Here is a 259,982-nt window from a genome sequence, read left to right on the forward strand (position 1 = left end):
CAAGTTCTTTTCTTCAGTATTCACTAGGGAGAAGGATATTGAATTGTGCAGAATAAGGGAAGCAAAAGTAGTAATTATGGAAAATGTGGGGATCAGGAATGAGGGGATTTGGAGCTTTTAAAGCATATAAAGGTGGACAAGTCTCCAGGTCCCAATGGTATATTCCCCAGACCTTAAGGGAAGTTGGGGAAGAAATAGAGGCTCAGATAGTGATTTTTCAAAAGTCTTTAGAGAGGAGCATAGTTCTGGAGGATTAGCGTATTGCACTTGTGGTTCCTTTATTTGAAAAGGGTTCAAGGAGTGAGTCTAGCAATTATAGGCCTGCAAGTTTAACATTGGTGGTCAGTAATCTAATGGAAGGTATTCTTAGAGATTATAGATACACAAGTATCTAGAGAGACAGGGTCTGTTCAGGAATACTCAACATGCTTTATGTATGAAAGGTCATGTTTGACAAATCTTGAATTTTTTTTGAGGAGGTGACTTGGAAGGTTGATGAGGCTAGAGCAGATGTTGTCTATATGGATTTCAGTAAGACCTTCAATAAGGTTCTGCACGCCACCTGAGAGATGCCCGACAGCAGGGCTCTCAGCTGGAAGAAGAGGAAAGCAACAGGAAAGGGAGTGATAAAGAAAAACAGCAACAGGAAGCCCAACAGATAACTAGCCCAGAAGAAGAGGATCAACAACAAGAAGCTATGCAAAAAAAACACCCAACAAACTGAGGCAAGCAGCTCAACAAGTCAGAAGAGACATATACAAGGAAGAGAAGTAGAAGATACAAACAGTTGCAGACACAGAAGAAGAAGATCAAGCACTGCAGAGGAATAGAAGGTAAAATAGATGGACAGTATATAGATTTTAAAAAATTAAGAACATTAAATTAAAAAAAGAAAACATTAAAAGAATGGTTGACATTAGAATTTAGTGAAATTAAAAGTACAGAAGAAAGTGAGTAGAATAGAGCTGGTCATGACAAATAGGGAAAATATTAGAAAAGGTGGAAGAATGTGAAATGGCTGTAAAAATAGAAGTGAATAACTGAAGAAAATTGGAAGATAGTGACAAAAAAAAGTTAGAGTCACACGAGTTGTTCGCTCAGAAAATTGATATAATGGAAAACTATAGTAGGCGAAACAACAAAGATAATGGGCCTAAAGGAAGATGAAGAAGGCATAAATATGAAAGAATTTATAAAAGAATGGATCCCAAAAGTCCTGGGAATGCCAGAAATGCAGGAAGGAATGGAAATAGAAAGGGCACACAGAACAGTAGCCCCAAAACCACAGTCACAACAAAAACCAAGATCCATTTTAGTAGAATTTATGAGATACACGACATGAAAAAATATATTGGAGAGGGCAAGAAATAAAATTAGAGAAGACAAAAAAAAACCATTGGAATACAAGGTCAAAATTTTTTTACCCAGACACAAGTTTTGAACTCCTAAAGAAGAGGAAGGAGTTTAACACAGCAAAATCGATCCTATGGAAAAAAAGCTATAAATTTATGTTAAGATATCCAACTGTGCTTAAAATAGTTATCCCGGGGGAGCAAAACAGACTGTTCTCGGATCTGGAGAAAGCACGAGAATTTGCAAAATTCCTGCAGGACAGAAGGAGAGATGAAGAGATGTAACAAGAATGAAGAACAACAACAAACTACATATAAAGATGTAAAAATAATGTACAAGTAAGAATGAAAGAAGGGAAAGAAAAGGGAAGTAAGGGAGAGGGAAAAAAGGGGGAAAAGAAGAGGGTGACCTTTGTTAAATGTGAAGGTAAAGTCTTTTCTGAAGGAGGTTGGGTGGAAGAGAGTAACAGTCACTGCGAAATCAATTGATGCTTGCAATTCGCAATCCAAATGGAGAGAGGAGTTGTAGTTGCCCGGCAAGGGATAAGGGGCAACTCAGAGGGGGGGGGGGAGAACACTTGGGATTAAGGGAATTTTAGATGTGGGAGTTGAAGTATTTTATGTTTTAGAAGTGTTGTCATACATTGAGTTCAAAAAGAGAAAACTGAGAGATGAAAATGGGGTAAAGGGAAAATGTGGTGGTGAGGAAGTTGAAATGAGGTATAAACAGAGAATGAGATGGCCATGTTGAACTATATGACTATAAATATTAATGGAATACACAACCAAATTAAATGAAAGTGGCTATTAAATTTCCTGAAAAAAGAAAAAATAGATATAGCATTTGTGCAGGAAATGCATCTAACTGGAGTGAAACATAATAAATTAAGGAGAGACTGGGTAGGGCATGTAATGGCAGCATCATATTGTTCAAAAGCCAGAGGTGTAGCTATATTAATCAATAAAAATGTACCAATCAAAATAGAGGAGGAAATAATAGGTCCAGCAGGGAGGTATGCAATGATAAGGTGTCAGATATATTCAAAATTCTGGAATTTGATCAATATGTATGCACCTAATGAAGAGGATCAAAAGTTTATGCAAGGTTTTTTTTGAAGATTGTAGATACGCAATGGGGAATATATTGATAGGAGGTGATTTTAACTTTAATTTGGACCCAAAGTTGGATAAAACTGGACAAAGTCTAGCAAAAAGAATAGTGCCCAAATTTATGGTTAAATCAATGCAGGAAATGAAACTTTTGGATATATGGAGGAGGCAGCACCCAAGGGAGAAGGAATACTCATATTATTTAAGTAGACATAACACATACTCAAGGATCGACATGTTCCTGTTGTCAGCCCATATCCAAGGGAGAGTTAGGAAAATGGAATATAAATCTAGATTGCTACCTGATCATTCACCCCTGTTATTAGCAATAGAACTGGAGGACAACCCACCAAATACATATAAATGGAGATTAAACTGCATGCTACTTAAAAGACAGCAATTTAGAGAATTTATTGAATGCCAAATTAAAATGTACTTTGAAATAAATACGGAATTAGTGAACGACAAATTGATATTATGGGATGCAATGAAAGCCTTCATTAGAGGGCAGATAACAAGTTATGTAACTAAGATGAAAAAGGACTACAATCGGGAAATAGAACAGTTGGAAAGGGAAATAGTAAGTACAGAAAGAGAACTAGCAACAAGGGAAGATACAACAAAAAGAGAATTGGTGGACAAAAAATAAAATATGAAACATTACAAATGTAGAGAAGAACATAAATGAAAATAAAGCAGAAGTATTACGAACTGGGAGAGAAAAAAAACGCACAAAATACTAGCCTGGCAACTTAAAACAGAACAAGCTAAAAGAATTGTATTGGCATCAAGGAAAAAGGACAAACAAATTACATATAACCTAACAGAGATCAATGAAAACTTTAAGGAATTCTATGAACAATTATACTGAACTGAGAATGAAGGGAAAAAAGACAAAATAGATGAGTTTTTAGTTAAAATTGAACTACTGAAATTGCAAGAAGAAGAGCAAAACAAATTAATAAAACCATCTGAAATAGAGGAAATACAGGATATATTAAAAAAGTTTCCGAACAATAAAACGCCTGGAGAAGATGGACTCCCAATAGAATTCTATAAAACATTTAAACAGTTATTAATTCCTCCTCTCCTGGAAGTAATGAACTAGATAGAAGAAACACAAAACTTGCCAGGTTCAGGTAAAACAGCAATAATTACAGTAATACCAAACACAGGGAAGGATCCACTAACACCAGCATAATATTGACCAGTATCTCTACTTAATTCAGATGATAAGATAATAGCAAAACTATTAGCAAACAGATTGGCTGACTGTGTACCAAAAATAGTAAAACTAGATCAAACTGGATTTATTAAGAAAAGAGGAACAACGCACAATGTTTGTAAGTTCATTAATTAAATCCATGCAGTACAAGGAAATAAGACCAATTGGTTATCTAGACCAATATGTTGAGGAACCAACTCGGGAGCAGGCCATTTTAGACTGGGTATTATGCAATGAAAAGGGGCTAATCAGCAATTTTGTTGTACGAGGCCCTTTGGGTAGCAGCGATCACAATATGATCGAATTCTCACTCGACATGGAGAGTGAAGAAATTAAAACCGAGACTAAGGTCCTGAATTTAAATAAAGGGAATTATGATGGCATGAGACAGGAGTTGAGTAAGATTGATTGAGTGGTGTTTATGGGGGGGTTGACGGTGGATAGACAATGGAAAGCATTCACAGATCTAATGGAGAAATTGCAAAAATCGTTTATACCGGTTTGGCATAAAAATAAACCAAAAAAGGTGACTCAACCGTGGATAACAAGGGAAATTAGAGACAGCATTAGGTCCAAAGAGAGAGCATATCAATTGCCCAAAAATGTACCAAATCTGAAGATTGGGAACAGTTCAAGATGCAATAAAGGAAGACAAAGGGATTAATTAAGAGGGCAAAAATAAATTACTAAAGTAAGCTTGCGGCAAACATAAAAACCAACTGCGAAAGCTTTTCTAGATATGTCAAGAACAAAAGATTGGTGAAATTCAGAGTAGGTCCCTTGCAGTCAGAATCAGGGGAATATATAATGGGGAATAAGGAAATGGCAGACCAATTAAATTCTTACTTTAGTTCTGTTTTCACAAGAGAGGATACAAATAACCTCCCAAGGATGTTGGGAAACAGAGACTAATGCAAAGGAGGAGCTGAAAGAAATCAGTATCTCCAAGGACAAGGTCTTGGGGAAATTGAAAGGATTGAAGGCCGATAAATCCCAAGGGCCTGATAATCTACATCCTAGGGTACTTAGAGAAGTGGACATTCAGATAACAGATGCTCTAAGAATTATTTTCCAGAACTCGAAAGACTCAGGATCAATACCCATGGATTGGAGGGTAGCTAATGTTACCCCACTATTTAAAAAGGGGGGTAGAGAAAAAGTGGGGAATTATAGGCCGGTGAGCCTTACATCAGTAGTGGGCTAAATGATGGAATCCATTATTAGGGATGTAATAGCAGAGCATACGACTAGCAGAGAAGGGATCGGACAGAATCAACATGGATTTACAAAAGGTAAATCGTGCTTGACAAATTTATTGGAATTCTTTGAGATGGTGACAGGTAAAATAGATGGGGGAGAGCCAGTAGATGTGGTGTTCCTGGATTTCCAAAAGGCCTTTGATAAGGTCCCACATAAATGACTGGCATGCAAAATCAAGGCTCATGGGATTGGGGGCAAGGTATTGATGTGGATTGAGAACTGGCTGGCAGATAGAAGACAGAGAGTTGGGATAAACGGCTCATTTTCTGAGTGACAGGCGGTGACCAGTGGGGTTCCACAGGGATCTGTACTGGGACCCCAGCTGTTCACAATTTACATTAATGATCTAGATGAGGGGATTGGATGTAATATCTCTAAATTTGCAGACGACACTAAGCTAGGAGGGGTTGTGCACACTGAAGAGGGGGTCAGGAAGCTCCAGTGTGATTTGGATAAATTGGGGGACTGGACAGATACATGGCAAATGCACTACAATGTGGATAAATGTGAGGTTATCCACTTTGGTAATACAAACCGGAGGGCAGATTACTATTTGAATGGCAATAGATTGGGAGATGAAGAAGAGCAGAGAGACCTAGGGGTTCTTGTGCACCAGTCACTGAAGGTGAGCATGCAGGTACAGCAGGTGATTAAAAAGGCAAATGGTATGTTGGCCTTCATATCAAGAGGGTTTGAGTATAGGAATAAGGATACCTCACTGCAGCTGTACAGAGCCTTGGTGAGACCACACCTGGAGAATTGTGTGCAGTTTTGGTCGCCTTATCTAAGGAAGGATGTTCTTGCAATGGAGGGAGTGCAAAGACGATTCACCAGGCTGATACCTGGAATGGCAGGAATAACTTATGAGGAAAGATTGCGCAATTTGGGATTGTACTCGCTGGAGTTTAGAAGATTGAGAGGGGATCTCATAGAGACAAAATTCTGGCAGGACCGGACGGAATGGATGCAGAAGAGATGTTTCCAATGGTGGGGGAGTCCAGAACCCAGGACCATGGTTCGAGGATAATAGGCAAACCATTTAGGACCGAGATGAGGAGGAATTTTTTACCCAGAGGGTGGTGAATCTGTGGAATTCATTGCCACTGAGAGCAGTAGAGGTAGGTTTATTGAATATATTTAAGAGGGAATTAGATATATTTCTTCAGTATAAGGCAATTAGGGGTTATGGAGAGAATGCGGGGACAGAGTACTGAACTATAAGATCAGCCATGATCTCATTGGATGGCAGAGCAGGCTCGAAGGTCCGAATGACCTACTCCTGCTCCTGTCTTCTATGTTTCTAAGATACCAACACTGGCTGTTGCCTTAGACAGAGAAAAAGCCTTTGATAGGGTAGAATGGAATTATTTATTCAAAGTATTACAGAGATTCAACCTACCATAAAAATATATTCATTGGATTAATGCATTATATAAGGGACCATTGGCAATTAAGTCACAGTTAAAATATCACAACTAATTCTGTTCACCACACCTCAGGAAAGATGTGAAGATCCTTGAAGGTGCATCAGAGATTTGAAATCTGCAGATGGTGGGAATCTGAAATAGAAAAAATCATGGATATACACAAAAGTTGCCTTAGACAGAGAAAAAGCCTTTGATAGGGTAGAATGGAATTATTTATTCAAAGTATTACAGAGGTTCAACCTACCAGAAAAATATATTCATTGGATTATGCATTATATAAGGGACCATTGGCAAAGGTGATAGTAAATGGATATGTATCGAACCTATTTAAATTAAGTAGATCAACTAGGCAGGGATATCCACTATCTCCCTCATTGTTCGCTTTAGCAATAGAACCATTGGCTGAACAGATAAGAACAGAAAATAAAATAAAATGGATAAAAATAAAGGAGGAGTATAACATCAGTTTATTTGCAGATGACATCATAGTATACTTAACAGAACCAGAAATATCAATAAAAGAACTACACAAGAAATTGAAGGAATATGGAGAAATATCGGGGTACAAGATCAACGCAAATAAAAGTGAAGCAATGCCAATGAATAATGCGGATTACTCAAAGTTTTAAAAAAATCACCATTTAAATGACAAACACAAGCAATCCGATACCTAGGTATTAGATTAGATAATAATTTAGGTCACCTATACAAATTAAATTATCAGCCATTAATGAAGAAATTACAGGATGACTTAGAACATTGGAAAGAATTGCCACTAACATTGATAGAGAGGGTAAATTGCATTAAAATGAACGTCTTCCCATGGATCCAATACCCATTTCAATCATTAACAATTCCCTTAACAGAGAAATTTTTCAATGAACTAAAGGGAATAATAAGGAAATTCTTATAGAAAGGGGGGAAACCGAGAATAGCGCTAGATAAATTAACAGAGTGGTACAAACAAGGGGGTTTACAGTTACCAAACTTTAAAAATTATTATAGAGCAGCACAATTAAGTTATCTATCAGATTTTTATCAAACAAGGGAAAAACCAGATTGGAGCAAGATAGAGCTAGATAAAATAGGGGAGAAGGTACCAGAACATGTACTTTATAAGTGGGATGAAACTGGTGCAATATAAAAGTTCACCAGTACTGCACCATTTACTCAATATATGGAAGATTTATGTAGAAAGGAAAAAACAAATTACCAACTACCAAAATTATTATTGATGCAAAATCAACTAATCCCTGTTACAATAGATCACCTTTCCTTTAGAGAATGGGAGAGAAAAGGAATTAAAAGAATAGAAAATTGTTTTTTGGGAAATAATTTATTAACATTTGAAGAAATGAAGTTCAAATATGGAATAACTCAATGTTTGCATACCACCAACTGAAAACCTACTACTTAAAGGATAAATTGAGATTACCAGAAGGAAGCAGCTTTGAATATGTGATTAAAGAAACAATGATAATAAAAAGATTTATAACAAAACATGTACATCAAGCTGCAAGAGAATGAAAATGATGAAATAAGCTCCAAACCCAAACAAATGTGGAAAAAAGATTTAACATAAATATAAAAAATGAAATATGGGAAAAGTTATGCTCTGGATCTACAAAAAATATAATAAACACGAGGTTACACATGATACAATATAATTGGTTACACAGGCTATATATCACGCCCCAAAAGTTAAATAAATGGGATCCAACATTATCAGATAGATGTTTTCGCTGCAAGAAGGAAATTGGAATAACAGTACATGCAATTTGGGCATGTGAGAAAGTGAAAAAGTTTTGGGAAGATTATATCAGGTATTAAATAAAATCACAAAAAACATACCAAAAAATCCAGAAATCTTTCTTCTAAGTAATAAGTAGTAAAGAATTAGGTCTCAAACTGGATGAAGCGCAAAAACGATTTATTATGATCGCCTTAGATGTAGCAAAAAAAATGTACACTGTCAACTTGGAAATCAGAGGAGAGCCTGAGAATACAGCAATGGTACATAGAAATGAATAAATGTATTCCATTGGAAAAAAATAACAATTTAAAAAATAAAGTCACATTATTTGAGCAAATTTGGGAGCCGTACATGGAACATAACAGAGAGGGCTTGCTTCGGACCTCCACCCCTAAAATGATAAGACAAAATTACTTGATCCAGTATGTAAAAGTAGATGACACATTTTTCTTGTTTATTTTCATTGTGTGATGACATTGTTTAAGGGTTTTATTGTATATGTTGAACGTTTAATGGGTTTGGGGTTGGTGGGAAGGAGGGAGGGAAGGTAGGGGGAAAAAAGGGGAGAAAATAACACTGTATATTTAAGAGGGAAATGTTTGTATGTATTTTGATTGATATGGTTCATAGTGTGAAAAATAAAAAAATAAATAAAGGTTCCGCATGGAAGGTTGGTAAAGAAGTTTCAAGCACTAGGTGTTAATTTTAAGATAGTCAAATGGGTTCAACAGTGGCTAGAAGGTAAATGCCAGAGAGTCATGGTGGATACCTGTTTGTCAGGATGGAGGCCAGTAACAAGTGGTGTGCCTCAGGAATAGGTATTGGGTCCCTTGTTATTTGTATTTACATTAATGATTTGGATGACAGTGGTAAACTGGATTATTAAATATGTGAATGATACAAAGATAGGTGGAGTAGTGAATAGTGAAGAAGGTTTTCAGAAATTCCAGAAGGATTTGGACTGCCTAGAAGAGTGGGCCGAAAGATGGCAGATGGAGTTTAATACTGAAAAGTTTGAAACGCTTCATTTAAAAAAAAAATCAAAACAGGACATGTGCAGTAAATGGGAGGATCTAGGAAGAACTGTTTATTGTTCTTTAAAGGTGGAATCTCATATAGATAGAGTGGTGAAGAAAGCTTTTGGTATGTTGGCCTTTATAAATCAAAACATAGAATATAGGAGCTAGGAAGTGATGTTGAGACTATTCAAGGCATTGGTGAGAACAAATTTAGAATAATGTGCACAGTTCTGGTCACCAAATTATAGGGATGATATCAATAAGGTAGAGAGGGTGCAGAGAAGATTTATTAAAATGTTGTCTGGATTTCAAAATCTACATTACAAAGAAAGATTTAGTAGATTGGGTCTTTATTCATTGGAGTGTAGAAGGTTGAGGGGAATTTGATAGAGGTAATTAAAATGAGAGGGATAGATAGAGTAGATGGAAATAGACTCTTCCCTTTGAGGGTTGGTGAGATTCAAACAAGAGGTCGCAAGTTAAGAGTTAGGGGGCAAAAATTTAGAAGTAACAAGGGGAATTTTTTCCACTCAGAGTGGTGGCTGAGTAGAATGACATTTCAGAAGAAATGGTTGCAGAAAAGACCATTGTCATTTAAGGAAAAGTTAGATAGGTATATGGACAAGAGGGGATTAGAGGGTCATGGGCAAAATGCAAGGAGGTGGGACTAGAGAAGATCGCTTAGATCAGTGCAGACTAGAGGGGCTGAGATGGCCTGTTTCTGTACAGTAATTTTTATATGGTTACATGCTCATGAGCTTAGCCTTGTTTGTGACTTGAGGTCTGTTCTCCAATGGAGTGTCTCTGTTGATCCTTTTGGATATCTTCACCTGGATCTCATTTGACAGATCAATTGCAACTCCCAGCAGATATCCAGGCCTCGAATTGCTGGACCATCTGTGTCTACCATTTAGAATGTGCAGAGGATGTTCTTTCTTTATAGTAGCCATTGATCTTAGCTCTCCCTAGTTGCTTGATCATGGCTCCACCATAGCCCATTAATATGACATTTGCTGTTTTAATTGCACTGTCTTTTGGATTCCCTTTTATTATGTTCCCTGGGAACATCTGGTGGCAGAGTCTGAGTGGAAGGCCGTTGCTTTGTGATCCAGTATCCAGCTTCACCTTTAGGTTAAATATCATTAGGCTTGTTCTGGATTGTCCTCTGTATTTGCATCCTTGTGTGCAACTCACTTCCTTCTTGCATCTCATCCAACATCTTGTGAACATGCATGGATTCTCGGTCCAGTATCTGGGTGTCAGAGTCCTCATTGTTGTTTCGTTTTGTGGTGGATCTTCTCATCTTTCTTCTTTACTAGTATTACTGTTTTCTTCATACCAGACTTGCACATCTTCGCCCATTGGTTTGTTTTACCACAGGCTGTACATTCAGAACTATATGCGGGCATTTGTTTCGGTCATTGAAGGTGTGTTGTCTGTCGCACTTCCAGGATGTCTTGGGGGTTTGCACTTTTCTGATTGTGTTCTTTATAGCATCAAACCTTCCTTCTCTTTGCTGTGGGTGGATCTACATAGATAGGGATTTCATTTGCAACCTCATGGCTTTGAAGGTTCTGGCTGTTTCTATAGCATCGGCCATCTTCAAGCTGTCCTTCCCTATAAGAGACTTCTGCACTTTGGGATAGGCACAACTCCATATTAGTTGATCAACTAATCTTTCCTCTATATCCTTAAATCTGCATTTTGCAGCAACAATTTTTAGTCAAATGAGGAAGTTATCAAAAGTTTCATCAGTCTCTTGTATCAAGCCTTGAATTTCATAGCATTTAATTCTATGATTAGACCTGGATTCAAGGTGAGAAGCAAACTTCACAAGTATCATTTTTCTCCACCTCTGTAAGTTCCTGGCAATTAAACAAGTCAAGGCCTCACTCCCCTGTCCAGAAAAGTATATAACTGACCTCCTCTGCTGCTGCATTTTTAAAACAGAGTTTAAATGCTAAAATTCCACTTCTGCTGAAATCTCTTAATGTCTTCAGCCTTCTAGTCCATCACTGGGTGAACTGCTGTGGCTCCAGCTTTTTTTTTTCCATTTTAGTGACTGTAATGGAGGATTTAAACCATGTTTTTTTTTTAAACTTTTGCAGCCTTTTGCAAGGCCGAGAACCTGCTTTTTTTTTTAAAAAGAATCAGCAAACACAAGCTAAATTCCACCGAGGGGCCAGAGATGCAGTTATCTGACAAAAGGACATCTGTGTACCAAGAACATTTAATCTTCCTGCTTGTTTTGGTCACAGACTGCCAGAGGCCTAGCCTTGATGCAAAATAAACCATTGTATTCAAAGTGATAAGCTGAAAATTACATTATTTGATAGAAGCCTAGGCATGCTAGCTTGCTCGCTTATCTTTCTTACTGTGCTGGGAATAGGTGCTTGGGTAAGCAGTTTTTGGGTTATATAAGCCATGGTCCTGCTGCTGAAGTTTGAGACTCTCTGAGAGGAGGCAACATCTCTCAGCAAGAAGAAGAACTTCTAGAGTCCAGCCAACGTCCAGGTCGGGGGAGGTGGAGAAGCTCCTACCGGCGCCCTGACAACCTACTACAAGTGTGAAGTCGTTGCCTCGCTTCGGCAGTTGGGACCAGTCTAGGCGTTGATAAGTATAGTTGGGAAGGGCTAGCATATTGTAGTTTGAAATCAGCTTTTGAATTTGCAATAAACATTTGTATAAACTGAACTGCTCTCAGTGTGTGTCTGTTTTCTTTCAGTAGCTCAAACTTTGACCAATCTAAAATGAACAAAGTGAGAGGTACAAGTTTACCCAGGACAGTGACTTAATCAATTGTATGGCTTTATTCTTGTTCTCTTATACTGCTGCCATCATGATGTGCCTGTGTTACTTGGGAGGTTTCTTAAATAACTTAGAGATGAAAGATTCAAATAACTAAAGAGACTTTACTTACTGATGCCTTCCACCATCTCAGAAAACTGTTCACACACTCACATGTACATATGCCCTATAGTGGTGCACTACAGTTACTATAGTGAGAAGGGTGTATTCTTACGTAGTCACAAAATAGTTTACATTATTCTGATTATAATAACAATGACCAGATGACATGCCTGGTATTGAGTGGTCTTCCTACCAGCACAATTGCCTGTTGGTCAGATGGAGGACAATTTCCAGAGATAGGTATGTGGCTAAATCCTACATTCTAACTCATGATGTGTTTCAGATAATCGCTCAGAACTATCATAATCATTGTATATTGCAGGATGAACAATTTGATATGCCCAATATATATTCAAATGTTCAATGCCAATTGAAAAAGACCCACACAGCTGGATTATTGCATTCAAGAAACAATTAACAGAAACAATTATGTATTAGAAAAATAATAATTTTTTAAAAACTTTATTTATTCGTTCAAAAAAACAAATAATATGACACATGCAGCAGTTAAACATAGACATGAACTTTTTTTATACATAGAAAAAAAGAAAAAAACAAAAAGAAAAGACCCCCCCTTCTTCAGCCAACTCTCCTAAGGAGAGCCATAAAAAAGAAAAAATATTGAAAAAAAGTTAAATATACATGTTAAAATCGAATCAATATAAATTGAAATGTAAATATTCTGAGTATAACAGCCACTTATAAATAAAAATTTATCATGCAAAACATACATAATTGTTTCCATTATTAAACAATATTTCATCTCATTATGCCATCTTAATATCAATCATATTTGTATCTTTCCACATACTAGCAATACATTTTTTCACTATGGATAAAGCTAAATATACAAAAGCAAGCTGGAACTTATCTAATCCCAAGCCTTTCAAAGGTTGCAATCTACCCAATAAAAATACTGTTGGATCTAAAACTATTTTAATCTTATACAGGTATTCTAAAAACGATTGAATTTTCTTCCAAAAAGATTGTGTATGTAAACATAACCAAACAGCATGAAAAAAAGATCCAACCGTATCACCACATTGAAAACACAAATCTGATTCATTAAAACCATACTTTTTTAATTTTTAAGGTGTCAAATATAATTGATGTAAAAAATTGTAATTAATCATTACATAACGTGCATTTATCAATCTAATTACACTATTATAACAGATATCTAACCAATCATCTTCAGAAAAAATAAAACCAATATCCACTTCCCATTTAATTTTAGATCTATCCCAACCCTTTTTATCCATACCATCCTGTAATATTTGATACATAGATGAAATATAACCCTTCTCTGGTACCTTCATAAGAGAAGTCTCAAATTTAGTTATTTTAGGTAAAATCATATCTCTATCAAACATGCATTTTACCAAAGATCGAATTTGATAATAAAGAAATAGAGTTCTTATCAATTCCAAAATCTTCCCTCATCTGATTAAAAGATAAAAACTTACCCTCTTTAAAACAATCTCCAATGCAATAAACTTTGATTATGTATTGAAAAAAAAATAAGTTGATTATTATACAATGGAGTCAAAGCCACTAATTTACCCCTAGAACCTATCATTTTATTTTTCTTTATCCATAACTTCATTAAATGTTTTAGTATAGGCACATTATATTGTTGTAACAAATTTATATTCCACCTAAACAAAAATTGATGTATTTCAAATTCAGAAATACTTGCTTTTTTATTTATTTTTAAAATATGGAATGCTTCACGAATTTTACATGTCATCCTTGCGCAGGGGCCATGCTATTCTTCTCTATCGTTCCAATTTTAGTATATGTGCTGCCGAAGCGAGCACAGAAAAACAATAATGATCAAAAAAATCATGGTAACATCAATAATAGTAAACCTATGAAACCTTAATTCTTCCAGTTTCATCTTCTGGTGATGCATTTCAGAATTTAGTTGATAACAAAGTTGAGAGTTACTAATTTTGCATAAATTGTTTAAAAACAAGGGAGGGTCCAACATTTGCTGGAGCTCTCAGCATTGTATAATTGCAAAGGATTGGACAATGTTTACATAAATTTGATTGGTTTTGGCAGCATATTTTAAGTTCCTACTTACCACTACAAATCCCAGGAATTGGATGGATTTTAACCACAGTATTCCAGGGCTTTCATCAGTTTCCATAACAAAAATACAGGCAAAGTGTTACTGAATTTCAGAGCCACATGCTCATCTTTTGCTTCCAAACCCCAGACCGTTTCATGATAATGCCATAGGCATTCTTCCCCAAATTATCTCCTTTCTGAACCAGGTTGAGTGAAATTTCTCATTAAAGTACATCTAGTTTCAACCTCAACTTATTTTAATTCTTATTTGTTTTAATTTAGAAATCCAGCATTACAATAGACTCTTCTGGTCCATGAGCTCGTGCCACCCAAAACCCCTCAATTAAATTACAACTCCAACCTGTGTGTTAATCTTTCCCACCTCTGATAGATTTTGTTTCCAGTTTAATTTTCTAACCTATCTTCCAGGGAGGGGTTTTCAGTTTTTGTCTGGTCTCCATTTGTTAGACAGTGAAAAGGGATGACCACTGGCTGGATGATGCAGGTGGCAGTGTCAGGTATTTTAATATGCATGAATGTGTCCTGCAATCTCCAGAGAATAAGTAGTTGTTCTCAGTCCCTACATTCCTGTCGTGTGAGATGATGAAACATTTGTAGTCAACCTGAAGAACTACATAATTAATGAAGGGCAGATCAGTATCACCAGCATCTCCTTAATGCTGATGGCAAGCTTGCTCTCCAAGCACACTGGCTACAAGTTTCATCATACAAGGAATTTAGTTATTGATGCTTACATAGTTCAGCACAGCAGTAACATGAAGTGTCACTTCAGATATTGATTTGCATGTTATTCAATGTGGAGCTTTGAAGTATATCACATGATTGCTTACTCTACAGCACACATGTCAAACTCTGGCCCGTGGGCCAAATTTGGCCCGCGATATAATTATATTTGGCCCGCAAGATCATATCAAAAATGTATTAGAGATGGCCCGCTGGCCGCCGCGCCAGTTTCGCGCATGCACAGTAACCGTTGTGTCCCAGGTTGAGAGAGAGAGAGAGAAAATTCCTGGTCCTTGAAAAGTAGTGGTGGGTGGTTTTATAAACACGCTGTCGTGTCCCCCCGCCCACCCCCCCACCGCAGCGCGGCCTGGCCGGTGTCAGGGGAAGCCAAGGCCGCTTCCCAGCGCCCGGAACCCCAGTGGCACAGCGTTTCTTGGAGCTGCAGATGGAGTCGGGATGCCGGAGGGAAGATTGGGGCTCCCTGCCAGGCGATGGGGGAGCCGGCTGCCGTGCGCCTTCCCACCGGACCAGCAGCGGGTGCCCGGAGTACACGTGGAGAGCGAGGCTGGTCGGCAGGTAGGGTGGAACCCCCCACCAATCTCAGAGTGGCATGGGCTGGATCTGGATTAGCCGCACTCACCTGCTCCTCCACCGCTGACCGGGATCCCAGCGCGGTCCTGAGCGCGGAGACTGCCCTGGAAAGGTCCTGGGACATCGGCACGGAAAGAAAAGGGGGTCCGGGAGAAACTCAGCAGATCAAGGGAGGTCCGGGAGAAACTCAGCAGGTCAAAGGGGGGTCCGGGAGAAACTCAGCAGGTCAAAGGGGGGTCCGGGAGAAACTCAGCCGGTCAAAGGGGGGTCCGGGAGAAACTCAGCCGGTCAAAGGGGGGTCCGGGAGAAACTCAGCCGGTCAAAGGGGGTCCGGGAGAACTCAGCCGGTCAAAGGGGGGTCCGGCAGAAACTCAGCCGGTCAAAAGGGGGGTCCGGGAGAAACTCAGCCGGTCAAAGGGGGGTCCGGCAGAAACACAGCCGGTCAAAGGGGGGTCCGGCAGAAACACAGCCGGTCAAAGGGGGGTCCGGCAGAAACACAGCCGGTCAAAGGGGGGTCCGGCAGAAACACAGCCGGTCAAAGGGGGGTCCGGCAGAAACACAGCCGGTCAAAGGGGGGTCCGGCAGAAAAACAGCCGGTCAAAGGGGGGTCCGGCAGAAACACAGCCGGTCAAAGGGGGGTCCGGCAGAAACACAGCCGGTCAAAAGGGGGGTCCGGCAGAAACACAGCCGGTCAAAGGGGGGTCCGGCAGAAACACAGCCGGTCAAAGGGGGGTCCGGCAGAAACACAGCCGGTCAAAAGGGGGGTCCGGCAGAAACACAGCCGGTCAAAGGGGGGTCCGGCAGAAACACAGCCGGTCAAAGGGGGGTCCGGCAGAAACACAGCCGGTCAAAGGGGGGTCCGGCAGAAACACAGCCGGTCAAAGGGGGGTCCGGCAGAAACACAGCCGGTCAAAGGGGGGTCCGGCAGAAACACAGCCGGTCAAAGGGGGGTCCGGCAGAAACACAGCCGGTCAAAGGGGGGTCCGGCAGAAACACAGCCGGTCAAAGGGGGGTCCGGCAGAAACACAGCCGGTCAAAGGGGGGTCCGGCAGAAACACAGCCGGTCAAAGGGGGGTCCGGCAGAAACACAGCCGGTCAAAGGGGGGTCCGGCAGAAACACAGCCGGTCAAAGGGGGGTCCGGCAGAAACACAGCCGGTCAAAGGGGGGTCCGGCAGAAACACAGCCGGTCAAAGGGGGGTCCGGCAGAAACACAGCCGGTCAAAGGGGGGTCCGGCAGAAAGCACAGCCGGTCAAAGGGGGGTCCGGCAGAAGCACAGCCGGTCAAAGGGGGGTCCGGCAGAAGCACAGCCGGTCAAAGGGGGGTCCGGCAGAAGCACAGCCGGTCAAAGGGGGGTCCGCAGAAGCACAGCCGGTCAAAGGGGGGTCGGCAGAAGCACAGCCGGTCAAAGGGGGGTCCGGCAGAAGCACAGCCGGTCAAAGGGGGGTCCGGCAGAAGCACAGCCGGTCAAAGGGGGGTCCGGCAGAAGCACAGCAGGTCAAAGGGGGGTCCGGCAGAAGCACAGCAGGTCAAAGGGGGGTCCGGCAGAAGCACAGCAGGTCAAAGGGGGGTCCGGCAGAAGCACAGCAGGTCAAAGGGGGGTCCGGCAGAAGCACAGCAGGTCAAAGGGGGGTCCGGCAGAAGCACAGCAGGTCAAAGGGGGGTCCGGCAGAAGCACAGCAGGTCAAAGGGGGGTCCGGCAGAAGCACAGCAGGTCAAAGGGGGGTCCGGCAGAAGCACAGCAGGTCAAAGGGGGGTCCGGCAGAAGCACAGCAGGTCAAAGGGGGGTCCGGCAGAAGCACAGCAGGTCAAAGGGGGGTCCGGCAGAAGCACAGCAGGTCAAAGGGGGGTCCGGCAGAAGCACAGCAGGTCAAAGGGGGGTCCGGCAGAAGCACAGCAGGTCAAAGGGGGGTCCGGCAGAAGCACAGCAGGTCAAAGGGGGTCCGGCAGAAGCACAGCAGGTCAAAGGGGGGTCCGGCAGAAGCACAGCAGGTCAAAGGGGGGTCCGGCAGAAGCACAGCAGGTCAAAGGGGGGTCCGGCAGAAGCACAGCAGGTCAAAGGGGGGTCCGGCAGAAGCACAGCAGGTCAAAGGGGGGTCCGGCAGAAACACAGCAGGTCAAAGGGGGGTCCGGCAGAAACACAGCAGGTCAAAGGGGGTCCGGCAGAACACAGCAGGTCAAAGGGGGGTCCGGCAGAAACACAGCAGGTCAAAGGGGGGTCCGGCAGAAACACAGCAGGTCAAAGGGGGGTCCGGCAGAAACACAGCAGGTCAAAGGGGGGTCCGGCAGAAACACAGCAGGTCAAAGGGGGGTCCGGCAGAAACACAGCAGGTCAAAGGGGGGTCCGGCAGAAACACAGCAGGTCAAAGGGGGGTCCGGCAGAAACACAGCAGGTCAAAGGGGGGTCCGGCAGAAACACAGCAGGTCAAAGGGGGGTCCGGCAGAAACACAGCAGGTCAAAGGGGGTCCGGCAGAAACACAGCAGGTCAAAGGGGGGTCCGGCAGAAACACAGCAGGTCAAAGGGGGGTCCGGCAGAAACACAGCAGGTCAAAGGGGGGTCCGGCAGAAACTCAGCAGGTCAAGGGGGGTCCGGCAGAAACACAGCAGGTCAAAGGGGGGTCCGGCAGAAACTCAGCAGGTCAAGGGGGGTCCGGCAGAAACACAGCAGGTCAAGGGGGGTCCGGCAGAAACTCAGCAGGTCAAGGGGGGTCCGGCAGAAACTCAGCAGGTCAAGGGGGGTCCGGCAGAAACTCAGCAGGTCAAGGGGGGTCCGGCAGAAACTCAGCCGGTCAAGGGGGGTCCGGCAGAAACTCAGCCGGTCAAGGGGGGTCCGGCAGAAACTCAGCCGGTCAAGGGGGGTCCGGCACAAACTCAGCCGGTCAAGGGGGGTCCGGCACAAACTCAGCCGGTCAAGGGGGGTCCGGCACAAACTCAGCCGGTCAAGGGGGGTCCGGCACAAACTCAGCCGGTCAAGGGGGGTCCGGCACAAACTCAGCCGGTCAAGGGGGGTCCGGCACAAACTCAGCCGGTCAAGGGGGGTCCGGCAGAAACTCAGCCGGTCAAGGGGGGTCCGGCACTCAGCCGGTCAAGGGGGGTCCGGCAGAAACTCAGCCGGTCAAGGGGGGTCCGGCACAAACTCAGCCGGTCAAGGGGGGTCCGGCACAAACTCAGCCGGTCAAGGGGGGTCCGGCAGAAACTCAGCCGGTCAAGGGGGGTCCGGCAGAAACTCAGCCGGTCAAGGGGGGTCCGGCAGAAACTCAGCCGGTCAAGGGGGGTCCGGCAGAAACTCAGCCGGTCAAGGGGGGTCCGGCAGAAACTCAGCCGGTCAAGGGGGGTCCGGCAGAAACTCAGCCGGTCAAGGGGGGTCCGGCAGAAACTCAGCCGGTCAAGGGGGGTCCGGCAGAAACTCAGCCGGTCAAGGGGGGTCCGGCAGAAACTCAGCCGGTCAAGGGGGGTCCGGCAGAAACTCAGCCGGTCAAGGGGGGTCCGGCAGAAACTCAGCCGGTCAAGGGGGGTCCGGCAGAAACTCAGCCGGTCAAGGGGGGTCCGGCAGAAACTCAGCCGGTCAAGGGGGGTCCGGCAGAAACTCAGCCGGTCAAGGGGGGTCCGGCAGAAACTCAGCCGGTCAAGGGGGGTCCGGCAGAAACTCAGCCGGTCAAGGGGGGTCCGGCAGAAACTCAGCCGGTCAAGGGGGGTCCGGCAGAAACTCAGCCGGTCAAGGGGGGTCCGGCAGAAACTCAGCCGGTCAAGGGGGGTCCGGCAGAAACTCAGCCGGTCAAGGGGGGTCCGGCAGAAACTCAGCCGGTCAAGGGGGGTCCGGCAGAAACTCAGCCGGTCAAGGGGGGTCCGGCAGAAACTCAGCCGGTCAAGGGGGGTCCGGCAGAAACTCAGCCGGTCAAGGGGGGTCCGGCAGAAACTCAGCCGGTCAAGGGGGGTCCGGCAGAAACTCAGCCGGTCAAGGGGGGTCCGGCAGAAACTCAGCCGGTCAAGGGGGGTCCGGCAGAAACTCAGCCGGTCAAGGGGGGTCCGGCAGAAACTCAGCCGGTCAAGGGGGGTCCGGCAGAAACTCAGCCGGTCAAGGGGGGTCCGGCAGAAACTCAGCCGGTCAAGGGGGGTCCGGCAGAAACTCAGCCGGTCAAGGGGGGTCCGGCAGAAACTCAGCCGGTCAAGGGGGGTCCGGCAGAAACTCAGCCGGTCAAGGGCCGGCAGAAACTCAGCCGGTCAAGGGGGGTCCGGCAGAAACTCAGCCGGTCAAGGGGGGTCCGGCAGAAACTCAGCCGGTCAAGGGGGGTCCGGCAGAAACTCAGCCGGTCAAGGGGGGTCCGGCAGAAACTCAGCCGGTCAAGGGGGGTCCGGCAGAAACTCAGCCGGTCAAGGGGGGTCCGGCAGAAACTCAGCCGGTCAAGGGGGGTCCGGCAGAAACTCAGCCGGTCAAGGGGGGTCCGGCAGAAACTCAGCCGGTCAAGGGGGGTCCGGCAGAAACTCAGCCGGTCAAGGGGGGTCCGGCAGAAACTCAGCCGGTCAAGGGGGGTCCGGCAGAAACTCAGCCGGTCAAGGGGGGTCCGGCAGAAACTCAGCCGGTCAAGGGGGGTCCGGCAGAAACTCAGCCGGTCAAGGGGGGTCCGGCAGAAACTCAGCCGGTCAAGGGGGGTCCGGCAGAAACTCAGCCGGTCAAGGGGGGTCCGGCAGAAACTCAGCCGGTCAAGGGGGGTCCGGCAGAAACTCAGCCGGTCAAGGGGGGTCCGGCAGAAACTCAGCCGGTCAAGGGGGGTCCGGCAGAAACTCAGCCGGTCAAGGGGGGTCCGGCAGAAACTCAGCCGGTCAAGGGGGGTCCGGCAGAAACTCAGCCGGTCAAGGGGGGTCCGGCAGAAACTCAGCCGGTCAAGGGGGGTCCGGCAGAAACTCAGCCGGTCAAGGGGGGTCCGGCAGAAACTCAGCCGGTCAAGGGGGGTCCGGCAGAAACTCAGCCGGTCAAGGGGGGTCCGGCAGAAACTCAGCCGGTCAAGGGGGGTCCGGCAGAAACTCAGCCGGTCAAGGGGGGTCCGGCAGAAACTCAGCCGGTCAAGGGGGGTCCGGCAGAAACTCAGCCGGTCAAGGGGGGTCCGGCAGAAACTCAGCCGGTCAAGGGGGGTCCGGCAGAAACTCAGCCGGTCAAGGGGGTCCGGCAGAAACTCAGCCGGTCAAGGGGGGTCCGGCAGAAACTCAGCCGGTCAAGGGGGGTCCGGCAGAAACTCAGCCGGTCAAGGGGGGTCCGGCAGAAACTCAGCCGGTCAAGGGGGGTCCGGCAGAAACTCAGCCGGTCAAGGGGGGTCCGGCAGAAACTCAGCCGGTCAAGGGGGGTCCGGCAGAAACTCAGCCGGTCAAGGGGGGTCCGGCAGAAACTCAGCCGGTCAAGGGGGGTCCGGCAGAAACTCAGCCGGTCAAGGGGGGTCCGGCAGAAACTCAGCCGGTCAAGGGGGGTCCGGCAGAAACTCAGCCGGTCAAGGGGGGTCCGGCAGAAACTCAGCCGGTCAAGGGGGGTCCGGCAGAAACTCAGCCGGTCAAGGGGGGTCCGGCAGAAACTCAGCCGGTCAAGGGGGGTCCGGCAGAAACTCAGCCGGTCAAGGGGGGTCCGGCAGAAACTCAGCCGGTCAAGGGGGGTCCGGCAGAAACTCAGCCGGTCAAGGGGGGTCCGGCAGAAACTCAGCCGGTCAAGGGGGGTCCGGCAGAAACTCAGCCGGTCAAGGGGGGTCCGGCAGAAACTCAGCCGGTCAAGGGGGGTCCGGCAGAAACTCAGCCGGTCAAGGGGGGTCCGGCAGAAACTCAGCCGGTCAAGGGGGGTCCGGCAGAAACTCAGCCGGTCAAGGGGGGTCCGGCAGAAACTCAGCCGGTCAAGGGGGGTCCGGCAGAAACTCAGCCGGTCAAGGGGGGTCCGGCAGAAACTCAGCCGGTCAAGGGGGGTCCGGCAGAAACTCAGCCGGTCAAGGGGGGTCCGGCAGAAACTCAGCCGGTCAAGGGGGGTCCGGCAGAAACTCAGCCGGTCAAGGGGGGTCCGGCAGAAACTCAGCCGGTCAAGGGGGGTCCGGCAGAAACTCAGCCGGTCAAGGGGGGTCCGGCAGAAACTCAGCCGGTCAAGGGGGGTCCGGCAGAAACTCAGCCGGTCAAGGGGGGTCCGGCAGAAACTCAGCCGGTCAAGGGGGGTCCGGCAGAAACTCAGCCGGTCAAGGGGGGTCCGGCAGAAACTCAGCCGGTCAAGGGGGGTCCGGCAGAAACTCAGCCGGTCAAGGGGGGTCCGGCAGAAACTCAGCCGGTCAAGGGGGGTCCGGCAGAAACTCAGCCGGTCAAGGGGGGTCCGGCAGAAACTCAGCCGGTCAAGGGGGGTCCGGCAGAAACTCAGCCGGTCAAGGGGGGTCCGGCAGAAACTCAGCCGGTCAAGGGGGGTCCGGCAGAAACTCAGCCGGTCAAGGGGGGTCCGGCAGAAACTCAGCCGGTCAAGGGGGGTCCGGCAGAAACTCAGCCGGTCAAGGGGGGTCCGGCAGAAACTCAGCCGGTCAAGGGGGGTCCGGCAGAAACTCAGCCGGTCAAGGGGGGTCCGGCAGAAACTCAGCCGGTCAAGGGGGGTCCGGCAGAAACTCAGCCGGTCAAGGGGGGTCCGGCAGAAACTCAGCCGGTCAAGGGGGGTCCGGCAGAAACTCAGCCGGTCAAGGGGGGTCCGGCAGAAACTCAGCCGGTCAAGGGGGGTCCGGCAGAAACTCAGCCGGTCAAGGGGGGTCCGGCAGAAACTCAGCCGGTCAAGGGGGGTCCGGCAGAAACTCAGCCGGTCAAGGGGGGTCCGGCAGAAACTCAGCCGGTCAAGGGGGGTCCGGCAGAAACTCAGCCGGTCAAGGGGGGTCCGGCAGAAACTCAGCCGGTCAAGGGGGGTCCGGCAGAAACTCAGCCGGTCAAGGGGGGTCCGGCAGAAACTCAGCCGGTCAAGGGGGGTCCGGCAGAAACTCAGCCGGTCAAGGGGGGTCCGGCAGAAACTCAGCCGGTCAAGGGGGGTCCGGCAGAAACTCAGCCGGTCAAGGGGGGTCCGGCAGAAACTCAGCCGGTCAAGGGGGGTCCGGCAGAAACTCAGCCGGTCAAGGGGGGTCCGGCAGAAACTCAGCCGGTCAAGGGGGGTCCGGCAGAAACTCAGCCGGTCAAGGGGGGTCCGGCAGAAACTCAGCCGGTCAAGGGGGGTCCGGCAGAAACTCAGCCGGTCAAGGGGGGTCCGGCAGAAACTCAGCCCGGTCAAGGGGGGGTCCGGCAGAAACTCAGCCGGTCAAGGGGGGTCCGGCAGAAACTCAGCCGGTCAAGGGGGGTCCGGCAGAAACTCAGCCGGTCAAGGGGGGTCCGGCAGAAACTCAGCCGGTCAAGGGGGGTCCGGCAGAAACTCAGCCGGTCAAGGGGGGTCCGGCAGAAACTCAGCCGGTCAAGGGGGGTCCGGCAGAAACTCAGCCGGTCAAGGGGGGTCCGGCAGAAACTCAGCCGGTCAAGGGGGGTCCGGCAGAAACTCAGCCGGTCAAGGGGGGTCCGGCAGAAACTCAGCCGGTCAAGGGGGGTCCGGCAGAAACTCAGCCGGTCAAGGGGGGTCCGGCAGAAACTCAGCCGGTCAAGGGGGGTCCGGCAGAAACTCAGCCGGTCAAGGGGGGTCCGGCAGAAACTCAGCCGGTCAAGGGGGGTCCGGCAGAAACTCAGCCGGTCAAGGGGGGTCCGGCAGAAACTCAGCCGGTCAAGGGGGGTCCGGCAGAAACTCAGCCGGTCAAGGGGGGTCCGGCAGAAACTCAGCCGGTCAAGGGGGGTCCGGCAGAAACTCAGCAGGTCAAGGGGGGTCCGGCAGAAACTCAGCCGGTCAAGGGGGGTCCGGCAGAAACTCAGCCGGTCAAGGGGGGTCCGGCAGAAACTCAGCCGGTCAAGGGGGGTCCGGCAGAAACTCAGCCGGTCAAGGGGGGTCCGGCAGAAACTCAGCCGGTCAAGGGGGGTCCGGCAGAAACTCAGCCGGTCAAGGGGGGTCCGGCAGAAACTCAGCCGGTCAAGGGGGGTCCGGCAGAAACTCAGCCGGTCAAGGGGGGTCCGGCAGAAACTCAGCCGGTCAAGGGGGGTCCGGCAGAAACTCAGCCGGTCAAGGGGGGTCCGGCAGAAACTCAGCGGTCAAGGGGGGTCCGGCAGAAACTCAGCCGGTCAAGGGGGGTCCGGCAGAAACTCAGCGGTCAAGGGGGGTCCGGCAGAAACTCAGCAGGTCAAGGGGGGTCCGGCAGAAACTCAGCGGTCAAGGGGGGTCCGGCAGAAACTCAGCCGGTCAAGGGGGGTCCGGCAGAAACTCAGCGGTCAAGGGGGGTCCGGCAGAAACTCAGCGGTCAAGGGGGGTCCGGCAGAAACTCAGCAGGTCAAGGGGGGTCCGGACAGAAACTCAGCAGGTCAAGGGGGGTCCGGCAAGAACTCAGCAGGTCAAGGGGGTCCGCAGAAACCTCAGCAGGTCAAGGGGGGTCCGGCAGAAACTCGAGCAAGGGCGTCGAAGGGGTTCGCGAATCCGGAAGGGCTAGGCCCAGAAGCACAGAAGGTCAAAGGGGGGTCCGGCAGAAACACAAGCAGGTCAATAGGGGTCCGGCAGAAAAGGGGGGTCCGGCAGAAACACAGCAGGTCAAAGGGGGGTCCGGCAGAAACACAGCAGGTCAAAGGGGGGTCCGGCAGAAACACAGCAGGTCAAAGGGGGTCCGGCAGAAACACAGCAGGTCAAAGGGGGGTCCGGCAGAAACACAGCAGGTCAAGGGGGGTCCGGCAGAAACACAGCAGGTCAAAGGGGGGTCCGGCAGAAACTCAGCAGGTCAAGGGGGGTCCGGCAGAAGAACTCAGCAGGTCAAAGGGGGGTCCGGCAGAAACTCAGCAGGTCAAGGGGGGTCCGGCAGAAACACAGCAGGTCAAGGGGGGTCCGGCAGAAACACAGCCGGTCAAGGGGGGTCCGGCAGAAACACAGCAGGTCAAAGGGGGGTCCGGCACAAACTCAGCCGGTCAAGGGGGTCCGGCACAAACACAGCAGGTCAAGGGGGGTCCGGCAGCAAACACAGCAGGTCAAGGGGGGTCCGGCAGAAACTCAGCCGGTCAAAGGGGGGTCCGGCACAAACTCAGCAGGTCAAGGGGGTCCGGCACAAACTCAGCAGGTCAAGGGGGGTCCGGCAGCAAACTCAGCAGGTCAAGGGGGGTCCGGCAGAAACTCAGCAGTCAAGGGGGGTCCGGCAGAAACTCAGCCGGTCAAGGGGGGTCCGGCAGAAACTCAGCCGGTCAAGGGGGGTCCGGCAGAAACTCAGCCGGTCAAGGGGGGTCCGCAAACTCAGCCGGTCAAGGGGGGTCCGGCACAAACTCAGCCGGTCAAGGGGGGTCCGGCACAAACTCAGCCGGTCAAGGGGGGTCCGGCACAAACTCAGCCGGTCAAGGGGGGTCCGGCACAAACTCAGCCGGTCAAGGGGGGTCCGGCAGAAACTCAGCCGGTCAAGGGGGGTCCGGCAGAAACTCAGCCGGTCAAGGGGGGTCCGGCAGAAACTCAGCCGGTCAAGGGGGGTCCGCAGAAACTCAGCCGGTCAAGGGGGGTCCGGCAGAAACTCAGCCGGTCAAGGGGGGTCCGGCAGAAACTCAGCCGGTCAAGGGGGGTCCGGCAGAAACTCAGCCGGTCAAGGGGGGGTCCGGCAGAAACTCAGCCGGTCAAGGGGGTCCGGCACAAACTCAGCCGGTCAAGGGGGGTCCGGCACAAACTCAGCCGGTCAAGGGGGTCCGGCAAAACTCAGCCGGTCAAGGGGGGTCCGGCAGAAACTCAGCCGGTCAAGGGGGGTCCGGCAGAAACTCAGCCGGTCAAGGGGGGTCCGGCAGAAACTCAGCCGGTCAAGGGGGGTCCGGCAGAAACTCAGCCGGTCAAGGGGGGTCCGGCAGAAACTCAGCCGGTCAAGGGGGGTCCGGCAGAAACTCAGCCGGTCAAGGGGGGTCCGGCAGAAACTCAGCCGGTCAAGGGGGGGTCCGGCAGAAACTCAGCCGGTCAAGGGGGGTCCGGCAGAAACTCAGCCGGTCAAGGGGGGTCCGGCAGAAACTCAGCCGGTCAAGGGGGGTCCGGCAGAAACTCAGCCGGTCAAGGGGGGTCCGGCAGAAACTCAGCCGGTCAAGGGGGGTCCGGCAGAAACTCAGCCGGTCAAGGGGGGTCGGCAGAAACTCAGCCGGTCAAGGGGGGTCCGGCAGAAACTCAGCCGGTCAAGGGGGGGTCCGGCAGAAACTCAGCCGGTCAAGGGGGGTCCGGCAGAAACTCAGCCGGTCAAGGGGGGTCCGGCAGAAACTCAGCCGGTCAAGGGGGGTCCGGCAGAAACTCAGCCGGTCAGGGGGGTCCGGCAGAAACTCAGCCGGTCAAGGGGGGTCCGGCAGAAACTCAGCCGGTCAAGGGGGGTCCGGCAGAAACTCAGCCGGTCAAGGGGGGTCGGCAGAAACTCAGCCGGTCAAGGGGGGTCCGGCAGAAACTCAGCCGGTCAAGGGGGGTCCGGCAGAAACTCAGCCGTGTCAAGGGGGGTCCGGCAGAAACTCAGCCGGTCAAGGGGGGGTCCGGCAGAAACTCAGCCGGTCAAGGGGGGTCCGGCAGAAACTCAGCCGGTCAAGGGGGGGTCCGGCAGAAACTCAGCCGGTCAAGGGGGGTCCGGCAGAAACTCAGCCGGTCAAGGGGGGGTCCGGCAGAAACTCAGCCGGTCAAGGGGGGTCCGGCAGAAACTCAGCCGGTCAAGGGGGGTCCGGCAGAAACTCAGCCGGTCAAGGGGGGTCGCAGAAACTCAGCCGGTCAAGGGGGGGTCCGGCAGAAACTCAGCGGTCAAAGGGGTCCGGCAGAAACTCAGCCGGTCAAGGGGGGTCCGGCAGAAACTCAGCCGGTCAAGGGGGGTCCGGCAGAAACTCAGCCGGTCAAGGGGGGTCCGGCAGAAACTCAGCCGGTCAAGGGGGGTCCGGCAGAAACTCAGCGGTCAAGGGGGGTCCGGCAGAAACTCAGCCGGTCAAGGGGGGTCCGGCAGAAACTCAGCCGGTCAAGGGGGGTCCGGCAGAAAACTCAGCCGGTCAAGGGGGGGTCCGGCAGAAACTCAGCCGGTCAAGGGGGGTCCGGCAGAAACTCAGCCGGTCAAGGGGGGTCCGGCAGAACTCAGCCGGTCAAGGGGGGTCCGGCAGAAACTCAGCCGGTCAAGGGGGGTCCGGCAGAAACTCAGCCGGTCAAGGGGGGTCCGCAGAAACTCAGCCGGTCAAGGGGGGTCCGGCAGAAACTCAGCCGGTCAAGGGGGGTCCGGCAGAAACTCAGCCGGTCAAGGGGGGTCCGGCAGAAACTCAGCCGGTCAAGGGGGGTCCGGCAGAAACTCAGCCGGTCAAGGGGGGTCCGGCAGAAACTCAGCCGGTCAAGGGGGGTCCGGCAGAAACTCAGCCGGTCAAGGGGGGTCCGGCAGAAACTCAGCCGGTCAAGGGGGGTCCGGCAGAAACTCAGCCGGTCAAGGGGGGTCCGGCAGAAACTCAGCCGGTCAAGGGGGGTCCGGCAGAAACTCAGCCGGTCAAGGGGGGTCCGGCAGAAACTCAGCCGGTCAAGGGGGGTCCGGCAGAAACTCAGCCGGTCAAGGGGGGTCCGGCAGAAACTCAGCCGGTCAAGGGGGGTCCGGCAGAAACTCAGCCGGTCAAGGGGGGTCCGGCAGAAACTCAGCCGGTCAAGGGGGGGTCCGGCAGAAACTCAGCCGGTCAAGGGGGGTCCGGCAGAAACTCAGCCGGTCAAGGGGGGTCCGGCAGAAACTCAGCCGGTCAAGGGGGGTCCGGCAGAAACTCAGCCGGTCAAGGGGGGTCCGGCAGAAACTCAGCCGGTCAAGGGGGTCCGGCAGAACTCAGCCGGTCAAGGGGGGTCCGGCAGAAACTCAGCCGGTCAAGGGGGGTCCGGCAGAAACTCAGCCGGTCAAGGGGGGTCCGGCAGAAACTCAGCCGGTCAAGGGGGGTCGGCAGAAACTCAGCCGGTCAAGGGGGGTCCGGCAGAAACTCAGCCGGTCAGGGGGGTCCGGCAGAAACTCAGCCGGTCAAGGGGGGTCCGGCAGAAACTCAGCCGGTCAAGGGGGGTCCGGCAGAAACTCAGCCGGTCAAGGGGGGTCGGCAGAAACTCAGCCGGTCAAGGGGGGTCCGGCAGAAACTCAGCCGGTCAAGGGGGGTCCGGCAGAAACTCAGCCGGTCAAGGGGGGTCCGGCAGAAACTCAGCCGGTCAAGGGGGGTCCGGCAGAAACTCAGCCGGTCAAGGGGGGTCCGGCAGAAACTCAGCCGGTCAAGGGGGGTCCGGCAGAAACTCAGCCGGTCAAGGGGGGTCCGGCAGAAACTCAGCCGGTCAAGGGGGGTCCGGCAGAAACTCAGCCGGTCAAGGGGGGTCCGGCAGAACTCAGCGGTCAAGGGGGGTCCGCAGAACTCAGCGGTCAAGGGGGGTCCGGCAGAAACTCAGCCGGTCAAGGGGGGTCCGGCAGAAACTCAGCCGGTCAAGGGGGGTCCGGCAGAAACTCAGCCGGTCAAGGGGGGTCCGGCAGAAACTCAGCCGGTCAAGGGGGGTCCGGCAGAAACTCAGCCGGTCAAGGGGGGTCCGGCAGAAACTCAGCCGGTCAAGGGGGGTCCGGCAGAAACTCAGCCGGTCAAGGGGGGTCCGGCAGAAACTCAGCCGGTCAAGGGGGGGTCCGGCAGAAACTCAGCCGGTCAAGGGGGGTCCGGCAGAAACTCAGCCGGTCAAGGGGGTCCGGCAGAAACTCAGCCGGTCAAGGGGGGTCCGGCAGAAACTCAGCCGTCAAGGGGGGTCCGGCAGAAACTCAGCCGGTCAAGGGGGGTCCGGCAGAAACTCAGCCGGTCAAGGGGGGTCCGGCAGAAACTCAGCCGGTCAAGGGGGGTCCGGCAGAAACTCAGCCGGTCAAGGGGGGTCCGGCAGAAACTCAGCCGGTCAAGGGGGGTCCGGCAGAAACTCAGCCGGTCAAGGGGGGTCCGGCAGAAACTCAGCCGGTCAAGGGGGGTCCGGCAGAAACTCAGCCGGTCAAGGGGGGTCCGGCAGAAACTCAGCCGGTCAAGGGGGGTCCGGCAGAAACTCAGCCGGTCAAGGGGGGTCCGGCAGAAACTCAGCCGGTCAAGGGGGGTCCGGCAGAAACTCAGCCGGTCAAGGGGGGTCCGGCAGAAACTCAGCCGGTCAAGGGGGGTCCGGCAGAAACTCAGCCGGTCAAGGGGGGTCCGGCAGAAACTCAGCCGGTCAAGGGGGGGTCCGGCAGAAACTCAGCCGGTCAAGGGGGGTCCGGCAGAAACTCAGCCGGTCAAGGGGGGTCCGGCAGAAACTCAGCCGGTCAAGGGGGGTCCGGCAGAAACTCAGCCGGTCAAGGGGGGTCCGGCAGAAACTCAGCCGGTCAAGGGGGGGTCCGGCAGAAACTCAGCCGGTCAAGGGGGGTCCGGCAGAAACTCAGCCGGTCAAGGGGGGTCCGGCAGAAACTCAGCCGGTCAAGGGGGGTCCGGCAGAAACTCAGCCGGTCAAGGGGGGTCCGGCAGAAACTCAGCCGGTCAAGGGGGGTCCGGCAGAAACTCAGCCGTCAAGGGGGGTCCGGCAGAAACTCAGCCGGTCAAGGGGGGTCCGGCAGAAACTCAGCCGGTCAAGGGGGGTCCGGCAGAAACTCAGCCGGTCAAGGGGGGGTCGGCAGAAACTCAGCCGGTCAAGGGGGGGTCCGGCAGAAACTCAGCCGGTCAAGGGGGGTCCGGCAGAAACTCAGCCGGTCAAGGGGGGTCCGGCAGAAACTCAGCCGGTCAAGGGGGGGTCCGGCAGAAACTCAGCCGGTCAAGGGGGGTCCGGCAGAAACTCAGCCGGTCAAGGGGGGTCCGGCAGAAACTCAGCCGGTCAAGGGGGGTCCGGCAGAAACTCAGCCGGTCAAGGGGGGTCCGGCAGAAACTCAGCCGGTCAAGGGGGGTCCGGCAGAAACTCAGCCGGTCAAGGGGGGGTCCGGCAGAAACTCAGCCGGTCAAGGGGGGTCCGGCAGAAACTCAGCCGGTCAAGGGGGGGTCCGGCAGAAACTCAGCCGGTCAAGGGGGTCCGCAGAAACTCAGCGGTCAAGGGGGGTCCGGCAGAAACTCAGCCGGTCAAGGGGGGTCCGGCAGAAACTCAGCCGGTCAAGGGGGGTCCGCAGAAACTCAGCCGGTCAAGGGGGGTCCGGCAGAAACTCAGCCGGTCAAGGGGGGGGGTCCGGCAGAAACTCAGCCGGTCAAGGGGGGTCCGGCAGAAACTCAGCCGGTCAAGGGGGGTCCGGCAGAAACTCAGCCGGTCAAGGGGGGTCCGGCAGAAACTCAGCCGGTCAAGGGGGTCCGGCAGAAACTCAGCCGGTCAAGGGGGGTCCGGCAGAAACTCAGCCGGTCAAGGGGGGTCCGGCAGAAAACTCAGCCGGTCAAGGGGGGTCCGGCAGAAACTCAGCCGGTCAAGGGGGTCCGGCAGAAACTCAGCCGGTCAAGGGGGGTCCGGCAGAAACTCAGCCGGTCAAGGGGGGTCCGGCAGAAACTCAGCCGGTCAAGGGGGGTCCGGCAGAAACTCAGCCGGTCAAGGGGGGTCCGGCAGAAACTCAGCCGGTCAAGGGGGGTCCGGCAGAAACTCAGCCGGTCAAGGGGGGTCCGGCAGAAACTCAGCCGGTCAAGGGGGGGGTCCGGCAGAAACTCAGCCGGTCAAGGGGGGTCCGGCAGAAACTCAGCCGGTCAAGGGGGGTCCGGCAGAAACTCAGCCGGTCAAGGGGGGTCCGGCAGAAACTCAGCCGGTTCAAGGGGGGTCCGGCAGAAACTCAGCCGGTCAAGGGGGGTCCGGCAGAAACTCAGCCGGTCAAGGGGGGTCCGGCAGAAACTCAGCCGGTCAAGGGGGGTCCGGCAGAAACTCAGCCGGTCAAGGGGGGTCCGGCAGAAACTCAGCCGGTCAAGGGGGGTCCGGCAGAAACTCAGCCGGTCAAGGGGGGTCCGGCAGAAACTCAGCCGGTCAAGGGGGGTCCGGCAGAAACTCAGCCGGTCAAGGGGGGTCCGGCAGAAACTCAGCCGGTCAAGGGGGGGTCCGGCAGAAACTCAGCCGGTCAAGGGGGGGTCCGGCAGAAACTCAGCCGGTCAAGGGGGGTCGGCAGAACTCGGGTCAAGGGGGGTCCGGCAGAAACTCAGCCGGTCAAGGGGGGTCCGGCAGAAACTCAGCCGGTCAAGGGGGGTCCGGCAGAAACTCAGCCGGTCAAGGGGGGTCCGGCAGAAACTCAGCCGGTCAAGGGGGGTCCGGCAGAAACTCAGCCGGTCAAGGGGGGTCCGGCAGAAACTCAGCCGGTCAAGGGGGGTCCGGCAGAAAACTCAGCCGGTCAAGGGGGGTCCGGCAGAAACTCAGCCGGTCAAGGGGGGTCCGGCAGAAACTCAGCCGGTCAAGGGGGGTCCGGCAGAAACTCAGCCGGTCAAGGGGGGTCCGGCAGAAACTCAGCCGGTCAAGGGGGGTCCGGCAGAAACTCAGCCGGTCAAGGGGGGTCCGGCAGAAACTCAGCCGGTCAAGGGGGGTCCGGCAGAAACTCAGCCGGTCAAGGGGGGTCCGGCAGAAACTCAGCCGGTCAAGGGGGGTCCGGCAGAAACTCAGCCGGTCAAGGGGGGTCCGGCAGAAACTCAGCCGGTCAAGGGGGGTCCGGCAGAAACTCAGCCGGTCAAGGGGGGTCCGGCAGAAACTCAGCCGGTCAAGGGGGGTCCGGCAGAAACTCAGCCGGTCAAGGGGGGTCCGGCAGAAACTCAGCCGGTCAAGGGGGGTCCGGCAGAAACTCAGCCGGTCAAGGGGGGTCCGGCAGAAACTCAGCCGGTCAAGGGGGGTCCGGCAGAAACTCAGCCGGTCAAGGGGGGTCCGGCAGAAACTCAGCCGGTCAAGGGGGGTCCGGCAGAAACTCAGCCGGTCAAGGGGGGTCCGGCAGAAACTCAGCCGGTCAAGGGGGGTCCGGCAGAAACTCAGCCGGTCAAGGGGGGTCCGGCAGAAACTCAGCCGGTCAAGGGGGGTCCGGCAGAAACTCAGCCGGTCAAGGGGGGGTCCGGCAGAAACTCAGCGGTCAAGGGGGGTCCGGCAGAAACTCAGCCGGTCAAGGGGGGTCCGGCAGAAACTCAGCGGTCAAGGGGGGTCCGGCAGAAACTCAGCCGGTCAAGGGGGGTCCGGCAGAAACTCAGCCGGTCAAGGGGGGTCCGGCAGAAACAGCCGGTCAAGGGGGGTCCGGCAGAAACTCAGCAGGTCAAGGGGGGTCCGGCAGAAACTCAGCAGGTCAAGGGGGGTCCGGCAGAAACTCAGCAGGTCAAGGGGGGTCCGGCAGAAACTCAGCAGGTCAAGGGGGGTCCGGCAGAAACTCAGCAGGTCAAGGGGGGTCCGGCAGAAACTCAGCAGGTCAAGGGGGGTCCGGCAGAAACTCAGCAGGTCAAGGGGGGTCCGGCAGAAACTCAGCAGGTCAAGGGGGGTCCGGCAGAAACTCAGCAGGTCAAGGGGGGTCCGGCAGAAACTCAGCAGGTCAAGGGGGGTCCGGCAGAAACTCAGCAGGTCAAGGGGGGTCCGGCAGAATCTCAGCAGGTCAAGGGGGGTCCGGCAGAAACTCAGCAGGTCAAGGGGGGTCCGGCAGAAACTCAGCAGGTCAAGGGGGGTCCGGCAGAAACTCAGCAGGTCAAGGGGGGTCCGGCAGAAACTCAGCAGGTCAAGGGGGGTCCGGCAGAAACTCAGCAGGTCAAGGGGGGTCCGGCAGAAACTCAGCAGGTCAAGGGGGGTCCGGCAGAAACTCAGCAGGTCAAGGGGGGTCCGGCAGAAACTCAGCAGGTCAAGGGGGGTCCGGCAGAAACTCAGCAGGTCAAGGGGGGTCCGGCAGAAACTCAGCAGGTCAAGGGGGGTCCGGCAGAAACTCAGCAGGTCAAGGGGGGTCCGGCAGAAACTCAGCAGGTCAAGGGGGGTCCGGCAGAAACTCAGCAGGTCAAGGGGGGTCCGGCAGAAACTCAGCAGGTCAAGGGGGGTCCGGCAGAAACTCAGCAGGTCAAGGGGGGTCCGCAGAATCTTAAGGGGGGCCTGACCTCGCCAGGACCATTGCCCACTCCCCCTCCCTGCCGCAGGCCGACCCGCAACTCACGGTGACGGGGCCGCTGATCTGCCGAGATGCCGCCCTGCACCGAGAGCCGATGCCCCCGCACTGTCGTCCAACCCGATCGACCGCAAACCTCGCCCTCACGCACACAGGCCTGAGTAAGTATTATGAACTTTAATCTCAGGATAAAACGATCTTCCAATCGTTTCATGTCACAGTGATAAATATATTCCTGGTTAAAAATGGTCCTGCACCTGGATTCAAGCTCATTAGGCATAAAACATGAAAAGTGTGTAAATCAAAGGATATCTGTACCAATGGAAAAAGGGCATGGCAAATAACCCTGCTAGAGTTCATGCCCGTTTGATTGTTTCAGGAATCATGTTATTCTCCCACATTCTCAATAGCCCTCAGATTTTACTATTCGACAGCACACTAGCAACATTTGACAAATCCTCTATAGAGAAATATTATTTATTGAATATTTTATTTCTCATTTGTTAATGCTTCTGGAAAGAGTTTATCCAAAACTATTATTAAACATTTATTTTAATAAGAAAAAGTTTAACATTACATATGTTGAGAGAAGAGAAAACATGCAGATGTTGTTGAAAATTTTCAATAAATATTTAGTTCGGCCCTCGACTTAGTCCAAGTTTTTAATTTTGGCCCTCCGTGAATTTGAGTTTGACACCCCTGCTCTACAGTGTAATTGATCAGAACATTAAATGAAGGGATGACGTCATTGGACATTTCAATGAAAGCTACTCAATAACATGCTCTGCAAAAATACAGATACATCAAAACTTATTAGCATGCATTTCAATCGAGAAGTTAGTATCACTTCAGCAATCTCTGGAATTGTATAAAAACACCATATGTTATTTACTGTTGTAAAAATGCATTTAAATATAATTAACATGAAACATTAATAGTATTAATGATTCTTTGATTATAACCATATAACAATTACAGAACAGTTCAGCTCTTCGAGTCCATGCTGAACACTTTGTCCCACCTAGTCCCATTGACACACACTCAGCCCATAACCTTCCCTACCCAATTTTACTTTAAAAATTAAAATTAAACCCACATCTACCATTTTGGCCAGAAGCTCATTCCACACTCCCACCAACCTCAGTGAAGAAATTGTCCCTCATGTTTCCCTTAACTTTTCCCCCTTCAATCTCAATCCATGTCTTCTTGTTTGAATCTCCCCCAGTCTCAATGGAAAAAGCCTATCTACATAGATATTTAAAATTATGAGGGCAACAGATAGTCAATCAAATCACCCCGGCCTGGACACCCCGGCAACATTCTTGTAAATCTCTTCTGCACTCTCTCTATTTTGTTTGTATCCTTTGTATAATTCAGTGATCAAAACTACACAATATTCCAAATTTGGCCTTACCAATCTTTAACACAACATCCCAACACTTGTATTCAATACTCTGATTTATGAAGGCCAACATACCAAAGCTTTCTTCATCACCCTATCTACATGTGGCGCCACTTTCAGGGAATTATGTACCAGAATTCCTAAATCACTTTGTTCTACTGCACTCCTCAATTCTCTACCATTTAACATCTATGACCTCTGCTGATTAGTCCTCCAAAAATGTAGCATCTCACACTTATCAGTATTAAACTCCATCTGCCATCTTTCTGCCCATTCTTCTAATTGGCTCTATCCAACTGTAAGCTTTGAAAACCTTCCTCACTATTCACAACACCTCCAATCTTCATATCATCTGCATACTTACTAATCCAATTTACCACCCTATCATCTAGATCATAAATATATATGTCAAACAACAACAGACCCAGTACCAACTCCTGAGGCTCTCCACTGGTCACCAGCCTCTAACTTGACAAACAATTTTCCACCATCCCTCTGGCATCTCCCATCCAACCATTGATGTATCCATTTCACTAATTCTACATTAATACCTAATGATTGAACCTTCCTAATTAATCTTTTATGCAGAACCTTGTCAAAGACCATATAGACAACACCCACAGCCTTCCCTTTATCAACCTTCTTCATAACTACTTTGAAAAATTCTATAAAATTTGGAAAATACCATCTACCAGGCACAAAACCATGTTGACTACTCTTAATCAGTCCATCTCTATCCAATTACATAATTCCATCTCCAAGAACACCCTCCGTTAATTTACCTACCACTGACATCAGAGTCAAAGGCCTATAATTATCTGGTTTACTTTTAGAGTCTTTTATTAAAAACAGTGAAACAACAAGCTACCTTCCAATCCTCCAGCACCTTCCCCACAGCTAAGACATTTTAAATATTTCTGTCAGAGTTCCCATTATTTCTACACTAACCTCCCTCGGAAGGAGGTTAAGAAGCAGAACCTCCAGGATTGTAATCTCGGGGCTGCTACCTGTGCTGTACATGGGTGGGGGCAAAAATAATAAAATCAGGAGGTTAAATGTGTGGCTGGAGGAATGGTGCAGAGTGCAGGGTTTCAGGTTCATTGATCATTGGGATCTCTTCTGGGGAAGACAAGACCTCTACAGGAGGGATGGTTTACACCTGAATGCAATGGGGGCCAATATACTGGCAGTTAGGTTTAAAAATGCTGTCAGATTTGATTTAAACTAATTTGGCAGGGGGAAGGGAACAGGACTGATAGGGAAGCAGATGGGAGAGTGAATATAGGGGTGGTTCCGTTAGACGGTGAAACAATAAGGAAAAATGGAACTAAAAAGAATAAGAGAGTAGGGGCAAGTGCATCGAGAACAAAGGTGGAGGGAGAAAGGAGATATGGTATCAAGGTATTGTGTATGAATGCATGGAGTGTAAGGAATAAAATGGATGAGCTTGAGGCACAAATGGCAATGGGAGGTTATTATATTGTCGGAGTAATGGAGACATGGCTGCGGGAAGGGCAGGATTGGGAAATAAATGTTCCCGGGTACACGTCCTATAGAAATGACAGAAAGTTAGGAAGAGGAGGTGGGGTAGCTCTGTTGGTAAGAAATGAAATTCAGGCGTTTGAAAGGAAAGACATTGAAACAGGTGGGGTAGAGTCTATTTGGATAGAATTAAGAAATTGTAAAGGCATGAGGACCATAATGGGGGTCATTTACAGGCCTCCGAAAAGTAGCTTAGATATCAGTAGAAGTATAAATCAGGAATTAAGAGTGGCATGTCAAAGTGGTAGCAATACAGTAGTTATGGGTGACTTTAACATGAAGGTGGACTGGGATAATCAGACGGGGGCAGGAGCACAAGAGACTGAGTTTATTGAATGGCTACGAGATACTTCCTTGGAGCAGCTAGTGGAGGAACCTACCAGGGGGAAGTCGATTCTGGACTTGGCATCCCAGGGTGCTTAATGAAGTTGCTATGGAAATTGTGGAAGCACTGGTCAACATTTTCCAAAGTTCCATAGATTCGGGGGAGGTCCCTGAGGATTGGAGAGTGGCTGATGTGGTGCCGATTTTTAAGAAGGGAGGGAGGGAGAAAACGGGAAATTATAGACCGGTCAGCCTGACGTCGGTGGTGGGGAAGATATTGGAGTCTATCATAAAAGGAGTAATAGCAGAACACTTAGGCAGAAATAATAGTATAAGGGCTAGTCAGCATGGATTCCTTAAGGGTAAGTCATGCTTGACTAACCTGGAATTTTTCAAGAATGTGACAAAGAGGGTGGACTTGGGAGACCCAGTGGATGTGGTGTATTTGGACTTCCAGAAGGCCTTTGATAAGGTACCGCACAGGAGACTAGTGGGCAAGATCAGGGAGCATGGTATTGAAAGTAAGGTGCTGACATGGATAGGAAATTGGTTAAGAAATAGGAAACAAAGGGTTGGGGTAAGCAGGTCTTTTTCAGGATGGCAGGATGTGATGAGTGGAGTGCTGCAGGGATCGGTATTGGGTCCTCAGTTGTTTGTAATTTATGTAAATGATTTGGATGAGGGGATTATTAATAACTTAAGCAAATTTGCAGATGACACGAAACTGGGTGGCGGTGTGGGGTGTGAGGAGGATGTCAGGAAAATGCAGAGGGACTTGGACAGGTTGGGGGAGTGGGCTGCTGAATGGAAGATGACGTTCAATGTAAGCAAATGTGAGGTTATCCATTTTGGGGGCAATAATAGGAAAGCTGAGTATTATTTAAATGGAGACAAGCTAGGGAGTGGGGAGGAGCAAATGGATCTGGGAGTACTTGTTCACCAGTCACTGAAGACTAGCCTGCAGGTTCAGAAAGCTGTGAAGAAGGCAAATGGCATGTTGGCTTTCATAAAGAGGGGATTGGAGTATAGGAACAGAGACGCCCTTCTGCAGTTGTACAGGGCCCTGGTGAGACCCCACCTGAAGTATTGTGTCCAGTTCTGGTCTCCAATTTTGAGGAAGGACATACTAGCTATAGAGGGTGTGCAGCGCAGATTTACAAGGTTAGTTCCAGGGATGGCGGGGTTGACATATGCTGAAAGGCTAGAAAAACTGGATGTATCCGATGGAATTTAGAAGGATGAGGGGGGACATGATTGAGGTATACAAAATTATCAGGGGGATAGACAGGGTGAAGTCAGATTACTTGTTCCCAATGATGGGGGAGACGAGGACTAGAGGGCATAGTTTAAGAATACAGGGTAGGCCCTTTACGACGGAGATGAGAAAACATTTTTTTACCCAGAGAAGTGTGAATCTGTGGAATGCTCTGCCACAGAGGGTGGTAGAGGCAGATTCACTGATTATGTTCAAAAGAGAGTTAGATAAGACTCTAGTGGGCAAAGGAGTTAAGGGTTATAGGGATAAGGCTGGAAAGGGGTACTGATGGTAGTGATTAGTCATGATCTGTAAAATGGCGGTGCTGGCCCGACAGGCCGAAGGGCCTACTCCAGCTCCTATTGTCTATTGTCAAGATCCAAGGGAATATCTTGTCAGGTCCCAGAGATTTATCCACCTTTATCTCTTAAAAATAGCCAGTACCACCTCCTCATTAATCTATGTATTTTCCATGACCTCATTACTAGTTTTTCTTTCTTCACCTGACTCAATATTCCTATCCTTAGTGTATAGTGAAGAAAATAATAATAATTTAAAACAGTGGTTCTCAACCTTTTTCTTTCCACTCAACATTCTTGATGTCTCGGTGCTCTGTGATTAGCAATGGATTGTTTAAGGTGTATATATGAGTGGGAAGGGAAGTTGGAGAATCTCTGCTCTAGACCCAATTGTTATTGAAATATTTTGCTTGAGAACAATTGTCATTGGCTTATTTCCTTTGGAGTTAAAACAGTGCACATAATGAGTCAATTAGATACAATTAAAACAGTTTCCAACCTTTTTCTTCCCACACACATAACACCTTAAGTAATCCCTTACTAATCAGAGCTCCTATGATATAGGAATACTTAGTGGTATGAGTGAATACTTAAAGTGGTATGAGTGGAAAGAAAAAGGTTGCGAACCACTGATTAAAAATTTCCCCAATCTCTTCTGACTTCTCACAGACCCTACCCCTTTGATCCTCAAGAGGCTCAATTTTATCCCTCACTAATCATTTACTTTTAATGGACTGTAGAAACCCCTTTGGATTCTTTTTTTAAACCTTTCCTGCCAAACTAGCCTCACATCTCCTTTTAGACTTTAATTTATTAAGGTTTCTTTCCTTCCCCCCCCCCCCACTCTGTATTCCACAAGCACCTCATTTATTCCCTGCTATCTATTGTACACATCCCTCGAGAGAAATTTCCAAAAATCACAAAAAAAAAATACTCCCTATATTTTCTAATCTTTCCTTTAATCTTCACAGGAAGATATCAACTCTGTAGTCTCAGAATATCCTCTTTGAATATCCTCCAATTATCTGTTACATCCTTCCCTGAAAATAAATCATCCCAATCCACACCCTCTGAATCTTTTCGCATCTCCTCGAAATTAGCCTCATTCCAATCAAGAATCTCAACCTTAGGCCCAGCCCTATCCTTCTCTATAATTAACTCAAAACTAATGGCATTATGATCATAGACCCAAAGTATTCTTGAGCACAAACCTGACCTATCTTACTCCCCAATAGGAGATCCAATATTGTCCCCTCTCTAGTTGTTTCTTTTATGTATTGATTTAAAAAACTTTCCTGAATAATTTGACAAACTCCAACCCATCCATCCCTTTTACAGTATAGATGTCCTAGTCATGTGTTGAACGTTAAAAATCTACAATAATCACCACCTTATATTTACTATACATACATGCTATCTCATTACAAATTTGCTCCTCTAATTCCCTCAGCCCATTAGATAGTCTATAATACACCGCAATTAGTGTTTTCACACCTTTCCCATTCCTCATTTCCACCCAAATAGCCTCACAGGTTGAGCCCTCCAATCTATTCTGCCATAACACCACTGTAATGTGATCTCTAACAAGCAAAGCCACTCCATCATCTTTCATCTCCCATTCTATCATGCCTAAAGCAATGGAATCCTGGAATATTTAAATGCAAATCATGCCCATCCTACAACCAGGTTTCACTGATGGCTACAATATCATATTTCCAAGTGTCAATCAATGCTCTAAGTACATCCACCTTTCTTACAATGCTCCTTGCATTTGCATACATTCTCTTGAGAGAATGTCCACCACATTCACTGATTACCATCTAATTTTACTACCCACTCTCCATTAACTTTATCAACCAGATTCCTCTCTCACTTCAAATCTAGTTCTTTACCCTAATCTCCACACTCAATCAGATTTCCACCACCTCCAGCCCATCCTTTCTCTTGTCAGATGGTTTCCCTCCAGCCCATCCTTTCTCTAGAGTCAGATGGTCCCCCTCCAGCCCATCCTTTCTCTAGAGTCAGATGGTCCCCCTCCAGCCCATCCTTTCTCTAGAGTCAGATGGTCCCCCTCCAGCCCATCCTTTCTCTAGAGTCAGATGGTCCCCCTCCAGCCCATCCTTTCTCTAGAGTCAGATGGTCCCCCTCCAGCCCATCCTTTCTCTAGAGTCAGATGGTCCCCCTCCAGCCCATCCTTTCTCTAGAGTCAGATGGTCCCCCTCCAGCCCATCCTTTCTCTAGAGTCAGATGGTCCCCCTCCAGCCCATCCTTTCTCTAGAGTCAGATGGTCCCCCTCCAGCCCATCCTTTCTCTAGAGGCAGATGGTCCCCCTCCAGCCCATCCTTTCTCTAGAGTCAGATGGTCCCCCTCCAGCCCATCCTTTCTCTAGAGTCAGATGGTCCCCCTCCAGCCCATCCTTTCTCTAGAGTCAGATGGTCCCCCTCCAGCCCATCCTTTCTCTAGAGTCAGATGGTCCCCCTCCAGCCCATCCTTTCTCTAGAGTCAGATGGTCCCCCTCCAGCCCATCCTTTCTCTAGAGTCAGATGGTCCCCCTCCAGCCCATCCTTTCTCTAGAGTCAGATGGTCCCCCTCCAGCCCATCCTTTCTCTAGAGTCAGATGGTCCCCCTCCAGCCCATCCTTTCTCTAGAGTCAGATGGTCCCCCTCCAGCCCATCCTTTCTCTAGAGTCAGATGGTCCCCCTCCAGCCCATCCTTTCACTAGAGTCAGATGGTCTCCCTCCAGCCCATCCTTTCTCTAGAGTCAGATGGTCCCCCTCCAGCCCATCCTTTCTCTAGAGTCAGATGGTCCCCCTCCATCCCATCCTTTCTCTAGAGTCAGATGGTCCCCCTCCAGCCCATCCTTTCTCTAGAGTCAGATGGTCCCCCTCCAGCCCATCCTTTCTCTAGAGTCAGATGGTCCCCCTCCAGCCCATCCTTTCTCTAGAGTCAGATGGTCCCCCTCCAGCCCATCCTTTCTCTAGAGTCAGATGGTCCCCCTCCAGCCCATCCTTTCTCTAGAGTCAGATGGTCCCCCTCCAGCCCATCCTTTCACCAGAGTCAGATGGTCTCCCTCCAGCCCATCCTTTCTCTAGAGTCAGATGGTCCCCCTCCAGCCCATCCTTTCTCTAGAGTCAGATGGTCCCCCTCCAGCCCATCCTTTCTCTAGAGTCAGATGGTCCCCCTCCAGCCCATCCTTTCTCTAGAGTCAGATGGTCCCCCTCCAGCCCATCCTTTCTCTAGAGTCAGATGGTCCCCCTCCAGCCCATCCTTTCTCTAGAGTCAGATGGTCCCCCTCCAGCCCATCCTTTCTCTAGAGTCAGATGGTCCCCCTCCAGCCCATCCTTTCTCTAGAGTCAGATGGTCCCCCTCCAGCCCATCCTTTCTCTAGAGTCAGATGGTCCCCCTCCAGCCCATCCTTTCTCTAGAGTCAGATGGTCCCCCTCCAGCCCATCCTTTCTCTAGAGTCAGATGGTCCCCCTCCAGCCCATCCTTTCTCTAGAGTCAGATGGTCCCCCTCCAGCCCATCCTTTCTCTAGAGTCAGATGGTCCCCCTCCAGCCCATCCTTTCTCTAGAGTCAGATGGTCCCCCTCCAGCCCATCCTTTCTCTAGAGTCAGATGGTCCCCCTCCAGCCCATCCTTTCTCTAGAGTCAGATGGTCCCCCTCCAGCCCATCCTTTCTCTAGAGTCAGATGGTCCCCCTCCAGCCCATCCTTTCTCTAGAGTCAGATGGCCCCCCCCTCCAGCCCATCCTTTCTCTAGAGTCAGATGGCCCCCCTCCAGCCCATCCTTTCTCTAGAGTCAGATGGCCCCCCTCCAGCCCATCCTTTCTCTAGAGTCAGATGGCCCCCCTCCAGCCCATCCTTTCTCTAGAGTCAGATGGCCCCCCTCCAGCCCATCCTTTCTGTAGAAAGCTACCCCCAGAAGAGTTCCCAATGATCCACAAATCTGAATCCTTCCCCAACTCTTCAGCCACACATTCAACCATCGCATCTTCCTATTCCTACTCTCTTTAGCACAATACAAAGGCAGCAATCAGGATATTATCACCATGGAGGTCCTACTTTTTAAGTTCTTCCCCAACTCCCTATATTCTTCCTTCAGAAACTCATCCCCACTTCTTTCTAGGTCATTGGTCCCTACATGGACCACAACATCTGGCTGCTCACCCGCCTCCTTCAGAATGCTGTGCACTCAATTGGTGACATCTCTGACCCTGGCACCTGGGAGGCAACATACCATCCAGGAGCCTCAATCTCATCCAGCAAACTCCTATCCTCTCATTTAACCAATAGTTTTCAATCACTATTGCTCCAAGTTGAGCACCAAATTCCTTGGCATGCACCTGGCGGAGAATCTCTCCTGGTCCCCCAACACCAGATCCATTCCCAATAAGGCCAAACAATTCCTTTACTTCCTGTAGAGGAAGAGGACAATCCAGATTCCACCCTCACTACATTCTACAGGGGATGCACTGAAAGCATCCTATGTAACTGCATCACTGCCTAGTTCATGAACTGCACCATCCCAGAATACAAGTCCCAGCAGCAGATAGTAAAGACTGCTGAGGAGATTATTGAGGTCTCTCTACTACTTTGCTTAAGATTTAGAATTGCTGTTGTTTGCAGAAAGCCATAAACGTTGTGAAGGACTCCACACACCCTTTCTACAATCTGTTCTCCCTCCTGCCATCTGAGAAGAGGTACCAAAGTATTCAGACCCTCATAACCAGATTGCAAAACAGTTTTATCTCCAAGTCATGAGGCTTCTGAACTCCAGGTCTAGTATATGTACTATGATACTTACACATAACAAGTTATTTATAAACAAAATTTCTGATGTAATTTAGCAATATAAAATAACCAGCTCCACAGACCAGAGAAACAACATCTTATTTTATCTGTACACTTCAATGGTTATGAAATGAACAACAAATAAACAACTTGATTGCTTCCCCCTTCCCTTCTGAGCCAGGAGGCCAACCTTTGCATTGGAGACATGACAACCTCAACTTGTTACATGTATATCCCCATTCATAGTATCTAAAATAGTATACCTGAGGTTGATGGGAATGACCACAGGGGTACTCTACACTATCTGCATCTTCCCCTCCCACCCATCTACTTGCCTCCTAAATTATAGGAGTTACCTGTTCCCTACAACTCCTGTCTGCCACTGCTTCTGGCTCCCTCAAGATCCACAGTTCATCCAACTCCTGGACACACCTTCTGGAGGTGTAGTCATCAGGGACAAGTACAGTGTCCCAGATTTCCCACAACTGGAGAAACCCATTCCCCTAGCTGATTCCATTATCCAACTTTAATTAAAGGGTTAAACTACCTCACCTGGTCTCATCACACTCATATAACAAGTTAGCTCTTTCTCAGTCTTCACTCACTAAAGCTCCACTCCAACACTGGGCTGCTCCTTTAGCTACCCCTCCTTTTATTGATCCCTGCCAATTATCTCAATTATCCAATTACTCACTCCCAAAAATCAACTCTTAATTGGCTTAACACTTTGCCCATTTTAAACCATCCAAATCATTAGTACTCACCAATCACTTGCCTCTGCCTGTAAATGAAATAGCTATTATAAGGTAACTCTTCTGAACTTAAAAATGAATCATTTCTGCAACAGAGTGAATTTATTTTTCATACTTAAAGATAAGTTTAAAATGTGCTCAACTTCAGAAAAAATGATATTACAGGAATACAAGCTTTCAAGAATTGTTACATTTTGTACTCTGCTCTCCAATTGATACATAGTCTATGCTCATTAAAGTATTAGCAGCTTTCCATGTTCATTTACTAAGTTATGGCTGTGAGAGTACCATTTGGTGGTTGGTGTGGGTGCTACTCCCACCACTTTCCTAGTATATACTATAAATGGAAATCCAGTCCTAAGAATACAGCGTCTAGTATGTAGAGACCATAAATTAACTTGGCATCTATAGAGAACTTTCCATATGCCAAATAGTTGGAGTCACTGTAAATAATTGAATGCTATTCCAAGATTGACAACTGTTTAGACCAATAGCCATTTACTGAAGGGATTGTGGATTAACTCAGCTGACTCCAGAAAATGTGTGTTAAGATCATAATTAACACAAGACCAACATAACATTGTGTTACAAGCCCAAAGGACCCCAAAACCCAGCAGCAATAGATATTCACCAACACAAGTGGTTTTTAAAACAAGTTATTTTAATCAACTTTAAACATGAAAATAGAATCAAACTTTAACTTATCTCTATACTGAACTAACCCAAATTAATCTCCTTCTAAGGGCATGTGTGTGTAAATTTAAGAAAAGTTCTTTAGTTCACAGTTTAACCTCACTTCTCCTTCTTCCAAGTTCTCTGGATGCAGACAATTCTCATGCTGTGCACAGTATTTAACATGTATAAATTTCACCAGGCTTTGGTGCTCAAAAGGTAAATGTTTACTGCTCAGGAAGGTTCTTGTAGGGTTTGCAGAGAGAGATTTGTTGTTCCAGGATTTTCACAACTGAGGTATCACCATTAGTCACCTCAATGTCTCGCTGATAAAATTTTCCCCATCACGATTTTCCAAATGGTAACCTCTTTCTTTCAGGCTATCACAGAGTTCCTTTCTGTTCCCCTTATTCCAAGAGAAACATCAGACAGATAGCACTTCCATCCATCTACTGCTCTGGAACTTTTCATCAGTTTCAACCAGCTTCCTGGCTTGCACTGTTCAGCTGCTTTTCAGTGTCACACACACGAACTGGAAGAGCTCGTTAACTTGTCTCTCTCTCTTGATCTCTCCAACTCCAACTGCCAGAAAGCCCATGTGACTCTCACTTGCAAAACCCCCCACTTCTTCAGCAAGCAACAGGAATTCTTCTCCTTGGTCAAGATGCTGCCTTAGATAAACAAAACCTAGGAGTGACCTTTCTTTGAGCACATTGCAGAAAGATGCTTGTAGCCAGTATGTCTCCTCCAAAACAATGGTCTTTCATTTTATGACATCAGTTCAATTAGCACCTACTTGTGAAATGTGCACCACATTCTCCAGATATCCTGCAATGTTAAGAATTATTTTCCAGAACTCGATAGACTCAGGATCAGTACCCATGGATTGGAGGGTAGCTAATGTTACCCCACTATTTAAAAAGGGGGGTAGAGAAAAAGCGGGGAATTATAGGCCAGTGAGCCTTACATCAGTAGTGGGCAAAATGATGGAATCCATTTTTAAGGATGTAATAGCGGAGCATATGACTAGCAGAGAAGTGATCGGACAGAGTCAACATGGATTTACAAAAGGTAAATCGTACTTGACAAATCTATTGGAATTCTTTGAGATGGTGACAGGTAAAATAGATGGGGGAGAGCCAATGGATGTGGTGTACCTGGACTTCCAAAAGGCCTTTGATAAGGTCCCGCATAAACGACTGGCTTCCAAAATCAAGGCTCATGGGATTGGGGGCAAAGTATTGATGTGGATTGAGAACTGACTGGCAGGTAGAAGACAGAGTTGGGATAAATGGCTCGTTTTCTGAGTGGCAGGCGGTGACCAGTGGGGTGCCACAGGGATCTGTTCTGGGACCCCAGCTGTTCACAATTTACATTAATGATCTGGATGAGGGGATTGGATGTAATATCTCCAAATTTGCAGATGACACTAAGCTAGGAGGGGTTGTGTGCACGGAAGAGGGGGTCAGGAAGCTCCAGTGTGATTTGGATAAATTGAGGGACTGGGCAGATACATGGCAAATGCACTACAATGTGGATAAATGTGAGGTTATCCACTTTGGTAATACAAACTGGAGGGCAGATTACTATTTGAATGGCAATAGATTAAGAGATGGGTAAGTGCAAAGAGACCTAGGGCTACTTGTACATCAGTCTCTGAAGGCGAGCATGCAGGTACAGCAGGCGGTTAAAAAGGCAAATGGTATGTTGGCCTTCATATCAAGTGGGTTTGAGTATAGGAACAAGGATGCCTTACTGCAGCTGTACAAGGCCTTGGTGAGACCACACCTGGGGTATTGTGTGCAGTTTTGGTCACCTTATTTAAGGAAGTATGTTCTTGCAATGGAGGGAGTGCAGAGGCGATTCACCAGGCTGATACCTGGAATGGCAGGAATGACTTATGAGGAAAGATTGCGCAAATTGGGATTGTATTCGCTGGAGTTTAGAAGATTGAGAGGGGATCTCATAGAGACATATAAAATTCTGGCAGGACTGGACAGAATGGATGCAGATGGGATGTTTCCAATGATGGGAAAATCCATAACCCGGGGCCATGGTTTGAGGATAATAGGCAAACCATTTAGGACCGAGATGAGGAGGAATTTCTTTACCCAGAGGGTGGTGAATCTGTGGGATTCATTGCCACAGAGGGCAGTAGAGACAGGTTCATTAAATATATTTAAGAGGGAATTAGATATAGTTCTTCAGTTTCAGGGTATTAAAGGTTACGGAGAGAAGGCAGGGACGGGGTACTGAACTTTAAGATCAGCCATGATATCGTTGAAAGGCGGAGCAGGCTCGAAGGATCGAATGACCTACTCCTGCTCCTATCTTCTATGTTTCTATGTTATTGAATATGAATTCTTCAGTCTTTCAAATAAGATCTGTTTTAAAATGTATGTATGTAACCTTACTCTCAATCTTACCAAATTCCCAAATATGTATCATCCATTAAATTGGAACACATTCAATTCTCACCACCTGCTGTACTGGCACTGCAAATTTAATTATTACCTGTGTGCATTAAAAGGGGGCCTGAAGAACTATTAACCACACTGCAGTACAAGTTGAGCATTTCATCTCTACTTCCTATTCTATACCTTTTGAAAATAAAACAAATGTCTTTTTATTCATTTATTGAATGTGACTATTAATTGCAAATCCAACAGTTGCACCCCAGTGTTGCCCTTGACCCAGGTGGGTTGCTAGGCCATTGCAGAGAAGTGATCAACCCCATGCTTTTGGGTCAAGAATCACATATAGATCACATTAGTTAAGGACAAATTATTTCTGCCACAAATACCATTGGTGAAATAATCTTGTAGTTTCTTGAATTCCATGAAATATGAGTTTATTTAAAAATAATTCTGGATAATATAATTTAGTAAAGATAAATGGACAAATCATATGTTCACATTGTGTCCAGGCAAGGGATGGATCAAATACAAACATTGTGAAAATGAGAGCAGGTGGAAATTTTATTACAGAGGTTAGACTTTCAGGTATGTCCTGCAATAATTATCCCTGTCAGTTCTGCTGGGAGTGGGTGTGGATATGGTCATGAAGAATGTTGAGGAGCAAAGAGGGTAAGGGGTACAGCTGCATAGATCCAAGGAAGTGTCAACTCATAGTTAAAAAAGGTAATTAGCATGCTTGCCTTGATTGGGTGGGGTACTGTGTACAAAGGATGGGATCTCATGATGTAACTGTACAAGGCATTGTGGAGACCTCATTTGGACAATTCTGGTCACCCACCTATAGAAAGAATGTTAATGCTGGAAGGGATTCAAAAATGAATCACCAGGATATTGGAGGGTCTGGGGGGGTTTTGCTTTGGATTGGATTGACTTGTTATTCATTCCCCAAAACACAGAAGGCTGGGGGCTGATCTTGTATAGGTTTGCAAAACCATGAGGACTATGTAAAATTGAATGCCCAGTCTTTTTTTTTCCTATGGTAGAGATTTCTAGAATTATAGGTTTAAGGTGAGTGGGGAGAGATTTGAGAGGGGTCTGAGGCACCAATTTTTCACTCAGTCCATATCTGGATCAAGGAAGTGATCGTAGCAGGTATCATCTTGACATTCAAAGATATTTGGACAGATATGAGTTTAGAAGCAAACTGATTCAAAAGCAGGCAAATGGGATAAGTACAGAATGTCAACTTAGTTGATATGCTGAATGACCCTCTGACAACTACTAAGAAGGAGAAAAGGTGGACAGGTGTTGGAATTGCTGGAGTTTAGAAGAGTAAGAGGTGACTTGACCAAAAGATGCAAGATGCCGATGAGTCTTGACAGAATGGGGACAGCCAGGTGTTTCTACTTCTGGAAAAATCTGGAACTAGGAATCACAATTTAAAAATAAGGGCTCACACTTTTTAGATGAAGTTGGATCTTTGGAGCTCTCCTCATCAAAGGGTGATGGAAGCAGAATATTTGAATGTTTTTAAGGTAAAGATGGATAGATTTTTTAAAGTGAAATGAGATGAAAGTCTGCCATAAATAATTGGAATGCAAAGTTGATACAATCAGGTTAGTCATGCTCTTATTAAATGACAGAACAGGCTTGAGGGATCAGGTGACCCACTTCCATTCATATGTTCCTGTGAATATTCATATGATCCACTCCCCAGGAGAAATGATGTGAGCAGAAGGAAAAGGAATAAGTAAAAAGGAATTTAAAAAACATTTTTTTTTACAGTATATAAATATTTGAAAGCACCAGGACAGACAGGAGAAGTTGAATTGAAGCTCAACCAATAAGTCTGAGAAAAATTATTGCCCTGAAGCCTTCTGTTCAACCCATTGTGATGCATTTTATGGTTCAATGCCATTTTATTTTTAACAAGTACATGACCAGACTTGCTATTGACTCGGATTCTTGAAGGACTGAACAGTCATAAATAGGATGATGCAATATAAACATCTATTCTTTAATTGGCCTAAATTGAAATGTTATTTCAGTAGCTTTTTTTTTACTCCTAGGTAAAAAGAAAGTTGAGCTATTATTATTAGAGGTTAAACAAAGATGTCTGCAGGTGATGTGGCTGAGTAAAACATGCAAGCCTGCTAGAGAAACTCAGCAGATCATGAGCATCCAAAGGAATAAAGAGTAACCAATGTTTCAGTCCTGTGGATTTTTCTGGTACGGGCCCATCATACCTTTTCTATCTGTATCATACTTGGGATAATTTCCACTGAGTGACCAAATTATAAAATTATTCACATTATAACACGATTAATAAATAAACAGAAAGTCTACAATTCAATGTGATTTTTGCATTATTGTAGAAGGCAAGGGATAAAGCAAGAAGAAGGGGTAAATGAACATTCAAATTCCAACCATCATCCCTGAACATTAGAAGAATTTAAAGTTGGATTGTCAGTAAATTTAAAGTAGATACATTTTGAAAGATCTGAGAAATGAATAGTGAAATGGCTGAAAGGTGGAGTTGAGGCCTGGGGTAGAAAAGCCATGATCATTGCAGGGCAGGTTTGAGGATACAGGTATCCATTCATACTCCTATTTCCTTGCTTCTTGTTACATCACTGATGAAACACTATTGACATTAAACTTTAATCCAATTCCTATCTCTACAGATGTTGTTTAACCTAGTTCACCATTCAACATATCATTGGTATTCTACACCCAGTCTCAATTCCTCCTCTCGGCCAGCATCTCATTGCCCTTAATTCCTCAACTTTTCAAAAATAGGTCTCTCTCCATTATAAATACATTTAATATTTTATCCATTATGCAGAGGATAGTGAATGGAATGAGAATTAGTGTTGCATTCTATGCAATATACTAAAGTGCTGGAGAAACTCAGCAGGTCACGCAGCATCAGATGCAAAGTGTAACCAACTTCTCAGGGCTGGACCCTTTATCAGCTGTCGAAGTGTTCTTTCTGCTATAGCTCTTACCTTCTATAGTAAAGCAAAAAATACAAACTACAATAGTAAACCTCCAGCTTATTTATAAAGCATTTCTGGTTTATTTCCATTTTTCAGCATATTTATAGCATTTCGACAGCCATCTCCAGACCATTACGAGGACCATGGCATTTGAGACAACTGGGACTATCGGGAGCCACTTGGAGGTGAGTGCCTTTAAAAAGAAATGGAGTAGGACTTGGGACACAGACATCTCGGGACCGTTACAAGGAGCGTGGGAGTCTAAAGAGCTTGGACTGTTGGGAGCCAGTTTGAGGTGAGTGCCTTTAAAAAGCAAGTTAAGTGTTAAATAGAACAGTGATTGGTTGGAGGTGTAATTAAGATAAGGGGCACTGACAAATAATAAGAGGGGTAGCTCAAGTGGAGTGGGCAGTGGAGAGTGGTCTAGTGTAGGAGTGGGACTTGAGGGCTTTGGCTCAAGATGCTTTGATGCCTGATTCCAACAAAGTAAGATCTTTGAATTTAATTAGGAAAAGTTAATGGAGTCAGCAGCTCGTTGAATGCTCTGTTTGCAGGATGTGGTAAATCTGGGACAGCTCAATTGTCTCTGACTATACATGCAAGTGATCCAACCAGTTGCAGCTCCTGGGAGACTGTGTTTGGAACTGGAGCTGGATGAACTCTGGATCATTCAGGAGGCAGAAGCAGTGATAGAGATGAACTTCTTGGAGACAGTCACCCCTTAAAGTCAGGAGAGAGGTAACTAGATCTCTGTTAGAAGAGGGAAGGGGAAGAGGCAGACAGTACAAGGGACCCCTGTAGCATTCCCTTAAAAACAAGAATACTGTTTGGGGGGAGGGGGGAGGGAGGATTTCAATCATGAATAATTTGTGGTAGTCACATATTTGGCACAGAGACTGGCTCCTCGGCTCAGAAGAGAAGGGGGAGAAGAGGAGAGCTATGGTAATTGGGGACTCATTGATTAGGAGAGTAGGTAGGAGGTTTGGTGAATGAGACTTCATTTGTTATATCTTTGTTGATTCTTGGCCAGTACATCACCTCTCGTGCTCTTTTCTTGCACTTTTAGATTCCGAGATGTACTCCATGGATCATTTTTAGCATCTCTTAGTTCAGATTCTTTGGGATAAGGATTTTACTTTCTTTGTAGATGATGTCTTCAACCTCTGATAGTTCTGCCCTGCAGTTCCAGAACTCTGAAGTGTCTGGTGGACAGTTCAGCTTCATGTTGGGCCATCCATCCAAGATGTTTTTTTTCGCAGTTGTCTCAGTGATTCATCTTTGTTTGTCTCTGACTTTATGAGCTCCATTTCTGCATCTGATATGGGCAGCGCACTTGTGATCATGTCGACGAAGGCATTCATGTCTTCATCCATTTTGGTGTTTGTAGGGTCTCTCATGTCAATAGCTTGAGACAAAGTATCTGCTGTGTACATTAGCTTAACTGGAGTGTACTCTACATTCAGTGCTGCCTAATAATCATTCTTTGTATTCTCAGTGGACATTCATTTAATGGCTTTTGGAACAATGCAATCAAGGGCTTATGGTCAGTGTCTACACTGATTGCTTGTCCTGACGCAAACTAATGAAATCTTTCACAGGCGTATGTGATGCTGAGCAGCTCCTTTTCAATTTGAGTATATCGCATCTCCGCGTCTGTCATTGAGCGTGATGTATATTCAATGCGTTGCCAGTAATTATATTTTTGTAGAAGAACTGCACTGAGGCCACTATAAGATGCATCTGATGATATTTTGATGGGACTTGCTGGGTTGTAAAACCTCAGAACTGCTTCCTCTGTGAGCAGTTTCTTTAGTTCCCTCCATGACTTTTCATGTTCATGATCCCACTCTCATTCAATGTTCTTTTATGTTCATCTTCTCAATAGAGCCATCTTTTCTGAGAGGTTGGATATGAATTTACCCATATAGTTGACCATTCCATTAAACCTCTGTACATCCTTTTTGCATTGTGGCCTTGGCAATTTTCCGATAGTGGACATCTTTCTGGGATCTGGTCTGATACCCTCACTGCCAATAATATCACCCACAAATGTTAGTTCTGTCACCCTGAGCTGGCATTTCTCTTTATTCAGCTTCAGTTTTACTTACCTTGTTGCTTCCAGCACTTTCCTTTGTCTCTCATCATGCTCCATTCTTGTTCTTCCCCATACTATGAAGTCATCCATTGAGGTACCAACTCCATCGAGGTGCTCATAGACCATATGGATAGTTTTGTGATACACTTCAGGGACTGAGGCAATTCCGAATGGTCACCTTAGGAATCTGTATCTGCCAAATGGACTATTGAACGTGCACTGTCTTGAACTTGTTTCCTTCAATTTTAATTGCCAAATCCTGATGATGCATCTAACTTAACATTTGCAAACTTTGACATGATTTTCTTCACACTTCGGAAGCTTAAATTGTTCTCTTTATTGCTCTGTTTTGATCTCTTGGATCCAAGCAAATTCTAGGTTTTCCATTTTTTTTTGTCCACAACGATGAGTGAACTCACCCACTCCGATCGCTCATCTATCTTCTGAATCACCTTCACTTTTGTTCCATAAATCTTTGGTCTGTCTCTGATCTTCTTAAAATCAGTCTCTGATATTACATTAATTTGTGCTCCAGTATCCAATTTAACTGAAATGTATATATCATTCACTTTTAATCTCAACATCTAGTCTCTGCTTTCTTGTTTTCAGTCACAATGTCTACATAGAATTCCTCTATCTCCCTTTCATCTACTGCATGAACGTTGCTTTGTTGCTCTTGGTTCCTACAGAAATGGGCATAATGATTGCTTTTGTGGTTCGTATTGCACGGACACTTTTTTGGTAGGTGTTTTGTACCACATTAATGACATGGCTTTCGATTGTCCTTTTTATAGTTTTTCACTGGCCATGCCTCTCTTTCCACTTTGGCGTGATTTTTGTTAAATGGTTTATGTCTGTCCTTGCTCACTGCATCCATGTTTTGCAGCTAGTTTCACTGAAAAGATCTTTTGGCTGCATTTTTATAGTTTCTGTAGCCCGACAGATTGCTATTGTTTTTTCCAGGTCTACATTTTACTCTCTTAACAGTCTTTCCCTGAGACTATTATCTAGAATACTACACACAAGTCTGTCTTTTATCAGAAAGTCAGTCAGTCCACCAAATTCACAAGTTTTGCTTCTGTTTCTCAATTTAGTCACATACTGATCAATACTTTCTTCCATTTTCTGTATGCATGTGAAAAATCTGTGCCTCTCAAACATCATGTTACATTTAAGTATGCAGTATGCCTCAAACTGTTCCATTTTTTTTCCAGTTTTATTTTGTCTCCTTCAGCAGCAAATGTGAAGTTATTCTACACCTCCAGGGCTTCATCACCTATGACATGTAAAAAAAAAACTAATGCTTTCACTTCATCACTTTTCTTGTCAGCTCAGACTGCCACTAAATACATTCCAAAATGCTGCTTAAATCTGTTCTAATTTTTAGCCTCATACCTGTCAGCTGAAATTTCACTGGTGGATGTAATCTTTCAATTTTTTACTGTATTAGCTTCCCTTTAATGATCTATTCCTGACTTTAGATTTTACCTTTTAAAGTGTTTTTTCCTTTTAATTTCCTTCATCCCACTTCTGAAACCATGTTTCATCTTATGTGTGAGTTCTTAGACAACACATGGGTGAAGGAAAAGGTTCTTTACTTTAAAATTGATGTAAACAGCACCATGAGGCAGGCCATGAGGCTGCAAGTCTCCATTATAGATCTGACATACTGTTTCTTGCTCTGTTTCATCCCCCTGCTGGCAGCCAAGTTTAATCAAACAGGAACTATATTCAAGGCCTTACTAGTGGCCATGCAAACATGATCACTATCATTACACAGATGTTCATGGATGAATGAAAAGAATTAAGGTGGAGGAAATTTAGGGATCATGGGCTGGGTTCAGGTTCAGTTTATCCCTCTGGGAAAAGTAAATGATGGTAGGAATACAGAACTGTGGCTGACAAAACAGGTGAGGGAACTAGTAAAGAGGAAGAAGGAGGCATATGTTAGATATAGGAAGCAGGAAACAGGAAGGGCTCATGAGAAATATTTGGTAACCAGGAAGGACCTTAAGAAGGGATTTATGAGAGTTTGAAGGAGGCAGGAGAAGGCCTTGTCATGTAGGATTAAGAAGAACCCCAGGTCTTCTATGTATTTGTGAAGAATAGAAGGGTAATGAGAATGAAGGTGGGGCTGCTAAAGAATAAATGAGGCAACATGTGCCGGGGGGGGGGGGGGGGGGCTTCCTAAATGAACTCTTTGCTTAAGTCTCAGAAGAGAAAAGGGCCTTGAAATAGAACAGGCCTGTGTGCTGGAAAATGTGGAGAATAATGAACAGGATGTGTTGAATTTTCTTAAAAACATTAATGACAAGTTCCCAGGGCCAGACATGATTTACTCCAGGTTGCTGTAGGAAGTGAGAGAAGAGATATCTTGAATCCTCTTTGGCTGCAGGGGAGGTGCTGGAGGATTGGAGATTCGCAAATGTAGTCCCTTTGTTTAAAAAAAGGTAATGGAGGGAATGACCTGTGAGTCTTATGTCAGTTGTGTGCAAACTATTAGAGAGGATTCTTAAGGATAGGATCTATGAGCATTTGGATAAGCACAGTCTACTCAATAATAGTCAACATGGCTTTGTGAAGGGAAGGTCATGCCTCACAAGCCTAATTGAGTTTTTTGAGGATGTAGTGTACATGGATTTTAGCAAGGCTTTTGTCAAGGACCCCAACGAAGGACTCATTTAGTAAATCATGAGGCACAGGATTAGTGGAACCTTGGCTGTTATGGATAAAAAAATTAGCTTGCAGGATGAAAGCAGAGAGTAGGAGTGGAAGGAAAGGTTTCTTCCTGGAGGTCAGTGACTAGTGGAGTGCCGCAAGGACCTGTTCTAGGACCCCTGCTCTTTGTGATTTTTATCAATGAACTTGATGAAGAGGGAGAAGGATGGGTCAGAAAGTTTGCGGATGACACAAAGATTGGAGGAGCTGTGGAGGACCTTAACCAGAGGACAGCAGCAAGTGCAGTTAGTGAGGTTCAATAAATGTTCTGTCCAGAGCCCATAAAATTAATAAATATGCAAACATAAAATCTATTTCTGCTTGTTCTGTGCAGCCACTTTTCACACTCCAACCATTCTTGAGAATGTAAACAGTTCAATCTAGAAGATGAGAAATTATGGCATTTGTGGTTAAAAATCCTCCACTGGTACAATTTCAGTAACCTTTGACTGTTTATGGAAGGTACATAGTTTGTGTGGAGTGGAGGGGAGCAGACAAACCAGAAATTAAGAGGGGAAAATCAAGTTAACGAAACGTAGTTGGACAAAAAGCTTTACAACCACACAATTCATGCAGAAGAATGGACGGCATAGTTAACATAGCAGTTAGCACAACGTTAATACAGCAGTAGTGATCCAGATTCAAATCTGGTGCTGTCAGTAAGGAGTTTGTATGTTTTCCCTGTGGGTTTCCTCAGTTTCATCCCACCCTTGTGCGTTTGGGTAGAAGAGCCTGTTACCAGGCTTTGTGTCTAAATTTAAATTTAAAAGAACATATATTTTTATGTCATTATTTTTCATCCAGCCATTTTTATGTCATTATTTTTATATCATTATTTTTCATCCAGCCATACCAGCTGACATCTGTGCCAGAAAACTACAGCCACTCTCACTTAAACTCACCCTGAGTCAATCTGCTGAGCATCTAATGAGTGGAATTGAGGTTGAAAAGTATGTACTTTCACTTGTATGAAGATGGGGGTGGGGTAAATGCAGACTCTGGATTTTACACGAATGTTATAAAAAGATTATATGGTTGTTTTGAATTTTACAAATCTATGAACATTAAAATATTAAAAAAGTGAAGCTCATTGAGGTTCTCAGTTCAGCCCTCTTCTACTTTGGTAATGGATGTAAAAGTAACTGCAAAATTGAACTGAGGAATAACTAAGCAATGGAGGAATTTCAAGTTGAGACAAAACCTCATGAATCTTACCAGTAAAATAAGTTGCAGCGCCTACTATTGAAGTCAGGTAGAGGTACCATGATAAAGTGATGACCCGTTACCCATCTGCTGCAAGCATTTCTCAAGATGACAAGATTTAGCAGCCAAGTTAAAAACATTCACTTCTCTATTGTTTTTTTTTCCCCCCTACAGACTTCAGAAGGTTTGCAAAAGGCCTATATTATATCTCTCAGCAATATTCCAGTGGCATTAAATTACAAGATTTATTTCCTCAGTACATTTTCATTCCATTTCAATATTGGTCAAGTTCTTCTAAAGTGAAGTACTGATATTTTTCTCTGGACAAAGGTGCTATTTTGCATTGCATTTTCTTCCTGAAATCAGATATTTTGAATTGGGGAAGATTGTCATTGGGGGAAAAAAAACTAACTTATTTCCAGGTGAAGGTTCATGAAATTACATGGTGTTTTAACCATATAAACCATATAACCACTTACAGCACAGAACAGGCCAGTTCGGCCCTACTAGTCCATGCCGTAGCAAATCCCCACCCTCCTAGTCCCACTGACCAGCACCAGGTCCATACCCTCTAGTCCCCTCCTATCCATGTAACGATCCAGTCTTTCCTTAAATGTAACCAATGATCCCGCCTCGACCACGTCTGCCGGAAGCTCATTCCACATCCCCACCACCCTCTGCGTAAAGAAATTTCCCCTCATGTTCCCCTTATAATTTTCCCTCTTCAATCTTAAACCATGTCCTCTAGTTTGAATCTCTCCCTTTCTTAATTCAAAAAGCCTATCCACATTTACTCTGTCCCTTTTAAAATCTTAAACACCTCTCTCAATCTTCTACGCTCCAGAGAAAAAAGCCCCAGTCTGCACAATCTTTCCCTGTAACTCAGACCCTAAAATCCTGTCAACATTCTCGTGAACCTTCTCTGCACTCTCTCTATTTTGTTTATATCTTTCCTATAATTTGGTGACCAAAACTGTACACAGTACTCCAAATTTGGCCTCACTAATGCCTTGTACAATTTCATCATAACCTCCCTACTCTTGAATTCAATACTCCGATTTATGAAGGCCAACATTCCAAATGCCTTCTTCACCACACCATCTACCTGAGTATCAGCCTTGAGGGTACTATTTACCATAACTCCTAAATCCCTTTGTTGCTCTGCACTCCTCAATTTTCTACCATTCAATGTATATGACCTATTTAAATTTGCCTTTCCAAAATGCAGCACCTCACATTTATCTGTATTAAATTCCATCAGCCATTTCTCAGCCCACACCTCCAGCCTTCCTAAATCACCTTTTAATCTACAGTAATCTACCTCACTGTCCACAACACCACCAATCTTTGTGTCATCCGCAAACTTGCTTATCCAATTTTCTACCCCTACATCCAGATCGTTAATATATATAAGAAATAATAGTGGACCCAGGACCGAACCCTGAGGAACTCCACTAGTCACCGGCCTCCAATTGGACAAACAATTTTCTACCACTACTCTCTGACACCTTCCATCCAACCACTGCTGAATCCATTTCACTACCTCTTTATTTATACCTAATGCCTCCACCTTTTTTCCTAACCTCCTGTGGGGAACTTTGTCAAAAGCTTTACTAAAGTCCAAATAGACAACATTCACAGCTTTCCATTCATCAACATTTTATGTAAGCCCCTCGAAGAACTCAATCAGGTTTGTCAAGCATGCTCTACCCCTGACAAAACCATGCTGATTACTCCCTATCAATCCTTGTACCTCCAAAAATTTGTAAATAGCATCCCTCAGAACACTTTCCATCAACTTGCCCACCACAGACGTCAGACTTACAGGCCTATAATTCCCAGGTTTGCATTTGGACCCTTTCTTAAACAGAGGAACCACATGCGCCACCCTCCAATCCTTTGGTACCACCGCCGTGGCCAGTGACATCCTAAATATCTCTGTTAATGGCCCCACTAACTGTCCACTATCCTCCCTGAGTGTCCTAGGGAATATTTTGTCCGGTCCGGGAGATTTATCCACCTTTATCTTTTTTAACACAGCCATTACACCATCTCCTTGATTATCCTTATATGCTTCATGACCTCCCCACTATTTTTCTTTACTTCAACTGGTTCAACATTTTTTTCCCTAGTGAATACCGAGGCAAAGAAATCATTTAAAATTTCCCCCATTTCCTCAGACTTCTCACTCAGCCTACCCTCGCTATCTACAAGGGGTCCAATTTTATCTCTCACTAATCTTTTACTTTTAATGTACTTATAGAAATCCTTTGGATTTATTTCTACTCTGTCAGCCAAAGCCTCTTCATGCCTTTTTTTGGCTTTTCTAATTTATTTCTTAAGATTCCTTCTACACTCCTTGTAGTCTCCTTCAACTTCTCAGCTCCCTGCTCTTTATACCTCTTGTACACCTCCCTTTTTCTCCTAACCAAATTTCCAATATTCCTCGAAAACCAAGCCTCCCTATGACTTCCAGCCTTTCCTTTGATCCAGACTGGGACATAACTACTCTGTACCCTCAAAATTTCTTTTTTGAATATCCTCCATTTTTCATTAACATCCTTACCTGTAAATATCCTGTCCCACTCAATACTCCCCAAATCCCTTCTTATTCCTACGAAATTTGCTCTTTTCCAATCCAGAACCTCAACTTTAGACCTCTCCTTGCTCTTCCTTAAAACTACCCTAAAACTAACAGAATTATGGTCACTAGACCCAATTGGTTTTCCAACATTAATGTCCGCTACCTGACCTAGCTCGTTCCCTAACAGGAGATCCAGTATTACACCATCCCGAGTCGGTTCTTCTACTAACTGATTTAGAAAACAATCCTGAACACATTTAACAAACTCCAGCCCATCCAGCCCTCTAACCGTATGGGTAACCCAATCAATGTGCGGGAAGTTAAAATCTCCCATGATCACTACCCTATGATTTTCACACATATACGTTATCTCCCTACAAATTTGTTCCTCTAATTCCCTTGGCCCATTTGGTGGTCTGTAATACACCCCTATTAGCACCCTCTTGCCTCCTCCACCCCTCAATTCCACCCAAACAGCCTCACTGGTCGATCCCTCCATACCATCCTGCCACTTCACAGCAGTAATGTCCTCCCTAACAAGCAGAGCAACTCCTCCTCCTTTTTTACCCCCTGATCTATCACATCTAAAACAAATGTATCCCGGAACATTAAGTTGCCAGCCCTGCCCCTCCTGTAGCCAGGTCTCACTAATTGCCACAATATCGTGACCCCAAGTATCTATTCATGCTCTCAGCTCATCTACCTTGTTCACTATGCTTCTTGCATTAAAATATATGCATCTCAGAGAATGACCCTCACATATATTCTCTTTTTTACCTTCTACCCTAATCTCCATCCTACCTTTCTTATCTTTTTTATTCCTAGCTAGGTGGCCAGACTCCCTGGACACTGCTCTCACCCTCTGTTCCCCACCCCCCTGCCAAACTAGTTTTAGGCTTATGTTATCTTGTTATCAGTAATGCTTTGAATCTGTCTTTCAGGGTGTTATTGACGACAACGGTAAACAGGAGTGGAAACACATTGTGTTCACCTGGCTAGATTGTTTGCCATGACATTTCTATTAGGTATATTACTATATATTAATCTGATTTTCCCATAAACCTTCTGATAGAGATAATCCTCAGTGTCTTCCTTAGCTCTGCATTCTGCACATTCTAGAACTAAGGGACCAAATCACATAAAATTCTTCAGCTTCCCACATTTATGCTTTAATAGAGTTAAACATGAAAATCTGCAAACATTGTCATTGTAGTGTGACAGTACAGATTCTATCACCAATGTGTATATGTACAGATTGTAGTGTAGGATGACTGTGATTGGCTGAGAGTGTAGCCACACCTTCTGGCAGGTCTTAAAGGATTGCTCCTAGCCAGACCAGGTCATTCTGGACTGGTCGACCTACATGTGATATGCTCCAGTCTTTTAGTTAATAAAAGCCTTGGTTTGGATCAAGAAGTCTTTGGTTCTTTTGATGCGCACTACATGTAGTTTACACAAAAATGCTGGAGAAACTCAGCAAGTCATGCAGCATTCTTTATGTGGCAAAGATATGGATAAATAACCAACATTTCAGGCCTTAGCCCTTCATCAAGGTAAGAGTTGAAAGCAGGCAGGTGAGTGAATAAAATGATTGGGGGAGGCTACTTAATCCTTTAGAATCATGGTGTTAAGAAGTTTACTGATGTAATTACCCAAAAGCATTCATACTTATATGGAAGATTATGTCCAGAGCAATGTTCGAATCATGGAGACATAAAAGAAAGCAGATTCTGGAATTAAGAGCAAAAAAAAATCTTTTGGAGGGACCCAAGAGAACAAGCAGCACCTGTGGGAGAAAGAGAATGGTCATGTTTCAGGTGAGAACCGTTCATCAAGACCAATGTTTAAATCAATTGAATATTCAGTGCCCATTGAAAGTCTTATTTAAAAAAAATAGAGGATTGGCTGGAGAATTGGTGAAGGACTTGTAAACAGCTGCGAGATCATCTAGCCTCAGGGATTGCATGCAATCCTGTTTATGGTTTCCATCTATATATAAAAAAAAATACACTTATTTAAGTTAGTTTAGGTCATGATGACCAGACTGAATAGGTTTCTGAGATGGAGTGACCAGTCTGTTCAAACATTGAGTTTCAAGTTAACTGTTTGTTTGGTGTACACAGAGTATTGATTTCCTACTGAAATTGGCAGGAAGTATACAGCATTTATTTTTATTGCAATGCGCACATTTCCTGCTTCAAAATATCATACTAGATAGTGAGAAATCTGAAGCAGAACTTGATGCTGAAATTGGATCAGAGTAAATTACTCACCGTCACTGAGATATACCAGAGAGCTGCATCTCCATTATAAGATCTAATTATAAACTAGTTCAAATAAGTGCCACCTGAAAGGAAGTAAACAGTAAATAGAAAATGCAGCGATGGAATATTTTAGCAACATGCCCTTCAACTTTTTTTTGTAGCTCTGGTTAAAACAGAAGCTCCCTCCCTCTCTCTCATGCACACACTCTACAGATGCAGGTGCCCCCACATGCCCATGCATATATGCAGCACCACACCCACACCCATCTTGCACTCTAGCAAAACAAAGGGACTAAATGAAGGAGAAATCAGAACACAAACCAGTCCTCATCACGGGGTTAACAGCAGAAAGGGTAGAGAACTTCAAATTTTTGGGTGTCAATATCTCTGAAGATCTAATCTGGTGTATTTATGTCAATGCAATCATGAAGAAGCTTCACCAGCCACAATACTTAAAATCATCTTTTTCAACCTTCTTTGCAAGATACTGTCTTTAATGGCTGGCATAGATTGGGTATTAAATGTTTTGAAGACCTTTTTATTTTTTAAAACAATTTTGCTTCCTTTGAACAATTGGTGGTAAAATTTAACTTACCAAACATTCATTGTTTTAGATATTTACAGTTTAGACATTTTGTTCAATCTCAGATCCCTGACTTTCCTAGAATCCCCGATGCAAACATCCTTGATACACATTTTTGATTTACAACTTTCTCATAAAGGTTTAATATATCTTATTTATAATAATTTGCTTGATTAAAAGCAAGAACGATTGGGAACAGGATTTGAATCTTTTATTCTCAGATGAGGTGTGGGACTCTAGTTGTAACCTGATTAATAAAACCTCCTTTTGTGTACAACACTGTTGGTTGCAATTTAAAGTGGTCCATAGAGTACATGCATCTAAAGTTAAATTGTCTTATTTTTATTCAGATAAAAATCGTCTATGGGACAACTGTAAAATTGGTAATGCTCCTTTGGTTCACATAGTCTGGATTTGCCCTAGGTTATAAATATTTTGGAATCAGTGATTCTCAAGTTTAAATTAGAACCTTGCCCTTTAATTGGTCTACTTGGTTCAGTTCAAGATGATCATGTTTTACTGACTCCAACTGAAAACCAAATTTTGTCGCTTACTTCCTTGATAGCCAGACGTGCAATTTTGACTAAATGCAAAGATAATACTCCACCTACACATACACACAATGGTTAAATATTATGTCTTGTTTAAGATGAGAAAAAAAATTAGATATGCTATCAAAGATGCAAATATTAACTTCGAAATGACATGGGGCCCATTTAGGGATTATTATCATAATCTTAAGAATTAGGGTTGTTGAGAGACTTTGGTCCTGTTCTGTCCATTTCCAAATAGTTGTCACTTGATTCCTATATGTTAACTTTTAACCTTGCTTAGTGGTAGGGGGTTTTGATTTTTTTTCTTTTGTATTTTTTTTTTGTGGTTCATTCTTTTCTTGTCCAATCAATTTTTGATTGAATTTTTTTTAATCATGAAAAACTTTTTTATAATTTTAAAAATCTTATAGCACAATATATGACTTTAAGTATTTGTAATATATAATATAAACACCAATACAAATATTTTAAAAAGAAAGAAGAATTTGAAGAGATTTGGGATGTCACCAAATGGTCTTGCAAACCTCTACAGGTGTTCTGTGGAGAGCAGCCTGATTGCATCACTGGCTGGTATGAATATATCTATGATGAAAGGAAGAAGCTAGAGTTGTGAATGAAGCCAGTGCCATCATGGACATTAGTCTTCACTCCTTTAAGGACATCTACAAGAGGCGGTGTCTCAAGAAAACAGCCTCCATCCTCAAGGACCCTCACCACTTAGGCCATGTCCTCTTCACACTGCTACCTTTAGGAAGGAGGTACAGGAGCCTGAAGATGAACACCCAACGGTACAAAAAACAGCTTCTTCTCCTCCACCATTAGATTCCTGAATGGACAATGAGCCACAGACACAACCTCACTTGGTCTCTATTTGCATGAATTTATATATTTTAAAAAAATATAATTTATAGTACTTTTGCACCAGGAAAACAATGAATTTTGTTAATAAATTCTGATTGTGATTTTGATTCTGAGCTGCAGGAAAATACTCCCTACAATCAAGATTCTCAAAAATCTTAAGTTTATTTGAGTTTGTAGTGACTCCTGTGGCAGCGCTACGAAATGAAGAGACGGCCACACAATACGAGGGTGAACCAAAAAACTGACTATTATTTGAATTCGCCACGTTGATCTGTAGGAACGCCCACTTCCGGTGATGTATGCACACGGCTTTTGGAAGTGTCATCAGTGCGTCACTGCGTCATACCTCGGCCAGAGGTGCACTGCACAGAAGCGGGGGGTGGGGTCCCTTAGCTCTCATGTGGCGTCAACTGTGGGTGGCTTCTCAGTAGTGAAGGAGGGCCTGCACCATCTTGGGATGGCTGACTTTTGTGGCGATTTGGCCTGTCCACCCACCACACACCACCCCCACCTAGAATCACCACCGCCCCCTGAGTGGTTTAACTTGCAGTCTCTGGGCAGTTGGCCTCTCCATCTGACCTGTGGGTCAGGGGCTGGCAGGTCAGAGTCCAGGTGCGTGGCTTTGAGGCGGTCAACTGTAAATCTGTCCTGTCGGCCGCTAATGTCCAGTGGAGACATGACACCATCTCTCTGTAGTACCTTGAACGGGCCTTCGTACGGGCACTTTAGGGGTGTTCCTTGCTGACCTCTCCTTAGAAAAACATAGTGGGTGGACGGCAGGTTGGTGGGGATGTGGCTGGATAGCGAGCAGTGCCGAGATGGTGCTGAGGGGGCCATTACCCGCTTGCACCCTCAACCTCTGAAGGAGGTCTAAGGTGCTGGGTTGTGAGCCATGGGGTTGAAATGAATGTCCCTGGGAATGGTGAGTGGGAAACTGTATACCATCTCTGTGGACGAGGCTGGCAGGTCCTCCTTTGGTGCCATGCAAATGCCTAGGAGTACCCACAGGAGCTCATCCATCCAGTTTGGGATATACAGCCAGGCTTTCAAGGTGGCCTTCAGGTGACAGTGGAAATACTCAACCAGGCCATTTGCTTGGGGATGGTAGGCCGTGGTGTGGTGTACTTGACTGCTGCAGAATTTAGTCAGGTTGGACCAGAGCGAGGAGGTGAACTGTTCCTCTCGGTTGGAGGTGATGTGGGTCTGGATTCTGAAGTGAGTGACCCAGGTGGCTAGGAAAGCCCTGGCACACGTCTCCATGTCACACGCAGGCATAGGTATTGCCTCTGGCCAGCGGGAAAAATGGTCAATTGTTGTGAACAGGTTCCACATTCCCTGGTTCACAGGAAGAGGGACGACAATGTTTACGTGGACATGCTCGAACTGGTGTTGCGTCGGCTTGAAATTCTGGAGTGGGGCTTTCATGTGCTGGTGTACAATAGTTCACTGGTACTCTGAACAGATTCAGTCCCATAGGGTCACATCTCAGTGTAGGCCATGCCACATGAACTTATTGGACAGCAGGCGGACCGTGGACCTTATGGAGGGGTGGGATAGGCTGTGGATCTGGTCGAAAACATGCCGTGGCCAGGTTGCAGGTAGGATGAGTCTGGGAAAACCTGTGGGGATGTTGCACAGCAGGGACAGGCCTCTTGGTGTAGGGCAGAAATCGCTAATCTTCAGGCTAGTGATGGCCATCCGGTAGGCCTGGATATCTTCGTCCTCCGTCTGGTCCTTGACCTGCTGGGTGATGTCAAGCCCTTCTGAGGTTGCGGCGATCGTGGGTCTGGACAGCGCATCGGCCACCACATTTAACTTGCCTGTGACTTGCGAATGTCTATGGTATACTCTGACATGTAGGAGAGGTGACATGTTGTCTCACCGACCATGGGTTCGAGACCTCGCCGAGTGTGTAACTTAGTGGTTTGTAGTCCATGTAGATGGTGAAAGCCCTTCCCTCTGGCATGTACTGAAAATGCCGTATTGCCAGGTACTGGGCCAACAGTTAGCAGTTGAATGTGCTGTATTTTAGCTCTGGCGTTTGAAGGTGCTTACTGAAGAAAGCAAGTGCTTGTCGACCCATTTCTCCAGCACTGCGCCCACTGCTCTGTCTTACGCATCTGTTTTAAGGGTCAATGGGGAGGTAGAGTCTGGGTGTGCCAGCACCATGGCCCTTGCAGGTATGTTTTTGTGGCATGGAAGGCTTCTGTGGCGTCCGGCAACCACTGGAGTGGCTTGTCACCAAGTTAGACGAGGTTGAACAGGGTGCTGCTCCTGGTAGGAAGCGATATTAGAAGTTAACCATCCCCAGGAACTCCTGTAGTCATTTGGTCGTGCTCGGCTTGGGGAAATTCTGAATGGGTTCTACGTTGTCAGGCAATGGCATGGCTCCCTCTGGTGTGATGTGGTATCCCAAGAAGTCTGTTGTCTCTAAGCTGAACTGGCATTTGGCCGGGTTGACTGTGAGCCCAAACTGCTGCAGTCTGTTGAACAGGAAGGTCAGATGCATGCTGTGAGTGCTGGCATCAGGGCTGGCGATGAGGATGTCGTCTAAGTAGACAAAGATGAAATCGAGGTCCCTGCCGACCACGTCTGGGCCGCATTTTTTAAGTACGTAGGGCATCCGCGTGAACTCGGAGGCTGAAGGGTGTGATGATTGCTGTTTAAGGAATGCCGTTGGGGTGTACTGGGATCTGGTGGTATCATTTGATGAGGTCCACCTTGGAGAAAACTCTGCCTTATGGCAGAGTCCTGGACATGTGGGATGGGTTATTTGTCTGAGAGTGTCGCCTCATTTAGCCATCTGTAGTCACTGCCTGGAAACCAACTGCCAGAACTCTTCTTCAGCATGTGGAGTGGGGAGGCCCACAGACTGTTTGAATGGCAGACAATCCCCAGCTCCTTCATGGTGGCGAATTTGGCCTTGGCTTGTTGGAGCTTGTCATGTGTGACGCACTGGGCCCATGCCTCCATTGGGGGCCAGGAGGACTCTATATGGTCCTCCACTCCATGTGGCGGGTTAGAGTCATGGAACTTTTGGGCCAGTAAAGCTGGGTACCTGGTCAGTAGGCGGGTGTACTCATCTCAGTCCAGGGTGTGGATCCTTAATGGCAGGAAGGAACATTGCCACAGGGTGGTGGAGAAAGACTGGAATGTGGTAGCATTCTGGTTGCAGGGGGAGGCCCTTGGAGTTGTCTCGCCTCAAAATACACTGGTGGAATGAGGCTGATTTCTGTGCCCGTGTCAACTAGGAAGTCCCTTTCATCTGTTTGTCTCTGAGGTAGAATAGGCCTTTCAGAGCGCCAACTGCCAAGAGCACTATTGGCTGCTGGCTTGCCTGTTTCTGGTCACAGTGTTAGGTTTGGCAGTGGGGTATGAGCATGGGGTGGATGGGTACACCACTGGGCATTCGGGCCCCTCACCGATGGTAGAAACTGTATTCACCATGCTTCTCCAGTGTGCCTCATGTTGCTGCTGTGCTGCAGCCATTGTTCAGGAGTCCGGCAGGCTGGTTGTGATGGTGGCACCGACAGCATAGACATGCTGCACATGGAGTGGGCTGTGCTGTGGGGTGCGGAAGAGCCTGTCTGCCTTCTTGGCTATCAGGTATGGGGTGCCGAAATCCATGTCCAAAATCGCCGTGAAAATGTGTATCGGCAGCTTGGAGAGGAATGGGGCCTTGAAGAGGAAACAGTCTGTATGCTCATCTGCTAAGGCCACCATCTTGTGCTTGAGCTCGGAGGGATTCCTGTTGACTAGGCCCTGCATGTTAAAGATCCGAACGGAATGCTCATGCTGGCTGAGTTCTAGGGAGTCAAGGAGGAATTGCTGGAACTGCTTGTACTTGCATTCCATTGGCAGGTTCTCAACGAAGGAGTTTACTTTGACAGTGTCCAGAACACTGACGACGTGCCAGAATTTGGTCTCCTCTGAGACTATTCCCCTGATGTGGAACTGGGACTCAGCCAGTTGTAGCCAGTTTGTCCAGATTGGCCGTAAATGCATGCCCACCGTGACTGTAGTAGTAGTGGATTCTTGCATTTTTATGCGACCGGTGCAGGTTCCAAGATGTTGGAACTGTCGGGGTCACCACTGTAGCGACTGCTGTGGAAGCACTTTAAATGAAGAGACAGCCACACAGAATAAGGGTGAACCAAAAACTGACTTTATTATTTGAATTTGCCACATTGTCTCGTGGGGAGCAACCACTTATGGTGACCTATGGGCCAGCTTCCAGAAGTGACATCAGCTCATTGCTGCTTCCCTCCTTGGCCGGCGGTGTGCCACATGATGGGGGGGTTCCCCTTGGCTCACACATGGTGTCAACCGCATGCTTCTTAGTAGTGAAGGAGGGCCTGCGCCATCTTGGGATGGCCGACTGTTACAGTGATTCAGCCCATCCACCTACGCGGTCGCTCGGCCCACTACAAGTTCAAAGTTGAACTTCAATTGCTTGTAATACATTTCCTAAATATGATGACTCTTTGAACTCTTGATGCCAGTTATCTGAAATAATAAGCTAAGCAAATTATTGTGAGTTTTAATTATTGCGAGACATCAGAAGTTGATGATGCAAACTTTAAATTTATCATTACTGATGTATGATGTACCATATTTATCAAGATGCTCTACGACTATCTTTCATCTGAACTTGGCCAATTCCAGAATTTGCTTCTAACATACAAAGGTCTGTTTGAGAGGAATTTGTCCATGTTGAGTTGAGTGATCATGCAGTACTTGGTGGTGAATGCCCACTATCTTCTCCATTCCAGTTTCAAATGCTAGAGTTGAGTGCTAATCCAATAGAAAATTCTCCTACATTTATTAAAATACCTCTTTGTTAAAATGCAAAATAGTGTACTAGGAAATTGCAGTAGCTGTAGACCTTGACCATCTTTTCTATTTGGATCTTTTCTGGATGCAGATCTGTCAAAGCTGAAGCTAACAAGCTAATAATCATCATTCTTCTCAGTTATGTTCACTGTGATTATTGCTCCCGAGGTTAATAAAACCTGGAACTATCTCCAATATCTTATCAATCCACTCAAAGCCACAAATTATGGGGTGAATGGAAACATTATTGGCTCTTGTTATTTCTCAGAACATCAGTTTTCTTTAAAAAAATGGCATAGAATATTACATCACTCAGATACTCCAATTCTGGTCTGAGGGGGAAGCATCATCCTCTTAGGTCAGTTCTGATGACATTATTGACCACTTCAGACACACAAGGAGCCCACTGAGCAGTAGGTAAATAAGAAATCTGCAAGGCTAGTGCTATACACAACAGTGCTAGAGATATATCGCAGGTCATTCAGCATCCATAGCAAGAAAAAGATAGTTGAAATTTCAGGCCCAGATCCTTTATCATGTGCTGAAGATCAGGCTATGAACCAAATAAGATGATGTGATGTGAGGAGGGGTCAGGGGAAAGGAGAGGAGTGCAGGCTACAAGTGATAGGTGGACAGAGGTGGCAGGAGGAAGAAGGGAATGGAGCTGAGAGGTGATGGAGGAAGGGCAAGAGGGCTGAGGAAGATGAATTCTGATAGAAGGGAAGAAGGAGGTGGAGGAGCTGGAGGAAGGGAATGAGGGATGACATAGAGTGAATGATATGCCTGGTAGTGAGGTCATGTTGTAGCTGGTAGAAATTGCAAGAACGATATGGTGGTCATGAAGGTTAGGAATGCCAGAGGTAAGGATGAGGAGAACACTGTATGGGGTGGGAAGAGGTGTAGACAAGGTAACTGTGGGGGGGGGGGGGGGGTCAGCAGATTTATAGAAGTTGCCTGTAGATGGAGACAGAAAGATTGAAAAAAGAGAGAGTAACTGGAGATCGACCAATTGAATTTGAGGGGAGGGTGGAAATTGGCAGCAAAGGAGGTAAAGTCGATGAGTTTATCATTGGTGTAAGAGGCAGCATGGATGAGGTCATCAATATAATAGAGGAAGAGTTGAGGATTCTATCCTTTGCATTTTGTCCACACTCAAGATCTGATAGAAGATTTTAGAACTGTTGTTGAATAACAGAGTCTTTCAGCTTGGTCTTCTAATAACAGGCAACTTGCAATGATTAGTAGGTTATGAGGATTTTACAATCATCAATATCTTTTAAATATGTTTTGTGTCCTCAGAATGAATGGATATCTTCATCTTCACCTTACAATTGTGTGGAAATATCAAACCAAACAGGTTCTGGCTTTCAGCATTGTATGTGTGGAGGATTATTTGTACTGGTTCCTATTTCTGTCTCATTAGCCAGATTTAGTAAGGGGGCTTTCTGATATTTCTTGTGTTGTTTGCTCTTGGTTAAATGGTATACTGTCTGCAATCAGTGTTAAGATGGTATCATGTGATTTTGAAAATCTTTTAATGGATTTGTTAGTGATCAGCAAATTATAAAAAATACATTACTTGGTCCTATAAAGAAGTCAAATCAGGATCAAATTGATCAGGAAAGCTAGTTCCAAGGGTAGTCATCATGTGTTCAGTTTTGTTTCGCGTGGGGTGGGGTGGACCCCTATCAGCATCATTTCTATCAATTTCACCCCAAATTCTGACTAGAGAATTTTAAAGCTGAATTTTCCCACAGTGCCTTTTTACTGATCTCTATTTACAGGAATTAATCACTTTTAATATTTGACACTGCTATGAAATGTGTATCCCTTTGGTGGCCATTCATCTATGCTTTTTCACTGGCTCTCGAGACACAAATCCAATTCTCATTGATGGTCCACATCTTGGATCCCTCTCTCCATTACTTCCTGAATGACCAGCACACATTGTTCGCCAATTACAAAATTTACTTCAACAACTCACTATGGTCTCTCTTTTAAAGCACCTCCCAAACATGGAGAATAACATTGCAGTTAGTGGTTGAGAATGTCACCTTCTTCCCATTCCTCTCTCTGGCTTACATAAATCCTTGAAGTCAAAATATATAAACAGTCTTTTATCCTAGTTTTCCATATCTGACATTCTGGAAGCACCTTCAGCATACATTCTACAATGTTTAAGAGGCTGCTTCAATACCAATTTCTCAAGTTCATTAAAGGATAGACAATAAATTCTGCCTTGTCATTGGTACCCACATTCTCTGAAAAAATGAAATGGAACAAAGGAAGTGTGGAGACAAAACTAAAAGAGATGGAAGTTCACTCTAATATCATTAGCTTTGGATATGAGAATGAAACATTTTTTACGGTGACATATTATCAACTGTAAAGAAGCAAGAGTAAAGGAATCTACACATCCAAATTCCTATACCTAAATATGGATTTGGTTGCAGGAATGAAGTTGAGCAAATGAAAGGAGTGTTACTGAGTGATAATTTTTCCAGTATTGATCATAATTTGGTTAGATTTAGTGTTGATATAGAAAAGGACAAATATAAATAGGAATAAAAGTTTAAATTGAAGGTAAAGCCACTTTAACCAGGGATATTGTAAAATTGTTCAGGAAATACCATGTTGAAGGCAGTCAGTGCTGGAAAAATAAAAGGCTTTTAAGGAGATTCAAAAGATTTGGGATAAACATGTTCTCACCAATCAAAGGGCCTGGGTTCAAAACATGGAAACTCCTGGAATACAAATTCAGATAGGAGTGGATGAAAGAAAATTAAAGCATAATAGAGAAAAGAATGTGGAAGGTTCTTGAAAATGTGGAGTGAAATTAATGAGGTGAGGAAGGCAAAGAGAAGGTATGAAAAATTGGCTGACAAGAAAAATTTAAGAAGTCCATAAAAGTTTTCTGCATACTGTACATTAAATGCAACAAGATAATTGAAGAAAATGTAGGGCATAATAGGGACTGAAATATTTTTTGACTGTCATCAGAAAGTAAGATAAAGTTGCTGATGCAAATAATGATGAAATGTTGGCTGAGATGAGATTGTGAAAAAGGGAACGTTAAATGGTTTATCACATGGCATTTGACATATATTCAGCGCATCATTGATCCTATGGGTTTGGAAGACTGCTGAAAAGAAATTAAATTCAAGTTCGTTTATCATCTGATTGTATATATACAACCTTATGAAACAACATCTCTCCAGACCATGGTGCATCCACAAAATACACATACATGGAAGCCACATAAATAATCAAATAAATATATATTGTGGCAACTGGCCCACACAACAGGTGAACCATCTTAGAGTTGTAGACAAGTCTACGGCAGCTCTGACTGTAAGAGATCCAGGTGTGGGGCAAGCCACAACTGATGTCATAAAGTTACCAGGAGTTGCAAGCATCATCACATTCTGAGGGATTTAAACACACACGAGAGTTCTATTAAAGTCAGTTGGTTCAACTCACTTTCGACTGTGTGGTTTTTATTCCGCTCCCTGCACATCTAGTGCAACTACAATATAAATATTTGGTGATGTTATGAGCCCAGAGGACCCCAAAACCCAGCAACAATAGAAATTCACCAAGACAAATGGTTACTTAAACATAAGTTGCTTTTAATTATCTTTGAACATGAAAACAGTATCTATCTCTAACTTATTACTATTAACTTAACCCCCTTTTAATTCTAAGCGCATGTGTATGTAATGTATGTGTAAGTTCAGAAAAGTTCTTTAATTCATAGTCCAATCTCACTTCTCACTCCTCCAAATTCACTGGTATCAAGCAGTTTTTATTCTGTGCACAAAATTTAACATTTATGAATTTCACCAGGTTTTGGTGCTTGAAAGGTAAATAGTTACCACTCAGGAAGGTTCTTGTTGGTTTACAGAGAGAGATTTGTTGCTCATTGGACACCCACGACTGATTCCTTCAGATCAGCCTCTTCAGTGTCTTGCCGAAGAAACTTGCCCCATCATGGTTTTCGAGATGATAACCTCTTTTTTTACAGGTCACCACAGAGTTCCTTTTCTGTTTCCCTTATTTCAAGTGAAGTATTATACAGCCAGTCCTCTCCTCTTGTAAAGACCCACAACACCTTTGGACAGGCTGAACTAAGAACTCACAACCCGTCTTCAAAATGGGGTTTTCCACAAGTTTGCCAGCTTGTCCTGTTCCAGTCCCAACTGCTGCTGCTGAACTGTGGAACTGAATTCTCTCTCTCTCTCTCTCTCAGAGAAAACCACATGACCCTCTTAGAACAGCCAACTGCATTCAGTCAGAGTGTGGCTCTGGATCTAATCTTCTTCGTTCATTCATCTGTGGCTTTCCAAAACAATAATCCATTACTACACAGCATGACCAATTAACACCTACTTGTGAAGTCTTTATAGGCATTCTTCAAAGTTTTTGCAAAGGCACTTGGAGCCTGGACTGTCTGGCTTGAGCAGAGCTCTGGCATTTTAAATGAGATCTGTTTTGAAGTGTTTGTATGTGACCCACACTTAAAAAAAAAACCTGCCACAATTTATCTCCTTTAAAACATATCTATATACAATATAAAATATAATCTATCACTGTATGATTGTCAGGGTTTTAGGATACTGTTTATTAGTCTCACAGCCTATGGGAAGAAGCTATTCCCCAGCCTGGGAGTCCTGATTTTAATGCTCCTGTACCTTCTCCTTGATGGTAGTGGGATGAAGATATTGTGTGCTGGATGTAAAGGGTCTTCTATAATTCCTTGAATACTATTTAGACAGCGCTCCCGGTAAATGTGGTCTATTGAGGAAAGGGAAACCCCGGTTATCCTTTTGGATGTTTTAATGATTGTAGCATAGATAGAGCTCACACTTGACTGGAGGGAGTACAAATGCTTTTATTAGCTTATAACATAGGTAGGGTTCATGAACAGGCTTCAGAGGTGTTCTGGGTTTAGGCAGGAAACCAGGGTTATATATGGGCCCCCGGGGGAGGGGCTGGGAAGCAGGTCCAGTCATCAGTACAGGACACTTCTAGTGACTCCCAGTTCATTATATTCACCCCTTCCTTCAGAATTAAGGATTCAGAATTCAGAAGAGAACAAGGATCAGAAGCCAGTAATAGAAACACAAAAGAGAGATATTTACAATACTATTTACAGATTCAGGCAGTCCAGGGGTCTGAAGATCCTGGCGGGGATCTTGGGTTCCTTGAGTCTCCTGGTACACCTGTGATGAAAGGGTAGTGGGATGGGGCTTCAGCTCGACAATAGAGGAGGGTTCACTTTCCTCCTGAACTGGGTCCCCTGAGGACCTGAGCAATGGTGGAGAGAAAAATCTTGGTAGCTCGTGGGCACCTGGGGCAACAGGTTCCAGTGGTTACCAGGTCTCTGCTGGAGACAGTGTTCTTCCTGCCATCTGGGTACTCCATGTAGGTATACATGGGGTTGGCATGGAGAAATTTCATCCTTTCTACCAGGGGGTCAGTCTTGCTTCTCCGCATTTGCTTCTTGAGAATGACTGGACCAGACCAGGACTAGTGAGCCAGGCTGGGACCTGGCATGATCTGATCATTTCCCACGTCTTCCATGGATTAGAACCTTGACAAAATGGGCCATGCGGGTGACCCCTGGATGGTAGAGCTCATTGTGTATGGTCCGCAGTTGTCTGGTGTATGCGGAGGAAGAGCATCCTCTGGACAAGGCATCTGGAGGGTTGTTAAGGGCCCCTGGCTGGTAGGCGGTGTCAAAACTGTAGGTAGAGTTTGATTCTACACATATCAATTTTGTCATTCTTGATTTTGCCCCTCTTGGAATTGCTGAACATGAATGCAACAGAGCGCTGGTCCATGAGAAGCATAAATCTAAATCTTCTACCAGCCAGGTAGGGCCTCCACTGCCTTAAGGCTTCTACGATGGCATGAGCCTCCTTTTCCACAGAGAGGTTCCAGAGCTCGTGGCCTTGAAGCGTCCATGAGAAAAAGGCAACCGGCCTGCCTCCTTGATTGAGAGTAGCAGCCAGGGCTATGTCTGAAGCATCACTTTCCACTTGGAAAGGTACATTTTCATCTACCACATGCATGGCGGCTTTCGCAATATAACTTTGGGGGTAATTAAAAGCTGTCTGGGCTTCGGCTGAAAGGGGGAAAGTGATGGCCTTTAAGAGGGGATGAACCTTGTCGGTGTATTGAGTGACTCACTGGGCGCAATATGAGAAAAAACCCAGGTATCTCCTCAAAGCCTTTGAGGTTCCGGGGAGGGGAAGCTCTAACAGGGGGTGCATCCTATCTGGGGCGGGGCCAATTACCCATTCTCCACCACATAGCCAAGGATAGCCAATCATGTAGTCCTGAATACACATTTGTCAGAATTTCAGATGAGATTTAGGGTTCTCACTGCTTGGAGAAAGCTCTGGAAATTGGCATAATAGTCTTCCACAGTGTGGGTACAGATGGTGACATTGTCGAGGTAAACAAAGGTAGCCTTCAACCTGTACTCATCCACCATCCTGTCCATCTGCCACTGGAAAATAGACACCCTATTGTTAATACCAAAAGGGACCCTCTGGACCTGATAGAGTCGACCGTTAGCCTCAAATGCTGTGTACAGACGGTCCTCAGAATAGATTGGCAGCTGGTCATAGGCAGCTTTCAGGTTGATGGTCGAATAGACCCAACAGTACTGGAGCACACAATTCATCTAAAATGTATATGCAAATTTTACAAAATTCCCCCCCATTAACAATACCATGTTTCTGTACACGTGCCAAATGGGACTGGGAAGCTAGGAAGATTCGGTAATTAGAGAGATATATTTTTAAATTATATTTTTGCACAGTCTGTGAGTCTATGAAACTTTCCATGGAGCCTTTGTCAATCAGGCACTTGGTCGAATGTCCGTTTACCTTCACCATCACCATTGGGTTGCTGAGCTGGTGAGGCCTATTCTGGTCAAGGACCAGTGATGCCAGGTTGCCGGAGACATTGCGTTCTTCCCTCAAGGGGCCCCCTCCATCCTGAGTCGACCTGTGCACGTAAGGTGGTGCTGACCTCGTGATGTGGCAAAATGACCACCCTCCTTCCTCCTCAGACGATGATGATGGCGCTGAATTCAAAATCGGGCTGCTGCAAGATGGCCACCGAGCCTTTTCGTGTCATTTCTGTAGGTGGTGGGTTGTGCAGCAGGTAATCTTGGGCGAGTCCAGTGCAGATGACTTTGGCTGGAATCGAATCCAGAGCGGTACAGGCTGTGGACTTCCCCGGACCTCCATTTGCATGGCAGACACTTACCTAATGTCCCTTCTTTTCACAGCAGGAGCATGCTGAGTCTTTTGCCGGGCAGCGGGCATGGGGGCCGCCAGTCCTTGGAGGTGCTCACTTGATAGTGCGAGCTCGCTGGCCTTGAGGAAGAGGAGGTGGGGTAGCTCTGTTGGTAAGAAATGAAATTCAGGCGTTTGAAAGGAAAGACATTGAAACAGGTGGGGTAGAGTCTGTTTGGATAGAATTAAGAAATTGTAAAGGCATGAGGACCATAATAGGGGTCATTTACAGGCCTCCAAAAAGTAGTTTAGATATCAGTAGAAGTATAAATCAGGAATGTCAAAGTGGTAGCCATACAGTAGTTATGGGGGACTTTAACATGAAGGTGGACTGGGATAATCAGACGGGGGCAGGACCACAAGAGACTGAGTTTATTGAATGTCTACGAGATACTTTCTTGGAGCAGCTAGTGGAGGAACCTACCAGGGGGAAGTCGATTCTGGACTTGGTGCTATGCAGTGACGCAGAGTTAATAAGTGACCTCGATGTAGGGGAGCCATTAGGGAATAGTGACCATGGTATGGTTGCTTTTGAGCTGCAATTAGAAAGGGAAAAAGAAAGGAAGTCGGAAGCATCTGTACTGCAGTTAAATAAAGGGGATTATGCAGCTATGAGGGAGGAGCTAGCCAAAATAAAATGGAAAGATACACTAGCTGGGAGGACAACTGGGGAAAAATGGCAGGTATTTTTGGACATTTTTCACAGGTTTCAGGACAAATTTATTCCAAAGTGGAGGAAAGGCTCTAGGAGATGCAAATGGCAGCCGTGGCTAACTAATGATATCAAGTGTAAAATCAAATCCAAAGGGAGTAAGTATAGGATAGCGAAGCGGAGTGGGAAGTTAGAGGATTGGGAAACCTTCAAAGAGCATCAGAGGGTAACTAAGAAAGTCATAAGAGAGGGGAAAATTAAATACGAGAGGAAATTAGCAAATAATATAATAGAGGATAGCAAAAGCTTTTTTAAATATGTGAAGAGGAAGAAATTGGTTCGGTCCAAAATTGGTCCATTAAGAATGGAAAAGGGTGAAATTATTACCGGAAACAAGGAGATGGCTGAGGAATTTAACAAATACTTTGCAACTGTCTTCACCAAGGAGGATATAGGTTATGGTCAGCCATGATCTATAAAATGGCGGTACTGGCTTGATGGGCTGAAGGGCCTATTCCAGCTCCTATTGTCTATTGTCTATGGTCAGTTAGGGGGTAGTGGTCATGCGGTATCAAGAGACTTGGGGAACTTTCCTGGGGAAGTAGGGGATCTAATGGATATCCGGATCCAGAAACAGGAGGTTGTGAGTAAATTGTTGGGACTGAGGGCTGATAAATCCCCAGGGCCTGATGGGCTGCATTCAAGGGTGCTTAAAGAAGTTGCTATGGAAATTGTGGAAGCACTGGTCGACATTTTCCAAACTTCCATAGATTCGGGGGAGGTCCCTGAGGATTGGAGAGTGGCTGATGTGGTGCCGATTTTTAAGAAGGGAGGGAGGGAGAAAACGGGAAATTATAGACCGGTCAGCCTGACGTCGGTGGTGGGGAAGATATTGGAGTCTATCATAAAAGGAGTAATAGCAGAACACTTAGGCAGAAATAATAGTATAAGGGCTAGTCAGCATGGATTCCTTAAGGGTAAGTCATGCTTGACTAACCTGGAATTTTTCGAGAATGTGACAAAGAGGGTGGACTTGGGAGAGCCTGTGGATGTGGTGTATTTGGACTTCCAGAAGGCCTTTGATAAGGTACCGCACGGGAGACTAGTGGGCAAGATCAGGGAGCATGGTATTGGAGGTAAGGTGCTGACATGGATAGGAAATTGGTTAAGAAATGGGAAACAAAGGGTTGGGGTAAGCGGGTCTTTTTCAGGATGGCAGGATGTGACGAGTGGAGTGCTGCAGGGATCGGTATTGGGTCCTCAGTTGTTTGTAATTTATGTAAATGATTTGGATGAGGGGATTATTAATAATTTGAGCAAATTTGCAGATGACATGAAACTGGGTGGCGGTGTGGGGTGTGAGGAGGATGTCAGGAAAATGCAGAGGGACTTGGACAGGTTGGGGGAGTGGGCTGCTGAATGGAAGATGACGTTCAATGTAAGCAAATGTGAGGTTATCCATTTTGGGGGCAATAATAGGAAAGCTGAGTATTATTTAAATGGAGACAAGCTAGGGAGTGGGGAGGAGCAAATGGATCTGGGAGTACTTGTTCACCAGTCACTGAAGACTAGCATGCAGGTTCAGAAAGCTGTGAAGAAGGCTAATAGCATGTTGGCTTTCATAAAGAGGGGATTGGAGTATAGGAACAGAGACGCCCTTCTGCAGTTGTACAGGGCCCTGGTGAGACCCCACCTGGAGTATTGTGTCCAGTTCTGGTCTCCAATTTTGAGAAAGGACATACTAGCTATTGAGGGTGTGCAGCGCAGATTTACAAGGTTAGTTCCAGGGATGGCGGGGTTGACATATGCTGAAAGGCTAGAAAAACTGGACTTGTATCCGATGGAATTTAGAAGGATGAGGGGGGACATGATTGAGGTATACAAAATTATCAGGGGGATAGACAGGGTGAAGTCGGATTACTTGTTCCAAATGATGGGGGAGACGAGGACTAGAGGGCATAGTTTAAGAATACAGGGTAGGCCCTTTAGGACGGAGATGAGAAAACATTTTTTTACCCAGAGAAGTGTGAATCTGTGGAATGCTCTGCCACAGAGGGTGGTAGAGGCAGATTCGCTGATTATGTTCAAAAGAGAGTTAGATAAGACTCTAGTGGGCAAAGGAGTTGAGGGTTATGGGGATAAGGCTGTAAGGGGTACTGATGGTAGTGATCAGCCATGATCTGTAAAATGGCGGTGCTGGCTCGACGGGCCGAAGGGCCTACTCCAGCTCCTATTGTCTATTGTCTATTCTCAAGACTGGCCTGTTCCAATGATTTGGCCAGCTCAACTTGGCTAGCAAAGTCCTTCCTTCCCGACTCGAGCAGTTGCTGCCTCATATACCTTGAGTGGACCCCTGCGACTAGGGTGTGCTGGATCTCTTCATCTTCCTGGATGCAGCCCGAAGTGGCCTCATACCTGCACTTCTTAGCCAGCATCCACAGATCCAGCAGGTAGTTGTCACTCGACACTCCAGGCTGTTGGCGGCGTAGGACAAGCCGGTGCCTCACTAGGACCTCATTCAGGGCCTTCATGTAGTGGGCCTTCAGCACCTCAACGGCGGCCTCCTACATCAGGCATTCTCTGATGACTGCGTACCTTTTCGTCCCTACCCTTGAGATGAGTGCCAGCCTCCAGAGCTCATTCATATGGAAGATGTCCTGATCGCGTTCAAGTAGGCCTGGAAGCAGTCTAGCCAATATGCAAACTCCTTAGCTGCGTTGGGGAGCTAAAGCTCACACACGACTGGAGGGAGAACAAATGCTTTTAGTAGCTTCCAGGTTCAACCCCTGTGGCACTCCAACCAGAAAACCACCGGATCTGGCTTTGTTTTCTTTCTATGATTATGTATGATAATTGTAAGATGAGATCGGAGTGATCGGCGTGGTTTCGCTATATCTGTAGGTTTTTTTTTAAAGTTTTTTTTAAAAGTTTTTTTTAAATTCAGATTTGTTTTTTCTTCTTTTTTAGGTTTTTTTTCTCTTTTTTCATATATTGTTATTAATTATATCTTTTTTTTTAGAGATAGTTCACACCCTAAACTGATCAAAATTTTTTTTTTATGATATATTTTTATTCTGTAATATTATTGTTTAATATCTTTGTATTAATTCATTATTTACTATGTATTTTTTTATATCTCTTTGAACTGTATGTGTTTATAAATTATAATAATAATAAAAAGATTGAAAAAGAAAGAAAGAAAAAAAAAACACCCCTGCACCCCGCATCTGGAAATCAAAGAACTCCGGTAAATTTGTCAAACAGGAGCTGTCTTCGCTTAATCCATGCTGCATATGAATGATAGATCCATTTCACTCCAGATGCCTTACTATTTCTTCTTTAATGATAGCTTCAAGCTTTTTCCAAACTTCAGATGTTAAACTAACTGGCCTGCAGTTCCTTGCCTTTTGCCTACATCCTTTTTTGAATAGTGGAGTGGCATTCACCATCTTCCAATCCTCCTGGACCCCTCCCACCCCCTCCAGAGTCCAGACAATTTTTGAAAATTATCACCAAAGCCTATAACTTCTGCCATTTCTTTCAGTACCCTGGGATGTATTACATCAGGACCAGGGGATTATCTATCTTTAGACCCTCGTTTTCTGAGTATAACCTATCTAGTGATGCCTATTACATCTTGACATGTTCGACATGTCCACCACTGTGAATATCGACACAAAATAGTCATTCAAAGCCTCAACCATTTCCTCATTACCCAATATAAATTCACCCTTCTCATCTTCCAAAGGCCCAACCTTCACTTTATCAGCCTTTTGCGCTTTATATAATTATAAAAACCTTTACTGTCCATTTTTATATTTGGTGTTAATATTTTCTCATAGTCTATCTTCTCTTTTTCTTTATTACTTGCTACATGGTTCTTTGTTGCTTTTAAAAGGTTTCCAAATCTCCTGATTTCCCACTGCTCTTGGCAACTTTAAATGCACAAGCTTTTAATTTGATTCCTTCCTTGATCTCCATAGTTATCTAAGGCTGGCTTCCCCCACCCTTACTGTCCTTGCTTTTAACTGGAATATACTTTTGTTGGGCATCATGAGAAAATCTATTTGAAAGTTCTCCACTTGTCCTCAACCATCCATGCAGATAGCCTGTGTTCCCTGTCTACCCTGGACAACTCCTCCCTCATCCCCTTGTAATTTCCTTGTTTAGGCATAACACACTCATTTTAGACTGAACTATTGTACCATCCATTTGTATGATAAACTCAGTCATGCTATGATCACTCTTTCCAAGAGGATCCCTAACTATAAGATTGCTAATTTTACCTATTTCAATGCACAGGACAGGACAAGATAGCACATCTCCTTGATGGTTCAGTAACATGCTGTTCAAGAAAACCATCATGTATGCATTCTATGAAGTCCTCCTCAAGGGTGCCTCTACCAAACTGATGCACCCAATCTATATGCATGTTAAAGTCCCCTGCAATAACTGCTGTTCCATCCTTACATGCCTCCGATATTTCTTGGATTGATTGCCTGTCCCACTGTAATATTGTTATTAGGTGGCCTATAGACAACTTCCACTAGTACTTTTTCCCTTTACTAAGAACACTGCCCCACCTCCTGCCTCTCCTTCCTTATTACCTGACATGCTGATATCCTATGAGGTGTTCCATTGAGGAGCTATGTTACTGGATAGATGTGATTACATTGATGATGATGCAGAGATTTTCAAAGAGACGCAAGAAAAAGAGCTGGTGTTGTGACTGATAACCCCCATACTGTGTCATTTGCTTGTGTGTTCCACCTTTACTGAGCCAAAGGATAAATTATTGAGGGTGAGAACAAGGCCCCTACTCTTCTTCTGTTACATTGATGGCTACATTGGTGCTCCTTCATGTATCCATAATGAGCTCGTTGACTTCATCCACTTTGCTGCCAACTTTCACTTGACCTCAAATTCATTTGATCCATCTCTAGCAACACTCTCCCTATTCTTGATCTTCTCTGTCTCTATCTCAGGAGACAAACTTTTGACAGACATCTTCTATAAACCCATCAACTTCAACAGCTACCTCGACTACACCTCTTCCTACCATGTCCTCTGTAAGGATTCCATTGTCCCAATACCTCCATCTCTGTTACATCTGCACCCAGGATGAGCACTTCCATGCCAGATCATCAGAGGTGTCCTCCTTCTTCAAACAACATGGCTTTTCCTCTACTATCAACAACTTGGTGTTAACCTACATCTCCTCCATTACCCGCATATCTGCCCTGGTCCCCTCGTGCAACAAAGACAGGATTCCTCTTGTCCTCAGTTACCACCCCACCAGCCTCCAATGAACACATCCAACATATCCTCCTCCACTATTTCGGCCACCTACTACATGATCCCACCACTTGACACATATTCCCCTCTCCTCCCCTCTTCGCCTTCTGCAGGGACTGTTCCCTTGTCCATTGTTCCCTCCCCACCAAATGCCCCCTTGGGACCTACCCCTGTGACTGCACCCACATCTCCTCTCTCACCACCATTCGGTGCCCCAAACAGTCCTTCCAAGTGAAACAACATTTCACTTGTGAATCTGCAGGGGCATCTACTATATCCAGTCTTCCTGTTGTGTTCTCCTCTGCATTAGAAAAACTGGAAGCAGATTGGGAGATTGTTTTGTTGAGCACCTCAGCTCTATCTGCTGCAATAGTGTGGATCTCCCAGTAGACAACTATTTCAATTCTCCATCCCATTCTGCTGGCGTGTCTGTCCATGGTCTCATGTAATGAGACCACCCATAAATTGGAGGAACAACCCCTCATTTTCCAACTGGGCACCCTTCAACCCTCCGACCTCTAGGTTTCATTAAACCCCCTCCCCCCACTTTTTCTCCTGCAGCCTTTCATTAGGCACTTTCAGGTGGCCAATTGCCCCGCATGTAAAGCCGCATGTTTAGGCAATATGCGGCTGTTTTGAGGCCACCTGAATGTGCAGGAGGTGCTCTTGAGGCGAGCTACGTAACCCTCCTCCGAGAGGGATAATCAGCTCAGCTCAGTGGCTCCCCCAGCCACCTGAATGCAGCTGGCTGAAAGCGGATGTTAAAGGGTCAGGCTGCTGATCACAGCTAACACTGGGCAGGAGCCAGAGTATGCTCCGAGCCGCATCCTGTGCAGCTGTGTCCTTCAGGTGGCCAGCGTTGCACTTTAAACCCTGCCACTTGAAAGGCAATTTAAAGGGCCGCTTCTGCTTCTTCACGTGCATTCTTAGCGCAGAATGCACCTGAAAAAGCCTAATATCTCTGTCTCTCCATTCAGTCTCCTTTCACACAAACATGATAAGTTCATACCTTATCCAATTAACACCTTTTGTTGGCTTGGATTCCTCTCCCATTGTTTGAATTCTGAGACTCTCTGAGATTTCCTGCTTCAGGTTTATTCTGCTTCTTCCTTGAAGAAGGGCTCAGGCCCAAATCATCGGCAATATATCTTTGTCTCTTATAGATGCTGAAAAGACCGGCTGAGTTCCTCCAGCATTTCAGTGCATTTTTCTACCTTGACTGATGCTGCCTAACATGTTAAATACTCTGAGCATTCTCTGGACATTCACACAGTTCTGATACAAAGAATAAATTCCTGTCAACTGAAATAGTCAGAATGAATTTTGAGTCCCGAAGGCTAAAGCATGTTTGGGTAAATGCTGAGTTGTGGCTTCTTCAGCTGAGATAAGGCTTCACTGGAGCAAGGTAAGCAGTCAAACACAAAGAATTCAGAATGGATGTGGGATGGAGAATTAAAGTGAATTATAACTTCAATAGTTAATGTTCCTTTTTCCTTTTCCCGGCTTGAGCTTAATTTCTTTAATGTGGGTGATGTTACTCAGTGGACACCACTAAATTAGCAGAAGTACATGTGAATTGTGAGATAGAGTGTTCAATGGAAGGGAAGAAGAAGAAGAAGAAGAAGAAAAAAAGCAGCAGTTGCCATTCTTGGAGATGCATGGGAAGAGCTAGTGCTTTCTAGGCAACAGTCAAGATAACAAGACTTCAGTGAGGTGAATAAAATTATGGGGGTGGGGGTGGGGGAGGGAGGTAAGAGTGGCCCAAAAGAAAACACGAGACATATTTAAAGGAATCATTGCAAGGATTAGAGAGAATATGAAAAAAAATCTAACTTTTGCATTTCGTTGTCTGGAACACCTTGGGTGGTGGAGGGAGAACCACTGGTGGTGTGACCTGCCTGGAAGGCTCACAACCTTGTGCCGGATAAGGGGATTTTGTTGCGCAGAGCTCTTTCCCAACGCGTGGGGCCAAGTGGGCTAGTTCTGTTCTGAATTTTCTGTGATTGGCACAAGACTGAAATCATTTGCCCAATCAGAATTTTTAAAAAAAGCACTCCCTCTGTATTAGAGTAGCTGCTGGATATTGCAACCACCCAATTCAGTGATTTTAAACTAATTGCAAATATCTAAACTGCTTTGCTGGCACTAGAGCCCAAATTACAAGTAACAATAATTGTGCTAATTAGATCAAAAACGTTTAGACATGGGCGATCGAGCCGCATATTGATTGCTATGTTCAAAGTAGCAATGTTTTTTTGGCCTTGCTCTTTTGCCATTTGACAGTGGGAACGACCCTGTCGCTTTATTTAATGCGGGAGTACAGAAGAAACATTGAAATCAAGTGTTGAGGTTGTTTGGAATTGCTACATTGCCATAGCAGATTTCCCCTACAATTTATATTAAACTTTATATTAAATAGCCTTCATTTGAATGAGCGAGGTTTTAAAAGATAAACAGGTTTTCCCCTTTACATGATCGTTCGGGAAGGGTTAAGCTGCCTTTTTTTTAATTAAAAAAAGCCCATCGTAGCGGGTCTTTTGACAGCAATCGCTGTCCTGTTCGCTGTTGCAGTTTCTCGCTGCTCTGAATTCGCGAGGCCCAGACCTGATCCGGTGTCCAGTTGCATTTGATGAAACCTACCTCTCCACGTTGCATCGGGATCATCTCAAGATCTAAGCGCAATGTATAAGACAGCAACAACACAACGATACATTTCGACAGTAATGAAATTTTTAAAAAAAAGTGTTTTTGTCGGAACATATCAACAACTCGGAAATCGTGAAAAACAGAATTGACAAATAATAAAAAAGATTTGAAACAGCAATTCTATGCCAATAGATGTATGTATCCAGGAAACCCAATGAATTCAATGGGAAGTTGTTGATTTGCCCCAGTCATTGATTCGCCTGGAAATTCATTGCCTTGACCCATCGGTGACCGATGAAAGTCCCGCCTGGAACAAGCCAAGTAGCGTCGCGTCCTCGGAGAGATTGGGGCGGCCGCTCATCCAGCTAGAAAAGGGAAGGTGAGCTTCACGGGAGAAACAAGTTTATTTGAACAGCGGCTCCTTCCTTTACTGTTTTGGCAAATGAACCTCTCTGATATCCGCTCATAAACAATCCGCTTGGATGTTCGAGCACGATCGCGGCTCCTGGTTTGCCGTTTGCTTTCTCCCTTGAGTTAGACTCTGGGCTCACACGTCGAGACCGAAATCAAAATCTACGGGCTGCAAAATATCAACTTCGCCCCCCCCCCCCCACGAATTACTTTCCCCATCTGCATTATCTCTCTAGTAATCCCCCCAACCTTTGTCGAGTTTACGCCATTAAATGGAGCTGTATGGGAAGGTAAGACCTTGTTTGCTTGAACTATACTTACGGGCTTCCTCTTTAAAGGCAATTTCCGTCATGTCAGCAGAGGCCGTGGACTTTCGTATTGGGATTTTTGTGATAAATATTCAGATTCCCCCCCCCCCCCCCCATTTCATTGTGGTTAAATTATTGCACAATTTATTTCCCCAAAGATGTAAACATTTCTTCCAGTAGATTAACAGCAAGTTAATCTATTCACAGCAACACGAGGAAATGTCCAGCAAGTGATGCAACCATTCCTGCTCATCGGTTCCCAATGTCCACGGCTCAACATCGTTCCTTGCCAGCCAGGGTCAAGCCACCGCCGAGTCCTGTCCCTCCGGTCGGGAGGAGAGCCAGGCGTGCTGGGAGTTGGAGTTCCTTGCGCCATTGTCCTCCCGTCCTTGCCAGCGCCGAAACTCCAGCTCCCAGTGGGCGCCGCGGAATCCGCACACGCGCACTTCAGGGGCCGGTGCCCAGACAAAAGTGGGTGACCGCGGGAGGGAAGCGGCTTGTTCCGCTCGGGTTTGCGCACAGGCTCCGGCGGATCGCGAGTCGCTCGGGCAGCATGAGGCACGAAGCCCCGGTGCAGGTCTGTACCATCTTCACCAATGCAGTCGGCGTCCACATTCTCTGCAGATGAAGCGGATCATAAATGGGACGTTTTAAACATGATTCCAATAACTTCCACAATTGCCTTTTATTTTAAACCACCCGGTTGTTGTCAGTCGGAGTCCTTGTGTTGCAAGGATTTCACACACATGAGATGATATTTTGGGGGGAAAATCCGAGATCAATGTGTTCATGGCAGTTTATGCTCCTCGGGTGATGGGTGTTAGCGTTTAAAGGCTATTCATTTTCGAAAGAAAATGATCCGAAGGGGGTTAAGATGAAGATGAAATATGTATTTCTGTCTCAGGATTGTGTTATTTTGTTCAATGTCTCATAATCATATGCATTTTGCTAACAATTAATCGAGACGATACAGTTACTAAACGCCTGGGCTGCAGTGTTAGGGTGCACATCGATTTGCTTTGAATGTACCATCTTCATCTAGGTATTATCTTTCCTGAGAAAGGCATCGATTCCAATGAAAGAATACCCTGAATTTTTTTTCAGTACTTAGAATTTATTCTGGAAATAATAATTTAAATGATATCTAGTATATATTTTGATATTAGCATTATAACATGGAATCATAAATATATATTTTGTCAAATTACTAACAGCCTGACCTGAAATAAAGTTTTGCAAAACTGTAGCATATAATTCTGATATTAGCAAAGTAGGTATTAGATTGGTTGATGATTCGTGATGTTTACTGTCTCATTGATCAAATCATCAAAATGTTGACATATTTGTAACATAATTTGGAATTTTTTGTGTTCTTGACATGGACCACAATAATATTTACTTGTATGCTTGCAGACTTTAAATTATTTGAAGGTTTGTATGTTCTAATTGCCAGGACGAACTGAATTTAAGATATAGAACTCCAGTCTTGCAAGTTGCAGAAAATTTCTAATTATCTTTGATGGTTAAATCATAAATAATTTGACTATTGATAACTACAAGATGAAAGGTGTTTCTGCACAGGAAAGGATTATATCTTCCAACTAATCTCCTGTAGAATGACTGACGAACTGAATTTAAGATATAGAACTCCAGTCTTGCAAGTTGCAGAAAATTTCTAATTATCTTTGATGGTTAAATCATAAATAATTTGACTATTGATAACTACAAGATAAAAGGTGTTTCTGCACAGGAAAGGATTATATCTTCCAACTAATCTCCTGTAGAATGACTGACATAAACCACATTATTTCTCTCGAATAATTTAAATTATTTCACGATATTATTGGATACACCCTTTTAAGGACGTTTTAAAAAAGAACCGGCAGAAAATGACCTGAACTACCAGGATGGCTGAATTGATAAATGAACCATCTGTTACAACATTTGTCATTACATTCCAGATGACGCCACTTTGAATTTGGACCATGCTTAATTAGCTGCTCTTAGCTAGATGAACATTTGGATATTATGATTAGCCTCATTGTAAAGGGGAAATAAGCATAAAAATAAGAGCAGTACTTTCAGCTCCTCACCATTTCCCATTCAGTTAGATTATCAAAATGAACTCCATTTTACCACCTTAGTTCGGTGTCCCTTAATATTTTGAAGGCTCCTTTTTATTGCTTTCCTTAAGAGAAGATGGATGCTATGTATGTCAGGTTAATCCTTTGCTGTAAAGCAATTCTGGGATGATGGGAATAATGAACATTTGGGCAAGGCACTGGAGACATGACCCATGGAATTGTCGACAGAAAAGCTGAGTACCTATTTGAAAGATGGGGAAAACACAGTAATTGCTTCTTCTGCAGAATAAAATGTTAGAGGCTCTGTAATTTACAGTCTTTGTCAACAACTTTCTTTTACTTGATTTGCTGCCTTCCACTGAAATAGTGAAAATCAATGGAAAAATATCCAAATATTATAGGACTGCAGGATTTTTAGATGGAGTTCCATTGCATAGCCTATCTTGTCACCTTCACTTCATGGCTTCACTTTATTAATCTTCTAAGTTTTGCCCTTTCTGTGTATTTCTTACATTATGGTTTAACTTTCATGGGCAGGGAGAGGGGGTGGAAATTGATGGGCTGTATGTTGTTAAAGAACATGTTGTGGAGAACACCATATATAATATACAATAAATTGAAAAATATAATGTGGGGGTGTGGTTAGCATAGCAATTAGTGCATCACTGCTACAGCACCTGTGATCGGGACCGAGGTTCGAATCTGGCGCTTGCTGTAAGGAGTTTGTATGTTCTCCCTATGTCCACAAGGGTTTCCTCTGGGTGCTCTGGTTTCCTCCCCACCCTTCAAAAACATGCTGGGGGATTGAGGGTCAGTTGGGTATAATTGGGTGGCACAGGCTTGTGACCTGAAAGGGCCTGTTACCATGTTGTACATCTCAATTTAAAAAAAAAATTAAAATAAAAAGATAGAAAATAAATATTCACTGTTATCATAGCACAAGAAAAAAATGGCATAAGAATGATGCAGACTGTCCTCTAGTCATGTCGCAGCAGTCCATGATTAGTTTAACATGGGAAGATTCATAAGCCTGATAACCTTTGGAAAGAAATGTTCTTGAATGTAGAGGTGCTGGTACTGTTTACCCAGTTGATTAGGGATTGTGACCAGGGTGATGGGGATCTTTTTATGATATTTGAAATTATTCTCAAGAGTCTATAAACATTAGGACAACTATGTCATCAAGAGCTTGTATCAGGTTGGTGTAAAAAGAAATAGGAAGGGCTGGCAAGTGAAGGGAGTTGAGGAGCACATTAATCACAATCTAAATTCCCATGTGGTATTTCTGCCCAGCCTATTACCTATTACATTCTTTCTTAGCAATCAACTGGGAAACAGTCTGTTTAGTTTCAGAGCGTTCCATTGAATTTGTGACTGTAGTTGACACACAAATAATGAGAAAGGCAATGTGTCAATTTTCAGTTCAGTACTGAGTACATATAGAATCATAGTACACTACAACACAGAAACAGGCCCTTAAGGCCTTCTAGTATGTTCCGAACTATTCTTAAGCCCAGTCCCACTGACCTCCATCCAGTCCATTGCCCTCTGTACCCCTTCTCTCCATGCACCTATCCAAATTTATCTTAAATGCCAAAATTGAGCCCACATATGCCACGTCAGGTGGCAGCTTATTCTACACTCCCACCACTCTTTGTATGAAGAAGTTCTCCCTAATGCTCCCCCTAAGGATAGGGGGTGACCTGATCCGTCTGTGAAGGATGGTGAGAGGCATTGAACGTGTGGATGGCCAGAGGCCTTTACCCCCCCCCCCCCCCCCCCCAGGCCTGAATGGCTAACATGAGGGGGCATAGTTTTAAGGTGCTTGGGAGTAAGTACAGGGGGATGTAGGGGATGGGTTCTTCACCCAGGGAGCGGTGGGTGCATGGAGTGCACTGCTGGCAGTGGTGGTGCAGGTAGGTACAATGGGATCTTTGAAGAGTACATGGGAATGACATGGTTATGGAGGAGGGAACCTCTTGGCAGTTGTTAGAATAGGTAATTAGACCAGCACAACTCTGTGGGCCGAAGGCCCTGTACTGTGCTGAAAACTTCTATGTTCTAAACTTTCCCCTTCAATCCCCAACTCATGTCCTCTTGTTTGTATCTCACCCATCCTCAGTGGAAAAAGCATACCTCCATATATTCTGTCTATCCCCTCATAATTTTAAATACCTCTATCAAATCTCCTCTCATTCTTCCAAACTCCAGGGGAAAAAGTCCTGACCTGTTTAAACCCTTTCCCACAACTCAGCTCCTGAGTCCAGGCAACATCCAAATAAATCTTCTCTGCACTCCCCCAATATGCTCAGCAAGTTCATTTTTCCTCTCCTTTTCTTTAATTTTCCCACTTTAGTTTTTTTGAAAATTTAGACATATAGCAAAGAAATGGCCTTCTGGCCTGCAGGCATATGCTGCCCAAATGCACCCAATTAACTACAACCCTCTGTATGTTTTTGAAGAGTGGGAGGCGACCAGAGTACTCCAAAGAAATCCATACTGACACTGGGAGTCATACAAACCCCTTATAGACAGTGCTGGATTTGAACCCACATAACTGGTGTTGTAATAGCATTGGGCTAACTGCTTTGCTGACCATGCTGCCCTAAGATCCTGCACAGTAGTTGGCTGGAACACACGAGATCCAGGGTGAGCTCGCCAATTGGATACAGCATTGGCTTGGTGGTGGTAGGCAAACTGTGGCAGTGGAGAATTGTTTTACAGATTAAAGACCTGAGACCAGTGGTGTGCCACAGGGATTGATATTGTACAACCCTGCTGTCTAAGGTTGCAAAAGGATATTGATCAATTGGGAAAGTGGGCAAAGAAGCAGTTAGCTTTTAAATGCGACAACTGCAAAATGGTGCATTTTGGGATGTGAAATAAGAGAGGTTGGCAGGGCCTGGGGATATTATTGAACAGGTACGTATAAAACGATTACGTATAAAGTGGCAATACCAGTAGAAAGAGTGGTTAGGAAGGTGCTTGGCATTCTTGCCTTCATCAGCCATGGCACTAAGTAGGGATGTCATGTTAAAGCTGTACTAAATGTTGGTTAAACCACCCTTGAAGATATTGTATACTATTCTGGTTGTAGTACTGATTAAGAGAGAGAGAGGAGAGAGAGGAGAGAGAGGAGAGAGAGGAGAGAGAGGAGAGAGAGGGGAGAGAGGGGAGAGAGGGGAGAGAGGGGAGAGAGGGGAGAGAGGGGAGAGAGGAGAGAGAGGAGAGAGAGGAGAGAGAGGAGAGAGAGGAGAGAGAGGAGAGAGAGGAGAGAGAGGGGAGAGAGGGGAGAGAGGGGAGAGAGGGGAGAGAGGCAAATAGGAGGGCTTGAGTTATCATGCAAAATTGGATAGGCAGAAGAGTGATTTTTGTTGAGGTTTAAAAATATATAAGGAACATGGATATATAAGGAATATGGATAGATAGTCATAGTCTTTCCTTTCCTAGAGTAGGAGAATTTAAAACCAAAAGGCATGTTAAAATGAGAGGGAGAAAATTTAAAAGGGACCTGAGGGGCAAGATTTTCACACAGACTGATGGATATAGGCCAGAAGAGGTGGTATTCGGCAAGAAAAATGGATAGGAAAGGTTTAGAGGGATATTGGCCAAATGATAATATGCCTCATGTTCTTCTTTACTTTTTTTTTGGAATTTCCCCCCCTCCTTAGAAATAGCATAATCCATGTTATTAACTAAAACCAAACAGGGAATAAGGGTCACGTGATAGTATTTTAGCACCAGATTAACATGGTGGACTTCGCAAGTCTAAAGATTTCACCCTGTCTGTTGTAATAAGGTTATGATTTTTTTTTAGTATTACTCATTATCCAGCTGTAAACAAAGTTTATCTTGGTGTGACATGCAGAATATTGGCTCTTTCTAGGTTGGCATTGGCAGGGTGTGCAGTAAAGCCAGCAACTGCCACAACAACATGTGTCTGCACAAAATGATAATGTGAATTATCCTAAATGACAACACGTTATGGAAATTGTTTTTTTTTAAGTGGCAAAATGTATTAAGACACACACATGAGAGACTTTCTTTTTCACAAAACTGCTGGTGAAAGAAACCTTCTCATTGTACCATGTATAATGTGACAAATAGACATAAACATGACACCCAGAGTACCGTGTCATTGGGAGCAGGTTCCAGCTCAGACTTCCAATTTCATAAACAATGAAGATGACTGTGTCTTGTACCCCAGATCTATCAATTGGCTCAGGTTCAGATTTATTGTCGAAGTACATACATGACATCACATAGAACCCTGAGATTCTTTTGTTCCTGCATGTGAGGCAGAATTACTGACTAATGCACACATGTAAACAAAGAACTATAAATAAACTGCAATGCAGAGAGAGAGAAAAATATCAATAATGTGCACAAGTAAGAGACCTTAAACAAGTTCCTGATTGAGTTTATTGCTGAGGAGTCTGATGGTGGAGGGGTAGCAGCTCTTCCTGAACCTGGTGGTGCAAGTCTCTTTCCTGATCGGAGAAGCGAGAACAAGCATGTGCTGGGTGGTGAGGTTCTCCGATGGCAGCATTCCCTGTAGATGTTCTCATGGGGATGGTTTTATGCTCAGGGGCATTGGTGTCCCCATGCTAGACTGTGATGCACCCGGTCAGCACACTTTCCACCTCTCATCTGTAGAAGTTTGCCAGGGTTTCTGATGTCATACCAAATCTCTGCAAATGCCTGAGGAAGTAGAGATGCTGATGTGCTTTCTTTATGATGTCATTTGTGTGTTGGGTTCAGGAGATATTGACTCCCAAGAACTCATGCTTTCAGGTGACACCCAGTCAAAAACTCGGGCTTGGGGATGGGTTTCATGGGGACTGCAGAAATGGAGGAACTGTAGTTGACGAATCATCATCTGACACTGCTGTCCAGGTGTTCCAGGGCAGAGGAGTACAAGGAAGATGGTGACTGCAGTGAACCTGTTTAGATAGAAGACAATTTGAAGTGGGTTAAGGCTGGCTGGGAGGCTGGAGTTGATGAGAGCCAATATCAGCAACTCAAATCAACTCATGATGGTGGATGTCATGATGGTTAGTAGCTAATTAGGCCTGTTACTGTGCTTTTCTTCTGCACTAGTTTGGTGGCTTCTTGAAATATGTGGGAACTATGACCTATTGCAGGGAGAGATTAAAGGATCTCTAAAGTATAGGGTGGGGAAGAAATTGTGCCTCTGCATTCCTGCAGAAGGGAGACTATTTCCCACATGCCTTATCTGTGCTGATTTTGGAAAGGGATCTTTCTCTTCAGGCAGGACCCCAAATTTGATATGCAGTTCCTCTCTGACCCAACTCTTGGAGAACTCTGACTTACTTATGGTATTGCAGCTTCTTCCCTGTCAAATGGAATATTGCACAGTGAAGACTTGTTAGTTACTGTGGATGCAACGCTGCTCACTTGTGACATCCTGCCATTCCTTTAGATCTTCAGGCTGCTGCCCTCTGGGAGAGACCAGACATTCAGCTTTCTCAGGGTCGCAAGCAAAGCACTCAAGACCCTCGCCTTTGACTCTGCAGCAGCTGTCACCTGGACCAACAAATGCTGTATCCTGTCAAAGTAGTGCACTTGGCACCAGGAGTGAAGACTACATCATCTGGATCTGCAAAGGATCCTGCACAAGCATTGGCCATTCCAAAGGAGGACATGGTCATAGGTTACCATATATTTTATCTGTTGGTAAACACATACAATACATACATATTGTGTATGTATATACATACAATGTGTTTACATTTGTTGTTTTTCCTATATTGTTTAAATTGTATTGTAAAAACAACAAATACAGACCGTGCGTGCGTGCGTGCGTGCGTGCGTGCGTGCGTGCGTGCGTGCGTGCGTGCGTGCGTGCGTGCGTGCGTGCGTGCGTGCGTGCGTGCGTGCGTGCGTGCGTGCGTGCGTATTATAACCTATGACAATGTCCTTCTTTAGAATGGCCTCCCTATGATGGAGCAGACTCCTCCAAACCTCTGGTTGTCAACTGCAATCAGCCACATGCACTCAGCAGATCTTTGGGTATTGTCATCAGCCCCATTATTAAAGCATCCCACTCCTGGTCTCATCTGCATATGATTGCATGCACTCCAATTCCAATAAGCCTCACTCTCAGTATCATTTTGATGTTGCAGCAGCACATATTGCAATGAGAGTGAGTGCTGCCGATTAGTCATTGGGAACAAGGTAATTACAATGAACCACTGTCATTTGATTCCTTGCAGTAGCTTGGGTTTCTGAGGTATCTCCATCACTGAGGAATAAGATGGTTTCCTTCACTTTGGTTAGGTACTGAACTTCTGAGCCAACCCACCAATCACCTCCCAACCCTTTTTTTTGTGTGTTTCATTATATTCCTTGCTGTCTTTGTCTAAATAATGTAGGATACCAAGTTACCTTTTCATTTTCCTGCCCTTGGCAATTTGACCACTGTGTGGGTGGGCAAGATGGAGGTGAGGGCTGGGTATGTAGAGGTGAGCATGCAGGAACAGTTTGTGAGATTAGCAGTGATTTCCTGTGAGGTTCTGAGTGTCTGTTTGGATTAGTGTCAATGTAAGAAAGCAGTATTTTTAGTGTTGTGCAGCTTGCCTCAATGTATCATGTAAGACTGTGAATTTTTTTCCATACTGGTTCATGCTGCGGGGCATTGTACTCCTTGAGAAAGCAACTCGAACCATCATCTGCCTCAAGAGGCCTTCCCTGTTCTGCAAGAACCCCACCTTCAACTGAGTCTGCTCCCTTCATGAACTGTGCAGGTCCCACCCTACTATTTATTTATTTTTCTCGGTTTAAGCTGCCCTCATGTCGACACAAATGCTTTCCTTCATCCATCATCCATTTTGCAAGGACACCACAACACATTTCTAGGCAAGAACTTTCAGACTTGGAGACAACAATGCTATCAATTGAGCTGACACCTTGAACACTGTGCTTTATCTCACTTTTTGAAAGGAAAATATTTAAATCATATTGTATCTGTATTGTTATTACTAGTTAATATGTGTTGGGTAGGGAAAGATTGATTTTTAATAGTTAAAGATATTTCATTTTCATGTTGATTAGATTTTGATTTAATATGGGTTCCTAAACATTTTAATTTAAACAGTATGTAATTGATAATGCTAGTGAGATGGTTATTAGTCTCTCTGGAATGACATTTCCAGTTGCTAGCAAATGGTGGACACAGAAGAAGCAGCAATAAATTTTGTTAAATTGCAGATTGTATAACTAAACTTTTAACCGCAGTGTTTTGGTATAAACGATACAATTGCAATCCAGGCTGTTTACAAGTAATTGTGACATAACTTAGCAAAGCATTTGTATCCATTAGAATTTAGTAACATCTTGGTTTTAGTTTAACATAATTTCTGATCAGAAGATTTATTTGATGTGCTTGGTGTGAGGTGAAAGTCTAATTTGAAGGTACTCTGTAATCTCTCTTCCAGATGGCATCTTCTCAGGATTCCAGATATGTTCAGAAAGACACAGTTGACCAGAACTTTGACTACATGTTCAAACTACTGATCATTGGCAATAGCAGTGTTGGGAAAACTTCGTTTCTCTTCCGCTACGCAGATGATTCTTTTACGTCTGCCTTTGTAAGCACCGTAGGAATTGACTTCAAGGTAAAGACGGTCTTCAGGAATGAAAAAAGGATTAAGTTGCAAATTTGGGTAAGTTTATGTGTAGAATTTTTAGACTTCTTCAGTTGTCAAACTATCCTACTGAGTAAGATTGCGATAGTTAAGGACTATTTCATTTTGAAACATTGAATGATTGCTTTAATTTAGTACTTATTAACGTTAGGCCGTTTTTCTCTCATGTACAAATAGATTTGTTAAATTTATGTACTTGCTGAAAAGAGAGGAGTGCAATGTTTTGCCCCTCCCTTCCTTTCTGTGAATTGACCTAAATCATGAAATCTCATAACAATTACAGCACGGAAACAGGTCATTAGTCCCTTCTAGTCCACACCGAACCAAACACCCCTCTCTAGTCCCACCTCCCTGCACAATGCCCATAACCCTCCATCTTCTTCTCATCCATATACCTGACCTTTTCTTAAATAATACAATTGACTCCACCGCCACTATTTCTCCCGGAAGCTCAGTTCGTTCAGCTTCATTGAACAGCTAGGATATGTTTGTAACTCGAGCTCTGAATGATGCAGGATAATAATTGCAAAATAATGATAATTTGCTCAAGAGAATGAACTAAAACCAGTTTGAATAGATTGTGCAGAAAGCTTGACGTCGAATTAGGAATGGAAATCCAAAGGATTTTTTTTTCACAACTGTAATAATGATCAGTTTTGGACAAGGCACCTTTTTATCCCCAAGTATCCAGTGTTCTCAAGGCTGAAAAATACTTTTTTTTTTAAGCAGATGAAGAATTGCTGGAGGAACTCAGCAGGTCAGTTAGCATTCAGACGTAGAAATTGTTAATCATTGTTTCAGATCTGGACCCCCTCCCTTTCACCCAGACCTGAAATATTGATTGACCATTTCTTCCTGTCTGACATGCTGAGTTCCTCCAGAAACTCTTTGCCTGTTCAAGAGGCCACCATCTGCAGCTTTTGTAAAAACTTACCAAAATGCTGGAGGAACTCGATCAGTCTTTCAGCGTCCATAAAAAGACAAAGATATATTTGCTGACATTTCAAGCCTGAGCCCTTCTGCTTATTCTATGAAGAAGGGCTTAGTCCCAAAACATCGGCAATATATCTTTGTCTTTTATGGACGCTGAGAAACCGGATGACTTCCTTCAGGATTTCGGTGTGTTTTTAACTGCGATCACAGCATCTGCAGGGTTTTGTATTTTTCTCTATTTGTATTACAGTATTTTTATTTTAGCCTGAATTTAAATAAACACTATAGGGAATGGTATTCAAATAAAATGATCACAATATGTAGTTTAAAGATTCCAAAAGTTAGGAACATAGGAAGTAGGAACAGGAGTAGGCCAAAAATGGCCCATCGAGCCTGCTCCGCCATTCAATACGATCATGGCTGATCTAATTTATGACCTAACTCCACCTACCTGCCTTCTCCCCATATCCCCTAATTCCTCTATCATGTAAAATGTAAAAGTTCATTTTAGGTCATTTATCTGTTTTGACCATTGCTGACATTGGAAAAGAGACTAAATGGGTCAGAATTGAAATAAATGATGTAACAAAATAAGATGTTAAGGGGTAAATTCTGTCATGAGAAATTGTCTTTAATTTTGAGAGAACTCAATATAAAACAATTATTGAGAATAAAAGAGTGAGACTTTATGACAGAATGGGATGTGGAATATGAAGGAATATGCAATTGCAGCACTTTTCATAAAGCCAAAAAGAAACCCATACAATAATTACAGAAACAGTGATAAAAGTATCAGTTCACATAATCTGTTTCTGCTCAGTATCAATGTTCAGATGATGCCAGTGGATAATTCTATTATAAAAGTGCAAAGACCAATATATAAGATAATTTTCCTTATTAGAACAGTTGTTTCCCTGCAGTTCTGTTTAGAGTTTTGATTACATGCACCATCTGGTTTTGAGAAAAATCAAATTATTTTTGACCTGCTTTGTCATGTCACACTGCTACATTGATAACTGTAATGTCAGTAAGCAACCCAGAATATTTCCTTGATTTTATATCCTCAAATGTAACATTATACTGAAAATGGTTTGGTATTTGAAATAAAATTGAGTAACAGAATCATACATTAAATCAGTTTGATTTAATAGCCAGTTTATTAAGCATTGTATTTAGTCATGTAATAACTGGTTGTCAGAATTCTAAGGCACATATTCCTCTCCCTTTAATTGCATGTTTTATACTGATACACTTTTCACTTTGGTTGCTACAACAGATACCCAGTAACATGCTATGCAGAAGTTGACACTGAATTGTGTTTACATGAGATCCTTCTCATTTGCCTCAGTGTATGCAGAGTAAACAGGTTTCCAAATGCATTAAAACTGCATTTAGAAGAGGTCTATTACGTGTTTGCTAAAAGTATTCCTGAGTCCAATTTAAGCTTGATGTAATTTGTATATGCATCAAATGAAATGAAATGTAAACCCGTTAATGTAACATTTTCTTGCCCAGTAACATTATTGTGCAGTTTGTGGTATGGATATGGAAGGAATCTCGACCTTATTCACTTCAGTTTCTTCTTCCCATTGAATTGATGTTCAACAAAATAAATATGTTTATTATTCAAAATAATTCATAGGAATTTGGAACAGAAAAGACATGTTGAATCTAGAGTATTGTCAGTTCATTTTGTAATTTCATTTATGCAATATTCAAGGAATGAAAATCATAAAATTCACTTTTGGGGATTGGAGTAGGTGCTGTGACATACAAAATTTAAATAAATCTGTAGTTAATTTTTCAATCATTGGAACTATATGCATAATTCATGAAATAAACATTGTTCTTAAGTGTCAATGAAACCATGTCAGAATGCATTTCAAGACACATTCACATCCTGTCACCACCATCGAAGCAAAGCTTTAAAATCGTTATGCATGTACTAGACATGAGTGTAAAGTAGGTGCCAAGGATGAAAATGATTAAAGTGAAATCAACTGGGAGGAACTTATGAATTGGAAACATTCAAACTTGGAACAAGAGTTGTTTACTTGGAGCCTCAAGACTGCTTCCAAGCAGTCTACGTCCAGAGCCAGATTAAGCTCCATTTTGAAATTTATGGTAATATATATTGCAACTGCAATACTGGGGTGAAAGTACTAGATCTCTTTAGACCAATATTATAGTTCAACATGAATAGAAAACATATTGGATAGTGGTATCCATTTATAATTAACGAGCTATAATTCGTATGAGTAAGGCAACACACAAAAGAGGTGGAGAAAGTTGGCGGGTCAGGCAGAATCCAGGGAAAGCAACAGACATTTGAAGTTTCAGGCCAAAATCTCTTCATCAGTAATAGCAAGAATGGGGCAGGTGTCTGAATAAAAAAGGTAGGGTGGGATGGGGAAGGAGCATGGGAATATGTAGGAGCAGGTGAATACATGTGGGAGGGGGAAGAATTAAAAGGAGCAGAGGTGATGAGGAAGGGGTAGTGACTGAGAAAGATGCTCTCTGATTGGAGGATGGAAGGGGTTGGAGAGCTAGAGGAAGGAAGGCGTTGATGACAGGGGAGATAGAGAGGAGCAATGGGCTGCAGAGTGATGAGAGAAAGTCGGGGGAGGGTGAGGGTGAGGAGGGCTTCTGGAAATTGGAGGTGGATATTGATGCTCTCTGGTTTTATTCTGGCATCTGCCCAGTGCTTAATATTCCTGAAGAAGTGTTTGTCCTGAAGCGTTAACTGTTTATTGTTTTCTATGGATGCTGACTTGCCCGTTTGCTTTGTGAATTGCTCCAGTTTTCCAGCATCTCCATCTGCAGACTTCTGTTTACATTTGGATGAGTAATACTAAGTTGAAACATGTTGCAAATGTTTTGATGTAATCAAGTTTCCTGGTCAATGATTTTTCTTTGCATTTGTCAGGTACAATTAATGTCATTATTGTTAAAAGCCAGAGTACTGATTTTTTTTAAAAAGTACTTCAAGCTGTCTCCTGCAATAGGTTAAATTGGATATCATTAAAGTGACAGCTTGACTGCCTAATTTAATGGTGTGGGTTTTCATTGTTTAAGTGCACCCCTTGATACCAAATGAGTAAATTGCTGGGAAAGGGCATTATGTAGAGAGAGATTTTTCACATTGTTACTTCTTGTCTAGATTAGGTTTCAGTTTTTTTTAATAAACATGCAGAAATCCTCAGAAATAGTGGCTTAAATTGTTAACACCCTTAGGTAATGGTGATATAAATTCTTGACTTGATCAGAAAATCTGAATTTCTAGCATTTCCTTCGTAATGTTAAGCATTCATTATTTGTGCCTCTGCATAAACTTTTTTTTTAAAAAAAAGGCAGATATCAGGAAAAAATGAAAATTTTATGAACCTGACATAACATCTGGTCTGTCATGGCATTTGAAAATAGTAATAGGCCTAGCTATTCCGTTTTACAAAACCCTATATGATTGGGCAATGTTTAATTAAGATGGGAGAGCAAATCGCAAATGTTCTATTGTACCTTTGCAGTGAATCCTGCTGAATATGTGATGTACTTTTTTGAGAGAATGCAATCCAAATTTTTTTTTAGGTAATTATTCATTTTCTTTCTGCCAATTAATAAAGCGGTGAAGAAACAGGTTTTGTTCTCCACACAATTAATCCAATGACGGAGGAGAAGGCTATTATATTTTTTCTTTTACATTTGAGATCTATTGCACCTTGAAGCACATACAGTGGAAATTTTGGTTCAAGTGATCTGAGTTGACGTTTTAAGCTCTCCCAGTCTGCGTCTAACATGGCCTATTCATTTTTCTCTCCTATCAAGCCTCACTTTAAAGACATCAGTAATGCCTACTTCACAGCACATCATTCTCATCTTATTCATTATTCAGTTCAATTCTCTAATTGAATTATGAACTTGTTCACAAATGTAAATGACTTCTCTAAAACCAAAAAAAAATATTAAAGACCACCATCAGACACTTCAATCTTTATTTTCCAACCAAACAATTTCCTAGCTTGCTCAATCTTTCCTCAAATGTTGCACTGTCTCCATTCTAGTCGCATGCTTGATATTCCTTTCCATTTTACTTCAGAACAAAGAGGATTTTTGGTTTAATTTGCTAGAGTTTACATTTGTTAGGGAGTTAACATTAGACACCATAACTATCAATGCTATGACAATATTCTGGAGGCAAGGCAATATCAATATTAACTGGCCATGTGGAGTAGATTCCCTGTTTTCCATTGTATTTCAGAATATTGGAACGTGCCAACATTTTTAGTGAGCAGGCTGTAGTCAATAAAATAATGCATGTAGGAGTAGTTGTACCCAATGAATGTTTAGAATGTGGAATTTGCAATTTGGTGGAATAAATGGGATGAGCAACATAAATGGATTAAGCAGGAAGCCAAATAAGAGTACGATGGAAAGAAGTTGATAGTGTAAATCGAGGGAGTTAATGAGTGGCGTGAGCACTGATGCAGATGATGGTGTTCCATTCTGCAACAATAAAGTTGACTTATCTCATCTGCCGGCGTATATGACGATCCGAAACTTTAACATGTCGCCTCAAAATTGGGTCGTCTGTTACGCCAGGTCTAAAATGTGAAGCTTGACAGTGAAGTCTCAACACTGCTGCCATTTTCCCTCTCCTCCTACATATTTCTATCCCCATCCCACTGGCTCCGATTCAAGTGTTGTGGTCAGGCCCTAGGCACACTCTGTCACCTACCTCGTGCTGGCAACCCAACACACCACCATGCAAGTGTCCGGTCAGGCCCTCATTGCATCTTCCTCATGCTGACAACCCAGCTCACCTCCAAGGAAATGGCGACAGCAACAAAAAAAAATGCATACCCATTGAGGGGCATTGCTATGAGTGGGACCAATCTGCGCATATCCAAAAAAGTCTCAGTGCTTCCCTACGGGATCTATCTGCCCAGTCCAATGGCCTGTTACAGGAGGCAACAGTAGTTTATTTTAAAATAGAATAATTTGGTAATAAATATTGTGACAGTGTCGCTTTACTGGTCAGTGGTGAGAGGTAAGTGCTAGACTTGGAGTTGTCCTATACAAAGTGTATAGCTCAAAACCTACATTTTAGGTGGAAAATCTGGGGTTCGTCCTATACTGGCATATATGGTACTTTAGTAATTTTCTTTCTGGGGATTACTTTGGAAGCTTCTTCAATGAGATAAAGTATCCACTCAATATTGCTGTAATTTCAGTTGCTTCTCCTGTGAGTTTATCTAAAATACATCTGCAGAGAAGCTGTGAATAAATTAATGCAGCGTTTTTGTTGCATGACTGATCGCTGGACAGGTTTGACAGGAAATATCAAATATAATGTCAGGCAGAGGAAAAAAACCCTAAAATGTACAATATTGTACATGGCAGATAAAAGGTTTACAAGTTTGACTGAAAAGGACTGCAGTAGAGTAAATTGAAAAATAAATACTGGTTACGTGTTTTCATTGTGATATTCAGCAACAGGTTTGTCCATTAATTGTAACCAACTCACTCCTCCTGCATTGAATTCCCATTAGGATATGGAACAAAATACTTTGAGAACCCTCTGGTATCTTGCCCAAGTGATCCTTCTAATACAAACTCTGATTTGTTTGCCGTTTAACATGTGCATGTATTTGGACATTAGATGAGAATAGCACTTTTCGGTAGGATCACTAGACAGAATCAAAATCTGATTTATGGCATAACATTTGCTAATATAGATTTATGTATTTATGCATTGCAGTTTTCGAACTGTATAGTTCCTACAACTGCACTGACAAAGATCATTTAAACCACCACAGAGGAAGGGCCTGCATCTCAGTAGCTGGAGTCCACTAAATATGATAATATATGTGGAAATATCATTCAATATGGTTGACAAGCAGTTAGCTTTGGTCGATTTATTCATTTCCTTTGGGGTGACTAAATCTTTTCAGAGAGCAATGACACCTTAATCAATCACTCATTTGGAACAAGTAATTAATTATTACTGCATTTGGGGTGGTTAATTTGATGGAATTTTTTGATTATGATTCTAGAACTCCACGGTAATTCTATGTAACCGAATAAGAAGAAGGTCACCCATTTGCTTACACATTAGTTATTAATTTGATGCACCTTCTGTGGGTGATTATGGATATTTAAATCCTCCACCATAATATTCCTGCACTAAGAAACAGAGTGGTGTTGACATGTTTTGTAATCAACCATTTTGCCTTTACCACTAGCCGATTGCAAGTGTATCATTTATGGGCGTTTATAAGTGCAAGACTAATCTATTGAGTTAAACCTTTTACACTTTGCTATCCCTGCCAGTTTAAAAAGTTGGCAGACTGACTAAAACCTGTTCTTATACACTTGCTGTGTAATTACAATATTCATTGAAATGTGATACATTGATAAACTTTTCATTGCAGTGATTTCAACTAATTTAGGGAATTCCATTTGGATTAGGTTTTGATGTATAATATTTTAAAGCAATAAATATTTTTTATTTACCTCACAGGGGACAAGCCATTCAGATTTATGTAGGTCTCTTTGCCATGAATTAATCATAGAATCATCAAATTGTGGCCACAGGAGGCTATTTGGCCCAAAAAGACAATGAAGGATATATTTATGAGCAGTTGAGATGGTCCCTCTGCTTAAAATCATGCAAAGTCCATCTTTCAGGTATTTATGCATCTCCCAATTGAATGCTACAGTCAAATCTGCATAACAATACATTTCATTGTTATTGGGGAAATGAGCAGATACAAGACCTAAAATGAGACTATTGAAATTTGTTAAACTTGCTTTAGTGGTGACCAGGAAATGCATAGCCATTACTTGGAAGTCTGATTCCAAGTCTGACCCGCTGGAAGTCAGAAATACGTAGTTACATTCCCCTGGAGAAGATTTACTTACAACCTCAGAAATAGTTATAAAATGTTTTTAAGAATATGGAACCCGTATTTAAGATATATGGGAGTTCACCTTTGATGATTTCCAACCCCACCCCCCACCCCCCTCCGGTCTCCAATACCACTAGCTCCAGTATCCTTAGTGATGTCTTTGTCAAGACATTTATCTCTTAAGGGAGGAAGTAAGCTCTGGATGAATCACGTAATGTTTCATCTATATGTAATTAATGCTTTTGGAAAATCGATGATTTTGTCACATTATATGGGAGAATTACCCCTTTTTCTTTTTCCCTTTTCCTTTGGGGAGAGGGGTCTTTCTCCTTTTTTTTTCTGTTTCCTACTTTTCTTTTAAGGATCAGCACCGTGTGTAATTTTGTATTTATAAACAATAGTGTAGAATTTGCTCATTGTGATAACGTGTTTGATTCTTCCTTCCATGTATATCAATATTTAGTTCGGTTTTGGTATTTTATATATATGTAATGTTTCTTTGATTTTGTTTTTGTAACTTCATGTTGATTGAAAATTAAATAAAGGAAAAAAAACTATGTATTTCATACCATAACTACTCTGCATTTGTAAAAAAAAAAAATGTTTTCCTTGTATCCTTTTGTTTTATCATTCCCCTGGCCTTGACTCTTCTGTCAAGTGAAACAATTTCTCCCAATCTGCACCTCTTTATCAATGACATCTCCCTTGTTAGGACTCTCGCAGCATCTTCTTCCTTAGTGAAGACTGATTCAAGTACAGGATGTACTTCTCTAATCCGGCACTCTGTGGTCTGGCAACTCCTGCAGCCTGGCACATTTTGAATCTGCCGCTATTAGTTTGTGGATTTGTCACCAGGGCGGTGCTGTTTACACTGCAGCCCAATGCTTTGGTGATACAGTCCTATTAATTTCTTGGATTTAGATGCATTTTAGCCCTTCAAGATGTCATCATGATACACAGGGGGTTCTTAGGGATCCATTTCTGTTTTCCGGCATTTTCTGTGCTCTGGCATTGGCCAGGTCCCAGCGTCAATGGATTAAAGAGGTACAACCTGTACTTGTGTCGTACTGCAGCATGCCCACGAGCCCCATCAGCCTCATCATTTCTACTGCATCTCTACCTATTCATATATCTTCAGGCTTTTTAAAAAATTCCCATTTGTGCTTCTACCAGACATTCATTGTGTTCTTCCCCTGCCTGTGTCATTCCCTTTTTCACTTTATTTCTGAATTTTCTTCAATGATCTCATTCACACTTGCATTAACAACCTGTGATCTAACATTTTTTCCTCTTCTTAACTCTGTCTTATTTCTTTGCGTAGGGAAGTTTGATTTTTGATTTCCTTATCCTTCGCTCTCAAGGGAATGTATTTGGACGGTAGTTGAAATATATTATCTTCATTCCATTACAGTTTTGTCTGTCAAGATTTGATCCAACTGAATAAGTTAAATAAGTCAATCCAGCCAACTGATTGGCCCACAATGAAAGGTTGTTTATTTGCCTTCTCTCTGGGAAAACAATGAACTTTTGAATGAACTGCTGTTACGTGAATAGTTGTAATATTTTCCCCAATAGCTTTTTAATTATTTGCACATTTGATTTAATTTAATAATATTTCTGAAAAAGCTTTTAAGCTTTTAGTTTATACAGACAATGCAATACTCTTTAGGACTAACATTTTGTTTTATGCATTTTTTTTGGAAATCTAGGAATATAGGAATGAGCAGGAAAGCAAAGTTGAGGTAGATGAGTCTGCATACAGGATAAAGATTGAAAACTTGGCTGAATGGTGCACCAACAACAACCTTGCACTTAATGTCACCAAAACTAAGGAGCTGATTGTTGAATTCAGGAAAGGAATGCCAGAGGTATACAATCCAATGATTATTCAGGTAATCAGAGGTGGAGAGTTTGAGCATATTTAAATTCTTGGGAGTCACTATCTTGGAGGATCTTTCCTTGACCCAACACACCAATGACATCGTGAAGAAAGTTGACGGTGCTTCTACTTTCTCAGGAGTTTGCAGAGGTTTGGTATAACATCAGAAACCCTGACAAATTTCTACAGAAGTGTGGTGTAAAGTGTGCTGACAGGATGCATCATGGTCCAGTATGGGAATACCAACACCCCTGAGCATAAAGCCCTCCAAAAGGTAGTGGGCATAACCCAGGTCATTATAGGCAAAACCTTCCAGGGAACATCTACAGGGAACACTGCTGTCGGAGAGCAGCAGTAATCATCAAAGACCCTCACTACCCAACACACATTCTGTTCTCGCTGTTGCCATCATGAAAGAGGAATAGGTGCCAGAAGACTCGCACCACCAGGTTCAGCAACAGCTGCTACCCCTTCACCATCAGACTCCTCAACAACAAACTCAATCGAAACCTCATACAAGGACTCTTTATGCACTTTATTGATTTTTTTCTTTTTGTTCTCTGTGTGGCGCAGTTGGTTTACATTCATTATCCATTTACAGTTCTTTGTTTACATGTTTACACTGTTTACAGTTTTTTTTTGCACTATCAATTAGTGATACTTCTGTCTCGCCCTCAGGAAAAAGGAATCTTAAGGTTATATGTGATGTCATGTATGTACTCTGACAATAAATCTGAAAAAGTTCAGCCATGATCTTGCTGAATGTTTGAGGCCTCATGTAATATTACCCCCCCCCCACAAATATTTCTTGTGAGCTTGTATATCTATTTAATTGATTTATACTAAGTTTAAATAAAAGGCAGTAAATTCAATGCCTAATGTATTTTTTGTTGCTTGAAAGGTTCTTTGATATTTGGAAGTAGAATTTTGAGAGGACATGACAGAAAAATGTATGCAGAACTATTAATGTTAGGGAAAGGGATATCTTCTATAAAGATGTGTGTAAAATAATCCACTGTTTATGCAAATAAGTAGTCGATACTCATAGCTACACTTATCTATGTGGGAGAAAGCGGTCGTTTACAATGCTTTTGCTGCAACATTACTGCCTGTCCCGCATCGGACTTGTCAGCCACAAACGAGCCTGCAGCTGACGTGGACTTTTTACCCCCTCCATAAATCTTCGTCCGCGAAGCCAAGCCAAAGAAAAAGAAGAAAAGAAAGAAGAAGACTTCGTATCATTTAAAGCTTGCTTTCTCCACTTTTGGAAGTTTGTTCCGTCACATGGTTATGCTTCACAAGATGAAACTTCAATTGGACACCAAGGTAAATAGTAATTGAACTAGAATAACAAAATTGCTGTTCCCAGACCTTTGGTGTCTCCCAGATTCTCTGCTATTAAGGAATAATTAATTCAACATTTCTGTTACCCTTGTGTGGTGTAATCCCCATGTCTCCATCAGGGAAAAGGCACAGATCCCTGTTCCTTGACCTTGGAACATACAAGACCATCAAAGATTGCCCCAGCTGCAATTCCAACTGGAGATCAAAGAGTACTCAGTGTTTTCCAGGAAATCAAGCTGGACAGATGATAGAAGTGTTGGTTTGAGTGTCCTTTTGGACAGTGTTGTTAATTTTGTAAACTTCAAGTAAGTTGTGGACAGGGGCCAGATTGATCCTTCAAATTAAGATCCTCAATTGATGATAGTTGGAGGGATGAGGGGGAGGGTTTGATTTCAGTAGTATAGAGAGGTTCTGGTGAAAGTAGATTGGGAGCCTGTGCATGTGGGTAAAATGACAGATAGAAGTCTTTTAAAAGAAGCTACTAAGAATTCAGGGCCAGCATTTTCCAATAAGTGTGAAAGACTGTTGCAGGGGCATTGTGATCATAGCCAGAGACAAATGTAATTACTTTAAAAGATCCAGAATACATTCTCAAAATTAATTGCAGGGACAAAGGGATTGTATCATACTTCATGGTTTTAGAAAAACAAGTAATTATCTTGTTGATGCATCAGAGGCGGTTTGATCAGACAGGACAATGTAGAATGAGGGAGCACAGTCTCCAGATAAGGGCTGACCTTTAAGGAAATTAGAGGAGGAGGATTTCTAGAGGTGGCTTGTAAATCTTTGCAATTCTGTGCTCCCGAGGGCTGTGGCTACTCAGTCAACAAGTACAGTCAAGGCCGAATCAGTAGATTTCTGGGCACAAGGGAAATCAATTAGAATGGGGATCAGATGTTAAATGAACCACGGAACAAGATCAGCCATATTCTTATTGAAGAGTGAAAGAGGCTCAGGAGGGCTTTTCAATTCATTCTCTTTAGAAGAAAATAAATGTTCTATTAGTCTTTCAGCAGCTTTATTTTTCTGCATTGTGACTTGGTGGAAAAAAAATAAGCCACATATTGCTTAAGATTTAAAGTATACAGAGCAGCATGGATCTTGGGGTACATATGAATAAACACTGACACTCACAATGCAGAATAATAAAGCTGTTAAAAGACAAATCAAATTTTTTTTCTAAAGAGAATGAATTGAAAAGCCCTCCTGAGGTACCACTTTACACTTGTCTACACTTATTTCAATTGACTGATTTAACGATACATGACTCGATTTAATTTAAGAACATTTTAAAAGCAACTTTGATCCTTTATGGAAAGTCATCCTTCATATTTCAAGTCAGAATATTATCTGCAATACCAATTGTGTTGTGAAAATTAAAAAAAAACAAAATCTAAAAGTGCTGGAAGTATTCAGCTGGTTTTCCATTTTGGAACTATGGTTAAACATTGTTGCTTGTCGCTGACTCCACATGCTCTGACCCTAGTGATGGATCAACTGAGCCATATTTGGTCAAAGGGCTTTTGAAAATTGGAACATTATTAAGGGTGGCCACATTTTCTGCTCAACTTGCCCTGGCTGCATTGTTTTTGTAATTAGTACCACAGAAACAGGCCCTTCCAGTCTGTGCTGAATTATTAATCTGCCTAGTCCCACTGACCTGCACCTGGAACATATCTCTCCCATCCATGTACCTGTCCAAATTGAGCCCCCATTCATTACTTCAGCAAGCAATTTGTTTTACACTTACCATTTTCTGCATAAATACATTTATTTCCTCCAATGTTCCCTTTAAACTTTTTCCTTTCACCCTTAATCCATGTCATCTGGTTTTTTTTTTAAATCTCCTATACCCATCATAATTATGTACATCAAATTTCCTCTCATTCTTCTGTGCTCCAGGAAATAAATTCCTAACCTGTTTAACTTTTCCCTGTTATCAGTTGTTCAAGTCCTAGCAACATCCTTGTTAATCTCCGCGGTATTCTTTCAATCTTATTGATATCTTTCCTGCAGTAGGAAACCAAAACTGCACAGAATACCCCAAATTTGGCCTCACCAATGCCTTGCAAAGTTTCACTATAACATCCCATCTCCAATACTCAGTACTTTGATTTAGGAAGGCAAATATGCCAAAAGCTCTCTTTATGACGTTATCTACCTGTGAAGCCTCTTTCAAGAATTATGTACAAGGTATCGGTATTCCCAGATCTCAAGATGTATTCGAGTACATACTTGTGTATTATTAATTTTCCTGTCATTAATGTTATGATAATGTGAAAATCTCCCTGAAACTAGTCTTCATTCCTTTTTAAGTTACTGCCATAGCATTGCTTGTTGAGTATCAATCCAAAATGGCCCTCGTGCATGGCATTTTCTTTTTTGTTGAAAGCCTATATGGTATGCAAAATAAAGCTTTTTATTATCTCGGTGCACTGATAATAAACTATTCAATTCTATTCTGTGGCATTATTGAATTTCAATGTACATAGATGAAATGTATCTTTGTGTTCTTTGCAATACGCAAAATGTGTAGGAGAAACTCAGCAGGTCATGCAGCATCCATTGGAAGTAAAGGGTAAACAAAATTTTAAGCCTGAGTCCTGTGGTAGAGGTGTATGTGCTTGGCCGATAAGCCAATGATGTCAAGGTAACCTCAGGATTGTGGTTGAATGTATCTAAGTCAGAATCCAGCCTAAATGTAACAATTTTCCTTATCCATGTCTCCTTTGCCCAATACAGTAAGTGCCTCCTCTCTCTTTCTAACAATAAGGTTCTATTATTATAAGATTTGGCGTCAGATCAGATTTATTGTCAAGAGTACATAAATGACATCACATACAAGCCTGAGATTACTTTTTTCTGTGGGCGCAGCAGAATAACCACTGATTGGTAGTTTTAAAAAAAATAAACTGCTCATGGTGTAAACATGTAAACAAAGAACTGTAAATGGATAATGAATGTAAACCAACAGCGCCACATAGAGAGGACAAAAATAAAATCAATAAAGTGCATAAATAAAAGTCCTTATATGAGTTTCTGATTGAGTTTGTTGAGGAGTCTGATAGTGGAGGGGTATCAACTGTTCCTGAACCTAGTGGTGCGAGTCTTGTGGCACTTATATCTCTTTCCTGATGGGAGCAGTGAGAACAGAGCACATGCTGGGTGGTGTGGGTCTTTGATGATTGCTGTTGCTCTCCAACTGCAGCATTCTCTGTGGATGTACTCAATATTGGGGAATGTTTTGTCTGTGATGTCCTGGACTGTGCATGTTTCCTTCTGGAGGGCTTTATGCTCAGGGGTATTGGTGTTCCCATACCAAACTGTGATGCAGCTGTACAGTTCACTTTCCACCACACATCAGTAGAAATTTGGCAGGATATCTGATGTCTTACCAAACCTCCGCAAACTCTTGAGGAAGTAGAGAGGCTGACGTGGTTTCTTCATGATGCCATTGTTGGGGCTGTGAAATATCCTCTGAGAGAGTGACTCCCAAGAACTTAAATTTGCTCACCCTTTCCACCTCTGATCCCCCAATGATTGCTGGATGGTACACCACTGGCTTTCCTTTCCTGAAGTCAACAATCAGCTCCTTAGTTTTGGTGACATTGAGTGCAAGGTTGTTATTGATGCACCATTCAGCCAAGTTTTCAATCTCTATCCTGTTTGCTGACTTATCTTTTTCCTTTATACAACCCACTACTGTGGTATCGTCACTAATTTGTAGATAGTGTTATTGTTCTATGGTATTGTAGTATCAGCAAAACTTACCAGAATTAAAGGATGGAATGTAATTATAAAATCTATCTAAGCAAGCAAGAATTACAGACATATGTACAATGTACAATGTGCATGACAATAAACTCATTATTATCATCGCTCACAATTTTCATTATTGTTATTCACAAAGACTAATTTTGGACATTTCAAATTGAAAATAATTGAATAATTAATTAAAGAAAGGCAGGAGAGATACATCAGGTAATTACAGCCCAGTGAAGCTAATATCAGTGACATGGAAATTTATGGTTTAAAAAAAAGTGATGGAGTTAGTAAGGAAGAAATTGTCCAAAGATAGGATGGCTTTGTTAGCAAAATTCTGTCTGACCAATTTGATTGAATTTGGGCTGAAACACCTACTCTTCTCAGCCTTGGCTGTTTAACGATGAATTTATGCCTAATTCAAAAAGGCAAAGGGCACTTTGGATGGTATTAAGAATTGAGTCCCTTTGTTGAGAACACACAGAAATCCAGAATAAGCAAGGAAGGAGTTCACCAACTCCAAAAATCCCCAGTCTGTGTGCTAAACCCTGCAGTTCTCACTTTGGGCTTCATTGACCATTGCAAAAGTGACTGTGGTGATATGTAATTACACCACTAGGTGACCTTGTATATAAAGCAGTCCAGAGCTACAGTCTAGCCTTCCAGGTTTGTCTTACAGGGAGACAAGACCTCTTAGTGTACATATTAGTTTATTAAAGCTGTCTTATACTCGGACTGCTGGTGTGGTTTTTGTCAGTACACTGACTGACTGCATAAATGATTTCAAGCTACCATCACTTTTCCAGGAAACCAATCAGCAATTGCTAGTCATCTGTTGGAAGATGTATGAAGTTCATATGGTCTCCCAACCCCCTCCCCCTCCCCACACACACTTTGAGCAATGTATTTTGAACCCAGATGTCAGCAGTCTGAATCTGTAGATCAAAAGTGCAACCTTTGCTGGACACCAGCTGGTCTCATTGGAACTTGGGCCACCACTCTGCTATGTGATTGGCTATTATAATAGAAGTGCTTCCCATTTTGTTATGGAGAAAAATTGGGTTCAGAAGACTGGTTGGTCCTCAAGGTTTTTAAAAAAATGCCCAAGTCATTTTCAACAAAAGTGAGTTGATAGAGAAACTCAGCAGCTGTGGAGGGAAATGAAGAGTGAACTTTCAGGGTGAGACCCTTCATCACCTGAATCATTTTGTGTGGGTGGCCCTGATTTCTCAAGGGTGTCACCTTAAACATGGAGCAGACTTTGAGGGTAATCTTACCCTGGTGAAATGGCAGCTTTTTATCTGTCCTCACAGATGCTGTCCAACCTGCAGAGTCCATCCAACTTTTTCCAAATAGATTTCAATTTCCAATATCTGGAGTTCTTACTTCGTGTGACTTTTTTAAAATGATGTTATCATTGTCCTCTATCACTGAGACTATCTAAAATGATCATTATTTGCAGCAAACACTGTTCCCCGATCAACAGAATTGCTCAACTTTGTGGGATTTTCAAGCTAGAACCAAACATGTGATAAATAACCAATGAATTTGCTACGCCTTGCACTGCTGTGATTATAACATTCTCAAACTGTTTAATTATGAATTCATGTACATTGGTATTGGTGTTCTATGTTGCTTGTGGCAAATACTTGCTATTTTAAATACTTGTAACTGTTTAAACATTTGCTTAATTTTCTATTAATAAACAACTTAGTGAGATATAATTAGAATTTCCTTGATATCCAACAAAATAAGTTGAAGGTGTAAATTAGTTTGGTTTTAAGTTAGCTTGATTCATCAATCAGACAATAGCCTGTAGTTTGAAAAAGTTGAGATGCCTAAGGATGATCACCTTTCAATGGAATATTTTCCTCGTGATAAGTATAAGTTGGTCAGTGTTCACTAAAGTGAAATCCCTGAATGAAATTTTGAATGAATGGATAGAAACGGATGAGAGTATTCTGATTTTAGTTCTGTAATGGTGTTTAGTTTGTTACTAAAACTTCCAAGGGTGTCAATGCAAAAAAAAACAAAAAAAAAATCTGAAGATAATAAGAATAATAAGATGGAAAAACAGTTTTGATGTAACTGGGAATAAGTTGAGATGAATTTGGTTAATATGCTAAATTACAGAATGCTTTTACAATGATTCACATTTTTAGCATTTAGTTTAGAATGGTTTGTGGTTATCCCATGTAATTTTTTACATCATTAGTTATATGGTCAATGGGGATCCATCACAATAATGTAACTGTATTACTGACCAAAGGCAAGAAAACATTGAAAGTTTTGTGATCATGGTATAAACATAATCTTTCATCCTTTGAGTGAAATGATCCTCATTGTAGGATTATTATGTAGATTGAGCCTGATTAGTCCAACATGCCTTTGCCAACACTCTAAAAGATGTATTCCTCTTGCCCACTCTCTACTGTTCCTCCATAACATTGTAAGTGTGGGGAACCAGAGGTTTACTGACATGCAATTAAGTCATTTAGAATTTAATGTTCTGTGCCACAAAGGAACAGTTTCCATATGCTTATCAGTTGAAGGATTTGACAAAGGAGCAAAGGATTAAGTTTAAAAAAATACTGAATGGCAAGTGCAGAGGATTTTTTTTTTAATTTAGAGATATAGCACGGTAACAGATCCTTCCGCCCACAAGCCTGCCGCTGACCAAATATACGTGTCACCAATTAACCTATTAACCCCATACATTTTTGGAATGTGGGAGGAAACTGGATCACTCAGAGGAAACCAATGCGGACACTGGGAGAATGTGCAAACTTTTTGCAGACAAACCAGATTGGAACCCAAGTCAATGGATACTGTAGTAGAGTTACACTAACTGATGCACTAACCACACCAGCTTAAATACAATCTATATACAATAAATAAATACAATTTATTTCATGATTATCAAGGAGGAAAAATAATCTGTTAAAGTCAGCATTTCAGTCATTTTCACCAGGAATATGGAGTGCTCTCAATTGTGTCCAGTTTACTATCATTCTCAGATTGTGCAAAACAATGCACATGTGATTAAATGTCCAAGGAACAATCAGATATTAAGGTATCTCAAGTTTAATTCTTGGTGCCTCATTTTAAGTCCAGACAAATCTTCCCTTGCTTTCTGTTGGTGTGTATGACAGGAAGACATTGGAATTTTTGAAGCTATTGTTTATATTTCTTATAAATGTGCCAATTCCATCTCCAGAGCATCAAACCAAGATTTACCATGTGAGTAGTATTAACATATACCACATGAAGCTTACAGTCAATTCCACGGGCAGAGGGGGTCATTGTCTGCTGTTTGTTTCTGCATTGGCATGAAAAGCCTTATTCAGCTGTTGATGGGATCCTTTTACAAATCTGTAGGATCCTAGCATTGTACCTTACCTTGAAGAGCCCAAGCTTCAGTGATATCCTTGGGTATTTCTTGCCCTGACTATGACCTCTGCCTCCGGATTGGTTGCAGATGGTTTGCATTCACTATCTGGCCCAAATAAACCCTTTTTTCCTGCACTTATGCACATTTACTGTTCTGGAACTTAATAATATCATGAAACCTCCTGATGAATCAAGTATCTGGAGAATTTCCTTGACTTGAGATAAGTATATCATTTCAGTTGTGCAGATCGTGATGGATTTTTTTTTTAACATCTTGTCATGGGTGGCCAAAAATATTTTCGGTGATGACTACACTTTCTCAGGTGATTTGATGTATGAATTAATCTATTCATTGATTCTAATTGTTGATAATGTTGGCGTTTCTTATCCATCTTCAATTGTGTCGGGTCCAACATGAAAAAAGATTTTGGTTCCTGCCACTTCTATGTTGTTTTTGTCTATTATTCACAGTTTATTTGCCCATAAAAACAATCTTGTTTGTTTTGGGCACCATAGCAGTGGATGTTATGCAATCACAATGCAATTTTGACCACTGATCCCTGTCATTGATTTTGTTCAAAACCACTAACTAAGGCTTTTGTGCATATGGCCACAGCCTAGGCTTACAGTAAATTGGCTTGTCATTCAGCTTTTGGTATACCTGAGCTTTGAGTCTCTAAATATTAGGGTACAATCTTCTAACATATCTATGTATTGCTCTAGCAGTTTACCTAGACATTTTCTGAAGTGCTCACACTAAATATAATTATTTAACTCTACTAATTTCTTTATGGAATTGATGAATGTATGCAGCTAATCACCAGTTTTGACTGTCTTGAGAAACTGAATGTCACAATAGGCTAATGTTCTCAGTGTCACATGAGAATATACTTCTCGATTCAGCATGTTTTATTTTTGCTAAATTTTATATTATACAAGTCCCTATCCATGATAAATCAGTCAAATTTTGTATTGATGTTCAATGAGTGTAATTTTGACTTTTTTTTAAATCACTGCATTATCCACTATTGCCACAAGTGTTTAAACCCTTCCTCACTTTTCAGTTCGAATACCATTCAGCCTCTCATTCATGGCTTTTTATTACCATGCTGCCCTAACATGATTTATGCTTTCTATCTTGAAGTGTAACCATGAGTAGTGAGACTTTATGCCCCTTTATTTTGTGATTGAAGGATTTTACTGCCCTGAACTCCAAACTTGTGAGATGTCACCTCCAGTACATCCCACCCATCTAGCCCTAAAGTGCCACACTAGTTTATGTTATTCTGGGTTGGACTTTGATCTCCTGCTTTTGCTGCTATTATTGCCCACATCGGCATCAAGGGTGATATTGTGTATTAATCAAAATTCTTTATTGTTTTTAAGAAGACATCCATCCTTGTTTTCAATATATATCTGTCCAATATGATCTATAGTGAGATAACATGCAGAAGAGCTCTGATAGATTAGTATGATTATTCCAAGTTCATCACAGACTAATGTGTGCACGGTACAAATGAGTGTATATATTATGTAGTGGATCTTAACTTATTTAGTTGTACTGCACCCACCACCTCCTTTAACCCCTTGTGTTGTTTCTAAGTTGTTTAACTGTGTATCCAGCATCTCTGCAGGATGAGTTGAATTTTTCCCTTTCTGAAAGATCTCATATTTTAACTGCTTTATCTCCCTCAAATTTAATTGCTCCTTTATGAAGAAGTGACAAAATGTATGAAGGACAATGCAATCAATCAATAGTTCTCAACATTTGTTGATCTAAAGCCCACCTGGCTTCCAGCTGAACATGCCATGGCCCACTAGCGGCAATGACCTAGCAATACTTTCAATCAGAATCAGGATTCATTGTTAGGAACAAGTCATGAAATTCAGTGTAATGGTGCAAACATACATATTATAACCATCTTATAACCTTATATAAAAAAACATAATAAAATAATAATAATAATAATGTTGCAGGAAAAGTAAGGCCATGTCTGTGGTTCATTGATCATTCAGGAATCTGATGGCAATGGGGAAGAAGCTGTCCTTGTGCCGCTGAATGCTCGTCTTTCAGGACATGTATCTTTTTCCCGATGGTAGCAGAGTGAAGAAGGCATGGTCTGGGTGGTGGGGGTCTTTGAGGATGCTTTTTAAAACACTACTTCATGTAGATGTCCTCGAAGGAATGAGGTCTGGTGCCTGTGATGTTGCAGGCTGAGTTAACAACCCTCTGGAGTTTATTCTTGTTTTGAGAGTTGGTGCCTCCATACTAGGCTGTGATGTAACCAGCCAGAGTGCTCTCCATGGTACACCTGTAGAAGTTTATGAGGGTCTTTGATTACATACTGAATCTCTTCAGACTCCTCCCATAGTCGCTGGCAAGCCAACTTTGTGATTGCATTAATGTGGAGGCTCCAGGACAGATCCTCGGAGATATTTGAAGAATTTGAAGTTTTTGACCCTCTCCACTACTGAGCTCTTAATGAGGACTGGGACATGTTCTCCTGACTTCCTCTTGAAGTCCACAATCATCTGCTTAGATTTGCTGACGTTGAGCGCAAGGTTGTTGTCATTACACCATTCAACGAGCTCATCTATCTCCCTCCTTTTTGTCATTTGTGATTCTGTCGATAACTGTGGCATTCATCAGCACACTTGTAGATGGTATTGGAAATGTGCCTGGCCACACAGTCGTTGGTGTGTAACAAGTAGAGCAATGGGCTAAGCATGCATTCTCAGGGTGCACCTGTGTTGATAATCAGTGAGGAGGAGACATTGTTTCCTATTCATATTGACTCTGGTCTTCTAATGAGAAAGTCAGGGATTCAGTTGCAGATGGGAGTACAGAGGCCTAGAGTTTGTAGCTTCTTCTCCAGCACTGAGGGAATAATGGTATTGAAGGCCGAGCTGTAATCTATTGAAGAGCAGCCATATGTATGAGGCAGCTCTGTAACCAGCACATCTTTACCTAATTTAAAGTATTTCATTGAACATTTTTAATGATCCACATGGAAACACATGGCCTTGGCGCACTGGTTGACACCACTGTGAATTAACCTCAGTAAGGCTTGTGTTATTGTTCTACACAGAAGAGTGGTCCAATAGATTGAAAAGCATGAGATCTAGGGCTAGTTGGATCTAAAATTAGTTGGGTAAGGGATGGTGGTTGAGGATTGTTTTGTGATTGGAAGTCTTTGATCCTTAATGTACCACAAGGTTGCCACACCAGACCACAGGGATTGGTGCTGGAAACCTGAAAATAATAATTTGTTATATACAGTACCAATTTGGATGTGAATATAGGCACTGATTAATAAATTTGTAAATAAATGAAAATCACTGGTGTGGTTGATAGGGAAAAAGATAACAAATAGTCTACAGATAAGATCGATCAGATGGTAAAATGGCAGAACAATGACAAATGGAATTTAGACCTGGTTAAGTATGAGGCTTGATGATCCAAAAGATCTTCCTTCATGCATTATTTCTGATTAAAAGTTATTCTTTTCTGCTATGTTTCAGATTATCCATTAATGATATAACCTGAATTTGCTTCTGCTGTATATGTGGGAAGGCTGAATTTCTGCTGATCTAAAACCCCTTGCCAAACATACTCACCAGGCTGGTAATCAACTCTTTACATTTCAGGTTCACAGGAGCAGTTTTGTACGCACTGGGGAGTCAGCAGTGTGACAAGTTTGGGGCTGGAATTTTATTTTGGCTGTCAGATTGGGGTGTCCAAACCAGATTAAAAATCGCATTGCCACCCAGACAGTTAATGGCTAAATTGGGTGTGAGGAAAGGAGTTCAGTTCATTGGTCACCACCAATTACATTTGTGAGTGAGGGACATTTCAAATTTAAACTCTATCCACTGCTCCGAACAGCAGTGAATTGCAATAAAATGCTGGAATAATTAGTGATGCAAATGAGCCATATGATATCAATCTGTCCTTACTGCTGGAGACTTCACTTACTTATGCGTGGGTGTGGTGCATCTGCTTGTAAGTGAAATTGTATGATTGTCACAGGTATGAGAAATTTAGAGCAACAACACATTGAGAAAGATTCTTAAATAGACAAGCCTTGAGGGATTAGTGCAGATGGACAAAAACATTATGTTGGGTTAAAACCCTGTTTCTGTGTTGTACAAATTAATGACTATGACATTGGCTGCTACCTAAATTTCATTGCTACTTCTTCCCTTCTCACAAAGAAATCAAATAGAAAATGTTGAAATAATTTTTCTTGTGAGGAGTTTGTGATTGTGATGTCTGCTTTCTGCAACAGTCTAGATACTATTTGCGTTGATAATTCTGCCTGTTAATTTTTTTTTGGAATATTTTATTTATGATTTTCCAAACTTAAATGCAAACAATTATTAACATTATCAGTGTCATTGTTAACATTATCAGTGTCATTGTTAACTGTATTAGCATTGACTACAATTATCAATTTTATACTGTTTTCTGTAGAATTCAAGCTCTTTCCATCCCCCCCCCCCCCCACCCTCAGCATTTAAACTTAATTAACTACATTTACACACGACATTGAAGACACTCACAATTAAGGTGTGAAACATATATCAGAGTTTTATGGGTTTGTCATGACACAATGCTCATTTCTCGGGCTGTTTTCTTCTCATGACTTTTCCTGGTTGGGATGGGATGGACCTCCACGCCCCCCACCCCCCTATCGTTTGAGGGATAGATGGGGAAGGTAGGGCAGCAAGGCATGATGACCCACACTATAATTGTGCTCCTATGGAACTTAAGTATGGTTGCCAAACTTTCAAAAAAAGTGTTATACTTTTTTTCTTAAATTGTAAGTAACTTTCTCCAGGGAAACACAGTTTTGCATTTCTGTGTTCCAGCGAGTAATGCTCAGGCAGGAGTCAAATTTCCAGGTAACTGCTGTGCACTTCATGGCCACTGCCAATGTGATCATTATGAATTGGATTTGAAATTTGGACAGGTTCATTGTAAGTCTTATGTCCATTATGTTTCCCAACTGGGACAACTCTGGGTCCTGCGCAAATTCTTTGTCTATAATTTTTTTTCTGGGACTTGACCTAGCTCCACCCAGAAGAGTTTCACCTTGGTGCATGTACAGGTTGTGTGCACAAAGATTCCTGTCTCAATGCTGCATCTGAAGATTTGGTTTGACAATTCTGGTTTGGATCTGTTCAATTTTTGCGGTGTCAGGTATGGCTGGTGTAGAAAGTTATTTTGTACCAGCTTGTTCTGCACATTGATGACTGAAGTCATGCTGGTCTGAAACAGGTCGGACCAGCACCGCTCATCAATCGCTATTTCTAAATCGTACTCCCACCTCTGTATTGATTTGTGAAGACCAGGATTAGGTCCTTCTGCTTGGAGCAGGAGATACATTGCCGAAATTAACTTCCGTCTATTCCCCCTTCGAATCATTGCCTTTATGTCATTGCATTCTGGTAGGTCCGTAGTTGGACCTAATTCGTACTGCAGAAAATATCTGGAGGTACCAGTGGAACATCTTATTTCATAAATCATACTTATGCCTGTGTTGTTCGAATGACATTAGTTGCCTAGTAACAGTCCTCTAAGCACCTGACACCATTATGATGCCAGGTATCCAGGATCTTGTTAACTACCGTCAATGGTATTAATCTATTTGGAGTCAGGTGTGTTTTTGGGGATAGCCTCAATTTGATTCCTAGATATTGGTTAATTTTATTCCAAATGAGGATAATTTGTTTTAGTATAGGACTGCCTATTTTCCCAGATAACAATTTAGCATCCCATTTATAACTAAAGTCCTTTGCTATGTTCTCACCTACCACTTCCAGGTCAACTTGTGCCCAGGATAGTACATCTCCTCCTTCAAAGAGTGAGGTGATATATCTTGACTGGGCTGCCTTAAAGTATTTCTTGAAGTCTGGCATTTGTAATCTGCCCAGACTGTAATCCTATGTTAATTTTTCCCATAGAGACCCTGGCTATCTTCCATTCCATAGAAATGTTCTTACTCTTGAGAGCAAATTTTGGAGGAATCCCTGGGGCAACACTATGGGCAGTGTCTGGAAGAGGTACTGAAGTCTAGGCAACATGTTCATTTTAACACAGTTGACCCTGCCCACTAAGGTTATGGGCAGGGACATCCACCTATTTAAGTCCTCAATTCTCTCAAGCAAGGGGTTATAATTTAGTTTATATAAATTATTCAAATTATTGTCTATTCTGACTCTTAGATATTTGATCCCATTTTGTGGACACTTTAAATAACTGTTTTCTTGACATTGACTGTAATCCCCCTTAGTAAATGTTCTAATTAACCTTGTCGCCATAGATCTCCCCATAATCCTCCAGAGTAGAGCGCAGTTTGTACAAGAAGTTTGCTAGGTCTCTCAGATATATCAGTACATCATCGGCATAGAAATTGATTTTATGTTTTTCCTGGCCTGCTCTAAAACCCTTGATGGCTACATTATACTCAACAGTCTGCCAATGTTATCTGCTGCCTATCTGTTTTGCACAAAGCCAACTTGGTCTTTATTTATTAGTTTCAACAAATATTTCACCCATCTATTTGTCAGGGCTTTGGCAAATATCTTATAATTTGTGTTTAGCAATGAAATGGGTCTATAGGAAGACAGCATTAGCAGAACTTTGTCTTTTTTAAGTATTGCCATAATGATTTCTGTCGAAAAAGATTCCAGAAGGTTATGGGTTTTCATTGCCTGGTCTACCACCTTCACATAGATAGGCATGGCATCAATAAATCCTTAAATTCCATATAAAACTCAAGTGGAAACCCATCCTCCCCTGGAGACTTGTTAGTCTGCAGCATATTCAGTGCTTTCCCTATCTCTTTCTCCATAAAGGGAATATCTAGGCCTTCCTTTTCTTCTGGGTCTAAATTTGATGACTCTAATTTAGACAGGAACCCATTGGCTTTATTGGACCCCGCCCCACCCATTAATTATGATTTATATAAATCCTCATAGAAATCTATATTCTTTTCTTTTCTTTGGCTTGGCTTCGCGGACGAAGATTTATGGAGGGGATAAAAAGTCCACGTCAGCTGCAGGCTCGTTTGTGGCTGACAAGTCCGATGCGGGACAGGCAGACACGATTGCAGCGGTTGCAAGGGAAAATTGGTTGGTTGGGGTTGGGTGTTGGGTTTTTCCTCCTTTGCCTTTTGTCAGTGAGGTGGGCTCTGCGGTCTTCTTCAAAGGAGGTTGCTGCCTGCCAAACTGTGAGGCGCCAAGATGCACGGTTTGAGGCGTTATCAGCCCACTGGCGGTGGTCAATGTGGCAGGCACCAAGAGATTTCTTTAGGCAGTCCTTGTACCTTTTCTTTGGTGCACCTCTGTCACGGTGGTCAGTGGAGAGCTCGCCATATAACAGGATCTTGGGAAGGCGATGGTCCTCCATTCTGGAGACGTGACCCATCCAGCGCAGCTGGATCTTCAGCAGCGTGGACTCGATGCTGTCGACCTCTGCCATCTCGAGTACTTTGACGTTAGGGGTGTAAGCGCTCCAATGGATGTTGAGGATGGAGCGGAGACAACGCTGGTGGAAGCGTTCTAGGAGCCGTAGGTGGTGCCGGTAGAGGACCCATGATTCAGAGCCGAACAGGAGTGTGGGTATGACAACGGCTCTGTATACGCTTATCTTTGTGAGGTTTTTCAGTTGGTTGTTTTTCCAGACTCTTTTGTGTAGTCTTCCAAAGGCGCTATTTGCCTTGGCGAGTCTGTTGTCTATCTCATTGTCGATCCTTGCATCTGATGAAATGGTGCAGCCGAGATAGGTAAACTGGTTGACCGTTTTGAGTTTTGTGTGCCCGATGGAAATGTGGGGGGGCTGGTAGTCATGGTGGGGAGCTGGCTGATGGAGGACCTCAGTTTTCTTCAGGCTGACTTCCAGGCCAAACATTTTGGCAGTTTCCGCAAAGCAGGACGTCAAGCGCTGAAGAGCTGGCTCTGAAATCTATATTAGAGCCCTGTAATTGTCCTCTGAATCAGATTTTTGAAAATCCTTTTCTAGATGGGTAATTTCCTGATCTAATTTGTCCACCTCCTTCATATTTTTTTAACTGTTTTGGTGTATCCAATTATTTGACCTCTCAAATATGCTTTGAGGGTGTCCCATAGTAGGAATTTATTTGGAGTAGAGAGAGGTACAGTTGGCCTCACAGAACATGTCTTTCTGTGCTCTTCTAAAACTACAGAAAAGGCTTCTTTAACAGCATCACATTGAGATACCATCTGTATGCCATATCCTGCTTATCTGCCATTTCTATTATTAATGTCAGGGGTGAATGATCTGAAAGAAGTCTCGCTGTAAACCCAGCCTCCATGATACTATCCTCTACATGCGTTAAAGCCAAGAAAAAGTCTATTCTAGAGTAGGAGAAATAATCACTCTCCCTCGGATGTTTCCGTCTCCACATGTCAATCAAGTTCATCTACTCCATACAGTCAATGGTAGCACTTGGCAGCCTTTGTTTTAATTATTTTCTTTGTTGATTTATCTAAGACTGGATACAGACAAAAATTAAAATCTCCCCAATCAGGTTGTTCTCCTTACCCCCTGTCAATCTTAGGAAATTGGTGTTCCCACTCTATTAAATGCCTTTCCTGGAGAAAGGCTGGATCCGCTCCCATTTTTTTAATGTGTGCCAAGAATTTTCTTCTTCACCATCTCATTGAAGCTGTTAATATTGAACCTAATGTACTTCATACTCTTAGCCATTGCCCAAGAAACTCCCAGACCTGTGTTTTTTCTCCCATACCTCCACTGCCCTGTATCCATCATTTGGCCAACCTATTCCCTTCAGCCGTCCACTTCAGCCCACTGGGCCCAAGACAAACCCTGGAACAATAAAGCAAAAGCAAAGACAATGAACCCTAGAAGGACAAGTAACAAAAAATGAAAGGAAAGCAAACAAAAATAATACAAAGTACTACATCAAACTCAGACCTCTTGCCAACATATATTCCCCATCTATATCACTTTCCCTTTAATCCTCACACCACCCCCCCTCCTCTGGTGACTTCACCCTCTGTGTCATCACCATCCTCCTCCTTACACAGGCTGTGCATTTTGCACCCATCTCTGTACCACATTTCTCTGCCCTCACCCCACAAGCCCCCCCAGTCCATTTCACTTATTACAAATTCTCCCAATAATGTGTTTATACAACAAACAGTTAAGCCCACTATTGCTATTCTCATATATAGCTATTACTTGCAATGTATTCTTACAGATAACAAAACATTGGCATCTAAGGATATTTTCGTATCTGATCTGCTTTGCCATTCTTTTTATTGGCTCTAATTCTTTGTTTTAGGAGGGCCACACTTGTGTCTGGGTAAAATAACCACTTATTCCCCTCCAGCTCCATCTACCCCCTCGCTTTTGCCCCAACAGCCGCTGCACTAAGAATTTTCTCGCGGTCCTGGTGACACGAGCTTCACCAGTACTGAGCACGCTTAATAGGGGTGCACAAAGGGGGACAGATGGGCCCCTCTACTTCCACTAATTCCCCCAGTTTCTCCCTTCCCAAGACCTCTGGCAACCAGCATTAGAAAAATGCTACGGGATCTCTGCCTTCCAGCAACCCCACAATTTTTATGGTATTCTTCCAGCCATGGTTCTCCAAATTGTCAATTCTCTGCCAGAGGTGTCCCTTTCTGCCTCCCAGGCAGTGACCTCCCTCTCCAATTTAGTTATTCTATCCTCATTTTCCCCAGTTCTTTCTTCTACTTCAGACACCCTTCCTGTCAGTCCATTTAGGGTATTTTCCCATCTGTCCATTTTGTGCTACAGTTCCCCTGTTTCCTCCTTTAAGTCTCTGGCCAATCTCTCCTCCATTCCTACCATGGCCTTTAAAATATCTTGTAGTGCGGGTTCCATGCCCCCTCCCCCTCTTGCTGATGCCATCCTTCTTCCTCATGGATCCCGGGTCCTTGATGAAGGACTCAAGTCCGAAACGTTAGTGATGTATCTTCACATTTGCTATATAAAGGCACTGTTTTGTCTGCTGAGTTTCTCCTGCATTTTGTGTATTTTTTCACTTAACCACGGTGTCTACAGTATCCTGTGTTTTACCCCAAAGGGAATCAGTTTGTGTGTGTCCAACGAGCAACAAATTTCTCTTTCTGAAACCAGCAAGAACCTTCCTGAGCAGTAACCAATTACCTTTAAGCACCAGAGCTTGGTGAAAATTCATAAGTGTTAAATTCTGTGCACAGTATAAGAATTTCCTGATACCAGTGAACTTGGAGGAGTGAGAAGTGAGATTGGACAGTGAATCAAAGAACTTTCCTGAACATATACACATTACATACACTTTGAATTAGAAGGGGGTTAAATTAATAGTATTAAGTTAAAGTTTGATCTTGTTTTTATGTTTAAAGAAAATTTAAAAGCAACTTTTGTTTAACCAGTTTCTATTGCTGCTGGGTTTTGGGATCCTCTGTGGTAAATTAGAATTTTGGTGATTCTTTACATTATACTTCTGTATATGATGATAAACTTGCATTAATCATTCATAAATAATAACAGCTTTAACCAATATTGGAGTTCTGTTCTTAAATATTCATTTTAATGAAGTAGTCAGTGATTGTTTGATTTTGTTTGGGCCAACAGTTACATTAGTTCTTACAGTTCAATTATATTTTACTCCCACACAGTGCAGAAGTATTATTTAAGTTAATTAACCAGCAACTCAATAAAATTACTAAGTTTTATGACAGATTCAGACTGTAAAGACTGTGTTAATAGCCATTTTATTGGTCATGATAGCAGACAGGTCTCTATAGTAGATTGGTTATTCAGTGAACTGGTTAAGAAAGCCATTTTAGTCTTCCACACTGGACCACTGTTAACTGGTTCTCTGCAATCTTTCACATTCATCACAAGGCATCCCTGGGGATAGGGGATTCTATCCTCCACCAGTGTTGCATCGAGTGTTGGTGGACCTGCCATAAATCCTGATCAATATATTATGATCTTGCATTTAAACAAAATCAATCATGCCTAATTATAACTTAGTAAGTATTATGTACAGCACAGTATGAACCCTTCAGCCCTGTTGTTGTGCCGACCTACATAAACCTTATAAAAGACCGTGGGAAAGTTGTATAAACACACATAGCCACACAATTCATAAACACCGTGGTAAAGTCCTAGTGGCAATAGCGCACAAATTATAAAGACCGTGGGAAAGAGCGATGGCAGACCTGCCCTTTCCGAATTCTGTGTGGAAGAGAAAGGGCTGTATGCATGGAACACTTATGGAGGGGTTTCTCTGATGCACAGAATTCTGGGATGACAGATCCGCCATCTCTCTCTCCCGCTGTGACTTTTCCCCAGACCTTTAGACATTTATATAGGTTGGAAAAGTTTATACCTTTTTAATCTTTTGTTTCCAACACGTTCCAGCACTTGTGCAAAACATAATCAATGTGTCACTACTTTATCCCATGATATCCTATGTCCCTTTCACGCTGGGCTAATCGGCACGCAGGTGTCATCAAATGCTGGGATAATACTACCTATCGACGTGGTTTGAAGCCTGCGTGCCGATTAAGGAGCTTTCACACTGGACCCTTAACCGGTAGATTCATTGTCAATTACTAGGTCAAGATGCCAGTGTGAAAGAGGCTCATGAAACTTGTACTTCATAGTCATTGTACTTTAGAGCCCTTCACTCTAAAATCTATATAATTGGCTACAAGCCAGTTGGAATGAAATCTAGTTCAGCAAACCATCTTGGGATTCCTTTGTAATTTTAAAAAAAATCCTGCAAGCGCTATTGACTGATGCTATTCAGTTTCAATGGAATACAAGACTTAGAATAGTTGAAGGATAAAATGAAACTCAAAGGCTATTATCTAAAATAACTATTGACTTTCTGCAATGGTAACTTCTTCAGTGGCTCAGAAACTCTTGTATAAAATATACAGTTAAACCCCTGGTATCCAGCACCTTTGGGGATTGGTAGATGCCAGTCAAGTGAATTTTCCAGTTGCTTGAGGCTTACTCTTACAATGCCAAGTAATACACTTGCATTAAAAATAAGCAATTTAAAAGACAAAAGATGGAATTACTGTACTGTACTTAAACTGAACAAACTTCATTTGCATGAATATATAAACCTTAAAGCATACTACTTTAGTTTCAGTCGCATTCTTTGAAAACGTTTAACTGTCACTGCATCTGCAGTTTCCTCCCCCTCCATGGAGCCACCTAAAAATGATAACATTATAGATAATTGACTCAACTCCCTCAAGTTTACAGAGCAAGGTGACTCTTACTAAGCAGGGATAAGGAGACACTTTAAGAGAGTCACCCCAATGGTAAATGGCATCAACCAGCTCTTCATCCTGTGTGATGTCATTTTATTCAAACACAACTTTATCCAAACAGCTGCTATGAGCAAAGCATGACCAAGGCACTCTGCTGGCTGAATATTTGTTTCCATCTTCACCAAAGGTATATGTGCTGGTTCAGAGAACATTTAGTTTTACAATTTAAACTTGCACATTTTTCACTTTTACAGTATTTTATTGTTTTTTGTTAATTTATTTTCCTCAGTTTTTGCTTGAATTCCAGATAGGGTTTTACTATATATCCAATTTGTGTGAAGGAATTAGTTATCGTATTGAACTAATCATGGACACAGCACAGTACATCACAGGCAAAATTCTCCCCACCATCAAGAAAATCTACATGGAATCCTGCCGTTGGAGAGCAGCAGCAATCATTAAGGATGCACACCGCCCAATGTTATGTTTGTTCCTTGAAGAAGAACAACCTTGCATGGTTTTAACGCTAAAACAATTTTATTTTTTGAGCTGTTTCAACCAACAATACACTCAACTTCTGTTGTAGTCTCCATTTTGTTCCCTTGCCAATCATGCCCATTGCCTTCTGGGAAAAGTAATTCTTTATTATATGTGCACATATACCATAACACATCTTTCCCCTTTTTAAAAAAAAACACAAATACTATGTCTATATTACAAGGGTATCTAAATTCCATGGGCAGTCTCTTTCCACTCAGCATCTTTCAATCAGTCCCTGAGGTGGTTTAACAGCCTGCCCCATTTACACTATCCTTACCACCCTCCTGAAGGATATCTTCGAGATTGCAGTCTCCATTATCAACAGCTCCCTAGCCACTGGCTCTGTCCCAACCTGCTTCAAATATGCAGTGATTTAGTCCCTCCTTCAAAATCCTAAACTTCGCCCCACTATCCCCAAAAATTATAGACCTGTTTCAAAACTTCCTTTCCTCTCCAATGTCCTTGAAAAAGTAATACTTAACCAACTATCTCCCTACCTTCTCCAAAATAAAATAACAGAAAAGCTTCAGTCAGGATGGAGTCAGCCTTATTGAGGGTATAATGACCTACTCCTCACCACAGACTTGAGGGTGCCTCTGTTCTAATACACCTAGACCTCAGTGCAGTGTTCAACACCATCGATCACGCTATTCTGATAGACCGTCTCCAGCAGGAGCTCAGCATCAATGGCGTGGCCCTGACCTGGTTCAAATATTACCTCACTGACAGGGCTTTCACGGTCAACACGGGCAGCTACACATCTGCCTCAGCCTCCCTCTCCTGCAGGGTTCTGCAAGGATCCATCCTTGGCTCCATTCTTTTCTGGCTCTACATGCATCTCCTTGGCCATATCACACAGAAACATGGCATCTCCTTCCACTGTTACGTCAACAACACCCAGCTCTACCTCCCCCTAAAACCAGATGACCAGTCAAAAATCACCAACCTCACGAACCGTCTGGAAGTCTTAAACTGCTGCAACTTACTCCAACTTAATGAGGCAAAATCATCCTATTTGCCCCCACTAATTTCACCAAAAAGTTACATGACTCCCTACGTAATCTATCCACTCTTATTAAACCCCACATTAAACCCTTTGGGGTGCTATTCGACCCTGCCTTCAAATTTGACAAACTGCTCAACGCTGGGATGCAAGACCTGCTTACTCCAGTTCTGCACCATTATTAAAATAAAACCCTACCTCTCACTCAAGGACCTCAAAAGGGTTATTCACACCCTTATCTTCTCAAGTATGGACTATGCTAACTCTCCTTTCACTGGGATTAACCAGTCCTCCCCAACCCGCCTCCAATTGGTTCAGAATGCCACAGCTAGGGTCCGAACAAGTGCCAAGAAGAGGGATCATATCACCCAATTCTGGCCTCCCTCCAGTGGCTGCTCAGAATCGACCAAGCTACTGCTATTTTATATATAAGGTCCTCAATGACATTGCTCCCACCCCCCACTATATCTCCGATCTGCTTTTGCCCTACTCCTCTCCCAAGCAGTTCAGGTCACTACAGGATGCCTGGCTGTTTCACGCACTAAGCACACACAAAGGGGACCGGGCCTTTGCGGTGTGTCCCCCCAAACTGTAACTGAAACCCTTTGTATGCTTGTAACCTCCGACAGCCCTGCACTGTTCACAGCGATTGTGGTCTATTTATAACATCTTAATCCGTTGTTCTGTAAATAGGTGTACTACCTCTGATTGATTGCCTTTGTTTGTACAGCACTTTGGTCAATGCAAGTTGGAAAAGAAATGTGCTATATTAATAAAGAACTTGAACTTAGCATGCATTTCCACCAGTGTATTGCATGCATTTCCACCAGTGTATTGCTTGCATTTGCTGTGTTAGTATTTTGTGACTTTCTGTGAACTCTGAACAACATGTTCCTTTTCTACGTGTGTCATCCCCTTTTGTGTATTGACAGGTGATGGGTCACAACCATGGGTTGGGGCTTGTGGTCGTAGATCCACATTGTTCCTTTTCAGAGGTGTCCCTCCCTCTGTCTTGATCTGGTAGGAATGTGGATCTATTTCCTCTTGCACATATCCTGGCATGGACCATGTGCCAGAATTGTGATCTCAGATTTGCACTTGAACTGCAGGCTTCAGCACTGTTTGTCTTTTTGCAATCTTGTCATGATACTGTTTCTGTTTTATTTTCTCTTCTACTTCAGCCTGTTTGACCTTGTGTGCTCCTTTAGCTTTCAACAGATTTGCACGCATTAGAAGTTTGGTCCATGCCCATCAACCCATCAGCATTTGGACAGGAGAAAGGCCATTCTGTAGAGGCACACTTCTGTGAATCATCAAACTTCTGTGGAAATCCTCTCGTCCATCATGCACTTTCTTCATGAGGCTCTTCACCACCTTGACAGAACACTGCTAGGCCATTAGACTTTGGGTGATGTGGGCCTGAAGTTATATGTCAAAACCCCCAAGTATTGGCAAAGGACTCAAATTCACTGCTCAAACATTGTGGACCATTGTCTGATACAACTTCACAAGGAATTCCATGCCTCGCAAACACATTTTTCATGAAAGTGTTAACTGCTTTGCTGGATGTTGACTGCAAATGGGTAATTGGAAAATAGTTTGTTACTACTATATGACTCTTCCCATTACAGTCAAACAAATCTACTCCCACTTTGAAATACAGCCTGTCTGGTAAGGGGAGTTGTGTAAGCAGTTCTGCTTGCTGCTTTGGTTTATAAGTAAGGCATATTTTGCTTATGTCTTGGTTCATTCTTGACCAGTACATCTCCTCACCAAGATGTTCTTTGTATATCTTCTGGTGCATTTCTTTGTGAAGCAGCATTGGAACACAAGGCTGTTCCATTTGAAGACCATATCTTTCACAACAGATAGTCCATCTCTGCATCCCCAATAATCCCAAATACCCACTGGACAGTCATTCTTAACTGCTGACCATCCTTTCTGTATTTTATTTTTGAGATCTTTCATTGTTTCACTTGTCTCTGTTGCTTTCCTGATCTGCTCTGTTCTTTCCTGTGATACTGGAAATAGGTGATAAACATGTCAACATAGGCCTGCATCTCCATAATAACCTCTTGGTTGATCTTTTCTTTCTTGTCAAATGCTCGAGATAGTGCATCAGCTGCACTGTACTTCTGCAGCCTTAACAACATGCCCTGTATTCTCATGGGACAGTCATTCAGTGGTTTATGGTCTGTCTCCACTTCAAGAGCTTGTCCATAAATGTATTGATGGAACCTTTGGCATGCATAAGTGCTGGCAAGAAGCTCTTTCTCTATCTGTGCATAGAATGCTTCTGCACTTGTAGAATCCTCTGAGGCATAGGCCACAGGTTGCCATGTGTCCCCATGCTGCTGCAGTAGTACTGCTCCAAAACCATGTCAGGATGCATCAGCCAAGATCCTGGTGTGCCTATCCGCATCATAAAATTTTATTACAGGCTCTTCTGTTAGGACTTTATCAACTGCCCGGAAGCACTCTTCTTGCTCATGCGACTAGATCCACTCATTTTTCTGCTCAAGGAGTGACCTAAGTGATGCTGACATCGTCAACAGACGAGGGATGAACTTAGTCAGGTAAATCACCATCCCCAAGAAACGTCTCACCTCCTCTTTGAGAATTTTGTGAGGCCCCAAAACCATGGCTGATATCTTTCTTGGATCAAGCTTCACTCCCTGTTCAGATATTACATCTCCTATGAAGGTCAGTGTCTTTACGCCAAACTCACATTTACCTTTATTTAATTTCAGATTGACATTCTGTGTCATGTCAAGCACTTGCCTTAGTCGCATATCATCCTTGGTGGACTCTCATACAATGGTGTCATCCATCCTAGTCTCTACGCCAGGTAAATTTTCAAAGATCATATGGATGGTTTTATGGTAGACTTCTGGTGCATACAAGATCATATATGGTAGCTGAAGAAAACAGTATCTTTCTTGTAGAGTATTGGAAGTGCTTAGTCTCGAACCTACTTCATCTGCCAAAACCCCGATTATGCGTCAAACTTGCTAAACCACTTGGCACCTGCAAACTGGGACGTGATTTCCTTGCATGTCGGGAATTTGTGTTTGAAGATCTCCATTTAGCCCCCCTTTTACTGGAACGTTCTTTCCAGTGTAGCCTGTCATTTTTAATCTCATGATGAGGGTCTGGTATTGTGCATAGATAACACCTGGGGTCTAGTGTCAAGCTTAAATGGAATTACTATCTCATTCACAGTCACCGGAATGATCCATTCTATTTTTACCAGCAGCAGCTGTCAGTAGAGAATCCTTGAAGAATTCATCCATTTCTTCGTCCACTATGTGCACCTTTTACACCATTTTGCAAAATGATTCTTCTTCCATCATTTATTGCAGAACTTTCGGTAGCCAGGAGACATCTTTGGAATATGTCTACCTCTACACCTGATGCATTTTCTGTTTGAACCTACCTCTTTGCTTTGTTGTACTTTTGGGAAACTTCTGGTGCTCTGCTTCTCTGTTTTCACTGCATGCACTGTTTTGTCTATCCTGTGCAGCTCTTTAGCTTGTGCTCGTGTGGTCTCTGCTACCCTACACATATCAAATCGTTTTCATGCAACAGTCTTTCTCTAAGCCCATTATCTGGGATTCTGCAAACTATTCTGACTCTAATGAGTGAGTTTTTTCAAATCTCCAACTTCACAGGACTTATTCAGTGGCTATATATTGGTCAAAGTTCATATCTTGTTTCCGGTCACAGGAAAAATAAAACTTGAATCTCTCAAACATGACATTTTTACTTGGAACAAAATACTCCTCAAATTTTGTCATCAAAGTGTCCAATGTGAAAGCTTTCTAATCAAATTGAAAACTGTTATAGATGTCCAAGGCATCTTTGCCCATCACATGCAGAAATATAGACATTTTCCAATTTTCATTGGTCTCTCCCGCTCCACCAGCCTCTAAATAAATGTTGAAACACTGTTTGAAGTGTTTCCAATTATCATTTAGATTACCGGTAAACTGCATTGGTGTGGGAGGACTTAACAATCCATGATTGCAGCTATTGTCTTTTCTTACTTACACACTTCTGACACATTGTTATGTTTGTTCCTTTAAGTGTGGTTTTTAATGCTTAAACAACTTTATTTTTCGAGCTGCTTGAACCAACAACACACTTGACGTCTGTTATAATCTCCATTTTGTTTCTGCGCCAACTGCACCCATTGCCTACTGGGAAATGTAGTTATTTATTATACATGCATAATAATACATGAGGGATGTGCTTTGTTCTCGCTGCTGGCATAGGTAAAGAGGAATAGATGCAACAACACTCTTACCATCAGATCCAGGAACAGTTGCTACTCCTCCACAGTCAGACATCAAACAACAAACTTATGAAATACCTGTTTTCTATATTGCACAGTCAGTTTGTTTGCACATCTTTCTTTGGGTTGCCATAAGAGAGAATTAAAACACTTAACAGCAAGCGAACTGCTTCTCAAAATGGCAGACATGCTGTGGAAAACGTGGGAAATTGACCTGCTTCCAACACAAGTTTTTCATCTGGGCTGATGATGTCACTGATGATGTCACTTCTGGTCCATGTCTGATCCAAGCAATGATATATATATATAAGCCCAGCATGGAGGTGTCAGTCTTGCACTAGTCTCCACAGCATGTACATCGACTTCCCAATGTATACATCAACTCGACAACGTGTACAGTGATTCCACAACATGTACATCTATGTCTATAGCAGATCAGTATAGTATACTTGCTACACTCTCTTGTATACACATATTTTCTTGAGTACAGATTTTTTACATTCCCATATGTAGAATTACTGCCTGGTCCACAGGAAAAAAATCTAAGTTGTATGTGATGTGATAAATGTTGCCTGACAATAAACCTGAACGCTGAACTTTGAACTTTTAATCCAGAATCGAAGACTAAGGGTCCAGATATCAAGTTGACAGGCCTGAAAAGAAACTGGGAAATTTAAAATCAGTTAACAGAATAAAATTGAAAAAAAAATTAAGCTGGTGACAATGAAACTATAGGATTATCATAAAAGTCCATCCGGTTCATTACTCTTATTTAACAACTGTCTCCTCCATAGAAACATAGAACATTACACCACAGAAATGATAGTGTAGATTACACTGCCTGCTTCTGACTAGACAAAGGCCTGATGATCCTGTCAATACAACTCAAAAATATTTGAGGATATCATCTTACAGTGGGAGAGCTGTCTCCCAGACTAGATGAACAAAAACTGCATAATTGTGCAGCTGAGACATCTTTCAGTTGTGAACCATGAAGAATTGGTTGTCGTATCATACTGGGAGTAAGCAGAAAGAGGACCACAGGTGGTAATCAGGAGGATATTTTATTGTCCACATTTGACCCAACACCAAGAGGATCTGGAATCAAAGTTGAAGAATTTCAAGACTAGTCTTTCCCAACGGTGCTTTTGTTATATAGTTCTAAGGGAGTGGCCCGAGATGTCCTGAACATTGAATCTGTACCATGTGGGATTCATACTGGGGAAACCACTTGTTGTTTCTCTCTAGTTTTATCTCATAAATGAACATAACTTAAAGAAGCATTTGGTCACAAGAACAAAATGTATTCCAATGAAAGATTTCATTTTTCATCATCAAGAGCAGCTTGATAGCACCAACATTGGTAGTCCTGAAGAACAGTTGAATGAGTATAGAAACCGGATGGATCATCTGGCTTTGATGTAGGATCTTTTCCAGAGTGAACCCACACAAAGCAGCAGGACCAGACAACATATCTGGTTGGGTGCTGAAAGATGAGCAGCTCAACTGACAGAGATCTTAACAGACATCTTCAACATCTCTCTGCCCCTGTACGATTCAAAGCAGCCACCATCATCTTGGTGCCCAAGGGCACCGGTAATTGGACTAAATCACTATTGTGCCATGGCACTGACCTCCATGATCATAAATTGCTTTGAGTGACTGGTAATGGAACACATCAAGTTGCACCTTCCAGCAACATTCCAGTTTGCCTCCCATCCAAATTGTCCACAGATGATGCAATAGCTTTGTCCCGCCACTCCATCATGACCCACCTGGAAAACAATGCCTCTTACGCCAGGCTGTTGTTCATGAACTTCAGCTCAGCTTTCAACATGATCATACCTCAGAGGCTGATGGATAAACTGTTCTCGCTGGGACTCAATGCCCATTTTTACATCTGGATTCTAGACTTCTTGATCAAAAGACCATAGTCCGTCCAGGTTGGTAGCAAAACCTCAAGTCCTATCACACTGAACACTAGTGCTCAGCCCACTACTGTTAACACTGCTGACGCACAACTGCACAGCCAGATTCATTTCTAACAGAATTGTCACATTTGTGGATGATATAATAGTAATTGGCCTCATTAACAAGTAATGATGAGTCTGCTTACAGAGAGGAAATTGGAAGGTTTTTAAAATGGTGCTAGGTATTAATTGCTAGCCTTTCAAGCAATTGTTGCATCATGTATATGAAAGGAAATATAAGACATCAAATGACTGTTTAATTGTTTTAATTTCCTGATGTTAATGTGAGGACAACATTTATTTAATTCTCTGCTGATTCCCACCCAGTAGATGGGCTAGTGGGCCTACTTGGGGCACAGTGTTGCTTTTGGCGATCAACTGGTGGGGTAGGAATAGGAGATGGGCTGGTGATTGGGGGAGTTTGAAGCAGAGTTCAGGATGAGGTAGGTGACTGATGGTAACAGCCCAAGCATTGAAGGATCCAAGAAGGAGAGACCAGCAATCTACTTACGCTCTCAAAAATATAAATGTTTTGTTGTTCAAGCTAGCAAACTATTGATATTTGAACAGAAGGTTTGGCAACTGTGGTCAATAGGCTTTCTGCCACCCCACTGTTTCATTGCGAGCAATGAAAAGTTTCCATTGGCATATTGCCTTTATATTAGGCTGGATGCAGATTGTATCTGAATGTGTGTGCACTGTGGTCCAGAGAAATGCTGTTTCATCTGGTTATATATGAACAGCCAAATGATAATAAACTTGAACTTGACCTTAAATTATCATGTATACATTTAACAATTCTCTTAAAAAGTAATCTCTATTACCACTTAAATAATAGAACCAGTTGGAAATTTACAAATAAAATTAATTTATAAGGTCCTTAAATTTCATAGAATTACTCTTTGTTTAAGCTCTGTCACTATCGAATCACTGTCAAAGTCCTATTAAATAAATAAAATGAATAGCACAATGGATGCATTTAAGGGATAATTTGGTAAACACTGAGAAAGAACAAAAATAGTGAAATAAGTCGGGAGGAAAGGGTGTATAGCATGAATAACTATTGGGCCAAATTACATGTTTTTTTTCCCCTGCAAAGTTATCTGCAATTCTTTGCAGAGTTGGCATTATTGTGGACATTAAGTTGATGTGATTTATCCAACTCAGAATCTACCTATGCTGGAGTTATCATTTTAATGATATGATAAACTTGGGTTAACTTTCATATGAAAATGAGGATAGAAATGATCTGCTTCCATAGAACACTATAGCACAGAAATCAGGCCATTTGGCCATTCGAGCCTGTGCCAAAAGTTTCATACCACTAGTCCCACTGACCTGTACCCATTCAATAACCCTCCAGACTTCTCCCATCCATGAATCAATCCAGTTTATTTTTGAAGCCAAAGAGTGAGCCCGCATTTACCATGTCAGATGGCAACCCATTCCACATTCCTACACTCTCTGAGTGAAGAAGTTCCCTAAACCTTTCCCCTTTCACCCTGAAGCCATGTCCTCTCGTATTCATCTCTCCTATTCTCAGTGGAAAGACCCTATTCCCATTTACTCTGTCTATACCTCTCATAATTTTGTAAACCTCTATCCAATCTCCTTTTATTCTTCTTCATTCCAAAGAATAAAGTTCTAACCTGTTTAATCTTTCCCTGTAACTCAACTCCTGAAGACCTGGTAATATCCTAGTAAATTTTCTCAGCACTCTTTCAATTTTATTGATATCCATCCTGTAGTTAGGCGACTAGAACTCCCCACAATGCTCCAAATTTGGCCTCACCAATATCTTATACAACCTCACCATAACATCCCAACTCACCTCTTTAATTTATGAAGGCAAAGATGCCAAAAGCTTTCTTCACAGTCCTCTCTACCTGTGATGCCACTTTCATGAATTGTGTATCTGAATTCCCAGATCCCTTTGTTCCACTGCATTCTTCAGTGCCCTACCATTTACTGTGTATATCCTACTTTGGTTTGTCCTTACAGAATGCAACACCTTACACTTGTCTGCATTAAATTCCATCTGGCATGTTCTGGTTCACTTTTACAGTTGGTCCAGATCCCTCTGCAAGCTTTGAAAGTCTTCCTCGCTGTCTGCAATGCCTCCAATCTTAGTATAATCAGCAAACTTACTGATCCAATTTACTACATTATCAACAAGATCATTGATATAGGCACCATTTTGTAATGAATATATACATTGGGATCATGCAAGATGACAGATTATAAAGTTTGATGTAGTTGTAGGAGATACAAACTAATATCTTAAGGGTGAAATGGGAAAAGTTTAGGGGGAATTTCATAAAGTGGTGGGATTGTGGAACGAGCCGCCAGCTGAAGTAGTGCATACAAGGTTAATTTTAATATTTTTAAAAGTTGCTAGAATTTGGAGCAAAATCAAATTGCCGGAGGAACTGAACAGATCAGGCTGCCTGATCCACTGCGTTCCTCCAGCCATTCATTTTTGAGAAGCTTGCTCCTGCTTTGTGACTTCAGGATTTACTAAGAAGCACTGACTTTGTTTGCGAGCAAATAGATTGCAATGTAAATGTAATGCAAGCAGGAAAAATCAGTGTTCTTACCAATTTGTTCTGATCAATTTGCATGGTGATTGCTAGAGTGAATTAGCAAACACTTAACCTAATTGGACCTTGAACCTGCAGTGAAGTTGCTCAGGAAGATAAATTTTATACCCAAACATTTCATCTCCGAAGACACATATTTTATTTATTGGGGGTCTCTGATAATGAGTTTATTGTGAATGGAAAATTGTAGAACAAAACTCAACAGCATTTACAGGGTGGGGGGAAATTCTCTCCCTTTTAGAGTAGGATATGCTGTTCCTCTCTCCTTTACTCAATCTTTTCTTTTTCCATTCAATCACCTTCTTTGCAACTTAAAAAAATCTTTTCTGAAACTGTTGGTCTTTTTGTCTTAGGAAGGGTAATTGACTGGAAACCCTGATTACTTCTCTCTCTCCACAGATACTGGCTGACCTTCTGAGTGTTAGATTCATGCTCACACAGCATGGAGCAGGTCCACGCCAACCATAACCCTTTCTCTACCAGTCTCTTTGCCTGCATTCAACACATATCCCTCTCAACCAGCCAGTCTCAATTATATTTTGGCTATGCTGCCCCTACTTAGGACTCTGCTCCATTTATGGGCCCCCTTCCCTGTGAAGCATTCAAGTTTAGTTGGTTTCTTTTGTACTTCTCTCTTACTTCTCAGTCCCTGACCATCGTTAAATGTGCTGTGGCTCCAATTGAGAATGGCAGCTCTAAATGGGTTCTCTCTAAACACTGTCCAAACTATTCCCTGCAATAGTGAATGAGGGGAGATTTGATAGAGGTATTTAAAATTATGAGGGGGATAGACAGAGTAAATGTTGATAGGCTTTTTCCATTGTGGGTAGGTGAGATACAAACTAAAGGACATGTGTTAAGGGTGAAATGGGAAATGTTTAGGGGGAACTTCATAAAGTGGTGGGATTGTGGAACGAGCCGCCAGCTGAAGTAGTGCATACAAGGTTAATTTTAATATTTTAAAAAGAATTTGGACAGGTACGTGGGTGGGAGGGATGTGGAGGGCTATTGAGTGGGTGCAGGTCAGTGGGACTAGACAGAAAAATGGTTCAGCACACACTAGAAGGGATAAAGAGGCCTGTTTCTGTGTTGTAATGTTCTATGGTTCTCTATGCACCAAAATTCTTACTTGCTACAGCTGAACAGATATTTCATGAAAAAAATGACATATAGTTTCCATTAAATTAAATTGAATATAATAAATATGAGATAGGTAGATAATAAATAGTCACAGTTTCCATAGTGCAAGAAGAAAAATGTGACATGGCAATGCTGCAATAAAAACTCTCAAGCAGAATATTCCATAAGTAATTACCCTGTGTGTTGAAATATGTGGAGCATGGAGAAAGACATGACCTCCCTGGAATATTGTGGATTGCGCGTGGTCACTTGTCCTCCATGTCTGAAATTTGTTTGGAAGTTACATCACCCGTCAATCAAAGTTGGACTCCAGCCACCCATTAGTGAGCACTTTGCCTTTGGCTCGTTTAAATTATTTAGGGTCATTATTGGCTAGGCACCCAGATCAGAACTGTATATAACATCAATGCATAGCACATTCTTGTTCTCTGCCTTGTGATCTAAGCCCCGGACATCGCTCCATGCCAGGTTGCTACTGTGGACATCACTGGAAGTAACACAGGTAAGTTGTCCACTCCACTTAAGCTGAGCTGTAGTACTGCGATAGATCAGTGTTTCCAGAGAGCTGCACCCCCATTGGATCATGGAACTGGGAGTGTGTATGAAGGTCCCTGTATGTAGTGTGTGTACATGTATGTGAGTGTGTAGAGTATAGGCGGCTATTGGTGTCGGAGACCAACCTGGGTCCAATGTTAATGTCTATATAGTTGTTTAGTAATATAGTAATTGAGTGTCGTTTGATGTTCTCCCCTGTTTGCTTCTGATGTGTTCATTAAAGTTACCTGTGATTGTAACATTTGTGTCCAGACTTATCTCTCTGTAACCCACCGAACTTGATACTCTTCTAAACACAGCAGGTGGTGCTTGAAAAGATCTTCTGGAACCACAGGAAAGCAGGAGGCAGGGGTATATCTAGGGTATGGCAGGCATGGCACATGCCCTGGGTGCCACCCCCCTGGGTTAGCACAACTGCCATCACCACCACCCCAGACTTACAAGGAACACGCACCTGTTTCTTCTATGCTTGGTATCCTCATCCTCCTCCTTCATCCTACCATTTATTCTCAGCCTATACAACACCAAATACAACATGGTGGCCACCAAGGCCAGTTCTCATAAGACCTTGTCGCTGTTTATTTTCACTCATTGGCCACCCCTGCCATAGGTGCTATTTTGCTTAGTTACATCCCTGGCAGGAGGATCTAATTTTGTTGTTCCCTGGGTAACCAAAAAAAAACTATGAAGATTGACTTGAATGGGCAAAAAGTGGATCTTTGCTCAGAGGCAAGATCTCAAAAATAAAAGATATGGTTCTTTGGAAGAAACAGTGCCAATTTCATGGGTATAAAAAAATTTTAAAAATGTAGTTACATTTGAGAAAAAGTACCAAAATCAAAAGTAAAGAAATTTGCTTTTCAAAGAGAATATATAACATACAGATATGTTCCATAAAAATGTAAGAATAAAATGTAATCCTGATTTTAAAAAGGGATATTGATCATTTTTAGGTCAGTTCAATCTGATATTTAACTGTATATTTTTACCTGTGAGTCTGTGATGAGGAGAACAAGTTCAGAGGGTCCAAGAAGTGACCAGTCTGAATGCAGTTTAACCATAAACATGGACCTTTATTTACACACAGGGCAAAATGCAAGAGGGATCAAACTCACCCAGTCAAAGAACAGCACCTAATTAATGTGCATAGGACACAAATGAACAACCGATACTTGCATTTCCCAACAGATTAGTAGTAATTGCGGTTCTCGCAGCAAAATGTGAGGATAAAACAAACAGTACTCCCCATCCCTAGCTCACTAGCAAGCACAGCACCCCAATGAACTACAGAATGTAATTACATTGATAATAACGAGTAAGGGACACAGTCCTTCTCAGGAATGCACCACAATAAACCACCCCCCTCCACCCTGCACTGGCACACACCTTGCAATTGACTCTCCAGCATCAACCACGGCTCACAACCTGGAGTGGAGTTTGTTCCTGTGGGAAAAGAGAGAGAGCAGCTTCATGTGGTGGGCTTTGTATTGCAGCTGGCTGGGGGGTTAGTTCAGGTATGCTAGATGAGGTAAGGTGTTCAAAAGAGCCAGTTGTGAGTTATGTCCTCACCTGTGGGTGGACTTGAACTTAATTGACGTGTGAGGTGATTTCAAATTAGGCTTCTGCCAGAGATCATGTGACCCTCTGCATTAAAAAGACCTCATTCAATTTCAGCACCAGATATGTATCAAATTATGGGAGAATTATACTTGTGTTTTGGAAGTAATTACTACTTCCAGAATAACCATGTACTTACTGTGCACTAAGTTTGATCTATTGAATTATTTGAGGTTAAGGCATTGGGATAATTTTAAATTTAGACATACAGCATGGTAACAGGACATTTGAGCCAATGAGTCCATGCTGCCCAATTTACACCCAATTAGCCTACATCTCCAGTATGTTTTGAATGGTGGGAGGAAACTGGAGCCCATGGTGAAAATCCACTCAGACATGGGAAGAACTTACAAATCCCTTACAGACAGCGTGTGATTCGAACACTGGTCTCTATCACTGGCGCTGTAAAAGTGTTGCGCTAACCGCTACACCAACCATGCCGCCTTTTATATATCAGAACAAACAGAGGATTGGTTAACCCACAGAAAACAGAATTGGGACAAAATTTGAACATTTTGTGACAGTTTCAATGGGTGGTATGGAATGATAGGGAGAGTCCAGACTCTTCCATAGTTGTTAAAGATTACACCGGTAACCATCAAAAGTAAGCAAAAATTTCTCAAAACAGCCAGAATATGGTGAAACTCAAATCAATTATGGATGCTGTAAATTTAAAATAAAAACAAACAAATCATGCGAATACTCAGCAGGTCAGTCATCCTCTGTGGGAAGAAAAGACCAGAAATTGATTTGTCAGATATGCTTAACATTCAAGCGGATGCTTTGTCAATATTGCATGAATTGTCTGATGTTAATGCCGAGTTTTCATTCTGCAATTTGTAAAGATATTTGAAGCGTTCTCTGGAAAAGGGTTGCAAATATACCATTGGTGTCACCAGTGTAAAGTCTGCTTCTGGTTGACAGTTCATTGATGGAACATTAATAAAGAATTGGAGGAACTAGTATCCGCGTGTATAATTTTCATGCAATATGGAGCAATATCAGCTAGAGCGAAATTAAAATGTGGAAATGGCCAATTTGACCTTTTCAATATGTCCTTGCCAGTTTTTGTCAGGCAGGGTAAGAGTCACTTCCTTGTGCACATTGATGTAGAGGCAAGATGTAATCAGACATATACATCATTGCATAACCACACCATGGAAAAATTGTGATAGATCATTGCTTATTAAGATGAAATACTGGCACAATTAGTATATAGCCACAGACTGTAATTCAATTTATGTATATTTCATAAATTTATGCAATGTAATGATTTCAGACATTAATTCCTCTGTATAATCCTGCTTCCAGTGAAACAGCAGAGTCTGTTCGAATGCTTAAAGAAACTGAAGAACCAAATGTACCCAGGTTATTCAAGTTTCATGATGAAAGGTTGACTTCTCTTTTAAAACTATCTAACTCAATGTTTTAATCTGGCAGAGACGTTAATACATTGTTGTCTACATGTGTTCATCCTAACTTAAAGGGAAGAGTAGAGAGGGAGTACACTGAAGTCATGTGTGACGATAAATCCCTTCTTGACATTGATACACTGTTTACCTTTCATGGGATAGTACTAAGTCAAGTCAAGAGGTTGAACGTTGTTCAGTCTTACGAACAGAGACAGGCTCACAACTGTGGAGGTTAAAGTAACTGAGATAGTGGATCCACAGAAGAAATCCACAAAAGCGTTTATAATTCTGAAAAGTGATTGTGAATTTTTTTTCAAAAAAGGAAATCAATGTGATGTATTTGGTTTTATATACCCAAATATTTGTGGTTGATACAAAATGTATTTATATTTTTAACTCACATTCCTTGATGATGATGCCATTTCATGATTTGGAAAATCATAATGCAGACAGTTTTCTCGAAACACAATCCTCCATCACACAAGAGTTGCATGCACATACCTTTCTGGATAAAAAGACCAAAATTGTACATCATACCTCAAATGGAGGGGAACTGGAGGGGAACTAGCATCCTTGCAGGTAGGTTTGCTACTGCTGCTCCAAGGAGGTTTAAATTGGATTTGCAAAGGGAGAGAAACCAGAGTGATAGAGTAGTTAGTGGAGGACAGAAAGGGTCATCCAAGGACTACATGTAAAAACAGAAAGCAGAGTTTTGTACATGATAGAAACAATCTCAGATGCATCTGTTTTAATGCGAGGAGTAATGTCAGTAAGCCAGATGAGATTAGGGTGTAGATTGGCATATGGGATTATGATGTTATTGCTATTAGTGAGACTTGGTTGCGGGAGGGGCAGTACCAGCAGCTCAATGTTCCAGGGTTCTGATGTTTCAGATATGATAGAAGGGGAGGGATGAAAGGGGGAGGAGCATCATTGCTAGTCAGGGAAAATATCATAGCTGTGCTTAGACAGGACAGCACTGTGGATTCGCCTATAGAGGCCATATGGTTGGATCTAGGGAACAGAAAACCACACTAATAGGTTTGTATTATAAACCGCCCAATAGTCTGAGAGAGTTGGAGGTGCAAATCTGTCGGGAAATAGCAGACCACTGTAAGAAACAGAATGTTGTGGTAGTAGGAGACTTTAACTTTCCACATATTGAATGGGATTCCCATACTATAAAAGGACTAGATAGATAGGAGTTTGTCAAATGTGTACAGGAAAGTTTTCTAAATCAATATATAGAGGTACCAACGAGAGAGGATGCAATATGTAATCTATTAGGGAACCAGGCAGTTCAGCAGGCAGAAGTCTGTGTGGGTGAGCATTTTGTGTCCAGTGACCATAATGTAATTAGTTTCAAGTTACTTATGGATAAGTATAAGTCTGGTCTTTGAGCTGAGGTTCCAAACCGGAGAAAGGCCAATTTCGTGGAAATGAGAAAGGATCTTGGAAGAATTGATTGGAATAAGCTGTTTTCTGTCAGGGATGTGTCCGGCAAATGAAAGACATTCAAAGGCGAGATTTTTTAGCATGCAGAGTTTGCATGTTCCTACCAGGATTAAAGGCAAAATTAACAGTCATAGGGAACCTTGATTTGATATGATTAAGAAGAAGAGACGGGTGTATAACGGTATAGGCAACAAGGAGCAAATGAGGTACTTGCAGAGTATAAAAAATGTAAGAATACTAAAGAAGGAAATCAGGAAGGCAAAAAGAAGGCATGAGGGTGTTTTGTAGATAAAGGGTTTCTACAGGTATATTAAGAGTAAGAGGATAACAAGGGCAAGATTAGTCCCCTAGAGGATCAGAGTGGTCAACTATGTGTGGACCCTCATGAATTGGGGGAAACCTTAAACAGTTTTTTTTTTGCATCTGTATTTATTCAGGAAACTGCTATAGTGCCTACAGATGGAATGAAAACAAATAGAAATATATGGAGATAGAAGAGGAAGTGATTGCTGCCTTACAGTGAATAAAGGAGATAAATCCCCTGGGCTGGATATGATATTTCCTTGGACCTTGAGGGAGACAAGTGTTGAAATTGCAGGGGCCTTGACGGATATATTTAATATGTCCTTAGTCATGGGAGAGGTGCTGGAGGATTAGAGATTAGCTCATGTTTTCCCACTGTTTAAGAAAGTCTCCAAAAATAAACGAGGTAACTATAGGCCAGTGAGCCTGATGTCAGTAGTAGGTAAATTAATGGAAGGATTTCTGGGAGATAGGATGTAAGATATTTGGACAGCCATAGGCTGAATAAGAACAGCCAGCATGGCTTTGTGTGTGGTAGCCATGTTTAACAAATCTTGTAGAGTTTTTCGAGGAAGTTACCAAAAAGGTAGATGAAGGAAAGCTGTGGATGTTGTCTACATGGACTTTAGTAAGGCCTTCAAAAAGGTCCCACGTGGGAGGTTAGTTCAGAAGGTTAAGACACTAGGTATACATAAAGGGGTTTAAACTGGATTTGAAATTGGCTATGGGAGAGAAAAGAGAGGGTAGTAGTAGATGGTTGCTTCTCAGATTGGAAGCCTGTGACTAGTGGTGTGCCTCAGGGGACAGTGTTGGGATTGTTACAAGTCCAGAGGACCTCAAAACCCAGCAGCAATAGATATGCACCACGACAAAGGGTTACTTAAACAAATATTGCTTTTAATTAGCTCTGAACATGAAAATAGAATCAAACTTTAACTTATCTCTATTGACTTACTTAACCTACTTAACTCTCTTCTAATTCTAAGTGCATGTGTGTGTAAGTTCAGCAAAGTTCTTTGGTTCACAGTCCAATCTCACTGGTTGCAGGCAATTCTTGTACTGTGCACAGAAGTTAACATTAATAAAGTTCACCAGGCTTTGGTGCTTAACAGGTAAATGGTTACCACTGAGGAGGGTTCTTGTTGGTTTTCAGAGAGAGAGTTTTCTTGTTTCAGGTCACCACAGAGGTCCTTTCTGTTTCTCCTATTCTAAGGGAAACACCAGACAGCCAGTCCTCTCTGACCAGGCCAACTTCCAAAGCCTGCCAGCTTGTCCCTCTGGATCCAATGTCTGTGTCTCTCCTCTCTCTCACTTCCTCCTCTCTGAGAGCAAAGCCTCTTTTTTCTGCTCTCTGCCTGCAAAGATCACATGACCTTCCAGACAGTAAGTACTGTTTTCCAGACAAAGCTGCTACTGCCTGTTGTCACATTTATTGCCTTTTCAAACAGTCCATCATGAGTCTGAGCTCTCTTACAAAAGCTCCTGCAAAACCTCTGTGTTTTAAAGTGTTTGTGTGTGACCTTTCCCAATTTATCTCCTAAACACCTCCATGTACTCTGTTACAGGACCATTGGTGTTTGTTGTCTATATCAATGATCTGGATGATTATGTGGCAAATTGGATCAGCAAATTTCCTGATGACACAAAGATAGGAAGTGAGTGGACAGTGTGGAAGATTTTCAAAGCTTGCAGAGTGATCTGAACCAACTGGGAGAATGGGCCAGTAAATGGATGATGGAGTTTAATGCAGACAAGTGTGAGGTATTGTATTTTAGAAGGACAAACCAAGATATGACATACATAGGAAAGGAGAGGGCACTTAAGAGTGTGGAGGAGCAAAGAGACCTGGGGATACATTGTTCCCTGAAGGTGGCGTCACAGGTGGACAAAATTGTAAAGAAAACTTTCGACATCTTGGCCTTTATAAATTAAAGTATTGAGTATAGGAGTTGGGATGCTATGTTTTTTTTTAAATAATATTTTGATTTTTCACACTGTGAACCATATCAACCAAAATATATACAAACGTTTCTCATTAAATATACACAGTGGCATTTTCTCCCTTTTATTCCCCCTACCCTCCCTCCCCTTCCCACCCCCTCCAAAACCAATAAATATTCAACATATACAATACAATAAAACCATGAAACAATGTCTTCACACAATGAAAAATAAACAAGAAAATGTGTCATCTACTTTTACACACTGAATCAAGTCGTTTTGTCTTCTTATCATTTTAGGGGGTGGAGATCTGAGGCAAGCCCTCTCTATTATGTTCCATGTATGGTTCCTAAATTTGTTCAAATAATGTGACTTTATTTTTTAAATTATATGTTTTTTCCAATGGAATACATTTATTCATTTCCAGGTACCATTGCTGTATTCTCATGCTCTCTTCCATTTTCCAAGTTGACATTATACATTTTTTTTTGATACTGCTAAGGCTATCATAATAAATCTTTTTTGTGCTTTATCCAATTTGAGGCCTAATTCCTTACTTCTTATGTTACTTAGAAGAAAGATCTCTGGATTTTTTGGTATGTTACTTTTTGTGATTTTATTTAATATCTGATTTAGATCTTCCCAAAACATTTTCACTTTTGTGCATGCCCAAATTGCATGTACTGTTATTCCCATTACCTTCTTACAGCGAAAACATCTATCTGATAATGTTGGATCCCATTCTTTTAACTTTTGAGGCATGATATATAACCTGTGTAACCAATTATACTGTATCATGTGTAACCTTGTGTTTATTGTATTCTTCATAGCTCCAGAACATAACTTATCCCATACTTCATTTATTATCTTTATGTTTAAATCATTTTCCCACTTTTGTTTAGGTTTATAGCTCATTTCATTATTTTCCTTATCTTGCAGCTTAATGTACATGTTTGTTATAAATCTGGGATACTATGTTGAAGTTATATAAGACACTGGTGAGGCCAAATTTGGAATACTGTATGCAGTTCTAGTCGCCTAGCTACAGGAAGGATATTAATAAGATTAAAAGAGTGCAAAGAAGATTTACTAAGATATTGCTGGGTCTTCAGGAGTTGAGTTACAGGGAAAGATTAAACAAGTTAGGACTTTATTCCTTGGAACAAAGAATAATAAAGGAAGATTGGATGGAGATTTACAAAATTATGAGGGGTATAGATAGAGTAAATACAAATAGGCTCTTTCCACTGAGATTCAGAGAGATAAATACGAGAGGACATGGGTTTAGGGTGAAGGGGAAAAGTTTAGGGGGATCTTCTTCACTGAGCGAGTGATGGGACTGTGGAATGAGCTGCCATCTGGTGTAGTGGGTGCAGAACTTGAGTTTTAAGAATAGATAGGATAGATACGTGGATGGGAGAGGTCTGGAGGGTTATGAAATGGAAGCAAGTTATTGGGACTATCTTAAATAATGGTTGGCACAGACTAGAAGGGCTGAATGGCCTGTTTTCTGTGCTATAGTTTTCTATGGTTCTATGCACTTTCACCAAGACTATAGATAGATCATTCCTCAACACAGTCATAATCATTTATTTTAAGCCAATGTACCATTTGCCATTATAATCATTTACTGCACCTTTTCCATTGATCAGTGCACAACGATACCAAGATTCCTGTGAAATTTAGCATTTCTCAATCTATCACCATTAAAAAACTTGTATGCTTTATTTTTTGCGCCCCTAAGTAGATTGCCTCATATTTTTTCCATTTTATTGTTGAATCTACCATGTTCTCTCCCACTTTAATTAACTTGTCTACATGGGCCTTGGAACCTCCTGACTCATGGCTTAGTTTAATATCAGCAAACTTGGAATTAAGACATTTGGTTCCATCAGCCAAGTTGTTGATCAATGCTGATGTGGTTTGTGGAGGAGCAGGAGTCTGCCATTCAAGTCTGCTCTGCCATTTCATAGTTGATCTGACTGTAATTTCAACTCGACCATCTACATTTTACTCGCTATCTTATTAAATATCGTTGTGTCTCTGCTTTTAAAAATTCAAAAGCTCAGATCCCATTGTCCTTTAAGGAAGAGGACTTCTTTGAATACAGACTCTATATAAATATAATTATCTCCCCTTGATAGAATATACAAAACAAATGCTTTACAGATGGTTTCCAATGGCACTATCATTAGTTGGTTGTATTAACGCAGTTTTGACAAAGTTTTTATATACTTTTCAAGCAATACCTTCCTTCAACCCTAAAATATTTTTTGACAAGGTAGATTTTAAGATATCATCTTACATTTGGAATAATTAAATTCCTAGATTGAGCAAACCTTTATTGCAGAACCAAAAGAAAGACGGAGGAATGGCTCTCCCTAATTTTAGATTTTACTATTGGGCTAATAATATTGGATATATTAACTTTTTGGATTTATTATTCAGAAGTGCATGAATGTCCTTTATGGGTAGATTTGGAGAGGAATTCAGTTGGGGGGTACCCATTGGTCTCATTGCTGGGAGCTCCTCTACCCTTTGCATTATCCAAAATTAATAGACGAGTGCTTAACCTGGTCCTTAAGCTCACGATGAGAATTTGGTTCCAGTTTCATAAATTTTTTGAGTTTAATAATTTAGTTTTATCTAGTAAAATACATCTAATTTCTTTTTTAAAGCATTGATTGATGAGGCATTTTCAATATGGAAAACTAAAGGAGTAATAGCCTTTTAAGTCCTATTTGCAGCAGACTGCTTAATGTCTTTCAATCAGTTAACAGACAAATACGATTTTTTTAGGCATTTGCAAATTAGGGACTTTCTGTGAACTTAACTTCCAAATTATCCTTCTGCTACCCATCTAATATGATCAACATCCTTTTTCAGGTATGCTCACTTCAAAAAGGGTTAACAGTTACAATATATAATCAGTTACTTAACTTGTGACCAATATCCAATGATAAAATTAAAGGTGCTTGGGAATTGGAATTCCAAGAATTGCTTCTGGACAATCAATGAGATCATATTTTTCGACTAGTAAATACTTCATCAATATGTGCTCATCATTCCTTGATTCAGTTCGAGGTGGTACATCAGGCACATATGTCTAAAGATAAGTTGGCCTATACTTTTCCCAATGTAAACCCTACTTGTGATAGGTGCAAAGTTGAGGTGGCCACCTTGACTCATATGTTCTGGATAATTTCTGGAAAGGTGTCTTTGAAACCCCACAAAAGTTCTAGGATTAGAATTACAACCAAATCTATTAACAGCTATTTTTGGAATCATACCAGCAGAGACTGGGTGCCATGCCTGTCTCCGCACAGAGAATAATTGTCTTTTCAACCTTATCGGGTTGAAAAGCCATATTACTTAAATGGAAGGATCCTAACCCACCCTCTCTACTTCAATCGCTCTCTGCTGTCAGGTCATGTTTAAGTTTGGAGAAAATTAGGAGTCAGACATTTGATACAACTTTTAAATTTGAAGAGGTTTATTCAATATTTCCATATAGTTTAAGAATAATAACTTTATACTGGATTCTCTCCTAGTTCCTTATGGTAAATTTTGTTTTAACCAGGAAACCCTTTGTTTTCCTACTTTACTCTCAGAACGGACGGCCCAGTCCCTCTTTCGCTCTGTTTAAATTAGTTTGAGGGGATTTTGCAATAAGTTTTTTTTTTCCTTTGGTTTTACAAGAGGAGAAGAAATTTGTAGTTAATATTTATTTGTTAAATACTAATATTTTTTTTTTCTTACACACTTGTAAATGCATGTATGTAATGTAACTCTCCTCTCCTCGGTGAACAGATTGGAAAAAGGAGAATGCCAGACTTGTGATCCTCAGATGAAAAAAATTCTGCCCTATCCCTGTCTTAAATCAACATTGAATTAGAGTACTACTTCTAACCTTTTATTTTTTAAGGTATTATTCTCAGTACATTTGTCCTCTTCTCCAATTTCTGTATATCTAGTGTACTTGAGGCATGCATTGCTTTCTCCTGCAGCAATGAATGTGATTAAACCTTTGAGATGGGAATAACAGTCTGCCACAGCTTCAGTTCTGCCTTGGAAGTGTAGTTAGGCTGCAGGTGGGTAAACAATTACAGCTGTATTCTGATTGCCCAGTAGTATTCAACATTGCAGTATTAGCAGGGAAGCTGATATACTGCTATGCTTGACATTAATTGCGTATGTAATGGAAGTTCTATGATTTTAATTGGCAGTGTTCATAGTGGACTCATAAAATTAGTAATTCTGCATCCAACAGTGCCAAATGATGCTAATGCTGTGATCCATGTTGCAAAAATGTTGCTTAAAACTGACTGTCACAGAGGTTTAGCTTTCAGTTTCTCTGTTGGAGATGTCCTTGTCCTTTGATAATAGATGCAGTCCCCAAAATGCAATTTTGAATTGAGCTTTATTTCCCTTTTCATCCCCTATGTAGAATAGGCTAAAGTTGCTGTAGTTATATTTATTTAATGTTCATTCCAGGTGCTGAAAATAATGCATTCTCATTTTATTTACTGTTCCTTTTTTCAGCTTCTGTGTCTTGTGTGTTTTTTTTTTGCATTTCTTCCTTTCTCCTGATTCCAGTACCTTTTTAGCTGGCTTTTCTGGAGCCACTCACGTAAAGCTACCCCAATAGTTAGCTGCTGTCAGTCTCAGTGAACATCATATGTTTAAGAACCAAAATTAACAGACCACAGGGGTTGAAATATTCTGCTTCTTGAACAGAAACCTGGTCAATGCTTCATCAGTGCTTCTCGCTAACTCCATCCTGTTGAAATATTAATTTTATCACAACATTGGATCTCGATCTTTGACTTTGGTCTCATTTGTATCTTCTCCCTGACTTCTGATCAAAAAAAGCAGAACATCACGAGTAACCTTATCACGAGTAATCCAGTATCACGAGTAGCTTCTGTTTCTCCTTACAAGTGCAAGGACACTGGGTAGAATGAATGTTTAGAGTGGTTGATGTAGTGCAATTCATTGGCCTGAATGATGGGGATCATCTTAAGAGTTATTGGAGTTGTATTCATCTAGTCACATGGAGAATATTGTGTCATTCTCCTGATATGTCCACATTCACTGAAGAGGATAACTGAAAATATTTTATAGAAAGTGACCTAGAAGTTAGAATCTACAGTGCCGTTAATAGGACAGAAAATGTCCTTGAGTGGAACGTGACAATGACCACTTCCAACAAGGTTCATATCCCTTTGGAAAACAACTGATCATTTAACAAAATGTGATTTCCCCATCAGATGCCCATCAAATTGTGTCATTTGCTGCTCCTTTTGGAAATCGTAACACATTGAACATAGAGCAACCATCTTTAGCCATTTCCAAGGCAACTAAGTCTTCTTAGCAGAATGCAAGGAGCTGGGAGCTGACCGAGGAGGGTCTCATTCTTACCTTTATCCTTTAGAAGCACCTCCCCAATCATAAAAGTACTTAAATCCTTTTTACTCCAAATCTCAAATCAGCTCATCTGATTTTTATGTTTTATTGTCACATGTATGAAGATATTGTTTAAAAACTTCATTTTATGCTATCCAGCCAGCTTGCAAGAGGTTGCCTCTTTCTGGCACTGTTTTGATTTATTTTTCACCGTCATGAAATAAAACAACGCATTTAGTCTGCCGTAAATCAAAGATTTGCCATCAGCAGAAATTGCCCAGCATCCCTAGAGTCAGAGAAATAGAAACAAAAGAGAGTCTCCTAGAGTCACTGAGTGTCCGTGAATTCTCCTCCAACACTCCCGTAGCCTCTGCAGCCACTCAGACTTCAGTTCAAACTATCGGCCACCCTAATTCAAGATTCAAACTTCCAATGCAGTCAGGAAGCCTACAATGCCCGAGGCCCCTTGAGAGCCCTTCCCACCTTTGACACCCTCTTGCATATGGTTCTGATATCTGGCATCTCTTCAGCCAGCCTCCAACAGTCCTTTGACTACAAGTGGCCAGCATTTCCTCGCCTCGAATCGCCAACAATCTGCCGCTGGTGTATTATTCAGCCACAGAGTCCCTCACTGGTCTCCCACTGTAGATTTAAATATTCACAGAAAACTACATGGTAAACAAAGGAGCAAATTTAATATTGAAGATGGTCAAACTGGGTTTCTAGCAATGAACACATCAAGCAAATCAAATTGATTTAGAACAGGTTTCTGCCATTCCAGGAGCTGCTCAATCATTGGTGGGTGGATGAAAATGTGACATAAACAATCATTCCATGCCATAAATCATAGTCCCACTGAGTCATCTACCTCGTCTCCAATTGAATTGGAGACTACTTGGTTCGGCTGGGAGTCGGAGGAGGAGCTTGGAGAGAGTCGGGCTGTGAATCAGAGGAGGAAGAGCTTGCTGAAAGTGAGGAGAAGGTAAGCAATTAAAGTCGGGGGCTTACCAGGGCTTGGGCCTACTTGGTTCGGCTGGGAGTCAGCGGAGGAGCTTGGAGAGAGTCGGGCTGTGAGTCAGAGGAGGAGGAGCTTGCTGAAAGTGAGGAGAATGTAAGCTATTAAAGTCGGGGGCTTACCGGGGCTTGGGCCTACTTGGTTCGGCTGGGAGTCGGAGGAGGAGTGTGGAGAGAGTTGGGCTGTGAGTCAGAGGAGGAGGAGCTTGCTGAAAGTGACAGGGTTAATTGGTCAAGGGGCCAATAAAAGGAGTGAAAGGGGAGGGATCGGCCAGCGAGGAGTGGCTGAATGAGTGAGACTTCCTGGCTTTGGCTTATCAGGCTTTGCGGAAAGCAGGCAAGGAGAAAAGTTAAGTTGAGTTATTTGCCTTCGTATTCAGAGTCATGCCAATAGAGTTAGTGCTCTGTACTGGGTGTCAGATGTGGGAACAATGGGTGACCTCCACCCTCCCAAATGGCCACATCTGCACACCAGGTTTACCGAGATGCAGTTACTAAGGGAGCAAATTAGGGATATGGAGTTGCAGATTGATGACCTGCGGCTTGTAAGGGAGAGTGAGGAGTTAATTGACTCAACTTTCAGGGCGATAAATACTCTAGAACCCGTGTCAGGTAAGTGGGAAACCGTCAGGGGGGGAAAGAAAAAAGCGAGAAAAACGGAGAGCACACCAGTGACTATCCCACTCAGCAACAGTTATGTTGTGTTGGATTCTGTTGAGGGTGATGACCGGACAGAAGATGGCCACGGGCACCAGGTCGATGGCAATGAGCCTGGCAGAGTGGTGGAAAAGAAAAGGAAAAGGAGAAATGCAGTAGTTATTGGGGACTCCATTGTCAGGGGTACAGACAGGAGGTTCTGTGAGCCAGATAAGTATACCTGCATGGTTTGCTGCCTCCCTGGTGCAAGGGTACGAGATATCACAAATCAGGTCCAAAATATTCTGAGAGGAGAGGGAGAGCAGCCTGATGTCTTGGTACATGTGGGTACAAACAACATTGACAAGAAAAGGGAGGAGCTAATGAAATGGGATTACAGTGAGCTGGGACGAAAGCTGAAAGACAGGAACGCTAGGGTGGTGATCTCAGTATTACTACCTGTTCCAAATGCAAGTGATGAAAAGAATGTAAGGATAAGGAAAATGAACGTGTGGCTGAGGTGCTGGTGTACAAGGTAAGGATTTGGCTTCTTGGATCATTGGGATCTCTTTTGGGAAAGTCATGATCTTTAGAAGAGGGACGGGTTGCACCTAAATCCAAAAGGGGTGTCAACATTTTGGCAAGTATGTTTGGTACAGCAGTGGGGCAAGGTTTAAACTAATTTGGCAGGGGTATGGGAACCAGAGTGATAGGGAAAAGGGTAGGGAAGATAAAGTAATGGCCAGGAAAAGTAAAATAGGAAAAATAATGTTGGGAGGAGAAAGTAAAAAATCAGATGGTGCAGTGAGTTTTCGGGTCAATGATAGTCTTAAGAAAATAACAAAGAAAAATAGTGGGCAGAAAAATCAAAAGAAAAGGTTACAGAAGTTACTAGATATTAAAAGGACAAAGAGCATAAGGGCACTTTATCTGAATGCCCGCAGTATTAGAAATAAGGTTAGTGAACTTGAGGCGCAAATCTGTACCCATGCCTATGATTTGGTAGCCATCACGGAAACATGGCTACAAGGTGACCCTAAATGGGAATTAAACTTTTAAGGGCATCAGGTGGTCCAAAGAGATAGACAGGATGGTAAGGGAGGTGAAGTTGCACTCTTAATCAAAGATGAGCTCCAGGCAGTAGTGCAGAATGATATAAGATCTAAAGAGCATAATGTTGAGTCCATTTGGGAAGAGATAAAGAATAACAAAGGGAAAAAATTATTGGTGGGTGTTATCTATCGCCCACCAAATAACAATAGTTTAGTGGCACAGGAAATAAATAGAGAGATAAGTGAGGCATGTAATAAAAGTCATGGGGGACTTTAACTTCCACATAGATTGGGAAAATCAAGTTGGTCGTGGGAGTCTGGAAGAGGACTTCATAGAATGCATCCGCAATAGCTTTCTTGAGCAGCATGTTAAGGAAGCCACAAGAGAAAATGCTCTCCTGGATCTAGTGTTGTGCAATGAGATAGAGTAAATAATGTAATAGTCAGAGACCATCTGGGAAATAGCGATCATAGTATGATTGAATTTCTCATTCAGATGGAAGGGAAAATAGTTAGATCTAAAACTAATATATTATGCTTAAACAGGGGTGACTACCTTAGGATGAGGGAGGAATTGGGCAGAGTGGACTGGGAGCACAGGCTAATTGATGAAACAGTTGAGGAACAGTGGAAGATTTTCAAAGAAATATTTTGTAATGCTCAACAAAAATATATTCCGGTCAGGAAAAAGGGCAGCAAGAGAGGGAAAAATCAACCATGGTTAACAAAGGAAATAAAGGAGAGTATAAAATTGAAGGCGCGGGTGTATAAAACTGCAAAGAGCAGTGGGAAACTGGAAGATTGGGAAAACTTTAAGAGACAACAAGGGGTTACAAAGCGGGTAATAAGAAATGGGAAAAAGGATTATGAAAGTAAATTGGCACAAAATATAAAAACAGAAAGCAAAAAATTTTATAAATATATAAAATGGAAGAGGTGGTCAGAGTTAACATAGGACCCTTGGAGGAAGAGAAAGGAAAACTGGTAGCAAAAAATGAGGAAATGGCCAAGGCATTAAACAAATATTTTGTGTCAGTCTTCACGGTGGAAGACACGTCCAGCATGCCCAAATGCGGAGTTAAGGATGCGAATGTTGGGGAGGGCCTTGATAAAATAGTTGTTACAAAGGAAGTAGTGATGGAGAAACTAATGGAACTAAAGCCAGACAAATCACCTGGTCCTGATGATATGCATCCAAGGGTTCTGAAGGAAGTTATAGTTGATGCATTGGTGGTCATATACCAAAATTCCTTGGATTCTGGGTAGGTCCTGGCAGACTGGAAGACAGCAAATGTCACGCCACTTTTTAAGAAGGGATGTAGGCAGAAGACTGGAAATTATCGGCCAATTAGCTTGATGTCTGTGGTTGGAAAAATGCTTGAAGCCGTCATTAAAGATGAAATAGTGAAACTTTTGGAATGTAAGGGTTCAATCAGGCAGACGCAGCATGGTTTTAGAAAGGGAAGATCTTGTTTGACAAACTTGTTAGGATTCTTTGAGGATATAATGGGTGCGGTGGATTGAGGGAAACAGGTTGATGTTGTATATTTGGATTTCCAGAAAGCGTTTGATAAGATGCCGCACAAGAGACTTCTCAGTTAGTTACAGGAAAGTGGAGTCCGGGGAAGTATATTGGCCTGAATTAAAAATTGGTTGTCTGACAGGAGGCAGAGAGTCGGGATAAATGGAATTTTTCAGGTTGGCAGAGAGTGGTAAGTGGGGTGCCGCAGGGGTCAGTGTTAGGCCCACAACTGTTCATCATTTACATTGATTTCTTGGAGGAGGGGACAAAATGTGGTGTAGCCAAATTTGCGGATGACACCAAATTGAGTGGAAGAGCAAATTGTAATGAAGATGTGGAGAGTCTGCAGAGGGTTATAGTTAAGCTGGATGAGTGGGCAAAGGTCTGGCAGATGGAGTACAATGTTAGTAAGTGTGAGGTTATCCACTTTGGCAAGAAAAATAAAAGAGCTGAATATTATTTAAAGGGTGAAAAACTACAGCATGCTGTTGTGCAGAGGGACTTGGGAGTGCTTGTGCATGAATCGCAAAAAGTTAGGTTGCAGGTGCAGCAGGTTATTAAGAAGGCAAATGGAATGTTGGCCTTCATCGCTAGAGGAATTGAATTCAGAAGTAGGGAGGTAATCTTGCAACTGTACAAGGTACTGGTGAGACTGCTCCTGGAGTACTGTGTCCAGTTCTGGTCTCCATATTTGAGGAAGGATATACTGGCTTTGCAGACGGTCCAGAGGAGGTTTACTAGGTTGATCCCTGGGATGAAGGGGTTGACTTATGATGAAAGATTAAATCGTCTAGGATTGTATTCGCTCGAGTTCAGAAAAATGAGAGGAGATCTTATAGAAACATATAGAATTATGAAGGGTATGGATAGGATAGATTTAGGAAGGTTTATTGAGCTGGCCGAGGAAACTAAAACGAGAGGACACAGTCACAAGATTCGGGGGAGTAGATTTAGGACAGAGATGAGGAAAAATAGTTTTTCCCAGAGAGTAGTGAATGTTTGGAATTTTCTAACCAGGGAAGTGGTTGATGCTGCCTCATTAAACATATTTAAAATTCAGTTAGATAAATTTTTACATGCTAGAGGAATTAGGGGATATGGGGAGAAGGCAGGTAGGTGGAGTTAGGTCATAAATTAGATCAGCCATGATCGTATTGAATGGCGGAGCAGGCTCGATGGGCCATTTTTGGCCTACTCCTATTCCTACTTCCTATGTTCCTATGAATCAGCAAGTTTTCCCCTGCACCATACATTTACCGATTTCCAATCGCTTAAGACTCCATTGTTGCCCATCGCTTATCTACTTGTCTCATCTCCAGAACTCCCTGCCATTTTCCTGATCAGCAGCTCTATCTCAGGCTTTGATTGGTCCAACAACTTCAGATCCATTGTCCTCCATCAAAACCTGAATGAGACCCATGTTCAGTACGGCACTGTTTCATGCCCAGAAAGGTATGGTCACCATTCACTTGGAGACTTGGTCACCACTGAATGCAGAACCCAAGTTTTAAATGGCACAAGTAACACCCTGAATAAAATGCACTCCAGGTTGGAGTTTGGCCTTTGCTGAGGACTAAGAGGTTCGTGCTAGAATGTTGAATAGTTTTAATCAGCATCTTAGCTGAAATAGCTTGAAGAAGAAAAATGCCATTTCAGAAATGCGTGTAAAAATAAATAGAGCTATTTAAGTTGAGACAAATTGGGAAAGAACATTGGAAACTGGATCACTTTAATGAGAAGGGATTACCAGAAAGGAGTCGAGTTTATTTTCTGTATTAATATGTAAGGAAACTTATTCTGGATCTGTTTCCCAGTAAAGGACAAGTAACCCAGCGCAACAGGTAAATTGCTGAGCAATAATCACAACATGATCTTTCATCACAAAATGTGGGGGAGATAAAGGGAAAATAATGTAAATTGATTGAAACAAGGTGAGAAGAATGAACAATTTGCTTTAGCTGTTGTTTTTTGCGTTGTTATCTTATAATTTGATATTAAAGAGAAAAATGGAACCACATTGGCAATATTTAATTCTAAATTTGTATAGTCTTTTAAATATATATAGAGCTATAATTCTGTAGGTAAATAGTCTAATTTATGGGTGGGGGGGAAATGTGAGTGTGATATGTCCACATTCAGTTGTTGAGTATTAGAATCTGGTTGGAATGAAGGGAGGACAGAGCAGAAGACTGACAGTACCAGTGGTTTTTCTAATCCACCTGTACCTCTTTTGAGGGAGAGAAATAAAAGTAACCTTTCTTCTAGAATTCCATGAATTTCACTGTCCATAAAGACAAAATTAGACAGTTGTGGCATTGAAGATTACATGGGAGCAGATGGGACAGAAACAGGCCATTTATCTCAACCAATCCAAATGCATTTATGCATTTTCTGGCTACCATCTGTTTCATGCCAATCTATTTAGCTCTATTTCCTTCTTCCTCATTTATTTCCCCAGCCTCCTCTTTAATATATTTGCATAAAGTATTTACTTTTACCAGTGCCGCAGGGCCACATTTGCATTACTCTCTGAGTAAAGAAGTTATTACTGAATTTCCCATTGGATTTGCTTGTAACTATTTTACAAATATGGCCTCTCTGCAAGTGGAAACATTTTTTTGGATCCACTATATCAAAAGCTTTCATAATTTCAATGACCTTGGTCTTTCTTTCCCAAGCATCACACAAAGGTTTGTTGTAAGTGCTGGAGGTCAGTTATCTAAACCCCTATAGAAATTCTTTAGGCCAGTGTCCTAGGTACATCCAGCTTCAGCTAGTTCTTCAATAATCTTCCTTCTACCAGCAGGTTAGAAGAGAGACAGTTTTATTTTGATAATTGCACAACATGCAATTCCATTTTCAACTTCTCTTAAAATAAAGCAGTCCATATTTGCATTTGGCAAAGATTCAGGTATGAGCTGAGAAGTAGTAGTTACGATCCTATCTCATGAGTGCCAGCGAATGACTATTTCCAACAAAAGAGAGTCTAACCATTTTCTTTGCAAAGACCCGCTACCCCACTATCAATATCCTGGGAGTCATCACTGACAATAAATTTAACTGGACCAACCACATGTAAACTGTGGCGTTGAAGCTCATTTCAAGGATGTGATGGAATACTTTCCACCTACCAGGATGAGGCACAACTCCAGCAATAATGAAGGAGGTTAACAACCTCCAGGATGCAGCATCCCTCTTGACTGGCATCCCATTCAAGACCCACAATTTTTACATTGTCTACCACTGATACTCCACAGCTGCAATGTGTGCCATCTACCAAATTTCCTGAGGAAAATAAACTGTAAATGCCCAAGAGAAAGGACAAAAGCAGCAAGTGCATGGCATTACATCACCTATAGGTTCTACTTCTAGTTACACTATCCTGACTTGGAAACTTCTCGCCATTTTCTCATTGAGTTAAGACTTATATTCTGGAATTTATTCCCAATGATATTGTGGGGGCACCTTCACCAGATGAACCTCGGCAATTTGAGAACACAGCACCTTGCGTATAAGTGAGAACATAATTTGAAAAAGTGTTTTTCCATGAATTACCTATTTAATGGTCTGCCTTGCCTTAAAAGAAGCAGAGATTGTAATGGAACTGATTTGCCACAGCTTACAAACAATTAATGAATATACTCACCCATTTCTTTCAGCACACCATGAAGTCGACTTTCTTTTTATTATTCTCTAGACACATGACTACATTCTTCAACTCCCCAAACACTACCCAGCTAAACCCCTCTGATCTTTTCATTGGCTCACTGCTACACAGTGTTCCTGACGTTCTCACTCTCCTCCCGACACGTGTGCAATAGCCCGCCTCTCTGCCTCCAAGCCATGCAAGCAGGAGACTGACTGATTGAAACTGTCCCATTACGTAACAGTCCAAAGGGTTGACAGTTCGGCCTGAACTCACACAATAGTTCAAGACAGGCGATGAATGGCCCTCTTGGCAAGAGTGCGACTGGTCCTCTGACTGGCTCTGACGCAGAACTTGGACCATCTATATATGCTGTTGATGGAAACCGTGTCAGCTTTTTCATTCCTGTCGATCACAAAGGTCCGGGTAGTGTTGTAAGTCCTGAAAAGGACTATTGTAAATGGGCCAAAGTGGTTTGTGAACACCATCTTGCCAGAGGAACACATGTGTACAGCACTGTAAATCATTTGGCACATACACTGAAGGTGATGCCTGCCACGTAGGAGTAGGTTGAAGTAACCTCATGTTTTCTCGAAGACGATCAACATAACTAGCCGGATAATAGAGCGTTGTGCTTACACTTGGATTCACAAACTTGCTTGGCAAGGTTAACATAGTGCCATATTCTAGCTCTGCTGCTGAACATCCAAGATTTGCCTGAACAGCAGTTCGCACTCCAAGGAGAACCATGGGCAAGCATTCACTCCATGTAGATGCATCACTATCTGCTTTTAATGCTGCCTTCAATTGTCAATGGAAACACTCAATGAGTTTATTGACCTGTGGATGGTAAGCCATACTGTGAATACAGGTATTGCCCAGAAGATCAGTGAGAGGCCGGAACAAAACCAACTCAAACTGAGACCCTCGATCCGTTGTAATAGTGACAAAAGATGGAGTCTAACAATCCACAAAACCTCTAGCGACTGTCTCTGCAGATGTGTAGGAATGGCCTCCTCCCACCTGGTAGTCCGGTCTTTACATGTGAGCAGTTAAGTATATCCCCCGATATGGCGGATGTGGGTCTAACAAGTCTAGATGCACATGCAGGAAATGTGAATCCAGAACAACAAAATCCCCCAGCTTGGATTTTGTGTGTCTGGGGACTTTAGTGCATTGACATGGGAAGTAGGTCCTTGTCCATAATCCAGCATCCCAGTTAACAAGAGGCCAGGTAAAACATTCCTAACTAGTTTGATTAATGCTCTTTTACCAGGATGTGATAGATTGTGAAGAGATTCAAAAGTCTCCTGCCTCCTAGGCACAAAAGGCCTCGGCCATCCTGTAGAAAAATCGCACACTAACATTTCACCCAATTCATCCAGGGCCACATCTGGAAGATGGAAACCAGAGTTGATCTGGCTATACCGGATGAGAGCATGATCAGTGTGATCATGGCAATAAATCGATGGCAATAATTGTATGCAAGGCATCAATGTCGCGCCTGGACAGAGTGGGGGCCACAGCATTTGCTTTTCCTCAGATGTGCCATATGTCCGATGAAAATTGTAGGATGAAGTGCACATGCAAAATCTCTCTGGGCGAGTAGAGATGTGTGCTTGTATTTGCAGTATGTATAGAGTCTGGTGGTCTGTATAAATGGTGAGAGGATGACCTTCTAATAAAAAGTGGACATATTTCACTGTGAGATAAATGGTCTAGAGTTTTTGACCAAACATACTATACTTTGCCTGAGCCGGTGACAGCTTGGCTGGAAAAAAAACACCAGAGGTTCCAATTGTCCATGGACTGGTTGTTGTAACATCGCTCCCACAGCATTGATAAATGCATCTGTAGTGAGAGAGAGCAAGGCGTTTGACTTATGGCATTTACAAGTGCAGTCTTCACATCGTTAAAAGCATGGACAGCATCATCTCCCAAAGTTAATGGTTATTTGGACACAGACTTATCAGATCCTCTTAATAGTTCAGTAAAGGGTAATAGAAATGCTGCAGCATTCGGCAGGAATCTCCTCTTCATCCACGCTTGAGACCAGAATGTTGTCGATGTAAACAAACACAAAATCGATGCCGGTAAGTACATGGTTCATAAACTGCTGGAATGTCTGAACTGTATTTCGTAGACCGAATGGAATTCACAGAAACACAAACGTGCCGAAAATGGTAATTACTGCCATCTTCGCGACATCAGAAGCCTCAATTGGAATCTGATAGTAAGCACGTACTAGATCTATTTTCACAAATACGCTTCTGAAAAGTCTTGTAAATTGGGGATAAGGCACGGTAGAATTGTTCAGGGCACGATAATTACCAGAAGGCCGCCAATCCCCAGGAGATTATTTTTGGAACCACATGAAATGTTGCAGCCCAGCAGCTGTCAGATCTGTGGACTATACCCAGCTCTTGCATACGGTTGAATTCCGATTTCATAATTTTTAAGATGGTCCAGGGGTAATCTACGAGCCTGCGCTATCACCGAAATAAAGAATACATTCACTGGTTTCTTTCCGTACACAATGAAGTCGACTTTCTTTTTATTATCCTCTAGACACAACATTGCATTCTTCAGCTCCCCAAATGCCACCCAGCTAAACCCCTCTGACCTTCTCATTGGCTCACTACTACACAGGTGATTCTGACACTCTCACTCTCCTTCTGACAAAGGTATGTGACATGACAAGATCATCCTGATACCATTGTTCATATTTAATTAAGCTGAGACAAAACTATTTATGTAAAGCATGAATAAGCTGAATGAAAATATGCTGTCATGGTTGGTAAGTTTGTGAATGATCCTAAAATTGATGGTATAGAGGGGAATGAGGGTTGTCCCAAGATTTGAGTGCGATCTTGATGAACTGATTCAGTGGGATAGGAAATGGGATTTAATTGAAGTAATTGCAAGATATGTTAAACCCAGGCACACTTGCACGTTAAATAGTAGGGCCCTGGGGAGTGTTACATAACGGAGGGACCTCGTGGTACAGATACATATTTCCCTGAAAGTGGTGACACAGGTAGAGAGCATGATTAAAAGTGCATTTGGCACACTTTCCTTCATTGGTCAGGACACTAAGTACAGGAGTTGAAATGTCCTGTTACAGCCCCACAAGACATTGGTATGGCCACATATGAAATTCTGCATCCAGTTCTGGTTGCCTGCTGTATGAACATCATTAAACTGTAAATAGTGTTTAAAACAAAAGATTTATGAAGTATAGGTTTCAGGAGAATCTGGGAAAGATTTCAAAGTGAACTGAGGAGCAACATTTCCTCACAGAAGGTGGTGTGTATATGGAACAGCGTGCCAGAGAAAGTGGAAAAGTTGGGTGCATCAGACATTTAAGATAAGTACTATACATTGATGGGGAAAGGGTCAGAGGGACATGGACAAATGCAGGCAAATCCAACATTCCAAAGGCTTGTTGCAATGCTGTATAGCTCTATGACTCTATGCCAGTTCACTTTTGAATGACTTACTCTGGCATTCTTAGAAGTCAAAGTCAATCTAAATAACCAGCAAACTTAAAGGAACATTCTGCATAGGGGAAATGTCATTTGTATTTCCTTGGAAGAAAATGAAAGGAACAATTAAGGAGACTTTTGGCATCTTTGTTTTGAGAAGTACTTCCTTTCTAAACAAATTGCATTATTTTATTAATTTTATCTACAACCTGCATAGGCGAAGGTCACTCCTATGACCCAAGGACCTCGCTGCCACGTCTCAGCTTGCTTGGCCATGCATACGAACCCTGGGTGTAAAGGGTGGGGCCAGTACTGCGCACACTGCACTCCACCTAAAAGCTCCTTTGCGCAGGCCCGAGGACAGGTCCACATCCTCCCCCTCAAAAGATGCACACAAGCTCAAGCTAGCATGTTGGAACATCAGAACTATGCTAGACAAGGCTGACAGCCACTGACCTGAACGTCAGTCTGCCCTCATTGCACATGAACTCCTCAGACTTGACATCGACATAGCCGCTCTCAGCGAAGTCCGCCTTGCAGATGTAGGCAGCCTCCAAGAACACAGAGCGGGCTACACACTCTACTGGTCTGGCAAGCCTCAGGCTGAACGATGCCTATCTGGTGTTGGAAAGAAATCTCTTGGTGCCTGCCAAGTTGACCACCGCCAGTGGGCTGATATCGCCTCCAACCGTGCATCTTGGCGCCTCACAGTTCGGCGGGCAGCAACCTCCTCTGAAGAAGACCGCAGAGCCCACCTCACTGACAAAAGACAAAGGAGGAAAAACCCAACACCCAACCAACCAATTTTCCCTAGCAACTGCTGCAACCGTGCCTGCCTGTCCCACATCGGACTTGTCAGTCACCAACGAGCCTGCAGCAGACGTGGACATACCTCTCCATAAATCTTCGTCCGCGAAGCCAAGCCAAAGAAAGAATCTAAAACCTAATACTCAAAACACTGATGCATAATTATTTTTGTAAGTAATTTCCTCTTCATTACTTTCCCCTTTCAAATGTTAAAAAATGTTTCCTTTCTCCCAAGCAGTCACCAAAAATATGATTAAAAATAAGCACACATTTGGTTGGGCTACAAAAACAAAAATCAAAAAACATTCAGTTCCTTTTTGGGGAAAAAAATCATGTGGGACTATTGAACAGAAAATATAGAAACTATCAATTTATTTTCTGAATCCTCCATGGAAACAACCTGAAACTTAATTCACTGGAAACTAAAGTGGATGGACATCCTAGTCCATAATGAAAGGAAATCAATATAATTCACTGGCCAATTCCTGTTCAAGTTCGGAGCTGATTTGTCTCTATTCTGAACACAATGAATCAGCAGCTTGTCTTTAATTTAGTTAATTGCAGAAACAAATTCAATCTTAGCAGACAATCAATCAAATAATGGTTTACTTTCTCTATTCAATGTAGCTACAAGCCTTTCAAAACCTATTTTTAAAAAAAACTTCTCCTGCAAACCTAGAAAATAGCTGAGTTGAACTGACTTAGAGAGTCTTATGTTTAATCCACATTACGTTGCTCTCAGCCAAGGAGCCATCGTCATCTTGAGTTAAGGAGGGGAAATAACCAGATGGTACTTGTTTACTGATGATCAGTCAGCCTTAAATGCCAACTCCACAGAAGATGCCCACAGTGTTGCTTATTTCAACATTTTCTGCTTTTGTTTGCCTTCCAGAACTTGCTCCTTATTTCCTTGTGAAGGGATGTAAAACTACAGTGCATTTTGATTTTCCCATCCAATTTTCATTTCTCTTTCTGATCCACCTGCTACCCAGTGGCTTACATTTGGCAACCCCACAATAAACCACCTGCTCTACGAGGATATGATTGCAACTACAGAACTGAGAACACCAGTTGCTTTACCCATAGGTTTTTCCCATTCACTCCACACCTCTCGCCTCCACAATAATGCAATTATTCCCCAAAACGGGTCCACACATCTGCAGACAGCAATGAGCAGGGGTGGTTTACCACGAGCAGCAAGGATAGGCACATTCTGCTTTTGAGCAAGATTTGCATGCGAATTTCCCTTCCTGTTAATTTCATGAATTGTCTGAAGTTTATTGATAACCCTAATGGTGCTCAGGATTGGTTAAGGATGGTTTAGAGTTTTGGGTTCATTCCATGCACTGTGCTTCTGATAAAATATTTGGTCTTAGGGTGAATAGATTTGACACCAGTGAGTTTTCTCACTGTAAATGTGGCAATAAACTTGAATTTAAAAAGGACTAAATTATATGATCGGGTTTGCATTGACTTAATGTTTATTACAGTTTTCAGTATTTGGAGTACTGTAAAGAGAAGAGAATTGTTCCTGCAACTATTCATTTGATAACAACAAAAATCCTATGACAGATGTTACACTATCCAATGCACAAGACACATACTATAGCTTCTGTTTTCCTTTGGCTTTCTGCTCTGGAACTTTTCTTGAAACAGAAAAAAAAATAACTTAAACCAATGAATGTAGCCACTTGGCATGCTTTCGAAGTTCTAGTCTATGGGATTAATATCTATTGGTAGGAGCAATTGTTACAAGATCAAACCAGCAACCACAAAGAAGGAATATCACACAGAGGTAAAGATGAACAATTACTTTATTAACAAAAATTCACCTTCAAACTTTAATTCAACACCCCCCCCACCTTTTATAACAATGCCCACTGATTATTATGCAAATTTCTATAACAGTGTAAAACTAATAAATTCCCCAGCCTAAGTATAATATATGCAATTAAAGTCTAAGTTATATTTCCAACCAGCCCACAGAAAAACTTAGACATGAAACATAGATCTCAACCGAAGTAAAGATCATAAACAAAATTCAGTTTGTTTGTTAAACTGAAGCCAAAAGATCTTTAAGAGAGAGAGAGAGAGCACAAAATTCAAAGTTGTCTTCTTGTGTTGCTTGCAGAGAGAGGAACAATGGCTTGTTCCAGATCCTTCTGGCTGCCTTCGGAATGTTCATCCCTTTTAAAATGCCCAACATTCTAAACTGCCTCCCAGATAATGACTCTGCTGGGGCCTCCTTCCACTTCACAGCCACACCCAGTGGTGGTTTGTCTTCCAAGTCCAGAAATTTGTAGATCATCTTCTGCACATGCCCAGTCCATCTCCCACTCTCTCAGCAGTCCACCTTCACCATGGCTCTCTAAGGCAAACTGTCACTTTCCAACACAACACATAGACCAATACACAACACAGAACTCTGTTACACAATAAATTCATAAACACTTGCCAGGAGCTCTGGTTGAAAGAAGAATTAAAGCAATGCAATGTGACAATATTTAAAATGCAACCATTAATTGCTCATGATTCAGATAAAACCTTGGTCAGCATCTCAGGAAAAAGTTTTAGCTTTTACCACGTTGATAGGCAGACAAGCAATTTTATTGAAATAGAAAGATGATTCATCCCCTACTCATATACAGTGGTTATATGATGTAATATTGTATTTATGTTTAAGGAAAATTAGATATAATATTAAAGTTAGAAGGTCCCAATTTATGAAATTGTGGGGCCCATTCTTAGATTTTTTTTTAATATAGTTGAAAGAATTGCCAGTAACAATTACTATAAGTTCTGGTGATTCATTGCCTATTATCCGGGGGTCATCAGTGGTTCCACATTATTATTTTAAAAAATTTATACAAGGTAACCTTGATCAGAGGGAGGGGGAGAGATTAAATATATTTTTAGTTTTTAAATGTTTTTCTTTTGTTTTTTTACAACTTATTTCAACAAGTAGGTTTAACATGGTCATATGGATCATTTCAATGTAATTGTTTTGATGTATTATAAGCAAGTATTGATCTAGTTTTATCTTTTTTTGTTTTTTTTGTGCATGCTTATTTGTATACAAATGAATTATTATGTAATTGTCCATTCTGGATTTATGCTTGTATGTTAAACGTAATAAAAAGGTTTTAAATAGAAAGAAAGAAAAGGCAAACCTTGAGCATGCCTTTTATTTGAAGACAGTTCCTGGCCTTCTACATAAAAATAAAGATATAGAAGTCTAACAAAAGTTTTTATCAGAAGCTGTTCAGTTTGTTGTGACCCTTTCAGTTGAAAAAAGGTCTATATAGTTCATTTTAATTTTCAGACTTCAGATCTATATTGAATGTTCAGCAAAAGTAGTGCTCACCCATGCACCTGTTTTTAATGTCCTACACTTTACGCATCAACCACCATTTTAGGCTGAGAGCTTCAGACCCCACTTTCCACTGATTGATTGTGTTGTATCCAATCTTTAATCTTTTCACTAGTTCATGAATGTTTTCTCTATTATTGACCTGTCTACAACAGGACATAGAATCTTCTGATCTTGGGTTCTCATAACTTCACAATAATGTAAATGACATCGATAAATTTGCAGCACTAAAAATCAGACTTATTTCTGAAATCCTCAGTGATCCGGAAAAAAAATTTTCAGAGCCAAACAGATGTCACTTCTGCGTCCAAAATAATGTTGGTTAACTGAGGATTTTGGATAATCTGATTTTATATAATCGGAGTTATACTGTATGTGACTTCAAACTCCTTGATAGAGAACCACATCTTTTATTCCTTTCTGCAACTGGACCATGCAAACATTTTTAAAAATATGAATTTCTTCTGGAATTCCATTTTACATAGATTGAAACATTTCAGCTTGGGTGGGGGGGGGGGGGAGGGGAAGGAGAAACAAAGCTATTGGAAATACATTTCCAAGTCAAGAGATGTCCCTCGATTGTCAGAAAATATGTGAGCCATAATTTTCTCGATGAAGGTTCAGCGAGTGCTGCTTTGAACCTTAAGGTATTGGATTGTGAGAACACCCCTAATCTTTTCTTGGCTTTGCCCTGAGCTTCCATCATGGGGCCAACTCTTTTTGATTTCTTGATTCATACTTGTTTAAACTTTTTAATGTAGTTTAAATTGTGAGCTCCCTGGAGGTGCCTCCCCATCCTTAATAGAAAATAACATTGATGAGATGTGTGACACGGTTGGCGTAGTGGTTAGCGTACTGCCTTTACAGCACCAGCAATCAGGACTGGGGTTAGAATACCGTGCCCTAGGTAAGGAGTTGGTATGTTCTCCCCGTGTCTGCGTGGGTTTTCTCTGGGGGCTCCCGTTTCCTTCCACCAGGGCATAGGCTGATTCAGTGTGAATTGGGCGGCATGAACTTGTGGACCAAAATGGCCTGTTACTGTACTGTATGTGTGTATGACTCAGTCCTTCATTTGCATGATTCTAAGTTTTGTTTTTTAACACTGAAACATTTTAGATGGTATTCACTGGGATGGTGTGTGATCAAGAAATTCAACACCCTACATTGATTTTGGAAGCATTAAACTTAAAATGGTTTTGATAATTCTTAGGCAATAGTACATCATGATGTGATTTTCTCTTTATTGTACTAAGGGAGTGTGAGATTTTCTATTTATTTACTAGAAACAGCAAGCCTGCCATATATTGCTCATTTATCACATCAGAAGGGGACACATAGAAGATGGAAGTAGATTTTAAAAACCTGACAATCATTAAATGATGAGTAAATTAAGTTTATTATCATATATACAAGTACAATGTACAAATGCAATGAAAGACTTACTTGCTGCAGCTTCCTGGATACATAAAACACCCATCACATAACATACTATAAAAGTAGAGTAAAAATAAACAAAAGGAGCAAGGGAAATAAAAACAAATATATAATGATAAATATTAATAGTTGGTTAAAGTGCAAAAAATGTGCTGAGTCAATGATGCAGGTATATATTGGGTGGTTTTGAAGTAGTGTTATGGTAAGAGTGGTGGAGGGTGGTTCTAGAAAAAAGTAAAACTTGAACCTCGAGGCACTCGACTTTAGTCTCCAGTACTTTCTGCCTGAGGGTAGCAGTGAGAAGAGAACATGGCCAGGGTGATGGAGGTCACTGAGTCACATAACACTCAACAGGACCTTCACCCCATTTAATCCATGCTGACCAAGTTGGCATTCTGGGGTTGTCCAGTTTGCTTGCATTTGTGGATCTTTTATAATATAAGTAGTCTTTATGAGGCAAAACCTCATGTAAATATCTTCAGTGACTGGGAGGTTGACTTGACTTAAAAAGGAATTCATAGAGACCCAGTCAGTCAACCTATTTAGATTTTTTTTCTCCATTGCAATAAACCTTTATCTTTGTCATATATACAGAGGTCTTTTTTTCTCCCCCTTACAATTCTGGTCACCATACTAAAGGAAAAATCTGGTAGCAAAAGTGAGAGTGCAGACCAGACTCATCAGGATGTTGTGTGGAAAAAAGGATTGCTTTCATAAGGAGAAATTGGATAAGCTTGCTTAATACTTTCTTAATTGTAGGAGGCTGAGCGGTGACTTTGTAGAGCTTTACAAAATTATAAAAGGCTTAGATAGAATCTTTTTCTCAGGGCAAGGGAGTTTAAATCTAGATAGCATTGTTTTAAAGAAGAGGGGAGATATCAAAGGGCACATAGAAAGAATGGTGAATGTTTGGAACAAGGGGGTGGAGACAGATACAATGACTCAAAGGTGTTGGGAAACATCTTGGTAGAAAGGGCAGAGGACTATGTGCCTCATGCAGTCAAATGGGATAGGTAACATAGGTAGGGATGACGTGAAAGGGAAAGGCCTATTTCTGTGCTATGATTTTAGTTATGGTTCAGTCACCAAATTGAATTTTGCTGTATCTTTGTCTTTTGGAGAAAGAAAGGAATTAACAGACTAGTTAGGCATACCAGTTTGGCCAGTCAAATCACTGCAAAATATTCATACTGCCAGCTGCTATAGGAAATGATTTTGGGACTGTGTTTTATAAAGGAAACCTATCAGTGAAGAGCAACTACTAAAACTGACACAAGCCCCCTCTATTAAAGTCAATGTCTATGGAATTAAGAGACAACCAAACTTATTTTTGCTGCATCTTTCTTTGGCTTGGCTTCGCGGACGAAGATTTATGGAGGGGGTAAAAAGTCCACGTCAGCTGCAGACTCGTTTGTGGCTGACAAGTCCGATGCAGGATAAATAGCCCCTTTCACACTTTCATCCCACTAAATTGGCTGTTCAATGTCCTGGAATAGGAGTGGGGGTTTGGCTTTTCACACTTGACCAATCCTAAATGGGACACTGAATGCTTTCACGCTTGCAAGGAGCCATCCCCGGGATTAGGACTGTTCTACCTTCTACTGGTGATGTCATGATGGATCGAATGATGGTGGCCCCACCCTAAATCTTGATCAATGTATTATGATCTGAACAAAATTAATCATGCCTAATTATAACATAATTAAGCTTTATGTACAGCACGGTATGAGACCTTCAGCCCCTTTTGTCATGCCAATCTATATACAACTTTATAAGAGACAGTGGGAAAGTGCAAGCAATAAATAGCAATAGTAGACAATTTTAAACATTGTGGGAAAGTTGGTCACGCTTTAATGCTCAATTTATACAGCATGGGAAAGTTGGTAACGCTATTGCGTACAATTATAAATACCATGGGAAAAAGCGATGGCAGACCTGCCCTCGCAGAATTCCATGTGGCAGAGAAAGGGCTGTATGCCCAGCTGCATACATGGCATTCTGGGAAGTCAGGTCCACCATTGCATTTTTCCCCACAGTCTTTATAAATTGTGCACTATAGCACTACCAATTTCCCACACGGTTTAAAAATTGTCCACTAGTGCTATTTATTTCTGTTTATTGCTATTTATTTCCTTTCTCTCTTGCTCCTACTGTGACTTTCCCCTGGCAAAATTTATACCTTCATTTTAATCTTTTCTTCCTGCACTCACGCAAAAACTTGGGTCATTTCAATCCCACAATGCAATTTCCACTTTCACGCTTGCCTGATTGCAACGCTGGCGTATGCAGGCGCTGGGGATTGTACTAGGGGTTGAGGCTGTCAATCCCCGCCGTGAGATGATGATATCTGACGCCAGCGTTGAGTTGATTTTGCTTTCAACACTAAGCCCTTTAAAGGCCAATGGGTGTTTGATTCCTGGGATTACTTGCAAGTGTGAAAGGGGCTAATGTGTAAAGCATTTATTTGCCACTATGTTAGTTTAGCCGTTATACCTCAGACAAGAAGTGGCTGTAATGTTACAAGGAAACAAAGGATCAATTGGTTTATTTGTACCCATATAACTGACTGTATGTCCCATGATTAATATTGATAAGCAAACAACATTCTAAATAATTGTACAAATTTCAAATAGCAGGGTTACAAAGCAGCCCATAAAGATGTAAAAGGATTGGATTTTAATTGTCTTAAGGAAATGAGGTAGACCTGATATCAAGGGAGTTAGAGTGAGCAAAATTATTGACAAAGGAATCCGTGTGATTGATGCTAACTATAATTTATATTAGTAAATTGCATTTAAAAATTAGAAGTATTTAATCAACGTTATGCAGATCCAAAATTTGAGCAAGTAATTTAATTGAAGAAAACAAAATAAAACTATTTTAAAAGGGTAAAATTTTAAATGATTATAAAACTTGATACAGAAAATAGATTAGCACACCAATTATGAACAGTCGTGAATGTGCAACAACTTACCCTTTGCTTGAAAAAAATTCAGTGAATCAGCATTATTTTTTTTGAGGTTTCATTCCCTCATTATTTCACTCTACATCACCTTTGTTGACCTCACCAAAGCCTTCGACACCGTGAGCAGGAAAGGGCTTTGGCAAATACTAGAGCGCATCGGATGTCCCCCAAAGTTCCTCAACATGATTATCCAACTGCACGAAAACCAACAAGGTCGGGTCAGATACAGCAATGAGCTCTCTGAACCCTTCTCCATTAACAATGGCGTGAAGCAAGGCTGTGTTCTGGCACCAACCCTCTTTTCAATCTTCTTCAGCATGATGCTGAACCAAGCCATGAAAGACCCCAACAATGAAGACGCTGTTTACATCCGGTACCGCACGGATGGCAGTCTCTTCAATCTGAGGCGCCTGCAAGCTCACACCAAGACACAAGAGAAACTTGTCCGTGAACTACTCTTTGCAGACGATGCCGCTTTAGTTGCCCATTCAGAGCCAGCTCTTCAGCGCTTGACGTCCTGCTTTGCGGAAACTGCCAAAATGTTTGGCCTGGAAGTCAGCCTGAAGAAAACTGAGGTCCTCCATCAGCCAGCTCCCCACCATGATTACCAGCCCCCCCACATCTCCATCGGGCACACAAAACTCAAAACGGTCAACCAGTTTACCTATCTCGGCTGCACCATTTCATCAGATGCAAGGATCGACAATGAGATAGACAACAGACTCGCCAAGGCAAATAGCGCCTTTGGAAGGCTACACAAAAGAGTCTGGAAAAACAACCAACTGAAAAACCTCACAAAGATAAGCGTATACAGAGCCGTTGTCATACCCACACTCCTGTTCGGCTCCGAATCATGGGTCCTCTACCGGCACCACCTACGGCTCCTAGAACGCTTCCACCAGCGTTGTCTCCGCTCCATCCTCAACATCCATTGGAGCGCTTACATCCCTAACGTCAAAGTACTCGAGATGGCAGAGGTCGACAGCATCGAGTCCACGCTGCTGAAGATCCAGCTGCGCTGGATGGGTCACGTCTCCAGAATGGAGGACCATCGCCTTCCCAAGATCGTGTTATATGGCGAGCTCTCCACTGGCCACCGTGACAGAGGTGCACCAAAGAAAAGGTACAAGGACTGCCTAAAGAAATCTCTTGGTGCCTGCCACATTGACCACCGCCAGTGGGCTGATATCGCCTCAAACCGTGCATCTTGGCGCCTCACAGTTTGGCGGGCAGCAACCTCCTTTGAAGAAGACCGCAGAGCCTACCTCACTGACAAAAGGCAAAGGAGGAAAAACCCAACACCCATCCCCAACCAACCAATTTTCCCCTGCAACCGCTGCAATCGTGTCTGCCTGTCCCGCATCGGACTTGTCAGCCACAAACGAGTCTGCAGCTGACGTGGACTTTTTACCCCCTCCATAAATCTTCGTCCGCGAAGCCAAGCCAAAGAAAAAAAAAAGAAGATTTCACTTGAAAGGAATGCAGCAGTTTAATATGGTTTGAAGTTTTCTGCTTGGTTGAATATTTTCACCCCCCCAAAATTGTCTGCACAATTTTTCAAAAATGTGACTGTCTGGGGTTGAAAAGAATTACATTGTGCAATAGCAAATTAATACAATTCCATATCTGTTTGTATCAGGAGAAAGGTGATCATGTCCTTTCAACGTGGTACAAGTGAGAGCTATGAGACCGCCTTGTAACATCAGCACTGAGAAGGAACACACTTCAGAATAAAATTATTGAATGGGCTCTTTAAAACACACTAAAGAAAAAACAAAATAGAAGTGAATCTCGTAAAATATATTTGTTAACAGCATTTCTTTTAATATCAAATATTTCATACAAAAAAGGAAGTAATTTATTTGAAATAGACTTTAGATTTACAATAATTTGGATGCTACATTCTGCCTATTCATGGAATTAAAATGGGCTAATTGGTCTTTATTATAATTTAACAAACATGTATAAAATAAAAGAAGACAGATATTATTTCCCTTGTTTTAATGGAGCATAAATTAGTTGTGCTGTCATTTGGCTGATAGTGTCACGCTGAACCCATAAGCTGGGATTTGGCCTCCACTTGGAGATGTACACGTGAAATGTATTTCTTCCTGTTTGAGAAGACATCATTTCTATACTGCTGAGATTTATATTGAAGTGGATTTGACCACCTTACTGCACGCTTATGTAAGCAGAGAAGGTCACATTAATCCGCAGGCTGTAAAAGCCCTTTGTGATATTCTATCTTAAAACTTGCAAGCACATCTGTAGCTTTCTCTTTATGCCTTTGCCAGCTTTGGAGCTTGCCCCAGGTATGTGAAAGTGGCATCCTTCAAAATGCAACACCTCACAGTTGTTCATGTTAAATTCCATCTGCTGTTTATTCCAGCTGGTCCAGATCTCTCTGCAAGCTTTGAAAATCTTCCTTGCTGTCCACAATGCTTCTGATCTGAGTATTGTCTGCAAACTTGCTGATCCAATCACCACATTGTTGTCCAGATTGTGGATCTAGATGACAAGCTACGCTGGTCCCAGCACCGATCCCTGCAGCACACCACTCGTCACAGGCCTCCAGTCTGAGAAGCTATTGTCCACGGCCACTCATTGGCTTCTCCCACACAGCCAATGTTTTTGAATATTTTAATATGAGATTTCACATCCAAAGTACAGAGTACTATGGATCGATGTTAATATTCTCAAAGATACACGCCACTTCAAATCACCAATGCCTGAAGAGGGCGCACAAAATCAGTGAACCGGTGCGGACTTGAAAGGCCAACATGGCCTGTTTCCGCTCCGTAAATGATTATATGGTTATAAGGCTAAACATTTTTTCTTAAAAATGAATCTCTGTTTTAGAATATAATTTTTGTGCAATGTATTCATAAATTACTCTGATTTAAATGCTGTACTGCAGATAAACTGCACAACGAGCACTTCCTTGAAGTTTTTCAGTTCTGCAAGGTACAAATGTGCCATAAAATCGAACATTAAGTAGTATAAACAGAAAGGGGGGATAAAAGAAATTACAGCTCAGACAAATCAGAAGAGAGTGAGAAAGTGGTATTCCTATAAATCAGCAACTTTCCATCCCAAAAAGCAATAAATTAGGGACTTATCATTCAATTAAAGTGTGAATTGTTTACTTCTTGTAATGTGCATGACTTTTCAGTGAACGTTGTTTTGCATACTATCCAGGCACGTCAATCTGTACTTACGTTCAACAGGAAGACACACAGAGAATATTAGGACTCTGAAGAGTATTAGAACTGAGAGACATAAGGGTACAGGTACACAGTTCCATGTAAGTGACTATACAGGGTGGTGAAGAAGGTGTTTGCACCTTGTTTGACACGCTTGCCTTCATTAGAAAAGGCAATGAATATTGGAACAGTAGCAACTGTATGAGACATTGCTGAGACCAGACGAGGGTATCTGATTCAAGTACGAGAGAGCATTGATTTGAGATGAGAGAGAAAATTATTTTAAAACTGACCTAAGGGACATCTTCTTCACACAGATGCGGTGGGATCTATGGAACGAGTTACTAGAGGAAGTGATAGAAGTGGGGACAATTGTAACATATAAAGGATATTAGACAAGTACGTGGAAAGGAAAGGTTTAACAGGATATGGGCTAAATGCAGGTGGATGGGACCTGCCTGGGTAGACAACTCCGTTGACATGGGCAAGTTGGAGCAAAGGGCCTGTTTCTATGCTATAAAACTCTTTGACTCTAGGGTTACAGAGAAAAATTGTGAGATCAAGAGATCATGTTTTACGATTGAGTGGTCTATTCTAGAGTCTTATTATAGTGTGAAGGGAACTATCATTGTTACTGGTGTAACATGTTTTATAACTTGTGTATCTTCTACCTGACAGGAAGGGAAGAAGACAGTGTGACCAAGGTGGATGGGTCCTTTACTATGTCAGTTGCTTTCCCTTTTTTTAAATTTTTTTATTTATTTATTTTTAAAAATAAAAAATTTTAGTCAGAGAATAGTGGATTGAGATGTTTAAAAAAAATTCCAGATTAGTATTTGTTTCTTATTTTAAATACAATTTGCAGTATCATCATCAAGAACGTTTCCTTCACAAACCAGCGGTGGTGCTGTTCTCACAAAATGGTGCACTTTCCATTATTCTACAAGAATTTTGCAATAATTCATTCAAAATGGTCATTGCTGAAGCTAATCAAGTTCTTGTGTGATTCTTCACAGCATCAATAACATTAATACCACAGGTCAGCAGGGCTTTCATGAATTCTGAGTGTGCCCCATTTGAGAGTATCTTGCTAATATTAATCATTTTTAGGAAAGGAAGAACATTGCTTTTTGCAGCATCACAGATGTCAATTTCCCGATAACATCTTCCTTGCACACTGATGAGGATCCTTTGTATTGCATCACATTTATTAGTACTCAGACTAAATCTGGTCTTTATCCCAATAGCACTGCACCTCAGGAAACTTTTGAAAAATCTTTTTCCCTCGACATTGAAGTTTCCTGCATTCCAAAGGAAATGAGTGCACAGGTCATGCAAGTCATCCAATTCACAGGTTGTGTTTTGCAGACAGGCAAAAGTATCACATCCCACATCTGGCACAAAGCCCAGGCAGCTATAGATTGCAACCACATGGTATCTGTTCAACTGTTTCTCCTCGGGAAGCGTGTCGACGTGGAGACTCTCCTCCAGCTGCTTCGTCGGCCGTGCGGTCACGCCGGGGTTGGCTTCACAATCCCCCGTGCCAGTGAGCAGACAGTGGGGTAAGAAAAATAGCAGCAGCAGCAGGAGGCAAGCCTGCATTTCCACCGCGAAGCAAGACCTCACACGCCTTGACATCTCAGCTGCTTGTTCTCCACTTCCACCAAAAAACATCGGTTGCTTTCCCGAGTGTAGAGAGCCATTAGATGCGAGGTTTGGGGTGTGTTTACAACTCTGCAATTTCTTCTGATATTGGGCAGAGGAGTTTCCACATCAAGCTGAGATGAATTTAACTTTTGGGGCGTGGTGTATAGCCTGTGTAACGTGTGTAACCTCGTGTTTATTGTATTTCTCATAGTTCCGGATCATAGCTTTTCCCATGTTTCATTCTTTATTTTTATGTTTAGATCTTTTTCCCATTTTTGTTTGGGTTTACTGCTTGTTTCCTCGTTCTCTTTCTCTTGCAGTTTGATGTACATGTTTGTTATAAATCTTTTAATGATCATTGTGTCTGTAATCACATATTCAAAATTGCTTCCTTCTGGTAACCTCAGCCTGCTTCCCAATTTGTCCTTCAAGTAGGTTTTCAGTTGGTGGTATGCAAAGATTGTACCATAAGTTATACCATATTTGTCCTTAATTTGTTCAAAAGATAATAATTTATTTCCCGAAAAACAATTTTCTATTCTTTTGATCCCTTTTCCCTCCCATTCTCTAAAGGAAAGAGATTAGTTGATTTTGCGTCAATATTAATTTTGGTAGTTGATCATTTGTTTTATTCCTTTCTACGTGAATCTTCTTCCAAATGTGGAGCAGATGGTGCAGTACTGGTGAATTCCTATGTTGCACCAGCTTTTCATCCCACTTATATAGTATATGTTCAGGTACCTTCTCCCCTATTTTATCTAGCTCTAATCTGGTCCAATCTGGTTTTTCCCTTGTTTGATAAAAATCTGATAGGTATCTTAATTGTGCTGCTCTATAATAATTCTTAAACAGTATCAGACAGATGTTTTCGCTGTAGAAGGAAACGGGAACAACAGTACATGCAATTTGGGCATTTGAGAAAGTGGAAAAGTTTTGGGAAGATCTAAACCAGGTATTAAATAAAATCACAAAAAGCAACATACCAAAAAATCCAGAGATCTTTCTTCTAAGTAATATAAGAAGTAAAAAACTTGGACTCGATTTGGATGGAGCACAAAAAAGATTTATTATGATAGCCTTAGCTGTAGCAAAAAAATGTATTATGTCAACCTGGAAATTAGAAGATAGCCTGAGAATACAGCAATGGTATATAGAAAAGAATAAATGTATTCCATTTGAAAAAATAACGTATAATTTAAGAAATAACATCACAGTATTCGAACAAATTTGGGAACTGTACATGGAACACAACAGAGAAGTCCTACCGTGGACCTCCACCACCTAAAATGACAGAAGGAGAAGAAGACAAAATGAACTGACCCAGTATGTAAAAGTAGAAGACACAAATTTCTTGTTTATTTACATTGTGTGATGACATTGTTTAATGGGTTTAATGTATCTTATATGTTGAACGCTGAGTGGGTGGGGAGGGGGGGGTGAAGGAGGGAGGGAAGGGAGGGGGAAAAGGGGAGAAAATGACACTGTGTATATTCAAGAGGGAAATGTTTGTGTGTATTTTGGTCAGTATGGTTCATCGTGTGAAAAATTTAAAAAAAATTTAAAAAGCTGTGATGCATTTAGGCAACAAACTTTTATGGTATCTCTTAAAATTGGTGAGAGACACTGGGGACATGCTGACTTCACTAGTGAGGAAGTAGAGACATTGGTGTTCTTTCCTAGCCATACCAGGACAAATACTTGGTGATAGTTATGCCTGAAAACTTAAAGCTCTCTACTCTCTCCACTGATGCAAGATTGATACAGGCAGGGGTGTGTACTGCACTCCATTTCCTGAAGTCAATTAGCAACTCCTTTGTTTTGCTGACATTGCATGAGATGTTATTGTTCTGTCTCCATGCCACTAGATTCCTTTTGTTTTGGAGGAACTCCAAAAATATTATTTTACATACCTCTGCTTCTATTCTAAAGTTCTACTCCGAATAACTGAGCAGTTAGTATGACTTGAAAATAACAATAATGAAAATAAGCATGGAATGATGTAGATTAAAATTCAAAATTATATGAAAACTGAGGAAGCAATACCTTTTATGCTTGTGGTTTGTTAACAGACATTTGTTTAGCGAAGTTCAACAAGCATATATGAAGATAACTGATGTAAGTTTGACACTTGATTCAGATTTTGACTGACAATACATTTCTAGTTATCCTTGCAATTTATTGGGCTGCGTTACTGCAACATAGCCTGGACCTGTATATACCGATCTGTCCACACCTGCATTCAGCCCAGAGGAGGAAGGCCAGAGGCAATGCCTTTTCATACTTGGAGTCAGCAACAGGATGTGGATAATCATGGAGTTTGGGTGTTGCAGTGTCAAGGTGCTGCCCTGAAGCATCCTCACAATATTTGACTGCCAGCAAATTAAGGGTGGGAATTTGCCAACTATGCATCTGTAGAAACTTTTAAGCAAGATTAAAATTGTGGTAAATGATTTCTAAACATTAAAGAGTCATGAAATAAAAGAATAAGATTTAGAATCCCTTTCTGAGGATCATTGACTAATTTTCTCTCTTCTTATTTTTCCCTTTGTATCAAGCTCTCTTTCTTCCATACTAGCACTTAATATTTGTTTAAACACTGGGACACCTTTTGTTAATTTTCATCCACTGTCTCTTTGATGGCATATAAGACCAGCTTTTTTCCCCAAAAAAGGCTCAAAATATCCCCTGGGTCTTGTACGCGAAGTTAAAATGAGGGTGATAATGGTGAATTATGCCGGCAGTGATCATCATCGCTGCATGGCTCACTAGCATCACCGCCATCTATCACGGAGAAGCAGAATGGTGGGATCAGTGTGGGGGCTGGTGGCGGTCTATTGGAAGACTCCCGGCAGCCTGCTGTTGGCCCCCGCACTGGTCATGTCTCCCCTGCTCTCTCCCGGTGGCTCGCTGATGGTCCCCACACTGATCCCACCATCCTGCTCCCCTCGACAGCCTGCCACCAGTCCCCACAATGATCCCACTATCCTATTTCCTCCGGTAGAGAGCAGGGTAGCAGGACCAATGTGGGGACCAACAGCAGGCCCCCGAGGGAGAGTGGGGCAGTGGGACCAACGCAGGGGCCATCGGTGGGCTGCCGGGAAAAAGCAGGGGCAGCAGGACTAGCGCAGGGACCTACAGTGGCAGTTTGTTTTTATAAAATGCTTTCTGCTGTACCTAAGCTGCTTTTATTTTCTCTTGTAAATTACAGCAGTATTATTACTAAAAAGATATTTCCCATTGTCCTAGTTGCATGTTTTGTCCAAGTTGTTTTTCTGCTATATTCTAGCTACATATTTCAATAGCATTAAATGATTAACCGTAAATACACTAAAGGCACTAATTTTACAATAAAAATAATTCCTTCTTTCCTTCCACCTTCCACCCTGAAAGTCATACCTTATAAAACCTGAACTCAATATCATGTAATTTCCACTTTCCAATTCATCATCTCACTCCTTTCTGCCTGTCATTTGTCCACATTATAATGGTCAATATTTAATGAAACATTTCTTCTTCTTTCATGTAGTGGAATAATCATACTGCAAAAAAAAATCAGATTGTTAATTTTCAGCTGGAATTTTCCTCACAATTAAATGATGAATGAGTAAATTTTACCAGGGCTTTATTAGCATCAAAAGCTGGTTTATTTGGCTTATTTTACTCCCAAGCAAATAAATGCAAAAAATTGCAAATTGAGCAAATTGATTTTATTTCTCTTTTTTTATTTGAACAATTAGTGTTCTATATAGAAACTTGATTTAGCACAATTAAACACAATATTTTAAGCATATGAATTATTTTTGAACAGTTTGTGCTCGTACGCCATCATGTCGAAATAACGAGACCTCACCTGAAGTCGTCAGCCAGCGAAGAGAAGAACGTCTATTAGTGTTATCAGGTTTAATATAGACACACAACATGCGACCTGGGGTCATGAATGACATCTGAAGTGCTAACGACCTCATGACATAGCTATGTTGTGCAGGCCCGGGCTTCTCAGTAGACTACGGGTGCTGCTGAGTCACTATGTCTCGTGGCTGTAGAGCAGGGGTGTCAAACTCAAATTCACGGAGGGCCAAAATTAAAAACTTGGACTAAGTCGAGGGCCAAACTAAATATTTATTGAAAATTTTCAAAAACATCTGCATGTTTTCTCTTCTTTCAACATATGTAATGTTAAACTTTTTCTTATTAAAATAAATGTTTAATAATAGTTTTGGATAAACTCTTTCCAGAAGCATTAACAAATGAGAAATAAAATATTCAATAAATAATATTTCTCTATAGAGGATTTGTCAAATGTTGCTAGTGTGCTGTCGAATAGTAAAATCTGAGGGCTATTGAGAATGTGGGAGAATAACATGATTCCTGAAACAATCAAATGGGTGACTGATTGTGGGCATGAACTCTAGCAGGGTTATTTGCCATGCCCTTTTTCCATTGGTACAGATATCCTTTGATTTACACACTTTTCAAGTTTTATGCCTAATGAGCTTGTATCCAGGTGTAGGACCATTTTTAACCAGGAATATATTTATCACTGTGACATGAAACTATTGGAAGATCGTTTTATCCTGAGATTAAAGTTCATAATACTTACTCAGGCCTGTGTGCGGGAGGGCGGGGTTTGCAGGCGATCGGGTTGGACAACGACAGTGCGGGGGAATCGCCTCTTGCTGCAGTGCGGCATCTCGGCGGATCAGCAGCCCCGTCACCGTGAGTCGCGGGTCGGCCTGCGGCAGGGAGGGGGAGTGGGCAACGGTCCTGGCGAGGTCAGGCCCGAGGCCTCCGGTTCCGGGCGCTGGGAAACGGCCTTGGCTTCCCCTGACACCGGCTAGGCCCCAAAACCAGAGTCCTCGGTGAGACCCTGCAACGTAAACAGAGGAGGTGGGGGCGATTAGCGGGCTGACGCCAATGCATTCTGGGATTTGTAGTATTAGCTTTACATGCGCTATACTGGCGCGGCAGCCAGCGGGCCAGCTCTAATACATTTTTGAAATGATCTTGCGGGCCAAATATAATTATATCGCGGGCCAAATTTGGCCCGCGGGCCAGAGTTTGACATGTGTGCTATAGAGGCTAGTTGCCAGTAGATAGGAGGCGGTTGTGTCTAGCTGTCACAAGAGAGGAGCTGTAGCACTGGCTCTGCTCACTCTCTCCAAATTCACAGTTTGTGCCCAATTGTGCATTTTTACATTATTTTCATGAAATTCTTAGATTTTCTCTCAACTCCTATGAAAGGCAGTAACATACAACATGACCTTTTTCTAAAATTCCCAATGGTTCAGGCAATCTTGTGGGCTCAATATAACTTCAGGATATTTCATTGTTCATTTTCTGTTTCTCAAACAATGAATAAATGGAACTAATTTAAGGCTTGGTTTTAACCAAACAGAATCAGTGAAGTGGAGTATAAATGGAACACCAATTCCTCAAAACTTATCAGTTTAACAACCATTGGCATTTTTCACACCAACAAGTTGCTTGGCTACAGTTATTTCCTTGTATTTATATTAAACTCTTGAAGTGCAGGTTGAAGCCTGATTTAAATTTATTCTGGGACTTGCAAAGCTCAAGAGCCAAATGAAGGCAATAAAAGCTTGATCAAGCAAGTCAATTTCTAATTAACGTAGAATGTAGAACAGTAGAGCACAGGAACAGGCCCTTCAATCCAAGATGTCTGCGTCAAATACGATGCTCAAATTAATCTAAATCTCTGCTGCTTGCATCTGGGCTCAGCAGCAGTGGAATTTAATTCAAGTAATTTTGAATTAATCTGGAATATGTGTCATTTAGATTACATTTGATGTTTCTGAACTCCAGAGAGTGTAAGAACTCTCTCTTACTGAACAACTCATAAAGTAGAATTGTTCTAGTGAGCCTGTGGTGCATTGAGTGCATCTGTGTTTTTCTTTTTTAAGGAATATTATACATGGTTATATCAATGAACTCCATACAGACTCAGAAGTCCTTTTTCCTATTGTACTCCAACCCCACTTACTGGAGGTTATCATACAATTTGTCTTGGTAATTGTCCCTGCACCTACATGCTTATTTTCTGTGACTTAAAAATGTTTGCTGTTTAAAAATAGTATTTGTTTTTTGCTATATTGTGAATAGCCTTACCCATTCATTTCCTCCCTTCATGCTTACTCCCCATTTTGTAGTCTTTTGCAGATTACTTCAGGCAGATCATTAACTTAAATGTCAGTGGATTTGCAGAGAGTCCAAAGAGAGCTCTAGCTAACGGCTGAAATGCAGGCTTCCACTCCTTTAATGTGAAGGCCAAGGGAATATTCCTGTCAGTAGTGGACTAAATACGACCTTTCTGTTTCACTATTGAACTCCCTTTGAAATTAAGGGAAGATGTGTTGAAGAAAGGAAGTTAACCTTTTTATTTGGTTGATTTAAATGTATTTATTTATTTTTATTAGTTTAATACTTTTAACAGTTTTATTTTAATCCTTCGCAAGTACTTTTGAAAGTTTGAAAATGTGAAAGTCAGGTGGTGGTGGAGTCTGGAGGTTAGATCTCATTGGCTGTAAGAGCCTTTCTTTGACTAGTTGGCTACTTGCACTATGAGAGGAAATTTGCACCTGAGTCAATGCTGAGGGAAGGCGCTAGCAAGATCAGGAGGCATGGTGGTTGACCAAAGTTTCAGGCACTTTTGATCTCCTCACGGTCTACTTCCAATTGACTTTTGAGTATGGGAACCTCTGCATTCAATATTTCTTTTCTTCTCTAAGACACAATGATGCTTTTCTGCCTCTTTCCCATAAATATATGATACTTTGCTTGTAACAAACCCAATCTATGTGGAAGAAAACAATCAAGTTTACCTCTACAAAATTTTCTGTATCTGAATTATCTATAATGATGTTTTCTCTTGGCAACTAATGTTTAAGTCTTGAAGTAATATATGTGCTCAAATTCATGTCACCTCTATGAAGAGCCCAAACATAGGATTACCAAAGTCAATAGTTTGGAACATCATTAAGAAGAAAGAGCTCTGTAATCGCAAAGGAACTGGCATTCCAAGGAAGACCTCCACTGCTGATGGCAGAAGAATTCTCATCATAATGAAGAAAAATTCCCAAACGCCTGTCCGACACATGATCAGAAACACTCTTCAAGAGGGAGGTGTGGCTATGTTAATGACCACAGTCCGCAAAAGACTTCATGAAAAGAAATACGGAAGCGACATTGCAAGATGCATACCTCGAGTTAGCTACAGAAAGAGGATAGCCAGATTACAGTTTGCCAAGAAGTATATAAAAGAGCCTCCATAAATCTAGGAAAGGTCTTATGGACAGATGAAACTAAGATTAATCTGCATGAATGTGATGTCAAAAGCAAAGTGTGGAGGTGTAAAGGAACTCACCAAGATGCAAAGTGTACCACCTTTGCCATGGTTTCCATTTATGGTGTAATTCAATCCCTCCAGCAATGAAAGCCAACATTCCATTTGCTTTCTTGATAACCTGCTACCCCTGCAAACTAACCTTTTGTAATTCATGCACAAGCACTCCCAAGTTCTTTTCCATAGCAGCATGCTGCAATCACTTGCCATTTAAATAATAATCTGATCTTCCATTTTTACTTCCAAGAGAATAACATCACATGTACCGACATTGTACTCCACTTGCCAGACCCCGCTTACTCACTTAACCTATCTACTGTATATCTCTCTACAGACTCTCTGTATCCTCTACACAATTTGCTTTTTTCACTCAATAATGTTATCAGATGCTGCATTCTACCCTCTATTCCCTCTTCCAGATCATTAATGTATATTGTGAATCGTTGTGGGCTCAGCACCAACCTCTGTGGCACACCACTCACCACTGATTGCCAACAAGAAAAACCAATCCTCTATCCATGCGAATATATCATTCCCAACTCTGTGCATCCTTATCTTATGGATAAGTCTTGTATGCAGTACCTTATCGAATGCCTTCTGGAGATCTAAGTAAAAAATGACCATCTGTTTCCCTCTATCTATTGCGCTTATTATTATCCTCAAAAAAACTTCAGAAAGTTTGTCAAACAGGACCTGCCATTACTGAATCCATGCTGATCCTGCCTGATGGGTCTATTTTCATCCAAATGCCTCACTATTTCTTCTTTAAGGATAGATTTATGCCCTTTCCCAACGACAGATGTTAAACTAAATTGTCTATAATTCCCTGCCTTTTGCCTATATCCCTTTTTGAATAGTGGCATGATATTTGCCATCTTACAATTTGCTGGGTCCTGCTCAGAGACCAGAGAACTTTGGTAAATTATCACCAAAGCCTCGACTCTAACTTATGCCATTTGTTTCTGTACTCTGGATTGCATTCCACCAGGACTAGGGAACTTTTCCATCTTTAGGCCCACAAGTTTGCTCAGCATTATCTCTTTAGTGATAGCTATTGTATGCAGGTCCTCACCTCCCATCGCATCCCTTACCTCTAGATGTTCCCTCCACAGGGAAGACCGACATAAAAATAGTAATGCAAAGCCTCAGCCATTTCCTCATTATCCAATATCAATTCCCCCTTCTCATCCTCCAAGGGACCTACTTTAGTTGCCTTTTTTCTGTTTTGTATAATAATTTTAAAAAACTTTCACATTTTTATAGTTTATGCAATTTTTTTTATAATCTACCTTCCCTTTCTTTTTTGCTCACTTCATGGTTCTTTGATAAAGTTTTCCCAATCTTCTGGTTTCCCACAGTTTTTGGTGACTTTGTACACACAAGCTTTTAGTTTGATACCTTCCACTATTTCCTTAGTTATCCAAGGCTGGCTGCACTTACTCCTACTGACCTTGCTTTTAACTGGATTATACTTTTGTTGAGCACCGTGAAAAAACTCTGTGCTCTCAGTCTACACTGGCCAACTCCTCCATCATCGCCTTGCAGTTTCCCTTGTTTAGGCATAATACACTTGTTTCAGACCGAACTATTGAACCCTTTTTTGTGTGAGAAAAATCATACTGTGATCACTCTTCCCCAGAGGATCCCTAACAACAAGATCACTAATTTTACCTGTCTTATTGCACAGGACTAGATCCAAGATAGCATATTCTCTTGCCACATGGAATTCAGTAAAGACTGTGAGTCAGTTCAAGAAAGCTCTCATGGAAGCATTCTATGAAGTCCTCTTCAAGGTTGCTTTGACCAATCTGATTCACCCAATCTATGTGCATGTTAGAGTCCTTCACAATATCGCTGTTCCATTCTTAATGTCCTCCTGATCCTTAATATTTTTGATGATGAAACTTCATATGAAGTTCAAGTGAGGAATGTTGAACCATTATGAATTTGTACAGAAAATGTGTTCCTTTTCACATTTTCAGCAGTTGTAATTTTTTTCACATATATATTGATAATCATCTGGTTATAATATTGGTAATTTATCATGTTTATACTTTAATTGGCTTTTCTGAAAATGCAGTGTACAATTAAAAATTCAGAGATTGAAAAGCTAAATAGATCATGTGTAATTGGTTACAAAACATGACCATCATTTTGCAATGATAAGTTATTTATTTATTCCCTTATTAGGCATCAGCTAAAATGTTGCTGGAATTATTGCCTGTATTTTAATTAAATGCTTTTGTTATTTATAGCAATTGTGGTATTTTAAGAAAATCTACTTATTGTAGGACTAAATACTTTGCAAACTGAGTTAATTACTGTCTTCTCTTCTTCTCTTTGGCTTGGCTTCGCGGACGAAGATTTATGGAGGGGGTAAAAAGTCCACGTCAGCTGCAGGCTCGTTTGTGGCTGACCAGTCCGATGCGGGACAGGCAGACACGATTGCAGCGGTTGCAAGGGAAAATTGGTTGGTTGGGGTTGGGTGTTGGGTTTTTCCTCCTTTGCCTTTTGTCAGTGAGGTGGGCTCTGCGGTCTTCTTCAAAGGAGGCTGCTGCCCGCCAAACTGTGAGGCGCCAAGATGCACGGTTTGAGGCGTTATCAGCCCACTGGCGGTGGTCAATGTGGCAGGCACCAAGAGATTTCTTTAGGCAGTCCTTGTACCTTTTCTTTGGTGCACCTCTGTCACGGTGGCCAGTGGAGAGCTCGCCATATAATACGATCTTGGGAAGGCGATGGTCCTCCATTCTGGAGACGTGACCCATCCAGCGCAGCTGGATCTTCAGCAGCGTGGACTCGATGCTGTCGACCTCTGCCATCTCGAGTACCTCGACGTTAGGGGTGTGAGCGCTCCAATGGATGTTGAGGATGGAGCGGAGACAACGCTGGTGGAAGCGTTCTAGGAGCCGTAGGTGGTGCCGGTAGAGGACCCATGATTCGGAGCCCAACAGGAGTGTGGGTATGACAACGGCTCTGTATACGCTTATCTTTGTGAGGTTTTTCAGTTGGTTGTTTTTCCAGACTCTTTTGTGTAGTCTTCCAAAGGCGCTATTTGCCTTGGCGAGTCTGTTGTCTATCTCATTGTCGATCCTTGCATCTGATGAAATGGTGCAGCCGAGATAGGTAAACTGGTTGACCGTTTTGAGTTTTGTGTGCCCGATGGAGATGTGGGGGGGCTGGTAGTCATGGTGGGGAGCTGGCTGATGGAGGACCTCAGTTTTCTTCAGGCTGACTTCCAGGCCAAACATTTTGGCAGTTTCCGCAAAGCAGGACGTCAAGCGCTGAAGAGCTGGCTCTGAATGGGCAACTAAAGCGGCATCATCTGCAAAGAGTAGTTCACGGACAAGTTTCTCTTGTGTCTTGGTGTGAGCTTGCAGGCGCCTCAGATTGAAGAGACTGCCATCCGTGCGGTACCGGATGTAAACAGCGTCTTCATTGTTGGGGTCTTTCATGGCTTGGTTCAGCATCATGCTGAAGAAGATTGAAAAGAGGGTTGGTGCGAGAACACAGCCTTGCTTCACGCCATTGTTAATGGAGAAGGGTTCAGAGAGCTCATTGCTGTATCTGACCCGACCTTGTTGGTTTTCGTGCAGTTGGATAATCATGTTGAGGAACTTTGGGGGACATCCGATGCGCTCTAGTATTTGCCAAAGCCCTTTCCTGCTCACGGTGTCGAAGGCTTTGGTGAGGTCAACAAAGGTGATGTAGAGTCCTTTGTTTTGTTCTCTACACTTTTCTTGGAGCTGTCTGAGGGCAAAGACCATGTCAGTGGTTCCTCTGTTAGCGCGAAAGCCGCACTGTGATTCTGGGAGAATATTCTTGGCGACACTAGGTATTATTCTATTTAGTAGAATCCTAGCGAAGATTTTGCCTGCAATGGAGAGCAACGTGATTCCCCTGTAGTTTGAGCAGTCTGATTTCTCGCCTTTGTTTTTGTACAGGGTGATGATGGTGGCATCACGAAGATCCTGAGGCAGTTTACCTTGGTCCCAACAAAGCTTGAAAAACTCATGCAGTTTGGCATGCAGAGTTTTGCCGCCAGCCTTCCAGACTTCTGGGGGGATTCCATCCATACCTGCTGCTTTGCCACTTTTCAGTTGTTCGATTGCCTTATATGTCTCATCCAGGGTGGGAACCTCATCCAGCTCTAGCCTTAGGGGCTGTTGAGGGAGCTGGAGCAGGGCTACATTACTGTAGCAGTAATGTAACTACACCAAAGGGAATTCTTACTTAATGTATTGTGGACAATTGTGAATCAATGAAATTTGTTAAATGATCCTTGACTAGATGGTGTTTATAGGTGAGGTTACAGATACTTGGTGAGGACAATCCTATTAATGTGTATTTGGATGTTAAAATGTCATTTTATAAAGTTTCATGTAGCCACTTAAGAAAGCAAAATAACAACACACACAGTTGTAGGTAAATTAGAACTCGTTTACTCAAATCACACGTGTATTCTGTTAAAATATTGAATCACGCGAATCACGTGCATGATGTTATGATGTCCTGTGCCGGTTTGCTGGACTTCTGGGAATTGTAGTCTATCTATAGCACCACTACACAGCCCTCCCCCACCACCCCCTCCCCCCCTCCCAGAACAAGCACTATCACCTGGTATGTTGAGAGCATTGGCTTGGGAAGTAGTGTCAACAACAAAGGTGCTGGGTGTGGAGTGACATTATCCAAAGACCTTTTTGTGTGTTTTTTTGCCAGCCACAGGATGTCTGCCTCTGCAGCTACGGCCCTGGGGTCCTCAAAAGAACTCTGCAGTAATAAGAGTCTAATATATTCTGGCATTCTCTCCAGGAAGAGCTGATAGAATAACATATCTGGCTGTTGGCCAGATGCCAGACATAGCATGTTGTCCATTAGTTTGGACGGGGCGTGGTCACCCAACTCCTCCATGTGTAATAGTCTGGTGGACCTCTCTCTGCGGAACATGCCGTAAATTAGCAGAAGGAGCACTTTTAGAGTGTCATATTTGCACTATCCAGGCATTGGTGGATCGCGCAGGATGTCATTGACTCGTTTGGCAGTGGCTTGGTCCAAAGCACTGTCGAGGTGATAATAGCGAGTTGTGTCCAACCCGATCTTCCAGAAGTGAAATTGTCCATCAGCCTGTCGAAACTACAGTTCTGGTTCCATCGTTCAGAAGGGCAGTAACTTAACAGCAACAGCTGAAGTACCCATATAGTCCAAAGCTCGTTTTGGACCCATTGGGGTCACCTCTAAAAATGCAGTGGTGGCTGATAAATGTGAAGTAATGACACACACAGTTGCAGGTAAATCAGAACTCATTTACTCGAGTTGCGTGCATATTGTTTTAAAACACTGAACCACGTGTGCCATGTTATGATGTCCCGTGCCGGTTCACTAGACTTCTGGGAGTTGTAATCTATCTATAGTGCCGCAACAATCACATTACAAGCTTGTGGACATTTGAGCCCATGGTGGCAGTATGGATACAACATGACAAGAATGGAAATTGGGCAGTTCTTTTCAAGTGTTGGATTGCATCCACTGCATTTCTTGCGAAACATGAAAGTCTGCTGATACTGTGATTGTAGTAAAAACGCAGAAATGCTGGAGGAACTCAGCAGGTCTCGCAGCATCCATAGGACTTAAAGATGTATTACCAATGTTTCAGGCCTGTGCCCTTCCATGGCCAGAAATGCTGGTAATACATCTTTACCTTCTATGGATGCTACAAAGCCTGGAGAGTTCCTCCAACATCTCTGTGTTTTTACCACTGTTATAACATTTTAACGTTGAGCTTGATTGTTGAACTGGGTTTCACTGAAAAAACTTTGCAGTCTGGCTCGAGACAGTATGAGGATGGTGATAGACTTCCAGAGAAAGAAACTGGTGAAATGGCAGACAGATGGGCCGATCATATAAAAAACAAGGCAAAATGACACCCTTTGATAGGAAGAAGATGAAAACACAATATATCTTCAGGAATACAATTCTGGCAGGAATTCTTGAACTGTTGGTGTGTATGTGCACAAACCTTAAAGATGAGAATGTGATTTTATAAGCCAGAATCCTGAATTTTAGTAATTGAGCTGGATGATACAAAAGCAGGAGATGACATTGAATATGTATCAGTTGCTGTTTCCAGTGTACATTGATTCAGAGCACTTGGGGAAGAATTCAATGGTCCTTGAGTGGCTGCAGAAAAGACAGTCGGTCCCCAGGAATAAGAAATAAGGAATAAAAATATCGGGGGTGATTTTTCTTAGAACAGGGAAGGTCAAGGCATAATTTGATGGATCAGGTCAGAAACAAAACTGGTCCCATTGGATGAAGAACCATTTATTAGTGGACAAAGATATGAAGCAATTGGCACAAGAATCTGAGGTGACAAAGAAAGCTCTACGTCCAACTATTCATCTTGTCTGGAGCTCATTAACTGAAGTAGCAGTAGAAGCAAGTTCATTGATTCCTGTAATTTCAAAAGTGGATGCAAGAGGCAGAAAAGTAGGATAGATGTGGGAAATGGCGAGGAAACAGGACTGATGGGATGGATCTTGCAAAATTCCAGCTTGGACTAAGAATTAATGCTCAGTCTGTGCTGCACTAATTTGGCATTTCTGTAAATGTTTGGTAAGTGTGTAGATTTATCCATTTTATAACAGTGACAATAGACAGAATCTCTAGAGTAAATAATAAAATATTGATTTGGGCTTTATTTGGTGGAGTAATGTCCTAAGCAGTAATATGGCTACTCTGTTAGTTCCTCAGTGTGCCAAAATTCCAGTTGTTGCATTCCAAAATCCCACAGAGAATTGTCATTCAAATGTGAAATGATGTCATTATTCAGACTCGGGACCCCAATATTACAGTGATATTTTATTGATGATACAGCACTTTGAGTTGGGGCCATAAAAAGATGCTATAGTAGTTCAGGTCTATGATGCTGAGTTCGATCCAACAGCAAGATCTCCTAATGGCCAACCACTTCAATTCCACACCCCAATGCCACATTGACATGTCCCTCCATGGCCTTGTATATGGCCAGGTTTAGGCTGCACATAAATTGGAGGAGCAACATCTTGTATTCCATCTCAGCAGTTTCCAACCAGATGGCATCAATAGCGACTTCTCAAATTTCTGGTAACCCACCTCTCATGCCCAACCCCCCCCCCCAACTGTAACTTCATTTTCCCTCATCACTCCTGCTGGCCCTTCTCTTCCCTTCATTTCTCCTATCAGAAAGCATCATTCTCAGCCCTCTGCCCTCTTCCCCATCAACTCTCAGCTACTTCTCACTCTCACCTGTACTCACATATCACCTGCTAACATATGCATCTTCCCCCTTCCCTGCCACACCTCCTTATTTGGGCACCTATCTGATTTTCAGCATACAGTGCCTGAAGAAGGGTTCAGGCCTGAAATGCCGACTGATTACTGCTGTCCATGCATGCTGTGTCACCTGCTGAGTTTCTCCAGCACTTTTCTGCACTGCACTAAACCCCAGCATCTGCAGATTTCTTGTTTGCGAGTGTAAGTCAATGTTTCTGAGTGTGATTTGAGATTTAGTTCCTTAAAAACCAATAGCACTTTAATCCACCACATTTTAATGCCAATTTTTACTGACTGATTATGTACTTGAGAAATATATAAATCCAGTTTTGCATTCAGCTATGATTCATTATGGAGATCAACACAACTGCTGAAGGCCAGTGGAGTTAAAACAATATGATATTTTACAGTAATTCATCATGTTTTGTCAAAGAATCAAATGTGAAAGACTCTACCATTAGTCTATGGCTTTTCTGCATTTGATTCTTCTGAAACCCATTATGGTTCACAACTATATGGTTGGAACGTAATTGGCTATGAGCGTGCAGATTGATATTACCCTATTTGACGGCATTTAAAAAAAAGGCTCATAAATATCCCCTGGGTCTTATATGTGAGGTTGAAATTAGGGTGATAATGGTGAGTAACACCGACAGAGATCATCGTCGCTGCATGGCTCACTAGCATCACCGCCATCAATTTTTGGGAGCTGTCGATGGGCTGTCGGGGGGAGCGGGCGGTGGGATCCAGTGTGGAAGCTGGAGCCGAGCTGTTGGGTGACTCTCCCGGCAGCCTGCTGTTGGTCCCCTCACTGGTCCTGCTGCTCTGCTCCCCCCCCACGACAGCCCACTACCAGCCTTGTCACCGATCCCACCACCCTGCTTCCCCTGATAGCTCATCACCACCCCTGTCACCGATCCTACTGTCCTGCTCCCTCACGACAGCCCTCCACCAGCCCTGACACCAATCCTTCAGCCCCACTCCCACTGACAGCCTGCCACCAGCCCTGACTCTGATCTATATTTCAATAGCATTAAATACTTACCTGTAAAGATAAATTTCATAATATTCCCCTCTGAAATGGGGTCTTATATGCCTGTGAGTCTTGTATGTTGTCAATATGGTAAATTCTGCATGAAACATGCTGATACATGAATTGACTGAATTTGAAAGTCGATATCTATGTTAAAGATTAATCACATATAATTTTAAATTATTGAGGACTCTTGATGATGAATGCTGAGAAATTATTTAAAATAAGGTACTATAAAATAGTTTTCCTTTATTTTGACATGGAGCCATGGATCTACAATATACAATCATACAGTGTGGAAAAGGGCTTTTTGGCCCGATTTGCCCACACCACCAAAATGTCCCATGTGCCTGTGCTTGGCCCAAATCCCTATAAACCTATCCTATCCTTGTATCTGTCCAATATTTTGTAAATGTTGCAATAGTACCTGCTTCAACTACTTCCTCCAGCAGCTCATTTGTTTTCTTGGCTGGCAACAATTGATGACAAGCCCACAAACAAATCCAATCAATATGTTTGAATGAGACCAACTTAAGATTAAATTTTACAAAACAAAACTCTCAATGATCAAGAAATCCACTGCATGCAGGATTGATTTTTGTTAATTTTCATTGACAGGTACTTCATATTTTTACTGAGACTGTCCCTCTGGTTCCCAAGCTGTCTGCGGTGACATAAGTGCTTCCCACAGTTTGGTACAGAAAATCATAAACCTGGTTAATACCTCAATGAAATCAATTAATAGTTTTGGATAATTATTTAAATTAGATTGCATTACCTATCCAAATTCTGCTAATGCAATTATGGAAAAATATGATTACTGCACAGAAGGATTCCATTCAGCCTATAAAGTGTGTCATTCCTTATAAGTCCTCAAAACCGTTCAAATTACTTCTTCTCAAACTCTATCCCCTTTATCAGTTCTCTTTCCACTATTCATCCAGGCAATAAGTTCCTAATTTAATCAGTCAACACCAGGAAAGTCCTCACATTCCCCCTGTAGCTTTTCCCCTTCGCTTTAAACCTGGTTCTCAAATCATCTGCCAATGGGAACAGCTTCGATTGAAATCTGTAACATGCACCTCTACCCCTGTCTAAGACTTTTGCATGCTTCCTCAAGTACATCAGCACCTCAACTTCCTCAGGAGTTTTCAGAGGTTTGATAGGAAATCAGAAACCTTGGCAAATTTTGACAGAGGTGTGGTGGAAGGCGTGCTGACCGGCTGCAAAATAGTTTGCTATGGGTCACCAATACCCCTGAGTGTAAAGCCCTGCAAAAGGTAGTGGACACATCCCAGGACATCACAGGCAAAGCCCTCCCCACTCTCAAGTACAACTACAGGGAACACTGTCAGTGGAGGGCAGCAGCAATCATCAAGGATCCACACCACCTAACACACTGCTGCCATCAGGAAAAATATATGGGTGCCATATGACTCGCACCACCAGGTTCAGGAACAGCTGCTACCTCTCTACCATCAGATTCCTCAACAGTGAGGCACTTGAGCCCATTTCCATACTCCTGCACCCACTCCACCTCCTTCACCAGCATTTGGGGGCTGAAACAACAGGTCACTTGTGAACCTGCAGGGGTCATTTACTCGATCTAGTGCTCCTCCAGTGCATCGATGAGTGTGGTTGCAGACTGTGAGATCTTACATTTAGCACCTTTGCTCTGTCTGCTGCAATAGCAAGGACATCCCATTAGCCAACCATTTTAATTCCATAACTCATTCCCACATCAACATGTATATCCAAGGTCTCATGCACTGCCAAACTGAAGCTACTCACAAATTGCAGGAACAACATCTAATATTCGAATTGGACACTCTTCAACCAGATGGTATTAATATTCACTTCTTCAATTTTTGTTAACTTTCTCCCTCATCTCTCTTTCCCTATCCCTGTCTCCTTTTTTCCAGCTCTCCAACCCCTTCCCTTCCCTCTCCTATGGGAGTTACCTTCTCCAAATCACTTCTCATTTTTTTCCCTTCCACCCTCTTACCTCCACCTTTGACCTCTAGCCTGTTAAGCTGTGCTCCCCCCTCCCCCGACCCTTTCTCCTTCCTTTCCTCTTCTCCCCTCACCTTTTTATTCAGGCACCTGCCTGCTTTTGCTTTTACCCAACTAAGGGCCCAGGCCTGAAACGTTAGCACCCTTTCCTTTCCTGGATGCTGCGTGATCTGCTGAGTTTCTCCAGCACATTTGTGTATTGTATTTCCTGTTTACAATGCAAATTTGTGTATCACTGACATGTTTTCAGTGTTTTTGGTTCTGTGGGTTAATGTTTGCAGCCTTAAAAAAACAAATCATAGAAATTTATAGGCTGAAGAAGTCACTGTCAACTAGATTTCAGTTTTAAAAATGCACATTTTTACTCTCTCACCTTTTTGTGTACCAAGCTTCGGCATTCAATATTCTCAGGTCAAAATAATTCACTTGCATTTCTCGCATTTGTTCTTCTTGTAATCTCTTTTCAAGACTGTGAAGCTAGAAGCAGCACTTTTCCTTGGCTGACATTCACCATGAACTTGTTCAAAGCTGTCATGTACATTTCCTAGAGGAGTATGGATGATTGATAGTGGCTGCCAATCTGAGCTGGAATCCAGTTCAGGTGAAAAGATATTGCTAATGGCCTATGGCTTTAGGATTCCTATACACAGCAAGGGTTTTCATAATATTTAATTTCAAATACACCAGAGCAACATTTACAAGAACCTTTTATTTGAATTATAGGCTCATTTTGTAAAAATCAACAGCATCCATGTGCAACAAGCCTTGATTTATTTCCAATATCTTTTTACTGAGTTTTAGTCAAAAGAAAATCCAGTTTGCAAGCGAGGCCAATGCAATATAATTCCAAATATGTCTGAAAGAACGTATATATCCCCATGGTTCTACAGCAGTTTTATTTGAATTACAGAAACAAAAAATTTGAGGCTTCATGTTGATTGCGATTTGTTTTTTTTGTAGGACACAGCAGGACAGGAGCGTTACCGGACTATCACCACAGCCTATTATCGTGGAGCTATGGGCTTTATCTTGATGTACGACATCACAAATGAAGAATCTTTCAATGCAGTGCAGGACTGGTGAGTAAGATCTCATAATGCAATATTTTATCAGCAATGGCATTTCATCTTAATCAAACAATTTGTTGATGTCCGTTTCTTTAATAAATAATAGTAAATCTCCATGACATTATACATGCTGCATGTTGTTACGAGCCCAGAGGATATCAAAACCCAACAGCAATAGAAATTCACCAAGACAATGGTTAATTAAACAAAAGTTGCTTTTTCCTTTAAAAATAATAACAGGATCATTCTTAAATTTATTACTATTAACTTAACCCCCTAATTCTAAGTGCACATGTTTGTAATATGTATATGTTCAGGAAAGTTCTCTGTTTCACTGTCCAATCATTCACTTTTCACTTCTCCAAGTTCACTGGTATCAGGCAATTCTTATACTGTGCACAGAATTTAACATTTATAAATCTTCACCAGGCTCTGGAGCTTAAAGCTTATTGCTGAAAAAGGTTCTTGTTGGTTTCAGAGAGAAATTTGTTGCTCATTGGACAAACATAAACTGATTTCCTCCAATCAGTCACTTCAGTGTCTTGTCAAAGAAACTTACCCCATCATGGGTTTTCCAAATGATAACCTCCTCTTCCAGGTCACCACTGAGTTCCTCTTGTTTCCTTTATTTCAGGAGACACACTCTAGCCAGCCATTTCCTTTTGTAAGGACTTCAAGGGTTTTGAACAGGCTGAACTCAGAACTCACAACCCTTCTTCAAAATGGGATTTTCAACAAGTCTGCCACTTTGCCATTTTGCAGCCTCAACTGCAACTGTAGAATGGACTTCTCTCTCTCTCTCTTCTCTTCTCTCTCTCTCTCTCTCTCTCTCTCTCTCTCTCTCTCTCTCTCTCTCTCTCTCTCTCTCTCTCTCTCTCCTTTCACACTTACATCCCACTAATTGGTTGTTCAGTGTCCTGGAATAGGAATGGGGGTTTGGCTTGTCACATTTGACCACTCCTAACTGGGACACTGCATGTTTTCACACTTGCAAGGAGCTATCCCCAGGGTTAGATCTGTTCTACCTTCTACTGGTGACGTCATGTTGCATAAAGTGATGCTGGACCTGCCCTAAGTCCTGATCAATGTATTATGATCTTATATTTGAACAAAATTAATCATGCCTAATTATAACATAATTAGGTACAGCACAGTATGAGCCCTTCAGCTCCTGTTGTTGTTGTTCTGACCTATATAAACCTTTACAAGGGACCATGGGAAAGCAGAAGCAATAACTAGAAATAGCAGACAATATTTAAACAGGGTGAGAAAGTTCGTAGCACTTTAGTGCCCAATTTATATAGCGTGGGAACATTGGTAACCCTACTGTTTCCACGCCGTGAACAGTTATATGGTTATATTGCGTACAATATATAAATACTGTGGGAAAAAATGATGATAGACCTGCAGTCCCAGAATTCCATGAGGTGGAGAAAGGGCTGTAAGCCCGGCTGCATACATGGAGCATTCATACAGGGGCTTCTTTGCCACAAGGCATTCTGGGAAATCAGGTCCACTATAGCTTTTTTCCCATGGTCTTTATAAATTGCGCGCTATAGCGCTACCAATTTTCCCATGCTGTTTAAAAATTGTCTGCTATTGCTATTTATAGCTATTTATTTCCCCTCTCTCTCTCTCTCTCTCTCTCTCTCTCTCTCTCTCTCTCTCTCTCTCTCTCTCCCCCCCCCCATTGTGATTTTCCCATGGCAAAGTTTATACCTTCATTTTAATCTTTTCTTCTTGCACTCACACAAAAACTTGGGTAATTTCAATCCTACAATGCAATTACCCCTTTCACACTTGCCTGATTGCAACGTCGGCAACTGCAGATGCTGGGGATTGGACTAGGGATCAAGGCCATCAGTCCCCAGCATGAGATTATGTAATCTGACACCGGCGTTGAGTTGGTTTTGCTTTCACACTTCCCACTTTAAAGGCTGATTGGTGTTTGATTCCTTGGATCACTTGCAAGTATGAAAGGGGCTTCTGAGAGAAGAATCCTTTTTTGTTTTTTCGTCTGGCTTCTCATAAAAATCAAATGACCTCTCCCAAGGCTCCAAACCCATTCTTGGAAAGAGCTCATCAGTACTTGAGCCTGGACTCTGTTCCAATTTGCACCTCCTTTTGAAGTTCTTTCCAAATCAGTTCCATTGTCCCTGCAAAATCAACCGGAGCCTCAACGTCGAGCTTCAGCAAAATTCTTGCATTTTAAATGAGATGTCTTTTGTGAAGTGACCTACACACTAAACCCCCCACAACCTATCTCTCTTAAAGAGATATTTATCCATATCCATTCTAATATCCCCTGTAACAAGGTGATCTCTCAGTTTCCTTCTCTTATCTCCATTGTTTTTGAAATAGTATTCTGATGTTCTCAGCCTTGCAGGGATTTTTTTTCTTTCTGTTTGCTTCTCTGCCTGTCATCTTTTCCTTCAGATAGGAGAGGACATATTTTGACAAGGAACCACTATGAATTACAAGCTTTTTTTAATGCAATTTGTGGTGAAAGGCCTGAATTGCCCACAGTTTCTGTGCATAATTTAAGTAGCTGCCCTGCTAAATACTTAAGTTTATTTTTCAGTCGTTTCTTTCAGTGCCCTTCAAAATTATTTGAAACTCCATTAGACAAGCATAATTGACCTTGCTGATTACATTCCTATTTCAACTTTCACTGTGAAATTGAAAGGAAAATAGGTGAGAAGTTAAGCATGACTGAAGCCTTGAGTGGCAAACTTCTTATCCCTCCAACCCGCACTTCTACAGCTCTCTTCAGGACCATCTACTCCTTATTCCATCATTTAAACCCATTGCAATCAGTGCACAATACTATGATCTGATCTGCCCAAAAATACGTGCCCTTTCCATCGTCTTCATTCTGCATTTGTTCACCTTAGGCTCCAGTAATGACATGATCAGCAAAGTCAGTCATTATTGACCTTGAAGATGTTTTCAAATAATTTTGAAATGCAGAGGAATAGAACTGCAAGAAAATGATGCTAAGTATTCCGGCAGTGGAGCTGCTTAGACTGTGCTGAAGCACAGGGCAATTCGACCCATAATATGACACAGGCTATCCACTCTTCACCTTTCAAGCCAAACCACTTTTCTGACCATGGGTTTGATAACAAGGAACTATGTTTGTTAGGATCATCTGGAAAATTTCACTGGTTTAAAATTCAAACATGCAAATAAACATCATTAAATGTGGGTGTCAAGCACCAATTTATTGCGGAATCACAGGGAAAGCAATTTTCTTGTTTACGCCTAATGCAAGGCTCAGTCGTCAGTGTGGCGAATCATAAGAACTCCACTCCATTTGAAGCTGTTGTTCTGAAGTGAAATAGCCATACATGGAGTAGTGAATCAGTGGGCTGCAGTAGAACTTTCAGTGTGGATTGCACTTCACAGTTGACTTTCTGCTTGAAGGTGATTTAATAATTTCGACCATAACCCACTGCATGTTCAAACCTAGACTCTATAAAATCCCTGTTCAAAATTAGTAACGTTTTTTTAATGGTCATTTTAATTATGTTTTGTTTTTACACAGCCACTGTGTTCCAGGAAGTTATTGCCATTTTCCTGGAACGCATGCTGTGTAACAAATAAGGTCAGAACGGGAATGAGGGTGTCATTCCCATTCTGATACTTTACTTTCTATACCCCTAGTAAATTTCCCAGAACACCTTCAATCTAAATTTAACTACAGGCATTCCATGAACAACAGGCGAATGAATAGCACATACTGATGACATCCATTGAAAGTTCTGCCTCTTTAAGTACCGCACTTCTGGTATGCTGTCAAAACACACATAAGGAAACAGAGATTTCAAAGTTTGGTCATTCGTATGTGAACGACCAATGCCGAGAACTTCAAATTCTTCAGACTGGTAAAATCATGTAAATTCTATCTAAAAAACATAAATGACAGGTATTTTGTCATCATATTGGAGAATGCCTTGGGGATAGATAGGAAGCAGCGTCAATCGTGTTGACAGATGAAACTTCTCAAATCACTTGTGAAATGACTAGATATTGAAAGCAGTGGTCAAGGATATTTCTGGACTTCAGAATTAAGATGGGCCTGATAATTTTCTAAACAGTCACAATTCCCTCAAGTGCTTGCCCTTCCTTTCTTTCTTGGTTGTATTCATGCCTTTTTACAATTGGTACTTCTCTGACAATTTGGTTCTTTAGAGAGGACAACACTGTATTTAATTTAAAAAGAGAATAAAACTATATCTGCAGGAAAAATAGTTTAAATGACAGCTAGGGTAAAAGCACAGATTTACAAAATGCCAGCACATGGTCATCAGCTATCATTTTGAAAATGAAGTAAATATAAAACATTGCAGTAGAGTACAGGTCCTTCAGCCATCAATGTTGCTCTGATCTATATAAATGTACTCAACTAACTAAAACTTCCCTACCTCACACCCATAGCCCTCTATTTTTCTTGCATCAGTGTGCCTGTCGAAGAGTCTTTTAAATGTCCCAGTTGTACCAGCCTCTGCCACCACACCTGTCAATACATTTCAGGCACCCACTACCTGTGTGTAAAAAAAAAAAACACCTTACCCCTGAGATCTCACCTCAGCTTTCATCCCTTAACCTTGTACAGATGTCCTCTGGTGTTTGCTGTTGTCGCCCTGGGAAAATAATGCTCGCTGTCCACCCTATCTTTACCTCTCATAATCTTGTAGACCTCCCTTAAGTCACCTCTCATCCTTCTGCAAAAAGAGAAAAGCTCTAGCTCTGTCAACCTTGCCTTGTAAGACACGTTCACCAATCCAGATAACATCCTGGTAGATCTCTACTGCACCCTCTCCATAGCTTAAAAATCCTTCCCGTAATGAGGCACCAGAACTGAACACAATATTCTAAGTGTGGTCCAACCAGTATTTAATAGAGCTGCAACATTACCTCACAACTCTTGAACTAAATCCCGTGACTAATGAAGGCTAGCGTACCATAGGCCTTCTTAACTACCCAATAAACCTGCATGAAAACCTTAAAAGATCAATAGATTTGAACACCAAGGTCCCTCTGTTAGGATACAATATGATGCTTTTATTGTCATTTAAGACCAGACTGTAAAACAGTGCACAGTAATAAACAAAATAACATTCCTCCAAACCATAATGCTGCCTACATATCACGAGATTACACAAACGAAGACAACACAAAGCTATGCCCTTCCTACACCAGACAAAACAAAAGATTTAAAAAAACTGTTCTTCCACACTGTTAAGAATCCTGCCATTAATTATGTACTCTTCCTTCAAATTTGACCTTCCAAAATGCACATCACACTCATCAAGATTGAAATCCATCTGCCTTTATTCTGCCCAACTCTGCATCCTGTCTATAACCTGTTGTAACATACAATAAATCCTTCTGTACTACCTACAACTCCTCCAATCTTTATATCATCTGCAAACTTACTGGGCCATCCCTCTGCCTCTTCATCCATGTCATTTATAAAAAGAATAGGGGTCCCAGAATAGATCCTCGTGGAACTCCACTTGTCACAGATCTCCAGGCAGAATATGTTCCTTCTACTACTATCCTCTGCTTTCTGCAGGCAAGCCAATTCTGAATCCACACAGCCAAGGTTCCATGGGTCCTGTGTCTCATGGCATTCTGAATGAGTCTACTATGGGAAACCTTGATAAATATCCATATACACCACATCTGCCACTCTACCTTCATCAATCTATATTTTATTACTTCCTCAAACATATTAATTAGGCTTCTGAGGCATAACCTACCCCTCACAAAGCCATGCTGTTTATCCCTGAGAAGACTATATTTCCCTAAATACTTGTAAATCCTGTCCCTAAGAATCCTTTCCATTCTCATCAATGATGTAAGGATTCACTAGTCCATAAATCCCAGGATTCTTCCTATTACCTTTTTTAAGCAAGGGGACCACATTTCCATTCTCCAATACTCCAGTATCTCCCATGTTTCTAGGGATGACACAAAGATCATTGCTGAAGCCCCAGTAATCTCTTTCCTCACTTTCTTTGGTAACTGGTATCTTGTTCAATTCCAGGGACTTATCAATCCCGATGTTTGTAAGAGATCCAGCACTTCTTTCTTAACCTCAACATGCTCCAGAACATAGGCTTGTTGTATACTAACCTCACATTGGCCAAGATCCCTCTCTGGTGTACTCTGAAACAAAGTATTAATTTAGGACATCCCCAACCTCCTTTGGCTCAAGGCACATGTTGCCACATTTATTGTTAAGCAGCCCTACCTTCACTCTACCCAGTTCGTGCCTAACACCATTGTAATTAGCACTTCCCAATTAAACACTTTACCATTTTGTCTACTCCCATCTTTTCCCATAACTATACTAAAGGTCAGGGAGTTGTGGTCACTTACACCAAAATTCTCCCCCACAAAGAATTCTGTCAACTGACCAGGTTCATTACCCATGACTAGGTCCTGTATGGCCTCTCCTCTAGCCAACTTGTGCAAATACTGTGTCAGGAATTCTTCTTGGACACACATAACAAATTCTAACTAATCTACCCCTCTTGTAGTAAGGAGGTGCCATTCAATATGTCCAACGAAGTCTCAATGCCCTCCCTTCCCCTGCTCTCCGCTGGGTCCATCTGCCCAGTCCGACTTCCATTGGCTCTGTAAAGCCCTTAAATGGCCTGTTACAGGAGCTGATGATGGTTTATTTTAAAATATGCTAATAAAATTTGAACCTTTATAGGGTAATTTGGTATTCAAATAGTTACAGCATCACTCTACTGGTCAATGGAAAATGCCAGACATGGGGGGGGGGGGTCCACCTGATACAAAGGGTATAGCTCAAGTTCTACATTTTAGGTGGGAAATCTGGAACGTCCTATACAGGGTCATCCTTTATGCCAGCATGTACAGTATTTGGGGGCATACACACTACTTTCCATACAATGATCACTCCCTTCCAACCACACTGACTTAGTGCACAATGCTTCTGCAACGCTTTCCTATTCTGCAGCTGAGATATTAATAATCTGACTATCCCCCACTTTTACCTCTATCACTTTTAAAACATTCCTGGTACCTGCATCAGCCAATCCTCTCCTTGCATCAGCCATGTCTCTGGAACAGCCACCATGCAGTGGTGTAGCGGCAGGGGGGGTGGAGGGTGGGGGGTGGGGGGAAGAGGGAAGCAGGGAGCAAATGTTGCCCATGAGCATATTCTTCAGAGGTGGTGCCTTCTCCCCACAAGTCTGACGTCGCTGCCCCCCCCCCCCCCCCACCAACCCAGTTCCCCGCTGTTATGTCTCTGTGTTGGGAGACTTCTTAAATAACTTAAGGATGCAAGATTCAAATAATAGAAGATACTTTACTTACTGATGTCTTTCACCATTTCAAAAAACTGTTCACACACTCACATAGACATACAGCCCACAGTGATGCACTACAGTGAGAAGGATAATACTTCATATTATCCTGACTCTATAACATCCCTCCATCTCAAGATAAAGAAAAATTTAGCGTTCTTTATCACTTTCTTTCCAGTGTAACTTAAGTAACTGAATGTATACACTAGTTTATTTACACAACTATTTTTAAATAGGTCTTATCGATATCGCACTGGCAGCAGTATGTTCCTTCGCCATCTTGTGGATTTGGCTGTGACCGTTGGGCTCTGCGTTGCTGCTGTGTTGATGTTTCGGTATTAGTGGTTGTGGTCTCTTCATTCAGTACCTCACTTGATATTGGAGTTGCAGGCTTTGCTGTTATTAAAGCTTTTTGATTCATCACATCTTAAGTCAGCTCGATGTGAATTCTGTTCCTCCTCAGCTGATTGCCAGAGACTGCTCCACAATGTATGATCTTGGTGTCTCAGCTTCTCTAATGACCTTTGCTGGGGTCCATGTTTTCAACATCGGTGCTTGAATGTGCACTCTGAAGAGTTTTGGCAATGTTTGTTATAATGCTGGTGTCCTTCTTCTTGTGTGTCAGCTAGTCTTCTCTGGTTTCCTCCTGGTCTTCTGGAGGGGGTAGTTTGCTTGGCAGAGTTGTCTTATATCTCCTGCCATTTACAAGTTCTGTCGGGTTCTTCATGTCAGCCCTTAAAGGTGTTGCTTGTAATGATAGAAGAGTTAGGGATGGGTCTTCTTTTGTTTCACGACATTTAACTAGTGAGAATTTCAGTTTCCACTTTTCTCTCAATGAACCCATGGCCTTTGGGGTAGGATGGGGCTGATGTACAGATAACAAACCCATACTCTGCAGCAAGCTTTCTGAATTCTTGTGACGTGAACTATGTGTGTTTTATTGTCATATATTACTTGCTCAGGAATTCCTTGTTCAGCAAGGAGCATTCTCATTTCTGAGGTGATAGTTGACACTCTCAGATCTCTCATCCTTTTGATGAATGGAAACTTAGATCCCAATTCTCAGTGAATAAGTCTGCTCCCACTGTGTGCCATGGCCTGACAGGTACTTCTGCAGAAATCATTTCCACTTTTTGTTATGTGTTTCTGTTGATCCTTTTGGATATCTTCTTTGTCTGGATCTCATAATTGACAGAGATCAACTGCACTCCCGGCAGCTATCCAGACCTAAAATTGCTGGTCTGTCTGCATCTACCACGTAGAATGTACAGAGGATGTTCTTTCTCTTATGGCAGCCATTGATCTTAGCTCTCCCTAGCTGCTTGATCATGGGTCCACCATAGACCGTTAATGTGACATTTGCTGTTTCCAATGCACCGTCTTTTGGATACCCTTTTATTATGTTCTCTGGGAACATCTGGTGGAAGAGTCTGAGTGGATGGACGTTGCTTTGTGATCTAGTATCCAGCTTCAACTTTAGGTTAAATATCGTAGGCATGTTCTGGATTGTCCGCTGTATTTGGATCCTTGTGTGCAACTTACTTCCTTCTTTCATCTCATCCAACATCTCGTGAAGGTATATGGATTCTATGTCCAGTATCTGGGTGTCGGAGACCTCATTGTTTGTCTTTTTTCTTCACTGGTATCATTGTTTTCTTCATATCAGACTTGCACATCTTCGCCCAGTGGTTTGCTTTACCACAGGCTCTATATTCAGAACTGTATGCGGGGCATTTGTTTCAGTCATCGAAGGAGTGTTGTCTGCCACACTTCCTGCAGGACCTGGGGATTTGCACTTTTCTGATTGTGTTCTTTATAGCATCAACCCTTCTTTCTCTTTGCTGTGGGTGAGTCTGCATGGATAGGGATTTCATTTGCATCTTCATGGCTTCAAAGGCTCTGGCTGTGTCTATAGCTTTGACCACCTTCCCTGTTCGAGACTTTTGCACTTCGGGATGGGCACACCCCCAGATCAACTAATCTTTCCTCTATATCCTTAAACCTTCATTTTGCAGCAATAAATTTTAGTCTAGTGAGGAATTTATCAACAGTTTCATCAGTCTCTTGCATTAAGCCTTGAAATTCATAGCATTTAATTCTATAATTAGACCTGGGTTCAAGGTGAGAAACAAACTTTGCAAATATCTGCTCTGGATCAATTTTCTCCACCTCTGTAAGCTCCCAGCTATTAAATAAGTCAATACCTCACTCCCCTGTCCAGAGAAGTGTATAACTGACCTTCTCCTCTGCTGTTGCTTTGAAAATAGCTTTTGAATGATAAATTGCACTTCTGCTTAAACTTTTTAAAGGATTCATCAATGTTTTCAGCCTCCCCGTCCATCACTGGGTGAACTGCAGTTGCTCCATCCATTTTTTTTCAGAAATTGTATTTTCTCTTCTTCTCCTTAATATTTTAGTGACTTGCAATCAATTGCATGGTTTTATTCTTGTTCTCTAAAACTGCTGACTCCATGTTATGTCTCTCTGTTACTTGGGAGACTTCTTAAATAACCTAGAGATGCAAGATTCAAATAACAGAAGAGACTTTACTTACTGATGCTTTCCACCATCTCAGGAAACTGTTCACACACACACACACACACACACACACACACACACACACACACACACACACACACACACACACACACACACACACACACACACACACACATATACACATATATATGCCCCATAGAGGTGCACTACAGTTACTACACTGAGAAGGATGTATTCACAGTTACAAAATAGTTTACATTATCTTGACTATCCCTATCTTTAGAGCCTGGCTATGCCCCTGCTACAAAATCATAATTCTACATACCAATCCATGCTCTAAGTTCATCTCCCTTATTCCTAATACTTACATTGAAATAAACACATTTCAAACCCTCCAATTGACCACATTTATGTTTCCTCCACTGCCTGTCCTTCCTCACAAACTCACTACACATTGCATCCACCATCTGTTCTTTTCTCTGCCCTCTCATTCTGGTTCACGTGCCCCTACAAACCAGTTTAAAACCCCGGGAGTAGAACAAGCAAACCTTCCCTCAAGGATATTAATATCCCTTCAGTTCAGATGCAAACAGTCCCACCAGTACAGGTCACATATTCCCTGGAAGAGAGCCCAATGATCTAGAAACCTAAAGCCCTCAATCCTGCACCATCACTTTAGCCACCTATTATGATCTTCCCATTTCTCACCTTACTAACACGTGGCATGGGCAACAATCCTAAGATCACAAGCCTAGAGGACCTGTCCTTCAAATTCACGCCTGTCCCCCTGAATTCTCTTTGCAGGACTTCATCACAGACCATGATATTTGGCTACTCACCCTCCCTCTTGAAAATGTCATGAACTCTCTCTGAGATATTTTGAACCCTGGTACTTGGGAGGCATCATACTATTCAGGATTCTCGGTTTCTTCCATAGAACCTCTTATCTGTTCCCCCATCACTACAGCTCACCCCCTCTCTTCCCTTCCTATCTTAGCCACAAGGTCAGACTCCATGCCAGAGACCTAACAGCTGTAGCTTGTCTCTGGCAGCTCGTTCCCCCCAACAGTCTCGAAAATGGTAACCAAGTTATTTAGGGTAATGGCCATAGGGGTGTCTTACACTGACTGACTGACTGACTGTTCCTTTTCCCTCTCCTTGTTGTCACCCAGCTCCCTTCCTCCTGCCTCCTTGGTGTGATTGCGGCCCTGTAACTCCTGTCTATCACCTAGTCCAGAGTTCATCCGATTCCAGCTCCAATTAATTTATTAATTTAGACATACATCATGGTAACACGCTCTTTCATCCCATGTGCCCGTGCCACCCAATTACACCCAATTAAGCTACTACCCCAGTATGTTTTGAAGGCTGGGAGGAAACCGGAGCCCCAAGGAAACCCACATGGAGAGAACATACAAGCTCCTTACAGACAGTGTGGAATTGTGCGAACTGCTATGCTAACTGTGCCATCCATTACCTAAGGTGGTTTATAAGGAGCTGCAACTGAATGCACTTCAAGCAGATGAAATCATCAGGGATACTCTTCGTTTCCCTGACTGGCCATATTCTGCAAGAGGAACATGCCCCTGCCCTGGCTGCTATTCCCACTGTGTACAAAATAGAAAGACATGAGAAAAACCTGCCCTTACCTGTTCCTTTGCTGTACCCTTTTTGTTCCTTATCTCAGCTCCTGTACTACCAACTCAGCCTCTTATTGCCAAAGCCTTTTGAGCCAAAACCTCAACTCCCCGCTCTAAATCTGGCCCATTTTCATGATGGCCGCTCCTCTGATAGCCATTCTACTTATACCTATTTAAACAAGCCTGGCCTCGCACTCTCACTCTCCAACTCCCACTTGATGGAAAAGAACTTAACAGGACTTTAATCAACTACTTAAACAGGCCTGCTCTTGCACTCTCTCATTCCAATTCCCATTCACTGAAAAGGCAAATAAATAAAGCACATCATTCATGTACAATATGCCTCTACATAATATCCATAACATTTGATTTGGAGTTGGATAGATCACTTAGCCTCTTAAACGTGCTCCACGATTCCATAAGATCATAGCTAATCTGATTGAAACCTCAGCTCTTCAATCCCATCTACCATAGAACCATAAAACATGACAGAAATTAGGCTCTTCAATCCTTCTAGTCTATGTCAAGTTATTATTCTGTCTAGTTCCACTGTTCTGCATCCAGTCCATTGCCCTCCATACCACTCCCATCCACGTGTCTGCCCAAATGTTTCTGCACTGAGGTCCAGAAAACGCTGTTTTGTGAGGTTGTACTTGTGCAATCAGAGGACAATAAACCTGGTTTGAGTTGACTTGACCACTTCAGGTGGCAGTTCATTCTACACTCTCACTACTTTTAAATTTTGTTTATTTGGTTCCATTCAATATAAAAAAAAAGCTAGCATTTTACGTCAGAACTGAATTGAAATCTAAACTAAATTTTAAATTCCCTTCCACAAGCGTGCTGAGAATTTTTAGCATTCTTCAAAAATCCAGCTTGTTTTCAGTATTTCTGAGGAAATATTGACTAGAACACCAAGATCTTATTGAAGACAGTACCACCCATTCAAAAAAATACACACTGTGCCCCACTGAAATGATCAATTAAAGGTTTATGCTCAAGCCTCAGAGTGGAACTGATAAAAGTACCCAAACAAAATCACGCATAACACCCAAGGTTAATGATACTCTTTTCTGGTCCTTTGGCACTTATTTAATGACTGCGACCATCCATTTCCATAGGATGTTTTAAGGGCACCAATGCTCATGATTTAAATATTGTTCATCTTAAATGATGAAATGGAGTGAGCCACAACTTGAGACAAGTCCATCAAGTAGACCAGCACACATCAAATATCCTTAAAGAGAAGTAAAATGTCATTTTGCAAAGAGTGACCATTTAGTTTCATTTAAGATGAACTAGTTCCATTTCTTTTGTGGTTTTATTTCTTTTTCTCAAAATCCTGCTCTGCTGCCTCCTTGGCTCGCTTGGCACGAATTCCAAACAAACGAGCATTTGCTCGGGCCATACGAAGACTTGCAAAGGCCTTGAAATTCTTTTAATCCTCTGAGATTGCCTGGGCTTTCTCCTTTTTGTACACCTTCTTGATTGGCATGACTGGTCCGGTTAACTGAGTTGCCATCTTAATTTCTTCAGCTGTTGCAGCACCCTTTTTGGGCGCAGAAGTCTTTCTTGGGAAGATGAGCAGCCTAGAGCGATATTCCTTCAGACGTTGGACATTACACTGAATGGATTCAGTTGACTTATTGCGGCGCCTGTAAACAACTGCAGTGCCAATAGTACATGCCACTCTCCTGTTAATATCTGCTGCCTTTAACTCCTCCAAGCTGAAGCCTCATCCAGCATGTACTTTAGTGTGATACCTGATAGTGGGACACCTAACAACTGGGCGGAGGGGACCGGCAAATGGGCGAGGAGCAATGCGTGTTTTTTTGGCTGGTTGATTGAACCAAGTATGGACCATCTTCTGCCAATCCTTGTGGAAGTGAGGATTCAGAATCATTCCATTCTGACTTGGTCACTTATTGAACGGCGAAAGCACCGTCCGTGGGAAGATGGCCACAGGAAAAGCTCACTACTCTCTATGTGAAGAAGTCCCACCCTAATGTTCCCTCTAAACTTTTACCCTTTCACCTTAACCCATGTCCTCTAGTTTATATCTCACCTAAGCTCAGTGGAAAAATCTTAGTTGCATTTGCTCTGTCTAGACTGCTCATATTTTGTATACCTCTATCAAATCTCCACTCATCCTTCTATATTCCAGGGAATAAGGTCCTAACCTTGTTAATCTTTCCATCTTACTCAGATGACTAAGAGACTTCAGATCTTTCACCCTTCCTTCTTCCACTAACTGTATATGCCACTAACAATATCTAGACTTTGCTTCTGATTGCCCTAGGTTGAAGTGAGTTCCAAAGACAAGAGGACCCTCTCCTTGCTGTCTTTCAGCAATGTTATTCCACCCACAACTCTTTTAGATTTCCACTTGAATTATTGGCAAGAGTTTGTTTTAGTGAAGAGGTTTAGATATTTCTCTGCTCCCCTGCCTAAAAGTATTTAATTCCCACTGGGAAATTGCAATAGAATTTATTTTCACCACCCTTGGAAGTGAACATATCTCAGATCTTTGTAATTAACATCCCTTCATCGATTCAGCGAGAAAGATTAGCTTTCAGTTTGGAATTAATTCACTGTTAGCATCTTCATTAACTTCTCTCCAGAACATACTATCTCTACTCACTCATCACTCAGGGTCTGGGAGGCAGGAAAGTTCAAACCCAATCACAGGGTATTCAGCATAAAGCAGGCAAATGTGTTGGAGCATGTTAAGAAAGTCAAAGTGCTGGAGCTTCTTGAAAAACCATTTGGATAGACAAGTCCCCAGGGCCAGACAAGGTACACCCCAAGTATCTTGAGAGCAGGGGAAAAGGTTGCTGAGGTATGGGCAATGATCTTTATGTTCTCCCTTGCCACAGAAGTGGTATCAAAGGACAGGAGAATGGCAAATGTAGTTCCTTTCTTAAAGAAAATCCTGGGATGAGAAGAAGGTGGAGGGTTATGGTCATTGTGCAGGTAGGTGGGACTAGAGAGGAGTGTTTGGTTCGGTGCAGACTAGAAGGGCCTAATGGCCTGTTTCCTTGCTGTAATTGTTATATTATATGTTATGTTAATTATTGATCATTGATCATTCTTCTTTGGCTTGGCTTCGCGGACGAAGATTTATGGAGGGGGTAAAAAGTCCACGTCAGCTGCAGGCTCGTTTGTGGCTGACAAGTCCGATGCGGGACAGGCAGACACGATTGCAGAGGTTGCAAGGGAAAATTGGTTGGTTGGGGTTGGGTGTTGGGTTTTTCCTCCTTTGCCTTTTGTCAGTGAGGTGGGCTCTGCGGTCTTCTTCAAAGGAGGTTGCTGCCCGCCAAACTGTGAGGCGCCAAGATGCACGGTTTGAGGCGTTATCAGCCCACTGGCGGTGGTCAATGTGGCAGGCACCAAGAGATTTCTTTAGGCAGTCCTTGTACCTTTTCTTTGGTGCACCTCTGTCACGGTGGCCAGTGGAGAGCTCGCCATATAACACGATCTTGGGAAGGCGATGGTCCTCCATTCTGGAGACGTGACCCATCCAGCGCAGCTGGATCTTCAGCAGCGTGGACTCGATGCTGTCGACCTCTGCCATCTCGAGTACTTCGACGTTAGGGATGAAAGCGCTCCAATGGATGTTGAGGATGGAGCGGAGACAACGCTGGTGGAAGCGTTCTAGGAGCCGTAGGTGGTGCCGGTAGAGGACCCATGATTCGGAGCCGAACAGGAGTGTGGGTATGACAACGGCTCTGTATATGCTTATCTTTGTGAGGTTTTTCATTTGGTTGTTTTTCCAGACTCTTTTGTGTAGTCTTCCAAAGGCGCTATTTGCCTTGGCGAGTCTGTTGTCTATCTCATTGTCAATCCTTGCATCTGATGAAATGGTGCAGCCTAGATAGGTAAACTGGTTGACCGTTTTGAGTTTTGTGTGCCCGATGAAGATGTGGGGGCGCTGGTAGTCATGGTGGGGAGCTGGCTGATGGAGGACCTCAGTTTTCTTCAGGCTGACTTCCAGGCCAAACATTTTGGCAGTTTCCGCAAAGCAGGACGTCAAGCGCTGAAGAGCTGGCTCTGAATGGGCAACTAAAGCGGCATCATCTGCAAATAATCATTAATTATTAATTATTTACCTAAGTGGTGGGCAAATACTGGAATGGATTCTTAATGATAGGATTTATGAGCATTTGGAGAAGGATAATCTTTTCAGGGACTGATTTTCAGGGAAAGGTTAAACAGGTTCGGACTTTATTCCTTGGAGCATAGATGAATGAGAGGTGATTTGATAGAGGTGTTTAAAATTATGAGGGAGATAGGGAGAGTGAACGTAGATAAGGCTTTTTCCATGGAGCAGGAGTGAGATTCACAAGGACAAAAGTATGTGCAGTCTAGGTAAAGCAAATGCAACTAGGCTTTTTTTTTCCACTGAGGTTAGGTAAGATATAACTAAAGGACTTCGGTTAAAGGTGAAAAGGGAAAAGCTTTGGGGGAACATGAGGGAGAAGTTCTTCACTCAGAGAGTGGTGGGGGTGTGGAATGAGCTTCCAGGTGAGGTGGTGAATGTGGGCTTGATTTTAACATTTAAGGGAAATTTGGACAGGTATATGGATGGGATAGGTGTGGAGGGCTATGGACTTAGTGCAGGTCAGCGGGACTAGGCAAGAAAAAGTGGTTTAGCACAGACTAGAGGGGATGAGGTGGCCTGTTTCTGTGCTGTAATTGTTCTATGACTCTATAGATCACACATGTCAAACTCAGGCCCGCGGGCCAAATTTGGCCCGTGATATAATTATATTTGGCCCGCAAGATCATATCAAATATGTATTAGAGCTGGCCCGCTAGCCACTGCGCCAGTATAGCGCATGCACAGCTAATACTACAAATCCCAGAATGCTTTGCAAATGCATTGGCGCCGGCCCCTCAGCCCACTAATCGCCCCCACCTCCTCTCTTTACTTTCATTAGCATCTGCGACCTGTCACCCAACTCACATGTAATAAATCCCTTACGAAAAATGGCCAAACGAAAGACACAAAACAGGACCTTTCAAGACAGGTGGGAGGCAGACTATATGTTCATCATTATTTGTCATTGAAGCAAGTTGTTATTTTTTTGACTTGTTGGCTTGTGAAAAAAAATACATTTAAAAGGAGCTTAAAGGCTATAGATAAATATTATTTATTGAATATTTTATTTCTCATTTGTTAATGCTTCTTCTGGAAAGAGTTTAACCAAAACTATTATTAAACATTTATTTTAATAAGAAAAAGTTTAACATTACATACGTTGAAAGAAGAGAAAACATGCAGATGTTGTTGAAAATTTTCAATAAATATTTAGTTTGGCCCACGACTTAGTCCAAGTTTTTAATTTTGGCCCTCTGAATTTGAGTTTGACACCCCTGCTATAGATAGTCAACCTGGCTTTGTGAGGGGCAGCTTTTGTCTCACAAGTCTAATCGAGTTTTTCAAGAAGGTGACAAATCATATTGAAGTTAGGGTGATGGATGTGGTGTATATGGATTTTAGTAAGTTATTTGCAAGGTTCACCATGGTAGGATCAATCCATGAGGGTGGACAAGGAAGGATTAAGGTAGTCTTCATCCATCATCGTGCTTCACCCACTGCCAGAAGAGTCAAGATTTTTCAATGATTCGGAATGTCTCCATTTTATTTTGTATAAATAAGTTATATAAAATGGAACAAATGCTGATCCATGAAATATCTCTTCAAAATTCAAGATCGAGATTGTTTGCTCTCTATGAATCACCTCAAAGAATCAAGTGTCCATGAATTCTTCTACCTCCTAATCTCATATTTGATGCTATCTGGTTAAAAATGCTTGTTGAGAATCCAAGCTAAGTTTGTCTGAGACCATGGGGCAGGGGTAATCTTGAGTATATCACTCACAGCCACATATGCATGCAAAAGTTGTCATTCCACATCTTTGGCTTGGCTTCGCGGACAAAGATTTATGGAGCGGTATGTCCACGTCTGCTGCAGGCTCGTTGGTGACTGACAAGTCCAATGCGGGACAGGCAGACACGGTTGCAGCGGTTGCAAGGGAAAATTGGTTGGTTGGGGTTGGGTGTTGGGTTTTTCCTCCTTTGTCTTTTGTCAGTGAGGTGGGCACTGCGGTCTTCTTCAAAGGAGGTGCTGCCCGCCAAACTGTAAGGCGCCAAGATGCACAGTTAGAGGCGATATCAGCCCACTGGTGGTGGTCAATGTGGCAGGCACCAAGAGATTTCTTTAAGCAGTCCTTGTACCTCTTCTTTGGTGCACCTCTGTCTCAGTGGCCAGTGGAGAGTTTGCCATATAACACGATCTTGGGAAGGCGATGGTCCTCCATTCTAGAGACGTGACCCACCCAGCGCAGTTGGGTCTTCAGCAGTGTAGATTTGATGCTTGCGGACTCTGCCAGCTCGAGTACTTCGATGTTGGTGATGAAGTCATTCCAATGAATGTTGAGGATGGAGCGGAGACAGCGCTGATGGAAGCATTCTAGGAGCTGTAGGTGATGCCGGTAGAGGACCTATGATTCGGAGCCGAACAGGAGCGTGGGTATGACAACGGCTCTGTACACGCTGATTTTTGTGTGTTTCTTCAGGTGGTTGTTTTTCCAGACTCTTTTGTGTAGTCTTCCAAAGGCGCTATTTGCCTTGGCGGGTCTGTTGTCTATCTCTTTGTCGATCCTTGCATCAGATGAAATGGTGCAGCCGAGGTGCATTCCACATAATTATTAACGTATTAGCTGAAAGTTGCACAAGTAAACCAAAAAAATTATAGCTCTTAAAGCAGAGCTCCCATTAAAGTAATGGCACTGCCTTGATCAGCTTTATCCTTTGTAATGACTGGGTGGATGATGGGATTAAGCTTCTTGCATTTGATTGCTGATAGGGCAATGTATCATGGGAGATGAGCTAGCTCCTTAGGCAATGATTACACTGGACAACAATTTTTTTCAAAATGTTTGTTTCCTGAAAATAAATTGTGGGTTATGATAGACAACTTCAAGCTGAACACAAAGATAATTTCAGGTTTGGTGTAACATATAGGAAGTTGAGGAAACATTAAACTTACTTTTATTGAATTCAGTGTTGAATCGCATAATGAAGCTGGCACATTGCATTAGTTTAACTGACCTAAAAATGATTTCTTGCTGATTTTTTTTGTACTCAGTCCCTGATGCCTCATGTATCTGTGTCCAACAATAGTCAGCCAGCATTCATGGACTCTAATTGCCCTGATACATAGTCGCAATGTCCTGGTGAAACCTTTCACCGTGTTCATCACTGACGGCACCAAGATCAGCGGGGAATAAGTCCAAGTATGAATGCAGAAAATGAATTTTTAATTATATGCTGCACTTCATGGTTTTGTCTCCTTGAAGCATCATTAAAAATATGACAGGAAACCACAGAAATAGGTTATATCTAAAAAAAAGGGTATGTGATAGGAAAACTTTAAGGTGATTTTCGTGATCAGCAGCCCAAAATCCATAAAATACAACCAAACATGTTCGGGGAGCAAAATCGTCATTGTCCAGTGTTACTGAATCTAGGCTTTCCTCATTATGTCAGACAAAGGATTGGGATGATCTCCAGCGATTCCAGTGATTGGGTTTAAGTGTGTCTGAGCAAAACCTTATGAAGGCCTGCTCTTGTTTTTGAACCCCACCACATTTCATCAAGCAAATACGTTTATGCTGCTATGCTATGACATGATGCACACCAAAGACACCCTTGGGATGACATGTTTTACACCGAGAGGGCCAGCTCACCATCTGTGCACCTGGCCAAAAGCCATTAAATTTATAACTAATCTCAGTGCACTTCCAGCAAACAGTTTTTAAATTTAAATGTTCTGTTAGTTGCTATTGGCTGGGTGCGGGGAAACAATGGGTAATACTAACTGGATACATCTCTTGGATTATGCAGAAGGTTGTGAGCTGGTTCATACTGTCTTCTGGCCATCTACAAAAATTAAACCTATCCTAACCATGCATTCATCCAAATGATTTTAAATATTGCAACCTACTTCAATCGGGGCGGCACGTTTGGCATAGAGGTTAGCGCAATCGGTGCCCAGATTTGAATCCCGCCTGTCTGTAAGGAGTTTGTATGTTCTCCCCACATCTGCATGGGTTTTCCCAGGGTCTCCAGTTTCCTCCCACATTTCGAAATGTACCAGGGGTTCAGGTTAATTGGGGGTAAATTTGATGGCACGGTGGGTCGAAATGGCCTGTGACCGTGCTGTATGTCTAAATTTAAAAATTTAATCACCACCTCTGGCAGCCCATTCCATACATCCAGCACCTTCTGTGTTTTTTTTTTAAAGTGGTACCTCTCAGGTTGCTAAATCCTTCCCCACTCACCTTTAACCTATGTCATTTGGTAACTGATTCCCTTACTCTTGGGAAAAGGCTCCCTGCATTCTTCATGATTTTATATACTATAAGATACACTTTATCCTCCTGTCCTCTAAGGAATAAACCCCTAGCCTGCTCAATCTCTCCATATAGCTCAGCCCCCTTGTAAATTTTCTCATCTTTCCAACAGTACGACGACCAAAACGTGACACAATAGTCCTAATGGGGCCTCACCAACATCAGAGAAAGCTGGTGCTTGATACACTAAGCAGTCCCAGCGGACCAAAGGTCCAGTTCCTGGGCTGTGTGACTCTATGATAGATAATATATGCAAGCCTTCACCTTGATGTACTCTCAATTGTATTTAATGAAAATGAAATAATAGCTCTCATCAAAGGATAAGCTTATTTCACTCAACTATATTTGGGACTACTTTAAAATGGCAGGTTTAAGCTATTTTCCAGCCCAAGGGACTGCCTAAGAAGACAGACTAAGAATGATCACATTGCCAGCCGCTTGAAACTGCAAATAGATATGATAATAGTGTTTTAGAGGCTTATAGATAGACAGAGGGAAATGTGTGCAAGCAGCAACTATTTAGTTTAATTCGGCTTTATGTTCAGTGCAGACATTATGGGCCAGTACTGTTTTACACCTTTATTACAGTCTGGATAGCTCTAAATGCTCAACAAGCTTTTGTGAAAGGCATGTTGGCATGTCTACTGGCATCTCCCAAAAGGAGCTGTACTCCTCAGTAGGGATGGGTGATGTATTTTAGACCAAGAATAAGATTCATATATGTCCTATCACATTTAAATAATTTAAGCAATGATTCTGGTTTACCCAGTATCATTAAGCAGCAAATGCTTATTGCATATACTACACATTTGACATAAGGCTTTGTGTTTATTACTCACACCCATTTGTAAATAAAATCAAGGTACTTCACATAGGGAGTGGTGAATTTTAAGTAATTTTCCTCCAAAGTTTATACATTATTTTCTGTCTTTATTCCCTCATTTATCAATGTAAATGGGTTATATTCAGATGCAAATGATTTTGCCTGTCCTCTCAATGCCAGACTGCACAAATCCTTTATGTAGACGTCTGCCTGTCCCGCATCGGACTTGTCAGCCACAAACGAGCCTGCAGCTGACGTGGACTTTTTACCCCCTCCATAAATCTTCGTCCGCGAAGCCAAGCCAAAGAAGAAAGAAGATAATTTAAACTTTATCTTGGGTTTAAAGTCCTTTGATGACCTTCTACTTGATAGTTTACATTTCCACTGCTCTCAATACTGTTCTGGTTAAATTTTGGTGTGAATTGATACATGTTTGTAAGTTTGAAAACCATTTAAGCGTTTATAATACTTGTAAACAGATGTACTAAATACAGTAAAAGCACTGGTATTCAGCACCTTTGGGGATCGGTAGATGCCAGAAAAGTGAGTTTTAACGGTTGCTTGAGTCTGCCAGTTGCTTTAATTCCAAATAACAAGGGTTCTACTCTATTACTTGGCATCACATTGTCCCCTGCAATTCAAATCTATTATTTTAACTTCATTTTTATTTCATTCTTGCTGGATCTCTACTATGGTTTCCATTCCCATAATCTTATAAATCTAAATAGTGCATCTGTAGCTCAGGAATCCTATGGGCTCCTTCATTTCAAAAATTTGTTCCAATCTTTAATATTCAGATGGAAAGAGGCTGCTGTGGGAAATCGACTGGGAAACCAACTCACTGAATGGGGAGGGATGTTCTTGCTGCTGCAAGAACATTTGAGAGCGGCTAACCTATTATTTTCATTCCTTCAAAAAAATTAATTATGTATTTTTGCAGCCAAAGAGAATTGGGAATGTGATGCTTTCACCAGACTCTCTTCCTCTTATATTCATTGCTTTTATTTTTCTTTTCAGGTGTGTTAATTCTAATTAAATTGTTGTTAGTTTATTTTATGTACTTGGGAAGCTGCACCGAGTAAGATTTTCCTTGTATCTGTACATTATACTTTTGTAGCAAACATTTTGTACATTGCAGTACATCATAAAGGATTCCCATCACCCTGGTCAAAATCTCTTTTCACTAGGACCTTTGGGCAGGCGAGGGTACAGATTCTGAAGACCAGTACCTCAAGGTTTAAGAATAGTTTCTTTCTAACAGCTATCAGGCTCTTCAGTGTCCCCTTGTTAGACTAGGATTGTCTGCACTATTGCAAAGTCACTTTTTTTGTACAAGGATAATTGTGAATATTTACTATCCATCCATATATTTTTATTTATTATTTATTACTTGTTTGCTACTTGATTTTGTAGATTATTTTTGACAGAGTACCTGTTTAACTGCAGCAATTAAGAATTTGCATGTATATACACATTGTAAATGACAATATACATCACATTATCATGTGATGCACCAACAATCACTCAGGAGATTATGGTGGAGAAACCAATAAGATTTAATTCTCTTGAAAACACAGCATATCCCTACTGCTCGATTGTCCTGCACTGAGTTGCAGGGGCTGTGGAACAGTCACCTTTATACAGGAAAGGGAAAGGGCCACAGGTTCAACCGGCCATAGGCATGTTTAACCAGATAAGTGGTTTATCACATTCACCCCCTTGTTTTTAAAAAGTGTCCCGTGGGGTGAAGAGGAACTTACAAAGTTACAAGTTTGCAACCGCCCATCAGGCGGCCTGGTCATTCGTTGGGACAATGGTAGAACTGGTTGCGGCTGCTGTGCAGCAGCACAGTCCTGAATAGTCACGGGCACCTGTTCATATTCATCAGTATTGTGGAGGGGGGCGGAGGCAGGACACCAGAGGTCAGGTGCATGATGTGTGTTCAACGGTGAGGAGGGGACGTGATGGAGTAGTGGCCGGTAGGAGAATACCAGCCCTCTCCAGAAAAGAAGAAATAAAGTGAAGAAAATGCAAAGTTCAGGAAACACAAAACACAACAAATAAAAGATAAATGTGTGGAGAAAAGAAAGAAAATGGCACCCAAGAAGGAAAAAGCAAAAACAACGGGGAAAAAAAGAAGGAAAGACACCGGAAGAGAAAGGAGAAGGCCTTACCTGCATGAAGAGGCAGGGAGCCACCATAGAGAGAGGAGCCCGCTCCCCAAGGTTAGTAGCGACCCCGCAGGGGTCCCGACCACGAGACTTCAAAAATGGCTCTCTGAGCCAAACAGAAGTGCGCATCTGGGTATGCGCATTGCATACACCAAAGAACAGGAAAACACCGACGGGAGGGGGGCCCAGCTGTGGAGTAAACTTACACAGCACAACCAGCTGAGAGATGCCCGACAGCAGGGCTCTCAGCTGGAAGAAGAGGAAAGCAACGGGAAAGGGAGTGATAAGAAAGAAAAACAGCAGCAGGAAGCCCAACAGATAACTAGCCCAGAAAAAGAGGATCAACAACAAGAAGCTATGCAAAAAAACACCCAACAAACTGAGACAAGCAGCTCAACAAGAAAGTCAGAAGAGACACAGATACAAGGAAGAGAAGTAGAAGATACAAACACAGGTGCAGACACAGAAGAAGAGGAAGAAGAAGACCAAGCTCTGCACAGAGGAATAGAAGGTAAAATAGATGGACAGTATATAGATTTTAAAAATTTTCAAGAACAAATGAAAAGATTAAAAGAATAGTTGACATTAGAATTTAGTGAAATGAAAAGAAAAATGAAAAGTACAGAAGAAAAAGTGAGTAGAATAGAGCTGGTCATGACAGAAATAGGGAAAAGATTAGAAAATGTGGAAGAACAAGAAATGGCTGTAGAAATGGAAGTGAATGACTTAAGAAGAAAATTGGAAGACAGTGACAAAGAAGTTAAAGAGTCACAAGAGTTGTTAGCTCAGAAGATGGATATAATGGAAAACTATAGAGGGCGAAACAACATAAAGATAGTGGGCCTAAAGGAAGATGAAGAAGGCAAAGATATGAAAGAATTTATAAAAGAATGGATCCCAAAGGTCCTGGGAATGCCAGAAATACAGGAAGGAATGGAAATAGAAAGGGCACACAAAACACTAGCTCTGAAACCACAGTCACAACAAAAGCCAAGATCCATTTTAGTAGAATTTATGAGATACACGACATGAGAAAATATATTGAAGAGGGCAAGAAATAAAATTAGAGAAGACAAAAAAAAACCATTGGAATACAAGGGTCAAAAAATATTTTTTTACCCAGACATAAGTTTTGAACTCCGAAAGAAGAGGAAGAAGTTTAACACAGCAAAATTGATCCTATGGAAAAAAGGCTATAAATTTATGTTAAGATATCCAGTTGTGTTTAAAATAGTTATCCCGGAGGAGCAAAACAGCCGGTTCTCGGATCTGGAGAAAGCACGAGAATTTGCAAAACTCCTGCAGGACAGAAGGAGAGATGAAGAGATGTAACAAGAACGAAGAACAACAACAAACTGCATATAAAGATGTAAAAATAATGTATAAGTAAGAACTAAAGAAGCGAAAGAAAAGGGAAGTAAGGGAGAGGGAAAAATGGGGAAAAAGAAGAGGGTGAGCTTTGTTAAATGTGAAGGTAAAGTCTTTTCTGGAGGGGGTTAGGTAGGAGAGAGTAACAGTCACTGTGAAATCAATTGATGCTTGCACTTCACAATCCGAATGGAGAGGGGAGTTGTCGTTGCCCGGCAAGGGATAAGGGGCAACTCAGAGAGGGGGGGAGAACACTTGGGGTTAAGGGAATTTTAGATGTGGGAGTTGAAGTATTTTATGTTTTAGAAGTGTTGTGATACATTGAGTTCAAAAAGAGAAAACTGAGAGATGAAAATGGGGTAAAGGGAAAATGTGGTGGTGAGGAAGTTGAAATGAGATGTAAACAGAGTATGAGATGGCCATGTTGAACTATATGACTATAAATATTAATGGAATACATAACCAAATTAAATGAAAGAGGCTATTAAATTTCCTGAAAAAAGAAAAAATAGATATAGCATTCATGCAGGAAATGCATCTAACTGAAATGGAACATAATAAATTAAGGAGAGACTGGGTAGGGCACTTAACAGCAGCATCATATAATTCAAAAGTTAGAGGTGTAGCTATATTAATAAATAAAAATGTACCAATCAAAATAGAGGAGGAAATAATAGACCCAGCAGGGAGGTATGTAATGATAAAGTGTCAGATATATTCAGAATTCTAGAATTTGGTCAATATATATGCACCTAATAAAGAGGATCAAAAGTTTATGCAAGATTTTTTTTGAAGATTGTAGATACGCAGGGGAATATATTGATAGGAGGGGATTTTAACCTTAATATGGACCCAAAGTTGGATAAAACTGGACAAAAGACTAGCAAAAAGAATAAAGTGGCCAAATTTATGGTTAAATCAATGCAGGAAGTGCAACTTTTGGATATATGGAGGAGGCAACACCCAAAGGAGAAGGAATACTTATATTATTTGAGTAGACAAAAAACATACTCAAGGATTGACTTGTTCCTGTTGTCAGCCCATATCCAAGGAAGAGTTAGGAAAATGGAATAGAAAGCTAGATTGCTATCTGACCATTCACCCATGTTATTAGCAATAGAACTGGAGGTCATCCCACCAAGAACATATAGATGGAGATTAAACTCCATGCTACTTAAAAGACAGGAATTCAGAGAATTTATTGAATGCCAAATTAAAATGTACTTTGAAATAAATACGGAATCAATGAATGACACATTTATATTATGGGATGCAATGAAAGCCTTCATTAGAGGGCAGATAACAAGTTATGTGACTAAGATGAAAAAGGACTACAATCGGGAAATAGAACAGTTGGAAAGGTAAATAGTAAGTGCAGAAAAAGAACTAGCAACAAGGGAAGATACAACAAAAAGAAGAGAATTGGCAGACAAAAAAAATAAAATACGAAACATTACAAATGTATAAGGTGGAGAAGAACATAATGAAAATAAAGCAGAAGTATTACGAGCTAGGAGAAAAAAAACACACAAAATATTAACCTGGCAACTTAGAACAAGCTATAAGAACTGTATTGGCCTCAAGGAAAAAGGGCAAACAAATTACATATAACCCAACAGAGATCAATGAAAACTTTAAGGAATTCTATGAACAATTATACCGAACTGAGAACGAAGGGAAAGAAGACAAAATAGATGAGTTTTTAGTTAAAATTGAACTACCGAAATTGCAAGAAGAAGAGCAAAACAAATTGATAAAACCATTTGAAATAGAGGAAATACAGGATATATTAAAAAAGCTGCCGAACAATAAAACACCTGGAGAGGATGGACTCCCAATAGAATTCTATAAAACATTTAAAGAGTTATTAATTCCTCCTCTCCTGGGAGTAATGAACCAGATAGAAGAAACACAAAACTTGCCAGGTTCATGTAAAACAGCAATAATTACAGTAATACCAAAGACGGGGAAAGATCCACTAACACCAGCATCATATAGACCAATATGTCTATTTAATTCAGATTATAAGATAATAGCAAAACTATTAGCAAACAGATTGGCTGACTGTGTACCAAAAATAGTAAAACAAAATCAAACTGGATTTATTAAGAAAAGACGAACAACGCACGATGTTTGTAAGTTCATTAATTTAATCCATGCAGTACAAGGAAATAAGATATATTTTTGCAGGAAATAAGTGGCTGTTGATTTAGACACAGAAAAAGCCTTTGACAGGATAACCATATAACCATATAACCATTTATGGAGCAGAAACAGGCCTAGAATGGAATTATTTATTCAAAGTATTACAAAGGTTCAACCTACCAGAAAAATATATTAATTGGATTAAAGCATTATATAAGGGACCATTGGTGAAGGTGACAGTAAATACATATGTATCAAACCAATTTAAATTAAGTAGGTCAACTAGGCAGGGATGGCCACTATCTCCCTCACTGTTCGCTTTAGCTATAGATCCATTGGCAGAAAATAAAATAAAAGGGATAAAAATAAATGAGAAGGAATATAAAATCAGTTTATTTGCAGATGACATCATAGTATACTTAACAGAACCAGAAATACCAATAAAAGAACTACATAAGAAATTGAAGGAATATGGAGAAATATCGGGGTACAAGATCAACGGAAATAAAAGTGAAGCGATGCCAATGAGTAATGTGGTTTATACAGAATTTAAAAAAGAATCACCATTTAAATGGCAAACACAATTAATCCAATGCCTAGGTATTAGATTAGATAATAATTTAAGCCACCTATACAAATTAAATTATCAGCCATTAATGAAGAAATTACAGGAAGACTTAGAACATTGGAAAGAATTGCCACTAACATTGATAGGGAGGGTAAATTGCATTAAAATGAATGTATTCCTAAGGATACAATACCTATTTCAATCGTTACCAATTCACTTAACAGAGAAATTCTTCAATGAATTAAAGAGAATAATAAGGAAATTCTTATGGAAAGGTGGAGGGGGGGGGGGGGGGGAAATCGAGGATAGTTTTAGATAAATTAACAGAGTGGTACAAACAAGGTGGTTTACAGTTACCAAACTTATAGAGCAGCACAATTAAGGTATTTATCAGATTTTTATCAGACAAGGGAAAAACCAGTTTGGACTAAGATAGAGCTAGATAAAATAGGGGAGAAGGTACCAGAACATATACTTTATAAGTGGGATGAAAAACTGGTGCAGTATAGAAGTTCACCAGTACTGCACCATTTACTCAACATATGGAAGAAGATTCACATAGAAAGGAAAAAAAAACAAATTACCAACTACCAAAATTATTATTGACACAAAATCAACTAATCCCTTTCACAATAGATAATCTTTCCTTTAGAGAATGGAAGAGAAAAGGAATTAAAAGAAAAGAAAATTGTTTTTTGGGAAATAATTTATTAACATTTGAACAAATGAAGTATAAATATGGAATAACTCATGGTATAATGTTTGCATACCACCAACTGAAAACCTACTTAAAGGACAAATTGGGAAACAGACTGAGATTACCAGAAGGAAGCAGCTTTGAATATGTGAATACAGAAGCAATATAATAAAAAGATTTATAACAAACATGTACAGCTATAAACTCAAATAAAAGAGGGAAAAAGATTTAAACATAAAGATAAAAAATGAAATGTGGGAAAAATTATGCTCTGGAACTATGAAAAATATATATACACGAGGTTACACATGATACAATATAATTGGTTACATAGGCTATATATCATGCCCCAAAAGTTAAATAAATGGAATCCAACATTATCAGATGGATGTTTCGCTGTAAGAAGGAAACAGGAACAACAATACATACAATTTGGGCATGTGAGAAAGTGAAAAAGTTTTGGGAAGATCTAAATCAGGTATTAATTAAAATCACAAAAAGCAACATAGCAAAAAATCCAGAGATCTTTCTTCTAAGTAATATAAGAAGCAAAGAATTAGGCCTCAAACTGGATGAAGCGCAAAAAAGATTTATTTTGATAGCCTTAGCTGTAGCAACAAAATCTACAATGTCAACTTGGAAATCAGAAGAGAGCCTGAGAATACAGCAATGGTACATAGAAATGAATAAATGTATTCCATTGGAAAAAATAACATATAATTAAAAAAATAAAGTCACATTATTTGAACAAATTTGGGAACTGTACATGGAACACAACAGAGAGGGCTTACGGTGGAACTCCACCCCCTGAAATGATAAAATGAGAAGAAGACAAAATGACCTGATCCAGTGTGTAAAAGTAGATGACACAATTTTCTTGTTTATTTTCATTGTGTGATGACATTGTTTAATGGGTTTATTGTATTGTATATGTTGAATGTTTAATGGGTTTGGAGGGGGGTGGGAAGGAGGGAGGGAAGGTAGTGGGAAAAAATGGGAGAAAATGCCACTGTGTATATTTAAGAGGGAAATGTTTGTATGTATTTTGATTGATATGGTTCATAGTGTGAAAAATTAAAAAAATTAAAAATTGGTGAGGAGGATGTGGGGTGATTAGCAGCATCTTCAGGGTCCCTGATGGAAAATGTGTCCTCGTGTCCAGATAAGCCACATAGGCATTTTGGGGGTTGGCATGGAGGAAGCGCACCCTTCTGACCAATAGATCAGACTTATGGTTCCGCACATGCCTCCGGAGCAGGACGGACCCAGCGGACATCAGCCATCCCTGTTGCAGATTTCCTAGGGATGGAAAACATACGTTCATGTGGTGTAGTTTTAGTGGCAGTGCACAGCAGGGACCTGGTGGAGCGGAGGGCCTCTGGGAAAACCTCCTGCCAGTGGGAGACTGGGAGGCCTTTGGACCACAAGGCCAGAAGTACTGCCTTCCCGACCATAGCATTCTCCCTCTCCACTTGCTCGTTACCCCAGGGGTTGTAGCTAGTGATCATCTCATGGCGATGCCTCTGGCCAACAGGTAGTGGTGCAGCTTGTCACTCATAAAGTAAGGCCCCAGGTTGCTGTGGATATAACTGGGTAAGTCAAATAGAGTTAAGAGGCTGTGCAGGGCCTTGATGACCGTGGCAGTAGTCATATCCGAGCAGGGGATGGAAAATGGGAGTATCATCAATGATGTTAAGGAAGTATATGTTACAGTTGGTAGAGAGCAGAGGTCCTTTAAAATCGACACTGAATTGCTCAAATGGACCAGCAGTCTGTGGCATTGTGGCAGAGGTAATTCCAGAGGGGGCCGCATGGTTTGCAATCTGGGATGAGGTTTTGGAACAGGGAAGGTAGAGGGACCCAAAGCATGGCCGTTCTGCAGGTTGGGAACCCAGCCTGGCGATCAGGTGAGTGATTGGGCCTCTTCGGGGAAATGGATGGGGCATCCCAGAACTGGTTATTACAAAAGGTGTGGGGGGGAGATGCGGCCCATCAAACTGCATCAGCACACCCTTAAGCTGGCACTGGAAATCCAGCCCCAATATGACAGGTGCGCAGATGTGGGGCATTACCAGCTTGTATTTGGTGCCGCCCCCCTCCATGATAGGGGCATGGTGCATCTCCCGTGCATTTCTGCAGAGAGGGATTTGGAGGCTACTGCTAACTTACACTTGGCTGAAGACAAAGTCAGGGAATAACGTTTGGCCGTGCCCGGGTGTATAAAGATCTTGGTGCTTCCCATGTTAAACAGGCAGCCAGTGGTGTGGCCGTTTACCTCAATGTCCATCATCGATCACCCCAGCTGGTGCGGTCTACTCTGGTGCATCACGATGGTAACCAACGTAAGCTCACTGTCTGAGACACTGCTGCTGTGTCGTTGGGAAGGCTGCCACCAAGATGGCCACCTGGGAGATCGTGAAGATGGATGCCCCCATGTATCACACGCAGTGGAGTCCAAAAGGGCAGCAAGATGTGACATCATTCTGTGTCGATGTGCCCCGGCCCGCAAGTTCGGTTCTTGGTAACATGAAATTATGACAGAAGTGAATCAGCCCAAGATAGCGACACGGGACCCAGTCCACAAACAGCACTATGGGAGTGGGGCTTAGAGTGATATCCCTGGCATAGAGTCCTTTCCTCTGGCAGATTGAGCAGGTCGCGCTATGGGCTGAACAGTACTTTCATGGGTGTTTGCTTTGGCTGCAGTAGTTGCACCTCGTGTGTTTGGGGGTGGCAGCGGCAGTCATGTGTCCCAAGATAGCCTCACCCGTTCTCCCCACCTGGTGGCCCCCGGGCCTGCTGAGTAGGCCTCCGTGTTGTTTTGAGCAGTTTCCCTCACTCGGGCCATCTGCACCACTTCATGTAGACCTTTCTCCAGGAGTCGTCCCCTTAAGTGATGGGAGTGGAAGCCAGTGGCTAGCCATCGTGGATGAGCTCCTCCTGGTAAGCCACCACAGTCACATCCTGGCACCCACAGGCTCACCTCAGCTCCCGCATGGCCATCGACCGACTCACCCGAGCCCTAGTGTCAGGAGCCAAGCTGGAAGTGTGCGTGTAACGCGTTCCTCGAAGCTCTGAATCGCTGTTGAAGTAGGGCCATTGCCTCTTCATATCCAGTATAGACGCAAATTAATTAGTACGCTTGGTGACCCACTGCTGCGAAGAGCAGGTTGTGCCGATCACTATTGGCTGTGATTTTGTGGTGCCTCAGGTAGACCTTCAAACAGTGTAGCCACATATCAAACTTTACTGAGGCCTCTAGTTCCTTTGGATCAATCTCCAGCTTCTCCAGTTGGATCGCCTTGTCCATGGCACTTTAAAATTCTGATCAATGACCACTTGCAGACACTCATGTCCAAGGCAGGTATAAGGGAGGAGACTATGGCTCTCAGCCTTTATTAGGGAATATTATGGGGAGGGGTGTACAGAATGTGGGCCAACATGCCCTGCCCAGCCCAGTGAGCTCATGCCCGGATATGCCTGCAGTACTGTGTTCCACCACAGGGACGAGTAGCTTTAATAAGTTGTGGCCTGTCTGGCCGGTAGAAATGCGGCTTGCACTCAGCATAGACCTGGCGGTTTTTTGTCATGGTCCTAATCTTGTCAATGGAGTACAGAAGGTTGCGTGCTTTAACAAAGTGAAAAAACCTCGTGACTCCGGGGTCACAGAGATCATTAAGGAGGTTTTGCAGTTGGTCACTCTGGGTGTGAGCACAAGTCCCATGGAACAGGGCATCTGGTGGATCTTTAAGTTTCCCCGGCCAGTACAGGATGTCATAGTTATAGGTGGATAATTCTATTCTTCACTGCAGTATTTTATCATTTTTGATTTTACCCTGCTGCTGATTGTTGAACATGAACACGACAGCGCATCGGTCAGTCACCAGGATGAACCCCTTACCAGCCAGGTAATGGCACCAGTGCCACACTGACTCAACAATGGCTTGGGACTCTTTTTCGACTAAGGAGTGTCGAATCTCAGGGCCCTGCAGGGTGTGTGAAAAAAATGCAATAAGTTAAGGGTGGCTACCAGGACGAAGTCTAACGCATCGCTCTCCACCTGAAAAAGGGTGGATTCGTCCACTGCATGCTGGCGATGCTGGACTTGATGCAGTTGAAGGCTGCACAAACCTCCTCCACCAGAGGGAAGGATGTCGATTTGATAAGAGGATAGGCTTTGTCGGCATCATTGGGAACCCTCTGAGCATAATAGGAGAAAAACCTGAGGCACTTCTACAGGGCCTTGGGGCTGTGTAGAAGAGGAAGCTCCAAGAGTGGTCACATATGGTCAGGGTCCAGGCCAATGATATTATTCTCCATGACACAGCCAAAGATGGCCAGGCAAGTTGTGCAGAACACACACTTTGCCTTGATGTACGCCAGATTAAAGAGCTTGGCAGTCTCGAGAAATCTCTGGAGATTGGCATCATGGTCCTGCACGTTATAGCCCTAGATGGTGACGTTATCAAGATATGGGAAAGTGGCCCGCAACTCGTACTAATTCACTGAGATGCCATTTATGATGCCAAAGGGGACCCGCAGGAAGTGGTAGAGGCAACCATCCTCCTTGAATGCCGTATACTGGTATTTTTCTGGACGGATGGGTAACTGATATTAGGTTGATGGTCAAAACGACCCGATACTGGGAAATTTGGTTGACCATGTCAGTGATTTGCTGAAGGGGGTATGCGTCCAATTGAATATATCTATTGATGGTCTGACTGCAGTTGATGACCACTCTATTCTTTTCCCCATTCCACATTACCACTACCTGCACTCTCCAAGGGCTATTGCTGGCTTCAATAACACCTTCCTCAAGTAAGCGCTGTACCTCTGCCCAGATGAAGGCCCTTTCCCCGGAGCTGTTCGTTCTGTTTTTAGTGGTGACAGAATTGCAGTCAAGGGTGAGGTTGGCGAATAGCAACGGAGGGGGGACTTTAAGTGTGGAGAGCCCGCAGGTCATTCATGGTGAGTGGTTAGGCTGGTGGATGTGTATGGCGGGATGGGGGGGCGGGGGGGGGGAGGTTGGCTATCGAATTGCTGGTTACGAATGGTGAGGCGTGGATGGGGCCCATCAAATGCTATCGTCAGACTTTTAAAGTGACATTGAAAATCAAGCCCCAATAGTACAGCAGCGCAGACCTGCAACCTTACCATCAGCCTAAAGTTGCATATACAGTACACCACACCATTAAAGTCACAATACAGAAATCTGAACATCCACTGTATATGACTTAGGTGCCAAAGAGACCATCTGGTTCACCAGCAGTACTGTGAGGGAGAGGCACCGCACTGTTTCCAGATGTATAACATTCTCTGTGCTCCCTCAATCCTTCATTGTCACCCTGGCAAGTTGGTGCAGACTGTCCAGACTTTTCTGATTGAGCCTAGAATCAGGTCATTGGATCTCGCTGCAGTAGAAGCTGGTGGCATCCAAGATGGCAGACCCCAGGGCCTGCACGTGGTGTTGCCAGATCAGGAAGATGGCAGCCTCCGCGGCCCACACGTGGCACAGCTGGGTCCTGAAGATGGCGGCCCCCACAGATCGCACACGATGCTGCTGGCCCCGGGTGATGGCGGTATTGTGGAAGACAGCCCCCACGATTCATACCCGGTGCTGCTAGGAAGGGGTTTGGCCCTTCTTTCTGCAGCTGGAGCAGATTGAATCCTCCTCTGGGCAGCTTTTTCTCGAATCCTGGTATCCCTCCAGCCAGTTCAACCCAGTCTCCAACAGTCCACAGCTTGCACAAGTCTCCTGACAGCAGTCTCCAGCAGTTCACAGGTTCCTCACTTCGAGTCCACCAGCAGCCTGCTGCAAGAACTGGCCCTCAGCTGCAGAGCCCCCTCACTGGTCCGTCACCGTCCCAGCGGGTCATCTTCTTCACTTCTCCCTCTCAGATGGTGCGAGATCTTTCCTTCCTTGGTCCCCTGCTCCAGTTCTCTACTTTCCTGGAGTCTGCAGCCCCTCGTGACTGCTGCCGATTAATAGGCGCTGCCATCTTGGGCGCAGACCAGCAGTTGTGGGATTTCAACTAAAACCACCGTCGGCTCCAAGCCTATGTGGAGCCGACGGCAGTCGACTAGGTGGCTGGACCCCGTGGGAGCGCTGCATCTCTGCTCCCCGGGTCCGCACCAGCAGCAACGCTGCTGCTACAGGGGCTCTGGCAGCGCTGCCATCTTCAGTATTTGGCAGTACTTGCCTTGATATCAACTGCTCCAATGAACCATATCCCTGTAATAATAGTGAACAAAGATGCTTATAAAGGACACGTATCATTAATTTCAATGTCAGATCTATCACCATAATGTATTCCCTGATACTTTTAACTGAGGTTCGCAACACTAAGTGTGATAAAATTCCATCTCAGCTTTTAATTTTTCACTTTGGCAAAATGTGCATAGTTACATACAAGAATCTACCGCACAGAAAAGTAAAATATAGTTATTTTTTATATTCACCTCAGTCACCTAATATAAACAGAGAAATGTTACAATAAAACTTGTGCGACAACTTTAAAGTACTAAAGTGCTTTAGAAAAGTGCAAAAATATGAAGACTGAGAAGTTTGGGAAGGGATAAGAAGGATCATTGAAAACGAGATTGAAGGTTGTGTAGTGTCGATAAAAGCACACACTCGGCTGGAGGGAGAACTAATGCTTTTATTAGCTTACAACACAGGGAGGGTTAATGAACAGGCTTCAGAGGGGTTCAGGATTTAGGTGTGAGGAGCTTGGAGGTGGGACCAGTCATTAGTACAGCACACTTCTAGTGAATCCCAGTTCACTACAGGTTGCAAGTTGGAAAGGCCTTAAAGATTCCTGATAGTCATCTGGCAGCATTCTTTATATTATCAATTTCATATCAATAAAGAACTATTTAATTGCACATATTAAAATGATTCTTGTACACTGTTACATTACTTATCGCTTCAGGTCACATTTTCTTACTTTACCTTATCTAGAACTCTTTTCATGGGTGCAACGCTTTAGAAGTGTGTGAAATAGAACTTTCTCAGAAGAATTCCTTATAACATCATGACCAAGGTTACCTGAAAAGTAGATCATCAGATATCTTTCTTTTCTTAAAGGTCACGTTAGTGCTTTAAAACTAATTGACCTTTCACGATTACGTGCTGTTTCAGTAATCTGTATGTGAAATCTTGGGTGAGGGGCCTCATAAAACCCTCTATTCAATCTTCTTCAGCATGATGCTGAAACAAGCCATGAAAGACCTCAACAATGAAGACGCTGTTTACATCTGGTACTGCACGGATGGCAGTCTCTACAATCTGAAGCGCCTGCAAGCTCACACCAAGACACAAGAGCAACTTGTCCGTGAACTACTCTTTGCAGACGATGCCGCTTTAGTTGCCCATTCAGAGCCAACTCTTCAGCGCTTGACGTCCTGTTTTGCAGAAACTGCCAAAATGTTTGGCCTGGAAGTCAGCCTGAAGAAACCTGAGGTCCTCCATCAGCCAGCTCCCCACCATGACTACCAGCCCCCCCACATCTTCATCGTGCACACAAAACTCAAAACGGTCAACCAGTTTACCTATCTCGGCTGCACCATTTCATCGGATGCAAGGATCGACAACAAGATAGACAACAGACTCGCCAAGGCAAATAGTGGCTTTGGAAGACTACACAAAAGAGTCTGGAAAAACAGCCAACTGAAAAACCTCACAAAGATTAGCGTATACAGAGCCGTTGTCATACCCACACTCCTGTTCGGCTCCGAATCATGGGTCCTCTACCGGCATCACCTACGGCTCCTAGAACGCTTCCACCAGCGTTGTCTCCGCTCCATCCTCAACATTCATTGGAGCGACTTCATCCCTAACATCGAAGTACTCGAGATGGCAGAGGCTGACAGCATCGAATCCACGCTGCTGAAGATCCAACTGCGCTGGGTAGGTCATGTCTCCAGAATGGAGGACCATTGCCTTCCCAAGATCATGTTCTATGGCAAGCTCTCCACTGACCACCGTGACAGAGGTGCACCAAAGAAGAGGTACAAGGACTGCCTAAAGAAATCTCTTGGTGCCTGCCACATTGACCACCGCCAGTGGGCTGATATCGCCTCAAACCGTGCATCTTGGTGCCTCACAGTTTGGCGGGCAGCAACCTCCTTTGAAGAAGACCGCAGAGCCCACCTCACTGACAAAAGACAAAGGAGGAAAAACCCAACACCCAACCCCAACCAACCAATTTTCCCCTGCAACCGTGTCTGCCTGTCCCGCATCGGACTTGTCAGCCACAAACGACCCTGCAGCTGACGTGGACATTACCCCTCCATAAATCTTCGTCTGCGAAGCCAAGCCAAAGAAATGTGAAATCATTTGCAGAAAGAGCATAGAATACCATATCAATAGTGTAATCTAAATATTTATTAAAGGAAATATTCCATGGTCCTATAGGATGGAAAAGTAAACAGAGGAAGTACAGTTTGAAAATGTAGAAGCACATTTTAAGTGGATTTACTTGGTAGAAAGGGATTTAGAGCATTTCGATGGTCTTAAATTTGTCACTGAAAAGCCCTTCTTCAAGCTGTGAATAAAAAGCCAGGCACTGGAATTGAAACAAAGGACAGAAGAAAGGAGAACAGACCAATGGACAAAAGGTGTTAATTGGATGAGGACTGGAGAGAGGAACAGTGAAACTTGATTGGGAGGTGGGTTTTTTTGATGTGTGAATACAGAGTGAAATAGGAACAAAGAGAGAGAGAGAGAGAGAGAGAGGGAAGGAGACCTAGGATTGGAGGAGTTGATGGAAACCAGAGAAGTTGATGTTAATACCATCCATTAATGGGCAATGAGCTTGACTGGTGAAGTGTAAATAAGTGAGTTTCTTGATGAAGAGGATTGCTCAGTCCTGGGACAGTGTGGTATAATAGAGCCCTGTAGGACAGTGTGGTGCAATAGAGCCCTGTAGGACAGGGTGGTGCAATAGAGCTCTGAAGGTCAGTGTGGTTCAGTAGAGGGTTGGGGCTAGTGGAGTGCAGTAATGCTTTGTGAGATATTGTGGTGCAGTAGAGCACTGTGGGACAACAGTGAGGTGCAGTAAATCAATGCACTGCCGTTCCCTCTAATGCAGAAAGCATTCAAAGTTATCACACTCCTCGAAGTATCTGGTCAAATTTCCAGAGTGACAGGAAACATCCTAGAAACAAGCACTGTCACATTTCACTCATTAAAACAAATACTCCATGTACAATCACTGAAGAAATTGAATAAAGGTAGAGTAACGCGGGTTACCTTCCAGTGAGTGGGAATAAATATAATTTACATAATATTGTTTAATTTTATTTTTACAACAGTAAGAAACTTCCATGTAACAATTGTCTGAGATGATAATAATTTTCAATTTTCTTTCAGGTCAACTCAAATCAAGACATATTCCTGGGACAATGCACAGGTTATACTGGTTGGCAATAAATGTGACATGGAAGATGAAAGAATAGTATCAATGGAGCGAGGAAAGCAGCTGGCAGACCAACTTGGTATGTTTGAGTTAAGTGAATCATTTTATTAGGCTCTAATTTTTGCTATTCCTTAATCCATTTTGTTGATAATATAATTCTACAGTCAGCTCCTCACTAGATACCCTCATGCTACAAATCATGCCTAAAAGTGTGCAGAACACTTTTTGTTCCAGTTGATTCTCAGTGCTCCTTATCTATTTGTAAAGCTTTCAATCTGAACTGGATATCCATGCCTTTCACATTTGTACTGCTTCAATCTTGCTTAAGGTAGACTGAACAAACACTTGATGAAATCATGCAATTTATAAACTATAAAAGTAAGACAGCTATTGCATTATCTTTAACTTGATCTATATAGTCTTTTGCAATAAACCAGCCATGAGAGTGAAAGTTATAATATTATTAAACCCTCTTAAAGATTTACCCTTTTTTATTTAGACATAGACAGACTATTTTGGCCCACAAGTCCGTGCCACCCAATTAACCTACACACCCGGTACATTTGGAATGGTGGGAGGAAATGAGAGCCACCGGGAAAACACACACAGACATGGGGAGAGCATAACAACTCCTTGCAGACAGTGCGGGATTCAAACCCCAGTCCAGTCCCGATCACTGGCGCTGTAAATGCCTTGCGCTCTCCGGCATGCCAACTATGCCACCTTATTTTTTTTCTCAGAATAAGTTTTTACAATGTGCCTTTCTCTCATAAATATCCCACACTCAACTTGTATATCAGAAAGTCCCCAAAATTAATTAAAAATAATGAAGTAAAAAGAAACAAGCAGACTGCTTTCTTGAACCAAAATCGATTGTTTTCTCAGTGACATGAGAGATCATTGTTTTTCAAACTGTATTAGTATGACTGGTAGAATAACAAATTAATGGGTTCAATCCTGACTGTTGGCACTGTTTTTGAGGAGCTTGCACGTTCTTTCTGCCACATAGTTCTGCATGGGTTTCCACAGCTGCTCCTGTTTCCTACTCCTGGGTTGATAGGCGAATTGGCCACTGTAAATTGCTCCCAGTATGGGGGAGTGTAGTAGAATCTGGGGGAGTTGAAGAGAATGTGGGGAAAATGAAATAAATGGGATTAAGGTAAGATTTGTGTAAATGATGTGGACTCAATGAGCCTAAAGGTCATTTAGATCATCAATGAGCAAACTGCAGGCACTGAACTCTCAATATTGCACTCATGTTGTCTGGTGTTGTACTATGGTTTCCAATAATAGGATTAGGCTTTCAGTTCTTTAATAAATCTGATCATTTCAAGACCGGATACTGGAGTCAGATGTACTAGGCGAGAAGCCTTGGTACCTTACTTTGGACATTTATCTATCTTTGACACAAACAGAATTTATTGTCATGGATATGTCACGAAATTCATCGTTTTGCATATAAAACTACATTTCAAAATAAATAAAAATAGTGCAAGAAAAAGACAAAGTCAGGCAGTGTCTATGATTCATTGTTCATTCAGGAATCTAATGGCAGCAGGGAAGAAGCTGGCCTTAAGCTGCTGAGGGCTCGTCTTTAGGCTCCTCTACCTTTTCCATGATGGTGGCAGAGTGAAGAGGGTGTGGGTGGTGAGGGTCCTTAAGCAAAGAGGCTGCTTTTTTAAAACACCACCTCTTGTCGATGTCCTCGATGGAGTGGGCTGGTCCTCGTGATGCTGCAGGTCAAGTTAACAACTTGAACAATTTTCATTTCCTGCCCTGCACCTCCATACCAGACCATGATGCAACCAGACAGAATGTTCTCCACGATACACATACATACCACCAGACTTAACTAGTCCCTATAACTAGAAATGCCAATAAAAATATTGGTTCATCTTCAAGAGGAATGTGGCATTGATTTAGTTCACTTTGATTTTGCCATATGATAAAAATGGCCCCGTGTGTAATACTGTAATAAAATCAAAACAGAAACTATTGGACACACTCACAGCAGATCAGGCAGCTTCTGAGGAGGAAGGAACAGAAGTATCATTTATGAACAGTGATCTTGGATTACAACCTTTCTAGTGAATGGTCATTGACCTGAAATGGTCATTCTGTTTCTCATTTTGCAGATACTGCCTGACTAATTGAGTTAGTATTTTCTTTATTTCAAATTTCCAACATCAGCTGCTTTACACTTTTCTGATTAACAAATCTCCTGTCTTCTGGATGAAAAAAATGTCCATTCAGCAGGGCCTCATCATGAGGAATTCCATCCCCACTTCCTTCAAGAGCTTTAATTAAATCAGGTTAACTTGAATATTGAGAATGTTCCACACCAAGATGAAAATGTGTGTGTTAGAAGTAATAATTCAGCCATCCATTTTATGGCTGGATATATGATAAATAATCAATACCTCTTACTAAATTGAATGCTAAGCAGCTCTAGAAAGTACTAGAAAAAGATTAAATCAACATCTTTAAACAAGAATCTTCTGAGGAATTCCAGTCATTAGAAAGACTACAATAGAAACTAGAGGTCTCAATTTATTTAAGGCAATGCAAAATAATTCTGCTGGGGCACAGCAGAGGTGAACTGTGTAGAACAGTGGATTGGAAAACCTCCTTCTGCTTTGAGGAACATTGGTAGCACAGAGGTAGGAGTTGGACCTGGAGGGAAAAGAGACATATTTCTGAACTTAACCTGGATGGCCTGCGAACCAAAATGCAGAGTGGAGTGGGTACTCTTCTTGAAGCCTTGGCAACAAACTCCAATAATCTTTGTTGTGCACTTTTTGGAGGGACGTGATGCATACTACCTTCTCGATGTCTGGAATTCCTCGGGAAGGCAACTAAGGTAAGCACTTACCTTCCTGTGACCTTTTGGTGCACTTTCTGTTGATCATAATCCACTCCATCACCCTTTATCTTAACCTTTCTTCTTGGGATGAACCTGCACCAATGATCATTGCTCCTATCACAACATGCAACCTCGCACAATCCTGCATGTATGACAGGCCATTCCTCATTGTATGCTTGCTCATTATCAATTGTCTAACTCTTGGAACAAGATTATTTTTCTAAGCTACATACTTATGCCTTGTATTTTCTTTTGCGGAAGAACATTGTCCATAGCACCTGCCAAAGTTAAACCACAAGTGAGTGGTCAGCCTTGAATCAAGACCTGAGGAAGGAGTGGTCAAGCTCTGCAAGTAGCCTGCTTCTGGCTGCCAGGGGAGGACAAGTTCAAGGGCAAGTGGTTGAATCATTTTTCAAGAGCAAAGAAAGAGTTGCAACAAATATCAATGTATCATTGTGTTTCTTTAAGTGTTTATGCAAAACAGCTCAAACCTGCCTGATAATCCAAATTATTTTCCTTTCTTTTTAGATAAACACTATATGAAGAAACAGAGGAGAGAAGGGAGTGCAAGACCCTTCAATTGCTGAAAACCACATCATTATCTCAACTTGCCACGTTGGTCTTTCCTTCAGTCTCTCCCTTCTACATTAAGTATGCAATAGCGATAGACAATAAGGATATGTGATTCAGAGAAAATCCATATGCAGAGGAATCAAACGTGCAGGTGGATCATTAAGAAGATCTCGCTGGACATCAGCACCTGTTAGAAAAACCTATTTGCTATCTATTAGAGATCTCCAATCAGCACCAAGATTCTAGTTGCTCCAGGATGCTCATACTCTGTGGCTAATACCTAAATCCTCTGGAACTGTTTGCCTCAGGTAACACTAGGCAACAAGAAGAGGCTTTAAGACAACATCCTGACTCACAAAATGGAAGTCCCGAGTTCAGAAGAAAGATGAGATAAAATACCGGCACAGATGAAAAACCTCTTGTGATCCAGTGTCTTGTGAAAGCAGATGCATATTTTGTGGCAGATTTTAGGAAGAATCAGTGTGAGCTAAATGGGCCTCAAGGGTCTGCTCAGAAACTGTGCAGTATCAGTGTTTACAAATATAACAAAAGTGAATTGTTAAATTTAAATTAGGACTTGAGAGAAGTGATTACTGAGATTGTAAAAAAAAACTTGCCAATATTATTTTTAAAAATTGTTTTAGCTCAATAACAACAGTGAGATGCAGCCAGTGCACGATTTAATAGGTTTCTTTTTTTTCTTTGGCTTGGCTTCGCGGACGAAGATTTATGGAGGGGGTAAAAGTCCACGTCAGCTGCAGGCTCGTTTGTGGCTGACAAGTCCGATGCGGGACAGGCAGACACGGTTGCAGCGGCTGCAGGGGAAAATCAGTTGGTTGTGGTTGGGTGTTGGGTTTTTCCTCCTTTGCCTTTTGTCAGTGAGGTGGGCTCTGCGGTCTTCTTCAAAGGAGGTTGCTGCCCGCCAAACTGTGAGGCGCCAAGATGCACGGTTTGAGTTTGAACATACTGAAATCTGCTCACTTCTCATGTCATCCCTAGCCCACACTAACACTGCAGTCTTATAAAACGACAAACAGCTCACCACAGGGACTGGCTCTTTGTCTTATTGTATCACCCGACTTTACTCTGAGTGTAATATCAGAATAATTTTCATGGCCATTCAATGTGTTGGAGCAGTTTGCAGGAGGCATATAGACAGCAGGAGGAGTGGGTGGGGGGGTGGGGGGGTGAAAAAACCCTGCCCAGGAAAAGAAAACAGGTTGTTCCTGTTGTTCTAATACATGAGAAATAATCCCCAGAAATGACCACACTGTGACTTTTGTCAGCCAAGTTAAGACTATGTGTAGAATATAAAGGCCCAGGTGACACTTGTATTCTTCCTAGTAATTGTCCAGCGTGGACTCTGCAATTATTGACAATAAAGCAGGAGAGAAACTGAGTATATACCCTGTTATTTCAGGGATTGTGCTTAACTTCTGTTAATTAAAATAACTAATATTTTCTTCCTCTTTCTGCAAGGCTTTGAATTTTTTGAAACCAGTGCCAAGGATAACATCAATGTCAAGCAGACATTTGAACGCCTCGTTGACATCATCTGTGAGAAGATGTTGGAGAGTTTGGCTACAGATCCTACTGTTGCTGCAGGAAAACAGAACACAAAACTCACAGAGAACCCACCCCCACAGCAACAGAACTGTGGCTGTTAGTGACTTGACCACAGACATATGGAGGCAATCAAATTGTGTCTATATTGCAAAAATTAGTCTTTAGTTATTAGTCCATGAAAATGTAATTGTTTGGCCTCTATATAATATTCAACAAACCAATCTATATTTATTTTTTGCTAGTCTGTGCTCAGTACTGTTTCCCAAAACCTCTTATTGGCAATTAGTCAATCTTTACTTGTATTGGTTCAGCATATTTTTCTCTAGATTCAAGGTATGTGTGACTGTTAACGGAACAGTGGGTTCCTGGGAACAAAAAAAAAATCCTAGGTTTAATGTCCTACATTTACAAAGTACTTTAGATCTCCCAGTTTACCAGATTTAAGTGGCCTTTCAAGTATTCTCTGAATGATAAATTGAAGATAAAAAAGCCTATCGTCAGTCTGCACAAAATTGAATTCATCAATGGAAATGTAGGCATCCAAGTTACTAAATTAACTCTGTTTGATTGCTTGTCTAGTAATAAATATTCATAGGCCATTTAAGGTAGCAATTCCCATTAATAGAGTTCTTGGATTAATAGTATAGATTTGTTAAAATGTGTTCAATACGTATGCCAGCAGTCTCATATCTCACATTATCTGACTGATGTTAATGTTGCTGTAATTAAAGTGGATGCGTGCTGACAAAATGTCAGTTCAACTGTCGAATGCAGCCCTGATCTGAAACTTAAATATACAAAGGCCAAGCGGTGTTAAGATCACTTTCGGAAGAACCACCTCACAGCACTTGTATTTCACCAAGAGGGAGCTACAACTCCATTTGTTCATACTAACCACTGGAACAACTTGCAGATTATAATTGACTTCTCCAAGGTTAACCAGAAAGCCAAGCCCAGTTGTCTGTCCTTAAATATTAACCCATCCTCAAGCATCTCCAGTGATTGGTCCTGCAAATTTTACTGAACATTGTCAGCAGTTTTTAATTATTCTTCTGTGTGTGTCATTTATTGCCCTTGGAATTGTCATGGGAATGGTTCTTTTATTGCCATTAGTGTGAAGTATGTGCAAGAGTATTGGCATTGGAAGCTGGTGATGGAGCCGCATCACACTGATCCCAGACTCCACCTTGTGTCATCAGAGACATTTAGATAAAATATAAAAATAAGAATTAGTAAAAAGCTTTAAATGATCAATGAAGCCCATGAAACCTCTCATAATTAATTAAAAATGTAAGTATACATTGAAATAATGATGAACAACCAGATAATAACCTAACCTTCCCTTGGAAGTAAAAGCTAACAATCCTTAAGAATGAATGTAGAATTATCAGTTGCACCAGCATCAGAGACCAGGTATGCAGTGCATCCAATTCTTCCATTCAACTTACAGGGCAGCCTTGAAATCAACGGCGAGTGCAGGCACGGTGAGAAGAGAAACACGCATCTGACCTTCAGTGCCTTTCCAATATCTGTGCAGTTGTGTGCACAGAATAGAAGCTACCATTGGATCTCTACAGAACCATTATTAGACTTAGAGATGGAAACCAAATATTCTCCCCCTAACTCTGGAACTGAAGACTTCAATGTAACCTCATCTTTTCTGGCTGCACTTTCCAATCTAAGGCAATCTTTACAGCCTCATTTATAATTGTTTGTGATATATTAGCATAGAAAACAGCATGAAAACAAGTCTTTAAAATGTTGTGCCCTACAGCATTCTTAATGAAAAATTATATCCACTGAGAATTTACATCATCTCTCACATAATTTTAATGCTGGTTTGACAATTTTCATAGTCACTCAGAAATCTCAGAGGAGTGATTTGCCAGCATTTAAACCATATAAATTAAGCAAATCAAGAAGGTATTTTTGTGCAAATAAATAATGTACTGTGAATGTGCAATGTTAAATGTACAGTAGTTAGAGTTATCTTTCTGGTGTCTGAATTTTTTTTACCAGAATGGAGTAAATGCAAAGTGATGCATCGGTGCTGAAGTAATCTGCGTTTTATACTTTTGTGTAAGCCTCTGAATTGAGGGACAATAGGCCACTAAGTGCAATATTTCAGAATATATAGTGCATTCTAATTCAATGCAGATAACTGTGCAAAGTTGTATAGAACAGGGCTTGAAGTTAACACATTTTAATAATTACTGTTTCAGACTTGCCCAGTCATTTTTCTAGCTATTTACAAGCTATTGCCAGTATTAGTAAATAAATATTGGGCAGAAAATGTTGCCTTAATTTCTAAAATGTTGTTCAGAAGTTTCTCTATAGATTGTAGGATGAATTTATATTGTTTTCATAGTTCTGCCAAGTGAGACCTGATGACCTTGTAAAATTCACCCTGATGGAAATTAACAATGAACTTACTTAAAATTGAATAGATCTAAATATGGCTGTGTTTAATAATATTTAACATTATAAAATTAAGTATATTCAGCCAATATTAAATCATTAGTCCAGATAAACCTTTAGTTTCCTTCCCCCTCTATTCTGTCCAAATATTTTCCAAATAACTCCAAAGATTTGCCTCCACTGCCCACCACATACATTGAATGCTAATGTCAGCAATTTCCTTTTTTCCATTCCCAACTATTCCATTCCCATAGTACATGTTGATATAGATATTTTCTACATTATATTCTCCTTGAAACGTATACACGATCCTCTTCATACTCTTTCAAGAGTTTTTCCTCATAACTCAGTCCTCTGACACCAGGGTTTAATTTCACAACTGTTCAGTACCTTCAGATATTGAAAGTTTTTCTTGTGTCTTAAAATAGATGTCAGTTCAAGCCCTGATAATGATACACTGGAGCCAGTGTCTGCTAGCATGGTGTGTGATTTGCAAATTTTCAGAGACGTTTGTTTATGTGTCTTATGTAGTTGTATGTGGGCATAATGTATATCAGTTTTAAAAAATGGCATTTGTACTGAATTTCTGTGACACTCTAATTTTTGTTGGAATGACTGGAAATTTTTATCTGTGCATGAATGTCCCGAGACTATTGCATGCATGTTTGATCATGTGAGAATGATGTAATTGCTGAAACTCTCAGCATCGTTCCCCAAGTCCGAGTGTTAATTGTGTTGTTGACTAACAATAAGGAATGAGGAGTATGTTGTACAGTAGTAATTCATTGTCTTATTTTCCAGAAGTGGGAAAATAGTGGGACCTGAGATGAAATCTAACCAAAAATAACGAGTTGTTAATGATATTCTTACTTCCTGGCTTTCAAGTATCACCATGAAATAAGTTCTGGTCACATGAAGCAAGTTGAAAATGGATGAATAGTTCACTTCTGAAACTAATCAAAGTGAAAGAACAACAAAATATGCTAGACAAAACCAGGTAATTTTTCCCTGATTGAAACTCAGCCACAATACTCCAATGGAGCAGGGAGAGAGCTGCTTGCCATCTATATTCACTGCATCAGTAGGTGCTGTTTTAGGTTGACACTAGGCATTGCATATCCAAAAAAAAGTAAAAATCTGCTATCTTAGCTGTCATTCACCTTGTTTTATATAAAGTTGTTCACATTTGTTTCCAAAAACTTGCAATTTTAGGTGGTTGTTATGCAAAAGTTCTGCCCTTCCTCATGAACTAATCCCACAGTTGAGATCAGACATGATACAGAAAGTGGTTGTGTAATGGAATGGGAATGGTTCACTTGAATGTAGTTGATAACGTTATAAAAACAAAGGTTAAAGGCAAAATTCAATCTGCTGGAAGAAGTCAGCGATTCAAGCAGCATCTATGCATGTATAGGGATAGTCTACGATTTGGGTCAAGAAATGTGTGCCATGTAGATGTGGGGCCTTGAAACGTGGACCATCCCTTTGCCTCCACAGATGCAGCTTAAACCACTTAGATCTTCCTGTGAATTTTTGCTCCAGATTCCAATATCTGCAGTTGCTTGTGTTTCCCTCAAAAGTTAACAGATATTGTGCAGACTGATGATAACCAGGCTGTTTTTTTTTAAACTGAGGCCTTTATAATGGATAAAGTTTAAATGAAGTACAACTGACTTATTTCTGTACGTTCTGCAAAATCTACTACTTACTGCCTTTCTTCAAAATATTGTTTCAAGATTGCAGGTGTTAATAAAAATGTAGTTTTCATAGTTACTGTTAAACAGCTACAATTTTTTGACTCCCTGCAGCACGCATTACTCATCTGACCAGAATAACACTGCCTGTGAGCTTTGTGAGGTGGTGAAATATAGACCAATTGAAAACAGATATTTAATCAATGTTGTATTCCTTTATATAAACAAAACAATTAAAATGACCTTGTTACCTAAACCTGAACGTTATGTATGTGCACAATATATTTTACCTCTCTTGTTGGAATTTAAAGTAAACCAGATATTTTGTGTTTGTCTGTGAGATATGTAAATTAATGTGTGTGTGTATTTGAAGGAAAAATAAACTTGCAGAGACGATATCAGTCACATTGATATTCTAATTTTGCTCCCTTTTTCCCTTCGATCTATGAATTGATAATTTGGAAATCACAGTCCTACTTGGCCCCGTGGGTTGCGGGTCTGATTATGACACCTGGTATGGCTATGTAATGTCAGCAATGCGCCATGAAGACATTGCCATTAATGATATAGCCAGTCTTTTGACATTTTTCGATTTATTTTAATTCATTAGTTTCATGCTTAACCAAGCCAGTATCTCTTCCTCGAATATTACCAACAAGTCACACACATAACAACAATTTCATTCATAAGAAGATTAATCAATAATTATTGCATTCCACATAAATTCAGTAATACTAGTTACTTCAGTGCCAAAAATGGATTCTTAATTTGAGAAAACAAACACAGAATTGACATGCACAAATACCCATTATGATCTAGATAAAAAAGGTGCCTTTTGAGTTCTGTCAAATGGGATTTCCTTCTACCTATAATTCAAACTCTCAACTCAAACCATACAATTTCCACATGTAAGGGCTCATCATAAGTATATATCCAGCTCTTGTGGGACTTTGATTCCATGAAGGAGTAAAAATTTGATTGCTCCAGAATGAATACCAGCAGAACAGGCAAGGAACAATGAAATCTCAAAAGCCTCCAAATGTTAAATCCCAGTGTCTCCAGCAGGTTGGTTTTAAGGGCATGGTGGAAAAATGATAACAAGTTCATTGTCATATGCGATGTACATCTGCAACAAAATTCTTGCTGCAGCTGAACAGGTATTTGTAAAAAAAAAAGCTACAAAAATAACTATAAATTAACTGCAATAGCAAACAAAAAATGAATAGATAATTAATATTAATAGTGACCCGTGCAAAAATAAGTGACTTAGCAATACTGCAGGCAGTTCTTTTGTGGTGTCAGAGCAGTCGATGATTAATTTAACAAGGGGTGGTTCAAGACCCTGATAACCATTGATAAGGAACTGTTCTTGAACCCAGAGGGGCTGGACTTCAGACTTCTCTATCTTCAGCCCAAAGTTAGCCGTGAGAAGAGATTGTGGATGGGGTGATAGGCATCCTTAATGATGTTGGTTGTCTTCTTGAGACAAGACCTCATATGGATGAGAGATCAGAGCCTGTGATGGACCTGACTCTGTTACCTTCTGGAGCCTTCTGCAATTTTGGCAATCAAATCAGCAAATCAGGCTGTGATGTAACCAGTCAGTATATCTTCCACAATGCACCTAAGGATTTGTCGATGTACAAAGTCACCTTGAAATGACACAATCGATTGTTAGGGCTCTGGGGAACAGCAGATCAAGAATTCACATTCATTTTACATTTTCTGGGAATTTTACAGGCACAGATAACATACTCAGTCACAGTTGAAATGGCTTGATGTTTTAATTCTGTGCAACGTTTCAAAGCCTGTCAATAATATTGAATGATACTGAAGTAGCTAAAGTTGAAGTTGGAAGAGACAGCAGAGTCAATATCAAGCATATTCGACGAGCAGTATTCAGCAAAACAAATAAGATATTCAAGTATATTTCCAAAATTATGAAACTAAAATCAAGGGATAATGATCAGACTTGGTGATTGTCTGATTCGACCATATCTTAAATGTTTTAAGATTAACAAAAAAGCAAACTTTCAAAAAATCAGAGGAAATGCAAAGCAGCACAATATTTTTGTGAAAGTTTGCATTTCAAGAAAAACAAGGAAAAAAAAGTGAAAATGTACCTTCTGTTTTAGGCACTAAACTCCCACAGCTAGGATCTGACTTCATTTCTATAAATACAGTCAAATTCGAGAAGAAGAATTCAACATGCAACAGAGGATGAGTTTCTTTGATTTTGTATTCCAGTCTGATCCACAATTGAACCGGGTCACGGATGTGCAGGCTCACACTTGCTGATGCCACAGTGGTCCCAGTGGTGGTGGAGGGGTGCAAAGGATCATGGGGGTCGTGCTGATAAGCTCTCGGAGAGCTCCAGTGAAGTCATTTGGTTGGTTCAACTCACTCACAGCTTCTGTGTGGTTTTTCTTTTGCTCACTGCACATCACACCAAACACAATAGCTAATTAATATTGACCTAAAATATTACTTAATACATTCATGGTAGAAGTGATTGACACCATTTCAAACAGATAGAGAAAACATTCATCACCTAATGCAGTTTTTTTGGGTCTGTTTACTCTGATAGTTACTTTACTTCTCCTTGGCCATTTCTGCCACCTACTACATGATCCCACTACTAGACACACATTTCCCTCTCCTCCCCTCTCTGCCTTCCACAGGGACCACTCCCTCCTTGACTCCCTTGTCCATTCCTCCCTCCCACCATTGTTCCCTTTGGACCTACCCCTGTGACCACTGAAAATGCTCCACTTACACCCACACCTCCTCCCTTAGTACTACTAGGGGCCCAAAACAGTCCTTCCAAGTGATGCAACAATTGTGAATCTGCAGAGGTCATCTACTGCATCCAGCCAGTGCTCCCGCTGTGGTCTCCTGTACATTGGAGAGACTGGATGCAGACTGGGAGATTACTTTGTTGAGCACCTTGAATCTGTCTGCTGAAATATCATGGATCTCCCAGTGGGACTGCATCCCATTTCCTTGCCGACGTGTCTGTCCATAGTCTCATGTACTACCAGACTGAGACCACCTGTAAATTGAAGGGCAACACGTCATCTTACTGGGCACCCTCCAACTGATGGCATTAATATCAACTTCTCTGACTTTCGTCAAAACTCTGCTCACCCCACCCCCTTCATCCCCCCATCGTCGCTCCATGCCCTGTCTCCTTTCGCACAGATATGATAAATTCTACCTAGTCCCTTATCGTATCCAATTAACATCTTTTATTGGTCTGGATTCCTGCTTCTGCCTTTTCTGATATTTTTCCTTGAAGAAGGGCTCATGACCGAAATGTCAATATATCCTTGTCTCCTATAGATGCTAAAAAGACCAGCTGAGTTCCTCCAGCATTGTTGAGTGTTTACTACAATCACAGCATCTGCAGATTATCATGTTGCATTTACTAAACTTAATGCTTAGTTAACTTATGGTCCTTCATAATATTCAATTTTATATAAAAACTGCAAGTGATTTAATTCCATTTGAAGCCAGAGCCTTAAATCAAAATAAAGCAATCTATGAAGCCATAAACTGTGTTTGACAGCAACACTGGGGACACACGTGCTCATCAAGTCAAACAGCTCAGAAACAAACCATCCAGAAACAGCACATGCTGCACATACAAAGGTCAGGCAGCATCGCCAAAGAGAGGCATAATTAATGTTTCAACTGTACGTCCCTTTATCAGAAGGAAAGAAACTAATTTGTCTAGGTTGCAGGGAAGGTGGTGGAAGGCAACTAGTAGAACAAAGGGGATTTCTCTGAGAGGGTGAAATACCAAGATTGAGCTCCTTTCTCCAGCATTTTCTGTTTTTTTTTTTAATTTCCAGTGTTTTTGATTTACAGATGCAGGCCCTTCGACCAGCAAGTCCATGCGAACTATCAAGCACCTATTTACAATAATCTATTGTATTGTATTCTCTCAATTCTGTAATTTAAGAGGAGGTTAGATAAGCACATGGATGTGAGGGGATTGGAGGGTTATGGGCAAGGGAATGGGTAGGTGGAACTAGTGGAGTTCCACATAAATTGGTGTGGTCTAGAAGGACCGATGTGGCCTGTTTCCGTACTGTAATTTGTTATATGGTTATATTCCCATCAATTTTCCCAGATTCTATCACACACGGACATATTAGGGGCCGCTCGCCGTAATTTAATTACCAATTTTCACATCATAATGATGCAGGAGGACACCTGAGCACCCAAAGAAAACTTAGTTGGTCACACTGAGGATGGGCCAACTCTTCACATTTGATACCAGAGGTCAGGATTTAACCCAGTTCACAGGAGCTGCAGGGCAACAGCTCAAAGCACCACCATGTTGCCCAACTGACACAGTACAGCACAAATTAGATAAGGAAAGAAAAAGAAAATGTAGAATAGAGGGCAAATCTAGCTTCAAATATAAAAACAAGTTGTTAAAAATTAAAGCTTATCTAGAAAGAAGAGGAATATTTTAGCTGAAGTTAAAGTGAATCATAAAAGATGGGGACAGTAGAAATTATAATGAAAATTAGGAGAAACCAGAGGAATTAACCAATCACTTATGTCTGTTTCCAACATTTACCCTAAACCTTCATGAATCAATGCATCATTTATGGCTTAATCCAGTCATAAAGATGTCAACACTTTCCAACTGCTTGAAGACATTTCTACAGAGTTGTTCATGACCAAAATTTATCACTAGTTACCTCTAACTGGGGTGACACATCCAATTAGATCTGCCTGACTTTGTGCAATGCATTGTGTTATAGCTTTGATCTATTTTTTTTGTAGCCAGGGCACTGATCATAAATTACATTCCTTGATTCAGATCCATGGGCTATCTTCAGACTGCAGCCCATGCAGTCACATTGGGTGAATTCAACAGGGAATAAAATGCTTTAGAGAGTAATATGATGCAGTGTGTATAGACTGTGTACTTACGTCATTAACAATCTATTCACTTTTGCAATTTTGCAATTGTATAACATGAAGAATGCCTAAAAAACCTTGATTTTTAAAAATCCAGTCTTTTGTCACAAATAAATTTTTACCGTGTATAGATTTGCTCCATCAATCAATGCTTTTTAATCTGGTGAGATGGACTCAGAATTTGCACACCATAACTGATTAAAAAAAGGACCCAGCAAACCACAGGCCTGCAGCTGGGTCTTTTACCTTCATATTTATTACAAAAAGGAAGGGACCATGCACAGTAAAACCCCCATTACCTGGCACCTATGGGGATCATGGATACCAAAAATGTGAATTTTCTGGTTGACTGAGATTCACTCTTCCAATGTCTAACTAATACACCTAAATTAAGAAAACACCATTTAAAAGACAAAAGAAAGTACAAAATGTGACTTTGAAAATTTGAAAAAAAAATCAGTATTGCAGTCTTTAATTATGTAAACTTTACTGAAATTATGAAATTCCTGTAACTTACAGAAGTTAAATTCAAACCCCTGTCACTGACATGGTGCAACCACTGTATTGCATGTATTTTATGAGCTGGCCCACCCCCTGAACCTATGACTCCTCCCTCCCAGAAATCCCCATAAAGGCTGCTATGCCCAAACTCCTCCTTCAGTACCTGCCTTAGAACTGAGCCAGCAGTATGTCAGATGTGTTGATGCCTTAAGGTGATTAAAGTGTAATAATCACAACTGTCTGATTAATGTGGTTGATCGTTAGCTCTACAATTCAATCACCTTAAATGTTTGGGCCCTGGACAATGACTGTAAAGATCCAAAGGCCTCATTAAAATTTGATCAATGGCTGCACTGCCTCAACGCTTTCATGAGATGCATTGATGTGCAGAGTGAGGAAGACAAATGAGATCTACTCTTCGCTCAGGTCGGCCACTGAGCCTTCCAGGTGATAAGGGACTGCACTTACTTGGCCACAATGGAGCTCCTGTAGAAACAGTGTCGGACCCTGACGAACATCATCTACACCAGATTGCTTCTGGGCAGTCATAAACAAGAGCCTGGTGAGTCAGTTGATGAGTACATAAGGGTCCTGTGGGAGCATGTCCATCAAAATCTTAACGCTGCCCCTCCTTGTCCATCCGCCTAGTCATATTCATTCAATCTATTTATTTATTTCTTCAATGTTTTTGCTGGTTGTTTGAGTTTCAGATTGATTGAATTTTGGATAATGGGGATTTTACTGTCCTGAGCTCTGTGGAACTTCAGCGGTCACTTCCTGTCAACAATACACCTGTTAACAATTACACTTTGCTTTCTGCCATGAAGCCACATTCACTTACTGCTCTCAATTAGACTCCAAACATTTGAATTTTTTTTTGGTCTCCCTGTTGCTGAAAACTATGTCATCCACAACAGTTACAATGGCCTAATCAACTCTCATTATTTCCTTGATGAAAAAAAACAATCATATTTGTTGAAGATGATCTTCGTTTAACATATTCATGATGACTTTCCTTGATAATTTAAATGGCAATTTATACTCCCTGTTAGAGTTAATTTTAATAAATTCCTTGCCACTAAAATTAAATTAACACACCTGAAATAACTTGGTTTATCCCTTAATCCGCTTTTCAATACAGTACAATGTTAGCACTTCTCCATTTCTCTGGTAATTCTACTGTGAAAGTATTTGTCCATTATTCCTGTACAAAGAGTGACCATCATACAAACTTGTGGCAATGAACTCACATTGTAAAGAGTGCTAAAGATGGTTGTGATGCTTCATTACCCAATGAGCTGAACACCTTCTATGCCTGCTTTGAGAAGAAGAATGAAACAGTGCCTACTAGAATCCTTGAAAAGCCTGAGGACTCTGAGATATCTGTCTCTGAGGGTGACATCAGAATATCATTCAAGAGGATGAACCCTTGCAGGGCCTCAAGCCCTGATGGTGTACCTGGCAGTGTACTGAAAATCTGTACCAACCAACTAGCTAGAGTGTTCATGCACGTTTTGAACCTCTGTAGCAGTCAGAGGTTTCCACCAACTTCAAAAGGGCATCAATCAACGCAGTACCCAAGAAGAGTAGCGTGGACTGCCTCAACAACTACCTCCCAGTAGCACTGATTTCTATAGTGATGGAACTGCTTTGAGATGCAGGTAAGGGCCAGAATGAACACATATCTAAGTAAAGAGCTGGACTCACTGCAATTTGCCTATAGTCACAATCGCTCCACAGCAGATGCAATATTGCTGGCTCTCCACTCAGTTCTGGATCACCTCAAAAACACCAATTCATTGACTACAATTCGACCTTCAATAACATTATTCTCTCAGTGCTAGTTAAGAAGAAACGAACTAGGCCTTATACCCCACTTTGCAACTAGATGCTTGACTTTCTCACTGGAAGGCCACAGTCGATGTGATTGGAAACAATGTCTCCTCCTCTATTATGTTGACCTGATCTCTGGAATTAGAAAGTATCACATAATCTGCGTAAAGTTCTGGGAGTGATTGATGTGGTAGCTATTGAGAGATTAAAATGGAGATATTGACTCAGGATAAAGAATGTACATCAAGATGCGAATAATATCCTCAGAGGGTTACAAAAATTTAGAAATTTTAACCCCAAAACGACATGAGTGATCAGTGCATTCAATTTTAAGATCCTTTAATTTCAGACATGAAGGGAATAAAGAGGTTTGGGGATCGGGTATGAGAGTAGACTGGATATATAAGAAGCTATTGAATGGCAGAAGAATCTAATCCTAATGCTAATCCTGCTCCTTTTTTTATACCATGACTTTCTAGTTGTAACTATGGGTTTCTGTGGTTTTCACTCATCATTCAGCACTTTGCCTCAGGGATCAAACACAGTGGTACTGAACATCGCCCTTGTTGCCTTGGTGACGAATTCAGGGCATTGTGCTCAAAGTACTGTGTGACCACATTGAGACATCATAAATTCCAACTTACACGATTGGTTAAGTAGTTCAACATATGCAAATGTTACCAGCAGATTAAGCACAAACATTGGGGATTTCTGCATCTGCATGAGGACAAAGCAATGGTTCTCTTGATGCATGTAATTGTTATATTCAGCAGTCTGAACACTAGAGGGTGCAATTGACTTGGTAATTGAGGAAGTACTGGTCGAATCATAGCGATGTCTTATTATAATGGTAAAACCAGCAATAAGCTCTGCTGCTCAGAAACACCAATTGTCTCGGGAACAGAGAACTGATGTGTCAGAAATGGGAAAATGAAACATAAACATCGTTCTGACATGGTTTTGGTAAATAAATAAGAAGTCTTCATCAATTTAACAAATAAATTATTGATGCAAACTTTGGATCTGAAGTATTTATTTGATTTTGTTCAGCATCACTGAACTCCCTCCATGAACCTAATGTCTGGTCACATGAGCATATGATGCAGGAGTGATAACAATGTGAACCATGTCGACACCTTGAGTGTTCTCCTTTCCCTCCTACACATGCTTTGCTGATAATCACCTAGCACACATATAGGACCTACATCCCACCCATTCGACACTGATCATCAAGCCCCATTTACAGTAATCCTGCAGTAATCCCATTTTATTGTTCCCATATTCCGATCAACATCCTCCAGATTCTACTTCACAGCTACACACTGTGGGGAATTTGCATCTTCTGGGGCACTCAGAGGAAACCCACGCAGTTGCAAGGAGAACAAGAAAACTGCACAAAGACATTTTTTTGAATGAACCAGGGTCACTGGATTTGTGAGCCTGCAGTGCTCCGGCAGTGCCACTTCCAATTCAGAAGGTCGACTGTGACGTGTGAGTTAACCCGTATACTATCTTGAGAATTTTCAATTCGAAAGGCTCCAGTTGTTCCTAACTGGGTCATACCAGCAACGTCAAAAAGACAAGTCTTCTTATAATGTAATTTATTGATTTTATATATGTGCAAACTGAATAAAGTTTACACAGGATTTAGAAATGTTTCATAATATATCTCAATGTAGGCTGAACTATATTCTACGTCCTGTAGGTCAGTTCCACAAGCAGAAAATCGGTCAGCAGTGAGGAGCGCCATTCTGGTGCGGAAAGATTGAGAGGTGTGGGCAAAAGGGCACAGATCTCCTTAATACCAGTCTGCGCTGAGTTTGGGTCAGTCATAGTCCTGTTGAATAAGATCATGGCTTATTAGAAATAAGATGGAGATATATTTCTGCTGACAGCCACATTGGCAGAGTTTGCTCCATAGTCCTTCTCACATAATAGAGTAAAAGGCTTTTTAAGTTCAAAAATGGTCAGTCATAGTGCCTGCACTTCTCTTTGTCTTATGGTCATTTCAGGTCTGACACTCTGAGTTCCTCCTGCAATTTGTTTTTAGCTCCAGATTCCAGACAGTCTCATGAAACTCCCCGAGTCTGAATGTTGACTACTTCCATCTAGAGCAGCAGTTCTCAATCTTTTTCTTTCCACTCACATACCACTTTAAGTAATTCCTATGCCATAGGTGCTCTCTGATTAGTAAGGGATTGCTTAAGGTGGTATGTGAGTGGAAATATAAAAGTTTGAAAACCACTGTTTTAATCGTACCTAATTGACTCATTATGTGCACGGTTTCATAACACCAAAGGAAATGGACCACTGACAAGTTTTCTCAAGCAAAATATTTCAGCAACAATTGGGTCTAGAGCAGTGATTCTCAACCTTCCCTTCCCACCCACATACCACCTTAAGCAATCCCTTACTAATCACAGAGCACCTATGGCATAGGAATTACTTAAAGTGGTATGTGAGTGGAAAGAAAAAGATTGAGAACTGCTGCTCTAGATGGAAGTAGTCAACATTCAGACTCGGGGAGTTTCATGAGACTGTCTGGAATCTGGAGCTAAAAACAAATTGCAGGAGGAACTCAGAGTGTCAGACCTGAAATAATGATGACTCTAAGTCTCCACAGAGTCTGAATGAAATGCTTAGTTCCTGTAGCAATTTGTTATTTTTAAACTCTGATTCATGAGATGGTTGACAAAGATCAAATCAATAACTTTACAGTGGGAGGCAGAAGGGGGAGACCTGTTGCAGGTGATCATGTGTCCTCCCCATACATGAAGTTATGAATTGGTAATTGAGGTACTTTTCCAACAGGTTTCTAAACTTAATTGTGGACATTTCCTGCTCCTGAAGCTTTGTTGTTTCTCTGTTGGAACATGACACTTTTAACTTCTTGACTGTTATGGATGGTGGCAAAGCTGGACCAGACAGCTTGTTGTAGAATAGAGTCAACAATACTTACATTGAATAGAGTGACAATTGATGAGACCTTTGACAAGTATTTTCCAGTGGGTACTGACAGGCTTTCTGTAGCTAATAAATTCACCACTATTCTTTGAACCTAGTGGAATGATTTCTTCAAAGTTTGGGGTATGGACAGCCTTGCAGGTGTTGAAGAATCTTTGCATGTCCTGGCCACCACTCAGTTGTTGAACATCATTCCGTCCCCCATATTACCCTTCAGCCGTAGATATTTGTTAGACCTCAGCAAGCAGATGCCTTCAGGGCTGCTTTTTTTCTCTTTGACTCCTGGGAGATTCTTCCAATCCAGAAGGAGCTTGTGTTTTAGAGTTTGTGGATCATGGAATCTCCTGTCTATTTTCATCAAAACAGTGTTGATATTTTCTTGTGGAAAAGCCTAATGTCCCTGGGCATTAGGACCAGATCTTGGGAAGAAGGGATAGATGTAAGATGGACAGGTTATGCTCAAGAGCAGAAAGATAAAAAGCAAGAAAGGAAGGTAAGGAAAAGAAGGCTGTGAGATAAATAGAGAGATAACAGATCCAGCAGATGTGGTTAATTAAAGAAAAGTGGCAAAAAAAACAAAATTTAGAGTGCTGTATCTAAGTGCACATAGTATTCAAAAGACAATTGATAAACTAACCAGACATAGAGGTAAAAAGGTATGATCTGTAGCCATTATAGGGGCAGGGTTACATCAAAGCTGGTAACTTGATATTCAGGAATATTAGATTTTTTTGCTGTAGCTCTATAAATAGGGATAATGTGGGTGCAGATGTGAGAGATGATCTAAGCTTAGAAGATAGAGAGTCTATTTGGAGAGACATAAAAAGTACTAAGAGAAAGAAGATAGTGATTGGAGTCGCGTAGAGGCTCCTGGATAGTAGCCACTTCATAAGAAAGATGAAAAAAATAACAGAAATCTAGAGTATGGTATTAATTATGGGAGACTGTAATCTTCATGTAGATTCTGCTAATCAGTTTGTTAAAGGTAGACACAAGAATGAATTCATAGAGTACATAAGGAATAGATTCCTACATCATACATAATGGGACAAGGCATGTGGCACCAGTAATGTGTCATAAATAATCTGAGTTACCATCAAGTCATACTGGTTTATAACACTAACAGGGCCTTTGGCCTAAGTTGTTTATGCCAACCAAGTGGATCATCCAGGCTAGTCCATTTGCATGTATTTAGCTCATAACTCTCTAAACCTTTTTCTTTCTATTCACTTTAAGTATTCCCTATGCCATCAGTGCTCTGTGATTAGTAAGGGGTTGCTTAAGGTGGTATGTGAGTGGGAAGGGAAGGTTGAGAACCACTGCTCTCAACCCAAATATTACTGAAATAATTTGCTTGAGAAAACTTGTCATTGGCCCATTTCCTTTGGAGTTATGAAACCGTGCATATTGCGAGTCAATTAGGTACGATTAAAACAGTGGTTTTCAAACTTTTTTCTTTCTACTCACATACCACCTTAAGCAATCCCTTACTAATCACAGAGCAAATCTGGCATAGGGAATACTTAAAGTGAGTGGAAAGGAAAAGATTGAGAACTGCTGCTCTAGATGGAAGTAGTCAACATTCTGACTACTCTAAACGTTCTCATCCATGCACCTGTCTGAATATTGTTTAATTGTTTTATTTGTGATCCTTGATGATCACAGCATAATGAAAGTCCAAAAAAAAATGCCTTAAATTTAAATAAGAAAATTCACCAATGAATGAAGATTGGAGTGGCTAATGTGATTTGGGCAAGTAGATTAGAAGATAATGCAATCAGCAAGCAGTGGCAGAAAATAAATCATGACTCAAGTTTGGTCCCAATGAAGAGGCAAGATTCTAAGAAAAAGGTTTTATGGCTAACCAAGAAAGCATTGGTCATGAATCCATATAGAGTCACAGAGGCTATGGTCCTTTTTGCCTGCCACCCCCATACTGAACTTTTTTTCCACCGACACTAAGACCATATCTTTCTATGCCTTACCATTGTAAATGTCTGTCTAAATGCTTCCTAAATATAGTAATTGTATCTGATTCCACCACACCTCTGGTCAGGAGTTCTAGATATCAATCACTCTTGGCATAAAAAATAACCTTTGCCCCCAGATCAATTTTATAACTCTTTCATTTCACCTTAAATAAATCCCCTATTATTTTTGTTTCTCAACTATTAATGTCTAGCCAATCTATGACTCTCATAGTTTATTAGATCAGCTCCCTTAGCTCCAGATGAAATTATCCCAACCTATTCAATATTTTCCCATAACTAAAGTCCCCCAATCCAGAAAATATCCTGGTGAATCTCCTTTGCATTCTTTCCAGTGCAATCACATCCTTTCTATAGTATAGCAATCATAGCTGCACTCAACATTCCAAATGTGGCCTAACCTGCGTTTCATAAACTTGCAACATAACATCCCAACTCTTCCATTCTATGCCCTAAAGGCAAGCATACCATATACCTTAATGTATTACCTTGCATATCCCTTTCAGGATAGGTCTAAACTCTTAAAGCCAGCTTCACATTTGAATTGCAATCACCATTGAAATATAAGAGTTGAAGTCACCAAATTGTGTGAGTGTGGTGATATGTTTCCTCCATTGTATATAGTTATGATTGACTACTGTATATATGGAGCTGACCTGCTCATACCCTATGACTCCTCCCCCTGGGCCATAAAGGTCGAGCCACCTCTCCCTTCCCACCATTCCTATACCTGGAACAAGGTTCTTCTGTACATTAAAGCCTATCGTTCCCTCAGCCTAGTCTTTGTGATTACTGGTAGTGCCCTACAGTGAGGCAAGCTACTACAAACACAAATATGGTGAAGACAATGATTGACTGTCTGACCCACATTCGTGATCCCTCTGACTACCTTCCTCTATCATCGTAGCCCCTTCCCTTCCTTTCTCCGATCAGAGAGCATCTTTCTCAGCTCTCTGTCTTTTCTCCTCCTATCATCGCTCAGATTCTTTCTCTTCTTCCCCCACACATCTGCATTCACCTACACCTGCTACTCTGATCTTTTCCACATTCACCTACCCACCGCCCCCCTCCCCCTTTCCCACCTTTGTATTTGGATGTCTGCCTGATTTTCAGCACTCTTAAAGCAGAGCTTAGGCCTGAAGTATCAACTGCCTTCTGCCTTCTACGGATGCTGTCCAGATCATTTGTGTACTGGGGACCACATCGTCTATTTTAATTGTGAGGAATAGAAAATTAAACTGTGCTTTTCTTCATCATAGAGCCATGATCCAAGAGATTAGATAGGACTTCATTTTCCAATTTCCTCGAGTACAAGCCATAAGTATTGTGCTCCACTCCTAACATTTGTTTCCTTTATCAATTATATCAATAGTAGTTGACTGCTTTGCCAAAGAAAGGATAAAACTTCAAAATATGACATCTTTTAAGATGAAGTCAGGTAAACATTTAGAATAAAGAAATATGCAAGATAATGGAAGGGAACGGAGCTGTAAGATTAATTGTTTTTAACTTTGATTTTTTTTCCTTCCCTTCTGATGCAAAACTAATTTCCCTTCTGACATTGATATCTGCCCAGATATTTTTTTATTATTATCATTTGTGCTTAGGCATTGTGTCCACTGTCAATAATGTCACTTCATGGCAACCTCACTTCTAAATACAGTAAAATCCCTGGTATCCTGTACCTCTGGAGATTGGCAGGTAAGTGTATTTTCTGGTTGCTTGAGATTGTATCTTGCATGATTAGCGAACTAATGGCAAGTTCCAGCAATAATAAACATTTTTTTATCTATTTATTTTCCGCACTTTCTTTTATCGGTTGGTCTGGCTATCCATCCCATAGCATGATGATGGTTCCTTTTGGTCAGTTTGCAGGGTTTGATATGTGCATCCTGGAGTGGCTCTACATGGTGATCCTTGACAGGCGCTGCTGCCATATACTTGGCAGGTGAGGCCTGGAGGGGCAACAGGGGCTGAAGTTCTGTTGTGGTGCTTCCTGTGCCTTTCCTCTGTTGCCTTATTAGCTTACTTTCAGCAGCGTCCACACCTTTTCTGATGGCGTCCCTCCTCTGTGAGCAATCTTGAACCCGATCCTCCCATGTTGATGTGGCAATGTCAGCTTGCTTGGGTCTCCCATGCAGAAAATCCTTAGTTGCTGGCCTCGTCATTTTTGGGTACCACTGGACCGTTGGATGTACAAGATGTCCTTGGGCAGTCTTCTGTCAGGCATTCTGACATGTCCTGCCTGATGCAGTTGGGCTGACATCACCAAGGTTGAAACAGCTGGCATTTCGGCTCGAGAAAGGACTTCAGTATTGGAGACCTTATCTCGCCAGGTGATCTTCATTAGATAATGTAGATGATGCTGTTGCAGTTGGTCAGCTGATGTAAGTAACTCTGATATGAGCACCATGTCTCACATCCATATAGCAAGGTTGATATGATAATGGCCCTGAACACCTTGCACTTGTGGCCAACCTGATGTTCTGTGACTAAACCCAATCTTTCAGCTAACCAAAGGCAAACCAAGTCTTTCTGATACATTATTTTTAATATTTTATTTATAGAATTTACAAGTCAAACAAGTCATATAAATCTAATGATACAATTAACCAATGCATTCAACAACAATCCTTCGTGTTGACTATAATTGTAAATAACCCCCCTCCCTCCATCACTTCAAAAAAGAGAAAAAAACAAAACAAAGAATAGGTATAAAGAGTAGGATAGAAAACAGCAGAAATAATAAGAAGAGAAAGATCTGCCAGGCACCTTCACCAATCTCTCAGACCTAACAATTATCTGACTTTTCTGCATCGTGGTGGGGTGGGGGGGGGAGCAGGGTAAGAGGTGAAACAGTTAAAGATTAATCCCCACATGTTGTAGTTATGGCTGCCAAATATCCATAAATACATTGTACTTTTTCCTCAGATTATGTGATTTTCCCCAGGGGGACACAGTTTTGCATTTCCATATTCCAATGTGCAAATTCAGACTTCCAGGTACCACTAAACATTTCCTAGCCACTGCCAATGTGATCTTAACAAATTGTAATTAATGTTTTGACAGCTTCATTGTAAGTCTTACATCTTTAACATTTCCTAACAAGAATAATTCTGAGATCTATGGTAATTGTTTCCCAGTAATTTGTTCTATAAGTTCACCCAGATCTACCCAGAAAGTTCTCACTTTGGGACATGACCAGGTTGAATGTAGAAAGGTTTTTATCTCGTTAAAACATTGATTTGATATTTCTGATATAAGTTTGATCAACTTTTGCAGTGTGAAATACAGCTGATGCAAGAAATTATATTGCACCAGTCTATATCTTACATTTACAGTATTTATCATGTTCTCTCAACACAAAGCAGACCAGCAATGTTTCAAATTATTATATTTGAGTCTGATTCCCATCTTTGTCTCAACATGTGTAGTTCATTTGAAGCAGAAGATACATAGTTGATGTATTTTTTTTTGTTCCCCTTTCGAACAATTGTTTCCAAGTCACTGAATCTTGATAAGTTCATTGTAGGACCTAATTTGTCCCTTAAAAAAGATCTTAATTGAAGATAGCAGAGGGTCGTGTTATTCACTAAGCAATATTTATTTTTAAGGTGGTCAAACGTCATAAATTTCCCCAGGTCTAAACAAATACATCTTATCCCTCTATGAGACCAGGCATCCAGGATCCTATTATTTAATGTCAATGGTATTAATTTGTTATTAAATAGGAGAGGTTTAGGTGACAACCCCACCTAATTACAATTTGCTTGTTTGCTGTATCCCAGGCATTAATTATATGTTTTAATAGTGGGGCATCTCTAGTTTCAGATATTAATTTTATATTCCATTTATAAATTAAGTCCTCTGCTATCTTTTCATCTACGTTATGCAGATCAATTTGGGCCCAGGAAGGCCTATCTCCCCCTCAAAGAGAGAGGTGATAAACCTAGACTGTGCTGCCCAGTAATATTTTTTTTTTTAAATCTGGGAGTCCAAGTCCTCCCATATCATAATCTCATGTTAATTTTTCCATCACAACCCTTGCCGCTTTATCATTCCAAAGGATTTTATGAATGTATTTATTTAAATCTTGAAAAAAATCTTTGAAGTAATGGTATGGGTTATGATTGAAAAAGATATTGAAGTCTTGGCAACACATTCATTTTTAACAATTAACCCTTCCTACCAAAGGTATTGACAGGCAGGTTTCTCCATCCGTTTAGGTCTTCTATTTTCTTCAGCAAAGAGGTATAATTTTATTTATATAAATTTTCCAAATTGTTATCAATCCTAACTCCTAAATATTTTATCCTATTTATCAACCAATTATAATCCCCTCTCATAAGTGCCATTATCTCATTTTCCCCAATTTATCTTGTAGCCCAAAATCTTCCCATAATCTTCCAATATAGAGTACAGTTTACCTAATGAATTTTCTGGTTCTGTCAGATAAGTTAAGACATAATCAGTAAACAAAGTGATCTTATATTCTTATTGATTAACCGTGAAACCTTTAATGTCTGGATCTTGACATATGACTTCAGCCAGTGGTTTAATAGCCAAAAAGAGTAGAGCTGGAGATAATACACATCCTTGCCTACTAGATCTGGTTAACAGGTATGATGAAGAAATTTGGCCATTGGTGACCAACTTTACCCTGGCCTCATGATATAAAGCCCTTATCCAATTTATAAAATTATACCCAGTCAAAATCTTTCCAATACTTTAAATAAATAATCCCAATGGATTTTTCTACACCCAAGGCTACAGCCACACTTAATTTACCCCTCACTTGAGCCAGATGTATAATACTAAGTAGTCTGCTTATATTATCTGCAGGCTGTCTCTTTTGCACAAAGTATGTTTGATCTTTATTTGTTAATTTTGCTTAAAGAAAACTTCACCAATCTATTTGCCAAGGCTTTGGCAATTATCAGACAATATCTAAAATGAAATTGACCTATAAGTTGATGGTTTCAATGGATCCTTGTCTTTTTTTAGGAATCACCATAATTATCATGTTGAAAAAGATTCTGGGACAGTATGAGTTTCTGCCACCTGGTCTAATACCCCCATAAAAAAGGGTATCACAGAATCTTTAAATTCTTTATAAAACTCAGATGGGAAGCCATCTTCTCCAGTAGACTTGTTAACTTGTAATGAATCTAGTGCTTCCCTTATTTCAATATCAGTAAAAGGAGCACTTAATTCCACCACCACCCCCCCGCCACATTCTTTTATATCTAAATTTGGAAGCTCTAACCTTGACAGGAAGGCTTCTATTTTATTTAAATCCCCTTCAAACTCTGATTATATAGTCTTGCATAAAATTGCTTAAAAGCCTCATTTATGTTCTGTAGTTTATAAAAAAAATCATGTAAGTATCCATCTTAGCCGTATTAATTGTCCCCAAGACCTGCTCTGTTTTCAACTGCCAGGAGAGGACATGGGCTCTTTCCCCTAATTCATATTACCTTTTTATTGTTCTAGTTATTGCTCATTCCATTTTATATGTCTGTAAGGTATTACACATTTTTTATTGACTAATGTCTGATATTGTTCCTCTGAACCCAACTTTTGAAGGTCCTTTTCCAATTGTCTTATCTCCTATTCCAATACTGTTACCTCCCTTCTTAATACTTGAAGTTTAACCAATTCTCTGGCCTCTTAAATAGGCCTTAAGAGAATCCCATTTATCAGTAGTGGAAAGACAGTTGGTCTCACAGATCCTTTCAATTTCCATTTTAATAAAATTACAAAACTTTTTTTTCAACAGCAAAGGATTAAGACGTCTTCTATATACCGTCTTTTGTTAATCTGGCATATCAATTGTTAATCTGAGAAGTGAATGATCTAATAAAATTCTAGCCATATATTCAATCTCAATGATCCTATCCTCCAGGTGAGCTGATGCCAAAAATAAATCTATTCTAGAGTGGCATATCAATTGTTAATCTGAGAGGTGAATGATCTAATAAAATTCTAGCCATATAATCAACTTCAATGATCCTACCCTCCAGGTGAGCTGATGCCAAAAATAAATCTATTCTAGAGTAGGAGTCATGTTGTCTTAAATGAAAGGAATAATTCCTTTCTCTTAGATGCAATCTTCTTCAAATGTCCATTAAATTTAACTTCTTCATCAATGATAAAGCAACTTAAGCTGTTTTTATCTTCATTACTGTTATCACTGACTTGTCCAATAGTGGATCCAGACATAAATTGAAATCCCCAGCTATTAAAATATTTTCTGGACTATTTTCTAATTAAAAAAAAAATTGAATAAATTTCTCATCATCCAAACTTTGTACATAGACATTCATCAAGGTCCAGGGTTTTGAATATATCTGACAGTGTACTATTATATTCCTACCTGAGGCATCTTATACCACATGCTGTACTCTAACTGGTACATTTTTACCTATCAAAATTTCTGTAACCCCTTGCTTTAGAATCAAATGAGGACACTAAGACTTGTCCCACCCATCTTCTTTTTTTATTTTCTGGTGTTCTTTTTCAGTCAAATGTGTTTCCTAAAAGAAGCCCAAGTCCAATCCTATCTTTTTAACATTTGCCAAGGCTCTTTCTTTTCACTTTCACACTTAAACCATTCACATTAAAACAAATGTATTTCAATGTATTACTCATTTCACCAATTACGGTCTGCCTTTTTCATCATTCCCCCCACCCCACACCAGCGCCCATCACCCCAGTCTTTGAAGACCAGTTAACAAATGCCTAATAAGGTGAAAAGAATAAAAAGTGAAGTAAGAAAATGTAGTGGTAAGAAAAGAAAATATTAAAGCCTTCACTACAAGATTATGGTCCACAGTGTGATAAAGAACACCACATCCCATATTGTACCAGGAGATGCTAAATGCATCCATCCATGTCTTGTGACACAAAATCATACCTTTATCCCTTGGTCTCCCACAAATAGCCATCATATTCTTACTTATTTACATATGAGAGAAAATAAAACAGATATTTTCCATACATTAGTCTGATATCACAAAAAATATATATATTTTCAAAAAAAGGAGAAAAAAAAACAAGTATCCATTTTCAGATTAACTTCTGAAAGATTAGTTACATAATTGGTTGCTTGTTTAACATCCATGAAAAATGTTCTTCCCCCATCTGGGAGCATTATTTTTAGGGGGGGGGGGGAAATACCTCAACACAAAGGTATAACCTTTTTTTGTCTCAACGATCTTTTAAGCAGATTGTATTCTTTCTTCTGCTTAAATAAAGCAGTACTTATATCCGGATAGAAGAGGACATTCCCCCTTTCTGTCTCCAGTTGGCCACTTCTAATTTTAGCCCCTTTCACCTCTGTTGCTAATATATTTTTCTCTATCCTGATATCTTAATAATTTCAACAAAATAGTATGAGGTTTAAACCCTGGCAGAGTATTAAAGACCTATGGGTCCTTTCTATTTCTACAGTTTGATCTGTGTTGTCTTTAACTAAGACCTAGGTATCCATTCTTGGGGAAAAAAAACAAATGGATCATTCCCTTCCACCCTTTCTTTTTAACCAACAATTTTAATGTTATTTCTCCTACTAAAGTTCTTTAATGTATCTAATTTATCCCATATCTTGGTTTTATCTTGTATCCATATATCCATATTATTATCAATTCTATCCATTCTATCGGAAACCTCTTTCACTCTTTCTTCAATTTCATTCACTCTTTCAGCCAAATTTTGAAAAGTCTTCTCCATTTTAGCGATTGTGGAGCTGAATCTTTTAATCCGTTGCCTACCATTGTCATAAATAGCTTTAATAATATCTTGCTTTGTAGGTCCAGAGGTCTTCTTACTTTTCCCTTCTTTCTTTTTTCTTCTTTCTTTTTGTATAATGACCCCCTCCCATTCCAAAAAGATAGGATTGCTGGTATCTTCTTTCTGTTTGTTGTGTATGTTAATTTCACTTTACGTTTCAGACTGAAACTGAGCTAGCATTGCAGACCATCGCAGAAATCTTGTGGAGTCACCCATTTCATCAGCAATTCTCTCGGGAGCATCTGTCTTTATGGGAGGGTTCTTCTAGTAGTCCCCCCATTTATGCGAGGGTCCCACACCTTCGCTAAATCTTGCGGGCAAACCCTCGGTACTTGTGGGTGGGGCCTCCATCCCCGACTTCTTTTTGAGGTTGAGCCTTTTGTCGGGTTTGGCATTTTCCATGGTATGTAGGGTGCTTCGGGCCTCCAAGATCTTCATGGCTCCAGCAACTGGTCTGATTTTTTTTCTTCTAGCCGGCATCTTTTGTAGTCGAGTAGATTTTTAACTATTAAGCAGTGACACTTTTATTTATCTTCAGTTATTTGGTAGTCCTTTCTTCTTTTTTTACCTCAGAGCTTTGAAATCTCCTCCACATCTTATCACATCATATGACCCCCCCCCCCCCTCCCACCCCGCCACCAGCCTTCCTGATTCTTGACTCAATCTCTATATCTAGAGAAGCTGAAAGATGTCCAGGTGGCAAAACTTGTTGACAGCATTGAAACGAATCTCATCATTGAGGACAGTTGGCTCTTCATAGCTTGATCTAGGAGCCAGTTGGTACAAAATTTTAATCTTTTTCAGGCTGTTTGTCAAACCAACGCTCTTAGCAGCACTGGCAAAATGACTGATGAACTCCAGTAATTCTTCACGAGAGTGGGCAACCAGTGCACAGTCATCAGTAAACTGTAGCCCATGTGCCACAATGCCCCTTACTTTTATTTTTACTCTCAGTTTTGTGAGTAGAAGAGCCTGCCATCAGCCCTGGTTTATAGGAAGACTGCTATCTTGATGTGGATCCTGAAGAACAGCAGCGAAGAATAGTCCAAACAGAAAAGGAGCCCAAACACAATCCTGTTTTACAGGTCTGACAACTCACCACACATATTGATGCGGCCTTCCATTCCTTTGCAGAGCTGAATACAGGATAACAGGGGTTTTACTGTACAGGCAGTCCCCAGATTACAATGTTAACAATTATAGTCCACTTCATAATCCAATGCCACTTGAGGAAAAATAAGTCATTATTTGCTTAGCGAAAGAATTGCTGATTTTGATTATGATACAAATATGATGCACGGGCATTGATTTTTATATTGGGTTGTAAAAATAAATTGCCTTCCCCAATAAAAGGGAGGGTAATTAATTTTACACTTGACAAAAGACGAAGTTGTGCATCCAACAGGTACATGTCTCTGACAGGCTGTAGGTCACTTTACAGTTGCAATCAAGCAATGATTATGGAACTGGAATGATTACTTGTTACCCTCTGATGGGGTGAACATAGCTGTTATTATCTTTCAGATTTTATTGTTCCAGCCATTTTAACATGATTATTAATTGAAGGCTGAATGTTCCTTTTAGCATTTCTTAGCTATGTTTTAACGTTCCTTAAAGTTGTTTCCATTTTCTAAATTCCTAATTTTTAATATGCTTTCTTTAATACACCCCTTTACACAACCATAACATTGAAAATCGAAAGTAAGTTCAATAATAGGAATTTTACCTTCAGTATTTCCACCACAAGAGGGAGTGGTTGATGCAATAGGACATGAAAACATCCTTTTTGATGTAGTAAGTGGAAAATTCTAGAGCGTCCTTACATGGATAGTAGTTCCCAATAGCCATGATCAATATATCCATCCAGATATTTTGATGGATGAAAGATTTTGAGTTTGCTAATCTGCTGTACACCTAAATTCCTGATCTTCATTTCAGGTAAGAGAGAGTTGTGCTGGCAACAACATCTAAAATTTGCTTAATATTTCTTTATAAGGAAGTGCATGCATGCTATTTAGAGGTAGGTAACTTCTTTACATAGTGGAAGGAGAAGGGAATTATTTCACTCTGGCCAGCATGGATTTTCCTGTAAAATGTATTACCTTAATTCTTAGACATAAACAGGAGTCGAACTACTTTACTATAATAGATTAATGACAACTGGCTTTGGAAATTTCATTTTTTTAATAGCTAAATAATAGCTCAAACTTCTGGGTATAGTTCTGAATCTCTCAAATGTGTCTTTATCTTCTTCAGATTTAAGTGCTCCAGTATTCTCATTCCTCTGCCTCATCTTATCCCATATTTGTTCACCCTCATCCCTCTGGGCGAAACTTACCAGCAATTTCTGCTTTTGCTGTATAACTGATGATCTTGAAGAGGA

The 259,982-nt window shown here is 42.1% G+C and overlaps 1 protein-coding gene, 1 non-coding gene and 1 pseudogene across 8 annotated transcripts; 1 reads left to right on the forward strand and 2 right to left on the reverse strand.

Annotated features, from left to right (window-relative positions):
- Window positions 1-13,770: 13,770 nt before the first annotated feature.
- Window positions 13,771-13,876, reverse strand: LOC138759684 (U6 spliceosomal RNA). Its single transcript, XR_011355026.1, has one exon. It is a non-coding gene; the product is annotated as a U6 spliceosomal RNA (small nuclear RNA).
- Window positions 13,877-82,703: 68,827 nt separating this feature from the next.
- LOC138757319 (ras-related protein Rab-3C) lies at window positions 82,704-237,981 on the forward strand. Of its 7 annotated transcripts, none has more exons than XR_011353500.1 (8): window positions 82,704-83,297; window positions 83,523-83,892; window positions 92,857-93,084; window positions 191,265-191,383; window positions 228,425-228,549; window positions 231,595-231,725; window positions 231,862-231,948; window positions 233,386-233,468. XR_011353500.1 is itself a non-coding variant. In XM_069924448.1 (6 exons), the coding sequence occupies exons 1-6, from the start codon at window positions 83,290-83,292 to the stop codon at window positions 233,571-233,573; spliced, it is 1,038 nt and encodes a 345-aa protein (XP_069780549.1). In that variant the 5' UTR covers window positions 82,727-83,289; the 3' UTR covers window positions 233,574-237,981. The 7 variants fall into 7 exon arrangements, 4 of the variants coding, with proteins under 4 accessions (XP_069780551.1, XP_069780549.1, XP_069780550.1 ...); XR_011353499.1 differs by having other exon boundaries at window positions 231,862-231,984; window positions 233,386-233,450; XR_011353498.1 differs by having other exon boundaries at window positions 231,862-233,479.
- On the reverse strand, window positions 204,039-222,162 carry LOC138759616 (large ribosomal subunit protein eL13 pseudogene; annotated as a pseudogene).
- Window positions 237,982-259,982: the final 22,001 nt, after the last annotated feature.

The sequence above is a fragment of the Narcine bancroftii genome, chromosome 3, assembly GCF_036971445.1.
Source record: "Narcine bancroftii isolate sNarBan1 chromosome 3, sNarBan1.hap1, whole genome shotgun sequence".
Lineage (NCBI taxonomy): Eukaryota > Metazoa > Chordata > Chondrichthyes > Torpediniformes > Narcinidae > Narcine > Narcine bancroftii.

Coding starts and splice junctions, on each gene's coding strand:
- LOC138757319 (XM_069924448.1), top strand. Junction 93,085..191,264: donor GGATTAAGTTGCAAATTTGG/GTAAGTTTATGT, acceptor TTTTTTTTGTAG/GACACAGCAGGACAGGAGCG. Junction 228,550..233,385: donor GCAGCTGGCAGACCAACTTG/GTATGTTTGAGT, acceptor TCTTTCTGCAAG/GCTTTGAATTTTTTGAAACC.